The sequence below is a fragment of the Colletotrichum spaethianum genome (genome assembly GCF_022836535.1).
Source record: "Colletotrichum spaethianum MAFF 239500 DNA, contig30, whole genome shotgun sequence".
Lineage (NCBI taxonomy): Eukaryota > Fungi > Ascomycota > Sordariomycetes > Glomerellales > Glomerellaceae > Colletotrichum > Colletotrichum spaethianum.
Genome location: NW_026054800.1, coordinates 213,876 through 484,357, shown reverse-complemented (window position 1 = coordinate 484,357; position 270,482 = coordinate 213,876). Strand labels below are relative to the sequence as shown.

The 270,482-nt window shown below is 52.4% G+C and overlaps 82 protein-coding genes and 6 non-coding genes across 88 annotated transcripts; 55 read left to right on the top strand and 33 right to left on the bottom strand.

Moving 5' to 3' along the window:
* Positions 1–1,095: 1,095 nt before the first annotated feature.
* ColSpa_09797 (uncharacterized protein) lies at positions 1,096–1,854 on the top strand (the record flags this gene model as incomplete). Its single annotated transcript, XM_049276009.1, has 1 exon — positions 1,096–1,854. The coding sequence occupies one exon, from the start codon at positions 1,096–1,098 to the stop codon at positions 1,852–1,854; it is 759 nt and encodes a 252-aa protein (XP_049131966.1).
* Positions 1,855–3,401: 1,547 nt separating this feature from the next.
* On the top strand, positions 3,402–4,355 carry ColSpa_09796 (uncharacterized protein; the record flags this gene model as incomplete). The annotated part of the gene is made up of 1 exon (XM_049276008.1): positions 3,402–4,355. One exon carries the CDS (start codon positions 3,402–3,404, stop codon positions 4,353–4,355), a length of 954 nt encoding a protein of 317 aa, XP_049131965.1.
* A 1,554-nt stretch (positions 4,356–5,909) lies between these two features.
* On the top strand, positions 5,910–7,176 carry ColSpa_09795 (alpha-ketoglutarate-dependent sulfonate dioxygenase; the record flags this gene model as incomplete). The annotated part of the gene is made up of 3 exons (XM_049276007.1): positions 5,910–6,077; positions 6,143–6,875; positions 6,929–7,176. 3 exons carry the CDS (start codon positions 5,910–5,912, stop codon positions 7,174–7,176), a joined length of 1,149 nt encoding a protein of 382 aa, XP_049131964.1.
* Positions 7,177–18,484: 11,308 nt separating this feature from the next.
* ColSpa_09794 (putative transporter) lies at positions 18,485–20,550 on the top strand (the record flags this gene model as incomplete). Its single annotated transcript, XM_049276006.1, has 5 exons — positions 18,485–18,754; positions 19,136–19,329; positions 19,385–19,549; positions 19,601–19,786; positions 19,839–20,550. 5 exons carry the CDS (start codon positions 18,485–18,487, stop codon positions 20,548–20,550), a joined length of 1,527 nt encoding a protein of 508 aa, XP_049131963.1.
* Positions 20,551–21,367: 817 nt separating this feature from the next.
* On the top strand, positions 21,368–22,743 carry ColSpa_09793 (uncharacterized protein; the record flags this gene model as incomplete). The annotated part of the gene is made up of 3 exons (XM_049276005.1): positions 21,368–21,688; positions 21,741–22,563; positions 22,616–22,743. The coding sequence occupies 3 exons, from the start codon at positions 21,368–21,370 to the stop codon at positions 22,741–22,743; spliced, it is 1,272 nt and encodes a 423-aa protein (XP_049131962.1).
* Positions 22,744–23,521: 778 nt separating this feature from the next.
* Positions 23,522–24,814, bottom strand: ColSpa_09792 (UPF0676 protein; the record flags this gene model as incomplete). Its single annotated transcript, XM_049276004.1, has 1 exon — positions 23,522–24,814. The coding sequence occupies one exon, from the start codon at positions 24,812–24,814 to the stop codon at positions 23,522–23,524; it is 1,293 nt and encodes a 430-aa protein (XP_049131961.1).
* Positions 24,815–26,018: 1,204 nt separating this feature from the next.
* On the top strand, positions 26,019–26,693 carry ColSpa_09791 (uncharacterized protein; the record flags this gene model as incomplete). Its single annotated transcript, XM_049276003.1, has 1 exon — positions 26,019–26,693. The coding sequence occupies one exon, from the start codon at positions 26,019–26,021 to the stop codon at positions 26,691–26,693; it is 675 nt and encodes a 224-aa protein (XP_049131960.1).
* Positions 26,694–31,158: 4,465 nt separating this feature from the next.
* ColSpa_09790 (uncharacterized protein) lies at positions 31,159–31,654 on the bottom strand (the record flags this gene model as incomplete). The annotated part of the gene is made up of 2 exons (XM_049276002.1): positions 31,159–31,551; positions 31,583–31,654. The coding sequence occupies 2 exons, from the start codon at positions 31,652–31,654 to the stop codon at positions 31,159–31,161; spliced, it is 465 nt and encodes a 154-aa protein (XP_049131959.1).
* Positions 31,655–35,211: 3,557 nt separating this feature from the next.
* On the bottom strand, positions 35,212–36,450 carry ColSpa_09789 (uncharacterized protein; the record flags this gene model as incomplete). The annotated part of the gene is made up of 1 exon (XM_049276001.1): positions 35,212–36,450. The coding sequence occupies one exon, from the start codon at positions 36,448–36,450 to the stop codon at positions 35,212–35,214; it is 1,239 nt and encodes a 412-aa protein (XP_049131958.1).
* Positions 36,451–51,281: 14,831 nt separating this feature from the next.
* On the bottom strand, positions 51,282–51,362 carry ColSpa_tRNA_260. The gene is given in 2 exon segments: positions 51,282–51,316; positions 51,327–51,362. It is a non-coding gene; the product is annotated as a tRNA-Gly (tRNA).
* A 5,435-nt stretch (positions 51,363–56,797) lies between these two features.
* ColSpa_09788 (uncharacterized protein) lies at positions 56,798–58,039 on the bottom strand (the record flags this gene model as incomplete). The annotated part of the gene is made up of 1 exon (XM_049276000.1): positions 56,798–58,039. The coding sequence occupies one exon, from the start codon at positions 58,037–58,039 to the stop codon at positions 56,798–56,800; it is 1,242 nt and encodes a 413-aa protein (XP_049131957.1).
* Positions 58,040–58,990: 951 nt separating this feature from the next.
* On the top strand, positions 58,991–59,209 carry ColSpa_09787 (uncharacterized protein; the record flags this gene model as incomplete). The annotated part of the gene is made up of 1 exon (XM_049275999.1): positions 58,991–59,209. One exon carries the CDS (start codon positions 58,991–58,993, stop codon positions 59,207–59,209), a length of 219 nt encoding a protein of 72 aa, XP_049131956.1.
* A 4,204-nt stretch (positions 59,210–63,413) lies between these two features.
* ColSpa_09786 (amino-acid permease inda1) lies at positions 63,414–65,487 on the top strand (the record flags this gene model as incomplete). The annotated part of the gene is made up of 6 exons (XM_049275998.1): positions 63,414–63,690; positions 63,748–63,803; positions 63,858–64,034; positions 64,104–64,309; positions 64,356–65,169; positions 65,227–65,487. The coding sequence occupies 6 exons, from the start codon at positions 63,414–63,416 to the stop codon at positions 65,485–65,487; spliced, it is 1,791 nt and encodes a 596-aa protein (XP_049131955.1).
* A 1,539-nt stretch (positions 65,488–67,026) lies between these two features.
* ColSpa_09785 (uncharacterized protein) lies at positions 67,027–69,202 on the top strand (the record flags this gene model as incomplete). The annotated part of the gene is made up of 5 exons (XM_049275997.1): positions 67,027–67,035; positions 67,058–67,859; positions 67,941–68,049; positions 68,100–68,964; positions 69,011–69,202. The coding sequence occupies 5 exons, from the start codon at positions 67,027–67,029 to the stop codon at positions 69,200–69,202; spliced, it is 1,977 nt and encodes a 658-aa protein (XP_049131954.1).
* Positions 69,203–70,467: 1,265 nt separating this feature from the next.
* Positions 70,468–71,991, top strand: ColSpa_09784 (uncharacterized protein; the record flags this gene model as incomplete). Its single annotated transcript, XM_049275996.1, has 1 exon — positions 70,468–71,991. One exon carries the CDS (start codon positions 70,468–70,470, stop codon positions 71,989–71,991), a length of 1,524 nt encoding a protein of 507 aa, XP_049131953.1.
* Positions 71,992–72,421: 430 nt separating this feature from the next.
* On the bottom strand, positions 72,422–74,243 carry ColSpa_09783 (cytochrome P450 monooxygenase eqxH; the record flags this gene model as incomplete). The annotated part of the gene is made up of 5 exons (XM_049275995.1): positions 72,422–72,855; positions 72,919–73,518; positions 73,592–73,660; positions 73,731–73,821; positions 73,881–74,243. The coding sequence occupies 5 exons, from the start codon at positions 74,241–74,243 to the stop codon at positions 72,422–72,424; spliced, it is 1,557 nt and encodes a 518-aa protein (XP_049131952.1).
* A 1,013-nt stretch (positions 74,244–75,256) lies between these two features.
* On the bottom strand, positions 75,257–75,897 carry ColSpa_09782 (uncharacterized protein; the record flags this gene model as incomplete). Its single annotated transcript, XM_049275994.1, has 2 exons — positions 75,257–75,566; positions 75,788–75,897. 2 exons carry the CDS (start codon positions 75,895–75,897, stop codon positions 75,257–75,259), a joined length of 420 nt encoding a protein of 139 aa, XP_049131951.1.
* Positions 75,898–78,798: 2,901 nt separating this feature from the next.
* On the top strand, positions 78,799–80,159 carry ColSpa_09781 (1-aminocyclopropane-1-carboxylate synthase-like protein 1; the record flags this gene model as incomplete). Its single annotated transcript, XM_049275993.1, has 4 exons — positions 78,799–78,934; positions 79,004–79,590; positions 79,679–79,758; positions 79,820–80,159. The coding sequence occupies 4 exons, from the start codon at positions 78,799–78,801 to the stop codon at positions 80,157–80,159; spliced, it is 1,143 nt and encodes a 380-aa protein (XP_049131950.1).
* Positions 80,160–82,040: 1,881 nt separating this feature from the next.
* Positions 82,041–82,274, bottom strand: ColSpa_09780 (uncharacterized protein; the record flags this gene model as incomplete). The annotated part of the gene is made up of 1 exon (XM_049275992.1): positions 82,041–82,274. One exon carries the CDS (start codon positions 82,272–82,274, stop codon positions 82,041–82,043), a length of 234 nt encoding a protein of 77 aa, XP_049131949.1.
* A 2,526-nt stretch (positions 82,275–84,800) lies between these two features.
* On the top strand, positions 84,801–86,559 carry ColSpa_09779 (putative transporter; the record flags this gene model as incomplete). Its single annotated transcript, XM_049275991.1, has 6 exons — positions 84,801–84,988; positions 85,080–85,104; positions 85,158–85,577; positions 85,635–86,053; positions 86,099–86,178; positions 86,237–86,559. The coding sequence occupies 6 exons, from the start codon at positions 84,801–84,803 to the stop codon at positions 86,557–86,559; spliced, it is 1,455 nt and encodes a 484-aa protein (XP_049131948.1).
* Positions 86,560–88,516: 1,957 nt separating this feature from the next.
* ColSpa_09778 (uncharacterized protein) lies at positions 88,517–89,110 on the bottom strand (the record flags this gene model as incomplete). The annotated part of the gene is made up of 1 exon (XM_049275990.1): positions 88,517–89,110. One exon carries the CDS (start codon positions 89,108–89,110, stop codon positions 88,517–88,519), a length of 594 nt encoding a protein of 197 aa, XP_049131947.1.
* A 747-nt stretch (positions 89,111–89,857) lies between these two features.
* Positions 89,858–92,007, bottom strand: ColSpa_09777 (uncharacterized protein; the record flags this gene model as incomplete). Its single annotated transcript, XM_049275989.1, has 2 exons — positions 89,858–91,859; positions 91,997–92,007. The coding sequence occupies 2 exons, from the start codon at positions 92,005–92,007 to the stop codon at positions 89,858–89,860; spliced, it is 2,013 nt and encodes a 670-aa protein (XP_049131946.1).
* A 696-nt stretch (positions 92,008–92,703) lies between these two features.
* On the bottom strand, positions 92,704–92,967 carry ColSpa_09776 (uncharacterized protein; the record flags this gene model as incomplete). Its single annotated transcript, XM_049275988.1, has 1 exon — positions 92,704–92,967. The coding sequence occupies one exon, from the start codon at positions 92,965–92,967 to the stop codon at positions 92,704–92,706; it is 264 nt and encodes an 87-aa protein (XP_049131945.1).
* A 773-nt stretch (positions 92,968–93,740) lies between these two features.
* ColSpa_09775 (uncharacterized protein) lies at positions 93,741–94,259 on the top strand (the record flags this gene model as incomplete). Its single annotated transcript, XM_049275987.1, has 1 exon — positions 93,741–94,259. The coding sequence occupies one exon, from the start codon at positions 93,741–93,743 to the stop codon at positions 94,257–94,259; it is 519 nt and encodes a 172-aa protein (XP_049131944.1).
* Positions 94,260–95,073: 814 nt separating this feature from the next.
* ColSpa_09774 (uncharacterized protein) lies at positions 95,074–95,729 on the bottom strand (the record flags this gene model as incomplete). Its single annotated transcript, XM_049275986.1, has 2 exons — positions 95,074–95,121; positions 95,175–95,729. 2 exons carry the CDS (start codon positions 95,727–95,729, stop codon positions 95,074–95,076), a joined length of 603 nt encoding a protein of 200 aa, XP_049131943.1.
* A 7,015-nt stretch (positions 95,730–102,744) lies between these two features.
* ColSpa_09773 (uncharacterized protein) lies at positions 102,745–103,052 on the bottom strand (the record flags this gene model as incomplete). Its single annotated transcript, XM_049275985.1, has 2 exons — positions 102,745–102,765; positions 102,834–103,052. 2 exons carry the CDS (start codon positions 103,050–103,052, stop codon positions 102,745–102,747), a joined length of 240 nt encoding a protein of 79 aa, XP_049131942.1.
* A 3,129-nt stretch (positions 103,053–106,181) lies between these two features.
* Positions 106,182–106,709, top strand: ColSpa_09772 (uncharacterized protein; the record flags this gene model as incomplete). Its single annotated transcript, XM_049275984.1, has 2 exons — positions 106,182–106,638; positions 106,690–106,709. 2 exons carry the CDS (start codon positions 106,182–106,184, stop codon positions 106,707–106,709), a joined length of 477 nt encoding a protein of 158 aa, XP_049131941.1.
* A 1,385-nt stretch (positions 106,710–108,094) lies between these two features.
* On the top strand, positions 108,095–109,270 carry ColSpa_09771 (putative secreted lipase; the record flags this gene model as incomplete). Its single annotated transcript, XM_049275983.1, has 1 exon — positions 108,095–109,270. One exon carries the CDS (start codon positions 108,095–108,097, stop codon positions 109,268–109,270), a length of 1,176 nt encoding a protein of 391 aa, XP_049131940.1.
* An 823-nt stretch (positions 109,271–110,093) lies between these two features.
* ColSpa_09770 (uncharacterized protein) lies at positions 110,094–111,100 on the top strand (the record flags this gene model as incomplete). The annotated part of the gene is made up of 2 exons (XM_049275982.1): positions 110,094–110,120; positions 110,441–111,100. The coding sequence occupies 2 exons, from the start codon at positions 110,094–110,096 to the stop codon at positions 111,098–111,100; spliced, it is 687 nt and encodes a 228-aa protein (XP_049131939.1).
* An 872-nt stretch (positions 111,101–111,972) lies between these two features.
* ColSpa_09769 (uncharacterized protein) lies at positions 111,973–113,520 on the bottom strand (the record flags this gene model as incomplete). The annotated part of the gene is made up of 4 exons (XM_049275981.1): positions 111,973–112,820; positions 112,884–113,065; positions 113,117–113,198; positions 113,280–113,520. The coding sequence occupies 4 exons, from the start codon at positions 113,518–113,520 to the stop codon at positions 111,973–111,975; spliced, it is 1,353 nt and encodes a 450-aa protein (XP_049131938.1).
* Positions 113,521–117,413: 3,893 nt separating this feature from the next.
* Positions 117,414–118,318, top strand: ColSpa_09768 (extracellular metalloprotease; the record flags this gene model as incomplete). Its single annotated transcript, XM_049275980.1, has 2 exons — positions 117,414–117,683; positions 117,707–118,318. 2 exons carry the CDS (start codon positions 117,414–117,416, stop codon positions 118,316–118,318), a joined length of 882 nt encoding a protein of 293 aa, XP_049131937.1.
* A 4,222-nt stretch (positions 118,319–122,540) lies between these two features.
* Positions 122,541–124,319, top strand: ColSpa_09767 (putative transporter MCH4; the record flags this gene model as incomplete). Its single annotated transcript, XM_049275979.1, has 8 exons — positions 122,541–122,548; positions 122,575–122,670; positions 122,724–122,778; positions 122,840–122,939; positions 123,003–123,087; positions 123,144–123,643; positions 123,698–124,081; positions 124,138–124,319. The coding sequence occupies 8 exons, from the start codon at positions 122,541–122,543 to the stop codon at positions 124,317–124,319; spliced, it is 1,410 nt and encodes a 469-aa protein (XP_049131936.1).
* Positions 124,320–124,428: 109 nt separating this feature from the next.
* On the bottom strand, positions 124,429–125,241 carry ColSpa_09766 (monooxygenase mdpK; the record flags this gene model as incomplete). Its single annotated transcript, XM_049275978.1, has 1 exon — positions 124,429–125,241. The coding sequence occupies one exon, from the start codon at positions 125,239–125,241 to the stop codon at positions 124,429–124,431; it is 813 nt and encodes a 270-aa protein (XP_049131935.1).
* A 2,728-nt stretch (positions 125,242–127,969) lies between these two features.
* On the top strand, positions 127,970–128,055 carry ColSpa_tRNA_263. The gene is given in 2 exon segments: positions 127,970–128,006; positions 128,021–128,055. It is a non-coding gene; the product is annotated as a tRNA-Glu (tRNA).
* Positions 128,056–128,983: 928 nt separating this feature from the next.
* On the top strand, positions 128,984–130,834 carry ColSpa_09765 (dehydrogenase xptC; the record flags this gene model as incomplete). The annotated part of the gene is made up of 4 exons (XM_049275977.1): positions 128,984–129,035; positions 129,057–129,467; positions 129,530–129,970; positions 130,023–130,834. 4 exons carry the CDS (start codon positions 128,984–128,986, stop codon positions 130,832–130,834), a joined length of 1,716 nt encoding a protein of 571 aa, XP_049131934.1.
* A 1,349-nt stretch (positions 130,835–132,183) lies between these two features.
* ColSpa_09764 (choline transport protein) lies at positions 132,184–133,965 on the top strand (the record flags this gene model as incomplete). Its single annotated transcript, XM_049275976.1, has 3 exons — positions 132,184–132,342; positions 132,404–132,661; positions 132,760–133,965. The coding sequence occupies 3 exons, from the start codon at positions 132,184–132,186 to the stop codon at positions 133,963–133,965; spliced, it is 1,623 nt and encodes a 540-aa protein (XP_049131933.1).
* A 2,160-nt stretch (positions 133,966–136,125) lies between these two features.
* On the top strand, positions 136,126–137,421 carry ColSpa_09763 (receptor-type tyrosine-protein phosphatase O; the record flags this gene model as incomplete). Its single annotated transcript, XM_049275975.1, has 3 exons — positions 136,126–136,154; positions 136,313–136,462; positions 136,551–137,421. 3 exons carry the CDS (start codon positions 136,126–136,128, stop codon positions 137,419–137,421), a joined length of 1,050 nt encoding a protein of 349 aa, XP_049131932.1.
* Positions 137,422–137,944: 523 nt separating this feature from the next.
* Positions 137,945–138,942, bottom strand: ColSpa_09762 (mitochondrial genome maintenance protein MGM101; the record flags this gene model as incomplete). The annotated part of the gene is made up of 2 exons (XM_049275974.1): positions 137,945–138,212; positions 138,281–138,942. The coding sequence occupies 2 exons, from the start codon at positions 138,940–138,942 to the stop codon at positions 137,945–137,947; spliced, it is 930 nt and encodes a 309-aa protein (XP_049131931.1).
* Positions 138,943–139,330: 388 nt separating this feature from the next.
* ColSpa_09761 (cytochrome oxidase assembly factor 4) lies at positions 139,331–139,876 on the bottom strand (the record flags this gene model as incomplete). Its single annotated transcript, XM_049275973.1, has 4 exons — positions 139,331–139,399; positions 139,469–139,533; positions 139,637–139,668; positions 139,812–139,876. 4 exons carry the CDS (start codon positions 139,874–139,876, stop codon positions 139,331–139,333), a joined length of 231 nt encoding a protein of 76 aa, XP_049131930.1.
* A 248-nt stretch (positions 139,877–140,124) lies between these two features.
* Positions 140,125–142,363, top strand: ColSpa_09760 (biotin--protein ligase; the record flags this gene model as incomplete). The annotated part of the gene is made up of 5 exons (XM_049275972.1): positions 140,125–140,161; positions 140,214–140,829; positions 140,883–141,455; positions 141,521–141,792; positions 141,867–142,363. The coding sequence occupies 5 exons, from the start codon at positions 140,125–140,127 to the stop codon at positions 142,361–142,363; spliced, it is 1,995 nt and encodes a 664-aa protein (XP_049131929.1).
* An 845-nt stretch (positions 142,364–143,208) lies between these two features.
* ColSpa_09759 (glutathione S-transferase 1) lies at positions 143,209–144,154 on the top strand (the record flags this gene model as incomplete). The annotated part of the gene is made up of 3 exons (XM_049275971.1): positions 143,209–143,246; positions 143,303–143,715; positions 143,838–144,154. 3 exons carry the CDS (start codon positions 143,209–143,211, stop codon positions 144,152–144,154), a joined length of 768 nt encoding a protein of 255 aa, XP_049131928.1.
* A 2,697-nt stretch (positions 144,155–146,851) lies between these two features.
* On the top strand, positions 146,852–148,486 carry ColSpa_09758 (uncharacterized protein; the record flags this gene model as incomplete). The annotated part of the gene is made up of 2 exons (XM_049275970.1): positions 146,852–146,944; positions 147,011–148,486. The coding sequence occupies 2 exons, from the start codon at positions 146,852–146,854 to the stop codon at positions 148,484–148,486; spliced, it is 1,569 nt and encodes a 522-aa protein (XP_049131927.1).
* Positions 148,487–148,519: 33 nt separating this feature from the next.
* On the bottom strand, positions 148,520–149,140 carry ColSpa_09757 (uncharacterized protein; the record flags this gene model as incomplete). Its single annotated transcript, XM_049275969.1, has 1 exon — positions 148,520–149,140. One exon carries the CDS (start codon positions 149,138–149,140, stop codon positions 148,520–148,522), a length of 621 nt encoding a protein of 206 aa, XP_049131926.1.
* Positions 149,141–151,079: 1,939 nt separating this feature from the next.
* On the top strand, positions 151,080–152,744 carry ColSpa_09756 (uncharacterized protein; the record flags this gene model as incomplete). The annotated part of the gene is made up of 1 exon (XM_049275968.1): positions 151,080–152,744. One exon carries the CDS (start codon positions 151,080–151,082, stop codon positions 152,742–152,744), a length of 1,665 nt encoding a protein of 554 aa, XP_049131925.1.
* Positions 152,745–154,311: 1,567 nt separating this feature from the next.
* On the top strand, positions 154,312–154,863 carry ColSpa_09755 (uncharacterized protein; the record flags this gene model as incomplete). The annotated part of the gene is made up of 2 exons (XM_049275967.1): positions 154,312–154,729; positions 154,784–154,863. The coding sequence occupies 2 exons, from the start codon at positions 154,312–154,314 to the stop codon at positions 154,861–154,863; spliced, it is 498 nt and encodes a 165-aa protein (XP_049131924.1).
* A 466-nt stretch (positions 154,864–155,329) lies between these two features.
* ColSpa_09754 (uncharacterized protein) lies at positions 155,330–155,605 on the top strand (the record flags this gene model as incomplete). Its single annotated transcript, XM_049275966.1, has 1 exon — positions 155,330–155,605. One exon carries the CDS (start codon positions 155,330–155,332, stop codon positions 155,603–155,605), a length of 276 nt encoding a protein of 91 aa, XP_049131923.1.
* Positions 155,606–156,856: 1,251 nt separating this feature from the next.
* ColSpa_09753 (protein pim1) lies at positions 156,857–159,015 on the top strand (the record flags this gene model as incomplete). Its single annotated transcript, XM_049275965.1, has 3 exons — positions 156,857–158,011; positions 158,064–158,661; positions 158,714–159,015. The coding sequence occupies 3 exons, from the start codon at positions 156,857–156,859 to the stop codon at positions 159,013–159,015; spliced, it is 2,055 nt and encodes a 684-aa protein (XP_049131922.1).
* Positions 159,016–159,984: 969 nt separating this feature from the next.
* ColSpa_09752 (protein transport protein yip1) lies at positions 159,985–161,105 on the bottom strand (the record flags this gene model as incomplete). The annotated part of the gene is made up of 2 exons (XM_049275964.1): positions 159,985–160,623; positions 160,767–161,105. 2 exons carry the CDS (start codon positions 161,103–161,105, stop codon positions 159,985–159,987), a joined length of 978 nt encoding a protein of 325 aa, XP_049131921.1.
* A 1,887-nt stretch (positions 161,106–162,992) lies between these two features.
* ColSpa_09751 (pectate lyase L) lies at positions 162,993–164,400 on the top strand (the record flags this gene model as incomplete). Its single annotated transcript, XM_049275963.1, has 3 exons — positions 162,993–163,346; positions 163,409–163,710; positions 163,866–164,400. The coding sequence occupies 3 exons, from the start codon at positions 162,993–162,995 to the stop codon at positions 164,398–164,400; spliced, it is 1,191 nt and encodes a 396-aa protein (XP_049131920.1).
* A 607-nt stretch (positions 164,401–165,007) lies between these two features.
* Positions 165,008–165,825, top strand: ColSpa_09750 (mitochondrial import inner membrane translocase subunit tim16; the record flags this gene model as incomplete). The annotated part of the gene is made up of 2 exons (XM_049275962.1): positions 165,008–165,103; positions 165,403–165,825. The coding sequence occupies 2 exons, from the start codon at positions 165,008–165,010 to the stop codon at positions 165,823–165,825; spliced, it is 519 nt and encodes a 172-aa protein (XP_049131919.1).
* Positions 165,826–166,579: 754 nt separating this feature from the next.
* On the bottom strand, positions 166,580–166,669 carry ColSpa_tRNA_259. The gene is given in 2 exon segments: positions 166,580–166,614; positions 166,632–166,669. It is a non-coding gene; the product is annotated as a tRNA-His (tRNA).
* A 1,929-nt stretch (positions 166,670–168,598) lies between these two features.
* ColSpa_09749 (poly(A) RNA polymerase protein 2) lies at positions 168,599–170,909 on the top strand (the record flags this gene model as incomplete). The annotated part of the gene is made up of 4 exons (XM_049275961.1): positions 168,599–168,853; positions 168,898–169,814; positions 169,863–170,571; positions 170,628–170,909. 4 exons carry the CDS (start codon positions 168,599–168,601, stop codon positions 170,907–170,909), a joined length of 2,163 nt encoding a protein of 720 aa, XP_049131918.1.
* A 5,514-nt stretch (positions 170,910–176,423) lies between these two features.
* ColSpa_09748 (MFS glucose transporter mfs1) lies at positions 176,424–178,266 on the top strand (the record flags this gene model as incomplete). The annotated part of the gene is made up of 5 exons (XM_049275960.1): positions 176,424–176,472; positions 176,540–177,346; positions 177,412–177,873; positions 177,930–178,021; positions 178,075–178,266. 5 exons carry the CDS (start codon positions 176,424–176,426, stop codon positions 178,264–178,266), a joined length of 1,602 nt encoding a protein of 533 aa, XP_049131917.1.
* Positions 178,267–178,785: 519 nt separating this feature from the next.
* On the bottom strand, positions 178,786–179,685 carry ColSpa_09747 (putative NADP-dependent oxidoreductase YfmJ; the record flags this gene model as incomplete). The annotated part of the gene is made up of 1 exon (XM_049275959.1): positions 178,786–179,685. The coding sequence occupies one exon, from the start codon at positions 179,683–179,685 to the stop codon at positions 178,786–178,788; it is 900 nt and encodes a 299-aa protein (XP_049131916.1).
* Positions 179,686–180,649: 964 nt separating this feature from the next.
* Positions 180,650–183,373, top strand: ColSpa_09746 (uncharacterized protein; the record flags this gene model as incomplete). The annotated part of the gene is made up of 3 exons (XM_049275958.1): positions 180,650–180,661; positions 180,689–180,883; positions 180,926–183,373. The coding sequence occupies 3 exons, from the start codon at positions 180,650–180,652 to the stop codon at positions 183,371–183,373; spliced, it is 2,655 nt and encodes an 884-aa protein (XP_049131915.1).
* ColSpa_09745 (ABC transporter G family member 11) lies at positions 180,673–185,218 on the bottom strand (the record flags this gene model as incomplete). Its single annotated transcript, XM_049275957.1, has 2 exons — positions 180,673–180,702; positions 180,770–185,218. 2 exons carry the CDS (start codon positions 185,216–185,218, stop codon positions 180,673–180,675), a joined length of 4,479 nt encoding a protein of 1,492 aa, XP_049131914.1.
* Positions 185,219–192,252: 7,034 nt separating this feature from the next.
* On the bottom strand, positions 192,253–194,283 carry ColSpa_09744 (uncharacterized protein; the record flags this gene model as incomplete). The annotated part of the gene is made up of 1 exon (XM_049275956.1): positions 192,253–194,283. One exon carries the CDS (start codon positions 194,281–194,283, stop codon positions 192,253–192,255), a length of 2,031 nt encoding a protein of 676 aa, XP_049131913.1.
* A 1,369-nt stretch (positions 194,284–195,652) lies between these two features.
* On the top strand, positions 195,653–196,472 carry ColSpa_09743 (WSC domain-containing protein; the record flags this gene model as incomplete). The annotated part of the gene is made up of 2 exons (XM_049275955.1): positions 195,653–196,065; positions 196,121–196,472. 2 exons carry the CDS (start codon positions 195,653–195,655, stop codon positions 196,470–196,472), a joined length of 765 nt encoding a protein of 254 aa, XP_049131912.1.
* Positions 196,473–196,802: 330 nt separating this feature from the next.
* Positions 196,803–196,885, top strand: ColSpa_tRNA_264. The gene is given in 2 exon segments: positions 196,803–196,838; positions 196,850–196,885. It is a non-coding gene; the product is annotated as a tRNA-Arg (tRNA).
* A 420-nt stretch (positions 196,886–197,305) lies between these two features.
* On the top strand, positions 197,306–197,996 carry ColSpa_09742 (uncharacterized protein; the record flags this gene model as incomplete). Its single annotated transcript, XM_049275954.1, is given in 2 exon segments — positions 197,306–197,917; positions 197,928–197,996. Coding segments are annotated over 2 exon segments (681 nt in total).
* A 718-nt stretch (positions 197,997–198,714) lies between these two features.
* Positions 198,715–199,713, bottom strand: ColSpa_09741 (bifunctional epoxide hydrolase 2; the record flags this gene model as incomplete). The annotated part of the gene is made up of 1 exon (XM_049275953.1): positions 198,715–199,713. One exon carries the CDS (start codon positions 199,711–199,713, stop codon positions 198,715–198,717), a length of 999 nt encoding a protein of 332 aa, XP_049131910.1.
* A 2,302-nt stretch (positions 199,714–202,015) lies between these two features.
* ColSpa_09740 (uncharacterized protein) lies at positions 202,016–202,963 on the top strand (the record flags this gene model as incomplete). Its single annotated transcript, XM_049275952.1, has 1 exon — positions 202,016–202,963. The coding sequence occupies one exon, from the start codon at positions 202,016–202,018 to the stop codon at positions 202,961–202,963; it is 948 nt and encodes a 315-aa protein (XP_049131909.1).
* Positions 202,964–204,341: 1,378 nt separating this feature from the next.
* ColSpa_09739 (uncharacterized protein) lies at positions 204,342–205,250 on the top strand (the record flags this gene model as incomplete). Its single annotated transcript, XM_049275951.1, has 1 exon — positions 204,342–205,250. The coding sequence occupies one exon, from the start codon at positions 204,342–204,344 to the stop codon at positions 205,248–205,250; it is 909 nt and encodes a 302-aa protein (XP_049131908.1).
* A 1,691-nt stretch (positions 205,251–206,941) lies between these two features.
* Positions 206,942–208,179, bottom strand: ColSpa_09738 (putative pectin lyase C; the record flags this gene model as incomplete). Its single annotated transcript, XM_049275950.1, has 3 exons — positions 206,942–207,309; positions 207,366–207,558; positions 207,616–208,179. 3 exons carry the CDS (start codon positions 208,177–208,179, stop codon positions 206,942–206,944), a joined length of 1,125 nt encoding a protein of 374 aa, XP_049131907.1.
* A 4,114-nt stretch (positions 208,180–212,293) lies between these two features.
* Positions 212,294–214,150, top strand: ColSpa_09737 (rhamnogalacturonate lyase A; the record flags this gene model as incomplete). Its single annotated transcript, XM_049275949.1, has 4 exons — positions 212,294–212,510; positions 212,564–213,012; positions 213,068–213,196; positions 213,254–214,150. The coding sequence occupies 4 exons, from the start codon at positions 212,294–212,296 to the stop codon at positions 214,148–214,150; spliced, it is 1,692 nt and encodes a 563-aa protein (XP_049131906.1).
* A 698-nt stretch (positions 214,151–214,848) lies between these two features.
* Positions 214,849–214,940, top strand: ColSpa_tRNA_265. The gene is made up of 2 exons: positions 214,849–214,884; positions 214,905–214,940. It is a non-coding gene; the product is annotated as a tRNA-Pro (tRNA).
* A 518-nt stretch (positions 214,941–215,458) lies between these two features.
* ColSpa_09736 (putative 4-hydroxy-2-oxoglutarate aldolase, mitochondrial) lies at positions 215,459–216,415 on the top strand (the record flags this gene model as incomplete). Its single annotated transcript, XM_049275948.1, has 1 exon — positions 215,459–216,415. The coding sequence occupies one exon, from the start codon at positions 215,459–215,461 to the stop codon at positions 216,413–216,415; it is 957 nt and encodes a 318-aa protein (XP_049131905.1).
* A 3,866-nt stretch (positions 216,416–220,281) lies between these two features.
* ColSpa_09735 (uncharacterized protein) lies at positions 220,282–224,133 on the bottom strand (the record flags this gene model as incomplete). Its single annotated transcript, XM_049275947.1, has 1 exon — positions 220,282–224,133. The coding sequence occupies one exon, from the start codon at positions 224,131–224,133 to the stop codon at positions 220,282–220,284; it is 3,852 nt and encodes a 1,283-aa protein (XP_049131904.1).
* Positions 224,134–226,326: 2,193 nt separating this feature from the next.
* On the top strand, positions 226,327–227,695 carry ColSpa_09734 (proline utilization trans-activator; the record flags this gene model as incomplete). The annotated part of the gene is made up of 2 exons (XM_049275946.1): positions 226,327–227,071; positions 227,229–227,695. 2 exons carry the CDS (start codon positions 226,327–226,329, stop codon positions 227,693–227,695), a joined length of 1,212 nt encoding a protein of 403 aa, XP_049131903.1.
* An 899-nt stretch (positions 227,696–228,594) lies between these two features.
* ColSpa_09733 (putative transporter) lies at positions 228,595–230,202 on the top strand (the record flags this gene model as incomplete). The annotated part of the gene is made up of 3 exons (XM_049275945.1): positions 228,595–228,741; positions 228,817–229,477; positions 229,736–230,202. The coding sequence occupies 3 exons, from the start codon at positions 228,595–228,597 to the stop codon at positions 230,200–230,202; spliced, it is 1,275 nt and encodes a 424-aa protein (XP_049131902.1).
* Positions 230,203–230,413: 211 nt separating this feature from the next.
* Positions 230,414–230,689, top strand: ColSpa_09732 (uncharacterized protein; the record flags this gene model as incomplete). Its single annotated transcript, XM_049275944.1, has 1 exon — positions 230,414–230,689. The coding sequence occupies one exon, from the start codon at positions 230,414–230,416 to the stop codon at positions 230,687–230,689; it is 276 nt and encodes a 91-aa protein (XP_049131901.1).
* Positions 230,690–232,520: 1,831 nt separating this feature from the next.
* ColSpa_09731 (uncharacterized protein) lies at positions 232,521–233,393 on the top strand (the record flags this gene model as incomplete). The annotated part of the gene is made up of 2 exons (XM_049275943.1): positions 232,521–232,625; positions 232,755–233,393. The coding sequence occupies 2 exons, from the start codon at positions 232,521–232,523 to the stop codon at positions 233,391–233,393; spliced, it is 744 nt and encodes a 247-aa protein (XP_049131900.1).
* Positions 233,394–234,436: 1,043 nt separating this feature from the next.
* ColSpa_09730 (uncharacterized protein) lies at positions 234,437–234,694 on the top strand (the record flags this gene model as incomplete). The annotated part of the gene is made up of 1 exon (XM_049275942.1): positions 234,437–234,694. The coding sequence occupies one exon, from the start codon at positions 234,437–234,439 to the stop codon at positions 234,692–234,694; it is 258 nt and encodes an 85-aa protein (XP_049131899.1).
* Positions 234,695–234,877: 183 nt separating this feature from the next.
* Positions 234,878–235,290, top strand: ColSpa_09729 (uncharacterized protein; the record flags this gene model as incomplete). The annotated part of the gene is made up of 2 exons (XM_049275941.1): positions 234,878–234,944; positions 235,061–235,290. 2 exons carry the CDS (start codon positions 234,878–234,880, stop codon positions 235,288–235,290), a joined length of 297 nt encoding a protein of 98 aa, XP_049131898.1.
* Positions 235,291–235,515: 225 nt separating this feature from the next.
* Positions 235,516–236,484, top strand: ColSpa_09728 (oxygen-dependent choline dehydrogenase; the record flags this gene model as incomplete). The annotated part of the gene is made up of 1 exon (XM_049275940.1): positions 235,516–236,484. One exon carries the CDS (start codon positions 235,516–235,518, stop codon positions 236,482–236,484), a length of 969 nt encoding a protein of 322 aa, XP_049131897.1.
* A 1,164-nt stretch (positions 236,485–237,648) lies between these two features.
* On the top strand, positions 237,649–238,585 carry ColSpa_09727 (protein vip1; the record flags this gene model as incomplete). Its single annotated transcript, XM_049275939.1, has 2 exons — positions 237,649–237,728; positions 237,826–238,585. The coding sequence occupies 2 exons, from the start codon at positions 237,649–237,651 to the stop codon at positions 238,583–238,585; spliced, it is 840 nt and encodes a 279-aa protein (XP_049131896.1).
* Positions 238,586–239,307: 722 nt separating this feature from the next.
* ColSpa_09726 (uncharacterized protein) lies at positions 239,308–239,565 on the bottom strand (the record flags this gene model as incomplete). Its single annotated transcript, XM_049275938.1, has 2 exons — positions 239,308–239,376; positions 239,437–239,565. 2 exons carry the CDS (start codon positions 239,563–239,565, stop codon positions 239,308–239,310), a joined length of 198 nt encoding a protein of 65 aa, XP_049131895.1.
* A 2,462-nt stretch (positions 239,566–242,027) lies between these two features.
* ColSpa_09725 (uncharacterized protein) lies at positions 242,028–246,370 on the top strand (the record flags this gene model as incomplete). Its single annotated transcript, XM_049275936.1, is given in 8 exon segments — positions 242,028–242,087; positions 242,102–242,293; positions 242,435–244,234; positions 244,280–244,794; positions 244,831–245,191; positions 245,405–245,604; positions 245,623–245,941; positions 246,290–246,370. 8 exon segments carry the CDS (start codon positions 242,028–242,030, stop codon positions 246,368–246,370), a joined length of 3,528 nt encoding a protein of 1,175 aa, XP_049131893.1.
* Positions 242,057–246,082, bottom strand: ColSpa_09724 (midasin; the record flags this gene model as incomplete). The annotated part of the gene is made up of 3 exons (XM_049275937.1): positions 242,057–242,356; positions 242,426–245,946; positions 246,001–246,082. The coding sequence occupies 3 exons, from the start codon at positions 246,080–246,082 to the stop codon at positions 242,057–242,059; spliced, it is 3,903 nt and encodes a 1,300-aa protein (XP_049131894.1).
* Positions 246,371–247,103: 733 nt separating the features above from the next.
* On the bottom strand, positions 247,104–248,333 carry ColSpa_09723 (uncharacterized protein; the record flags this gene model as incomplete). Its single annotated transcript, XM_049275935.1, has 1 exon — positions 247,104–248,333. One exon carries the CDS (start codon positions 248,331–248,333, stop codon positions 247,104–247,106), a length of 1,230 nt encoding a protein of 409 aa, XP_049131892.1.
* A 3,029-nt stretch (positions 248,334–251,362) lies between these two features.
* ColSpa_09722 (uncharacterized protein) lies at positions 251,363–251,791 on the bottom strand (the record flags this gene model as incomplete). Its single annotated transcript, XM_049275934.1, has 2 exons — positions 251,363–251,390; positions 251,418–251,791. 2 exons carry the CDS (start codon positions 251,789–251,791, stop codon positions 251,363–251,365), a joined length of 402 nt encoding a protein of 133 aa, XP_049131891.1.
* Positions 251,792–252,805: 1,014 nt separating this feature from the next.
* Positions 252,806–253,672, bottom strand: ColSpa_09721 (uncharacterized protein; the record flags this gene model as incomplete). The annotated part of the gene is made up of 2 exons (XM_049275933.1): positions 252,806–253,219; positions 253,493–253,672. The coding sequence occupies 2 exons, from the start codon at positions 253,670–253,672 to the stop codon at positions 252,806–252,808; spliced, it is 594 nt and encodes a 197-aa protein (XP_049131890.1).
* Positions 253,673–254,836: 1,164 nt separating this feature from the next.
* ColSpa_09720 (uncharacterized protein) lies at positions 254,837–255,049 on the top strand (the record flags this gene model as incomplete). The annotated part of the gene is made up of 1 exon (XM_049275932.1): positions 254,837–255,049. The coding sequence occupies one exon, from the start codon at positions 254,837–254,839 to the stop codon at positions 255,047–255,049; it is 213 nt and encodes a 70-aa protein (XP_049131889.1).
* Positions 255,050–255,536: 487 nt separating this feature from the next.
* Positions 255,537–256,319, top strand: ColSpa_09719 (uncharacterized protein; the record flags this gene model as incomplete). Its single annotated transcript, XM_049275931.1, has 3 exons — positions 255,537–255,557; positions 255,607–256,290; positions 256,314–256,319. The coding sequence occupies 3 exons, from the start codon at positions 255,537–255,539 to the stop codon at positions 256,317–256,319; spliced, it is 711 nt and encodes a 236-aa protein (XP_049131888.1).
* Positions 256,320–257,773: 1,454 nt separating this feature from the next.
* On the top strand, positions 257,774–257,870 carry ColSpa_tRNA_266. The gene is given in 2 exon segments: positions 257,774–257,810; positions 257,822–257,870. It is a non-coding gene; the product is annotated as a tRNA-Ser (tRNA).
* Positions 257,871–259,959: 2,089 nt separating this feature from the next.
* ColSpa_09718 (uncharacterized protein) lies at positions 259,960–261,148 on the top strand (the record flags this gene model as incomplete). Its single annotated transcript, XM_049275930.1, has 2 exons — positions 259,960–260,283; positions 260,333–261,148. 2 exons carry the CDS (start codon positions 259,960–259,962, stop codon positions 261,146–261,148), a joined length of 1,140 nt encoding a protein of 379 aa, XP_049131887.1.
* A 546-nt stretch (positions 261,149–261,694) lies between these two features.
* On the bottom strand, positions 261,695–265,245 carry ColSpa_09717 (uncharacterized protein; the record flags this gene model as incomplete). The annotated part of the gene is given in 2 exon segments (XM_049275929.1): positions 261,695–263,515; positions 263,527–265,245. The coding sequence occupies 2 exon segments, from the start codon at positions 265,243–265,245 to the stop codon at positions 261,695–261,697; spliced, it is 3,540 nt and encodes a 1,179-aa protein (XP_049131886.1).
* Positions 265,246–268,196: 2,951 nt separating this feature from the next.
* ColSpa_09716 (baeyer-Villiger monooxygenase) lies at positions 268,197–270,240 on the bottom strand (the record flags this gene model as incomplete). Its single annotated transcript, XM_049275928.1, has 4 exons — positions 268,197–268,682; positions 268,782–269,555; positions 269,618–269,758; positions 269,827–270,240. 4 exons carry the CDS (start codon positions 270,238–270,240, stop codon positions 268,197–268,199), a joined length of 1,815 nt encoding a protein of 604 aa, XP_049131885.1.
* Positions 270,241–270,482: the final 242 nt, after the last annotated feature.

Sequence of the window (270,482 nt, the reverse complement as noted above, 5' to 3'; positions counted from 1 at the left end):
ATAATGAATGTTGATTGGCCACAGCCACCAACGACAGAGGAACCAACAACCAAAGATGATTAATATGTCAACCCCTCTCGAACCATGAAAGGAGTTCAATCCGCCTGAATTCTACACTACTTCAGCAAACCTGAATTTTCATTGAATTATCCTTGGTTTGTCTCAATACACAAACACATCGCATACTTGTAGCTGTGAAACCATATCTTTGTCACCTTAATGCCATCTGAGCGATCCAGGCAAAACGTTCTGAATATGGTCCTCTGCAGCTCTGGGCTGTCGACCAAGCCTCGTTCTAGAAACAGGCAAATCCCTACAAGCATTTCATTGGGGCTGGTTATCACTAGCACCTTGAGCTCCATTCTCGTCATTGCCAAGTTTCGCACATGGACAGTCAACGGCTCTTGGTACGAGTCACCACTCGGGACGATACCTTCTCCCGCACTCCATTCTGTCATCCGGTTCGTGGAAAACGTATTGGGACTTTCCGACGCTTTTGCTTCCAAGCGTGTAGTCGCCGAGTTCATTATTCAGCTCGTTGCACATACATTATCCCTATTTCAAATTTCTGCGATTGCCATTCTCGCCCGGAACGACATCCTTTCAGACGTATTTGGAAGCGCGGAAACAGCAACACAAAGCCTTAAAGGTTCCATGACGGTCGGAACCTTGAGCCCGCGGCAGAACGCGCGATCACGTCTTCTCACATCAATCGTTGCTTTCTTCTTTGTCGGCGTCTCTCTCTCAGCAGTATGGAAAGGCGCCATGACACTCACGGGCAAAGCCGTTGTCATGAAAAGCAGCATTGAGGTTCCATCCTTCACAACCACAACATTTATCAAAGAGTACCCAATTGGGTCCTCACAACCTAGACCTTCAGTCTCGACCAAAGATGGAATCTTCTCATACTCTGTCGGCACGATGCTCTTAAATGGGCTGGTAGCATCAGGGTCGTCTGCAACAACTCCTGATAGGACTATGCGGGTACATCCAAAGATTGACAATACCCGATTCTTCTACAAGGGAAGGTCGTACGGTGTTGGTTCTTCGGTCGGTATCCAAGACCGCCTCATCAGAGGCCAGTCAGCAGTCAGGATGTACTACTTCAAGGAGGCTGGCTATATTTCTCAAGTTGAATGTCATTACAACAGAAGTATGGACTTTCGCATTGAGAGCGAATACCCTCACCGCACTTTTGCCGTCACTGGCTTCCTACCTGACACTGTCGGAAGCGCAGAATGGTCCGAGTACATTGGCCAGAGCCCGAGTTCCATTTTGGCAGTTGGTGTCGCCCGCAGCACCGAATCTCCTCGTCGATACATTTCCATCGCTGCAGGGAACCATTATCGAGCTCTTAACGCCACGCAGTGTACTGTAGATTTTCTGCCCACGTTGTTCCAAGTTTCAGTCAGAGTGAAAGACAGGAGTATCGTTGTGACGCCGTTAATGGGCATCAAAGACTTCGACACACAACGCACCCTAACACGAACAGCCGTTAGGCAGTTTGACCTTATCGCGAACAGTTTCATGAGCTTTCACGACTCGGTCCTTGGAAACGCTTTTCATTCTAGCATAGCAGCATGGAACAGTTCCTTCAACGAAATGGGCCACGTTCCAGAAAGTAGTGCTGTGCTTCTAGGTCTGCAGAATTCTCTCACTGCCATGACTGACTCCATACTGGCCGGTTACGGCGCAGCACAATTGATGGTCGGTAACCTCTCGGAACCGGCCGAGGCAGAGGTCATACTCGACGTATTCACGATTGGTAGCACTGCATGTATTACTGCTGTCGCACTCCTCAACGCATTGGCTGTCGCGATGTTTGGCTTCGAGATACTGCGAAAAAGACAGTAATCAAGGAACGATAAAAGCGCTTAAGTCCCGGTGGACACTATCAACAAAGTCTAGATGCATCAAATGACGGAATATATGGATAAATGCCATACGATGCATGGTATTGATTTTTGTAAACACATCCAGCCTCAGTCGATATCTCAATGAAACCACAGTCGCATAGATCAATCGCTGACTGTACATTATGAGCATGCCCCTTCCTCACATTACGAAACAACCTAGACACTAGACACAATCAATTAGGCGTTTTTGAGTGGCTTTCAGGATTCCCTCTTCTTCTCAAGCAACGGCTGTCAAGATACATGTAGGGATCTTCCGCATCTTACAAGTCAGTACGGATATTGTCTAGACAAAGGGAGGGGGGGCTTGGTTGCAAGGATGCTTCCCTCAGCGGCAAACAGCACGCCTTGATTGGTCGCTGAACCAACTGCTGAATCTGAAACTCCAACCTCGGTCTTGACTTCTACTATTGGACCCGGTGGGTTCGGAGTCACTTCCAAATTTCGAGAGGAAAAATGGGGATGTGTCAACGTAGCCTATGGTTTACTCATAACAAGGAAGTGAAGGCTCGTGGTCATGCCGTTGGTCTTTTCAGTTCTCCATCTTCATCACTGAAGTTTTTGTTTATGCTTTTTATTTTGATCTCTCTACACCGGTCGACAAGGTCCTCTACATCCCTATGTGTAGATATGGAAGAACGATTTAACAAAACGTCAGTAGATAACTCAGTTTCCGAACTGTTGCAGCGAAAAGAGGTCGGCTGGTGGGAGAAGTGGACGATACCGCTCTGCCTAATCATCACGACCATCTTGAGCTCTATCCTCATTGTTGCAGACTACCTGCAATGGACTATTAACGGCTCATGGTACGAATCATCATTCGCGACTATTACATCAAAGCGCGCCGCTATTCAGTCGGGTATTCAATTTGTTGCATACCTCTTGTCTCTGATACAAACCTCAACAATTGCCATCCTCGTTCAACATGGCTCAAGATTGGCATTCTTCAATAGCGGCACGTCGACAGCACAAAATCTCAGGGGATGGGTGAACATTGGAATCCCACGTATACAGTGGGATTTAAAGCCTTCATTTCTTTTTCCGATTATCGTCTTTTGTTCAACAGGTCCGATACTCTCTGCCCTTTGGGTTGGTGCAATGACTCCAGTTGGGAGTACGATTTTTGTACAAGAGAGTATCGTCGTTCCTTCGTTCACGAACATGACGCTCATCAAAGAGTATCCGTCTGAGATTTCGCAGTCTGGTCCATCCATCACCACGAAACAAGGTCTCTTTACATACTCAGTGGGAGTCAAGCTCTTGGGCAGCTTGATTGCATCTGGGGCATCAGCAACAACTTCCGACGGGTCTATTCGCAAACATCCGAAGATGGATAACACACAATACATTTACGAAGGCCGTTCTTATGGCGTCGGCGCATCCATTGGGATAGGAGATACGCTCATCAGCAATCGATCATCAGCAACCGCTTACCAATTTCAAGAAATTGGGTATACATCTAGTGTGGAGTGCATATACAATAGAAGCATGGACTTTGGCATTGAAAGTAGCTCGGAAAGAACTCCAAGGATCTTTGCTGTAACAGGTTTTGTGCCTGACAGTGTCGGAAGCCAGCAATATTCCGAGTACATCGGCCACGACACTAAGCCCATTGTGGCCGTTGGCGTAGCACACAGCTCCGAGTCGCCCCGTCGATACATATCAATTGCGGCAGGCCAGAGCTATCTGGCTCTCAATGCCACTCAATGCATTGTCGACTTTACGCCTACCCTGTTCAACGTCTCGGTTGGAATTAGAGGAAGAAATATTACGGTCTCTCCTGTGGGCGAAGTTGAAGATTTCAACCCCGAACGAAACTTGACAAGGACAGTTGTCAGACAGTTCGAGCTTATCTCTAACGATCTGACCAGCTTCTACGAGTCTGTCCTTGGGAATGCTTTTCTTTCGAGCATTGCAGCATGGAACATGTCTTCCAGCGAGAACGGTACAGTTCCAGAGGACGAAGCGACTCTTCGTGGCCTAGAAAACGCCATCACTGCAATGGCGGACTCTATGCTGACGGCTTATGGTGCTGCCCAGCTAATGGTGGGTAATTACTCGGAGGCGAGGCAGGCAGAAGTGACGATAGGAGTTTTTGTGGTTGGCGAGAAGATCTACGTTATCGCTGTTGCGGTGCTCAATGCGTTAGTAATTCTAGCCGTCGCCATAGAGGGGCTTAGAACGAAAGGTTGGCAGGGACTCCCGTCGTTTGACTTTTCGAACCCTGAATGGTTAATCGCCGCTTCATTCCGAGGAGGCGTTCTGTTCAAGGGCTCAAGCAACGTCATCAGCGAAGACAGTCCAGCGGCCAGGGCTTCAACGAAGAGTATCTTCTCGACTTACTCTAGGGTACTTGGAAGTGATGGAAAGGAAGAATCAATCATCGAGTTGGTTCCATCAGGGCACGGTAATGAAGATGTCGCCTTGATTGTGAGGAAGTGAGAGGGAAAGGGCCATTGTATAGAAGGCCAAGCACAGACTAGTCGATATCAAGATGTTAGAAAAAAAAGGTGATACTGATTACTATTTACTTTGCGCAGGGGAGACTTGTTTATTGCCAAGAATAGGCTGTGAGAGTTTGTGTAAGTACAAGTCAATATGGAGGGTAGGGAAGTCAAATGCTTCGAGATTTGATTTTTCGCGTACATAGAATCAGCTTCGCAGGCTTTTTTGATTTGAGCCAGAAGAAAGAGTGTGGTTCCATTTCGTCTTGAACTTCTTTTGCCTTGTATCAATACAGCACAACTACATTTTACTTGCTGTACGAATACTTGATTAGCAGCAGAGTCCTTTGCTCAAACGGTAGCATCACTGTCGCTGATCGGAGCCACCTCTAGTTCTTTCACCTTTTTGGAACATCAAATATCAGGTAAGAATAAGCCCGTCGAACAAAATTTTTGCTTCAATGAACCGATTTTAGGAATAACGTTAGGGAGCAGCCTTAATGTTGTGAGTGTTGGGATTTCAATGGATGAGCTTATGACAAGCTAGAACGTCATGCCAGAACGGTATGAGTTTTGCAATGTAATTGGCCCTTCTCAATATTTTGCCCCTTGTTGACGTAAGCCATACACACAAAATTCAAACTAAACGAGAAGGGAAGAGGGTGATGGAGTCAGGACAGTTTATAGACCGATGCCGGTGCCCTCCCGAAAACATGCCCGATATGCTTTCCGATCCCGGGCGCGGAGGATACCGGAACTATGGTATTATGCTAGATTCTCAAAGCCCTGTTTGGCTACTTGCCCGATAACCGACCGACTCTCGGATCTGCAAAGCGGACCACTTAACCGGATAAGAACCGTTCATCCCGCATGAAACGGAGCTGGTCTCCGGCGAAAAGACTTTCACGGCTTTTGTGATAAAAGCCTCTTCGTCCAATTCTCGCCACCTTTAGAAGTTCATCCATCTCGAATCTCCTGACTGCAAACAGAGGCATATCTAAATAATGCCAGGCGAAGTCCTTTCTTAAAGCGCTCAAAGTTTCCGGAAGAAACTCATGCTGTGTAGATTGCGGGGTCACCCAACAGACACAAGTCGTCGCATCAGCGGATTGCGTGCTCTGTGCCCCATATAGCAACATCGCAACCACGATTGCTAATCAGCACCATCCTCGACGGTGTCTCTGGTGCTTATCCCACCATTTAAGTGCACTCATTGACAACGGATGGCGTCATCTTCCCTCCGTCCTTTCGCCCTGTGTACTGCTGAACGCCAATAATATTTTGCTGTTTCATCCCAATGATCGGAACCGCACCGGCCAGCTCAGCTGGGCATTGGTGTGAGGAAGAGGGGCCTAGACAACGCCATCGAATCCCTGCCAGCATGCAATTATACTGGATAAGGCCCCCCTCATCGGATATACTCCGACGTCAATAACTTTGGAGGGGTAGTCTATATAAACCCAGGGACGTGGCATGAAGCCCACATGTGCGGATGTATGTACGAGGAGCAAACTTAACCTTGATTAGCCCAAAGAAAAAAAAACCAGACAAAATGGCACCTTCAGCGACAGAAACTGCCACAGTGACCGACCCGGTCAACCTTCCGGTGAACAACCTTCGTCTGTACGCCGATGGCTCTGGCGATTACAAGGAGCTCTCCCCTACCGTGTACGATAAGGATGCCGAAGCGAAGGGGGGAGACGGCCATGAAGGTGCAAAGGTTGGTTGATTGATTTTGTTCGTGTCCAGTCATTCGGTACAGAAGACTGACTTTCAACAACGTAGTACCCCCACTACCTTCCCACGTGGAATCCCGAGCAACAATACCCTCCCTTGCAGCCCTTTCAGCACTACGATCATGGCAAGGATGCGGACCCCAGCTACCCAGAGCTTCTCCCTAAGGACGCCCAAGTGACCGACCTCACACCCTCGATCGGCACAGAAGTTAGGGGCGTTCAGCTCAGTAAGCTCAGCGATGCCGGCCGCGACCAGCTCGCCCGCTATGTTGCGGAACGCAAGGTCGTCGCCTTCCGTGGGCAAGACTTTGCCGACCTGCCCATCGACAAAGCGCTTGAGTTTGGTGGCTACTTTGGCCGCCACCACATTCACCCCACCTCCGGATCCCCCGAGGGCTTCCCGGAGGTTCACCTTGTCCACCGTGCAGCGGGTGACAAGTCGGCTGAGAAGTTCTTCGCTACCAGAACGAGCTCAATCGCATGGCACTCAGATGTCTCGTACGAGCAGCAGCCGCCGGGCACAACTTTCCTATACATCCTCGACAAGCCCGAGACAGGCGGAGACACTCTTTTCTGCAACGCTGCCGAGGCGTACAACAGACTCAGCCCGCTCTTCCAGGAAAGACTTCACGGTCTGCAGGCTGTTCACTCTGGTATCGAGCAGGTCGCCGCCTCTGTCAAGAAGGGTAGCATCAAACGCCGCGAGCCCGTTGCCAACACCCACCCTATTGTCCGCACACACCCCGTGACTGGCGAGAAGGCCCTTTACATCAACCCTCAGTGTAGGTTCTTGCCCAAGTATATACTTTAGCAGACCGGACTAATCATATTCCAGTCACTCGCGAAATTGTTGGCTTGAAGAAGGAAGAATCCGATGCTCTGCTGAAATTCTTGTACGAGCACATTGCGTGGGGCGCTGACTTCCATGCCCGCGTAAAGTGGGAAGAGGGAACTGTCGTCGTCTGGGACAACCGCGTTACTCAACACTCTGCGTTGATTGACTGGAACAACGGATCGCGAAGGCACTTGGCCAGAATCACTCCACAGGCCGAGCGGCCATATGAGACTCCTTTCAAGGGTTAGATGGCCGGTGGAATGGCGCGGTGTTGGTTTTAGTGTGTACATCAAAGGCCAGTTTGGTCATTTTAGGGCCTAAGAGTCTTTAAGCAGCGATTGAAACTGCAAGACCAGTCTAAGCAAAACACTGGTGTAACGATAAATGCAAAGTTATTATGATTGATGGACCCAATACCCTTTTGACGACAAAATACACTCATGTGACTGACATCGACTTCAGTTTGAAGCGAATGCACAGCACTATGGTCGCTGGCAATCGTTAGCCAATACCGAAAGTCTGTTCTCTATGCAGTTGGCGACAATCTAAATGATCTAGATACTCCGCTATGCCAGAGTTATGGCTCACTCACCCTGCGATGGATCAATGTTCACTCTAACTTATCGTAGTCGCAACACAGTTTTCTCCCATCTTCTTCTGCTACTGATAAGATGCAGACAAAACGCGTCAGAGACGGGAAGATAAGCTCGGTATTCGGATAATGAATAGACTAAATGATCGTCCTAGTTGATAACTCCCTTGGCGTATGGTATGCGATCGATCCGAGAGGTTGGCACTTGATGTGGGCTGTTTCTTGGGCTGGTCTCTGATTGGCCAATTAAGTCAAAGCACCCACTTTTCGGCCACCCCTGCTTTTCGGCCACCCAAAAACGAGGCTATCGCAACACAACCACCTATTTCAATTAACTATCGCCGAGGCCCAGATGCAACTATGATACAGCTTTCTACTTCGCTAGGGCAATCAGATGCGCTGGATTCATCTGTATCTATTTCAACTTCGCCAGCCTTGATCTGGGCTTGCCGTATATCGCTGATGTTAGCGAACTTAGTATTAGGGTCAATTTTGATAGTCTTCTTCTCTTTTGTTATAGTATTGCTAATTTGGGCCTAGAGAAGCTGTATTTAGTGCTAGGTAATAGCTAGCTGGAAGGACTACTCTTAGAAGCCTTTTTTGACTTTTCTGAATAATTAGCGTTATATAGCAATACTTTAATCCATCTTATTAAATAAGTCTAGTTAACTATTAAGATCCTGTATCTTCTTAGGCATAGACTACATAATAGTAGATATAGCAGATACTTATCTATCTATACCCTAAGTATCCTAGATACCCTAGATATCCTAGGTAGCCTTATTACGTAGTGTTAATAGTACTGTGTTACAATCAGATATCCGACAGTGGTGTTTTCTACTAATAGGTAGCTAAGGTCAATACTCAGTAACAGTAAGGTAAGTCTTATTAGTAATCTTGCTGGTCTATTAGTATCTAGTAATTAGTCAGGCACGTCTAGGCATAGATAGCTTTATAGCTTTACAATAGAAGAATAATCTAAGAGTCACTTATAAAAGAGTAAATCACAAAGTTAATTACTAAAGAGCTATAAAAGGTATCTAGTCTAGTTAGAACAATTATCCTTATATCCTATTATTACCTTATTAGGACTGATCTCTTAAAGTTAGTCTTTAATAAAGACTAATCCTTAGTATATTAGTCCTAAGTCATAGACTACTTATTTATTATTAGTTTTTCTTATCTTTATATAACTTTCCTTAGTTCTTTTGTTCTAAGAGGAGATTAATATGTTCCTATATTATCCTACATATAACCTTATCTTGTAACTACTAAATGCCTATAAGATAACCCTAGTTATATTATACTTATTAGGTTATAATATTAGGTCTCCTCTTTAAAGGTCTTACTTTTAAGACCTTATAAGTAGGTTATTCCTCTTAAGTTAAGGAGTTATTAAACTTACTTCTTTATTTATTTATAATATTAATATTATATTAAGTTATATAGAAAAATTAAAACTAAAAGCAAAATCTTAAAAAATAAAGATAAAAGATTATAAGTATTTTATACTTTTAAAGTTTATTAAAGCTTATTTTGTTATTACTAATATACCTTATACTTATTATTTTTATATAAAGACTACTTATTATTTTAGTAAAAGTTCTTTTTACTGTTATAGCTATATTAAGGCTAAAAAGCCTTATAATAGTGTTTTAATAGCTTTTATTTATAAGTATCCTTTAATTAAATATAGTCTTTTTTGTTTAACTTTTATTTATAGTATAAAAATTAAATGCTTAGTAAAAGGAGTAAAATAAGAAAAAAGAGATAATAAGTAAAAAGCTTTTAAGGCTTTATAAAGAGCTTATTTAATTATAGTCTTTAATAGCTATTATAGCTAGCTATTTATCTAAAATTTAAAAAACTTAGAAACTTGTTTATAAGCGTTAAACTAAAACTTTTTATTATAGTATATAAGAAATTAATAAGTTTAATACCTTAAAGTTAATATTAGATGCTTATAAATAAGGAATAGTAGAAAAGTTATAGTTTATATAAGTACTTAATAATATAAACTAGTCTTTATATAAGCTTAGTAATAAGTTCTTAAACTTAAAGCTACTAGTATAGGCGTCTGGTTTTAAAGTGTTTATGAGTTATAATAGTCCTAGAGTAGCTGTTAAGAGTACTAAAGGTTTTTAACTAGTTCTTATAAGTTGTTTTTATATTTATATTCTTTTTATTTAATAAAATACTATACTTTTTTATTTTTTTTTTATTTATTAATAATTTATTTAACTTTATATTTTAGTTTATTTAGTTCTATAATAATATAGTTATTAGTATTTAATCTTTATAGTATTAGTTTAAGTAGTGTAATATAAAAAACTAAATAGATCTTTATTATGTTTAGTAAGTTAAGTTTAAAGTTAATATTTAAGATTTTTTAAATAATTTTAAAAGGTCTAAGTTTTTTATAGTTTAATTTATTACTTAGTCTTTTTGTTTTAATATTATGTTATAAAAGATATATACTATTTTTCTTTTTAAAGGTTAGTCTTTTAACTTTTAATATGTTAGTATATTTCTTTATTTATGCTTTAATAAATTTAAGGTCTTTAGTAGTATTTTCTTAGATTTCTTGTAATTTATTATAATCTACTATAACCTTTAGTATTTATAGTCCTTATTAAGGTTCTTTATATACTATAGGCTTAAATCTATAATTTAAGTAAAATAAAGAGTTTAGTATACTTTCTTTTATAGTATTATTATAGGTAAATTAAGCTATTAGTAATAGTAATACCTAATTATCTTAGTTATAGTTAATATAATATTATAGATATTATTCTAGTATTTAGTTAATTTATTTGGTTTATTTATTGGTTTATAGGTAAAAAGTAGTTAATAGCTTGTAATTAGCTTTTAGTTATAAAATCAGGGATTTCTAAAATTTAAATATAAATAGTTTATTTTTATTAAATATGATTTTTTTAGGTAATCTGTGGTTATTAATAATGTATTTTAAAAATATATATACTAGGTCTTTTGTTATACTTAACTCTAAGTATAGGATAAAGTATATATATTTTGTAAGTTAATTAATAATAACTAATATATTATTATAGTAGGTTTTTATAAGTAGTTCTTTTAACTTAAAGAGTTTAATAATAAAATCTAAAGAGATTAAGTATTAGGCTTTTAGTAGTACTAGTAATAGTTATAATTATCTATATAGTTTATATAGACTATTTTTGTTTTTTTTATATATATTATAATCTTTAATTACTAAAGCTACTTTTACTTAAGTAACTTATATATTATAATATTATTAAATTTGTTTAAATGTCTTAGTAACTCCTTAGTGTTTATAGGCCTTAGCGCTATGAATCTCTATGATTTGTTCAGGTGTTATTCTGCTAGTTATACTAGTATTAATATAAATACTAATTATAATAAGTTTTTATGCTAAGATAAGGTTACTGTTCTTATTCTTTTTAAGGATGACTTGGGTTTCTTTTAGTACTAAGGTTTTATGGTCTAGTCTTTAGCTTAAGGCATCAGCTCTTCTATTCTTAGATCCTTTAATATAAATGATTCTAAAGTTGAATTTTAATAGGAATTCAAACTATTTAATCTATTGTTTATTAAGGACTTTAGAGGTAATAAAGTAAATAAGGTTCTTATAGTTAGTATAGACCTTGACTTTATATTTAGTTCTAGATAATTAAGGTTTTTATTTTTAAAAAGCTTTAATAATTATTATAAGTTCTTTATTATAGATTTAGTAATTAAGCTTAGCTTTATTAAGTTTTTAAGAGAAAAAAACATAAAAGTATAGCTTTTTTTTATTATTATGTTAGCTAAGTTGTTTACTGATAGTATAGTCTAAAGCGTTAGTTTCTAGTTTAAAGGGTTTTCTTAGGTCTAGGATTATTAAAACTGGTTTAAAATAAACTTATTACTTAACTTCTTTAAAGGCTTTTTTTTATTCTTTGGTTTATTTAAAGGGTATATCTTTTCTAGTAAGCTTAATAAGGGGGTTAATTTTATTAAAATATCTTTTAAGAAATTATTAGTAGAAGTTAATAAATCCTAAAAAGGATTAAATATTTTTAACATTTTAAGGTTAAGGCTAGTCCTTAATAGCTATAATTTTTTCATTTTTTATTTAGATTTTTCTTAGTGTAATAGTAAATCTTAAAAAGTTAACTTATTAACTATAAAATATGCTTTTTTTAAGTTTAACTAGTAGTTTAGCTTCTTATAGTTATTAAAGTATAGTATAAATATGCTTTTTATGTTCTTTAAGGGTATAAGAGTAGATAAGTATATTATCTAGGTAAACAATAATAAATATATCTAGAAATTCTCTTAGGATATAGTTAATTATTATCTAGAAGGTAGTAAGTATATTAGTAAGTCTAAAAGGCATAACTAGATATTTAAAGTTACTTTTCCTAGTATAAAAGTAAGTCTTTTATTCCTTACTTTCCTTTATCCTAATTAGGTTATAGGCTTTTTTAAGGTTAATAGCTATAAACTATTTAGTGTAGTATAGCTAGTCTTATAATTCTGAGATAAAAGGTAGTAAGTAGTAGTTCTTAATTATAATATTATTAAGTTATTAGTAATTTATATAAAGTTATAGTTTATTATTTTTCTTTAGTATAAACAATATTAGGTATTTTATAAAGGATATTAATAGTTAAATATAACCTTTGTATAAGTTTTCTTTAAAGTATTTATTAAATGCCTTATGTTCTATTTTATTTAGTCTATAGATTTTATAAAACTTTAGGTATACTTTTTCTTTAAGTAAGATCTTATAATTATACAAGCTATATTTAAGTAAACTGGTTTTTAGTTCTTTAGTAAAAAGTTTAGTGTACTTATAGTATTATTTTAGGATTAAAGAAAAGCGTTTTTTTTCTTATTAATTATTAATAAATTATTTAAATTATTTATTTTTTATAAGCTTAATTCTTTTAATATATATAATATATTTATATTACTTTAATTTACTTAAGGGTTATAGCTTATAATACTACTTTGTAGTTAAATCTCTCTATTAGAGTTAGCTTATTCTCTAATCTATACTTAGGTTATATTATTATAACTATAGGATTCTAAGGATAATATTTATATCTCTTATTTATTCTATATTAAAGATTAGATATTCTTAATAGTTATAAGTAACTATAAAGAGTTATATAGTTTCTTTATTAATAGTGCCTTTACTATACTTAACTATTTCTTCTTTTATGTTTTATAAGATATAAGGATTCTTTTTAAATCCCTATGTAATTCTTTGTTAATTTACTAGTTAAAGTAATATTAAGTTTACTTATACTCTACTATTAATTATAACTTAAGTAAGCTATTCTTTAATATAGACACTTAGAACCAGGTGTAAGGCGTCTATTATTATAGTAAAGTATAAGGACTTCCTTAGTGTTACCTTTTGTTATCCTTATATAGTTAATATCTCTAGTTTTTTAAGTAGTATTAATAGGCTTACTTTCTCTTTATATCTACTAGTTTTATCTTAGAAAAGGTTTATTCTCTAATCTAAGTTCTCTAGGCTTTAGCTTTATTTATATAATACATTATATATTTATTATATATATATTTAAACTAGTATTTAATTAGTCTATTATAGTATAAGACTAAGTATTCTAGACTAGGTTATATATATAACTAACTTACTTTAAATTCTTTAATAATCTATATACTAAGTTAGTAATAGAGATAAATTATAAGAATTAGCTACTACTTTTTTTATTAAGAGAAGAAGTTATTAAGTTTTTTGTTTTAAAGGTAAAACTAGTATTTATTATAGATATAATTAGCCTAGAATACTTTAGTGTAGTATATATGTTTTTAGTTAAAGTACTTATAGTCTCTAAATACAGGTTCTTCTAGGACAAATACTACTAGTTTCTTATTAATTCTAGTATTATTTATTTTATAGAACTAGACTTCTTAATTATCTTTATCTTTTTTGTACTATAGTTAGTACTTAGGGTAGTTCTTTTTAGTAAACTAAGCCTTTTTAATTATTAAGTTATTACTAAAGTTAATATTTATTTATATAGCTATTAGTTTATTTAGGTTATAATAAGTTAAGCTTTAATTAGCCTTATAGAGCTATATTTCCCTTTTATAAAAGACTTTTTGTCTAAGGTCTAATTTATTAGAGGATTCTTTTTTTTCTAAGAATAATATAAATATAATTATTTTAGTTTTTTTTTTAATATCCTTATAAGATATTAATTATATAGAGGTTTAGCTTGATTTTCTAAGATCTATAAGTTATTTAGTAGCCTTTTTTTTAAGTTTACTTAAGGGTTTAAACTTATTAAGTGATTCCTTATGTTCTTCTTTAGAGCTTATTTTTTTACTAAGTACTTTAATTAATTCTTAAGGTATAGGTTCCTTAAACCTAAGTCTTAGAAAAAAAAATCTAGGTTATTATAGTTGTTTTTGCTTTATAGCTATTATCTTAGTAGGTTTCTTAGGTTTAATACTTTTTTTTTTTTTAAGAGTATTCTTAAAGTTCTTTTTAAGTACTTATTATTTCTAGAAGTTCTTTTAGGCTTATATATATAGTTAGAGTTATTCTTTAATAACTTTTAGGGTATTAGGTATACAGGGGTTATCTTCTTTGCTTTATATAGCTTTCTTAGCTTAGATAAGCTTAGTGATTAGCTATTAGTTTTATTACTCTAGTTACTAAACTATAGTTTATTCTAGGTAGCCTCTTTTCTAGGTTTATTAAAAGATTACTATAGTTCTATGTTTAAGCTATTATAAGTATTATTTAGCTTATTCTTTTAGTTCTTAATAAACTAAGTAGTTATTATTAAAGTAGGTAGTCTAGTTCTTTTGTTTATAAAGAATTTTTTTTCTTATTATATTAACTTTTTTAGTATTTTTAGGTACTAGTTAGTTCTAAAGTTATTTAGGCTATTTATAGTCTTTAGCTATATAGCTAAGCTTTTTATAGTTATAATATTTAAAGTCCTTTAGGTCTTAGTAGTTCTAGTAAAGCTTCTTAGTTATAGTACTAATGTCTATAGGTCTACTATGTTGCTTATAAGAGATGCTTAGCTTACTATGTTGTTAGTTATTCTACTAGTATAAGTTAAGTTATAAGTTCCTAGGTCCTTATAGTATATACTTTCTGCTAGTATTTAGCTAAAGGCAATATATTTCTTTTTTTTTTTTTTACTATTTATATAGTCTAGTATTAATTCTAACTATAATTTCTATATATTATAGGAAATTATCTGGTTAGTTAAGCTTAGATAGCTTATCTTTTACTTCTTCTTTAAGTCCTTAGTAGAACATAAAGATCTTAATATTATTAATATAATCAAGTTATATATAGATTCTTTAAAACTCTATAGTATAGTTAATAGCTAACTTGGTTTGTTTAAGATTTACTAAGTCTTATTTAGCTTATTATTTCTTGTTTAGGTCCTAGAATAAGGATTTCAAGGTATACTTAAATCCTATGAAGCTCTTAAAGATTTACTAGGTCTCTAGGTTATAGTACTTTAGCGTCTTATTGTTTAAATAGTCTTCTAAGTAAGGTTTAAACTAAGAGAGGACTTATTCTCTAAAGAAGGTACCTATATAAATGATTTTCTTTGTTTCTATATAGAAGTTACTAGAGTAAAACGTCTAGTAGGTCCTAACCTGTATTAAGAATCCTTTAAGCGTTCTAGAGGTCTTGTTATAAGTAGTAAGGGAGTTAAGCTTAAGTTTCTTCTACTTATCCACTAGGGTCAAGATAATATTAGTAGCTTCTTATAAAGTCTGGACTTATTGTTTAAGCTTATTAGTCTCTAAAGTCTTTGCTTAAAGAGCACTAGTAGTTTTGTTTACTATAGCTTATAGCTACATAATGTTATTATTGTTTTACTTTATATGTTTTTACTAATCCTTATATATTTTCCTAGTAAATTCGATTTTATTATCTAATCCCTTAATATTCTTTATTTTGTTGTCTAGGTTTCTAGGGGTAAAAGACATAGGTGCTTTTCCCTTTAGACCTATTAAGGATAAAGCTAAAGTGCCTTTAGTGAACATAGTTACTGTTTAGTAAGTATTAAGGTTAACTTACTAAACAGAAGCAATCAAAGTGTTATAGTTAGATATCTAATAGTAGTATTTTCTGCTAATAGGTAGCTAAGGTTAATACTTAGTAATAGTAAGGTAAGTCTTATTAGTAATCTTGTTGGTTTATTAATGTCTAGTGATTAGTTAGGTATATCTAGGTATAGATAGCTTTATAGCTTTATAATAGAAAAATAATCTAAGAGTTACTTATAAGAGAATAAATTATAAAGTTAATTGCTAAAGAGCTATAGAAGGTATCTAGTCTAGTTAGAACAATTGTCCTTATATCCTATTGTTGCCCTGTTAGGACTGATCTCTTGAAGTTGGTCCTTGATAAGGACTGATCCTTAGTATGTTGGTCCTGGGTCATGGACCGCTTATCTGTTGTTAGTTCTTCTTATCTTCACGTGACCTTCCTTAGTTCTTCTGTTCCAAGAGGGGATTAACGTGTTCCCGTGCCATCCCGCATATAACCTTGTCTCGTAACCGCTAGGCGCCCGTGGGGCGACCCTGGTTATGTTATGCTTGTTGGGTCGTAACATGCTGTTGCCTTGGGTAGCAGCAAAGAGCTCAAAAGAGGTCTAGTTATAGAAACAGGCTATAGTCCAGTATGTTTCCAGCCACTTAGAATATTCTTTTTTGTTAGCCCAGCTAAGTGTGCTAGCTGATAACAAGATAGGAAGTGTCTTTTGCCTATTATAGTTAAATTGTTCTATTAGTTGAGGTTAAGCTGGAGCCTATTGCGATAGGCTGCCTTGACTAGGCTGAAGACTGACTGATCTAGTGGCTGAAGGACATAGGAGGTATATGGCGGTAAGAATAACAGATGGACGTTATTAATATAGCATTGCCACATAAACTCTGTCGTTGTATAGCTCCTATGCCCATCCAGGACCAGCAGTCTGGCCTGATCAGGCTAGGAGGGGGCAGTCTGCGGCAAGAAGACCTTCAGCAGCCACTCAACAGCAGTCTCATCAGTTGTCTATCTATTCTCTGTTGCTATAAACTCCCATCCATCATATGGGCCAAGATCTAGAGGAAACCACTGCTGCTGGACTGTCTTGCCCTTATATATCACAAGAGGATGTAGTGCCAGGCCCTCAGCTAAGATACACTCGATAATAGATACCCAGGCTCGCGATCCAGGCTGCTTTTTCCGTATAGACTTGGTGTAACAGACGCTGACAGTGACATCGGTCGCAAGGACCCTTTGACTCTACGGCCTAACCAATTGACCCAATTGACCCAAAAGATCCGTCAGTGCTTGCACGCGTGCAAGCCCTGCTGTCAACACTGCTTATATGCCCTTGTGACGTACAACCATCGGGCTAGGGGAGTTGTGCTGTTACACTTGGTCTCTGCCCTGCCCAGCACCAGCCCATTTGCGCCTTGGCCCTCAAGGATACCAGTCTCATCTATGTTGTATCTGTTGGCTGGTTGGATGGCTGATATTGCTGGGATTGCGAGATATCTGAACCAGTCCCTGATAATCTCAGTAGATGCCCCATTAACACGTCTAGAATCAATAGATCGACTTCTCTGGACCTTGATAGATGGGTTTCTTCGTATAAAGGCATCTAACCATCTCTTTCCTAGAGGCTGGGTATCGCCCATCGCATTCAGGATACGCTAAGCAAATTCTCTGACTTGCTGATGCGTTGGCGCAAGCCCGAGGTCAGCCTGTATTTACACCCAGCTTGCCAGCTTAGCCTCCTGACTAATAGAGAGCCTTTGGAGGTCTTCAAATGCTGCTGCTCTAGGTTGGCTGCCCTTTAATCGACTTTGCAGTGTTGATCGTGGTACCCCCCATCGCTTAGAGGCATCGCGAGCAGATACCCCATCTGCAATGTCGGCAAGCGCTCGATTGACTTCAAATTCGGTATACTGGACCATTAGACTATAAAGAGTAGATGCTAGAAAAATAAAGCGATTTGATGAAGAATAGAAAATGTTGTGATAGTTAGAAGTTGGAGGGCATCTAGAAAATGGGTGGCTGGGCGGCATTTTCGGGTGGCCGAAAAGCAGGGGTGGCCGAAAAGTGGGTGCTTTGACTTACCTCTACATCAGTTCAACGGTCTGTCGCAATCTCATGGCTGTCATCACGCAATACCCACCCCAAGCCCTTTTCGTTAACAAACATGTGGGTGTTCATGCCGCTCAAAGACATCAACACCACAGCGAAGGCAGACATGGATCATCCTCGCCGACAGACGCACTATCCACACATGGCAATCGGCTCGTCATCTTACGGCATTGCGCAGCTTTCCCCAGTCGGCATCTGTACACCTTAAGCGATTCCCCTCAATCCCCCCAATGGACCCAGGCGGGATTCCTTCCGCTTAATTCAGTCCCTTGCAATTCGGCTTGAGTTTTTGCCTGTCGTTTTCGGTCCGTAGCGTATCACTGCCACAGGCGAAAACTGCTGCCCAGGGAATAGACGACATTGAGGAACATGGTCCGGGCCACTCTGGATCACACCCCCCACGCTTTAAAGCACGACTCGTTGGGCCCTTAGTTTACAGCGCAATAACCTCTGGCAATTGCACCATAGATAAGGAGTGTGATTTGCTAAAGAGGACAAGCTGCATATGAGGTGATCGTCTTAGTCCATCGCGCCAGTTTGAAGGGTTTTTTTTTGTCTGCCTCTCGAAGCCCCTTGCCATCCAATGCCAGGATGGAGGATCAAATTTAAGATGGATCGGGCTTGGGACCTACATCCAGATTATCGGGATTGTGGAGGGCGTGTATAAAGGTTCTTGCATCTCCGCGGACCGGACCACGTTCCCGGTACCTATGCAGTTGTGACGCTGTTGATGAAGCTCTAAAAGGCTTCTGCAAGACTCGTTTACATTGTGACAGCTGGGTTGTCAAGTGTCTGCAAGTTGCATTCCGCCATGGCATCGAAAGGAGTCGAAGGGCCCTTCAAGGACCCGGCCAAAGAGGTCGACACCACGCAGACACAGGCTGTGACAGACACCTCTGCCTCGTCATTGCGAGAACAGGTTGCTCAACACTACGGCTCCACGGATGAACATGTCTTCTCGGACCCCAGTGCCGCCGACTACTGGCGCAAAGTATACGAGAAGGCACAGTATGAGAACCGCCATCGATTCGATCCTAGCTACCAATGGTCAGCCGAAGACGAGAAGAAGTTGGTCAGAAAGGTACGTCATTCCCCTGTGCATTTAGAACAATTGCGGCGTCGAGTGAGAACTAACTTAACTGGATTTGTTTAGATCGACAAGAGAATTATGGTGTGGGCTTGGGTTTGTGCACCTCTTCCGTCAATAAGTGATTGGTTGCTGACTAGTGATGTCAAGGTTATGTTCTGCGCTCTCGACCTTCACCGACGAAACATCAACCGTGCGATTTCCGACAATATGGTGAGATTCACCCAGGCGACGGCAGCGTGTACCGGCCGATGACTGACATGGACAAAAGCTTCCTGAACTCGGAATGACCACGAACGATTTCAACTATGGACAAACAGTTAGTTTCCAAGGATGACAGCATGATGGCGTTGATAGGCTCACACATGGGGGTAGATTTTCCTACTGTCGTTCCTCGCCGCGGAGTTGCCCAGCGGCCTCATCAGCAAGAAAGTCGGCGCTGATAGATGGATCCCGTCTATTATGGTCGGCTGGTCCATCACGGCCGGTTGTCAGGCGTTCCTGTCGAATCGTGCGGGGTTCTATGCTGTCAAAGTCATGCTGGGTCTTCTGATGGGTGGTTTCATTCCGTGAGTTTAGGAAGATCCGAAATGATGGCTACCGGCAATTGCTGACTTACTACAGCGATATCGTACTCTGGCTTACATACTTCTACAAGTCCAACGAGCTGCCACTCAGACTTGCGTGGTTTTGGACTGCTCTGAGTACTGTCAACATTGTGGGGTCCCTGGTCGCCGCTGGTGTACTTCAAATGCGAGGTGTGGCAGGATGGGCTGGTTGGAGATGGCTGTGAGTCCACACTACGACAGGGATGCGATCCTCTGAACTAACTTTGACTAGCTTTCTCCTCGAGGGAATCGTAACACTCATCATCGGCATCTTTTCGTGGGGTTTGATGCCTCCCGGCCCCACTCAGACCAAGAACTGGTTCCGGGGCAAGAATGGTTGGTTTACCGATCACGAAGAGTTGATCATGGTGAACCGTTTACTGCGGGACGACCCGAGCAAGGGTGACATGCACAACCGGTAAGACAAATCTCTATTTGCACGTAACGACACGAGCTAATTCCTTGAGTAGAGAAGCCGTCGGCCCGTCCCTCCTCTTCAAGGCAGTCAAAGACTGGGAGCAGTGGCCTCTGTACCTAATTGGCTTGACCACCTATATCCCGCCCTCCCCGCCCAGCACATACCTGTCTTACATCCTGCGACGTCTGGGATTCTCCACGTTCCAAGCAAATCTACTTGCCATTCCCTCGCAGTTCCTGTTCGCGATCAATCTATTGATCATCTCCTGGGTATCCGGACGAGTCAAGGAGCGGGCCATCGTCTCATCCATCTCGAACTGGTGGATCTTCCCGTGGCTCGTTGCGCTCGTAGCATTGCCAGAGTCTACTAGCACCTGGGTCCGATATGCCTTGCTGACGGGTCTTTTGAGCTACCCGTACTGCCACGCCATCCTTGTCGGCTGGAACGCGAAGAACAGCAATGCGGTGCGGACAAGAGCCGTCAGCGCCGCGCTGTACAACATGTTTGTGCAGGCGGGCAACATCGCGGCTTCCAACATCTACCGGGACGACGACCAGCCGCTATACCGTCGCGGAAACAAGGTTCTTCTTGGAATCTGCTGTTTCAACATTGTGCTGTTCTACTTCGTCAAGGCCTTCTACATCTGGCGCAACAAGGTCCGCGACAGGCGGTGGAATGCGATGACCAAGGAACAGCAGGAGGATTATGTTATCAATACCACTGATGAGGGACAGCAAAGACTGGACTTCCGATTCGCCCACTGATATGCCGCGAGTTCTCGGTAGATAGAATCAAAGGCTTCTTCTTCGAGATTGTTCAACCCGCCAGTGCCAGCCCTAAGGACCTAAAGACGTCGTCACCGTCGAAGGTATTGGAGCGAGAAGGGTTTTGCCATCTCCGGCACGCGGCACTGTTTGGGACTCTTCGTTAGTACTATAGACTTTTGAGATACATAATAGTCCATACAAGCTTCTCTGGTCACAGTTTTTGACGTGTCGTACACTAACCGTGGACATACTGCTAGATTGGTGTCTACAAGCTGATTAATGTAGAGTAATTGAGTGACAAGTTGTCCCGCATCAGCACATAACAGAAGTGCCTACATCAGAGGGTCTTTGCTCAGTGCTCGATATTTTGAGAAGATTCGGCAGCAAACGTGCTTTAAGAAAGAAATCCCCTGGCGCTTAAACTGTAAGCATCTTATCAAAAGATCGTCCTCCGCCAGTCGATTTAGGGTGGAGATGGCTTGTCGCGATGGACCAAGTTGGTTAGCCAAGTCTCAGGATAGAGAACGGCTATTGGCCGAGTGCGCTGCGGTGCAAGAAGAATGTCATCTCGGTACTGCAGCACGGCACAAAATACACTAGTCGAATCCTTCGCGTTTCAGGGGCTAGGCAGCCTCCTAGGGAACACTATTCTGCCATGATGTTTTGATATATCAAATCCGATTTCAATCTAATCACCAATGCGATAGCCTAACGAACTCCTGCGGCGTTGTGTTTCCCAGGCTCTGCGAACGTCAGAAGCCTCTGTAAAACGATTCAGTCACGTCACGGAGCAACCAGCCTTGGGCCATACACGATGAGTATTCTTCCTGGAACAGAAGCGCCATGGACCTCGCTCAATATTCTCTCGAATTGTTCCCTTACCGGCGAGTACGTCGGCTGGATCGTGACACAACATAATGAGCCTCCATTCCCTAGAGTTGCGAGGTTTTGGCGTACGGCGACAGAAAACCATGACATCGAGCCTCCATCCAACGCCGAAATTATCGAGTGGCATGAATGGGCGCGTTCGAACAGTACCCACTTGGGCAATGACGTGAACCGGTACAGGCCCTGCCGGCCTGAGATGTGTCAATCCATCGGATCAGAGATTGATGGAGGTCTCGCAGGCTTCGGAGTAGGTCTTTTCTCGGGTTGCTGCTATACTATGATGTCCTGACACCCCCCAGCTGCTCGCTTCGTATGGCTTTGAAACTATCGTGTTGACCGTGTACTGCTTGTTTGCGGTCCGACGTTTCTTCACCCGCCGCAAGAACGCAGGCATTTTGTCTGAAAAGCCTCACACAGCTGCATCGGACAGCAAGCCTAGACTTGTTACGCGTATCAGCGTGGCCTCGCGGTGCACGACGTACGACTTCTTCACCGCGGCCGCTTTCCTCTCCCTTGGAATTCAAGCCACCGTCATCTACAGTCAGGTTACGCCGGTCGCCTACCGGTACAACTCATCCCTCCAGCTCATCGTTTCCGCCATGGCCTTCTACCCGCTCGCGGCAATGCTCCCGCTGGTCCTTACATCTGTCCGACGCAGCTGGTTGAAAGGCGCCGTCCTCATTTGCCTCTTTGTCATCCATACCGCGGCGTGGGTCTTATGTACTAACAACGCCCAGGAAGACTACTACCAAAACGAGCGCGTCTTCGACCTCTGCCCGGAGAATCATCCGCCGCAGGGGGTGGTCTCGGCAGCCATGTTTACCATGGCTGCCATGGTCTGGATGCCGCCCCTCTTCGGAATCTGCCTGAGCGTCGTTCTCTGCTTCTACCGGTGTAACAACCGCAAGATGTGGCGGGCGAATTGGCTCAACAAGGTTGCCAACTGGGCAATGGTTCTGTATGCTGCTGCGAATTTCATCTGTACGTGGGGTGCCTGGGTCATCCTCCTTGGCTTCTTCAGCAGTGCGCCGCGGAGAGCGGAGGAGACTTGGAGTCTTGGCCAGGCCCTGGCTCTCACCCCATGGATACCGGTGCTGGTGGAGCTTGTGACCATCCTATGCTGTAAGTCCTGCGTGTCTTTGACTTTGAAGAGGATTCCACTAAAATGATTCAGTGGGTACGGAGGCGGGCTTTGCCGGCCGCCTGCCGCTCGAGTTTCAAGTGGTGCGGCAAGAGAAGCTTCTCCACCAGCAAGAGGGTGCTGCGTTCCTCGACGATGCTCGCGTTCGTTCGATGGAATGACGAGGATGAATGCAGAAGCGCATGGATACCGGCGTGGGGAGTGCATACGGTCTTAGAGAGCATAGAAGGGGTGGAAGACGTGTTGGTCAGTCTGTCTTCTGGACGAGCCTGCTCGTAAAACCTTGTGAGAATAACCAATTGTTCAGAGTCAGAGCGAGCAGAGCACCTTGGTCAAGGGTGGTCTCTGAGTCTAAGTGCATGTGCCTGTGCTGCCACAGCGATGAACACACACGCAACTCCTCCATCTGAATGTCTGAGTGGTTCCTGGCAGCTCAGTTGCAAACTTTGTCTAGGACAACCCGCAATCTCGAGAAATCTCAAGGACGTAAGTATGGCGTATTGTGCATGACGACGCTCTAGTAAGAACTCTTGTTCATCAGGCGAGTTCCAACAGAGTCATCTTTATGCGACGGTCTGTTCAGTCGGTGAATTCGAGCACCACGCAGGGCTTTCAGCTCGTTACGACGATGCCTGAAGCAGAACGTTGAGATATTGGAGAACAACATGGTTTGGGTGTCCGTCGGCCTCGAAATCAATGTCACGATGGGTGCTGGAGTTGCTGCGAGATCAGCGCGAGAAGCCACCGGTCATCACACGCGGCCCAGAGTCAAAGTCCTAGAGCATGGAGTAGTTGGCTTCCGTATATTGTGGGATCGGCAGTGTGTGACGTGCGACATCATAGAACCCCAACGAAGCACACCATTTGTCTAACTCGCCGTCTGCTGCTCCTCGGTACGATCCGGGGAGATCCTCGGCGGCTCGTCTGAGAAACGCTCGATCAACCACTCAATCGAGCCTTCGAGTCAGCGCGATCCAGACACTTCCACGTCCCCGTCTCGGCCACCATCTCGTACTTCTGGGAATGCGTCTCAAAAAGATACGAAAAGATCTTTTCTGTTTCGCCGCCGAGCACTGGTAGGTCAACGACGTCTTCCTCCAGGAGGACCCACCCGGCGTCGTCGACGAGGTTCCAGAACTCGTTCTCGTCCGGGTGCCGCTTCTTCCAGGCGACGTAGATATAGGTCTGTGCCGAGCCTTGGGGACTCTTGGCAAGGTTATGCACGTGCACTGCCGTCCAGGTATTGATGAGAGAGGGGAGCACGTCGACGTTGTAGGTGCAGTCGCTCATGACGATGAGGTTCCACGATTTGGCTTTGACGAGCGGGCCGAGCTCGCCTTTGCGCCCGTCATCCCAGTCGAGGTTTTCGTATTCTGGGCGTATAGACGCCGTTCCCGCTCTAGTTAGGTGTTCGATATTCGCTCTCGCGCGTTGCTCCGCCTCAGGGAGGTCAGTCATGAGGATGCTGCTCTTCCCCTCCGGATCCTCCCTAGTCATGATTTGCGCAAGTCCGTTACCCAAGATTCCTACGCCGCATCCAAGCTCGAGAATGTTCAGCGGTCCTTTCCGAAAAAGTAATCCGTGGAACTCGTGCATGTGCCAGGGATGCTTTCCCGCGTTGTAACTTTCTCGGCCGTTGACGAGCCAGACTCTTGAGATGGCCATCAACCCAGCATCCCAAATATGCCTCGCAATACTCTCTCCAATATCCTCCTCAATCTCGATGAACGGCTCCGATTGCCGATCGCCGTGTGCAAGCCTCCTCACGCACGTTGTCGGTGCCTCATGGATATCTGGCGTCTGAACATCGGCCCATACGGGCATAATCTTTCCACATTCGTCTTCGAATCCTGCGAAAGCAACACTGGTCGCCAGCTCAGCCGACTGGCCCTTGTCCGCGCGAACAACAACTCTCAAAGGGCCCGGGCCGGGGTTCGGGAGGAACGGGGCAGTGAGGTGCTGAGCAGGAATATCGGCCTTGAGGACACGCATCCCGGGTGTCCATCGCAGAGTCTTTTCCGCAGCCAGGATCATGGACTCGGCGGCTTGTTGCTTCTTTGGCTGCTCCCAGCCTGCGCTGACCTTGAGTTTGACGGGATCATTGTCGTCGGGGTTCAGGAAGGAGTCGCCGAGATCCGTGGTGACGGAGAGAACGACATTAAGAGACCACGGGTGCTTTCTGCCCTTCTCGTACGTAAGCTTTGGGGCTCGTAGGAGGCGGATGTAATGCATTGAATCAATAGGCTCGGAGGCTGGCTTGTTTCGTTGCGCTCATCTCACAGCGAGTGTCTGCCGGGTCAATGAGAGGAAGGTGAGAGAGCCGATGAAAAGTAAGGCATCGCTTAGTCATCAGCAATTGACCAGTGAAATGCATTGAAAATATCAATTTGCGCAAGTGTCGCAGACCCTTCGGGGACTTGTTACGTGCTGTAGGTCGGACTTCAAGTCGTACCTAAATAGGGCGGCATGCTTTGGGATCGTTCAAGAGCCAAAGACACTGTTGTAGTTGGCAGTGTCTTCGTTGTTGAACCATTTCCCAGCTCCATAAGACAGAATGCCTCAGGCCTGCTGCAGTATGTGCTGAGCGCTCGATAAGGGGGGCAGCCAGTGAATGGTTTAGTTCCAATGGACATTATCTCCCGGTAAATTCTATCTTTCCTTGTAGACTCAATTTTTATACTTACCAAAGGACACAATTCAGAGATGGGAAACGCACATCCCGTTGCCGCCTTGGACTGTGTTGCCGCGGCACCAGCTTCAACAACGCAGACCGTGGCCTTACACAGACTCCAGCCAGAGCTTCGCTGGTCTCATTGCTGATGGAAAGAAGGTGGAGACTGCAGCCGCTACGCCATCTATTACTGTGTACTTGCCTTACGGGCCTACATATCGCTAGACATCACGAACCCAGTCCCGTTCTCTGACCGGCGACCGGCGGCACTGTGGATCCGGGGCTCCGTGGGCCTTCCAGGAATCTGCCCCGCCGCCTGCCAATCTGGAATTTCTCCCTCCATCAACCAAATCACAAACACAGCGAGGCTTGCTTCGAAGTATCAATCCGTCAATTCAATGGCGCTCCCAATCCGAACTACCGACGTAGAGGACAAAAATCCGAGGCGATCAAGTGACGCCTCGAAACTCCCATCTCCGATCCCCAACGCGCAGAAGCTCGGAGGTCGCCGCGACCGGACGCAGCGCAGCACACCTCCTCCCGCGCTACGGACGCCTCCGATAGCAGGAGGTCGGCGCCCCATCCCGCGACCGTGATAAGCATCACGGCCGATAAAACCGCCGCGTGCATCCATCCCCAGTCCACCATGGACGCGATACAAACTCCCCCACTATCTTGATTGACCTGGCGCAGAATTCCACTTTACTGCTACAACATCAACCCAACATCGCCCTTATCGCGCCCTCCATTCCAAGAAAACCCACCATGGCCGACGAAGCACTCCCACCCCGCGACCCTGAGACGATCCTCTCCTCCATCCTCTCTCTAACCGAAAACCGCATCGTGCCCCTCACCCGCCGCGGCGTGGCCTCGGGCTGCAAACTCTTTGGCGCCGCCATCCTCTCCTCGGCGACCCTCGAACCCTTGACCGTCGCCACCAACGACGAGCGCGCCTCCCCCTTGCTCCACGGCGAGATTAACTGCATCCAGCAGTTCTTCACCACCACCTTCCCGGACCCCTCGACGCGGCCGAGCCCGCGGACCGACTGCGTCTTCTTCGCCACGCACGAGCCCTGCTCCCTCTGCCTCAGCGGCATCGCCTGGTCCGGCTTCCGCGAGGTGTACTACCTCTTCACCTACGAGGACAGCCGCGACCTGTTTGCGATCCCGCACGACATCAACATCCTCGAGCAGGTCTTCCGCGTCAGAGCCGAGGGGGAGGGGGACGAGGCGCTGGGCAGGAGGCCGCTGTATAACCGCGCCAACAAATTCTTCACGGCGCGGAGTCTGGCGGATCTGGTCAAGGAGCTGCCGGACGGCGAGGACAGGGCGCGTTGGGGGCGGGAGATGGAGCGTGTCAAGGGGCTGTATAACGCGTTGAGTGACACGTACCAGGAGGGTAAGAAGGCCGGCGCGGAAAGCTCTAGCGTGTGGAAGTAGAGGCGGAGTTTGCTAGGAAGGGGGGCGTTGGCCCGGTTCGAGGTCTGCGATGGTCATGTCGGCGGTGGCTGGTGCCTCGGCGCCGTTGACGGGCCGGTCAGTTCCAGAGCTGGGGACCGAGCTGGTTTGTCTACGTTAGTGTCGACATCGTTTCCCGCCGGTGGAAAATTGGTGCTGGAGGCTAGGCTTCTGCAGCTATTGCTGGCAAGACTTGTTTCCATTTTCAGCTGGGAAGCAAAGCCACGTCAAACGTTTTCTATAATCACCCCTAAAATAGAAGACGTCTCTCATAAACTGGCTCAAAGCCAACTTCCCGTGATGAAGGTCAACATCGGCCGGCCGCGCCTTCACCGGCCACGACGTCCGTGACGGCCCTGAAGGATTGCTGCAACGATCAACGGCGCATGCGGCACCCGCCATCCCGGGGGCCGACGACAAGTGCCCGGTTCTTCAAGGCAGCAGGATTGCGCACCTCGCCCTCGACATCCCTTGCCCTTCCCGAAGGAGAAAACCACACTTTCTTCCTGCCGCCGCAACAGGACCAGGAAGGAAGCGGCGAGCGCACTGTGCTGAGAATCCGGCGGCTGCGAACCCAGCAAAGTCGTGGCGGATATGCATGGCGGGGTAAGCAGACCGGGGTGCCAGCGGTACGGACGTACCCTGGTCCACGAGGTATTGTACCTCGAGTTCTTCACGCCCCCCTATGGGTCTTCAGCGGCGCGGAGGAGCCGTCGTCATTGGCCCGAGGCTGCGTCGGTCCCATGTGGCCCGCGTCGTTTTACACTAGGTAGCAGACACATGCGAAGTTTGCGCAAGCGTGTCCGGCGTGGAAGCACGTTGCGGAACGGGCTCGCCCGGAGCGACGGTCTACGAGGGGGTGGTAATGGGCTTCTGCTGGTCGGATCGGCCGGACATGGCCCTATGTCCCGGCGAGCTGGTGCGCGAAGAATTTGCTAGTATGACGAGCCGAAGAGCTGATGGCCGAACTGTTGCTACTGCGCTGTTGTGCGAGGGATGGGTGTTCGGTCTGACGATATCCTCGGAAGTGAAGTGCATCGCATTTCGAGACTATGTGCCTGATGGACCGAATCCAACGCAAGAAATGCAGCGTAGACACGCACGCCGTAGTCGTGTAGCACCGCAATGCTGAAGACCGAAATGTGAGGAGACGCTCCCCTCCCCTCCCCCATGCATGATATGAGATGACGGGACAAGTTGTCCGCAACAGCGACCCGCACCCTACCCCTCCCGGCCATCATTTCTTGTTCTCGAACAACCCCTCTTTGGTCCGCGTGCATCGACGCCAATCCGTGACATCCCGGCGGATAACGCAGTGCAGTCGAGCAGCGAACCTGCTTCGCTACCATCCACCCGCTGGAGCGCAAAGGGCGCGGCAGCCGCAGTCAGTCACAGAGGCGTCCATCACGCGCACCGTGAAGCCCGCATTCCAGTCCAGAGATCGGTGCATCCACGGAGGATTGACGTGCCCCTCGGCCATGTTTCGTATGACAAACGGCCGAGACGGGAAACAGGTTCACCCGAAGCTTACCTGAGCAAAACACGCCCGCGAGGGTTTCTCACAACGGGAAGACGCAAGAGCAGGGGGCATCATGGGCAGAGGGAGGGGGAGTGTGCAGCGACGTGATGGATTCTCGGGCCCAAAGCGGTGATTCGGTGACTGTTTGGGGGTGATTGGTTTGGTTTGGTTTGGCTTGGTTTGTGATGCCAACCTCGATGTGAAGAGGACGAACGCTTGGAACGGGCCGTAACAGCAGTGGCAGCGGGCTGTCATGCCTCTCCACCAAGCACTAGTCTTGAGCTACATGTTGCACTTTGAATAGGTGTGTGGGTTGCAGCGCCGTGAGAAATGACGCAAGTCCACCAGCGTCTGCGCGGCGCTGAGGAACCATTCGCATGCCCAAAAATAACGGCACGCATTCTGCTCGCCGGGTGCCGTGTGCTGATTACTGCAGGTCGCCGCATAGCGCTTGTACTATGCCGCGCTCTGCATTGTGCGGGCGTGTGTGTGTTTGCACAGCGCATGCAATGCGGTTGGGGGGGCTCCAGAAACCCATGTTTGGGTGGTTTATTATGGCAACTCGCGCGCATTTGGGTAGCAGTCGTGCCACGGCCAGTTCGTAGGTGGGCGAGTTGCACCACATGCGAGAGAAGTGGTCAGCTTATGCTGGTGACTGGAGCCCTTTGGTTGGGGAGTCTGTTGGACTTGTGGTTGTCTGACAGAGGCTGAGCCGATTACGATGACTCTTGCTGCCGAGTTTAGGGGGCCAGAGTCGTACGTCCTGTTGAAAAGTCATGGCAGAAGGAATGGGCCGAGTTGACAACGTCTTGACAGCGAGGGACGATGATGTCAGTTGCGGTTTCGAGACGAACGGGCGGGAGAGGAAAGCAGGGTCCAAGTCGGATCAGAAGGATGGCCTGCCCAGTCTTGTCAGCCCGTTCAAGGTTTCCCCTCCTTTCGCGTCTCTTCCTTCTTCCTGCTCCCCCCTCCTTTCAAACGTCGACCCCTCGTCCGGCGGGCAGCTTTGGCCCTCTCCGTTTCAATCCCCAGGGCATGTTTCCTTTTGATGGGCCCAGGGCGGGTCTCGCGATGGGCCATCGGCTATCAGCCCCGCCTTCTTGGTCTGTATGTACTTTGAAGTTACTGATGTTAGGATGAATGATTTGGTCTGAGCTATCGTACGAAGTATTAAGACTAAACCGTGTTGAGATTTCAGCTGCATAAGACAAACCCATGTTGGGGGTACCGTGGGTATCACTGCAACTTTAACCCCCCCGAGGCCTTCCATTGACAAAACTCAAGAATGCTGGAGGTCGGCTGCACTGCAATTTTAAAGCCCCTAACGCCTTTCTATCATCATCGCTGTTATACAAGTAAAACCCCTACCGAGCACCACATTGCAACTAGGTATAACACCCTAGGGGGGCGCTGACGCATGTCTCAACGGCTCACCAGCCTCATGTGAGCCGTTGCAAGGGAGGGCCATCAGAGACATTAGCACACGCAAGGGCGCGATCAAACCAACAGGCCTCAGCCAACGCCTCAGCCTTTTCTGAACCATCCGCATCACCACTGTCTCGCAACTCCTATCACTGTGCCACCGGGCCTACAGCGGGAGGAGCGGCATCCTCCCAGACCCATTAACCAGCTGTCCGTCATCTCAGACACGGATGCCCACCTCTTCCCGCCTCTCTTACACCTGACACTGACATACCTACAGTCCCGCATGAAAGACTCATACGCCGTTCCCGTCCGTCATCCTGCGTCCTCCGTTACATCCCACAGCCCTCCGCCGCCTCGTAAGGCTACCAGGCCGTGGCCCACGGCCCACGAACAGGCCATCTGGCCCCCAATCTTGCACATGTTGCGCCTCGTCCAGATCCGAAATGTGCACTTTCCAGGCTGCATCGCACCAAGGGCCGGCATCGAATCACGAAGCAAGCCACAGTAGCACTAAAATTGCTCTGCGTTCAGGAGTACCTGACACTTTCACGCAACTAATGACATATCGACGTATCAACCTCTGCGGACCAGGGTATTTGATCACAAAGTAACCATCCTGAGACCTGCCTGTTCAGCCACCCCCAGCACCCAAGAAAAGAAAAGCAACTGCAACCTGAACGTGAACGAGCGCGGCGTGAAAAGCAAGCTGAGCCAAAAACGTGGTGTCGCTCACTGCCGGTGCAATGCACACCACCCGCGCCGCTGATTGGCCGCCGAAGCGCTGAGGCCGACGTCCCATGTATCCGGACTCCCACTTCCGCCAATGTCATCCGCTTCCCATCCGCTACAGTGCAACCCGCCATTCCGCATCTCGCTCTCCCTGCCGTCCTAGTCTCTCGCCTGGTGTGCCCCCTTTTCCCAGCCTCGCCGTCTTCTTTTTTTCCCGCGCAGCGCATCCCGTGGCTGCATCGAACAAACAGACCATCCCTGAACCAAACGTACGGAACGGGAAAAGCAAACGGCCACCGCGCACACACCTCGTGTCCCCAGCCTGCCGTGCCGCCCAAACGCCCGCCGCGAGAGACAGGGAACGCCTCTATCACGAACTCGTCACACAGAGCCCTCCACTGTAGCGCCCAGGACACTGGGCTGGGTGCTCCCACACCAAGTCAACCAGCCCGGCTGTAATTCCCTGAATCCAATATGTTTCGTCACGGGTGACTGGCGCGGCGTAACCCTATCGCAGGGTATCTGCCAAACGCCGCACAGAGGAATTGGCCTCAGGGTTGTCGCGGCACAGGCAGATATGGCTGTCATCCAGGTCCGGAAGTTCGGAGGTGTTGGAACCAGCATCCGAGGTCGTTGAACCTGGACCACGCCAAGAAGCAGGCTCCAGTCAGGGCAACCCGATATCCGACCCGGTAGAGGCGTTGGAAGCTGGGTCGTCAGACTCTGGTCGGCAAGACATGACTGGCATTGAACCTTTGGACACGACCATTCAATTCAATAACCCGTCTTCAAATCGGTGTACCCTTGCCTCTGGACCGCACCTCCCACCTCCCGGACCCAGCCCAACCTGTGCTTGACATTCAACTCAGTCACCGGCGTCGCCTCCAGCACGCCGCCGTCATCTAGCGTACCGACCTGGATGACGGCCACGGGAGGCTGAGGACCGCCCAGCGGCATGTCGTAGATCGGGCTGCCGCAGTCCCCGCAGAACACCATGGAGAACTCGAAGCCGTCGTCGCAGTGCCGGGTCGTGAACGTCTTTGGTGTTCCCGCCAACAGAGCGAAATCCGAGAGAGGCACCGTGAGGTTCAGCGAGGTTGTTGCGCCGGTGATCTTGCGACAGGGCCGACAATGGCACGTTGAGGTCTGGTTGAGGTCAATAGAGCTCTACGCTGCCGGTGCATCGGTCTTGGTTCACCTCCAACGGGGCGTCCTTGCCGAGACTGATTTGGTAGCGGATCTTGCCGCATAGACAGCTGCCGTTTGCCATGCTGAGACGTAGAGGGGACCTTAGTGCATCTGGGTTATTCTGAAGACCTGAGAAGAAAAGAGCAAGACAGTTTGCGATGGACAGCCCGTCGTATCTCATTTAATCCTGTTGGCCGCCAGAGCAGCGTAGCTTGCCGTCCGGGATGAATACTGAACAGGCGCTGCGCGCCAATTAGCGGACAGCAACCCCTCCTTTGATACCCGGCCGAGTTTAACACTGGGCCTTGAACGGGTTGATTCGAAATACGGGCTCCTCCCGGATGCAGGTTGACCAACGTGTTCCCGGTCGTACCAGACTCATTTCCACTGCGCGTCGAAGTTGGGTAACTTCACAGCGGTTTGTCGTCGACGACCAGACGAGCATGGGCGCGGCATCGTTGGACCCCGAGAAACACCCCCTATTCCTTACCTAGTGTATGACTCCCGCCGTGCCCAAACAGCGCCGAAAAGCCCGCCCCACCCGGATCAAAGTGATCTGCCACCCCCGGCCGACCGGCGCGCCTCACGGCCCCCCCAGCGCCGGTGTTTCGTCTCGGATGCCCCACGTCCGTCCGCCTCTGTCTCTGCCTGCCGGGCGGCGTCCTGAGTCGCGTTCAATCACTTGCATGCAAGACAGTCCCAGAGGCCCAAGAGCCGCTTCATCGGCTGGGGCTTTCGGGAAAGGCGAGCCTCGATCTGGCCGGCACATGACGGCCGTCTCGCAGCGCGTCGCCACCCGTGACCACTTCCCAACCTCGCCGGGCCTTTATGCGGAACGCCTGTCTGACCGAATGACTAAATGACTCAATGGCTCCCTCGCAGGACTGCAAGACGCGCACCAGCGTGCAGCGCATCGCCATGTCGCGCGTGCTCCGCTGCTCGGGCCTCCCCAGCCGGCAGAAGCGCACGTCCGTCAAAGGAGTGAGCAAACAACCAACCCAGACGGCCGTGCAAACCAACCCGTTTTCCTTCTTCTCGTTCATCCCGTCTCCCGTCTCATCACATACCCGACCCGACCCCCCTCTAAAAACAAACTCCAAGAGTTCAGACAGCTGCAACCGTGCCCAAACGACCCTGAAATCCGAACAGTGTTTCTGCCACGCAACGCGCACCATTTTTACACACATCACCCATCCCGCCGCCCTCAGCCGTCCCGTTGGTGGGCAGGTCTGTGATTCCGCTGTGGCTGGATCAGAAACGCACAAAAAGGATGCAAGAAAAAAAAGAAAAAAGAAAAAAAGAAAGGAATTTCAAAATCTGTTTCTCCCACACACACACACCGAGCAAAGCCCTGGCATCCTGGCCCGGGCGTGGCAAACGCAACCACGCACCTCAGCCCCGTGTGTCCCGTCGACCACAATCAAACGCGAATCGCGCACGGCAAGACACCGTCCCGGATGTCGCCCTCCGCTGCCATTTCCCCCAAGACACACCCTCCTCTGTGAACGCTCATCCATCATCCATCATTTCTTCAGCCAGATCCCCCCCCCCCTCTCCCCATCGGAAGACGGCATCCGACGGCATCGCGGCCGCTGAGATGAGCGAGGGCCATGGAATGCGTCAAAGACACCCGGCCCCTGGAACGTGAACCCAGCGCATGCATGCCCGTTGAGCGGATTGTCCAAAATAAATCCAAACCACCCTGTCTCGCCCGCCCGCCCGCGACTCAACCCATCGAAACATTCCAGCCCAAAGGGCCCACGGAGGAGCCTCGCTCGCTCCTCCGGAGGGTATGGTCTTGGGTCTCGGATGCCTGGGTGTCTCGCAAGGGGAGCGGCCATTTTCCCCTGACGAATGACGAATGCCTGACGAATTCCTTGCCCGAGATTGAGTTCGAGACACAGCTTCTTGTCGTTTGCCGTCTACCGCGCAGGTTGCCCGGTCACGCAAACCACCCCCCGTTGTCCGCGCCCATTGCGAAATGCCAGCGGGCCCCGTCAGATATGACAAGCAATATGCGAGTGGACATGAGTCCAGATGACGGCAAAAGAGAGCCGGAAAGAGACAAAGGCGCCGCAGCCTTGTAGGCGTTGGTTCCCGCAGAGAAAAGATCCAGGAGATTGGCGGCCACCCTGCGAGATCGATCCCCCCCCCCCCCCCCCATCCCGCCGTGTCCACCCCGTCCGCCCGTCCGTGAGGATCCCATCCATTCCGCGTCCACCGGCCTCGCTCTTCACACTTGGCGCCGTATCCCCTTCCAACACCGTAGATAGACCCGAATCGAGAGTCGTGAAAAGGTCTCCCCACGAAAAACCCGCCCGCGCAATGTCGCGCATCGTAAACCCCAGTCGCATGAACTTTCGCGTCCGGGGTCCGTCTACAAGGGTAACCCCCCCGGAGCAGGGAGGCTGGTCGCGGCCGAGGGTATGACCTCATAACTGGGACCGTTTCCGCGAACCACGAGCAGTCGCCGCGGCGGCGGCTTGGGACCGTCCCGCACGGACGGGACAGCAGTTCGCGACCGTTCGTGGGTCGGGTACTGCAGTTCGAGAGACGAGAGAGGCCATGTGGGACCCGCCATCACAGGCATTATTATCATGAGATGACGTTGTTCTCGCCAACGTCCTAGTCGTTGACGGATTCGTCTCCCGCCATCTCGAGGCCAACAAACATGTCACGATGAAAAGGTTCTGGGCACAATGATGTTTATGGATGATGCTGTTTGATTTCTGCAACTATTCTCTCCGACTCCCTTCGTCCACGGGAGTCAAAAACAAGGAAAGGGAAGGGGTATATCCAGCTCCTCCGTGATCTTCCTGCCAGAAAGGAAATGTGTGTTCGACTCTGCAAAAAATATCGAGTCGTGTGAACCTGTAGTAAAGGATGCGCCTCCAGTGCGGTCGAGTGGATATTGCAACAGCAATCCAAGCAAAACAAGAACTACCAAATCCCGTATCCGTCTAAAAAAATTCCAATAAGTCATCGCTGCGTCCTCGCAAGTCGACGACGGTATTACACATAAAAGCTGTTTCCATAGTGCGCGCATCTCGACGTGGCAAAGGTCCAGGCTGGACGAACTCGCCCAATAACAAAATATCCCAAACTTGCGCGCGCGCTGTTTCTATCCATGACTGGACCGTGGTCCAGTCTCCCGTAATGATCATGTCGCAACCAAAGCATGCTTTTGATGTCCATCCCTCTAACACAAGGTCGATGATGCCGTGCGTTCGTTCGTTCGTAGTCGTTCTCGTTCCCGTGTAAGTTCGGGCCCGTGTGGTATCTTGGGTATCGCAAAGAAAATTCCTTGGTGTGTATCCCCGATGCATAATAGCTCGCGCCAGATTATGTTTATGGTGATGAAGACAGAGAGAAGGTCCAAGTCCGTGGCAAGGTAGGAGATGGATAAGGAAAAACTCCCTGAGGAAATGAGATCCGGAAAACAGATTCCTAATCATACAATCGGCAACTCCCTCCGTCGGTTCAATATGGGTTTTCTTGGTTCGTTTTATGTGGTAGTGGTACGTGCGCTCTCCGAGTGGCAGTCCGCGGGCATCCATGGAGAAGAAGATCCGTCCGGGAAAAGTGGCAGCGGACAAAAAGGAGACCAGGCAGTATCCAGAAAGAGAAAGGTGGGTCCGTTTACTGCGTAGGGTTGCGGAGAATGTCTTCACAGTTGGCGTCGAATCTCAGGTTGAAGAGACGAACACCCTGCATGAAACGCTCAGTCTTGTCCAGCTCGCGCTCGCGGCCAAAGAGCGTCTCGACAAACTCGACGCCGGCGTTCTTGCCGAGCTGCGTGTTGCCCTTCTTGCTGGCGGCCTTGAGCATGGGGGACTCGCAAGTCTTGAGGAGCTTGCGGAGCTTGTCAGTGAGGCGCTCGCCCGAGTCAATGAAGTCATCGATGAGCTCCCTGTTCTCAGCACTGCGGACGCGGTCAACAACCTCCTCGGCGCGCTTGACCTTGCCGGCCAGCTGGATCAGCAAGAGCCAGAGCTCGCCTGCCATGTCAGAAATAGGAGTGGCAGGCCCATGGTGATAGACGGTCCAGTCATAGATCCACTTGCCCAGGGAGTTAGAGTCAAAGACGCTGCCAAGCAGGAGGATAGGCTCCTCGGTAGGGTCCCAGTTCTTGAGCGAGTAGCCCGCGGGGATCTTGTGCTTCTTGGCATCCGCCTCGGTAGCCTGGCGAGATGGGGGAGGCTTCTTGGTGTGGGAGCTGGCGGGACGGGTCGTGGATGGCCGCTGGGGCACCGAGGCCGAGGAGCGACGGGCGTGGGTGTTGGCCGAGGGGCGGGAGGTGCGGGGAGGCTCATAGGGCTGGGGCTCGCGCTCAATGTAGGTGAATCCGCTCTGTTTGGGATAGTGGTAATCAGTGGCATATCCTCTCCCGGCGTCTTGATAATAATAAGATTCTTGATGAACAGAGTGCCTCTTGGTCCTCTGGCGCGACGACTGGGCCGGCAACACATAGGTACGGCCATCCACCTCGATGATCTCGTCCTCGTCGGATTCTCCGTGGGGCGTCGAGGCCCGTACATAAACATAAGAAGCTCGGCGCTCGCGCTTTGGTTGCGACGGAGTGGCCCATGAAGGCTTGTGCGAATGATGACCACTACTCACATTTGCCGTGGCATAGTAGCCATCGCTCGTGTATCGAGGCGACGCCGTCGGCGGACGGGGACTGAACTCGTTGAAGCCGCTGCTGGCGTTGCGGAAGTGCGCACGAGTGGCCGGCCGCTGGGGAGTGGCGCCGGGGTAGTAGTAGGATGAGGGTCCCCGCGGGGAGGGTGTTGGGGTTGCCGACTGGTATCGTTCTTGGTGGTAGTAGTACTCCTCGCCAGGAGTCGATCCGGTGTAGGGGGATGAGTAGTTTGCCATGTTGACTGATGGGTCTCTCTTGCGACGTCGTTCTGGGGCGTCCACGATGTTCTCTTCTTCTCGTCTTCTTCTTTCTCCAGCAGCTTCTTCTGCTAGCTCTCACGTCTCCCCCCAAAATGTCGTCGTTGGTGGTTGTTGCGGAAGTCTGATACCAGGGCCAGGGTGTCGCGCCGATGTCGAGGCACGAAAGAAGGTGAAGCGAGTCACCTTGGTATGCGGTCGGAAGATAGAGGAGAGGGAATATGTCTTCTGTAGCCGAACATGACCAAGTTTGATATAACTGCTGCAAATTATCCTCGCTGACCAAGGATAGGATCCAGATTACCGAGCACGAAAAGAAGCTTCTCGATCTCGGGCTAGGCGGTGGAAGATGCTGGGGCTTCTTGGAAGTCTCGCCAGCAAAGTGGTGAAGGATGTGATGTTGGTGTTTGGTTGAATGACTGGACGCCGAGGCTGAGTTGTCAAAGATTTGTTATTGATTGGCAAAAGCCAAAAACATGAGAAGACAGGAGAACGTCCAAGAGTGGTGGTGAGGGCGGCGGGCTATTTAATTAAACTGCTTGTGGCCAGGTTGTGGGAGAGGAGAAGGGGGTGAGAAAGAAGTTCCACCAGGGGGTGGTAATGAGGGTGCTTTTGCAAGGAGGCGTGTGGGTCTAGTGGTACCCTGATCCCTGTACATGCAAGCCAGAGAGCCACGAACAAGGGGGGCTGGTTTAGCGTGCGAGGACACGGAACCTGGCCCAATTTAGGACACTCCTCTCTCGACGAGCAAGGAATACCAACAGCAAGTTCCTGGGTGGGGGGCGTGGTGATAGAACCAAAAGGAATGGGTACTTGGAGCTTGTACACAACCTGCTCTCCCTTGCTCAGCGTTGGGAGAAGATTACTCACACCCGGTCTGGCCGGGGATTCGTAAGAGATGCTGAATAAACTAGGTATCGCTCCCAATAGGAGAGAAGCTTCTGCACACCAGCCACACACACATACATACACACACTGTGTCGTGTTGGCTCTCGCAGCACGTCGAGTGCGTTTGCGCTCCTCTGGCTGTGAGAGGCTGCTAATCTACTCTCGGTCGCAGACCAATCGACGGGCCGTCGTCCGGGCTTAGACGGAGCAAGCAGCGACTCGGATTCTCAGACCGTCCAGTCTGTGGTTCAGCCAGCTGTCGCGACGCACCAATGCGCAGTCCACTTGACACTACTCTGCAGTAGTTGGACGATGATGGTGATGACTCTTGTCGCTCGCGCTCCCGGTTCGATGGAACGAATCCTCCAGTCGTATGTCGGTGTCAATCACTGTCGCGTAGCTGACTCCGTAATCATGGCACAATTCAAGCCAGCTGCGCTTTGGTTCGCTGCTGACTCGACAGAAGCCCCTGGAAATAGATACAATAGTACCGTGAAGCACGTCCGTGTGAAATAAGGGGCGGTAGTGAAGAATGTACACCGTCGTCGCCCTGGAAGTTTGCGTTTGCTTGCGTTTGCCCTGTGTGGCCTGCAGCAGGGCTTGGAATCCCAACGTTGGGCTCCTGCGTTCGCGCAAGCTGGGCCACAATGATTGCTTTCTTAATTATTCGAGTCACCGCCAGTGACACACACTCTCCCCTCTTATCTTGGTCACGGGACAGGTCTGACTTCCGTCTCAGTCTCAACCTTCCGCTTTGGTGTTCGGCAGAGGGTGGGATAGGAGAAAAACAAGATGGGCTGTCCACCGAGCGGTGAAGATCGATATTCACGCCTCGACGCTGAAATTAGCCACACCAGTATCGAAATCTGTCACGGCGATGTGATGCCGGCGCCCAAACCCGCCGGGGACGTAGAGTACCCTGACGAGAAGGACTCGCGACTGGGAGGCCTTGCCGTTTCAATGAGTCGGCACAAACGTCCGTGAGACCCCGGCTGGCTGTCCCTAGTCGCCGGGCGCAAGTTTCTCGTGGGAAAAAGGTAAAAGAGATAGAGCTCGGCGGTCCTTGTGCTCGCTTGTACTCTGTAGCGTACGCGCTGCCGTGTGGGTAAATATACCGGTAACGGGTAAGCGAGATTGGGTCTTCGCACGAGCGAACAAGCGTGCGGAATCCGGGAAATTTGGAGATGGCTTCCACCACCGCCACCACAAAATAATAAAATAAAAATAAAAAAGAGTCTCCAACGGCGCCAGAGCCAAGCGGGATCTCACCGGGCGTGTGCCGCTAGAGCGTCCCAGGTGAAAAATTTTCTCGTTCCCCTGGCGTAACGTGGCTGGACGCTGTCTGCCTCTGGCCCTTGACAGTCCAGCACAGGGTTGCAGTTATTGGGGTTCTCGAGAGTAAATAAATCACACCGTGTCAAGGTGAATGACACCGAAACGCGGGCCGAAGGGCCTAGCAGAACTTAACCTCGAGGTGCTGCTGGTATGGAGATGACTCCGTCGTCTTAGATGGCCGCAATATCGATCAGATTCCTCATGTATGAACGGGGTCGCAACAGGAATTTGCCGTGCGACGGCAGGCAGGAGAGAAGAGAGTATCCAGAGTGCGCCTCGGTGTGAGGTCGGACAGGAGGAATGGCGCGCGGCTTGCTCAGCTTGGTTGACCGTCGTTGGTGCCGTAATGTTTGTGCGTGTGTGGTCGCGGCCGGGTGCTGCCTGCTCGAATTCTGTTCCGTGCGCCCTCGGTGAGGCGGTTTACATGGACTTGCAAGGTGAAGTGATGGCCGGCAAGGGTTCTGATCAATCCCGGTCTTAAACCCTTGCTGTTTTCTTTTCAGAGTTTTCTTCTTCCTTCTTGCTTCTCTGCTACCCCTTGCTTCCGCGGCCAAAGGCACACTGGCTGGCGTTGAGGCGAAGTCGATGCTTTGGTCGTACCTATGTTAGATGAGATCTGCTGTCTGCTAAAATGAGCAACTTCGGTCCGTGGTGTCGTTGCAGGTCGAGGAGCGGGATCCAACCGGAACGGAAGCGCGCCAAGGGGCTGCGAGGCGGAAAGAGGAGCTGGGGGTTCCAGGCTGGATTGCTGGGTTGATCAGCTTGGTAATCCAGTTCCGCCGATACCGACGCGACTGATGCGAGTGCGGTCACTTGCCCAAGCCTAGCAGGGCCGGCTAAGTGCGAGCAAGGAGGTTGGGGGCGACAAAAGAGCTAGGTATCGCTACGGCGCAACAAGCCATTTGCTTTATAGACGTTCGGCTGGTTGGTGCGATACGGGCGAATGCATCATCGGGGGTAGCGACGACGATGTTTGCCTGTATCAAGTTGTATGTACGCGTAAGAGTGTCTGCAGGTAGCAAAGATGATGACGAGGCCGCCTGGTGACGATGGTTTGGCAAATGGCCCGATGGCGATGCCGATCGAGGAGGAGGAAGGAAGTGCGCCTCAGGCCGGTGGTTGGAGGAGGAGTCAGAGAGAGGCTCTCTTATTGAAGGAAGTCATGCAGGACGTCAACACGAGAAACGGGCAACGGGAACCACGAGGCAGCAGAGGAAGCAGCAAATGGAATGGGATGGATCGATGTCAGACGGTCGGTCAGGTGCACCAACACATGGGAAACAAGCCTGACGGGAGAGTTGGCGGCTGCACAAGCACCCAAGCCTTGCATGCATGATCGATCACGTTCAATGTTGGAGGGGTTGAGCGATGACGGGCATCAAAGTGCAACTTTTTATCAGATCTGATATGACACTTTTGTGTGATTTGTTCCCTCATTCGTCCCCCTCCCCCACGTTGTCCGACATTCTGGGTGGGGGTGGACGGCAGGCGCGTAGTGACCGAGGAACACACATACACACACAGAATTCACAGCAGGACGAGAATGAGGACGAGGATGAGGATGATGGGTGTGATGATGGAAGTGCACTGCGTATTCACACCCTCACGCGATGCACCAGTCAAAGGAGGCTCAAGTGTGATGCGGCAGGTGATGGAAAGCGTGTCTTGCAACCACCAGACCGCGTTCTTTGGCGTGCATCGTCAAGTGACCGAGCAGCAAGCGCCGTGCAATGAATGAGTGTGACGACGGGTGAGGAAGCGTGTGAAAAGAAGATGCGGAGGTTCGCGCCTCGAGTGGAACGGTTCGCCCATCACATGCACCCCAGCGCGGGGGGTTAACGGCAGAAGGGAACGTGCAGACTAGGTAGCTAGAGAGTGGCTCCTCTCCTTCCAGAAAGCACATTGACAGGGGACCAGTCATGCCTTCCCGTCCGAGGTCAGTGACGGCTGCCCCTCTTCAAAGGGGGGCGGACTGGGGGAGCAGGGGATTGGCTTTGCACATCTGCAGGATTTTTCGCTGTGAATTCCTCCTTAGTTTATCCGCTGGAAGGGGGGGAGCACAGAAGGGGAGCACACGCCGTGATTGAGTGCGCGCACACCTTGCCAAACCTGCCACACCTGCCTCACCTTCCTCACCTTCCTCACCTGGAAGAGGCAGCCAATGGGCAGCAGGGGCCATTCGACCTGAGGAAAGAGGAAGGAAGGAAAGCGACTTCCCGGAGGCACTTGCATTTTTCAGCATTCTCACTCACGCTCAATGACCCGAGCAGATCTCGAAGGGGCACAGTACGTACCTTTCCTACAAGAAACAATCAGCCAGTCAAAATCAATCCCCATTCCACTCCTCGGTCAAGACGTTCGCGAAAAGATTTGCGTCTCCATCCAAACATCTCCGTTCAAACAAGCGCCAACCCTCATCCAATCCCGCCATCCACTCACTGCCTGCATCATCCCGAGTCCCTGAGAGAGAGAAAGAGAGAAAGAGACAAAAGCTCGGGTGGTGGCAGCCTCGGACGGTCGTCAGTGATGCAGACCCCTGCATTAGAGCGTGCGCCTCTGGCTGGGATAAACCCGAGAGAAAGGACAATACCAACGTCAATCAACCACTCGAATTGGCATAGTCGGCTACAGTGAGTCTGCAGCCCTTGTCTTTCTGCCTCCTCCTGTGCATCACTCCCCAGCCTGCCGCTACTGATATTTCATATCGCAGACGTCGCCCCAGCATGTTATGGTAGCTTCAGCTCCCCCGGAGCCTCAGCCCCGACCGTCTGGCACTACCACCATACATAGTACCTACGTCCCCATCGTCGACATGCGCTGACTCGGGCCCAAATGGCAATGAACCAATTGACGGGACGGGGGTGGACGACAACGACGACGACGATGGCGTCCGCGGCCACCAAGCAAGCTGGAGTGGAGTTCCTTGCGGCCCCGCTCCCTCGAATGGGATTCATTCCAGAGCACTGCGATGACCTCAACCTGCTCCCGAGGCCCAGACTGGCCCTCTTTTCCTGTCCTATGTACACTAGGTACATAAACTACCGGCACGCTGCTGGCTCACCCGCCAGGCCACGCTTTCCTTGGGACCCGCCCGCTAGCCCTTTGGCTGGAGTCAACCCACCCGCTCTGGAGTCCCGGGTGAACTCAACTGCCTTCCCCGTTGCCCGCCGCCCCTCTTGCCTCCTCCGCCTGCACTCCAAAGTGCCACCGACCGAGTTTTGCCATCTCCCCTGGCGCAATCCGTTACTAGTACTATCGACGTGTATGCGCAACGCTTAGGTATCAGAAGCTCGGGGTCGCTTGCCTTCTTTCGGACAACTATAGTACCGCCGCCTGCTTGGAGTGGCGCACTTTTTGGGTTCGCGACGTGGCAAATCCTCGCCTCCCAGGTGGCCTCGCCTCGTCCTCGGTGACTTGTCCAGGTGTGCGGTGTGCGGTGTGCTCGGTCAAATGCCTTCTTCTTGCTTGCGCCAGCACGTCCCCCTTGGTCAGGGGTGAGGAAAAGGGGGAGGTGGTTGGTGGAGAGGCCGGCGATGACCTTGTCTCACCTTGACCGGCTCCCTGCACACCGGCCGGAAGACCCATGTCGCCATATCATCGTCGCTCACGGGCCTGGTAATTTGGGACCGGCATCGACAATTTCTCCTGCATTCATTGGCCTTTCACCTCACTCCCTAGTTTGTTTTTATTGATAATGCCTATCTCGCGGGCAACGCAACGGGCAGTAGGCGGTGCACCACCACCCCGGTTCCTTTTTGCGGCCCAAGCAACCCTGCAGCCCAAGCATTGAGTGCCCAACGGCGGATTTGCAGTTTACGAGCTCGAAATCACGGCAGAGTCCTGGCCCTCGTGTTCGTGACACCAAACCGGACAAGCCATCGAGGGGTCATCCCAGGACCGCCCTCCAAGTATGAGGCTGGTCGTAATTAAGTCGGCTTCCTTCTTATATCAGAGCAGCCGGAACATGAATTTCTTGTGCTCAACAAAAGAAAACGGGTGTGGCTGGAAAATATTGAGGGAACAAAACAAAACAAAAAGAAGGAGAAAAGGAGCGCTGCAAGGGATTGACCCCGCGCTTGCGCCAGCCAGCCTGCACTTACCTACCACGTACCCTGCGATGTCCTTCCCAGCGGCCGGTTCAGCTCCTTGGCTTAGCCAATGCAGCGCTATCATGCAGCATGTCGACTCACTGGCAGGCGATTGAGTAGGCGCTTCCGGCTGGACCTGGCGAGCCAGGACTGGGCCTACGCTGCGATGCGAGCAATGGAGGCGACAGGCGCCCTGGGACGACAACTGCAACAACGATTCGAACCCCTGGAATGCCCATGTGGTCTTTTGCCCGATGCGCAACGCAGCGCAGGGCAGCGCATGCCACGAGCCTTTACATCGACTCGACTTAGCATCCGGAACCACGTCTCATCGAGCAAGACCTCATATGCACTGCCGTTGTTGAGGCCCGGCCTGGCCTGCAAGCTCTCTGACGACCTGAGTCACGTCGTGTCTGTCGTGTCTTGTGTTGGCAGCCTCATGTCTCGGCCGACGTCTGTTTTTCTGACCCTTCATGTCCGTGCTCTTGAGTCATTGAGGGCGTCTGCCGCGCGTTGAGATCAAGGGACCATCCGAGAGCAGGCGGCGCAAAAAAGTCGACGCTACGTTGGCATTCCTCGACTGACTAACACCGACTCACCTCGGAGGCATCCAGCATCGTTTGGGGGGGCATCTGGTTCGTTCCTCACCGACTGCCGGCGGGCGTCCTGGCATCGTCATGACTGACCGAAGTCGACTTACACGCACTTTCATCACCAGCCATACCTCCTCACCAGCCTAGCTCCATACAGTATCACAGTATATCTGCCATTTCGTCGGCTCCTCGACTCCCCCAGGTCACTCCGGTTCTTGGACGTCTGCTATACACCCACCACCGCGGGTCGCTCCATCCGTTGACGGACCACTTGCTGGGCGAGCCACTGATACGGGACGATGGAAAAACCCTGGCCAGGAGAGGAAGACATCGCCAGAGCACAAGCTTCTGATATCCCTTTTCCCACACGCCCCCTTCTCCCTGCTCCCTGCAGTGCAGGCGTAGTGTACACGAGCGAGATAGCGTCACCACAGGCTGCTGTTCCTAGCGTTCCGGGTGGGGCCTGTGACCTTGCAATCTTCCCAACTCCCTGCTGCAGTTGCACTCCAGTCCAGAGTTCTCCCGTCTCCAGCACCTCCTCGAACGTTTCTCCCCTCGTCAATCATCTCCTTGTCTCGCTCGCTCCACTCCCACCCAGCCGGCTGGCTAGGTGCCGTGCGCACGCTCTGGCGCTGGCTTGTGATGGCAGGGCTTCAGTGCGTCGTGGCTCTCGCTTGCCGGGCTCGCTTCATCCCACCACAAACCAGAAAAAAAACTTTTGTGTGGTGGTTTTTTTTGGGGGGTTTTTTATTTTGCTTGATTTACTAGAAGATCGCATACCTCTTTGGCCCATGTTCACCTTGACTGCGGGCCGCAAGACTCGGTCAGTGACCCAGTGCCCCCGGCCGGGTGGCCTGTTTGTCTTCCTGTTATACGGAACAATATGTAAAGACCCGTTTGCTTCCCTGCGTGTTGTTATTGCCAACCCTAGTCGGTCAATGTCAACGTCAATGTCGAGTGTGTGCGCCCTGACTCCGAGACTCCTGATGCGCCATGCGTGCCCATGCGGCAGGTTGCGCCCAATCTTCCGTGTGTGTGCACTGCAATTTGCTTTTTACGTGGCATCGACGTGAAAAATTTTTCTCGCTCACCGAGAAGAGAGCCATCTCATCTCGTTCCCCGTCTCTCTTCATTCAAGACCACTCTCCCACCGTGCCAGCCACACCAGCTTATCATGCCTCCAAGCATGGTTTGGGACGGTCAGCGCAGAGTGACTCATAGTAACACAAGGCCGAAGGGAAAGCAGGGAAAGAGGACTTGGGAGCGCGCGCGCGCGCCATGAAGGCGTGTACCGTGTGCGGTGTATGCGGTGTGTGATGCGCAGTGCCGGTTTTCTCATGTCTTCCGTCCCAACTCTAACGAGTCGTGCTGCACTGATGTCCAACGCTCGAGGCTGTCGATTGTTTGCCTGCGTCTACAACGGCCTATCAGGCTTCGTCGGATACCCTCCTACGGCCATTGATGAGGGCGGGCTCGTTCCTGATAGGGCCATTCTTGAACACGTAGCACGGCGCTCCTCCAAGGTCTCCTCCCCTCTCTCCGGCGCATCAGTCCGTCCGGCCAGTCACATCCAGCGGGCAGGGCCGTTGGAGGGGAGGGACGCTACTGCACCACGAGGGGCCGCTTCCGCGTCCCTAATCCTGCGGCCGGACCCAGGGGTCCACTGCATCGCATCTGCATTGTCATTGTCTGGGTAGGTCTTCTTTCATTCCCTCTCAGCTCCTCCATCTCAGTCTCACTCCTCATGATACGCACCCCCTACCTAGCCCTTCGGCAGCCGTGACAGCTAGGCGCGATCACACACCCACCCGGCCGACATCGAAGACTGCACGGAATACCCACTGGCGATGCCCTCATTGACGTCCATTCGCCCACCGCCTCCCAGCTGGGCACGCGCAGCCCTGCAAGTCCGCCGCGCCCATGGCCGATGCTGCTGGGCCATCATCCTGCACTCTGACTCTCACTCTCACCCTCGCCCTCTCCGCCCGTCATCCACAACTGCACGCCCCGACCCGACCCAATACAGTTCGATCGAGCAGCCATTTCGGGCCAAAAATAGGCAAGACCTCTGGCAACCGCCTTGTTATTCTTCTTGTTCTCGCCCTCCAGTCCCTCCGTCCCTCCCGGGGGTCCAGACCGCATATGTGACAGGCGCAGCATGAATGGTGCCCCTCACCGACTCTTTGCATCCCATGGCAACCGCCCTACCTGCCGTCGCGCTCCCTCCTCCTCTTGCTGCATTCCATTTCGCGGACTGGCGGGGCACTTGCATGGCATTGCATATCGTTGCAGACGCGAGGGAGGGAAGAGGAGGGGTTTGCTGCTTGCATGCCCTATTTTGACTTTTTTCCTTGCCTTTCTTGAATCACAAACGCACCGGGCTGCCGGTTGGGTTTTGAAGATGTCGCATACACACACGCATACCGCCCCAACGAGCAAGGTCCCGTTAGGGCTCGGTGACGTAGTGCATGCGCACACGATGTCGCCCTGGAGGAACGCGATCGTTGGTGCGCCCAGACGAGTGTTGGGTGTTGCAATTGAGGCCTTTGCCATCACGACACGGTGTGGCGCGTATGGGTCTTGAAAATGGCGGTGATATCGAAAAAGGGAGGCGTATGGTGTGTATTTGACAACACATACGGCCCTCGGAAATCATGTCGCGGAGAGATGGCCTAAGAAGCTAGTTGTCTGTCAGAAGCAGCCGACTGCCACTCTTGGGCGACTGGGCAAGGCGTTGATAGGAAGACGGCGCCCAGGCTACGGTCAAGCGACAAACGAAAAGCGGGATACGACCCCCGATGCTCGTCGCTCGTCGCTCGTCGCATGCAACGAAGTGGGAACATGCCGAAATGGACAATCCGCGCCTGTTTCGAACACGGTCGCGTGTGGAGGACAGCGGCAACGGCATCCTCTTTTCCTTCCCTCGTCGCCAGTCGCACTGCCTGGGTTCCAGTCCCTCCGCCCTCGGTTGGCGGAGTGCACCATCGACGGCCGATCATGAGCGGTAAGCGGCAAGGCCAGACGGATAAAGTTGTCCTTTGGGCCGTCGCTCGAGTCGCGGGGTCCCTTGCTCGCGAGGTAGCCAGACAGACCGACAGATAAGCAGCGGCTGCCCTGGTCGAGCAGGGCGGTCTTCACTCCCACGTTGTCGTTCTGGATTGCTGAAGATATGCCTTGATTTTCGCTGCGATGCGTCGATGCGTCGACGCTGCGATGCCTCCTGGACAACGCATCACGATGGCTACTTCGGTACGCGCGCTGCCCTGCCCTGCTGGGCCTGCGAAAATACCAGCCAACGAATGTGCCCTGGCTCCCTCTGTTCGCCCTACATACGCTGCGTCTGCGGTCTGCGGTCTGCGGTCTGCACGCCTTGTCCCGACGTCACGCTTGTCTGGCTCAGACCTTGGCCCTGCTCTAGACCCCCCCGATCACTGTCCATCCTGGTCCCCATCAGACTACATTCCAAATATGCTTCCATGCATCTGTATGCTCTCGGTCATGCCCCCTGCCTATAGAATCCCCCCCCCTTGACTACTCATTCACGGGCAACCTATCGGACGAGGGGGCATATACAACGCTGCAGTGACAGCGTCGATGGGCGTGGGGTGGTGAGAAGCAAAGGGGCGTGCGGATGAGGGCAACAACCGAGAGGGTTTTCCGAACAAGAGGGGCATGCATATTCACAAGCTCGCGGGTTTGTGGTGTCTTGAATTTTGAGGTGCATTTGGTTTTGGGGAATTCGCGAATCGGTGTAGCGAATTCCATGGAGGGGTTGGAGATGTCAGGGCAGAGCGATGCATGGGAGGTTACTGGTCCGATGCGATGAAGGGGGACGTTGGACCAATGAACTCTCTCCTATAGGAATACTCTAGCAATTGAGAGGACAGAGGGAGATTTCGTCGCTTGGTTGACTCGGGAGAGTCGTGGGCGGACGTCGAAAGGCGGCCCAGGGGGCCTCCCGGCAGCGACGGCCTGGGACGGCAAGATCACGAGGATCATCGCTGTTGAGGACGAACGCCTTCAGCTTGGCAAGGAGCTCTGCGCCCCAAAAACGTCTCTCCCGTCGGGCTCGTGTGCGCAGGCTCGACAGCTGTCCCGCAACGTCTCGTGAAAAGGCGAGTGCGCCACGGCCTTGGACGCAGCGGAACCGCGTACGCACAAGAGTCCGTCGCAGCCTCGAAGTGGCATGTCGTCCAAACAATGCGTATTACCAGACCACCTCACGAAGGCAGGCAACGCAAGAAGAAAAGCGATCCGCGGCGCCACATCCGGCCGACGGGTTCAGCGTTGCACCGGCGGGCGGGTCCCTCCCCCTCCCCCCTCGTTGTGGCTTAGCAAGCCGTTGGGACCCCTGTCGTGTGGCACAATCGGTGATCTGGGCCAATGAGAACATAGGACGATCGCGGGAGCCGGGCGGATTCGCCACAAACACGTCCAGGCGCTCGGATCTCCCGCGAATGGCTGCGAACCCGGGGTTCCGGTCGGGTCGGTCGCCTCCCCTTTCTGAAGAAACGTGGAAAGCCTGTCCGGACTTCAACACCCATTTCCCAGGAGCTACGTATGACTCTTTCGTTTGTTTTCTTCTGTCCTGTTCTTTCTCTCGCCATGACAAATCGCCTGGTTGACTCGGGGCGCCTAACACCTGATGGCCTCGACGGTACTTGCGACGCCATGTATCTTTTCCGAGGTGGTGGAAATCGCACACCCCTCGCAGTGAGATGCGGCCCATGTATCTTTTTTTTTCTCTGGGTGCTGCAGCCCTGAACGTGGGCGTTTGCGTTGGGTGGTGGTGCTTTTTCTCTGAGTGAATATGACGCAACATGCACAGTTGCGTGTGTGTCTGGTGTGGTGTGGTGTGTAGCAGCGCAGCCCAATACCCCCAAATCCGCTGCGACTTTTCCCCTCCACTCTGTTTGGGCACCAAAGAAATGATGCGCTGCCCGCGGCGACGACACACACTTACACACGCCCATGGTCAGGTTTTCTGGTATGGTCTTGTTCGTCTGCCACACGCTTTGCTGTGATGCAGGACGAGTCGATACGACGGGCCAGCGCATTGGAAAGACACGAGCTGGATCTCTGCAGTCCGTTGGGGGCCTAGATCCTCCTGCTGACAATTGACGAGACTGCCTTTTTTTCCCTTTCTTCCTTCTTGCTTTGCGTCCTCCCGCCTTGCGCCCTGCTGCTGTTTTCTTTCGTTTTCCCTGTTTCCTCTTCGTAGGGCGGCATCATATTGCCCATCGATCGGGTCGGTGCCACACACACACACGACAGATGCGCGCATCGGACTTGGTCGACTGGGCTCCTATCTGCGCCCGACGTACAAAGTCCGAGATGTTCTTCGGTGATTGTGCGCATGGGTGCGATGCTGGTTGGGTGAACACCATCACCACCACCACCACCAAAAGGAGTTACCGCCCGTGATTTGCCAGCGCTTCGCGCACCTGTGACTCACATCTTATGGACCGCCGCACCACCCGGCGCTCTTGGACGACGTGTGGGCGAGCAAACCTGGGATCCTGGGGGTGCTGGGCCCCGTGCTTTTTTGGCAGGTGAGGCTGTGCAGTCGCGTAGCTGGGGGGCCGGCTCGTGGTTGGGCAGAATGGTGTTCCGGGACCGCGGGGCAGTTGGGGAGTCCGTTGGTATCGCCACTCCTGTGGGGGGACGGGATGTGAGTGATTCGAGGAGCCGCGTTGGGGGCCAGGCACCGGGGCGCAGTGACGACGACGGTTTCCGCTGCTTCGGGACCGAGTGGTGCTTGAAGAGTTGACGAGGGCGAACCGATTTCGCGGCCGCTTTACTTTTGGAAAGGGGGTTGGTGATGGGTGATAGGCAGCAGTTGAATGTTCTGCCGAATTAAGTTTGTGTCTTGACGGTTGTGTTTCTTGATGGTGGCTCGGGGTGGGGGGTTTATGGCGTCCTCGGTTTCTTTGGAGTTGCCGCGCCACGTTCGGGGAGGAGCGTGAGAGGTCGAGGTTGTATACACGTGATGAGTCGCGATGAGTCGCGATGGTTCCTTTCTTCACATGCTTGGTATATCGCACGTTAAGCCATTCGGACTCGTCATCGGTTGCCTATGTGAAGATGAAAAGAGTTGCCTCGTTGCGCGTAGGCTGCCTCCGTGACGTAGACTATTCCTGGTGATTGGCCGTTGGTGTATACCTGGAGCATCCTCAGGAGCGTGAGGATGGTTATCAACTGTTACCTACACACCCTCCATGCTGATGGTTTGGCGATACATCGCGGCGAATAATCGATGTATTGCGACAAGATCCTGGAGGGTTTGTCGGTCGTGCAGAGGACAGTGTCTGCGCACTGGGTTGCCGTGAACTTTTGTGCAGGTGGCTGACGGTCCAGTCTAGGACGTGTTTGAAGTCGGATGTGCAGTCGATGCCGAGGCGGGCGGTTGTCGCTCTGAGACTCGAGGGGACCATGATCACGAGGTCTTGTCACAGGCCTCAGGCATATGACTCCTCGTTGAGGACGTGTTGCCTGTACGCGACGAGGAGACGAGGCAGGTTACGAGTGAGGCCTCCGGTATCCCGTTTCCATGTGATGTTGAGACTGAGGCGCGCTCAGAGTTTTGCTTTCCTCCAGCTCTTCCTGGCCGTGAATTGCACAACTAGAGTGACTCATGTTGAGTGGCGAGGTGTAGAGAAGTGTCTTGACTTTTGTTGAGAACGTTTGACAAGTTAAAGGAAGCAGAGTCGTTGGTTTCGGGATATCTTTTTGCCACACAGCTATCTCAAATTCCAAGAAACAACAACTTAATATGAAGCCAGATTTCAGATCACGCTACCCCGTAGCCATGGCGAACCACTCCAACAACTCTTCAGTGCCGCCCTGCTCTCGTCGGATTTGGTCCTCAAGCTTCTAAGAAGTGGGTTTGGATGATTCGCGAAAGATGACTACCCAGAAGATTAGCACGCGAGCGCTGTTAAGATGATATTATGATCAGTTGGAGACGGCGAACACTGAGTACATCGTCCCATTGTCGGCTGGTTTAAACCTCTGTCTTTCATCCGATTTACATGTGAGCTGTCCTTGTAACCAGATGAGTGGCAGTATTAGAATGATTTGACTTCAAGTCATCCCAACGTGCCATTAAGACATTAGCAGTCTCTTCTTTCTCTTCTCCTGTGGTGCTGTCTATTTTCATCGCAATTGAACAGCAAAGATAATTGTATCCCCAAAGCCTAGTTGGGGCAAACGGTGTGAGCTATAAAACCAACAATCATCAGCTAGTGTTTACCCGACCGTTTGACCGAGACCAACAGCTTATGTTCCAGTGATGCTCTATCAGACCTGGCCGCCACTGTGTCACCGTTTAACTACGCCGGAAATTGACTTGAGTCACTTGATTGCTGATTGACGCCTATGAGGACTGCACCAGAAGGAGGCAGGTGCTATGGGTGATGCGCTGTGGCACTTATCAAACAATTTGAACATTAATAATATCAGTATTTAGGCATCCAACTCAAAAGGGTTCATACTAGAACAAAGTCACACCTCGATCAGTTCAGTACTGACTCTGTATAATCTCAGTCGAGAAACGTGTCTGACCGGATCAACCTGGAGGATCAGGCCGTAAATACTATCGGGGACCAGCCTCAGTGAACACATGTCTATCACATGCCTACAACCTGTCATTAGATGAAAACCAATCAGTATCATGATGAGGTAGTTGGGATGCTTGCAAAACCCGTTGCTACATGGAAGGAACGAAGCACAAACAAACGATGGGTCATTCACATAGCCATTACCAACCCATCTTTGTTGGCTCAGGTGGAAGTAGTACAGATTTTCGAAGATGAGAATTCTAAAGAGGTAGCTAGCCATCGCCGAGCAAAAGGGGATCAAGAGGTTTCAAGTCTATGGAACAAATATCACTACAAAACAAAAGAATTGCGCCGAGGGGGAATCGAACCCCCGGCTCCCCGACGCTGCTTGATGGCAACGGAGAATTTTACCACTAAACCATCGGCGCTGGATGATTGCTGATGAGCTGAGATGTTCAAATTCGTCATCGTGGACGCTCATATTGGGATACAGTTTGGTTGAAGGGGTTGTGGGTGGAATTAGGAGGGTTCTGGACCCTGAGCGTGGGTGGGGCAAATGTCGGATGATACAGGGGTCAGAACAACTTCCACATGGAAAGCTAGCTTTTAGCTCAGATGAGAGCAGCTTCGAGATTGAAGGCCCGAATGAGTTTCAAGAGGAGTCTTGTCCGAGAGCGCTACCTGGGTATTTTTGCCAGGCAATCAGCTGGGAGAACCTTTTCCTTCGACACATTGGCTTAGTGCTGTTGCGTTTTAGGAAGAACCTCTGTTTAGAATAATAACCGCTACAAGGCACAATCGTTGTGAATTTTCACAAAGACCCTATGCCTTATTTACTACGGTAAGCTGATCAGTTCGGCACCTTCATTCAAGCTATTGTAACTTTTTCTGTCGATGTTGATAGGTCAGTAACCTGTTCTCTTACGACCTAAGTGGTGTCCTCTGTTTGATATCTTTCGCATCCAGATTGCTCAAAACCTTTTCAAAAAGCCTGATAGGTGCAAAGAACGGACTCCCTAGCTCCCATATCCGATTTATGAAGGTGAGTATGTGGTCTCCGTTGTCTCCCTTTACCGATGTTTTCCATTCCCCTCTGTATAGTTTGTTTGACTCAGGCTCTCTATTATGGTCCATTTTCGATAAGAGTTTTCTGTGTCCATGACTCTGAGACCTCACAAAGACGGCATTGGAGATCGACGATGTGGAGCATTGAGTTTTGCAGGACTTTCATTGTCCAATAGCAATTAAAGCAGCATGGAGACTTCATCAAGGTCTCCTACACAAGTCCAGATATACCGTGGTTTAGTGGAAACCCTTGCTCTAACAACCAAATGATGGAGTCTTTAACGACGAACACGACGTCGCAGCTAGCCCAAGGCCGTATGAGGGAAATGGCCTAGGGATGGGATTAAGGGAGGAGGTCAGTTGACTATCGCATTCTTTAGTGGTTAGCAGTAGTAATACGTGGTTCAGAAAGCTACCAAAAATTCATACTAGTCTAGTTGCCATGTCTTGACGCCGTTGTTGCACACAGCGGACTCAAATTGTGGCCTGGTTGTTTGACTGCGAGGTGTGAAGTCTCTCTGGTTATTACAACCTGGTCCTGATTCTTCAAGGTCAAACTTTCGTCTCATCTAGTAAGCCACTAACTCTTTAGCACAGTTACCATCAGGATCCCTAGTCAACGGAGATAGGTTACGTGCCCAATATATGATAGCAGCTCCACTTCTAAACCCTTCCGAGGTTGTCTGTGACTTCAAATGCCGCCACACAAAAGCTCTTCCTAAACCTTTCTAGCCATGGACAACTAACATCAGCCAACCGAAACCGAGTGCAGACGGTTCTACTATGGTCTCCCGAGCCAGCCCAAGCTCGTTGCACGGCCCGGCTCAACACCATGTAGATTTGGTATGGACGACTGGTCATCGGAACCTAAGGTTCTTGCTGTTGTCGGGGAGCACGATATCGTTAGTGAATGGAACGACGAACCTTCCTCGCTGAGGAACCATTTAGTGGACATCCTTATCCAGGAGAAGGTTGAGTGGCAGGCAATTGATATCGTCCGAATCGGATATGATGGTGAAGAGAAGCCTGTGATTCTCTCAATCTCGGTCGTACCAGGTACATTGTCGTGGGCATTGGGTGATCAAGTTGCCAGGCATTACAGAAGCGCCCTCCTTGGGCACAGACTTGATGTTCACTGCGAAATCAAGGAGTCGAGGCTGACCAACCTCTCACACACCCCAGCGGTCCTACAACAAAGCCTCCATAACCTCCCTACCTGCTACCACTCCTACATGTATGAGCTTTCCGACCAACTGGGCACAAGTATCGCGAGCCTGGATCGACCCCGCCGAAAAGGCACCAAGGGCATCTATCTCCGCAGAGCCGGTAACGAGGCCGCCACAAAGCATTATGGGGCCTTTACTTAGGAAGCATGTTCCGGTGCATGTGTATTCAACCTGGAGGGACAGGCTGTTGGAATCGTTACGGGAGGCATAACGCGGGATGAGGTACTTGAAAGGAACGATGGCTATAGCCTGAATCAGGCAGTAGACGTCACATATGTTTAGACCTGTGGAATGACTTTTGGCGAAAATGAAGGCTTGATGTCATCGAGGGTGCCTGTATGGTATGGGTTTATCTGTCAATCAAGTGGCTAGTTGGGTGGTAGTTCCTAGCCCCCACATGTAGGCAATACGTCCGATTTATTCTTGCAGAACAGCTTTCAATCAGATATGTAGAGGCGATATTTAGTAACACTTGGCACGTTTCTTTAACTGCTTTGAGGCCCGTTGGATGGTAAGTAGAAGTTGGACTGGTCTTGCAATGGGTCACCACAGCCTCAGTCGCATGACGCCTGTGGGCTCATGTTGGCCCAATTCTGGACCCGTGTACTCCCAATCATACCTTACTATTTTCTTTCTAACTCAATTCCCCGCAGAAGTGAATGTGTATTTACCCAAAATCCGGAGGCCTCACAGAATAGGAGCCACATCCAATGCCTTCGATTATCGAGGAGTCGCTCCGGCAGTCTTGTACAACGGTGGCGAGGAAGGCTAGAAGCAAGGCGTCGTATGGTAACCGATCCAATCCAAGCTGTGGTTTCGAAAATATGCTACTAGTTAGAACTCTGACTGGTGCGCTTGTTGGTCTCAAAAACTGGTTGCACGATAGGCAGCAAGGCATACCGCTTGATCCGTTGGCACAATCTAGATTCATCCCTGTCATCCAAGGGCAACTTTGACTGTGTTAGAATTAGCACTTTTCAGCATATAAATCAACTCTGGATTACCCTGTCGACCCAATATTAAGCTATGCTAAGCAGATTTGATCTTGGCTCTCTTCCTTTGATTGTATACTCTTGAAGGTGTCGCCTACCTTCAATCTCAACAACAACAACAGCCATCGTCATCCATTCTAAGCAAGTTCGCAAACAAATCTATGAATATGGAGCCCGCAACTGAACGAACGCAACTATGCCTTGCAGAGATGGAGGCTCGATTCCGGTTAAGCCCCGATTCTTCCATGTTACTTGATTATTGATCTAACATCTTGAGAAGCGAAACAAAGTCTACTGCGGACGTGATCATAATCGTTGGACGAACAGGGGCCGGGAAATCTTCTCTCCTAGAGGATTTGAGCGATAGCAGAGGTCATGCAAAACAATCTCTTGACTCCGGTAGGGATGTATCCTTGCTAAGGTTTGGGCTATTTCTGACGGGATGCCTAGACACAGGGTTTCGAAATTAACAAAGCGGTCATTCGAAACCAGGAATATTTCCTTATGGATACGCCTGGTTTTGATTACAACAAGAAGCAGCACGCTTTCAACGTGATCGTTAGCGGCATTCAACGCGTTCGTCCTTTTGCACGAATTGTTGGCCTATTGTACCTTACATGCATCAACCAACCCCGCTTCGACGACCTCGACAACCAACTCTTCTGGTTCACCCAAGCCTTGTGCGGCGAAGATTTCCTCTCTCGTGTTACATTTGTGACGACCTTCTGGACCGCTGCAAGCGAAAGGCAGCAGGAGGCATTCAATAAGCAGCTCCAGTATCTCCAAGACTTATGGAAGCAGCGCCTTGGTTCCGACATGCTGAGCTCGTACAACCACGGACAGGGCTATGATGGCAACGGACGCTGCACTGGATCTTGCATAGACTGGTTCAGGGATCGTGACCAGATTGCGCGCCACGCCAGAGACATAATTGGTTATCTCTACAGTCGCACAGACTTACCTGGCGCTGCCATTCCTAGAATTGTCCTAGAACTGGATGCTGGCATTCCCGTTCATGGAACGAAAGCTGGCACATTCCTTAGCATGCCCTCAAGTACCCCCTATGAGGAGCCATCGACAAAGTTCAGATGTGATACTGGTACAGGGCCTACAGAGCCAAACTCGAAAACTAGCAGTAATTCCGATGGTTCTCCTGGGATTAATCGTGGCAACCGGTCAGCAACGGATCCGGCGGGAATGCACGGCGATCCTGCCAAAGAACAGCAAGGACCTCAGATATCCTTGGAAACAGTGCTAGAAACGGGCTTCAAAGTACTCCGCTGGGGTGTCAAGACTTTCTTGTCCAACGATACTCGTTATACAAACACAACTCCAGCGTATGGGATGAAGAATGCCTTCCATGGCCCATTAGGTTAGTTCGTTGGTACACTGAACCTAAACTTGTGGCTGAGAGTTCTCTAGATCCTAATTCCTCGGTCGATACCATGAAGTTTTGCGGCTTAGATTCCAGCCGAGAGGGAAGACTAAGATATGCTACAGATCACGGTATTAAAGGCACTCCTTTCTCTGCTGAGTGGGGTGAAAATATTCGCAGAGATGTCCTTCGACGTCATGGTTGATGGTTATTAGTACTCGGTGGTGTGATGCTTTCCTTTGTAAACCTGTCTGTGGCAGTCTGAGAGTTGGTTTTTCTATAGCTTTTGGTCTCATTTGCATCGGTTAGTGAGTTTGTTATGCCTGCAAGGTTGTTGGAAGGGATCGTTCTGGAAATGCTCTATGTCTCCTTTGAAGATGGCGTCAGGTAATAAGTCACGGGCACTCTGTCAAAACAGAGACAAATCGGTTCTGACATTATAAATGGAATTCCAGCTTGTGATTTAGCAAATTGCACAGGAATGCGGTGGTAACAGCAATTAGCACACGTTGTTGCTGCGCAATGGCCATTGCAGCGCTGTAGTGATTACTGAGAAACCAGATCAGTATGGGTCATAAGTTCTGTCACATTAATCATCTCGCAATATGCGCATTTAGCTTGCAGGTACGTTTGGCCTGGTACCTGTTTGTCGATCAACTAGATACCGCTTTGGAAAACCGGGTACCATCGCACTGCTGGTACCTAGTCTTGCAGAGATATGCGCGAAGCATGAAATGGATTTGAGAATCACTCGATGTATAGATCTACTAGTCACTCCCCTTAGGCTGGAAAAGCAGAATAAAAAGCGAAAAGGAGTCAAGAGTCACCGTGGACTAACTGCTGCATGTCATTGAAAAGCAAAGTTGCACTTATGGATAACCGCTTCTCAAAACTCCTATCCTAATTTCTAAAACACTTGAACAAACCTTTTTAGCAACGATGATTGATGTTGAAAAACCCGCCGACATACACCGATGTTTTGGAGCTCCTCGTTGAAACTCCGCGAGGGGGAGCAGGTCATAAACCCTTACAACATCCATCTCGGACTCCGACATTTATGCAGGATTAAAGGAGTGAGGCTCATTACCCGCCCGGACCTTACGCAAACCCATTGAACTGTACAAGCAGCCAGCAACATATAGATGAAGTCATGAGCAAAGTGGAGAACAGCCTCCATATACCATGTCTGATTGGTCAGACGCCTCTTACTGCGGTTTGATGTCGTCGAACAAGTCCCAGTCTTCTGGGTCGTTGAATGATGCTTCGGTCGCAGCTTGCTTTGGTCCTCCAGGGCCGTTTGTACTGCCCGAAGAGGCACTATTATCCCCCAATGAGTCGTTGATCTGGGCCTGAATCTCTTCCTGCGCTGCCTTGACAGCTGCCCCTAGGCTCTCAACGGGGGGGTTCACACCTCCGAGGATGTGCTTTTGGAGGCGCTCAATGTTCGCCTTGCGCGTCTCCCACAGCATATCCGTGGCGAGAACAAAGTTCTGCCCAAGCTCGTTGGTACCTCTGATCACCTGGTCCCCGATGATGGCGTCGACGTCGTCGAGGTCGGGATCGATGACATCGTTGGGGAAGAGGCCGCTTTCGACACAAGTTAGGAAGCTGCCACCCTTGGCTGCGCCTGGAAGATCGATTTGCTTCGACACCCCGAGCTCCAGGAGCCGCAGCGTCACATCGGCAACCCGGGTCAAGGTGCCTCTCGTGACGTGCGCGTGCGTCCACAAGCTCTTGAGTATCGCAGTCCAGAACGTGTTGTCCGAGATCTTGCAGGGGCTATCCTTATCGTAGAAGAGCTCAATGATGCACTCCACGAAGTCGAGGAGAGCGGGAATGGGAACGAGGTGCTGGCTCTGTGGGTGCTCTGGTACCTCGTCATCATGGTAAGTAAACTCCCGAGTGGAAGCCGCGTTGAAAATGCTTAGCAGCCAATTATGAATCTTGCCGTTGTCGTACCAGAAATTCTTCACGAAAGAGTTCTGGCTACCGGCGCGGAGGAGAACACGAAGGCACTTCTTGCCGTCGCCGGGCAGCCTATTTTCGAAACAACGAGCGCGGGAGTTGGCCATCAAGAGTACCATGACGCTCCCGAGGTGCTCGACGAAGTCGGTGATTCTGCAGCCGTCCTCCTGCCGGAACCGCGCGTGGGACAAGAGAAACTGCAGAGTCTCCACGGAGCACGACATGCCCACGGCGAGCGACAGAAGCGTGTTGTTGCCGCAACAGACGTGGCTGACGCTGACGAAGCGAGGGCCCATGGTCAGCGCTTCGCGAAGCAGCTCTGCGCGCTCGAGTCGCTGGTCTAGATGGAGGCTTTCATCGCTTATAACTCGGAGACAGTTGGCGAGCCCCCATACGCGACATAAGCCTTTGGCGGCGTACATGCATTGAGCGGGCGCCTCGGCATTCATATGTACTCGGTTAAGGGCGGAAGAGGACGCCATGTCTGCAGACTGTGATGACGCAGTTTTCTCTGGTGGTGTGTTCGTATCCGCGTTGTCGCGAATACCTTGGAGACAATCAGCCTGACGGAGAAAGACAGGTAGAGAATGAGAGTTACTGACGGAAAGGAAGTGATGGCTGTGAAGAAAGAGAATCTAGTGAGGGCGGTAAGTCAGTGAGGATTTAGGGGGTAAAGAAGCCCGTCAGAAGTTTCATGGGGTGACTTATACCATTTGGGTCCTGATCGAAAGCCATCTCCGAAACTGTGTTTACTGAAATAACCGCTTTTTTGAGCAAAAGAAATGAACTCAAAGGTATCTCCGCTATACTGTTATGACCCAAAGCTAAATATTCAATAAGGGCCCGAGATCAACGATGACGAACAATGAGAACTCGAAAGAGCTGGTGAGTGGTGCAGAAAGATGATATGCGGGATGATCAATACTTGGAGAAAGGGTGGTGTGATGGGACAGCTGAATAAAAGGGGTAGCAGTTTCTGAAACAATTCCCTGGAGGGATGGAAAGATGAATGAGCAATGGCCTTGATATTCTTATTGAAAAGACCAAGCCAGGGACAGCCGCAGAAGATGAACTGTCATGAAAGCTTGGAGCAACGGGTTTGCTTCTCTATATTACGGCCTTGAAAGATCTGCGAGAGAATCCTCGAGGTTCATTTCAACCTGAAGGTAAAATCAACGAAGAAACGATGGCCGGAAATGAAATAGTAAGAAAGAGATAGTAAATGGGAAAGTAAACGGACAAATTTCCGAGTCGAGCTGAGCCTCGTCGAGTTTTATTTTACACATATCAACAACCTCTTCGTCAAGCCTCCACCGAAAACGCTTCCGAGTAGGAGTAAGAACGGCGAAGAATGGAAGTAACCGCCGAGTCTCATTTTCCAGTCGTACCTTCAGCCCTATTAAGGTTTCAGTACGACCTATATAGACCTCAAGATGGGTGTGCTCGATATGGCTAAACGTTTGGATATGGGAGTTTTCAGGGAGCAGAAGCCCCGCATTTTTGGCTTTAGGCCTCCCATTGACGGAAAGAATCACGGCGCGGTGATGTCTGGAAGTGGTCTTCCCGAGATCCACCTGGAGCCTCACGACACCGAAAGTCAAACCTCGGCTACCATGGCTCAACTTCTCTGGTCCATGGATATCCGCCATTAATGCCAATATACTATTTGGTATTGAGCTTTCATGACTTGCTCTGCTTTGTTACTTTGATAGATAGAATGCCGCGGAACAAACATTCTGAGAGGAAGGCTGCTATGTGACTATTAAATGTCATCCAGACCAAATGTAGAACTTCGACCTTGGTTACAATTCCAATTTAGATTTCTGGAGCTATGCCAATTTTTTTGATGCAAAAAAATCAAACCTAGGAATCTGCTGATGATATGTTGCGGGTGTCGTATCGAATCTCGAAAGGTTCTTGGAAAGTAGTTGTTTTTTGTGCCTGACAATCCACGTAGAAAAGCTGGATGTTGGTCCTTGTGGAACCTCTCAATGCTCAAAACGACCACATATATACTTATTTGACTCCTGACCCATACTTCAGTTCTCGTCTTGCTCATGGACCTCTACTTTGTGCTAGCAAAATAGAGGATGGGAGATGTCGCATTACAGCCCGAAAAGACACTCGTCCGTTGACCGATGATACCTTCCACGTCCTCGGTATTTTCCTGGTTTCCATGCAAGAATTCGAAACAAAGGACCCGTGAGTATGGAATTGCCCAGAAAATATCATGTGCTTGAAGTGACACCCACCTAATAAAGGGTCTTGGGGTTCCATCCTTGGAAAGCTTCTTGGTGCAGCCACAAGTATGAAGAGGTGCGAATGATGGCATGTCCTCTCTATTTTCGAGTGTCAAGACAATGACTTGCCATATCGAACGGAAGATGGCTTTTCTAACTATTATTGGTCTTTCGGTTAACATATCACAGAGGTTCCCCTAGTCAAGTAACCTACGCCCCTTCTTGGCCATCTTGGCTCATTTCAGTCTCAGCTGTTGCCTTGCCTTGCCTTATCAACCAGGTGAATGGTAAGCGGAGAGCACTCGGTCAAACAACTCTCAGCTGTCAAGTCATGTTTGTCAGTCTTTCCGTATCGCGCGAAGCTCACTGGCCGAAGTGGAAAGGGTTTTGGGACCCGCTGAACAAGGTGTGGTAGAAACAGGGTGGAACCACCGAGAGGCGCCCAATCGCCCGGGCAGACCAGGCCATCCCGAAGGATGCAAGGTGGTCTGCATCCACCCGCTAGTGGTGCTCGGCAAAGCCAGTGTAATCTCTCCCTTCGCTCGGGAGTACTTCTCGAAATCGAAGTCCACGCCGCAGGCTAGTTTGGGGGAAGACGCCCGGCTTTCCTGGACAAGATGCAAGCGTCTCAGTTACCTACCGCAGAGCCCGTTTGCCACTTACATAAGGGGTGATGTGGGAACTACTATTATTATGAGCCGGAATTCGAGATGCAACATAACAGTGATGAACCATTTCCCTGTTCGAGTCGGATACTGAAAGCGCAGGGGAAAACTTCAGGCATTGAAATTCTAACTTGATCGCTCAAGGCATGCGGCATGAGATAAATGAATCGCTTATACCGCGCTATGGTTTCGGCAAGCATCGGCTAAGCTTTGCCTCAGCGGGAGGGGAGCAACAGGAGATGCGCGTGGTTTCCAATCCGGCGGAATATGAGGCTTGACAATGCGTTATCAATAGGGGCGTGAACAAGGTGGTATCACCGGTGTGGCATGGCGTGTTCGCTGGGCGGTAGTCAGCAGGTCGACTAGCGACCTGGGGCAACTGTACGGGTGTGGTAAGCGATGATTCCGGTGCGAGGGAAATCAGCCTCTCTCGCACCCTGACGACGTGGCTGGCGTGCCGAGACAACGACACCTCCCCGAGAAGGCTCGCTCACGAGCACCCAAGACGAACGGATAGCGCAGCCTTTCAATTCGAGAAGGTCGAGGGGTCTAGAAGCGCGATGGAATCCGTAAAATTGAAGCTAAGAGATAGACGAGGACTGGCGCAGTGGTTTTGACAGGCGTTGGCAGCCAAGAGTACACAAACAAGGCAAACAAGCCATCGACCAAGGTGATGTGGGAGGGCTCGTGAACTACCATTCCATTGAGTTGGTGTTGCTGCTTGGTTTCTTGGTGTGTCTTGGAAAGACTCTTGGAAGCATTTTTTTGACAGGCAAAGAGACGCATGGACGGTGCTGGGTGGAATTACACGAGGGGCTTATCTGACCGTGGCGAGCATGCCAACACCGATAGAGCAACTTGGCGGGCGCTTGGTACCAGTGAGGAGGCATTGATAAAAGAAGCCAAAATTCGCCAACGGGTTGGCAATTGTTGGCGTTTCTCGGCCGGCGAGTGAGAGGTTGTGCATTTGTGGACTGAACTAGGTTTGAGTCTTGGTTTGGGGGATGGCCAAGTAAAAAAGGACGTGCTTGTGGTGCGGTTTAAGGGGTATGTCGCTGGAGTCTCAGCAAGGTAACTGTCGTGTATCCCCCGCCCGGGGGGTTCGTCTGTTTATTCTCAATTTGCGAATACGTAATCGTGTGAGCGACTCCCTCGCAGCATTTTGAACGCTCACTGGTCGGCAAAGTTCTTGTTTGGGCAAGGCCAAGGGCTCGGCAGGCGCAACAAGTCTGCAAGCGCAGATTGCATCCATTCATAGGGAGTACAGGCGAGTAAAGAGTGGTGGAAGAAGCAGAGGGGGAGACGCTCGAGTACATCAATCGAAGATTGGAAGGCCGTCGAGTCGTCGCGGGTGTCAGCTCCACCGCTTTCGCAGTCTGAATGGCGACGTTTCGTGCGTGCTCCCTCACTCAGGCGCGCTAGGTCAAGATACAGTGTTGAAAACGGGTGGTGCCAAGAGGTTCGTTGGGTTGGCTGCCCGAAGAGAATAGAACATGGTGCAAGGGCCGGCAGTTGCTTGGCGGGCGACGCACTTGTCAGACGCGAGTTCGCGGGAGAATCGCTCAGTCCTCGCTAGGATCGTATCAGGCCATGGACGTGTATGAGAGGCGCAGACGATGAACGATAAGGTGGAGGAAAGGTGGCAGGGGGGATCAATGCCGCAGAGGCGAGCAGCTGTGTTACGTCGATGGGTGTAGCATGCACCCATCATGAAGGCGCAGGTGAAGGCGAGGAGGAAAGGCGAGCTGGGGTTGATGCAAAAGAAAGTACGCTGTGCAGGCACTGGGCATTTGGCGGCAGGTTCCGTGTCCGCGCCTTCTCAACGTCGTTGTCGTTGTCGTCGCCGTTGCCGTCATTCCTTCCTTCCTCCCCTTCCCGTCCCTCCTCATTCCTCCTCCTTCCCTCCCTCGTCCTTCCCTCTCGCGACATGCACCTGCTGCCGCCGCCCCCTTCCTCTTGCTCCCACTGGCCCCACTGTCTCCCGCCAAGATCGACACACGGTGTCACCCACCCCCACCGCCCCTAGAAGGCGCGGAACGAGCTTCCATGCATCAGCCCGGGCGGGCTCCGCTGATAATGGCAGTCTGAAGTTACCAGACCGATACTCTGCGATACTTCCCATTGCTGCCCTGTGCTCCGTCTCTCTTCTCGTTCTCTCACACCTCACAGACTTCCGACCATGCCATCTCGACATTCGCGTCACTTGTCCACGCCCACCTACACACAACTCTCACGCCCACCACGCCCACCACCCCATGTTCCATCACTGTCTCTCCTTCCCCGAGCTACTACGCAAGCTTCCTACTCGCCTCCCACGGTCCAAGACTCTAATCGGTGGACCAGGACAATCTCGACTTTGAGCTTCCCTGGAACGTCCAAATGCACCTTCTGTTCTCGTCCAGCGTCCCGTCTCCTTCACTCCACTTCCCCAAGACTTGGCCTTCCTCTGGCGCTTGGCGGACACCAATCTTACTCGCTCGGGTTTGTACATCAAACTTTTGACACCTCTCACTCGTCCGTTACCGCCATCCTCTTGCATCCGCGTCGCCCGCATGCTTTTGCCGCTGATAGTCATGCCCGCCAGTAGTTGCTCGGCGCGACAAGATGATACCGAATGGGATGCGAAGGCAAGGTGTACCATGTCCAAGGCTGGGTGAACCGCGAAGGCAAGGTGCCATTCGCGTCTCTCAGCGATCGCCCGTCTCGTCCTTTTAATCCCACCGTGTCCCCTCTCGACTCCGATCGGTGCTCTTCTTTTCTTGTGCCTCATCTGTCAACTTGCACGGGCCCGCCTGCTTCCCCTTCCTTGCACTTTGCGACCCTGGGCCTCATACCCCGACTCGCAGCTGATCGTATTTGACGATCCTTTATATATCGGCAGCAACAAACACGTTAACCCAGAAACGTGCCCTAGCAAGATCGCACGCGCTCCGCGCCAACACAGGCACAAGATGGCAACCGAGAAAGACATCCACGACGGTGCCTCAACGCCCGAAAAGACCCAGATCAACACTGACTCTCGCACCGGAGCTGTTACTCCCGTCCATGGCGGAGCCGAAAGTGCTACTGCCGATGGCCACCTCAGCCATGGCGCAGCTGTTCGTGAGGAAAACTTCTACACTCGCAATGGTCTCAACCTTGAATCCTTCAAGCGTCGTGACTATGGCACTGGAATCGTCGAGCTCGACCGCACCATGAAGACCCGCCACTTGCACATGATTGCTATCGGTATGCGCAGCAGCTTCCTACTGACTTGAGAACAATTGTTAACGTTATGCTTTCCAGGTGGCTCTATCGGTGCCGGCTTCTTCGTCGGTTCTGGAGGTGCCCTTGCTACTGGTGTTAGTGGCCCCCCTGATTGCGCATAGTCTTTTTTCTCAGCTGACATACTCCAGGGGCCTGGTTCCATTCTTCTCGATTTCTCCATCATCGGTGTCATGATGTTTAATGTTGTATACGCTCTCGGTGAACTTGCCGTCATGTACCCTGTCTCCGGTGGTTTCTATATCTACTCGACTCGCTTTATTGATCCTTCTTGGGGCTTTGCCATGGGCTGGAACTACGTTTTTCAGGTTTGTTTTCGCTGCCCCTCTGCTAGACAAGCAGCACCACTTGAGACTCGTAATGCTAACCGTCTATAGTGGGCCATCGTTCTACCTCTCGAACTAACGGTCTGTGGTCTTACAATCAATTACTGGGATGGTGCCAAAGATGTCAGCCTTGCTGTATGGATTTCGGTCTTCTGGATTGCCATCATCGTCATCAACATCTTCGGAACTCTGGGTTATGCCGAAGAGGAGTTCTGGTCCTCGCTCCTGAAGCTCTCAGCCATCGGTGAGCCAACACTGTCACCGCCCTTCGGTTTAGTAATTATACTGACCAATTAATCTCAGTGATTTTCATGATTGTTGCCCTGATCCTCGTTTGCGGTGGTGGCCCGCCGGCGGTCGCTACGATCAATACTGGGGTGCCCGGTACTGGCACGACCCTGGCGCATTCAAGAACGGCTTCAAGGGTTTCTGTGCAGTTTTCGTCACAGCTGCTTTCTCTTTCGCTGGCACGGAGCTCGTCGGTTTGGCTGCTGCTGAGTCGAAAAACCCTCTCAAGTCTCTGCCCGGTGCCATCAAGCAGGTCTTCTGGCGTATCACCCTGTTCTACATCCTCGGTCTCTTTTTCGTTGGTCTTCTCGTCAGTTCCAACGACGAGAACATTATTGGTTCTGATAACCCGTACGCTGACGGTACATCGCCGTTCGTCTTGGCTGCTCGCTATGCTGGCCTGTACGGCTATGACCACTTCATGAACTGCATCATTTTGGTCTCTGTCCTGTCACTCGGAGTTTCCTGCGTATACGGTGGTTCTCGTACTCTGACTGCGCTTGCGCAGCAGGGTTATGCACCCAAGATCTTCACCTACGTCGACAAGTCTGGTCGCCCACTCCCTTCCGTTGCGGTTCACCTCGTCTGCGGTGCTATTGCTTACATCAACTTGGACGCGGATGGTGAAACCGTCTTTGATTGGCTGCTTGCCATGTCGGCGCTGGCTGCCTTGTTCACGTGGGGATCTATCTGCTTGGCCCACATCCGATTCCGCAAAGCTTGGGCGTATCACGGTCACACCGTCGACGAGATCCCATTCAAGGCTGCCTTTGGCGTTGCTGGATCCTGGGTTGGCTTGATTCTTTGCATCCTCGTGCTGATTGCTCAAGTAAGTTATACTTTTTTGTCAACGCCAAATTTGTGCATCATCTAACAAACACTGTAGTTGTTCGTAGCCATCGCCCCTGCCGGACAAGGAGACGAGCTGAACGATGCCGCTGGTTTCTTTGAGGCCTTCCTCACTGTACCAGTCATCATAGTTTTCTGGATCATTGGCTACTTCTGGAAGCGGGAGGGCTGGCTTCGCACCCACCAGATGGACGTTGACACTGGTCGCCGCGAGCTTGATTGGGACGAGATCAACCGCTACAAGGCTGAGGTCGCCACCTGGCCCACCTGGAAGCGCTGGTACAACCGCTTTTTCTAGATGCGATCATCAGCGTTCCTCATGGTACTATTTTTCACCTCATGTAGAAAGGTGGACTGGCAAGACTTCGAGGATTCGTTGTTTTTTCAGGCCATCCGATCCAGGGAAATCTCTTGTTAGACTTTCCTGTAGTCACATTAATTTTAGATACCACAATCTACTGTTGTCGCTCGTTAGGATCTGTTCATAGGGCGCCGCGTGTCGGATCTTGTAATACCACTGTCATATACATTACAAGTAAAATGAGCACGATGTGACTGAAGGACTCGTCGACGAGCTGGATGCTTGCTTCATTTAGGGTTGTTTCCCATTTGACCCCCTTGCGTGACGATACATCCGAAGCCGGTCTTTTATTGCTAGAACATCCAGAGCGAGGACCCTAGGCATGCATCAAGCAGCCCGGGTGAAGATGAATAAGTCTCAAGCTGGAAAGGCTGTCTGATACGACACCTGAGACGTGCTGATGAGCTGGTGTAGAATGGTAAGGGAGGAAGGGCGTCGATATATCATGCATGGTACCTACATCTCCTTTGTCTTGGGGTCAGGGTGCAAGGCTGTGGAAGTTTTCTAGAACAACCTGAACCAAGACCCGACGGTTCCGAAGACTTGGATTTGGGTTGAGCAGACTGACATGCCGGGTAGACTTGGGGAGGAGGTATGGGCTTAGGCTGACGGTAAGGGTTTGTGATCGCCAAGAGGACTCGGTATGGCGCCGAGGCTGGGCTTGCAGGAAACTCTTTGGAGTCTTGTTAAGTTCGGCGATTCAAGCCTAATACTTCTCAAATAGTAAGTGAATGTCGCGATTGATTATGAAAAAGGCGTCCCGCGTTTGGTATATCAAATGTTTGGCAAGATCTCCTTACAGTCCAGACGACACTGTCGCGTTCAGAATTCTTGTCTGGATTTTAAACCGGTTGTTCTCTTAGCACTAATGTTTGCCATCAGAGCCCTTAACGGAGGGCTTTGCAAGACATGGAGAGAATTTTGGTTGATGACAGCATCTGGAGAGTCGAGTTGAGCTTCCCGTGGTGTTCGATCACACGTCTAGCAGGAATGAGTCTTTGACTGCCGGCCTATCACAAGTCCATTGCATTGTGAAAGGCGCAGTCAACAAGCGAACCAATCGAGGGTTGCTGACGACCCACTAGCCTAGCCACGCAGCCTCATCTCATCGAGGGCGCTTATCGATGATCGGGAATGACCAAGACTCTTCAACAACGATTAGTTGACTCTTCGTCTCGTGTGGTAGTTCCCAGGGGTGCATCAGCATCTCTCACAGCAACCTCACCGTGACGATTCGTACCGAAATACTGTCAATAATACGGATGAATCGCCATGGCGTACCCACTTCCCCGCCGCGACGACTTCCGCATCGCTATCATATGTGCATTACCCCTCGAATACGACGCCATCGCATTCGCTGTCGACTAGTTCTGGCCTGACAACAGAGACCCACGGGGGAACCCATCTGGAAAGTACCATAGATATAAGACCGCCCGGATCGGAAGCCATAACGTCGTCCTGCTTCTTCTCCCCAACATGGGCAAGGTCAGTGCCGCCAGCGCAGCAGCCAGTCTCCGATCAACTGCCTGGTCGGAGACGACACGTCTCAGGGGGGAACACCAGGATCGAACTGGCCGTCTTGACTGGCATTTGCGGCGGAGTGCCCAGCCCAGAAGCCAAGAATGAAATTCTACTTGGGGACGTCATCATCAGCAAGAGCATCGTGCAGTATGACCTAGGCCGGCAGTACCCTGACGAGTTCGCAAGGAAAGATACCGTTGAAGACAGTCTTGGCAGGCCTGATAAAGAGATTCGCTCTCTTGTTGCTACCTTTGAGACGCGTCAAGGTCGCCGCGATCTTCAGCGGCGGGCCGGCGAGATCTTGACAGAGATACAACAAAAGGCAGCCGACGACGAAAATCATCGAGACTGCGGCTGTAGCGAATCAGGCGGCTGCGAAACAGCCCGCAACACTTCGTGCGAGAAGCTTCAATGTGACAAGGGACGTCTTGTGCCAAGGAAGCGTCTCATGACGGAACGCCACGGAGAAGGTCGTCTGATGCAGGACCTTCAAGTGTTTGTCGGGCGCATAGGATCAGGCGACACTGTGATGAAGTCAGGCGTGGACCGTGACAGGATTGCATCAGATCACAGTATCGTTGCTTTCGAGATGGAGGGCGCCGGGGTGTGGGACGAGATCCCGTGCGTCATTGTCAAGGCAGTCTGTGACTATGCAGACAGCCACAAGAACAAGAAGTGGCAGGACTATGCGGCAGCGACAGCCGCGTCTACAACGAAGGCGCTCCTAGAGAATTATGCCAGCACTGGGTTGGATAGACCCAAGACCCCTCGGGCTCCTAATAATTATTGTAAGTGATCACGCCTGGAGGTCTTGTCCCTGCTAACGATAGAAGTTCTCGTCCCGTACAACCAAAACCCAGACTTTGTAGGTCGATCTGGAGCTCTGGATCATCTCAAACGGCAATTCGGTCACGAACAACAGCAAGTCACTGCAAAGGCACGGTCTAGGATAGCACTCCACGGCCTAGGCGGCGTTGGGTAAGACGATGCACTTCGTCACAGCGAACCCATTCACTGACTTTACATAGCAAAACGCAAATAGCGCTGGCATACGTTTACTGGCTGAAAGAGGCCAGGCCCGACGTGTCTGTCTTCTGGGTCCATGCCAGCAATGCACAGCGATTCCGCGAGGCCTACGCTTCCATCGCCGAAGAGTGCGACATTCCCGGACGCGACGACCCAACATCTGACACCTTATTACTTGTCAAAAGGTGGCTTGAGAAAGGAGAACGGGGCCCTTGGCTTCTCGTGGTTGATAACGCCGATGACACGCATCTGTTTTTTCAAGCACCCGAAGCCTCTCAGACCGACACATCAACTGGTGGACTCGATGGAGAAGGCACCCTGGGACGTTATATTCCCGAGTGTAGACACGGATCGGTTCTCATCACTACGAGGAACAAACAGACCGGTTCAAGGCTCGCGCCGGGGAAGCCCGCAACTAAGATTGAAAAATTGACCGACGACGAAGCAGACCAGTTACTCCGCTCGATGCTCGAAGAACCAGGCCGTTCAATCTCCGCCGCAGACACATCCATGCTCTCGTCCCGCCTAGAGCATCTTCCGCTTGCACTTGCTCAGGCAGCGGCGTTCATCCAGGAAAATGAAATCTCGATACCTCAATACATCAAGCTGTTGGATAAGAGCGATACTAGCCTTGTGAACCACCTCAGTCAATCATTTGAAGCTATAGGGAGGGACTCAAGCACGCCGCACGCCCTCACAGCGACGTGGATCATCTCTTTCGAGCAGATCGAGAAACACAACACAGTTGCTAGCGACATATTATCACTCATTAGCTTCTTTGATCGACAAGTAATCCCAGTCAGGTTCATCGAAGACTACTGCCGTCAACAGCAGACGCAAGACTCAGAGAATGATACAGAGGAAACAGTAACAAAAGTGCTAGGAACCCTCAAGGCGTTCTCTTTCATCACAGAGGCCAAACATCAGAGTATGGATGTACACCGGCTGGTTCAAGCAGACACCCGAAAGTGGCTCGTCGATAAACAAAGAGCATATGAGTTCGCCCAGCAAGCTCTTCAAGTTGTATCAGAAGCTTATCCCTACGGCGAGCATGAGAGTCGTGACATTTGCCGCGAATATCTTCCGCATGCTTATGCTGTACTAAGAAATGAATGTACGAGTTCGCGAGATGAACAGATTGCGAGGGCATCCCTTTTGCACTGTCTGGCAGGTTATCTAAAATATGTAGGGCACTGGAACGAGGCAGAGAAGAGACTAGCTCAAGCATTAGAGCTCCGAAAGGTAGTCTTAGGAGAGGAGCATCCTGATACACTAACAAGCATGGCTAACTTGGCAGTCACGTACCGGGACCAAGGCCGGTGGGAAGAGGCGGAAAGGCTTCAAGTAAATGAGCTAGAGGCTTGCAAAAGAGTACTTGGAGAAGAGCATCCATCTACGCTTACAAGCATAGCCAACCTAGCATTAACGTACCAGGACCAAGACCGGTGGGAAGAGGCGGAAAGGCTTCAAGTAAATGAGCTAGAGGCTTGCAAAAGAGTACTTGGAGAAGAGCATCCATCTACGCGTATTAGCATGTCGAACCTAGCATAAACGTATAGTGATCAAGGAAAGTTGAAAGAGGGAGGGGAATTAGTGGCGCAAGTAATGGAGATAATAAAGAGGGTGCTTGAGAAAGAGCATAAATAGGAAAACTGAGAAAAACAGAATGGGGGATTTAAAATGGTGTAGAGTTACTTGCAACGCAGAACATAATATACTGAAATAGATCATCTTCCTTTCCTTGTATACAAAATGAGGAGTTGCACGACTTGCAAAGCGCACACGTCATTTGGGAATCAAACAGCCACCGCGAACCATCTTTTCGAGTCTCATTGCCCCATTACCCGCACCAAATTTCTCTCTATTTAGCTTTGTTCTTCTTATTCCTAGGTAGCCGAACAACGAGTTTGTGTGCTTTCGTGGGGTTTGTAGCAGTAAATTGACTATCACTCGGGTAAACACCGGAATCTTGAACCATGCCCCGTCCAACCACTTAACATGGGGCCATGTTCACAGGCAGGACGCTAGTTCCGAGATGGCTGATCCTCGGGTCTGCTCTCCAATGAATGGCATCGTGCCGTCAATCAGGGATAGCCCCGCTTGCCGCTTCCCTTGCCTGACGATTCATGGCCTTCACCGTCACCGCGCTGTCTCATTTCGACTTTTGGTCGTCGCGCGCTGCAGAATCACCTTGATGAGATCATTTTGAGTCGCTTGTTGCGGTGCTGGAGCTCTATGATACTAGTCAGAATATATATACCTCATGGGAAAGAAGCAAACTCCTCCAGATTGACTGTCCACACACTCTGCTACTCTTGCTCTTCATCTTTGATCACGTAACTCAACAACATCTGATCATATTATTCATCGATGGATCAGACATACCCTGAACTGATTTGGCGCCAAAGTACTCCAGGAGTATGGCAGCGCACCGCGGATGAGATCGAGCAGTGTTATTCGGCTCTTGCGAAGCTTTATGAGGGGAGTGGTCTCATGTTCTTTGCAATTACGGGCCATATCTCCTTACAGATTGATATCAGCAACAGAAAAGACGTTTCTGAGCCCGGAGCCATCTTTGATAAGGCCTTAAAGTTTGCCTGGCTCGCTCTGCGTTGCGACCATCCGACCATTGCCTCACAGGTTAGCGAGGACCCCGTCACTGGCAAATGGACCAAGACCTATCGCCAACTTCGCGACAACACGGACCAGAAAGCCTGGCTGGAAGAGACACTCGTACACACTTCTTGTGAACAAACGGGTCAGGAATGGGCCAATACCCAACCTCTGGCCCCAAAAATGCCGACTCTGTTTGTCCTCAGCCCACCGTTCCATAAGGAAGGTGTCATTCGTCGCGACCTTGTCTTCCGCTCACCCCACGACGTAATCGACGGGGTTGGCACCCTGATTCTCCTAAACAATCTTGTTGTTCATGTTTCCAAAGCATTTTCCGAGACCGATGCTTGTAAATTCCCCACCCTCAATGGTTCCGAGGTCGCGAACCTCAGCCCGTCCTATCGCATTGCCGCCAACGTCCCTGCAACACTCACGAGCCAGCAAAAGAAGCGCTTAGCAGATATGTCTGCGCAGAAAGCAGCAGCTATGGATGTTTCCGATCGACAAATCCTCGACATGCCTTACCGGCGCGGCGCAATCCTCCCAGGCCTCCACCAACGCGTTGCCCGCACTCTCACCAAGGAGCAGACTGCCCTGCTCACCGCCGCGTGCAAAGCTGCTGACATGACCGTCACCCATGCTTTCCATGCAGCTATTGCACTAGTTCTCCGCGATATTCAAGAGCGAGGATCCGAGGCTAAGCGCGTGCGATACGTCAATTACATCCTTCGTAACGAGCGCGCAAGTTGCAAAGCGCCATACAATTCTCGCGAACATCCCGCTGCCCTCTACCATTCCGTCCCCGGCCAGAGTCTGGTAGTCGACATGGACCTCCCCGCCGCTGGCGATGATCAAGTCAGCGATGGCGAGTTTCTCCGTGTCGGGCAGATCATCAAAGACTTCTACCATGGCGTCCGGAATGACAAGGAACACTACGCCCTCGCCCCCACCATTTGGGCTGCTGGTATCCCGGATGTACCTACATCTCCCCGACCTCTTCCGGTACCCCCTCCAAAGACCCACCCTTCTGTTTCTATCTCCAGTATGGGTCGCGTAGACAACATCATTGCTCCTAAGACGGGTGTCATTGAGGCTTACAACCCATGGGTCACGGGGGAAGAGTTGGGAAACGGTCTAGGCCTCTTCTTGGGGACATTCAGAGGCGAATTGTGCCTCAGTGCTGCTTACAATAATGCCTGGCACACGGCAACCGACGTTATCGACTTTCTGAAACGCTGCGAGGACGTGGTTTTTAGAGGCTTCAATCTACAAGCCGCGTGATATGGCGATGAAGCGTTTGGGCGATCGAGATGGGTTGGGGTGAAACAAGAGGCACGCATGCCGTTTTCGAAACAAGACTTGATTTCGGACATACAAGGAGGAAGCAAATGCTTTCAAATGGATCGTTGTATTGTCTCCTGGTAGAGCGCGATTCCTCATCTTTGTGAACAGTTCACTGGGACAAAATGTATCCGCCTCCAACAATGGACACAAGCTTTCATCGCAGGACAGAACGTTATGCTCTCTACAGAAAATAACTCACGTATCTATTTAAAGAGACGACTTGATTCACTTTCCATGAACCGTGCATTTGCGAATGAATAGCAGGTGAGTTAGGAGAGGTGTACGATACTTTATCTTGGTGAGTATTGATGCATTCCACCGTACATAGCAGCAGAGGAGTTATCCCTTGTCTAGAAAAGACGGTCTCTTAGCAGTCCAAAGAGTCCAAGTCGAGCTCCTCCTTCCTCCGACGAATCAACAGTGTCGCGCTGGGATCGGGTAGCAAGTTCATGCCGTGAGGCACAGGTTGAGGACTAGAACCCGCGGGGAGCTTCCAATCGTACTTCAAGAGCAAGTGAGCTAGGGCAATCTTGACCTCGTTGGCGGCGAAGAAGCGACCCGGGCACGCGTGCTGACCGTGACCGAATCCAAGATGCTTCGCGCTAGTGCTGACCAGGTGGGCGTGCTTCTCCTCGTCGGTGCTGCGCATGTCCAAAAAGCGATAGCCATCATAATCGAGCGGGTTCTCGTAGTACTGGGCGTCCCACATATGTGTGTTGGTCGAGATGATTTTTTGGCCCTTCCGCAGGACGAAGCCGTTGGATAACTCAATGTCTTTCTTGACGAGGCGGCGCCAGGTCGCTATTTTGGCCAAGTTAGCCATCCAACACACTCTATGGAAGGTTGGACAGGATAATAACTTACAGAGAAGGACGGGCTTCATTCGCTGAGACTCTTTGATGACGCTGTCCATAAGCTTCAAGTTGTAGAGCGCCGTCTTCTTAAGGCCTTCGGTACCCAGCACACGAACGAGTTCTTCACGAAGGGGTTGGAACAGCTCAGGGTGGCTCGCCAAATCAAGCATAGTTTGCTGCAGTAAATCGCTTGTGGTATGGATCGCCACGAGCGACAAGGTGATCTGCGCAGTGGCCGGGTCGTACTTGGTTGTGCATTCCTGCTCAAACCACTCGATGGAGTCGTCAAAAATGGCCTTCGTCTCCCCACGCGCCAGAGCAGCCGTCTTGAGCGCGTTCCTTCGCTCGAGATGAGGCTTCAGGGCTTTGCGGCACTCTGAGAGAAGGCTGCGAACCCGCCAGCAAGAAGGCAGGAACCAGTGCACAATGGGTCGAGCCCATCGTGGCCAGTGGCCAAGGTCCCAGCCGACCGAGAAGGCCGTGCCGGTGTAGTCCCCGGAGACGCGGACCCACTCTTCGTCTCGGCAGAGTTCTTCGCCCATGAACACCCGGGAGGAGAGGCGCGACACAATGCGGATGAGGTCTTTTTGGGGAACAATCTGGTGCCAGTCTTTTCAAGTTTTGGTGTCAGTTGGTTCTTTACTTTGCGGCACTTCTGACGCAGAGCCCAAGATGTGACATACCTGTTAAGTCGGTAAGAACATGGCGGAGAACGAGCGTCGCCTCCTCGGATAGTGGCTTCGTGAGTTTGGCTAGCGAACCATGGTGAGCATCACATAGTGAGGTCACAGTTCTCCCCGCTAAGACCGTCGCAAGACTTACCAAGAGCCTTCGTCAGGTATTTCGTGACGACTTTGGACAATGCTGGATTGTTGCTGAAGGGTTCGAAACCAGGAATATAGCCATGCACATCCTGCCAGGCGCGGAAATTAATTTGAGGCAAACATCAAAAGAGTCTTGCAAGCGACATACATCGACAGCAGGCTCAACAAAGTTCAGCCTCGGTTCGTTTCGGAGTTCGTGAATAAATTCAGGTGGCAAGACCACGACGCTGCCCCATTCCGAGTGCATCTTGTATGGGCTACTTCCGAAAGTGGCCTTTCCTTTGAGCATCAGCTCCTTGCTCTTCTGGGCGAATTCGCCCATGCGGCGTCGGTTGGTAAACTCAAAAGGTTCCAAGGGGTTGAGCTCTGGGAGCTTGGAGCCGTGATCGCTAATGGCATACACCAAGACTGCGAACAGGACCACTGTGATAAGGTAGGGAATTGGTTTCCCGGTGGGCGAAGGGACGGTGTAGATGCCGAAGCCTAGGTCCAGAGAGAGGTGGGAGGTCATGGCGCCTATGGCGTTTTGGTACCTTAATGATGGTGTGTAGATGGTTTACGTTCGGGTGTTTGTCTGATGGTTCTCCAGGTTTTTGATGCTATTATTCGATAATTCAGCCTCTTTCATCCAAGCCGGACGAACTGTCTGCTATATATATACCGTCTTCGCAACCGACCCCTGCGTCATAATGGACTTTGCCAAGGGCGCATATGCGAGGCCGTTACATTGAGTCGCAATTTCCAGCAACAGCTCAATCAATCATACCCCTGCGCCAACATGTTACGGAGTCAAGCTTTGCGCCAGTCAGTGAATATGCTTAGCGCCCTTCATAGCGGCCATTAATCGGGAATTTCATGATGCCTGTCGTAAGATGCGTTGCTCAATGCCGGCTGGTCCCGTGGACTCCACGCCGTTCGGGGAAGATACACTTCCGGAATCCAGGTATTGGGGCTCGCTCAACGGCAGCTAGCGTCTATCGGCAGCCGTATTCGTATCTCGGAGGCTTGCTGCGGGGGCCGCAAATGTCCGATTGTGGGGTATGGTGTCGATCAGCCGCCATCTCATGCTTTGACTTGCGATTTACGAGGCCCTATCCGACATATCGACCAATCAGTAATGATAGAATATTAGCCTCGATACACGCGTAGTGTAAAGTTGTGGAACCGTCCTTGTCAGAGGATAATTCTGGCGGGTTAGATGCGCCTAGGTAGGCGTAGACCTGCCCATATAAGCAATGTCGACAGCAGCGCTTGCAAGCGTGCAAGCACTGGCAGACCTTTTGGGCATGTGGCTCAACGGATTATTGTCAGCCGTGGTCACTGTTAGCCCGTCAATTACACAAACATACAGGGAAAATGTCATAAAACCACAAGTTTGAAGAAAATAGTTGTCTTTTCCTCATTCTTTCAATCATCTTTGGTTGCTAGGTGATAAAACCGATTATCCGATAGAAAGGCGACATTAACCCTTATCACAACAGGAGTAGGTCCTTTCTAAGATCCACCAGACCGGCGCACTAAGATTTAGACATTTGTGGCTCCGAACGTGCCATACTCGTTGAAGCACTTGGCGGCGACGCCAGGGGTACCAGTGTGACCGCAGGTATATATCGGGTTGTTGGTTGAAATGTTCGTAGTGTAGGTCTTGTCTGTACCGGGAACGTAGACGTAGGGCGCCCAGTCCTGGATGCTAGCCTGGCCGCGTGGAAACCCGACAGTCGCAGTTACATCAGTGCCACTGCAAGAAGTGTTGGCGGAGACACCGGTTACAAGGTCGCTAATATTGTTAGAGCTCAGCATCAAAGCACCGGAGCCGCAGAAGTCGGTAAACTTACTAATAAGTGAAGCAATCATAGTGAGTGCCGTCGGTATAGCCCAGTTCAAAGGAGAAAGTGAGGTTGTTGGGCTGGTAGGGCTCTGGCTGAGCGGTTGCGTCGGCAAACCATTCGGTCCAAGTGGCGCGACGATCCATCAAAGGGGCCGCGCTGGCCACGGCAATGATGGAGGCAATGGCAAATTTCATGTTGAACATGTGAAATGGGTAACTAAACCGACTAAGTTAGAGGTAAAAATGAATTCAACCTGCAAAAAACAATTTCTAGTAATTTGGCGAAGCGTCGAGAGGGAAGCTTATGTATTCCATTGTCTTCGCTTTCCCTTTTCATAGGCCTTTGAAATATCCTACATGTACTAGGTATCAAAAGTGGGGCGTTTATATGGAGGAGAAAGTGATGCTAAGAATACGAGGCTGCGGATAATTGTGCCACGCCCCAGCTTATTTGGGTTCGAATTTCCCCTTACCCGCGTGATTGACGTACTTTTGACACGTTTTTCCAAAGACTAGATTACTGTGAAGCTTGCACTTGACAAAGATCTAGAGCAAGTGGATTCTTAAACTCGGCGAAGCAACGTTATGCTTGCTGGTTAGCCCGACAGGCATCGCATAACCTCTCGGTCCGCGGGTTCGGCTGGGTAAAAGTTTTCCGCGGCAGCCGTATGTGGGGTTCCCCAGTAATCATGTCCAACTTCAGCTTCCTTGACTAACACGTCGAGTTCTGGACGTGAACGAAAAGAGATTGACCATTACCGCAGGGGGTCTATTGGAGTAACAAGATATATACATCCTGATCCGGTAAAACCAAAACATTCAAGTTCCTCGGAGTTATACAGCACTATCAGATGCTACTTATACAGGGTCTTAACTGCAATGGATTCTTTCTTGTGATATCCTCTTTGCGATCCCAGCCAATGTCGTCCTTCTGTTAGAATATCTTCCATGAGCAGTTGGGCATATGTATCAAGGTTTTCCATCTCATGCATAGTCATCAGAAGTCATCACGCACCTGCAGGGCGATTGCAACACTGAAGCTAGACTTCTCTCTCGGTTCCAGTCTGCTTGGCGCCATAGACTGGTAGGATGTCACCCGCAAAGCCAACGTGTACTGATGGTGCGACCAATCCTTCTTGATTGGTCGAGAGGGTCGTTTCTGCTCATCAACTGAACTAGTCGCTCGTATCTTACGGGGTTTTACTTGCCCCTAATACTTTAGATAGTATGCAGTACGGCTTTCGCTGACCTCAATACAGAATTCAAGTGGAGACTATGGCCTATCGTTAGGGAGGCTTGCCTCCAGAAACGGTAGTCTAAGCGCAACACGAAATACTCAATATATCTTGCATTTTCAAGTGGAGCGTCCTTGTTCGTATTTCCCATCTGTAATCTATCAAACCCTCTGTTTTCATCCGAGGAGCATGAATCATTTGCTTCTACACTATGAACAACAAGCTTGTTGTTCCTTTACATCGGGTGATACCGTAGGAAGTGGAGTTGCCAGGTTCCTCTCCAAGCAGTAACATAAGATGAGCATGTTGATCATGATGTTTTCTCTTAACTTTGGAATCTATCCACTTGTTCGTCACACAATCGTGCTACGTATAAGCTTGATCACTGTAATTTGTTCTTGAAGTTCTCTCAAGATGCGTTTCTCTACTCTTCTCGTGTTTGCCTTCACGGAGCTCGTCGTCGCCGCCGCAGTCAGGAAAGGGGACGTGGACGTCTTGCCACGGGCGCCGCCGCGACTCGGAACCCCAAAGTTTTTGTAGGGGCGCTTTGACGCAGATGAGATGAACGCTGGCTCCTCGCGCAACCGCAACGGAAGAGCCGGCGGCGGGCTGAGCTTCATGGAGTTCTGGATCGCCCTCCATAGAAAGATATCACAAGGCAATTTCAATGACGGGACGAGCTCTCTAGCTAGATTATTGAACATTTTGGATCATTGGCAGAAGGTCAGAGGATTTTACGGCCCCAGCGGGCTACCAATAAAAGGAATACCTCTATACCCTAGGGACACCATCGTAAAGGGCAAGGAAAGTGAACTCGCCTTGCGTCTTTTATAGTAGTACATGGGCTATGAAGTCAAGGAAGGCTCTGGCCGAGATGTCTGGGAATAAGCTTACTTCGGCACGCTGGGGGAAGACGCGGCAGGGCTGCCTAGATTGCAACGTAGCTCTTGTACAGATAGAGACTGCTGGTACCTCTGGCACACCCAAAAAATGGACACAATGGGTCTGAGACGTACGTACTTACGTCAGGAAGTTCAGTTGTATCCACTTTTTCACATTTTGAGCTACTCTGAATGCTACTACCTAACGCGATTGTCCTCACTAAAAATTTGTTACTCTAATTGTCTTAGTATTGGGGGATCTCAGGAGACCAATAGAACAGGGGGGCATCTGAACTACCAGCAGGCAGCATCATCCTAAGTCTGTTCGCTTTGACCTCACTCGATTAGGTACCAGGTCAAGGTATACGAGATGTGGATTTATTTGCATCATTCTAGGACATCGTAATTCACGAATTGCTCCGGATGCAGTTGCGTTATCTGCAATTGACACCTCGTGCGACTACGGTGTCGCTAAAATGCAAAGTAAGCTGTGCGTAACCTACTTGATGCTATTTGAAGGGAACCGTCGGTAAAGCCATTCGATTAGAGTAGGCCACGCAATTGACCTTGCGGGGCTGTAAGCACCGGAACGGTGTGACGCATGAACCCCAGTCGAGCCCGGATGGGAACGGCGTGACTCAACGAAGTTCGGCTTCGGGAACCGCAACCCGTTTTTTCGGGTTGACGAATCATTACGAAAGTACCTTCACCATTTGTAAGCGGATGAAGAGTTGGTTTCGTCGAGAGATTGCTGCCTTAGCGCAGTCGTAATTGATTACCCGATTAGTAAATCATGAGGTGTGGGTTTGACGCACGTAATTGAGTGGTCAACCTAAATCGTCCGGGGCCGCGCAGCCCATCCGGGTCCCACACTACCGCGACCCGGGAAATTCTTGCCAAGGTTGGCGTCTAGTTGAAGTCTCCGGGGCCAAGCTATAAACACCGAATATGCCGTTCTGTTTGAGCTTTCGTGACGACTTGAGCAAATCAAATTAGGACACCAACATAGTAGCCATCATACTGATATTGCAACCAATGATGCTCGCTCAAGACGCCCTGCCACCGTCTTCCCGAGGCCAAAAAAACATCCAACCAAACTTGATGATCGATCGCAGCAGGGAAATGAAGCAAAATCCATACGATCCTAGCAAAAATCCCAAGGGCATATTAGACCTGGGTTCTGCTATCAACGAGTTGATGCTTGATGACCTGTCAGAATGGACGAAACGGAACGTCAAGAAAAGCCAGCTGAAGGACAGTAAGTACAGACGCTTGCAGGATATCCATCACAAATATGCTGATATCCGTCAAGCTCTTGGCTACGCAGATAATCAAGGCTATCTCAACCTACCGAAAGCCGCCGCGGAATTCATGAACGAACACTTTCGAGTTCGCCTCCCACTTACTAGCGAAAACATACTCGTGGCAAACGGTGTGACGACTCTGCTGGACACCCTGACATATAACATCATGGATGAAGGGCAAACCATTCTCGTCCCCACACCAAGCTCTGGCATATTTGCGCATGATGTCTGGGCGAGAAACGGCGTCCATGTGGTCGAAGTTCCATGCGACGACATCCCCGAAGAGCGGTTTTGGGGACCCCCACCAGAAAATGACGGCCCTATCCAGACCCCGGAGCTAGTCAGCCGTCTCCAGGCAGCCATCGAGGCTGAGCTGGATCAGAAGCGCACAGTTGGAGGCATTCTGCTGGCCAACCCTGACGACCCGCTAGGCCGTTGTTACGCAGCCCACGTGCTGTTGCAGGTGTCACAGCTATGCGCAAAACACAATGTTCACCTAATTGTCGACGAGATCTACGCCGTGAGCGCAGGGGACCGCTTTTCAAGCATTCTAAGTTTGGGTCTGGACGTGAACTTCAAAAATGTCTATGTTCTATGGGGGATGTGCAAGGTAAGCATGAATCCATACCGTTAGCAAGCTCAGTCTTGAAGAACAATGTTCAGTGCACAGAGCGACAGACTTGCTGACCTTTTCGTAGGATTTCGGTCTAGGTGGGCTTGGGATAGGCTTCCTGGCAACCTATAACAAAAAGGTCCATGATGCCATGAGGGCTTTGAAGTAAGTTATGACGCAAAGATTCTGGTATCATCATTTTATATCCATGACTGATGCAATGCAGTATGCTTGGAGGAGTCTCGTCGTTCAGTGCAACAGTGGCAGAGAAGCTGTTGTCTGACAGCAAGTACCTCCGGAAGCATTACCTCCCATTGTTCCTCCGACGATTGAGCAAGAGACGGAATATCGTCGAAGAAGCGCTTGACGATTACGGCATTCCATATGAGAAGCCCGAAGCTGGATTTTTCGTTCTTGTCAACCTGTCAGAGTGGGTGGAGGTGTACTCACAAAAGCATGGCAAAGGGGGCGATTCAGCATTCCTGGAACTGCTGATGAAGCAGCGTGTCTTCCTTGAACCCGGTGAAGTAATTTCATCCTTCCAAACCTCGCTCTTAAGTGAATAACAGCACGCTAATGAGCCGCAGGCATTCTGCTCCAAACGACCTGGGTGGTTCCGACTCAATTTTGGTGGAGAGAAGGAAACATTCAAACTAGGCATGCAGAGACTCCTGCATTGTTTGAGGTTGCTTGACGGCAAAGAATATGTGGAGCCCTTCGCCAAAGCCCCAGGATTGTATCTCCCACCACCCAAAGCCATGGCTCAATTTCATGTACCTTGAAAAAGTCCAAGGCCGGAAACTTGCAGCGGCCGACTCACAGGACCTTCGCGTTAGGCATTAGATGGCAGCGGCGGTTTGATATCATAGTCGACCGGGCTCAACTATGCGTGCAGCATATGGCTGTTGAATAAGCTACCCGGACGGAACGGCACCCTTGAACAGGCGACCGGTGGATGGGTTGTGCCAGCGAACGTGTACGTCCATTCACCCAGTTATGCGTCCTCTTAGCGGTAATGATAGGCGGGGACCACTGTAGGTGGATCGACCGTCTTGACCGAATTGTCGGATCTTTTGTCTGGGATACGTCCAGATCGTCGTTCGGATTTTGAGAGCTTGTCTCATATTTTAGCGTTCGTCTCATTATTTTGATCCTGGGCCGATGACCAGGATGTACACTCGACTACTGGGGCACCTTCGCGACATTTTTGCATGGCGTTGCAGCGGTACGAAAGTCTCGGATTACCGATCATAGGAAGACACACTTGGAGACTTGGCAGGTTGATCAAGTAAAAATGACTCGCCAAGACAGTTGCAATATGTTCTATGCTACTTGTCCAAGATGAAACAAATTGGGAATCCCTAAGGGCTTTGCATGCCGCTGTCTGGTCTGATATCTTCAATTTAAGAGCAGCCGTCTCATCTTGGTACCGTGGTACATACCATAGGTCTGATTAGCTAGACAAAGCGTTCTTTAATAATAGGGTTTTACCTCTCTTACGTCTTGGACCTGTTAACGGCTTCCATATCACCAAGTTCCTGACTCGAAGCATGAATGCCTAATTGGAGACACAGCTCTAAGGATTTTGTAGCACGAGTCAGCGAGGTTTGATCATCACTATTCAACAACCAAAGAGCTGTATAAGTATTGAACAATCTCGCTGGCTATTTGGGTATTGGACCGGGCTAAGGAGGGTAACTCTCTGTCTCTAACCTGAATATCAAATTATTTGTTCAGTTTCGTGCAATAGCTACCATCGTCATGCGGTTTTCAATCATAATCGGCCTATTGCCTTTCTTAGCCTGTACTGCGATTGGGCAGGAGGAACGCGGTGCTGGGGGCCAGTGGCTTAGCATGCTCTCTCGATTGCAATTTGCCCTTTTTAATAGGTCAAATACTGACAAGATACGTGCGCAGGAGAATGTGTCGACGATAACGGTTGCATAAGATGCGTAAGTGGCACACCTCTCGTTTGCATGAGTAAGACCTACTGTCATCGACCTTGCGTCCACGTTATATACATATACTATCCCGAATGCGCAGTACTGACGTGGAAAATTACAGCCGATCCTACATCTACAACAAGGAAAAGGTGCACAGCTGTTAAACCCCCCTGTCGGGATCGATAAGTGCATAACGGAACCCGGTGGTGCGTTGCAAACCCAAAAGTTGGCTTCGTCCTTTGCAGCATGTTTTCAAGTTAGCAAGCTTAATCGGGGACTATCGATAGTCCGTCACGACTCCATCAGTCTCAGCACAATCTCCCGCAACTCTTTGAAAAGAGCAACAGCTTTTGATGTATTTCTAGGATTAGCTAACGAAGTGATTTTCTCGTTTTGTGGCAGTCTCCTGCATTGTTTTACAGTCAAGGGCGAAAGACAAAAAAAAAGGCATGGGTGTTGATTCCCGAAAATGTTGACGCAACCATTCACAGCCCATTGATTTACTCAAAGCTCCGTGTTGGTAACCACATGAATGCCCATCTGGGCACGTAGTGAGCGGATGTCGAACACAAGCCGCTGGTTATCGGCCTGAAGTGCGGCGTACTGATTGCGGAGCTGATAACACTCCTCGGCGGCATTTTGCTGGGTTTGGAAAGCCAAGTTTTCCGCCCGCAGTCTGGTGTTGTCGGATCGAAGTCTTTGAATCTCCTCCTGGGCCGCTCTGAGCTGGGATTCCATGCTATCAACCTCTTGTTGAGCCTTGTTGCGCTCATCTCGATGGTGCTCGATTGTCGTATAGTGCCGGGCGTTGCTGACGATCAGACTTTTAATCCTGCTGTTGAACTCCTAATTCTCATCCAGTAGTCTCTTGTTCTCAGCCTCTAACACAAGCTTCTTGGCTGCAAGGTCTCTTTTCTCGGCCGTCCATACGTTCTCTTGAGCTTTGAGATGTTCCAAGTCAGCCCGCAACTCTCGTATCTTAGCGTTGTCCGATGTTGAAGCAGGCATGGGAGCGCAAGACATGGGATCGCAGGCCAGCTGAGAAATCTGCGTGGGTCGGACCATTAGACAAAAAAACAGTCAGCTTTGTGATAAAATCCGGGGACTCTGAACGAAATTAGGAATTAGTACTTGAACTGGATGGGTGCGACTCTTGGAATGATGTCTGGTACGCTCCAGAATTCAGATTAAAGTCTGCATGCAAAGAAGAGTCAGAAATGTTGCCTTTGAGAATCGGTACAGTCTTACCTCTTGCTTGACGACAACCCAAGGGCTATGCTCGCTGATTCTGGAAAACACCTTTCCCGGAGTGGGCTTGGCGGCATTCTTGACAGAGACCTATCGATCCAGAGCCGCAAGAAAGGCTTGGAAACCTTGTATAGGACTACTCGGGATTTGAGATGACGCGAGCTGACGGCGCTGGGATGCGACGCGAGCGCGGGAAAGAGAGTCGATGACCTCGACCACTCTTTCGGGATCATGCTGCATCTGCCACGAGGATCTCTGAAGACGAGCCTCATCCATGGCCTCTTTCCAGATATCCGTATGGGACCAATTTTTCGAATGCTCTGCAATGTGTATGGCCGTACCCAGAATCACTCTGGCACGGCGCGCGGCTGTGAGCTGGTGGTCAAGCTCTGTCATCTTCTCCGGCTCATCATTGGTGTCAGTGAGAAGGTCGATTAGAGCTGGAATCGTCCTGTGGGAAACGATGGGATCGTCATCACCACCGTAGAACTTCAGGCCGGGAATGCCTCTGATAGCTCTGTAAAGCGAACGTGTCTGTCGCCGACGTTGTTTAGTCTGACTCTTTCGGTTGTATTGCTCACGTTGGGTTGTTCCCCGCAGCTGACGACGGTGGTGAGACCGTCTGGCTGTCTTCATCTGAGCTCCGTGCATCTGGTCAAGCGGAAACAGCAATTCTGGGAAGATATGACGAAGGCCAACGCAATGACTGGGACTCGGGTAGTCTATTGTGACGCCAAAGGATTTGATAAAGATGAAGTGACAGGTGAAGGGAAATGAAAGACCGAATGGGGAGATAGATGTGATTGTCGGAAGGGTGGATAATTCTGCTTTAACAGAAAGGGGAAGAGCCGAGGCAACTGCAGGCAAGGGTGAAATCAAGTGGAATAGCGTTTTCATTATGTCCCGAAGGCTTTGAGATACAGTTCAGCTGGACAGATGCAACTCACGTGAGAAATATTTTGACAATGCGGTCAAAAACCAAACCACGAAGTGATGTGAGAACTTGTAACGAACGATGAGCAGCAGTCTGTTCAAAAAGCATTTATGCATCAGCCGAGTTGCTTGTCCGTCGCTGAAAAGAAGTTCAACATCACACATCTTTCATGAGATATCAAGGATAGAGGAATTGAACTGTTTTGGAATTTGAAATTTCACATCCAGATTTATTCTGATCCATCAGCACTTCTGCTGTGTCCAGGAAAAGGCAATATGGCATCATCGACACACGCCACACAGCTCCCTTACTTTGACTGCGCACCAAGCTCTCCCAGTAACACTGACCTTAGATCACCTGGCTCGAAGCCTGTTGTGCACAAACTAAGTAAGCCAGGTATCGGACATATCTTGAAGTGGAACGAACGCTAGTGCTTGGTGATTGGGACTTTGGGTATTGTTACGTAAGAAACGCCGGACTCCCGACTTTAAATCAACAGCGTGTCTCTAGACTTCTTTACACTCACTGGCATCAGCTTCTAATCGGCCGCCACCAAGTCCAAGCATGATCACTAGCAAATCAAGTCGTTCCGTGTTGAGTTTCAGTTGCTCATCAGAAACGATGCCGTCATTACCCAACGGCCGTTAAACATTCCCCCACACGATGCCCAGGCGTCACCCTGTCTCGCCAAGACCCTGCCCAGGACACCTAGTACCCATCTCGCCAGTCAGAGATGGCTCCATGTCGCGCACGCCACGACGACAGCGACAAGCAAAAGCCAAGGATTGGTACCAAGAGCGCCATCACCACGTAGCCTTGGATAAGCCCCCTTGGCGGTGCGGGGAAGGCTATTTTGCAAATGCCAAACGGTCGGTGTACAGATCTGAATCCGCCCAAGGGAGGGAAGAAATGTATGCTGGCTGCGTGCTGATTGTTCCGACGGATAGATGACTGAGGGTTATAAAAGGCCGCGTCGCTCAAAGAGACTATTTCGGCCTGGATCGAGCCTTCTCGGTTTGGCTCAGCGAATTTCCTTCACTCCGTCTCTAGAACATCGAGGCAATCAAAAACAAAGTTGCATCATGGGCTCTTCCGAGAACCGGCAGACAGCCAGGAAAGAAAAAGAGCCTGTCTTCATACCAGATGACATAGAAGACGCTCTGAAGGTTGCACCGGAAGCTCGAGACTACTCGGGTGCTCACGCAAAGTATGATCCAGCCGAAATTGCTCTCGTGCGACGCCTCGACTGGATGATTATGCCAATCTTGTGGTATGAAAGCACCCCGGCTCTTACCAAACCATCAATTCCGTTCTTTATACACACCAAACCGTTGTTTCTGTAACTGACAGTCTTGTATCAGGGGCATGTACTGGCTCAACTACCTGGTAAGTGCAGCTTGGAGAACCCACATTTGGCATCCACTCATACTCTGCGTAAGGACCGCAATGCCATTGCGCTTGCTAGACTAAATACCCTCGAGGAAGACCTCAACCTCTCGTCCACGGAGTACCAGACCTGCGTTTCCATCCTCTTCGTCGGATACGTCATCGTCGGCATCCCCGCCAACATGGTCGTGACGCGCGTCCGCCCTAGCTTGTGGATGAGCTCTTGCATGGCCGTCTGGGCCATCATCAGCGCCCTTACCGCGATAAGCCAGAACTACACCGGCTTGCTTCTCACCCGGTTCTTCCTTGGAATCACCGAGGCTCCGTACTACCCCGGTGCTCTCTACGTCCTGGCAACTTTTTACACTCGCAAGGAATTGGCAACGAGGATCTCGATCCTTTACACGGGCAATATCCTCGCCACGGCGTTTGCGGGGCTGATTGCACTCGGGATCTTCCAGATGCACGGAATGGTATTTGCTCGATGACCGCACCCCTCAGCCCTCGACCGGCTCCTAACTCAGCTGTAGGCCGGTATCGAAGGATGGAGATGGCTCTTCATCATTCAAGGCGTCGTCACCTTCATCATAGCCGTTATCGCTTACTTCGTCCTGCCCGACGAGCCTCTCACAACTCGCTGGCTCACCCCCGAAGAACGTATCCTCGCCAACGAGCGCATCCTACGCGATACGGTCGGCAACACCGGTCAGACGACAACCTGGTCGGGACTCCTCGAGGCGGCCAAAGATCCCAAAGTGTGGTTGTTCACGCTCATGCAGCACTGCCACCTCGGCGCCAACGGCTTCAAGAACTTCTTCCCCACGGCCGTCGAGACGCTCGGCTTCAACGAAACTATCACGCTGGTCCTGACCTGCCCCCCGTATCTCATTGCGGGGGTCATTTCTATCGCGTGGTCTTGGTCTTCGGGGAAATTCAACGAGCGGACTTGGTAGGTGGCCCCGACCTCAGCAGTTGAACTCGGCTAACCTTGCAGGCACATTACCATCGCCAAGGCCGTCGCAGTCTTTGGGTTCATCTTGGGCTGTGCAACTCTCAACACTGGTGCCAGATACTGTGAGTAGTCCTTGTATCCGGGATGCTCTGACAGTGCATAAGCTGACAATGAGGCCAGTTGCCATGGTGGTTTTCAGCGTGGGAACATACGCCGTGAACTCCATCATCCTGGGCTGGGTATCCGCCACGTGCTCTCAAACCAAAGAGAAGAAGGCCTCCTCCTTGGCCATCGTCAACTGCATCGCCGTGGCTTCCTTCATATGGACGCCGTACATGTGGCCCAAGTCCGACGAGCCTCGGTACGTCATGGCCATGTCTTCCAGCGCGGCTCTGAGTGTCGCGACTGCACTTGGTGCGTGGGCAATGCGTTTCTGGCTCATGCGCGAGAACAAGAAGATCAGGCGTTCCGAGAACGAAAGCGTTTTGTTCTACGCGTACTAAGAGCAGAGTCCGTAGCTTTCGTGCACAGGGGATAGCATTCCTAGCAGTCATTAGTTCAAATGGCAGTTCTGGGCAGACCTGCCAGGAAAATACCCCTCTTCATTGCTTGGGTACACATTTTTGTGCCATGAAATGTTCCTTTCGTATGTTTTTTTATGTTCCCGTTTCCTTCAGGTACCAGATGCCCCTGAAAGATGTGACTGTCTTCCAATCCTGGCAGTTACCCATGCGATTGGTAGAGCCTATTGAGAGTCTAATACCCTCTGCTCTGCGTGTCTGAAGCTAGCTCCCAGCCCTCCCAGCACCCCTTGAGGTTGTCAGGACGTCACTCCCGCTGGCTCCGATACCTCGGGTAAGATTGATGATGAGCGCAACCTCGACCCAAAGACACTCCTTCGCAGGAGTTTACTTGGCGTTGGCATCGTCCTCCTCCGCAAACAGTTGCTGAAGCTTCTGGTTCTTGGGTCGGGGCGCGCCAATAGTCTCGGGGTCATGGATGGGCTTACGGCATCAAAGACCTCCAAGGTCAAAAGGAGTCTTGTTAAGGTATTTTGAGACAGATTGTTCTTGGATTTTCGAAGGAAAGAGCCAGAGGAACAACCTTTAAGCTTGTAAGTAGCTGAAGGAGGCTCCCAGTCCGGCGCTTCTGAGCTCCACCACACGAAATACTTACTGATCAGCCGTCGACCGTATATCTAGGCAGGTGCGACCATTGTATGCTTCCTCGCGCAATATCTTGGTCCACAACAGGTAGTCATCGAAGTCACGCGTGCCCTCGACAGCGCCGAGCCATGCCAAGTAAGGCTCCTTGTGCGGCTTAACCCTTTCAGAAACCGATTCCCCTTTGCATCACTGCGGCCGCGCAGAGAAGCGATTCGGGCGATTTGACGAGACGAGCGCACATTGAGATGGATTGGTCTCGGGGTGACGCGGACTCAAGGATGTCCAGGATCGTCGTCCTGGAAGAGCCCGGCGAAGGAGCTTGGGCTTAGTGACATTGTGGAGGCGTATTGACTTCTGCGTCTGATGGAATGGGTGTCGTCTGTTGGAAATCTTAGCAGTGCTTCATTAAGTCATGTGTCGGATGTTCGCAAGGATTAGAATTTGGAGATTCTTTTTTTGGCGTTGGGAAATCTCCTCTTCGGGACCTGTTACGGGGCCATCTTGAGCCGCTCGATGGTAGAGTCATCTCCGAGGAAGGCCTTGGTCCTTCAATTCGAGGCATGAATATCATGAGGAAAGCAATTTTCAATATGTTCTTGAACTCATGGATCTGGTGCTTCCATGTCATACCCCATGTGCAAGCCCTGGGCATCCAACATCGCCCCAGTCTCGTATCCCCGTGGATTCAGCAAACCTTTTGACCAAGTAATGATGCAATCCGATTGAGCACGACCATCTTCTGTTACTCCAATAGTCTAGCGATGTTATAAGTATGCAATAGGATCCGTCAAAATCATCTCTCTTCTTAATCACCCATCTCCATGTCGGCATTTCGATCAAAGTCCAGAAGGAAAGCATCCATGTCATCTGGGCCCCAAGAAACGACGCCCAGGTCCTTGTTCTCCAGCTCTTTGTTTTTAATGCCCCGCAAAATCTCCTAGAGTTTCTTCGTGGCCTGTTGACTCTTTGTGAGATCGGCTCGACAGTTGTCAAGGTCCATTTCCATTGAGGCTGCCGCAATCTGTTTCCAATCGTCCATACTCTTCAAACAGTCAATCAGACGCCTTTGTCTTTCTTGATCGGCGGTATTTAGCGCATCGACACGTGCACGCAAAAGCTTGACTTTAGCTTCCAGTTGCTCACCTGTCGCAGCGACAGGTTGTTGCACGCGAATCTCTGGCAGCCGTGGGGCCTGTGAGGGATTGGCACGTTTGCTTCGAGATTCGTCATCTTCCTCGGGAAATGGTGACGCCTTTCTCTTGAGAGAATTTTCCTTCTGCAAATCTGCGGCTGCTCATCTCGTTAGTCTGACCCTAAACTTTGGTGTCAAAGATGAGGTAGTCTCACCGATAACATTTCGTATTCGGGGTGGCAGGTCCCACAAACGCTCCTTGGTCTCCCTGATACATAAATCAAGAAAGTGAAGAAGCCTTTCGAAACCTGAAGGGTCCACGAGCCGGCCGGTCGCTTCCTTCCTGGCCTCAATAAACGTAATCATGACGATAAAATTGTCTTCAGAACAGCAGGCCTGCGGGTCCTTGTTGTAACGTTGGGCATAGTCAGTTCCGAACGTTGTAAGAAAGTTTTGGTCAATGAGTCCTTGAGCCGGGATCCTGGTAAGCCACATGTACAGGATTTGGAAATAATTCCGTGCGGTTGACGCAACCTTGAGTTGATTCTCCTTGGATGGGGCCCTGATGCCGTCGAAAAAGAGTCCGAAGGCGTCCCAACCGCCATTCGAAACAGGCTGCCCAGGGGTTCCTCGGAACACGAGCCCGGGAATGCCACGCAAGTCAGGATGGCTTGCATAGTAGGTTGACCAGTCGTTGCCAACCCGAGCACGTTCCTGCTCGTACGTCGTGGGGTGTGTACCAGGTGAACCGAACATTTTGTGCTCGTGGAATGCGCAGAGCGTCGATTGCTTGGCAGGAGGTCAAACTTACTGAGCCAGAATGTCACTCTTAGCGGGAAAATACCTAGTGTCTGTTTTCTGGTCTCGTAAGCAGCTGGTCAGCAACATCAGACCGTGGCGGTAGGATTGCTTGCTTACCGTCCAATAAAAGTTCCGTTACAGGTATCTCGACGACGTGTGGATGTGTGTGTTGGAGGTTGAGAGCAGAAAGGATCTCTTCAGTGGGAATATGAGCGTCTGAGAGGGTCCCAAGTGCTGGAAGGACCCTTTCCCTGGGAACTCAATGGGCAAGAAGGGGCATCGCGGACCAGCAGAGATATGAGACGCCGGAAGGAGCTTCACCATTGAGAGACATCCCACAAGGTGCAGGCAAGTAGAGAGAAGAATACTAGGTGATGCGCGCCTGCCTATGCCGCAGCTGTATCGCTTCGCGCCAGAAGTCCTGCCAAAAGCTTGCTGTCGCGAACGTTTTCGACGCCCCCCGCGTCTGGCTTACAAAGGATGGAAGGTATCCATCACAGCAAAACGGGCGGAGAAAAAGGAATTCTCACTACTGTAAGCGATTGTTTTTGTCTGCTGGGCGGCAGGAAGAAGACGGCCACGGAAGTATTCAGGTCCAGGCTTGAACATCGAGACGTGCTGTAAGGTCCTTGAGTAGTGACAGATTATGACAGATTAATAATGACGAGTGCTAGAAGCCTCTGTGTCTCGCCTAGAGCAGCCTTATCCCAGGCACTCGATGGCATAACAGTCCCTGAAGTATCCCTTCCCATTGTAGTCGCCAAAGGCGGCAATCGGATGTCCGCTCACTATCTGCCACATCTCGCAGTCCTCTTCGATCCCATCGATGGTCATTCTGATGACCCGTCCCTTCCTTCTCTCCCTTAGCTCAAGCTCTAGGGACGACTTGAGATGAACCCAAGCAACAATATCGGGCCCAGTGAGGCCCAACGCCATGAGCTTGGGCAGAAGACAGTCGAGGATCGTTGTTATGAAGTTGGTTCCCTCGGACATGCTTGCAGCCATCCTAAGCACAACGTCGACCCGAAAAACTGTAAACTGTTGTCTCTGCTGAATGTTCATACCACAGACAATTCCGAGAAGCACCTTGCCCAAAGCGTCGGTCGCCGATGATGCGATAGAGGAGTCGAACAAGGAGCGAAGATAGCTGCATGCCATGCGGCAGACAAGGTACATGGCATACTCCAAGGCCTTGCCATCATTCGCGAATCTGTACGTGACAAAGCTTTCGAAGGTAGGACCGCTGACTATGTCCGAATCGTTGCCCAGCTTGACGATGGGCATGTCGTGGTCGCACAACGCCTTGTGCCAGTTGTCCAGACGGCGGGTGAAGACATCGCACTGTTGGAGGATGAAGCCCGACGTGAGGTTTTCTCTGTGGAAGTCACGAAGATGGAAATTACGGTGATCGCATTTCCGGCCGAGCACCGACAACAGCCACGATGCGGCCTTTTCGGATGCACTGGCGCCGTCGATGGTGGTGTCTTGGGCGAATGTAGCCTCCATCGCAAACCTGGCGTGCAGACCCCAGAGTCTCAACAGGATATCTCGGATGGCAAGCTGGGGGTCGAGTAGACTGGAGATATCAAAGCTGTCTACAGCGTTGTAAGTCCTCCTTGTTGGTGTCATCATGAATCGCACGTCGTATCGAAGCATGCGCCAGGCCTTGAAGAGATCGGGTACCGAGGAAGCGGCAAAGTCCAACTTTAAGGCGATGGCGTCAAGGCCGGTAGCGTGGTTTCGGATACCCAAAGCCGTCCCTGCCTCGATTTCGTGATACGCAAGAAGCAATGCCGCACCCGCCAACTCCTCTCCGTGGTGGGTTTCCACATGCTGCAATTGATCTTGCAGGCCCTTGACCGCTGTGTCATAGTAAAGCCACACGCTCTTGTCATGACAAGCTTCTCGAAGGATCTTCGAGTCTAGTGGAAGGGGGCGCGTCAACTTCAAGTTGCTGGCGGCAAGTGCTAGCACGGCAAATCGAAAAAAGCTACTTTGGCGGAAGAGGCTCGGGAAGGCGAGAGCCACGGGTATGGAAGGAATGACGTTCTGGTCGAAGTGTTGAATCAGCACCTCCTCTAGAGGCAGGGAAAGTTGGCAGTCGGTTGTTGGCTCGCCCAAGGGCGACGGCGGGGATCCTGTTGAACCAGATGACGACCTTTCGGAAACGATGAACTCGTCCCAAGGTGTTGGTGTCAAAGCAGGGCTCGAGGGTTCTGTAAATGCCGGCGGTGGATCACCCCGTCCTCCCCTTGATACGGCAAGGGAGTTATTGATTGGTTTGGCGGCTGTCGTGTGGTCCTGGTCAAGTGGGTCCTCTTCCGAAATGACTGCTCTGCCATGGGATTGGTCTTCCGGAAGAAGGGCATTGGAGGCAAAACCGTAAGTCGTGTCGAAGTTGTCGAACAGGGCCCACGGCAAGGTGAAAGAGCCGCCAAGCGATGTTCCGGTATGGTCGGAGTAACAAGGGGGTATAGGAGCTAGTGTTTGCCCCGTTGCAGCATTAATGCTCTCCGGTAGGTCCGTCACATCGCCGGAGAGACCCTGGGAGGTGGAGGAAGTTTTCTGAAGTGGCTCCGTACGCCGTCGTTTCCGTTGATCATCCTCGAGATTGAGAGCCCTCCACCTTGCCTCCTCGAAGCGCTTCGAAGACTCGGCCGCCTGAGAAGTGACGTCTTTGAAGGTGACTGGGCGCTGATATCCGCTGCATTGGATCCCTCTCCGAACGCAGGCGATACATTGGGGGCGCGTCTCATCGCACTATTCAATAGTTAGCGAGCATAGACTAGCAGGGTAGGTGATGTAAATTTCGGGAGCCGACCTTTCTACGCTTGCTCTTACAGTTCTGACATCCTGTCCGCTTGCGAACGATGTCGGTCTTTTTCGCCCGGGAGGACTGGATTTCCATCGAGATGCTGGTGTAGGGGAAATAAGGTTTGCCAAGTCGCTGTCATGCATGCCCAGCAAATTCGCCATGGGAAACCTTCAACGGCTGGCTAAATTTCTCAAGCACAGTCGGAATGTCTCTATCAGCTCTGGAGCACAAATTTGAAGGAAGCAGACAAGCCATAGCGGATCGTCGAGGATGACAGTGACGCGATTGAGAGATGTTCGGTGCCGAGAAGGCACTGTTGGAGCATTGATTGGCCCCACCTTGCGCAAGAAAAACACCAGATTGGGCAGATAAGCCATACGAGCAACGCCTTTCCTAATCGGGTGTGCGGGTGCGCCGCTAACTTTTCGGTGGACTTGTCCCCTTTCGCCATTGCAGGGATGACAGCGCCGTGCGGCCCTGGTGGTGGTGTCGATGTCCTGGCCACTGTCGTTATCACAAGGAAGTAATATAAATTTCAAAGCAATTTCGAAGTAAGAGTTTGCGGTACCCTTATGTATTACACATCGATCGTACAACGTGGAATCTTGCACCGTGCTTTTAACTAAGCAGAGGCTGTAATCAAGTTCCCGTTCGGAAGGTTCGCCGCCTCCACACTTCCAGTATCCTCAATGAACAACTTGGCCTCCATGTAAAACAGTGCATATCTCCCATATCAAGCCAACAGAATCTCCTTGAAATAATAGTCTCCTCTTCTGCAGTAGTGGCAGTCGGCTTCAAGAAGATTGACGGCTGTCTGGGCAAGAGGGGATTCAGCATCGAGCCAACCGTTTGCCTTCGCATACTTGTATGGGCGCTTTCCCTCTTTGTCTTCAACTACTGTCGGATCGGCGCTATTCCATAGCAAGCCAATCGTTATCGCCATCGCGCTCTCATCCCAGTTTTCAACGTTGACCATGGCAGGTAGCCATTCGTCCATGGAGACCTGAGTCCAGCGTCCATCTCGATGGAAACTCGTCTTGCTTTACCGCAACCCCTGGTCGTCACGAAGCAACACCCTCAGTTTCTCCGGCGGCTCTTCTTCAGCGCAAGGGTCCATGAGACGATTGGGTCCATTTCCTGTTCACTCTTTCTGGTAATTGATAGAGCCAAGTCATTGCCGAATTTCGACTCGGCATATGTGATGCCTAGGAACTGGAAGGCTCCGGCAAGACCTCGGAGAAAACAAACTGCTCCAATACGGTCTCTCAGGCCCCACTCGGCCACGCGCCGAGTTCTGAAAAAGTCCGAAGTGGGGTACAGCTCCGGCACGGGCTACGCCCGGCTACATTGCACGCCGCTCTATTTTCATAAGCTCGCCGCTGCACAACTGCTGGCAGTGTTACATTTTCACCTCAATACGGATCTGTTCGTCCCTTTTTGGGATTGGTGACTCCTACGGGCGGGTGTCGTTTAGGCAACCAGCGCCAATTTTGCTGTGCCGCAAGGCATCGCGGCACAGCAGACGATGGTCCGCCAACGGATTCAGAGGAAATTGGAAAATTGGTAACTGTGTGGCGGGTGAAGTCATCTCTGGGACCTTGTGCCTCCAGTTTTTGTGAGTATTTAAACGACCACTTTCCCGTCTCGTTCGGTGGCTTTATGCCCTTGTTCGCGTACCAGCAACCCACTATCTTTAATAGAAAGCCGCCCCGTATTCCGAAGAACCACCATCTATCTATCAAACTGTTTAGGGCTTTGTTTAGTATAACAATGCATCTCCTCAAGATAATTTCCCTCGCCGCAGCTATCGCGCCCGCTGTTCTTGGCGAGAACTACTTTGGCACGCCTCTCCCCTCCTCAACCGCGGCCGATGAATACCTTTCCAACAACGTCAAGTCCCTTCCGAGCACCGTCACCGGCGCCGTCGCCACCTCCCTCGCCAGCGCCCTCTACAGCGTTGACCGGAAGTATTACAGCGACAATGAGTGGACGACAGTCTACTCGCACATGTGGTCAGCCGCTGCAAAGGCCACCAACGCCCCAGACGTCGTCGCGTCCATGGCTGTTGAGGGTTATAGCCTGAGCGACCAGCAGGAGGCGCAATGGTGGAAGGATAACGTGCCGGACAAGGACGACAAATGGGTTTCGTCCTACATTTCTGACTGGCAGAAGGCTTGGCAGGATACTGTGGCGACCCAGACTTCCAAGGGCGGTGCGCCCAAGTGCACTGGAATGGCGATTGCTGGTGTCGCGGCGGGAGTAGCTGCCGGTGTCATGGCGGCGATGTAAGGTGGTTGCCCACAAGGATCAGCGACGGAGGAAGGCAGTGTCTCTCACTTCAGGTGCAATGCTTCCCTCGAGCTGCGCTTGTGTTGAGTTCCAAAGATTAATTATATGATACCTGTGCACGATAAAAGTTTTACTCCTCAAGCTACCCGAAATGTTCTCATTGACAAAGACTTGACTGCGACAGATTGTGAACAACGTAAAGGCCTGATGCGTAACTAATGAGACAGGGCAATAGGCTGCAATTTGATTACGTGGGCCGTCAGGTACCTGGGGTCCTCTCGGTTCTGTTCACGGCCAACCTCCAGTCTGGTGACGGAGACTCGGTCCAATGATACTACAGCTGTGCGCGACATGAATGAGATTGTTGTTCGAGCGTATTGATTATCAGAGAGATCATGCGCGTAGATCATGACAGGAGACCGATGGTCTGTTGCCATGTTTTCTCGGCTAGATAGGTGGTAGTAGATTCGTAGCATATCAAGCGAAGAGAACCGATGATCCGGCTGCAAACGATTATGGAAAAGAGTCTACTAACTCCAGCCGCATTATTTTTGATAAACATCGACGTCACTAGGTTTGAACAGAAGATTTATGCACAAAACAAACAATCGAACTGGTTTGTTAGCACTGGACTGACTTCGTTGAGTTTTCCCATTTCCGAACTGCCCAAATAATAGCGTAATACATTGGTCCCAATTCTTATCCCAAGTCCTCGGCACCGCGACATGCAGATAAAGATGGAATGGTATTCCAGGGAACCTTCTGGATGGATCGGGGTTGAGTAGGAGCCTCAACACCTCAGACTTTATTAAGGCTAGTCAAGCAGGTTAATCAGACGGCCTTCGGTCTCTTCCTTCTTGCCCTGTTTAGGTCAGCTGGTGTCCATAACAGGTGACCGATTACATATAAACACACTTTCAAGTCCTTAATCTCTCTTCCCAGGCGGGTGATTTCTGCCTCTTTAGATGCGAGAACGAGGCGCAATCGTATGTTATCTCTGGCATGAACACTGTTAGGTGGCAAGGACTCCTCAAGAGCATGCACAACGACATCCAGATCATCAACCACACTGCGGAAGGCCGCGCCAGCACTGATTTGGGTGCAAACATTGGGGTGGTTGGTGGTATGCATAGATATTTGCGCCATCGCGCGATTCTCATTGGAGGAAGCTGCATCAAGGTCCTTCTTTCCCTTCGACACTTCAGCCCGGTGGGCCTCAATAAGTTCAGCAATGTCGTCCTTGGTGATGTCCGGCTTCTCCACAAGGCCCTGGAGTCGGACAATCATAGATTCGTGGAAACTGAGGCTTTTGTGGGTGGTCTTCGAAATGTTAGTCTGATCCTTGAGGAACGTCTCCAGTTCAATGACGTGGAACTGCATGAGATAGGACGCTCGCTGCGCTTCTTTCAGGCCGGGTCGCGCCGCAGAACGACCAGAGCGTTTTACGCAGGGAGCGGGAGGAAGGGGCATTGTCGTTGACCTGGAACAGAGAGCAGAAAGACTAATGTCACCTGACCTGCGGCCAAGGAAAAGGTTAGCGAAGGATAAAACTGGGCAAAGAAGGAACGTCGACTTGCTGAGGCTGATGATCAGATAGCTTGTGTGGACCTTGAGAGGTTCGGATTACTGATCTCGGATGGAAAGTCTGAAGCACAAATAGGCCCAGAGAATTTGGATCGCGAAGTTGAAGCCGACGCGTAGACAAAGAGGTGCGTTGGTGATGGTTGGAAAGGTGAGATTAGAAGAGAGTTCGAAGAGAAGAAAGATGGGGAGGAGCTTGGATTTTCGAGATGAAAGGTCCTTTGAGGCCCAGACTTGAGTTGTAAGACTTCTGTCAAGAAGGTTTGGATGGAAGAAGGGAGAGGATTTCAAAGAGGATAGCAGGAAGGGTAGGGTAGAAGGAGGTGGTTTCACCTTCTATCGCCAAATAGACGGAAGGAGCGAACATGAAAGGCGCAGACTAGGGGAAGGTACGATATGGAAATCGCTCTTCGAGAAAGATCAAGACGAATGTGCACCCGGATGCAATAGTAACCCAACGACTAATAATGCAGTTTCGGTCAGCGGCAACGCTGATTAACCGTGGAATATTCGCAGGCCAACGAACGAATGGACCTTCAGTTTTGATGGTGCCACCTATTGGTATCGATCAAGACAGACTTAAAAATAAAGGAAAGCACAGCCCTGACCAAATAAGAATCCGGTTTCACTTCACAAGAACAAGTGATACGACCGGTTTGGATTCGAAAGGGCTAGAATCCCCAGATCGGACACCACCCAGCGAAATTATCAGTTCCAACTGGCGGCTTTGGATGCTAATTCGCATCCCCGCCCAGAGAAGGAAAACTCCCTCAACTAACATCATACAACACTCGGTCTTTGGGAAAGAGGCCATGTGCAACATTTTTTTGAGGGGTGAAGACTCTTACGCTACATATTATTAAATGGGGCTAGGTAGAGTTTCCATGCGGATCTGTGGGATGACTTCGCTAGCATACTCTTTTGGGAGTGTTCGCGGCAAATGATTGGACCGATCGTAACAATCGTGGCGTCGGAGCACAACCCTAACAGGTGCGACGCTCCACTCACTACCTTTGATCTAACAACACAGTATCGCCAGCCGCTTGACTGGGACACTTTCACTTGCAATTGAAAATAATCCATGGCTGAGAAATTCTCTCAATTCAGCAGAGGTGTTTTGTTGGTTTGCACCAGGTGTTTTGCCGATTGGTTGACCCACCTCGTGGCAGAAGTGGGTTCTTTTCATCATCCTAGTACTGCGATGCGGATGCGAGATGAAATGTACAGCATCCCACCTGAAATATTCTCCCTCTTTTGAAAGAAAACGGGCAACGAATAAGCTGCGGGCCTTTCATGCAGTCAAACCCCCTTTTCCATCCTTCTTGCTGCCATTCTAAATGGTGTCACCAGAGAACACATTAGCACCAACATTAGATGAATACTGTCAAAATAGTTGCGTAAGGGTGTGGTAGACTTCTCCCTGTTTTAGATCCCTTTAACCTGGATCCATATGGTTCAAAGACCACTCTCGTGATCATGCAGCTGCAGGCAAACAGGGTCCCGAGGCTGCTTTTTAAGGTAGTGTGCGTTTGATTATACCCGAGCAGATCCCGGCCATCTAATATCCTGTTAATATAGGCGATGACATGGGTGGTAATACACCAGAGAGGTTAGAGATCTTCAGGATAATTCAGGGGAGACACTGTGAAACTTGCATCACTCAATTTGTTCGATAAGTTGTAGTAATTAGGAGAATATGGCAGCTGAGACTTTCAACGTGTTAAGTCGAAATTCGGCGTTCTCGGTCGACTCGAGATCAGGAACAAGTGAAAGACGCAAGAGCAATGCCCCTCATATCTCTGGTGCAAGAGGTGGTAATATTTTAGCAGATGATTTGAGATCCGCATAGCCTGGGTTGACTGGCTTTGAATTCAAGATGGATGTCGGCGAGTATTAACATTTATTGACGTAAGCTGTTCCCCATCTGATTTTCAATGGCTTGATATATAAGCACGGCTTCCACCTCCATATACGCAATTGTTCCAGACCCGGAAGAGGAAGAACAAGTTACTTCCAGGAAATGAGGTCTTTAGATTCCAGCTACAATCCCGGTGCCAATGTCCAGTCAAAGTTCTGATTAACAAAAAGCAAACGTATAGTCTCTCGTTGGAAGTGTGTTGGTACTACTTCTTTTCATAAGCCATATCAACATAAAAATGACTTGTATGTTCTTTGCTGCATGTGCATAAGATCTCTGTTACTCGTGGGCAATACGTCCCACGAGTCACTGTAATTAGGCAACGTAGTCCCAATCGACTGAGGAGGACTGAAAGACGAAAGAGCCAGGTTACGTCCCACATCACAGCACTAAGGAATCTAGGAATCTCACTTCTTGCTATCATCAATTTTTCTTTAAGAAACACATGGCCTCCATTTTCCTTAATTAATTTTCACCGACAGATGCTTTCTTCACGAGTATTTTCCATTTATATGAACTGGATCATAACCCTAAGACTCTGGACACTCACTTCACTTTGATGGTCATATGCTCAGTAATACTTAGGCTGTCCTCGCAATACTTCGCTGGAAAGGCACTCCATCGCTTTTGGAACAATGATCCCCCATGAGCACCTTTAGTGTTTTTCACGGTTTCCACTCAGAACGCCCTACCGCTAGAGGTTGAGCCGTCTGAAGTTGCTGGCCTTGTCATAATTGGTGGAGCTGTCGCCGGTACAATGCCATGAATGGACCAATCATCATACTCAATGTCTCGGAGCCGACTTTTGGATCACTCGGACCTCGTGCGACGCGTAATGGGGGTCCGTCGAAGGCCTCTGCAAGTATCAAAGCCACGCTTGGTAGTGACCATTCAGAGGACACTGCTGGAACTCTCCTACTCCAAGATAAACGCAGAAGAACTTCCGTTGGTGTATGCCTTTAGTGTCATTGACTTGTGGATAGGGATAGACCAAGTGATGATCACTACGCAATTCCTACTCCATTTCAACGTGGCGGCCGATTATGAGGAAGGTTAACATCTCAATATACTTTTTGCATTTACAAAATTTGCATCTCATTTTGGGCTTGAATTTGACACGGTATCATAGGGAGAAATAAGCCAAATGATCATAGCCCCAGGTTCGACATATCATTGTTCTTCAAAACAAACCTGTACCTGAGCCATCCAACCGTTGGTTGGGGAGGAATGCTGCGCCTCTGCCTTCTGTTTTGTCTTTACCCTGAAGGAGTGTTTGACACTACACTGCATTATGGTAGCACGGGGTCATCAGCTCACAGTACCACTCGATTATAGGTTGTTATCATTTTCAATCCTCTAATAGAAGTCGATGGGGCAAATCACAATGGCATTATCTGATTGGCTGCGAGTGACCTACAGCACAAGAGAGCATCGAAGTGTCCGCTTTGCCGCAAACCAACCTGAAACACGAAATGTTGACTAGACAAAAAACGGAGGTGAATTTACCTGTTGGCCGCTGTTCTGCACGTCTTGTGCTGTAGTCCACTAAAAGTCGGTATGATTAGAACCGCAAATCGGTATCGGCAACGTGCCGTCAGGTATAATTGAGATCACTAATACACGGACTAACGCTTGAGCAATTTCCCGGCATCTCATATGAGAATTTCATTTGCCAAGCCGTCTGTGGCATCTGTTGGTGGGGGGCAATGAGGGTTTTTATGTCAAAGACATGCTGTTTCTCGGCTGCGATCAAATGTCCGAGCTGGAAAGTCAGCCCTTGCTGCGATCGGGATCACGCCCCCCACTATCCGAAATGACGTAGGCCGCATTGAAGGTACTCTTGGGTGAAAGTATCCCGCGCGGCCAGAGACGAGATATAGACTCCGTCCCCGCTCGGCACACGGCGTGGCCTTTCTCATGTGTCGCGAAACGAAACGAAACGAAACAATTGTCATTGAGACCTTCCCCACGAAAGCAAAGACGCTCAGGGATTCCTCGCGTCTGCGGCAGCGCGTGATGAGGGGCTCGCCAATCCCTTCAGCCGGAGATACTCCGTCGCGGGAAATACGGATGAGTCGTAACGGTCTTACAGCTGGCTTAGCGCTGAGAAACGGCCATCTAAGGTTTGAGTTTGCCGTTCAAACTCGAGTTCTAAGACCCGTGAGAGTGGGTGTAATTTCAGTCCGAAGACTTCCAAATGTGGGAGGAGAAGAGGAAAAGTCATCTGGTGAGAAAGACGGGCCGACGCAGCCCTTACAAAGAGAGTGTAGAAGTGCCACGATTCACACCCCTTTTGAGATTCCAGAGATCACACGTTTCTGAGTGGAGGGCGCCTGAGCTGTAAGTAGGGTAAATCTCTTTCGTTCGATTTGATGCGGGGATCATCCATTTCGTCCCAAGAGACGAAGCTGAAACATGAAACAGGAGAAATAATTTTCTTCACATCTTGGCTTCTAGACTAGTCGAGAAAGGGATTAAAATTCAAGGATGATATGCTCTCAGAGGTAAGACAGGGCGACGATCAAAGAACCTCTCTGAAAAATTTGACTTGTGCTCCAGTTCGAAAGGGCAGATTTCCTGGCCGAGCACACTTGTACAGAGGTGTTGGTCTGGCGTAAAAAGTCGTCCTTCGAGTCACTCTGTCCTCTATAGTTACCAGGTCAGGCGGACTGAATAGTGTCTAAAGGCCCGACTGTAGATCTCTGATCGGGCGAATCGCGCCCATTTGGGAAGAAGTCCTCTCCGCAACAGGCGTTCCTCCCAAAGGGATCAGAATTGATCACGTTGATAGTAGCATAATCTCGCATTAATATGGACCTCCAACCGTCGTCTGAGCTTCATCCTGTACCTGCAGTATTCGTGTCAGCAATGGTGCTTCTGGCAAATTGAGACACTCGCACCTGCAACGCACTTATGATATGGTCAGTATGATGGGATCCTGGCTACACCAGCCGCCGCCGCCGCCAACGTCTCATGGACTGCGCCCTCACATGTATGCGCCGTTGGATGAATCAAATAGGTGGGTGAGTGAATAGCCGTGCAGGAGATGCCCACAGCGACAAGCCAACGAGCAAACGGGGGTCCACCCACAACCCTGCCTTCTCTGTCTCCCACGCCCCGCAGGAGTTGTCGGGCAAACCCGTTCGGATAAGCTTTTTCAAAGGGCCCGTAAGTCAATATTGTGGTTCGGTATCGGTTCTCCATAATTCTTCCAGCCCTACCACATGCTTCTCTTCGGAACCAGAAACACTAAACTGATTTCGCGACAGCAGCGGAACATCTATCCTATCAGAACCGAAAAGCCGCGAACGGAGCACTCTCGTAACGAAACGCGAACATAATGAACTCTGCTCGTCTCTTACGACTTTCAGCGTTGCCGATTGACGTTGATGGCTTCAGGCCCGGGCTATCGAAAGTATCTTTGTTAATTTGCCCAGCTTACTGTCGGCAGACCAAATGACTAGACTGGTTCGCAGGACCTCGACAGGCTCGTATAATTTTCCAGACTTGTCCAGTCATTGACTTTGCAATACGCCATCGTCTACAAATCTAGCCCTTCAAAACTCACGCGGTTCATTAATCACAATGTCTTTGGTAAGTTAAGGTTTGCACAGCCTTCAAGACTCGATTTAGGATAATAGTACTTTTTTCATAACTCATCGTTTACATGGTGCTGGTATATATACTTGCACTCTGAGAAGTTATATTCCTTTCCGGGTGATAATCCGTATTCGTGTGTTGTTTTTGAAACATTCCTCGACCCTTTTCTCCGATCCTTTGCTTTGCTTGAGTATGGCCGAGGTCGATTGAAGAAAATGATATGTAAGAGACCAAATTCATGACCTATCATGTGCTTTGTCGAACATCCAGAGGTTTGTACTTTCCGGTCTCGGCTTTTCTCTGCTCTTGTCCACAGGACTAGCGAGTGCTTTGTCATTGTCAAACATCCAGAGATTGGTACTTTCTGGTCTTGGCTTTTCTTTTTTCTTGTCCGTAGGACTAGGGATTGCTTTGTCATTGTCAAACATCCAGAGGTTTGTACTTTCCGGCCTTGGCTTGTCTCTGCTCTTGTCCGTGGGGCTAGCGAATGCTTTATCGGGACTAGGGAGTTCTCTCAACTCCAGACCGAAGCCCCTTTCAATGTCTTTTGTTTTGAAGTCTGTTTTCATTGGTGTAGGGGTAGACTGCCATGGCGGTGTCTCGTACCATAAGTCCGAGTGAACAGTAGCTCGCCCTCGTCTGTTGAAGAGCCGGGGGAACCACCTGGCGAGCACTGAGAGTATCTTTTTGAAGACCTCTTCCGCCAAGGGTCTGAATCCCGGAATAGAAAGCGCAATGAGAGTTGCGCCAATTTCTGATACCTCGGTTGCGAGCAGCGGGCTGTAAATCCATGACTGGTCCGGTTGCCATTGTCCGTTGATGACGAGTATAAGACGAGCGACTGAGATTGCAACAACACTATAGGGGTTAGTGACATGATAAATCAGAACGGGCTTGTAGATCTGACTCACAAAATACCTGGTAATAGGATACAGGCAAGTTGAATCTTTCGCTTTCGAGTCATGTCCAACATTCGCAGCATTGCGATAGGTATTCCGAACAGAACAAAGTCGCAGAGAAGTGAGACAGCCGAATTGATTCCGTAAACAAAGCCCCATGGCAGGCACTTGAACTCGTTGAACTGCGATTGCCACTCATAGGGCCAGATTGCCGTCACTGGCAGACAGTGGAAGATGATGAGTAACATTTGCGTGATATATCCTGCAAGCAAAAAGAGGGCAGCACCCTTGATTGCCAGCAGGAATCGACTGTGAACACCGCATACGCGGTAGTAGAACGCCAACCCCGAGTAGCGGCAGAACAGAAGTGCACTTGTATAGATTAGATGTGCGCTGAAGTCGAGAATTTCGGTTTGCTCTAGGATTTCTTGCGTCATGACAAATTGAATAAATTCAAAATGTCGACCGGAACCGATGTTAATCAATATTATACATAGAGGGACGAAGGCTATGAGCATTGCCTGCAGTGATGATGTCAGACTGACTCTTTGATCCGCGCAAAGCGACTACACTTACCATCGATATCACAGCAAGAATGTCGTCTATCCCAAAGACTTTACGAAGGTATAATCGTGAGATTGCTCGGCCGTTCACGATCACCAGTGTGAGTGCAAACATGAAGATTGACGCGTTCATAGACGGTGTGTCTCTGTCCTCTTCCAAGTATGCAAGACTGATTTCTGGTGGTACGCGACCGGCCGCGACGGCGGCTGCGGCCTCAGAGTCGCCCATCATCGCGATGGTGACCGACGAGATGTTGACGATCCGGGTGAAGGTATCATGCGTGTGAGAAAAGAATACAATCTGACAGGACTCGGATGAAGAGAAGCCACCCTCAAAAGCTTTATGTGATCAAATTAATGCTGCGGACTCATGCATCCTGCGTCTAAGTTCAGATCTGATCGGATGACACAGATTCGCAACCCTAAATTCTTTGACTGCCTACACAAGCTTGTATGGATGCTTGGAGTGAGGCTGCCAAGAAGGTTTGCGCTTGTGTCTGGGCCGAAGAAAGCTTAGAAAAGCTTAGCACCAGCCTTTGTAGGCTACGTCCGTGCCATTGGCAGCCTTTCCATTCACATTTCCCTATTCCATCAAAGCGGTGACAAGTGATTGTACGGGGAAATAGGACAGTAGTAGACCCCAAATGGCTTCTCGAATAAACGAAGTCTGTCTATTGGTTCAGCTACAAATAATTCAAAGGGCGTGGTATACTCAATGCTATTATGATGAATCAGCGCCGTTGAAATTGAGTATTGGATAAGGTCCGCCCCATGGCCATGTCGCAGTCTCTGGCTGAGATCCCGGTTTGTGGAGTGAAATCGCGGGAGCCAATCGGCAAATCACTACCGCGACCTCACAGGCCCTTTCGAGTACGGGGGTTATCCATCAATTGCCGCAAATCCCGAGTTTTCTGATCAACCTCTTGTCAGGGTCCATCCCCAGACCAAAACAGCAGTTCCTGGCACGTTTGAGGGTGTTGTCGAAACAGATCATAGGGATCTAGCGTGTTTTGTTCCTAGGGAAAACGCGCCAAGGAACAGAACTCTTTTTCGCGACCGTAGTCGGACTGAACTTCCCAACTTTGTGCCGGCATCCTCCGATACGGACCACCGCCGTTTGGGACGCGAGATGTCCCATAGGAATTCAGACGACGGCATTCGGTTTGGCCGTCTCAATCGAACAAACAGTCCATCGAGCCCAAGCACCAGTGGATAATGAAGAGAAACGAAACTGCGGCCATCGCCCAGGAACGACAGCGGACATTGTGTTCCGACCAATGTCCATCACAGCTCACTGCCTCCCTGACCTGCAAAAAAGAGAAAGCGCGGCCCCCGAGCGCCGGGAATGGAAAGGGCTGGTACACGAGAACACGGAGTCTCGTTAGATGAAAATGAGGCTAACGGATACACCATGGTGTGCATACTTTCGGGCATGCCTCATGAACCCTTTCTTACACGAATGCACTTGTCAATCCTTGTGTCGATATTCGAAGACTTCAACCCCCAGTCAAGCTGTCACAGACAAGGACAACTTGGTTGCACCTGTTCGCGACAAATTCATATGACGTACTTGAATCGGGATGTGTCTGAATCAGGAGTTGCAGGGTAGCAGATGCTTGCGATACTCCAGGTTGCTCTTTGGTGCAACCTCAACTTGGTAGGTGCTTGCAAGGCATAAAGTATATCCGCCCGCTCTACGAAACTGTACGATGTGCTGGCTACTTCCCGGTTGATAGTCGAGACAAGGCGCATAGGAAATGCACTCCCGTCCCGTATCAGGTATTTGCAGTATAACCACATGAATGCCGCCAGAGGTAGTTTCTAGAGTACCTACTAGTTTCCTTGAACCTACCGGCTCATCTCCTTTGATTGTAAGTAATAACTGAAACAAAAGTTGGGATCTGTTTTTTCCGAAGTAGCGTTTTGCGCAACTGGTGATTGCCTACAACATAGCAGGTTGTCGTTGCCAACACGTAAGAGTTAACAACCTCTCTAATAATCGATCAAGTACACCTGATTGAGGCTTACTCTAGGTTCCTGACGCTGCCCTACTTTGCGCTCAAGGGAAAGCACGATGTCTTCATGGGTTTTAGGTGGAGATACACTCATGCTGATCCGTGCTTTATCGCGCACTCACCAACGCACCGACTTCCTGAGCAACCTCGCTTCTCGGACCGAGCCTAGAGTTCTCTAGATCTTAAATCTCTGTTCTTTTTGAAACATTGCGTTTGTACTTCGTGATCTCTCGTCGATCTCTTGCTACGAATGCGTTCGAAGAGGGGGGGGGGGGGGCTTACCTATCCCAGCGGCATCAACTAGTCTTCCGTTCTCATCATTACGCAGGTGAAGGGCTTCTTCTGTAGCTTAATAAGGTATCAAAACTTCTGTATTTTTTATATCTTTGGACTAGATTGCTACCCGAATAGGGTTAAGAGTCCCCATGCCATGAGGACTCATGAGGACTCGGATGAATGCATTGGATTAAAGAGTCAACCTATGAAACTGATTTTTAGGAAATTAGGTATTTAAGTAAGAAGAAATGTAAAATTCTAAATTTGAAATTCTCCAACCGATGTAACAGATCAAATATGGATTTATAGGTTTAGAATATTTACGTATATAAGAGTCAAAACCGGCAGATTTCTCCTAAGAACGTGTAATGAGTACCTATGATACCCATACCCATAATCTTGAAGAAAAGCCCCCATAACCCATATCAGTACCCTCCTCCCCCCTCCCCCCCATGGGTCAAATGGATATCCATGGGGATTTTTAACCCTACACTTGGTGCCGATGTTCCGGTGTCTTGGCTACGACAATTATACACAGGGAAATTTCATAGAGTTACTCGACATGGTTTCCGCAGCCTTGCAAATCACTGGGAAATTGCGCTTGATCTTTGTATTGATCAAGTTCGCCGTACGCGATACGTGACCATAGAGCTTGGATTTGGAAGAGTCATCAATCCCTTGGCAACAGGCAGCAGGATCCATCCGTCCAATCACCTGTCAACATAAGCCCCCTAGTTCTTCATAAACGTCAGCTGTGGCAACTTCACAGTTGCTTGTAGGTAGCAACCGTGTGCTTTTTGTGTATATACAACTGGCTGTTTTGGTGTCAATTTCCCTCTATCTTTGTGCGCCGGTGAACATTTTCATCTGTAAGCAAAACATGCAAGTCTTTCACGATGGCCTACGAAAAACCCAGTCCTTTCACAGGCCCTAGCCAACTGGAGGAATTTAGTCTCTCAATTAGACTCTCCAATCTCTTCATAGATGAGATGATACGTTCTGAGTCACAGTCGCAGCTTCCAACGCGACACATCAAACTGGCTCTTCTCCAGCCACTTGCGACGCCCGCAATGCTTGCAGCCTGCCGCAACCCCTCTTTGGCACTCACCTCCATGTCAGTGCACTCTGGCGATGGAAACATTACCACCGCCGCCGGAGACGAGTTTCTCGACCTCACAGTCCTTGACAAAGCGTGGCGCAAGGCTGTTGGCAAGGTTCTGCCGGTTTCCTTCATTACGTTCGATTTGAGCTTGCCCAGGCCGGAATCTGGCAACGCAGAAGAAGGGCTTGATGCGTTTGAAAGAATCTATTGGGACGTCCATCCACCAAGTGAAGGTAGTATAGGCCCCTGCGTTCGGACGCAAGATGTCTTGCGGCTGGCCATCACTATCGCAACCACATCGCGGATGCGGACGCAGAGCGACTTAGGTTTCAATGTTGTCTATGAGAAGAAGGATAGGGTGTCGCTGAATGCTATGAGCCTTTTAAAAAAGCAGCTCCGGGCTATCGCTGAGTCACGCCGTCCAGGTTCGTTGGGTGAGCAGCAAGGTGTGGAAATATCCGCAGCGTCTTGTGTAGGGGCCACAGAGGAGCCTTGAGCAACAGTATGAAGCAATGTATGCGAAACAAGCTCGATGTATGTGACGTGAAATGGACGAAGACTGGAACTTGATGGCATCTCTCACACTGTTGGGCATTTGCTTTGGAGTAATATTACACGATAGCCAGAAGCAACACGCATAAATCGAAGACCTTTTTCTGTGACTTCGTCAACTTAGGTGGCAAGAAATCTAAAGTGCGTATCCTTTCTTGATATCCTTAACATTGTACCCGCCTGAAGCCGTGACAGGAGCAAAACTTTGAACCCACTCACCAACTCGAAAATGATGCTGCGGCAATGCTGTCTGAAGTTTCATTGCATCCCACCTCCTGTGCCACAAGCGGCTGCAAAAACGTCTCCTGGAGGACTGATATGTTACTACAGGAACATGAAATGAGAAATAAAACAGCAAGAAAGGGGAAGTCTTCAAAGAACTGGGGGTTAACCAGAACAAGCACCAGTGATCCGAAAGCCTAGACCATCCTCATCACATTCCTCAAGCAGGACCCCAAGTTGGCAAGCAAGACCCTCCTCATCCATTTAAGATAGTAATCAGACTGTTCTGATCGAGATCATAATACCGCTGCAGCAAGCAGTACGTCAATAGCCGGTATCACTGGGATCAGTAGCTGGCGCTGTTTGCGCACTAATATTGGAGGTGCCAAAGATATTGATAGTAGAGGTGATCACCCTTAGGGAAGCAGTCAGCTGGCTACAAGAGTTCTTGCAGAGCGACAAAATCGACAAACCCCATGAGTTGGTATGTGCTGTATGCTTTACAAGCAATCAATTAGGCTGAGATCCAGGAAACTCCGGATGGTGATACAAACGGGGCCAACATGGACTATGTTGGAGGAGCGTCGGCGGTTGAACCAGACCCAGTCCACTATCCTCCAGAACGGCCAACGCCTCCGACTCGCCATTTGTTAAGCTCTGCCCCATGCGGATGCTGCCTGCCGAAGGTTCTCTAGATCACCGATGGACGTCTTTCGGCTCAGCAAATGCGTCTGAGGATGCCGTAGCGCTCATCGGAGTCTGACAGTTCACTTTCAGCCCAATCAACATCGCAGTGGCTGCGTCAACCGAAGCTCTCCAGTGCTCTCATCGTCAATCAGCAAACTGGGGGTACAGGACCAAGTGGATCGGCATCTTTAGGGATCCATTCAGAATGCAGCTATGTCCCCGCCCCTTGGGGATTTCCTTCGCGCCAGGCACAAATATCCCCAGATCCCGGCAATCACTTGGGTCTCGATCCTTCGGCGGCCGCCCGTGATAATCCCGGTCATTCGTCTTATCCGCCGTATACTTAAGCAGTTTCCTTGGCCTCAACGTCGCATTCGACTCTGCTCCACCCCTCTCCCATCCATCCGCCCACCTCCCACGATGGTTCGTCTCTCGCTCGCCTCCGTGGCCCTCGGCGCTGCAGCCGCCGTCAAGGCTCTTGCCTCGGGCAATTGCACTGGCGTCCAGGCCATCAGCACCAAGTGCGCCTCCAAGGAGGCAGCGCATACCCGCGACTTCTTTTACGTGGGCGGCCGCTACATCGAGGGCGCCTCAGGCAACGTCACGGTCGATCAGCTCTATGTCGAGAAGCTCGTTCCCGTTGACGCCGGACGTAGCCGTCGTCGAGGCGTCCCTGCGACGAAGCCTATCATCTTCTTCCACGGCGGCGGCACCACGGGTGTCACGTGGCTCAACACTCCCGACGACCGTCCCGGGTGGGCAACGTATTTTCTGCAGCAGGGGTACACAGTGTACCTAGTCGACGTAACTGCGATTGGAAGGTCGACAGAAAATAACCTTGCGGAGTTCACCATGATCGCCGGCACAGCGGCAGAGGGCGTGGAGCGGGCGTTCACCAACGTCGAGGCGTACAACGCGTATCCCCAAGCGAAGCTCCACACGCAATGGCCCGGCACCGGACAGAAGGGCGATCCCACGTTCGAGCAGTTCAAGAAGGCGATCATCCCACTCTCCACCAACTGGGTGCCTCAGGAGCTCGCTCTGCGCGCCTCAGGTTGTGAACTCTTGTCGCTCCTCGGTGAGAAGGCCTACCTCATCTCCCACTCCATCGGCGCCCGCGCGCCGATTCTCCTGTCTAACGACTGCCCGCAGCATATCGCCGGCAACATCAACCTCGAAGGCACCACAGTGCCGTTCTGGTCATTCGAGAGCCGCTCGGCGACGAACCCGTGGGGCCTAACCAATACGCCGATCGACTACGACCCGCCCATCGCCAGCGCGGACGAGCTCGAGACCGAGGTTGTGGGCAACGACACGCTTGCACTGCGCAGCTGTCATCGCCAAAAGGAGCCGGCGAGGAAGCTGCCCAAGATTGCGAGCGTGCCGTATCTGATGGTCACGACGGAGGCGAGTGTTCATGTTACGTATGATCACTGCACGGTGGATTACCTGAAGCAGGTTGGTGGAGAGCCGGAGTGGATCAAGTTGGGTGATATTGGGATCCATGGAAATGGCCACTTTATGCATTTGGAGAAGAACAGCTTGGAGATTGCCGAAGTTGTGAACAGTTGGATCCAGGAGAAGGAGACCCTATAGACTGGGCGAGACAAGTGGCGGCTTTATGTTAGATAGCTCTTCGCCTCCATGAGTCCTTTAATGAGGAGGTTTTGATGCCTGCTTCGAGGAACCAACATGCGAGAATGGTGGTATTCTTGTTGTCTTTCTCACATAGTCCTCGCATGGCTAAACTATCAATAGCCTAAGGCATCTCCTGGGCATTTGGGGACCACATGGCAAAAAATTTTCCTCGTTAGTGTCATTTGTGGACATATCTCGAGTTACCACAAGTGCTATCACAGGAGTGTCGGGGACACATCCAGATGTTGGTGAACCACTCATTGCAGATCTCTAGTCTTGACCATATGCTCTATGGATGCAGCCTCTTCAACCTAGCCCGGAAAGCGGCCATCTCATGGCCGGTTGGTAAAGGTCAACAGCTTCATTAAGTTCCACGAAGATGGAAGACCGCCGTGAATATTTCCCTTGGGTTTCTGAGATTTTTGTGTAGGATATTGGTCACTGGAGGAAGGTACACCTAAGCAAGCATTGGCTCAGCCATACCACTCCTTCCGTTCTCGAGACTGTTAATGAACCGCCATCCATGCCTTCCCTTTCATCTATCTTTGCTGATTATTCTGCAATCAAATCTTCTTGGCTTCGTTTCTGCGCCAAAGCCTTACTTTCCGGGTCACTTGGGACCATTTCTCGTCTCACAATAGGCCTTCAACCCCAACTATACCATGACGAAGATCAAATCACCAAGTGAGTATCATGATCCTAACACTGTATTGGTACCCAGTTGTTCTTACATATCCAACAGATGCGGTCGATACCCGCATCCGCTCCTCGATCGAGCCCAATGATCCCGAGGAACGAGAGCACAATCGTAAGACCATCCAACACAACCTGCGCCTACCAGGCTTCACTCTCCTGGATGTCGTCCTGGGCGTGAACCACAAGCAGTGGTGGAGACCCCTCCACGCCAATCCCTTCGAATGGTCGGGTCGGGATCGGAATGGCCCCTACAAGCTTGGCACCGACCCTAACCACGTCACCGAGCGCCTGGGCGACATCTACGAAGTCGCGCTTGCCGAGCTCAAGCATAACCCTCCACTCGGCCACAACACAGGCAAGGTCATGCGCGCTCACGTCCTGACTTCCGAGCTCCACAAACGAATCCTCCAACGTCTCGTCATCGTCAACCAGGCCTGGGGCCCTTTTCGCGAGGATAAGGGCAAGCAGGACCTGTCCTATGGCATGCGCGTCTACGACGAGGCTCGTCGCAAGTTCCTCAAGAACCCGACGACTCTTCAGCATCTGGGAGACAACCTTCCCACGTACACCCGGCTCTGGGGCCTCGTCGACCGCTGGATTGAGCTCACCACGGATGGCAACCCTGTCCTTATTCTCGACAACGGCTGGGCCGCCCTCGACGCCGGCATCGGCCGCACGCCTCTCCCTTTCTCCACGGCCTACTATCTCATCTCCGCCTGTTCAGACTACATGAAGTCTCGTAATGGCCAGTTGAATCATGACAAGATGAACGAAGACGAGAAGCTAGATACCATCCTGACACCTGGTCTCAAGAAGCTGAGCTTACAGGTCGAGGACCTACTCGCCCGGGAGAACTTGCAGCTTGCGAAGCGCGTTCGGCAGCTTGAAGGCGAGAACGAAATCATGCGGCCAGAGCTCAACGGCCTTAGGGAGGCCAACATGAAGCGCCGACAGCAGCGTCGTAATTTCTGGATGAACGAGGTTATCGACTATAACTCTCGTCAGCGGGAGCAAAAAAAGGAGACATTCCCCATGGAAAGTCTGTATGGTTTTCTGCGATGGATCGAGAAGAAGGAGACTGTGGGACTCTAAAGCATTGGCCGGGAGCATCGACTCAGGCATGATGCGATTAGGTCGGAGTAGCTTCGGGGCTCGATAGTCATTGACCAATCTCCAGGGGGGCGTGTAATCATACCATAATGTGATGCTCTTATGTGGATACTCTCCTGGCAGGACTTCGTGCGTCAGATGTAACGCTGTCTCCATGAGTACATCAACTTGAGTGAACTTCCAAGCTTTCTTGACTGGACCTCGGTTCTTCTACCGTAGCTCTTTCCCTATACATGGAGACAACTTCTCCTAAGAAACTCCTCAATGCTCCCTAGTAAGCCAGCTGCTCACTTCGCCATCCACTGCCACTCAATCACCACCGATTTAATGGTGCCAGTCATCGTGAGGTCTGGAACCGCCCGTGTGCTGCGCTGAGCAGGCTTCAGAAGCGTCCGGGGCAAAGCCGCGGCGCTGAGGGGATCCTCTTTCCTACCCCAGAGAGCGAGCCGATAGAGAAAACACGAGTGACAACGTGGGGGATCGCTGCAATTCAGGGTCCAAACGGCGTCAACATGAACAGTTCGGCCCTCCTTTCCGCAACACTGCCTCGTGTGTTGAACCCCGACGTTCCGGTCTTACACATGCATCCTCCCATACGCTTGGCCAAGAATCAGGCTGGTAGGTGTGTCCGCAGCCTCCTGTTCCAACACCGGATTCATATTTTCATTCATGCGCAAAGGTATGCATGGACTCGACGAAAGTCATCTGATTAATGGGTAAAGATAAAGTGCTAGACTGCAATTTTGACCGCCCCGGGATATCAAGCGCTAAGTCCACATCGTTAAATCAAGAATCCCCTAAAACCCCACGACGTTATACATAGTGCTAAGAATCATAAACGTTCGCGCCTCAGATCAATTCACCGTCTGCGACCAGACCGGTAGCAATACGAACAGCAACACACACAAGCAAGCGAAAACACCTCCTCCGAACATGGCCTGGAGCACGATTTTGTGCTGGAGCCTCCGCAGGTGAGTGTCCTTGACCCGAATCTTGCGATCAAAGATCATCATGCGCGATATGAACTTCATGAGCCCGGTCCGCTGCGACAAGAGCGACGCACTGTCGTCGAATCGTTCCCAGGGGAGGGGTTGGCGTCTCGTGAATAGGAGCAGGAAGAAGCAGCTGCCGCGGAGGCCGGAGAGGATGAGAGACATGCCGACGAACCACATGGGCCAGGGGGCGAAGGCGTTCCAGCGGCTGTGGGCGCCCATGAAGGGCACAAAGGCCCGAAGCAGCACGCAAAGGAAGCCGGCGATAGTGAGGACAATGCCCACGCTGGTGGCCATGCAGAGCGTCTCAAAGGTGCCGTTGGAGACGCCGAGTCTGACAAAGTTGCGGTGCGAGCAGTTCTTCAGGAGGCCATAAACATGGTCGGCAATGGGCCGCAGGTGAGCGGGGTCGGACGAGTGCTGGAGTTCGAGGAGGGCCTGGTCGCGCAGCGCGGGCGGGATGTTGAGTTCCTTTTCGGATCCCGGCAGAAGGAAGTTTTTGACAATGGCGTTGAGTTCGGGACGGTATGCGGAGTGCGGGGCGATGCGAGCTGGGATGACGCTGGCGGCATTGTTGGAGCAGACGGGCTTTGCGCAGGCGTTGGCCCATGACTTGATGCGATCGCGGCCAGTGGGGCCGACTCGGCTGTTGGGCTGGCAGGCACTTTCCGGAGCAATGAGCTGGACAATGTTGGTCATGGTCTCATTGGCTTGAGAATGTTAGTTCGGGATTGTCGAGGGCAGAATGCCCATGGCAGAGGGTGACGACTAACCTGCTTCAGGATCACATTCAAACTCGGACATCTGGATAGATGGGAGCTGGAGGCCAGCAGCTTCGTTCGCGCTGTCCATCAGGCTATTCCTCGATGAAGATGACTGGCTGACTTCCTTTTCCGCGATGGGAAAGTTGTTGAGACTTCCGGTCTTTGCGTATGTCGCTTCATAGTTGCGGAACCTGAATCCATCGTCAGGCTTGGGCCCGGTGTCATGATGAAAGGAGACTTACCAGACGAAGAATTCAAGGTTCTCGGGAGAAAACTCGATGTACTTGAGATACATGTAAAAATCGTATAGTGACATGGGGGAGCCTGCAATTGACTGTGTTAGTTATTCGGTTCGTCACGATGGCAGTCATCTCCACTGCGGTTTCGGCGGTAGGATATGCTCACATGTCTCGTTGGCCAGAACCTTTTCCAAGCTCAACCGTGCCGGGATGGGGTTCTTGTCTCGTCCATCTCTGCTCAGGGGTCTCTTTCCGTTTCGAATGGCGTTGGCATATTCTTTGAAATCTCGGTACTCAGGCTTCTTATACCAAACCAACCAGTCGGGGAAGTTGAACTTTGATGGCTTTGTCGTTTGGCCTTCAGTATCCTCCTCCCTCCTCGTGTTCCTTTCCTTGGTTGCGTCCATATCGAAGAAAGCTTGGTGCTAGAGATACTATTTCTCGAGTGCGGCCAATGTGTTGGGAAGGTTGGATGAACAGACCAGGGGGTGGACAAGTTTGTCAGGAACGCTCGCCCCAGTCATATATGAAGTCCCTTTCTTCTTAGTGCCTTTGTTTGCGTGTGCGGCGGCCGTGTTCGATGCAGCAGATCAGTCCAGACAGGGGGCCCCGCAAGAAGACTGGACGTATGGAAGAGTCCACTCGACGAGGCCGGGTGCTAAGCGCCACTGCTCCAAATCAACTGTAGACGGACCTCGCACGGGCGTGCAGACAACCCGGTAGGAACAGAAGAACGAGTCGATCAGAATGATTCGGTCAGTGGCATCTGGGTAGGGCCTCTGCAAGTGCTGAGCAGACACCGCTAAACCTTTTCTTCATCAGTCATGTCTCATGATGGCTGTCCAATGGGGACTAGCAGAAGAAAACGCCATGGCTGTTTTTGGTCGGGCAGTCATGGTTTGCACCATTGTGTCCAAACTTGGGATGCTCGGAGTGGAGAGGAGTTCGGACGGGGCGGCGAACCAACCGAATCCAGAGAGACCAGTCAAAGCGAGCTAGTTTAAAGGTGTGTTTTGCTAGCACGGCGATAGTTAGCGTGTAGCACTATCCTAGGTTAGGCTGAAGAATCACTGCACTTGTGTTGGAGTTTGCAGCCGGTGTCGGTGCCTTATGGTTGATGGAATGGGGTAATGGAGGGCGCACACCTTCGGATGCGGATGTGGCGAGACAGGCAACCCGCAGCGTTTGGGTTGTCCGTATCGGAGTTTGCGCAGCTAGTCCTGCTCTTGCCCGTGTCTTGCAGGGACTGGGCCGATCAGAATCTTGTTTGTCTTGCGCCCTCGCCTCCTCGACAACGACAAACAAAGAAGATTCCCGGGCCCAGTCTCGACTCGCATCCCTCCAGCTTGGCCAGCTGTTAGTATCGGTCTCGTCGACCTACGTCGGCCCGGAAGTCAGAGTTCAAGACTTAGCCGAGAATTGGGGACGGTCGGCCGGTGTCAAAGGATGGATAGAATGCGGGAAGCCAGGCCGCAAATTCCTTTGCAAGTGTGTCTGTTCTAGACATTCTGGACCCTGTCCGCGAATTCTGTCCCATCCAAAACGAAGAGGACGACAACCACGACCACGACCACTATGACGCCGCCGTAAAGGCCATGATGCTAAATTGGGAGACGACAGGGAGATGGACGGCTCGGACGGGATGATCCTCTCGTTCTTGTGGTGCTTCCTCGGCGGCGAGTGCTAGACAGGGCCTCATCACACCTTAGTGCAGGAATGGCAGGGCCATCCGACGCCAGGTGCGGTGATGCAGAGGAGCGACGCAAGGTCGCCACGTGGGAGGACGATACCAATGCTGATGAGATGCAGGATTGCGGACGCGATGTGAGGAGCATTTTGCGGTGGAGGAAACTAAGCAGGGGCCGCGTCGCCCTATCATTCCCACTAGCCACTGTTCCTACATACGGTAGTAGTTGCATAAGCAGGTACGGATGGATATGCACTTTGCTTATTTTGCACATGTCCATCCCATGCACCGAATGGACCTCTGCCGGATCCAACCACCCCCGTCCTCGACTGGCAAACGCTGCTGCATCTGCAAACTGTCAAAGCGTGTATGCCGTGCGTGCCTGCGTCTTGTATTCGCATTCTCTTTCTCGGGAAATAGTCAACACAAGGGTCGTCTCCGTCACTCATGAGCTACCATTGGCCACCCTGGGCTCGCGGCTTGCCCTAAGCAGGAATTCGGTCCATTGGGACAACGGCCATTCACCACCATCCAGTCTGTTCCGTTGCCAGGACCGAGCAGACTGCAAGAAGCGTTTGTTATTTCGCGGATCAGATCAAAAGCAGATTAGCTCTGGCGTAAGACATGCAGCCATCATACGAGTGAGACACGAATTATCGATTGCCCTGGGCTGGGGGTGAGAGTCAGGTAGAAGATGCAGTTTGCTCTTTCCTCCCACATTCGATCTCGGTGTGCCGCCTTCTGGCTCTTTTGTGGACGCTAGCACATCACGAAGCGTTCCGCTCTCTTTTCCGCTCTTCCATTACGACATAGTTCAGGTGCTTCCTTCACGGGAGGGGTCACACCACTTCCGTCGCCTAGCTTCTCACTTTGACGGACGGTGCTGATGATAAACGGCGGCCTAAATGCTGATCTAGCTTGAACTCTCCCGCTTTCTTCGTCGCAGCTCGTTGATCGGTATGTCGACCATCCGGGGGCCCCGGCGAGAGTCAGCGTCGAGATAAACGCTCTATGATTTGAAACCGCCCAAGCAAACGGAGCTACAGCACGTTGGACTTCCTGCTATGCTACAAAGACTAGTAAGGGTTTCCAACCCCCCTCGCCCCCCAGTGCCGTCTAGTAGGAATCGCCAGTCCACGACGGCAGCGGCGGCAGTGGGATGCCGCAATGCCGTGTTATGGACGCTGCCAAAGTTGCCCCAAGTTGTCAGATTGCGGTCATCCCTTGCGCCCCCTTCTCTTTGTGGTGGCAGACGTTGAAACCGGCAGCTTTTCTGATCCATCCGGACATTGATCTGGCACTCGTGGCTGCATGCGGGATGGCGTCCACTTGGGGGCTTAGAAGAGCCACTTGCTTGTTTGCGTCTGGGGATAATAATCGTGACGACGCAAACAATCACCGGCGTCTGAATGCTGCCTTTCATCTCCCTCCATCTGTCTTTGGACTAGTTCAAGAGCTCAGGGGGCGCGGCCGACGCGCTGTGACCAGCGTCGGTGAATAGTTGTTCCCTTCACTATAGTTTCTTGTCTTGGAAGCCACTATCGATGCAAGCGCGGAAATAAGACATCCAAGGCCTACAGGCCACTCTGGAGAGGATTACACTTGGACAACGGGGCCCTGCAACTCGCTCTGCCGAGATCGAGATTGAGATTTCTCATTTCTTTCTCCGCCAGGCGCTTCTTTTTACTATCGTGATAGGCCACGAACCCATATTCATTCATGACACCCCAGCTGGCTGATGATCACCCGCATGCGTTTGGGCACCATTGAGCTGAAATCCGGCATTTTGGGTCAGCTGTTGTGACGTTGCACCGTCTAGCTTGAACTCAAAGGTTTGTTCATATTAGTTAGGTTAGGTTCTCGGGCTATTGCTCAGTTTAAACGACCACCGTGTGATGGGCAATGGGAGATATGTGACAAGGGTTTAGTACGGAAAACAATGGTTGAATGGACCTGGTGTTGTGGTTACTAGGAGGACCACGACACCGGTAAATACGGGAAGGCTGGTAGAACGCTTGTAGGCTGCCCTGGGCGAATGAACCAGGACACCTTGCGTGCGAAATTGCTGAAATCCAAGAGCATAATCCAACAAGTCGGATTTCCGTGCCATTGTGGATGCTACCACGTCACATTCCTTTTTTTCGTTTCTTTATTGCCCATGCAGTCAACTCAACAAAGTCAGCCCCAGCAAGCCCCAGTTCACCCCGGTCGGCATATATCTCCGAGCCTGGTCGACCCCCGGCCGCAAGATCCCCGCTCACACCTCCGCGCCGAGCCGGGTCGCCCCCAATGGGGATGGCCGGTCGCATTTTCGGCCTTGCGATTGCATGGATGGACCAGGACTTTGATTAGGAGATCACGACATCGACGACGCATTAGATGGCGGTCCAATTGGCCTCGTATCGCCCCGTATCTTGGTTGCTTCACAGGGACCGATAGCCTTTTTAAGAAAGCCTTGGCCGGCCGAGTTCTTGGCTGGATGGAGCATTATGAACTCCATCGCGACGGGCACCTTCCCGTTTCAGCATCGCAAAATGGATGTTATTGGGCATTTAAGTTGACGTCTCGCGCGCTCCCCAAACTTCTCATGAGCTGCACGTCAACTTCAGCACCATGAGGTTCAACGCGTTGCTTGCTAACGCCGCCGCCGCGGGGCTAGTAATGGCGTCGCTGGCGGCGGCGCAGGAGAAGTGCGGCAATGAAGAACCGGATCCTGAAGCTTACCGAGCCGCAGTGGGTTTGCGCGCAGCTCAGCGCGACGAAGGCTTGTCGGCCGGGTTTCTCAACAAGCGCGCAGAGGGGTTGCTCATTTCTACATATTTGCATGTCGTTGAGGACGAGGCGCACAGAGGCTTCGTCACGGACAAGATGATCAACGACCAGGTACACCACGACTCATAGCCCAGTCTACTGTTGAAAGAAGGAAGAGCCAGCAACTTTGTGCACGTACCGCTGACCGCAGAGGACAGATGAGAGTCCTCAACGAGACTTTTGCTCCGCACAACATCCAGTTCGTCGTAAAGAATCTTACCCACACCGTCAACGACGCCTGGACGCGCCAGGCGCGCATCAAAGAGAAAGCCGAGGCCCTCCGCCAGGGCGCCTACGACGACCTCAACATCTACTTCGAGACGGGGCTCATGACGAACCCCAACTCCGCGACGGGCATATGCAGCTTCCCTGTCGAAGACCCCTGGAACACGGGCATCAACGGCACTTCGTGGTACACCTACGACGGCTGTCACGTTAGCGTCGGCACCATGCCTGGCGGACCTGGCGTCCCGTGGGATCCGGAAGACAATCTGGGCAAGACAGCGACGCACGAGGTCGGGCACTGGTTCGGACTGTTTCATGTGTTTGAAGGTTTTGATTGTGATGGCGAGGGGGATTTGATTGATGATACCCCCGCGACGAAGGTTGCCACGGTCGGGTGTCCTGTAAGTCAGGATTCCTGTCCTGATCATCCTGGGCTGGATCCGATTCACAACTATATGGATTACACGAAGCATGCGTGGTAAGCTTAATAAGGCGCTTCCTACGATGATTACTAGTTTACTAACGTGACGGCAGTCTTTCTGAGTTTACACCTTTGCAGGAGGAGAGAATGTATCGGTCTTTCAACACCCTCAGACTAGGGAGATGAGGCTACCTGGGGTCTTTTCTTCAGCCACATTTATTGTACGGCCCCATGGCTTTAACGTAGTAGAACAAACCCATATCGCGATTAGCGAGCTTCTCTACAGAGCCTTATTCGTTAACTAGTCGGTACGAGGCGTTGGCGGTAGGAATCCCAGGCTCCTGTTATTGGATGACTGGACATCTTCATCAGGCTTCTGATTGACATTGTACAGAGTGTCGTCCTCATTGTTCACCGCTAGGTGCTACTGATCGTGACACTCTTCTGATCTTCCTTGCTGTTCACAGACATGTTGGCACGGTTTTCTATATCATGGGCCGCCTTCTTCACGACACTATTCGTCTCGTTGTTTCCTGCAATCTGATCCATATCATCCTCTTGCGCTTTTCAGAGATGAATAGCAGTCTTATCAACCATACACTTGGCTCTTGGCAGTGTGACGTTGGGTGTGAATCAGCCGCAGATCATGACAATGGAGGATATCACATAAGTTGGTCACCTTGGTGTTCATTTCTGTGCTGCACAGCATACCGGTGCTTGCAGCTGACTTAATGATTACAAATCGCTGCCACAGAACACTCAGACTTATTGAGACACCATCTTATCTAGCCGGAGACCAGTTGTTTACTCATATTGCCATATCGTTTACTGACGGAGCTGCCTAGATAGTGTTCAAGTGTTCAAACTTGATGATCTCTTTCGTAACACAAACCTCGTGAAGTGTTTGGACATCGGCATGAGTTCGAGACCCTGACGATGAGTCATCTATCAATAGGCTCTATTCTCAAGTGGATATGCTGAAGGACTTAATCTCGAGAGTGCACATCTCTCAATCGGCTTCAGGAACAACAGGTCCCATTTTGCCGACTTGTACTTCGCATCAGCCCACTCTATCAGACCCGGGAGAACTACAGGCCTATTTATACTTTGTTGGAATCAGAGCGGCTTGCTGTTGAGATATCGCCAGCCAGTAGACGGACAGCTGGAGCTGATCTTTATAGACGAAGTGTTTTGAACTATCGACCTTTCTGCTATTGGTTCGGTAAAGCTGTTTTGTATCTTCGTTGATTCCTGTCTGCCGCGGTTTCGATATTAAAATCATCTGTTTGTAACTACCAAACTTTGGCACCTCAGCTGGTCATACCAAGTATTATCAGGTTCGCCCATAACTTCGTTCTCAGGTCTCGCATATGATGACACCGTGTTGTCTCAGTTCAACATGGTAGCCATAGTTCGTTGACTCACTTTGAGGCTAGTTTATATGCTAAAGATGCCCATTCGCTGACTTGCAACGGCTGATATGCAGCCACCCGGCTGGAATAGGCCCCTTGCGCACAGCTGAACTCGTGTTCGGAGGGATTAAGCCAAGTCTTACATGGAGCCTGAATGCTCTTACGCCTCTACTCTATCCTTCACCAGAGACTAGTAGTCTCCAGAACTAAGGGTGCGCTATAAGACCACAACAAGATCCGAACCTAGTCCCGGCGTCTGAATGCTTTAACCCATTGTCAAATCCGTTTAGCCCCGTGACTCAACATCAGACAAGATGCTTACTTCCGCCTATTTACCATTCATCGCCAGTGTACTCGCTTTGGGCACACATGCGGCTACGAATCTAGCCCGCTGCAACGCCGACAAGTAAACTGCCTTCCTACCCATCTCATAACACCAGTTAACCCATCCAAGCTGCTACCGTGCCCTCTTCCCCTGCCCGTCTCCTTCCGCTCTCTCGACTGCCTCCGCCTTCTGCGCGACAATAAATGCAGGTGGCATCACGGCCACGAACTTCCCCGCCCGTGCCAGCTCGGCTTGTGGCACCGTCGCATCTCGGTACATTTCAGCCTGCGCGTGTGGCCCCACCTGTTCCGCTACCTCCACCCCGACACCAAGGCCGACTCCGTGTCCGGCTCACGGCGGTCTGCTCACCAACGGCGACTTTGAATGCGGCATTTCTCCATGGAACGTCGAAGTGTTAGATCCCAACGCAAGCACCGGTATCACGTCTGTTTCCTCGAACTCTGGGCAACGTTCGTTTGAGGCAAAGCTGCTCAGGGACAGGCCTCTTCAGGAACCCGTACTGAGTGCGAGGATCAGCAGTAGGGTATTTTCCGTGCAGCGGAATGTACCTGGCAAGCTGACCTTTGCCCTGTGGTTCGATAACATGGATGCTGGCTTTGTGGGTGTTAAATTCAACGGATTACCACTAAGAACTGTTGATGCAAGAGATGGGGCGGGGTGGGGTGTTTGGAAAACAGTCTCAGTGGACTACACGCCCAACTCGGATACTCTCCAGATCGCCTTCGAATTCTTGTACGGAAAGGTTGCGAGTGTAGCCCAACTTGACAGTGTTGTCTTCGAATACCTTCAATAAACCTGTCGAAACTAGAGCCAGAGCAGTTGGCCATCTGGCGTACGAGGATTGCAGGAACTTCCAAGGAAGGAAGTTGATAGTTTATGAGGAGCCACAAAGCCTAGTTCTCTTCAACCTACTATAGCTAATAAGTTTATGGTCTCGTTGTTGGAACTTGCCTAGGCAGCTGCGTCAAAATCGTGGCACCTTCTTGTTCATCGGGCCCTTCAATGCCCGAAGAAGTAAAGAAACATGGCGTCCTTCCTGGGATTGGCAGCCTCCAGCTTCGCCATAGGAAGGCAACATACCAGCGAAAACTTAGCCGGAGTATAGAAGATTAAATTTAGGCGAGTGCAAGTAGGACCAACAACCAAGGACTTGTAATGGTAAGGATAAATCTCACACCCATGCTGTTGAGGAGTAGAGTTTGTTAGATTATGAGTTTGGAGAGACACGAATGCTACACTGATAAAATATGACATGGGCATCTCTCTGTGGTCCATTAGTTGAAGTGAGAATGGTTGAGGTCGAAAACAGCAACAATGATAAACAGCCAAAGGCGGAGACCGGTCGATACAAACATAATCCTTCTCATTCATCGTTCCATGTCTTGATGTCACTACCCAAGAAATTGGAAAATAAACTTGGACCAAACGATTCAGAGCTGGCAGCGTTAAGAATCCGAGCTCTTATCGCCGAACCGGTATGCGTCCCGACTTTCTTGTAAAGTTAAACCAGCACGGCCCGGCACTCGGTTGCGACCAACCACTAACCGCCGAAACCGGCCGGCAAGACGGGGAAGTCACCGGTGAAGCCGCGAGCTCGGTTTTTGTATTCGCGTGATCCGAAAATATGATTGAACTGGGGCAAGGCTGAAAAACAGCTTTGAGATTGCGAAACATTTGCCGAATTGAACTTCTGGTTGTCTTTGCCTAAAGTTTTTGAGGGCGTTCCGAATGTTCAAAGGTACTGAAAGTTGCACCACAGAACAAAGTGCAGGCGACTTACTGTAAAGGTGTGCGGAATTTGGGGGATCAAAATCCCTTGAGGCTAGAAACTGAGAACGTCTTTTTGTCCTTGTTTCTCGCCTAGAAAGATCAGGGATACCTCGAGGCATGCAGCATTAAGATGATGAGACCAATGAGAGCAATACATTACACATTGCGAACATCGGCTCTGGCACCGTCCGTATCCGGCCTAGACACTGGCTCTGCAGTTTTCTCGCTCGTCACTCGACTCCCCGTATGCCGAGAAATGAAATTGCTTGCCTCCAGCATGTCCGTTCTATTCCCGATCCTACCCAAACGAGAAAATCAAACCACACCTCAAAACGCGCCGCGCATCGGGTCAAAAAAAAGGCGCTCTACTCGTTAAAAGATTTTTTTCCCTAGGGAAACCCCCGTTCGCTTCCCCTAGTTCCTAGTCCCAATCCCGTGACCACCATTACAACATAGTCATATGTCTCAGATCCAACCTCGATGATCTAGTTTCCCGTTGTCACCGAACCCCGAAGACGTTTGTCAAGCGAAGCAAACAGGTGGACAAAGCCCAGCAGCAAACGGTTTACCTCACGAAACGACCAATGCTGTTATCCATTGCCGCAGCCGATTCCTGCTATGAAAATTGCATCTTTTAAAAAGCTCGACCTTGCTTGCAGTGACTCAACACTACCGACAACAACGCGCGCCACCTGAGTTGTCGCTGCCCGGTATGCCTTTTCACTCTAATTCCTCCGGTCAACAGGACAGCCACGATGTCGTGGTACGGATGCCTGACAATGCTTCCAGGGCATCGGAGAATGAGAAGAATGGCGCATCGCCAACAAGTCCTGCTGATCACCAGCCGAGTGGCCAAGCAGAGTTCAAAGAAGGCGGCTATGGATGGTGAGTCCTAGAGCGCTGTACTCACCCTCCGTGGTTTACTAATGTGAAAGAAGGGTCGTTGTCGGCTGCGTCTTCCTCATCAACGCTCACACATGGGGCTTGAATTCGGTGAGCTGACAGCTTCTCTCCTTTACATGACGCGAGACGATCTTCTGACGATTAGATGCAGTCATACGCCGTCTTCCTTGCCTACTATCTCAACTCCGGAGCCTTTCCTGGCGCAAGCCCCATCGCGCTGGCCTTTGTCGGCGGCTTGTCCTTTTCTGTGGGTAAGCATCACTCCCCCATTCCCCAGGTTTTCCCGCGTCATCTCGCTGACACCCCCGGACTAGCTCTGCTCATCGCCCCGATTGTAACACTCTGCATCCCCCGCTTCGGGACCCGAGCGACTCTCGGCATCGGCGTCGTAGTCCAGACGTAAGTCTCGCTCATGTCTGCACTCTACCGTCCGGAAACTGACATCCACCTTCCAGCGCCGCCCTCATCGGCGCCTCCTTCACTACCAAAATATGGCATCTCCTCCTCTCACAAGGCATCGGTTTCGGCGTGGGAATGGGGTTCACCTTCAACTCCACCGTCGGCCTCGTTCCTCAGTGGTTTGTCATTCGTCGCTCCTTCGCCAACTCCATCGCTACCGCGGGGTCGGGCCTCGGCGGCCTCATCTATTCTCTCGGCGCCAATGCTATGATCCGCAACATTGGCCTGCCGTGGGCGTTCCGCATCCTTGCAATTTTGTCGTTTGTCGTCAACGGCGCGTGCTGTCTGATGATAAAGGACCGCAACAAGGCGCTTGGCAGCGTGCACATTGCCTTCCATAAGGATATCTTCAAAAGGATTGAATTTTGGTTGTTTGTGTCTTGGGGCTTCTTTGGGTTGTTTGGATATGTGATATCCGTCTTCTCACTAGCGGATTATGCGCAGACTGTTGGCTTTAGTGCCAGTCAGGGGTCTATCGTGTCGGCGATGTTTAACTGTGAGTAGACCCCTTTCTTCGTCGACAAGTCTCAGACGCTGACCTGTCATGTAGTATCTCAAGGCATCGGACGCCCCGTCATCGGCCTGGTCAGTGATCGCTTCGGCCGCATTAATATGGCTGGGTTGGGCACCCTCGTTGCCGGCCTCGCGACATTCTTTATTTGGATATTTGCCGGAAAGAACTTCGCGGGCACCATCGTCTTCTCACTTTTTGGTGCCTTTGCTGGTGTGTTGTGGCCAACTGTTGGACCCGTCGGAGCTGAAGTCGTCGGAATCAAGCTTCTCCCATCGGCGCTGTCTATATTTTGGATGATCCTTGTCATCCCGGCCACCTTTGCCGAGCCTATCGCCTTGACGATCAAGACTTCCGGCATCAATGCCTACTTGAACGTTCAGCTGTTCACGGGCTTCATGTACATCGCGGCCTTTATATCGAGTAAGCTGATTAAAACCCAACAGCTCAACGACCTCGGTCAGCTAATGAAATCGTAGTCTGGTTCCTGCGCGTTTGGAAAATTCGAGAACTGGAGTCGATTGCTCTGTCGGAAGAGCATCAAGGAGATACCCTGCAGAACAACGATGCCGTCTCTTTGACGACTTCGCGACGCACTGGGCCCAAGCCAGGCATCATAAAGTCTATGTTGAAGGGCATGCTGACCATGCAGCGTGTCTGAAGGAAATGCCAAGCAAAAGATTGGCGAACAGTATATAATCTTTAACAATGTCTAATAGAATCAACGCCAAAGTGGAAAACTTAGGCTGTTGTCCAACCATCCTTCAAACTTAAGCAATGAGCCTCCAAAATCCAGGGATGAAACTCGCCATCAACCCTCTAATAACTCGGTACAAAACTTCGGTGCCATATCTCGGAAACCCTTCCTTTGCCAGGCCTGAAGTGACACCGACAGCCGCAATGTCTTCATACGCCTTCTCAGTCGCTAGTTCTGCAAACGCTGCGCCGAGGTCTCCATATGAAACTGCCAGGCCTACCGACTCAGCGCTGATGGTATACCCGCTGGCCTCTTCCTCGATGATTGCCGGTGGCTGCACAAGCAACAACTTGATCAACTCCGGCTCGGCTTGCAACGTCTCATGCGCCTTGAGAAGGTCGGCGTAGGGATAGTAAAACGCATTCTTGATGAGCCACCTTACAACCACGGGTGTCTTTGCCTCAAAGCGCTTGTTCCACGTCGCAGACGAAAGCAGGATGAATCGCGGCCGTCTCCACTCCCCACCCGCATCGCTCTTCAATTGCTTCAGTGCCGTGACAATTGACCTGGTGGCGTCTTCTAGCACGCGTATGGTAGGCTTGTTGTCGTTGTCGCCAAGCGCGCAGATGATGGTATCCGCGCCTTCTAGGCAATTTCTTACGCAAGAAACGTCGGTGACTTGTCCTTCGATGATTTTGACGTTGCGGTCGGCCTTGAATTGGGGAAACATGGAAATAAGCTTATCACGAGAGCGGACGAAGATTCTCATGGTGAAGGGGTTGTTTGGTTTGGCGAGGAGGGCTTTGATAGTTTCGCTTCCAGTGCGACCGGTCGCGCCAAAAATGGCCAGAGTCCGGTTGGTAGTCGATATTGGCTCAGACGACATTGTGGTATTGGAGGTGCTGATGTGTGATTGCTAAAGGTTTCTGCAACTGGCTGAACAAAGTTTCGATGGCGGGGTCAGACAGTGAGTCTATCTACTATATATCTATGAATTCAAGCTTCTTTTGATTCTTCTAGTTGTTTATGACGTTACGTAGGGAAGACAAGCAGTCGCCCGTTGTATTAGCATCTCGCCGACCGGCTCGGCCTCGGACAAATACGATAAATTAGCCCGCATAGGGAGATGTATAGGTTGTACTGATGTAGATATGATTAGGTGAACAGATATGAATCCAAGCACGGAGGAATCCGTTGCTCAGTCGAGACCGAGCGGTTCGATCATGCGAGGACTTGGCGCAAGGTTGTCGTCATAGACCACGGCCACTCGGTGCACGGCGACAAGCAAATGCCGAACACAAAATCGTCATAGACTCTGCAGGAAGCTATGCAACCTTAGATTTACCGCCACATGGTCAAAATTGGGTTCGATCAGTTTGCGGGTAGTATCAGAGACGCAGGGTCTTCGTTCGGTGACCGGTGCTCGAAAAGTCCGATGAAAAGTCCGGTCATGGTCCGAGTTTTGATCGGCTGTCGAACATTGAACGCCGAGATTGAGTTGGTCCGGCATTTTTAGAAGTACAGGTCACATGTTCACAGTCCCCAGGTCACAAGCACCAGTTGAAATATAAAATCCATTGACATATTTTTGATGCCATTTATCCAACCCTCGAAGCCGGTCATCCCGCTGATGTAGTCGATGGAAAGGTGGCATAACGCGATGTCGAACAGAATGAGATGCGTATGAAGATTTCCTTTGATTGCGATGGAAAGGTGCCCCTACCCGAACTAGTTCGGAAGGAGGTTTCAACCATCCTGTTGATAACATGCTGAAAGTTCGGTCAATTGAAGAAGCTCCTCGCAAAACGATCAGAAGATTTGTTGCATATTCGAGTTGTTCTAGCCAGTAATTGCATCATCCTTCCCACTCTCACTCCAATGGTGGATAAGTACCAACACGCAATAACATGTGAACCCAAGGGACGGCTCACAATTTCCCAAGCTTTGGGCCAAAGCACCCAAATGTTTTGCCTTATCAGATGTTATCGAAACCTATATATCAGGTGAATATTAGTTAAGTTCCTCACACACCGGGCTTGATAACGTACCCATTTTCAAAGAACATCTACGGATCGCATGAATCCCTTTTTGAATTCAACCTTGGCAGAGCCTGCCGCGACAAATCCACTCGTCGCCGATTTTTGTGCATGTGCATTGTCTAGCAACAAGCTCCGCAGGCTCGGGAGTAGGGGCGGCCATCACGATGGCGGCGAAGACTGTGACGAATGTGAAAAAAGAAAACTTCATTTTAAATTGCTGAGAGATGCCTTTCTGCGCTGAAATCTGAGTTGCAAAGTGTAAATGGTGGGACGATGACAACAGACATTGAGTGAGTATTTATGTTCTAAGGTCGATTTGTTTCGTCTGTTATCTGAGGGCTAGGCGCGTTTTTTTCTTCTTGTTGCCCTTAAGGGTGTATGGCTGCTTACTCCAAACTTGATTGTGCTCTTGAATCCCGTTTTGAGCTTCCTGTTATGGTAACCAATGGGCGTCAGCAGCCACATCTTCGCAGCGTTCGACATGATACTGCTCTGCCCTGAATAAGACGCCTTCTTACCGAATTCTTGCTATGATTGGCAAAGCCCTCTGATAAAAGGGTTGTATTTCTCTTGGCCTTGTAATCACCTGTCATAGTCAACTACAAAACGAGACCAAATCTAGAAGGTCAACGGACGGAACTCCGCGCTCAGTGCACTAGTGGCACAGGGAGAGAGCCATGGTGCAATGTATATCTGAGATTTGAGCCAGCTCTTACTAAGTGCCATCAATCAACCTTGGCAACGCTCAACGTTTTCGGAAGTTCGAGAAGCCCTTTTGGTATCCGGATCTTGTTTAAAACCTCATGTTCTTGAATTGCCGTATGCGCAGAAAGGCACAGGCCTGCCAATACATCAGCCGAAGCTAGTAAGCTTTGGGACTGAATCTCTGTATCAGTCCAAATTATGATATCCCTAATAACTGGAAAGCTCCACCGGGGAAACAGCTTGTGGGAACAGTCTAGACTCGATTACCGAGCCGGAACTCCGCATTGCAGCTGAAGCACCTCCCTCCATCAAGCTGAGATGCTAGGCAGCAGTTCAGAATAAGGAAATATGGAAAAAGCCTGCTTTCCTGTTTTATACCGGAGATTTCTTCAGCTTCGTTCCCTCAGTTTGCCTATTCGGGCGGAATTCACTTTTAGTCAAGGGGCACCAAAAGAATGTTGCTTTTGTCACTCAACTGCCATGGTTGAAAAGAGGGCGTTTTGTTTGTGACCACAGAACCCCCAAAACACAATCGCATGGTTTGAAGCTAAACACCTATGAACTGACAGGAAACTAACAAAAGTAATGTTTTATCCGAAAGCCGATGTTCAGGTACATTATAAAAACGAGTAAATGCATCTTTTAGAAGCAGCGAACCGTAGAGATCCGTATTTTGGAAGAATGCTGCTGTTCTAGGTGTTCGCTGAAAGTGTTTTCAGTAAAGGAGCTAAGCAGATTTCAAATTCATGTTGACTCTTTAAATCTGGCCTGTTGTAAATTTGCGAATCGACAATCATACGGCCTGCTTCTCGGTAAGGGTGGAGCTGGCTTTCTACCTAAGCCTATGGTTTTCCAGCCTAGATATCCACATCCGATATGGTGTAGTGGCCAACATGATGCCCTCTCATCAATTGAGAGGTTAGGCATAGCCCCGAGTTCGATTCTCGGTTTCGGAACTTTTGCTACTTATGTCGCATCGCAGGCTAGTTCGCTGAGCTTGACATATGTGTGGTTTATTGTTCGTATCCAAAAGTGTTGCGCAAAATGCTTCATCACTTATCGGGGGCTTGGCGCACCGGAAGCTACGTACGGAAAGAAAACTTGAGTAGATTTTTCCATTGAACCTGTTGCATCTTGAATGGATCGGAATCCTGCAACAAGCTCGCTCAAATTTCACGACTTCGACTGGTTAGTTGAAAGCCAGTAGGTTTTGCATGGCTTGCAGGTGGATTTAATTTTATCCTCAAACATACATAATAACTATCTATATATATATACATATAGCTGCGCCATGAAGCGCAAATGGGAGGAACGAATACAACTATATATATATGAGCACATCATTTCCAAATTTGGTCGTCTATTTTGTTCTGGTATGATGTAGCATTCCTGTCGAGCTTTACCGAAATGAAAATTCATACTTTCTCCTCATTCCAGGCCAATAGTCTGCTTGGCGGATAAGCAAGTTGACCAATTCTGGAGGTTACACTGCAGCCAGCTCCTGCGGTTCTTGTTGGCACGCAATTGTAATCACATCCCTACTGCGGGGCTCGTAGCAATGAAGAAATGATAAGTACCAATGTCTTATGATCCGTCTGCGAATTTCAGGAGATTTATTATTATCCATCGCTCACCCATTCCTCTCATCAGTGCATCTTCTTTCCACATAGTGACGAAAGCCTTCATGAGCATCCCAGTCATGACTTTGATACTGTCTTTGACCCTCCTTTTGGTGACAGGCTTGGTTGCAGGGCAATGTGAAGACCAGGCCAGAACAAGCCTCGACGCAGTCGGGGCAGAATACGACTACGTGGTGGTCGGAGGTGGCACAAGTGGGCTCGTTGTGGCGAACAGGCTTAGCGAAAATCCAAACAGTAAGAGACGATGTCCACGGGTCTCTTCAGTAATGCTTCAAGTTCAGAGACACGTCATCGAAGTACGACTAACACCTCTCCAGAGACGGTGCTTGTAATTGAATATGGAGACTTTGCCAACACCGTTAACGTTACTGTCCCGTACTTCGCAACATATGACCAGTCAGCCCACCTCTACAATATCACATCTGTTCCGCAAATCCATCTCGGTAACCGTACTTCTCGGCTACGCGTCGGGGCCACCGTTGGCGGAAGTTCAACCGTCAATGGCATGGCTTGGGACCGTGGCTCCGTGGCTGATTACAACGCATGGGAAGCTCTCGGAAATCCAGGTTGGGGTTGGGACACTCTGCTGAAATATTTTCGCAAGTCTTCTACTTTCGCGCCTCCTGCTCAAGAGTATGTCGATAAGTACGGCTACCAATGGAGTCCAGAGGCATACGGAGACGGGCCTGTGAAAATAGGTTTTCCGTCATGGCAGTGGCCGGAAGCAGGTAAGTTGCATGAACCTGCTGAGTCTTGAGCCTTTGAGCTAAGTGTTCCCAAGCTATTCAAGCTCAAGCTTGGGCCGAAGACATAGCAATTCCTGTGTTGAAAGACGGTGCTGACGGAGACAATGTCGGCATTGCCTGGCTACCGCAAAATTCGGGAGGCGAGAGCGCAACGCGCTCGACGTCCGAACCCGCATATTTCAACCCTGTCAGCGATCGCCTGAATTTGCACCTTCTTGTGCACCATTACGGAGCAGCTATCAAGTTCGAAGGGAACCAGACGATTGGACTCGATATCGACAGCCGTGATCGCTCGGAGACAAAGTTTGTGAGATCGAAGAATGTCATCCTAGCTGCGGGCGCTGTCAACACTCCACGAATCTTGCAGCTTAGTGGAGTTGGCGCAGAGAAGCTCCTCGGCTCCCTGGATATCGAAGTCGTGTCCGATTTGCCTGGAGTTGGTGCGAACTTTCAAGATCATCCTTCCATCTTCATGGTTTACGATTGTAAGTAGACATCTTTGTAGCCTCGGCTGTAGTTAACCTAGCATCCGTTCAGTTACAAACGACACTACACTCAACCCGAGTTTGATGAGCAACGAGACGTTCTACAACAGGTCTTGGGCGGAGTACGAGGCCAACAAAACTGGGCCGCACACTCATGCCTGGGGAAACAAAGTCGTTTTCACGTCCCTGCAAGATCTTGAACCTGTCAACTATCAATCCATCGCAATGGCAGTCAGTGAGCAAGATCCATTGCATCATCTTCCTCAAGTCTACGCCGAAAACTCGGCCTTAATAGAGGGGTTTCTCCAGCAACGAAACGTCTTGACGCGGCAGTTCCTCAATTCAAAGGCAGGGGTAGTTGAGTTTACATTCGGCGGCGCGGAAAACCTCCCTATAGCCTTGCAAAAGCCTCTGTCGAGAGGTACGATTACCATCAATAGCACAAACCCAGACCCAGCTATCGCACCGCTAATCGACTTCAACACGATCTCCAATCCAATCGACACAATCCTCCTCACCCGCGCAGTCTCCAAAGCGCGGGCCTTCATGTCGAGCCCGGGTGTCGAGTCACTTGGCGCCGTCGAGCTGATGCCAGGCCCTGGCGTGGCAAGTGACGCTGAGATTGAAACGTTCATGAAAGAGTCGTGGCTGGCTTCAAGTTTCGACCACCCGGCGGGAACAGCAGCAATGATGCCTCGGGAGTGGGGAGGTGTTGTGGACAGTAATTTGAGCGTTTACGGAGTCAAGGGCTTATGGGTAGTGGATGCTAGTATCATGCCAATTCTGCCAGCGGCGCATACCCAAGCTACAGTCTATGCTGTAGCGGAGTACGCAGCAGACATAATCAAAGGCTTCGAACAGTGACGGGATTCAGTCAGCAGTTTAATTTTCCTGTTGTTTTTCTGCGTCTATGTTCTCTCTCAATACAATGCTACAACTCCGGCCATGATTGCAGTATGATTATATTTTGAAGCCGTGACAGACGTGTGACAGAACATGCATACAACAGGGTTATGGAACTTTCTATATGCTTACCATCGGAAAAAACTCTAGAACTGAAGCGATATTCAAATGCTGCACTAGCTGATGCTTACCTCGAGTGCCTCGTAGCATCGTCTCCCTAATCCGTATCCTTCTATCTGGACTTCCACTTACGGCTCTCACCACCCACGACAAGAAAACACATACAAACTTGAACTTCACTTTGGCCAGCAGACTGGTACATGCAGTATCTACCTTGGCATCCTCAACGTTCATTGAGGACATCCTAGAGGCATAAGGGTTACTTGAAGCCATTCTTGATGTTTAAGTTTTGGGGCGGAAGATGAAAGCGTCTGCATAGCCTCGAGTAAACTCTAGAGTTCGACTTGATAATGAGGTCGACTACCGCCTTTGATTGATGGTTGGTTGCGTGTAATATTGTACCGATTTGCCACGCGATGAACGACAAGAAAACATTTTCTTCGCACCTCTGACGTCCGCCTGCATTTCACAATGTTTGAACTCAGCAAGAGTCTCAATGTAAGATGATATGTCGAGAAAGAAGATGTAGCAACCAAATGAATGAACGTATAAGACCAAAACGATGCTAGAGTAATTGACTAATCAACAGCGTAATTCCTGTTTCTCAAGTGTTCCCGTGCTCAATTGACGCTGATAACGCCAACACTCAACCGAGAATGGCGCGCAGCGACACCGTATCTGTACTCTGCATGCAATTTCTTTTTCTCGTGAATCTCGCCCCAAACACTGCAACTTTCGACCCCTACCACATTGAACCACCGTGGGCCGTGGCGAAAAATTCCTACAACATCCCCCTGCTAGCGGCACTTGCATCTAGGCCAGAGGCTGGGGTCTCACACAACTTCCTGCAGCTACTATGAGTTATCCACAGTATCTTCACTTGAGGGTCCTGCTTAACCTCGCCAATGAGAGTTACAAGATCCCTTGTCTCAAGGTCGCATCGCACCACGTACCGACCACCTCAAGTCGGACTGGTGCGAAGGGGACTGCATGTTTAGTCCATAGCCCAGATCGTCTAGTCTTCTTGGCACCGTTTTCGCTGCAGAGAAATACCTTCTTTCCCTCTCCCAGATTTTCTGAACATGCTTCCTTCTCCTTTCGCGATGATTCCTCTGGCGTGTTCCCTTGGGTAAGCCTCCTCTTTCGCCGGCATAAGTTCAAGAAAGTTATCGGATTGAAAGTCAGACAAGATGGGGCAAGGGGACTTTCTCGAGATGCAGCAGCCCAAAAGCGACTATGCCGCCGTCAACACCACTAGCTCGTCCGGCAACACGGACGACAGCGCCAGGAACCACCACGAGAGCGGAGGCGAGCATACGGACGGCGGCACGGGTGGCTCATCACTAAGGGTAATGAGATGCTCCATCAACCGACTGTTTTGGTGGCACTTACACTGACAACGAAACGCAGCGGTTGTTCTCTTTCTGGCAACTTCTGGCCTTCGCCCTGATCTTCATGTCGTCGTGGGAAGTCATGGCCATGGACATGGGAGCGACCTTCTACAACGGCGGCCCGCAGACACTTGCGTGGGGCATCATCCTCGTGGTCGTCGGCGCCATGGCGCAGGCGCTGTCCATGGCTGAGCTGGCGACGATCCAACCCATCGCCGGAGCGCAGTATCACTGGACTCACTTCCTTGCGCCGGAGAGACACCGGCGGTTCATTACGGTATGTCTACCAATTTCCCTTGGCATCGCGCCAAATTGTTGGCATACTGGCGTCTTATTTCACAACCCGAATGGAACCGAGACTGACCACCTTCACAGTGGATGCAAGGCTGGGTGACCTGGTTCGCCTGGGTCTCGGCCCTGGCCGGCTCGGCCGCCTCCGAAGCCAACATCATCATCGGCCTCGTCAGCACGAACTACCCTTCCTACCAGTTCCAGCCCTGGCACATCACCATGGTCATCATCGCGCAGCTCGTCGCCTGCGGCCTCATCAACATGTACGCCTTCCGCACGATCCCGTGGATGGAGCTCCTCGCCGGCGTCCTGCACGTCGTCCTCTGGCTCATCTTCGTCGTCGTGCTGCTCACGCTCGCCCCGCGCGCCAGCGCCGAGTTCGTCTTCTTCGAGCGCACCGTCAGCTCCGGCTGGACCAACAGCTTCGTGAGCTGGAACATTGGCATGCTGGTCCCCGCGTGGGGGTTCATCGGGTTCGACGGCGTCGTGCACATGGCCGAGGAGGTGCGCAAGGCGAAGCAGGCCGTGCCGAGGGCCATGCTATGGACGATTGTGCTCAACGGCGTCTTGTCGTACGGCATCATCCTGGCCATCTTGTTCGGCATGGGCGGCGCGACGGAGGAGATTCTGGCTTCGGATTATCCCATCATCCCCCTGCTCTTCAACGCGGCGGGGCCAAAGGCGGGAACCGCGATGGTGTGTGGTCTGCTCATCATCACGTTTTGTGTCGTTGCCGCTTCGCTGGCGTCGGTGTCGAGAATCACCTGGGCGTGGGCCCGAGACGGAGGCTTGCCGCGGTACTTTGCCAAGATCCATCCCAAGCACCGGGTCCCGATCCGCTCCGTGTGGCTGCCATGCATCATCGTCACCTGCCTTTCGTTATTCACCGTCGGGAACAACGCGACGGCGACGGTTTTCTCGGCTTTTACTGCGCTCTCGTCTCTGGGTCTGTACAGCTCCTACATCATCGCCATATCCTGCATGCTCCACGCCCGTATGACCGGACGCATCGGCCACGGCCCGGAGTACCAGGTCCAGTACGGCAGCTGGTCGTTACCGAAGGGGTGGGGCATGCCTATCAACATCTACGCGCTGCTGTGGTCGATGTATCTGACCATCTGGCTGCCGTTCCCGCAGACCATTCCTGTCACGGGGACGGAGATGAACTACGCCGGCCCAATCTACGTGGCTGCTGTGGTTGGTGCGTTGACGCTCTGGTTCGCCCGTGGTAAGAAGCACTGGCCCGGATTGAACAAGTCTGCCATTGCAAATGTCGAAGCATACAACTGAGTTTGTATTTTGGGAGGGTATCAATGGTTGCACGCCTGCTTTCTACAGAAGCTCGCTCTGATACCCTATGTCCTTGTTAGTCAATGAGACCAAATACTGGAGGCAAGACACTTTATCCAAGTCAACACCTCGACGACTCCGCTCGAGTAAGCTATCAGTAACTGTCAGGTGCCTTCACGGGAGCTTGGTGTAAGTAATGTCAGACAGCAATTCGGCTGAGGCAGTGTTTTGCCTCGGATCGAGATGCTGTGGTTGGAAGCGGATTGCGAACAGGACATCGTTGAAGTGGACACCCCGGGATCAGGGAACGACCGGAAAGAAAAGAAGTCCTACCAAGGCCATAGAGCAGAAACAGACGAGGACTGAACCCAAGATATTAAGGCGCAACATTGCTCCATAGGCGTGCCCTGTCATTCCTAAACGGAACCGAGAGAAGTGGCCATACAGACATGGAGTAGAATAGCAAGATGGCTGCACTCTCCCACCCAAATCTTCTGTATCGATTTCTTTGCCACCCTCCAGAACCTTCCTGGCCAGGTAATACCGAGGAATAGCGACAACGGTGACGACAGTGTGAAGGCAACCTTACATGATATTGTGGCTGGATATCACCTTGACGATTCAATCGTATCTTGAACTTTAGGAAGCCAACTTGCCCTTTCATTGTAAAACGTATGCCTGGGGGAGAAAGTACGTGGCGGTATGCCTGAGTACGCGTCACGGATTGACTGCCTAGAGGAAGTGCGCAACTCGGCAGCCAGCATAGTACATCTTCGACGCTCAGCACCAAAGTAGTCTGTTGAAAGAACAGTTGCCATCTTGCCCGGTGTTGCCACGAGCTCTGGAGGAACAGTGCAGCTTGGGAATGGTTCATTTCGATGCAATGATTCAGTGAGGCGACTCTGTTTGGAATGTCTTGGAAGGGCAATCCGGGGAGGGAACGTCGAGTCGGCACCCCGGCCATCGGGCGGGACCGAAAGCCACTAAAGGATATCACATGGCGCTTGGATACGGGGGATGCCTGGAGGTAAAACATGGTTCCTGTCGCCCAAGATTTGCCCTCCATGTCATGTCGTCGTGAGACGCGTATTGGGGGGCTGGTCCATGGAGAACCGATGGCTGTCTGCTCAGGAACCAAAGTTCGTTGATGTGGACACCTATATGTCAAACTGGCTCATGAGAACTTTTCAGCAAGACAGACCACAATGCGTGCATTGATTAAGGAGGGGTCTCGTGGTATTTAGAGGCGGTCATTTTCCCTCGATGAGCCCTGCGAAAGGAGAGACGGGACGAATTCATCAGGTTGGTTCCTCGTCAGCTCCGGTTTCAGCCCGCGTGCATTGCTTACCTCATCCTTATCGGCCTGACCACTTATCGGCTTATCCCCCCCCCCTCGGAGCTTTGCTATCCACGCCGTAGGGTAGTACCATGGCACTCTAGTGCCCCTCAATGACGTTAGGCACGCTGGAAGCACCAAGCTAAGATCTCATCCGGGCCCCTCCCTCACTTGCCGTGTGCCCCTCCGATCTCCCCAACTCTACTCTGTACCGCAGCATACCGGTAGTAAACTAAGTGCCCGGCTTTCAGCGGCCCCTCACCCATGTGCGTTCCCCAACTCAGTGTTCCATCTCCCGCCACGCCCCCCCATGATTGCCCGCTGCATCCGCCAAGCAGTGAGCTCACTTGACCCTTGAGCTGCTTTGTCCTCGTGCTCAGAACCCCACCGAGCGCCGGATGCCGATGCTGCTGCTGCGCCTACACCTGCACCTGCACTCGCACCCCGCGACCTGCATCTCCAACCATCCTTCGTACACCCATCCATACCTTTTACTTACCTCTCAGAAAGCTTACACACCAGACCTGCAGCCCTTGACGGGAACGTTCTGGGACCTCGAGACCCCTTCAAACGCTCTGCCTCTCACCTGTCACCCTAAATCGGTACCGGCCTGATCACTCCGTCTAGCGTACGCCCATCGTTTCTGTCACCATCTTCGCCTGACGTCGGCTGTGCGTCGCCGCCGCCGCCGCTGCGCGCTGACTGAGCCGTGTGCAAGGCTACGGACCCTTTCCGTCTCTTCTCCTCCTGCTGCTCCGACAACCTTTTTACTTCCTACACCTCACTCGACTTTGCGACCTTATTCGAGCCTTCATATCACAACCATGTTCGACATCTTCGCCCACCTCTTATCGTGAGTTCCCCCGCCCGCGTGGCAGGGGCAGCTGTCTGCCGTTCCCTCTCTCGTTCGCCCGCCCGCCTCTATCAAGCCAGTCCTGGCCCCCGCCTCCAGAGTGTACTTGGAGACCGCCACTTTGCTCCGTTTGGCTGACATTGCATCCCGCATCATAGCTCTATCGCGTCCTTCCTTTTCCCCCTCTTCGCCTCCTACAAGGCCCTCAAGACCTCCGACCCCGCCCAACTGACGCCATGGCTCATGTACTGGGTCGTCCTCGCCTGCGGCCTGCTCGTCGAGTCCTGGACTGAATGGTTCCTCGTTTGGTACGTTCTGACTCGCACACTCTATCGCATCCAGTCCCTTTCCTATTTGCGATTCCCTCGGCTCACATCCCCACTAACACCACGGCAGGATCCCCTTCTACGCCTACATCCGCCTCCTCTTCCTCCTCTACCTCGTCCTCCCCCAGACCCAAGGCGCCCGCATCATCTACCAAACCCACGTCCACCCCTTCCTCCAAGACAACGAGGCCCAGATTGAGGAGTTCATCTCCGAGGCCCACGACCGCCTCAAGGCCGCCGGCATTGCCTACCTCAAGCGCGCCATTGAGCTTATCAAGACCTCCGTCCTCGGCTTGCCCCCAGGCGACCCCGAACCCGCGCCTCAGCCCGCCGCCGCCGCCGCCCCGAACCAGACCTACACCCAGTCGCTCCTCGCCCGGTTTAGCGTCCCCACCGCGCGCTGGGCCCCGGCCGGCCACGCGGGCTCCGACTTTTACAACCTCCTTGCCGGCGCCGTGTCCGCCGCCACTAGCGCCGCCGCGGGCGGCGGTGCACCCGGTCAGCACCAGGACCTTTCCAAGTCGGGCTCCCTCATCCCGCCGGAGCTGCAGGGCGGCGAGAGGACGAGCTTCATCGCCGCGCAGCGCGAGCGCCTCGCCTTCCTCCTCAAGGCTCTCGACCGCGAAGCCGCGGCGTCGGATTCGGCCTCGGCCGAAGCGTTTGGCCGCTCGGGAAGCATGCAGCTCGACGGCAGCGAGGAGGAGATCACTCAGAGGCCGCCGAGCGCGCACAGCGGGCTGAGCAAGTCGCGCAGCGAGACGGATTTCGAAAAGATCGACGCCGAGAGCGGGGCCGAGGACCTCGGCGGCGACGACGAGGACGGGACCGTCCGGCGGAGGCAGACGAGCGGCGGGGCATCGTCGTGGATGCCGTGGGGCTGGGGCACGACGCCGACGGCCGAGAACCCAGAGGGTGGGTCCAGCTCGGGCGTGCAGAAGTGATTGCAGCAGCCCGCCCGCTCTTGTGAGGATGGTGTTTGGTTAGGGAACGGAGTTTTGCGGGGGTTGCTTTATTTTATATACATGATTTAGATTCGGCTTGGCGAGGGAGTCTTGGCTTGACGGTGATAACACTCGAGGGTGGTTGTCATTTGGGACCAGCAACGTTCTGCGCTCCCCGCTCGATTCCCGTGTTCAGGGGCTGAATAGACACCGGGAGAATCGCTTTCAACAGCCGATATCCCGTTTTCGATGTCACACTCGTGAGGCCCGGCCCCGCGTGATTGTACAAGAGTATTGATTGGCCGCTATGCAAATGTGTCTGCCGTGCGTCTACACGCGCACCTCGTCGTCCATGGCCCCGTCTTCTCCAAGGAGGCCATGGTGTTTATTCTATGTTTTACAGCTGAGATTCCCGCTCTTTCAAATCTTACACTTCCTTACGCTCTGTTTTTTTTCATACATAATGCTCGCCAAGTCGAGGCCTCGAAGCTACAACCGCCGCCGTCTACTCTTCTCATCGGACTCAGTTGGTCCGCTTGAAGGGGTATCCCACAGGCACGTCCTTGCGCGTCCAAATCAACTTCTTCTTCTTGGTCGTGACGTGCTCGACCCACACCTCGTCGGCGTGCTGCTTCTTGAACTGTCGGATGAAGACGGGGTCCCAGAGGTCCGAGGCGATGCCGAGGTCCTTGCAGCACCGCATCAGCGCGTTGGACTTGCAGCCCTCGACGGCCGAGGGCAGGTTCTCGAGCGCGAAGTAGGTGTTTTCGCCCTGCGCTTGGGAGATGAATCTGCGTGGTCCTGCGTTAGTCGTGGGTCCTCCTCAGGTCTGGCAGCGAAAGATGGGGTTCAAACGTACCGTCCCTCCGCAATGAGGGCATACTCCCTCGTCACAATCTTGTCTCCTACAACCACCTCGCCCTTGGGCACCAGGCCCCATCCTCCGGGGCCGAAGGCCGCGTTCAGGATGCGCCGGTACTTGATCTCGGGCAGGTAGATGATGCCGTCGGGCTTGACCTCCACGTCGGCCGGGTTCACGGGCTGGAGGAGGATGTCGACGACCTCCTTGGAGAAGCGCTGCGTGCCCAGGCCGTAGTACGACGTCGACCAGTCTATAATCTGCCCCTGCTGCTGCTGCTGTTGTTGTTGTTGCGGCTGGTACGGGGGGCCGCCGGAGGAAGCAAAGGAGGACGTAGGTTCCGAGGGGTAGGACGCCGGCGGCGCGTCGGGGAGGGGGGTCGTGGAGGAGAGGCTCGGGCCGAGGGCTGCGTCGGAGGGGTCTGAAGGGGCCGGCGTCGAAGTCAGGGTCGCTTTCGGGGCGGCTGCGCGAGAGGTGTTCGATGCCGGGGACCGTCTGACGTAGCTGGACGTCGTGCTGGACTTTGCTGGTGTTGCGCGCTGGGTGGTGGCGGCCGCGGCCGCGGCCTTGTAGCGGGATGTTGTGGCGATCCTTGCGACCTGGGAGAGGGACTGTCGTGATGTCGCGCGGAGGAGCGGGCGGAGGGTGCAGGGGGACGCCATGCTGGTGGTGCGGCGAGGATTCCTCGTCTGTGAAGAATATCGGGAGGGGTCGGCGGATGTTGGAGGGTGAAATAACAGAGTCGCACTATGTGGTGGGTGTTGTTGCGCCGCCGTTGATGCTCACATCGTCAAGATGGCAAAGATCCTCGAACGGGGACTCCCAATCGAAATTTGGTCGGCCCGGGTGAACGCCACGCCGGAGTGGCGGGAGCTTGGGCCATTCTGGTCGTGAACACTGTGCGCGCGACGTTTTTGTAGCACCGTCGCCGGCATCAGCCCACCGAGCTGTCTGCGAGGCACTGAGTTGGGATTGGTTTCTTTTCAGGTGTAATCTATAGTTATGGGACAATGTTTTACATCCTCTCCAGGAGAGCCTTGCGTTCGCCGCTCATGCATCCTTCATATCGGTCCGGTGGTCGTTGCCCTGCTGCTTCCAGCAGCTCTTGAACCGCTCCATCTGGGCAAGTCAACATCATCAGCTTCACTTTGATGTCGAAGGGAATTCCGAGGGTCCAGAGAGACGTACCTCGGCCGTACACTGCCGCCAATCCTTCTTCTCAAAGTAGCAATCGGTCAACTTGGTGTTCTCGTCTGCCAGAAGTAGAGGTCAGCGTTAGCGCCGTGTCCGCGCCCGCGTCCGCAGTCCGCATGTCCCGCCGCCAAGCGGCGGACATGATCGGGGGGAATGCCGTACCTGCGCAACCCGTGCTGAAGATGCGCTTGTCCCTGCACACGGACAATCGTTAGCTGCCATGTTGTTTGCTTTTGGTGTTTGTTTTTCCAATGTTTTCTTCTTGTCTCCTCCGAACCTCATCGCGAGCAACAAGCCTCGAAAGACTGGGACGGAGTTTGGGTTGTTGTCAACGTACCAGTCGTCAGGCTCGTCATCATCCACGGCGGCCTTCTGCACCGCGTCGCTCTCTTGTTTCGACATTGCGTCTTCCGCTTGGATTGTCAGCCCTGTTGGATTTTGCTTGTTGACGTGCCTCCAAGCTGCCGTGTCTCATCAACCTCTGATCGTGTAAACGGAAAGACTCAGGTTAGCGTTTGAGATTCCGTTGGGGGTTAGGGATTCAAGACAGTGCCCCTAAAAAAAAGCTGGTGACTCCCACCACAGAAACTCACTCATCACTCACCACTCATCTCATCATACCCACCACAGCTCACTCACCCGCATCCGCGATGGCCTCACGAAAACTCAACGTACTGGTCTATACTGGTACCTCCCCTCTCTCCAATTGACTACGGCCTCATCTCTGATCCACTCCCAGGCACCGGCACGACCGTAGAGTCCGTCCGCCACTGCATCTACTCTCTCCGCCGCCTGCTCTCCCCCACCTACGCCGTCATCCCCGTCGCCGAGTCCGCCCTCCTCAAGGAACCCTGGCAGCCCACTTGCGCGCTCCTCGTCATCCCCGGCGGCGGCGATCTCGGCTATTGCCGCGTTCTGAACGGCCCCGGCAACCGCCGCATCGCCGATTTCGTCCGCCGCGGCGGCGCGTACCTCGGCTTCTGTGCGGGGGGTTACTACGGCAGCCGTCAGTGCGAATTCGAGGTCGGCAACCGCACGCTCGAGGTCATTGGGACCCGCGAGCTTGGCTTCTTCCCAGGGACGTGTCGCGGCGGGGCGTTCAAGGGATTCGAGTATCACAGCGAGAAGGGCGCAAGGGCGGTGCGGTTGAGTGTGAAGGAGGGGTTCGGGGACGGGGAGGTGCTGAGTTACTACAACGGCGGAGGCGTCTTTGTCGATGCTGACAAGTTTGACGGTGTCGAGGTGTTGGCGCAGTATGCCGACGACGTCGCCGTCGACGGCGGAGACGGCAAGGCTGCCGTCATCTTCTGCAAAATCGGCTCCGGCAGTGTCATCTTGACCGGCCCTCACCCGGAGTACGTCCGCTTCCCCTTTTCGCCCACAATCTCAAGACTAACCCGCATCACAGATTCGCAGCCGCAAACCTCCACCCGCAGCCGCACATCCCCTCCTATGAATCCCTTACCTCTACTCTCGCCGCCGCCGACGCTGCCCGCGTCACTTTCCTCCGCGCCTGCCTGTCCAAACTCGGTCTCGACCTCAGCGCCGATCCGTCCGCGCCGCCATCGCTCTCGCGCATGCACCTGACCTCTGCGAACCACGCCGAGGTGGGCGAGATGCTGGCGTCGTGGGAAGAGGCCATCACTCGTGAGGGCGAGGGCGCGGACGCCGAGGAGTACATCCGCGGTGAGCACGACGTGTTCCGCATCGAAAAGCATTCTTCGCGATGGGACGTCGACGAGCTGCGGGAGGCGCTGCCGCAAGGGAAGGAGGCGGCGATGATTGATTACGACGGGGTTGTCAAGGTCATTGTCCCGCACGAGGAGGCGTGGCCCGACGTCAAGGAAACGCCGAGTTTCAACCACAGGTTGTTCTACAACTCGCTCCAGGGGTACCGTGCAAGGGAACCCACGGCCGAGGAGTGGGGTGATACCCTCATGTACGGGGAGGTCGTCACCAGCACTAACACCCTCATGGATAAGTGCGCTCCGCGCTCTCTCTTCACCCTCTTGTCCTAGAGCCCCCGACTCACGCTTACGTCCATAGGAACCCCAAGCTCCTCGCGCACCTCCCGACCGGCTTCACGCTCACGGCAACGACTCAAGTCGCCGGCCGCGGCCGCGGCACGAATGTCTGGGTCTCGCCGGCGGGCTGCCTCATCTTCTCCACCGTCATCAACCATCCGGCACACCTAGCCGCCTCCCACCCAGTCGTCTTCATACAGTACATCGCCGCCATCGCCATCGTCGAGGCCGTCAAGTCGTACGACGACGGCTGCGGAGACGTTCCTGTCAAGCTCAAGTGGCCCAATGACATTTGTGAGTGGCAATATCTCCATCTCTCAGTAGAGATACAGTACCATTAGGATCACCGCAACTAACAATGTGCCCAGATTGCCGCGACCCAAACACTCCCACGACAGACCCGCCCTCGTACGTCAAAATCGGCGGCATCCTCTCCAACTGCGCTTACTCCCAGGGCGCCTACCAAATCGTCCTCGGCATCGGCATCAACACGACAAACTCGCGCCCCACGACCTCGCTCAACGCCATCGCGCCGGCATCGCTCGCGGGCGGGTTCCACCTCGAGACGCTGCTCGCGCGGATCCTCACGCGCATCGAGGCGCTGTACAAGCAGTTCCGCCGCGAGGGCTTCTCCCGCGACCTCGAGGAACGGTACTACGCGCACTGGCTGCACAGCGGGCAGAACGTCACGCTCGAGGCGGAGGCGGGTGCCAAGGCCAAGATCGTGGGCATCACGAGGGACTGGGGCATGTTGAAGGCCGTCGAGGTCGACTCGATGGGCAGGGAGACGGGGAGGATGTGGGCGCTGCAGAGCGACGAGAACAGCTTTGATTTCTGGAGGGGGCTCGTTAAGAGGAAGTTGTAGTAGGGCTGACTGGGTGAGCCAAGGCGGCGCCGAGATATGTACCCTGTTCTGTTCCAAGGCGTCGCCCGGGTGGTATGTAAACGAATGTGCCGGTCGAGGGCCGCATCTCGTCCAAGTAGGTCTTTTATGACGGCGAATCGCAATTGGACTGGCAAAAGTCTAGGCCCGTTTTGTATTTCCCTGTTGGGAGCTTGTGCGGCACAGTCACCACACGAGATCTCAAGATGCAGAAACATTGGGAATCTGACCGGGGCATGCCGCGTGCCGTATCCGGAAACCTGGACGGAATCCATTCCGGCTGACACTCCCTCGTCATCGCTAAAGAACGCCTGAGATCGGTCTCGTAAGCCCCGATGACCGTCTTACCCGCATCGGTGCCAGCCTCTTTCGAGCCCTGTTGCATCAAGCCACAGCGAGATACCCAAGGAAGCTCACGATGCCTTTCGCCAGTTTCCGGATTCCCTGGCACCTCCTCACGCCGTCTTACTGCCCAGCCCCTCTTCGGAGACAATGCGGAAACATTGCGCCACCCCCGGCCTGCAACAAAAGCGCCATATTTGAGCTCGAGTACTGCCTCCGACTCGCCCGACGATGCGTCACGTCAGTCACTCAAACAGTGGAGGGAATAGGATAAATACCACATCTCGTCGCGCGACCAGACTGCAATCACGATGCGTTCAATTGAAATACTCGCAAGGCGCTGCTGTCATCCAAGCCAATCGGCTCGCGGTATCCCTTCATCGCAGCTCAAGAACCATCTGTACACCCGAACCCGGTTCGCTCAACCGTTGCACGCCACGACCATAACCTCGCGATCCTTGGCAACGACTCGGTCACCTCCCGCAATGGCGACGGAAGACCTCCCCCTAGTAAAGCTCTACTGGTACCTGGCCCAATTCCCCTTCAACCGCCCTCGTACAATCTCACTTACCAACCCAGGCTGAACAACTCTCGCTCCCAAAACACCCTTTGGCTCCTCGAAGAGCTTCGCATCCCCTACACCGTCCAGACCTTCTGCCGAGACGCCAACCGCCTCGCGCCCCCGGAACTGGCCGAGGTGCACCCCCTCGGCAAGGCCCCGATCCTCGAGCTCACGCCCCCCGCCTCCGCGGCCGATCCCGCGGGAACGCCCGGCCCGGAACCCATCCGGCTCGCCGAGAGCGGGTACATCACGCAGTACCTCGTCGATCACTTTGGCCACCGCAGCCCGGGCCTCGTGCCACCGCGGTGGAAGCCGGGCCAGGAGGGCCGCGTCGGCGGCGAGACGGAGGCGTTTTCGAGGTTCCAGTACCTACTGCACTACGTCGAGGGCAGCTTCTTCCCCGTGATCGTGCAGTTCCTCCTCATCGATAGTGAGTTTTACTCCCCCGTTTCTTCCATCCTCGCGAGCGCCTGCACCGAGTGCACCATCCCGCCGCCGAACCGCAAGCCTTTACGCACCAGATTCGACTACTAACACGCCGCGAACATCCAGTCCTCAAATCCAACAACGTCCCCTTCCTGGTCCGCCCCCTCACCTCCGCCGTCGCCTCCAAAATCTCCGCCCTCGCCCTCCTGCCCACCGCGCAAAAGCACCTCGCCATGCTCGAGCACTTTCTCAAGACGGCGCCCGGCGTGGCGCCCGGCGGCGAGGCTTTCCTCTGCGGCCCCGCCCTCACGGCCGCCGACATCCTCATCAGCTTCGCCCTCATCACGGCCGAAGACGAGGGCGCCTGGGACGCCATGGGAGCTGGCCCGGCGGCTCGGCGCGCGCGGCGCACCCTGTCTTGTTCGACTATACCGATCGACTGAAGAAACAGCCGGGGTACCTCAAGGTCGTGGAGAAGGTTAAGGAGATTGAGGGATGAGACGAGGTACGAGACGAGGTACGAAAGGAAAATGTCCAGAGTTTTTCCTCGGCGATGGCTTCGATCAGGCCACGAGGAGAATGAGGACGGTGTAGATGTTCAGTGTGCAAGTGGTGTTGGCGTCTCAACTTGATGACGGCATTGGATGCGCCTAATCCCGGCTACTGAAGTGTATATTAACATAATCAACATGAGATGCAAGCTGCGAAAACTTTCAACAATCCTCAGGCCTACGCTTTAGCTGCGGCGATGCCACTTTGTACCTGCTACAAGTAGCGATCGCGATAACGAGCCCTCGGCGGCGAAACGGCGAGTGGTTGACCGCGTGCGGTGACATATGTCCGAAGTCTTCGGCTCGCCATCCCAGGCTTGGGAGAGGTGCTCTTCCAGTCTCATCTTGAGGCCGAGGAAGAAAAAGGTTGGCCTGCCAAGAGATGCGGCGCCGTGACAGGACTTGCGATGGCCAGGGTTTCTGGCTCGGCAAAAGCCTTTTGTCGGAGGATGGCAATTAACCAGGCTTTTTTCCTCCCCATCCGCTCCGGCCCCCCGTGCGCCGGGCTCCGCAGGCGGCCTGGCCTGGGAAAGCCGAGAGTTTTTCCTGATCATTCGGTGATGTCACTAGGGGTTCCGTCGTGTCAGATCAAGCATTTGGGAATGAAACTTCGTCGAGAAGGTGTCCCACGAGCCCGGCTGAGAACCGTGGGAGGGCATCCCGTCGTTGCCCTCAATCCACTACCTTAATTCATGGCTATCCGACGGGCTCGTAAGTATCAAAAGGACATACACACACACACACACACAGACCCATCATCACCCCTCCCTCCCTCCCTCCCAACGTCGAGTCCAATCGACGGCCTCCGGTCCCGACCGCTAGGTCCCCCTCCGTCGTCCAAGTCTAACGCCGCCGCGTTTGCCCACGTCTCACCAAACCATCCCGCGACAAAAAGGGCCGTCCTGCAGTCCAGTAGTCCTCTCGATATACCTTGGACCGTCCCAAGGCACGCGCGAAAGAGTAATCGACGCATGGTATGAGACTCGTGCGCCGCAGCCACGGGCAGCAGCTCCTGAGTCGACAAGAGGGAAAGGCGGCCCGCATAAAGCTTCGCCCACCACACAGTTAATTAGTCTTTAGCTGCCACACCCATCGACAAGCGCTGGCACGGAGGCCCTACTCCATCCTGGGCATCTGGGCCAGGCCTATGAGGGCCGCGCCCTTGCACAGACGAGATGTGAGTCCGTCATGAACATGCTCCGAGAGCACAAAAGCAGCGGGTGCGCGTGTGTGTGTATGTGTGTGGTTGGGCCAGGCAGAACGGGAGTGGGCAGTAAGAGACACTGGACGAGGAACGCATGATCTAGCGCGGCCTATTAGACGCATTCTTCCATTCTCGTGGCCGTATCTCACCTCCCTCTCTCGCGACTTGTCCGCTCTCCCTCCTCCCCGCCGATTGCTGGCAATTGCAATTGCGTGTGTGTTGGCGCGGCGATTGCAGGTAAAAGTGCCCAAAGGGGGAATGGCCCACCAATCGGCGTCGCGGGACGGCCTCGTCCTTCCGGATCGGGAAGGCCCCGGACGGCACTCCGTCTGCAGGTGGGCATGTGGTTTGCGCGGGAGGGAGGGGAGGGGTTTGCAGGGCCCGATGAGGGGGAGGCATGATTCCGCACCTTCATTGCGGATTCGGCAGCATTGCAGAATTCGTTGCGATGCTGGACAATGAGTGTGTGTCTGTCTGTGTGGTTCCACCCCGCATCCAAAGATTTTTCCACGGCGGCTAACGTGCGAGTGCTAGCGAGAAACTCTCTAGGTGATGGGCGTGTCCCGGTCGGTTTCCTGTTCCTGTTGGATGTCTTGACAGCAGAGGGGACATGTTTCATTCCATCTTTGCAGAGATGATGGAGGGGAGGAGGGGGCCGCAGCGAGGAGGACAACCGCATCATCCAGTCTACCGTTTCAACCCCGTCGATGCTATTGATGGACGACATGGAGACGGGGAAAAAAGACGTATAGAAGACGTCGAACTTCAGTAATGTTCCATAATCGACTCGTCGCCAAGGATAGAATTCCATCTCGATCTGCCCAATCGCAATCCCGGCCGTTTGGCCCGCAGCACCAATCTGGCACGATGACCTTCCTTTTCCCGCCTTGTTCAATCAATGCCTTGGATGTGGGCAGCCGTCTGCTGGGTGGTGTAGAACCATGTCTCACCACCCACACGCGCACGCACAAGGAGCCAAGGCGCCCGCGCCGACGAATTGAGTTGGCGTTCGAACGTGAGGGCCGCTGTCGATCTGTCGGGACTCGGGAGTTGCTTCTCCAGGGTCCTTGCCGGGACGCCCGCTGTGTCAGGACCAGGGTGCGTTGGACGTGGTGGGCGGCCGGTCCGCATGAAGCAGAATCGAGCTCCCCGACATGGCGACGAGTTTGTTCGTATGTAAAAAGAGGCCCAGAGCTGCTTTTCAGATGTGCTTTGATGTACAAGGCGATTGTTAGACCAAGTGCTTTGCTGCCAAACGTCGAATCCCCCTCCCAAAACGACGGGCCTCTCTCACGGGTTTTGGGGGATGTAAGTCGCCCACGTCCACTTACAACGGGTCAAGCACCTCCGAGCACTTGTGCGTCCGCAGAGCCAGTCTCGCAACAATGGCCAGTGGCAGCACCTACGAGCTTCTCCACCTCAGCCTGCGCGCGCCGTCGCCGTCTCCGACGTTGTCGCCGGCCGTGCTCAAGGAGATTGTAAGTCGTCCCATCCACGGGTGCTCTTCTACACGCCCCGACGACACCTTGCTAATCTCTGACTAGGACGATGCCGACGTCCCCTTCTTCATGACGGGCATCTTCCTCCCCCACGCCATCTGCACACTCTTCATCCTCGCCCGCGTCGTCAGCCGTGTCTGGGTCATACGCAAGTGGTACATCGACGACACCCTTATCTTCCTCGCGTGGCTCTTTTCCTCGGCCCTATGCGTCGTGTATGGCATCACCGCAGCGACGCCCTGGCTTCTTGGTGCGCCTCCAGAAGCGGCCTCGGAGGAGATGGACGTGAACCCGTACATCATGCGCACCTACCTCGGCCTCATCTACTACCAGCTCTGCCTATGCCTCACCAAGCTCTCCATCCTCGCTTTCTACCTGCGCATGTTCGCCTGCCGCCCGACAGAGCGCTACCTGGCGTGGGCCGCCATCGTCTTTGTCTTCATGTACAGCGCACCGATGCTGCTCATGAGCTTCTTGCAATGCCACCCCGTCCGGGGCCAGTTCTTTGGTCATCCGATGGTGTGCTTCGACTTCCCGGATTTGCTCATCTCGAGCGCAAGTCTGCACTCGGCAACAGACGCCTGGCTGATCATCATGGTCATCCCCTGCGTCATGAGGCTGGACATCCCCCGTCGGCAAAAGGTTGCCCTTGGGCTGGTGATGAGCATGGGCATCTTCGTCATTGCCGCCAGCATGATCCGGCTGCAGCTCAGCCTGCACCTGCACTATCAGCCAAACAGCTCCGCGGTCAGGAACACGCTGGGCTTCTTCGTCATGACGGTCCTCGAGTGCGACATTGCCCTCATCTGCGCCAGCGCGCCGACGCTTCGGCCGCTGCTGGCGAGGGTGTTCTTTGGGGGGTCGAGCTGCAACGCCAAGAGGAAGTCGTTGGAGGCCAACACCGCCGACAGTTTCGACTTGACAAGTCTGACGTACCACGGGTACCCGTGGGCGACCACGAGCACGTCTGTGACAGGAAGCAGAAACGCCAGCGTCGCCAGCCACCTGAACAAGCTACGGATGCCGGCGCCGCCAGCGCCGGTTCGTCCGATGGCTCAACGCCCGCCGCGTCCGCCGACGACGCTGCACTTTGGGGACATGATTGTGGGCACGGCGCCGCGGGGCAAAGGGTGCCCATTGATGGAGGACACGCGGCCCATGTTGAACGAGACGTGGGAGATGAAGCGCAGTTCGTCCATCTACTCGCAGGATTCGGCATGGGACGGTCCCCGCGAGTACGATTACGAGAAGGGTGCCATCCTCAAGACGATGAGGCTGAGCCTTCGCTCCGAGTACATAGCACAGAATGACGTTAGGTTCAAGAAGAATGAGCCGCTGAATATCAACCGTTGGAGTCCGACATCCGGGCTCAGCGGAGATACCTGGGCCGCGGATAGAAGCAGCTCGGGCACAAATAAGGAGGGCATGGAGAGGAAAGTGTGGGCCGATATACCCCGGGAGGAGGAAGACGGCAAGCCCCAAATCCCCCTGCGAAGCCCGTTGAGGGACAGTCGAAGATAATGTCAAATAGAAACAGCGTTTAACAGATCATTCTTACAAGCCTCCCTCCAAGTACCTCTTCAGATCCGTGGCCTGAGTGTCAAATCTCTCTCGCAGAGTGCCCTTTGATAACAAAAGCAGCGCCGCTCCAGGAAGGTAAAACGTCTCGTACGACACCATCCGCACTGACCCGTTCCCCAGATCCGTCAGAAGATTCGGGTGCTCTGCCAGCAACCCATAGCCGTTCAATCCGTCGTCGTACCTCCACGCGGACACCGCTCGGACGCGACCTAGGCCGTCGTCATCCTCGACATCCGGCGCAAGCACAGAGACGACTTCGTTGGAAGACGCATTGAACAGCGGGATGATGCCGGCGCTGGTAAACTTGACTGGCATCTCGAGGTAGACGTCCTCAGGGCCTTGGACGTTGGGCGGGGGGACAGCCTCGACAACAAAGGTGTTCCACTCGCTGTACCGGCCAAAGTCAATGACCGTGTCGTAGATTGCCTGGATGGGGGCGTCGATTATCACTTCGGCGCACACGGTGAAGAGCGCGCGCGTAAGGTTGTACGACGGCGTGGCGAGGAGGCCGTCGCTGCAGCGCAGGGGGGCGATGGAGGAGAGAGATGCCTGGGCCGTGGCGGCGAAGAGCCAGGTGCTCGAGACGATGCGCATCTTGGAGAATCGACGTGATATTTGATGTTGCTGTCTGCTAAGGTGGGATCCCCGGAAGATGCGTACTTCTCGTCTCTACAGATCGGCAGCTTCTTCATGCGGGGACGTAAACACGACGAGTCTAAGGTTCAAACCAAAGGCGCGCGAGGATGGAGCAAACTACCCTTCGCTCGGCTGATAAGTCAGCTTCCGTTCCTGTCTTGGTGCGTAGCTGTGGGAACTTACAGGGGTAGCGACATGGTAATAGTCCTTTGGCCTCTGCCAGGCCTGTTGTCTCTCCCATGGTCTATGTCCCTTTTGTCTACTTTGCCTTTACCATTCCCCACGTCTTCACTAGCCTGCTCATCACCTTTTGGATCTCGCTGACACTGGCATGGTAAACGGACGATAGGGTCGAGGTTGAGACATGGTAATAGCGAGAAGCGCGTCCAGGGTTTCCTAGCAATCGCGTGCTGAGGTGGTGGACGTCTGATCATCCCACGCTTGGCGTGTTCTCTCGGGTACAGATTCTGGATCAAACACGTCCCGACCCGATCGGTGCAATCGGTCCCTTGCGATACATGATGTGACGTGAATGCCTTGCATACCATCGACTTTCTGGCTCGGTGGCTATGAGACAGGCCAGACGCAGGCTAGGCATGTTCCCGCCCGCGCCGTCATCTGCATCACCCATCCATCATTTGAATAAGGCAGCTTGTTCGACAGGAAACAGGGGTGTTAGTCAGATGATGGCGTGCCTATTGCACGCCGTCGCGGAACTCGAGTGCAACAGAAGACGAGACGGAAAAAGGACGAAGAACAGAAACAAGCAGGGGAGGCCACGCGATGGACGAGCGGCTTATGAAGACGCATGGTCTGTGCGTTAGACTTAACGTCCCTCCCCAGAGTTCGGATTCCCGCTTCCCGCTCTCGTCGCATAAACCAAGGCCAGGGCGCCAACAACGTCTCGATTCTTCTCGCGTTCCTAAACCGAGCGCTTCCTTTTTGCCATGTTTCCAATAAAAAGAAGCCAAGCCTTTGCGATCTTGATTGCAAATCAGACGCACTTGGGCAGATCATTGCTTTGCCGCCTCAGACTTGGCAACTCTCCTCGGTCTTGTCGCCACGCCCCGTTGCCTCGCGTTCCATCCACGGCGATGCTGATTTGCAATGCTGGAGAACGCAAATCATCCCATCCTGATCTTCCGTCCCCCATCATGGTGCAGTTTTATGCCCACTGGCTTCTGGCTACCTTCGTTTGGGATGACCCGGATCGCGGCACGGGATCGTTCCCTGCACATTAACCCCAACCATCGTGGATGTTCTCTCTGGCTTCTAGAACAAGTGTTTTGTTCCCATTACGTCGAGAAACCCCCTTCTTCTCTATACTAAAGAGCCACCTACGACAAAGAGATTTCGCCTTCGGGTCCGTTCGACGTATGGGTCTGCCTCATTCGTGAAGTTGGATTTCTTTCGTCGGATTCATGAATCCGGGACGCAAATCCCCGCCTCTCGTGACGCGGTGTGATGCGGTAGGCTGTCTCGAGATATTGCCAAGGATATCTCAGGAGGCCAATCGCGTTGTTCACCTAGTGGATGGACGATGTCATCTTGAGCGCTGTCACCAACCAAGACGCCTGTCGTTTTCTTTTCACGATTAGAGATACTTGGTTCCCAGAGACCGGGGGCAGCGAGGCGTCCCGTTCCGCGTCCTCGTGTTCCAGTCCTATGCCCCGAAGTGCCCCGTATCTGACTCTTTCTTTCTCGCCTCCTTTCTGTTACTAACACCTACTTGCCTTGAAGCTTCTTTCGCTCTTTTCTTTTTTCTTCCTTCCTCTTCTTCTTCTCTCTGTGAGGGCCAACTTCCTGACGCTCGTTTTTATCCTCGCACACTGTCTCTCATTGTTACGATCTTTAGAAGGAAGGGGCTAGAGGAAAAACAAGCCTCAGAATAGCTACCATGACGAAATCCTGGGCCTGGATAAGCCTTCTTTTGCTGCTGGCCATCGCTAGCGCGGCTGTTATACCGGCCGGCAAACCTGCTCATACATCAACGCCATCGACATCGCCGTCTTCGACTGAGAGAACGCCAATACCTACGGCGTTTCTGGAGCAGCAGAAGGACGCACGCGGAGGTCAGACCGATTCGGTGGGAGAAGGACATGGCCGACAACAGGATGGTTCAGCTCTAAATCGGATGTTGGCGCGACGACAATTGACGCAAGTTACAGCTGTAATTTTGGTTCTCCCGAGGATACTAAGCAGTCCGAACAGGCCCTTTTCAGGATTGTTTCGCATCACCACTCTGACTGTCGTTCGGACCGTCACAGTTGAGTTGCCCAGCCAGACAAGAGTCGTCTTTTCGCCCGTCGAGCAGACCCTGACCATCGTAAACCCTGTCTTGGTCTTCGAGACACGCGTGATCACTGCTTCGCAGCCATCCGGGAACATCGCCGCAAGAGACTTGACCGAGGCGGCTGCATCCGATCCAGAGTTTCATTCCGTGACGCTACCAGTCTATGCGTCTCCCTCCAAAGAGGCAACGCTCTTGTCAAAGGCAGGGCGCGTTCGACGACAGAATTCGAATCCAATCACCAGAGTCTCGACGATCACTGTTGAGATCATTAGGACGTTAACAAACGTCTGCTCCGTCCGCACGGTCACCGTATTCGACCCAGTCTACGTGTCCGTAACAGAGAACCAGATCGTGACTACCACGACTTTCACAACAACCACGCCCTCTATTGAGACAACAACCTCCCGCTCGTCTTCTGTTGTGTCCCCCGCCCCGCCGGCTGATCCAGCTCTCTCATCCAGCGACGACGAGCTGACCGATACGACTGAACCCTTCAGTACCACGTCCCCCACCAGTAACGCACTCTCGCCGTCCGCAAGCTCAACTACGTTCACAAGTGTCTTGGGTTCGGCGAGCACCAGCCCTAAGCTCGTTCCATCGGAGACATCAGCCGACGCTGGTGTCACTGGTCCAGGAGCTCAACCCCCGACAGGAAGCACCGCAACAAGCTCCACGCAATCGGAACCGACCTCGGGGACCAATATCGCATCCTCCAGGTCAACTGAACTCCCCACCCCAGAAGCCGCCCCAGAAGCCGCCTCAGACCCTGCTCTGTCACCAGGGACGATCGCTAGCATTACGCTAGGCGCCGTCACGGCTCTGTTGATTTTCTTGTTCCTTGGCTTCGTCTACCAAAGATACCGAAAGTTCCTCAGAAGCCGCCAGCATCCTCAGTCGTCCAAAAGGGATTATCGAATGACATCAGCCTCGGCGGCTAGCGCCATCATGGATAAATCCGCACCCGATATCCCGGATGCCAACGCCCAAGGCCAGGGCGTACCCAGCGAAACCAGCAGCAATAAATCGAGCGAGGGCGAGCAGGTCAGAATTGTCATTCATCGTGTTGTGAGCCAGACGGACGACTCCAGCGAGGTTCCTCCTCTGCCGAAATCCTGGCCACTCCCACCGGGCAACACTGGCCAGGTCTACGGTGTCATTCCTGAAGAGAGCGGCGAGGCAACGCCCCGCGACGTTACCGGCTGGAGTACTACAAGCGAGTATGGAAGCACGCTTTACCGCGACGTCTCGCGGAACGGCGTTCGTTATTAATTCGTGGCCCCTGTGGGGGGGGACAGCTCAAAAGGCTTGAGAGCGGCACTGGACAATGGCGTGTTGCAACTGAACGTGTTTACAATTCTATAGCGAGGTTCGGTTCCTCATGAGACCGATTATGATTCTGTAGATACATAAGAAACTGGACCGGTCTTGTATTTTGCCGCTGCCATTCTCTCTTTGACAAGTGGGAATTTGTAAATTATGGTGGCGTCGTGTTCAACTCGGCGGGCGGTATGGCTTCTTGTAGTCGAGAATGCCCCAGATAAAATGACAACTCGCGAGGGGATAGCTGTGCTAAGGTGACTATCCTTCTGCAAGAGGGATAAGAAGCCCTTGGAAAATCTGAGAGATGGAACAGGTGCCTCCATCAGCAAGAGCCTCAGTTGCTGTAGGGACGTCTTGCAATCCGAGAGCAAACAGGGAGTACCTTAATCAAATGGTGAAGAATATGATCATTGCCTGGTGGAAAGCTGTGTCTGGAAGATATCTGCGGCAACCTGTTCTATAAGTACCTGCTTATGGAAATAGAGGCAAACTGCCCACGACGAAACAAAATGCAGCAACCTGCCTATAATATCTGTATTGACACACCTTCATATGTGTTTTTAAGATGCAATCCTGTTGAAGTAGTGGACTCCTTAACAAGTTTATGAACAGAGGCAATATAATTTGCCTTGATCTCTTGGCTCGAATCTCTGCTGCTGACAGCTTTAGTATCATAGGGTCATGGAAAGGGGGCTGTGGGTTCAAGTCGCGGCGCAAGACGGATCCTACGGTGCTTCGCGTTCAATCAAGCCGTGCAACAAGCTTCAGGGTCACTTTGGCGCATAACTAAAGAAAGGGCAATGGCACGATGCTTTGGCTGTTACAAATGTGTCTTTCCTGTTATCGTCCTGCTAATGTTCTATGAATTCCAAGGGTTAAAAAGCCAAAGACCGAGCCATATATGACAGAGACAACAAATTCGATACGGGTAGCAAAGACAAGGGGACCTGAGAGGCGAAAGCTAGAGTAGACAGCTGAGGCGGATACTTCTAGGCTTGTCTGGACTCTTTTCGTCACCCTCATGTCACCTCAGGTATTGGGTGGCATCCAAATGTCAGTCGCAAGGCAGAATAAAGTTGCATTGAAATTGCTGACCAGGAAGTAGTGGGAGCAGATGGTAATTACTCGTTCTGTTGTCATGCAATTGCAGATGGGCTGACACATCAGGATCTGGCCGAGAAATGGAACGACCCAGAGCCCACCTGCTTCTTTGAAATAAGTATGTCATCATTGGCTAAAAAGATCTCCAGCCAATAGGAAGGCAGGCGATGACCTGAAGCAGGGATCGTCCGGAGTGGTGGGCAGGGACCGTGACGTCGGTACTGGGCCCCTCCGTCCCTGCGTCGCAGTTGCTTAAAAGGACCCTTTGCGACCCCCCCATTTGGCTATTATCCCCTCCAAGACAGACCAATTCAGTTCGACTCAAAGCCTTCCCTCGCACTCAGTCTCACAAACACCAAACAAACGACACCTTCCTCTCTACCTAGCCAACCTCACCTTCCCGCCAACCATCATAATGACTGTCGACAAGGCTTCCACCTGCTGCGGCAAGAGCGCCGAGTGCGTCTGTGGTATGTACTCCTTGCCTACTTCACCCTTCGTCTCCAACCTCGAGAACCTTTCCTCTATGCGTCAACAGCAGCTCGTCCTTCTTCTGGGAGATATCTACACCCACTTTCGCTCGCAACACAACTATCAGAATAATTACAAGCTGACTGACCTCTCCTCTCGTTCAGCCCAGCAAGCCAAGTGCTCCTGTGGCCAGCAGTCCGCCCTTCACTGCACCTGCAGCAAGGCCTCCACAGAGAACTCCGTCGCCGGCCCGCGTTGCTCGTGCCGAGCTCGCCCGGCTGGTGAGTGCACTTGCGACCGCGCTTCTACCGAGAACACCAAGCCCGCCGGTGAAACCTGCGCTTGCGGCGTCCGCCCAGCCAGTACGCTCCCCTTTCTCCCGAAATGTTCTCGGATTTTGTACTGACGCTTCCCAGACGCCTGTACTTGTGATAAGGCCTCCGATGGATCTTTCAACCCGAGCGAGCACGAGACCGACTTCACGACCCGCCGATGAGTTAGGCAATTACACTTTAGCGGGTTTTGTACAACCTTTCAAGGATTTGGCGTTTGGTATCCGGGGTTATTTCAAGCATCCGGCGGAAGGGGTTTCGGCGTTTACGGATCATCATGATATGGCCTCGTCCGAGGTGGGAGTTTCTGGCTGGTAGGAACGGCATGAACTCGTCAAAAATTTCACAATATTCTCCAACTCACTCCAGTGGTATGAGATATCGCTCTTCTTTGATTTAACGAACATCTGCGACTCCGTGGGAACCGTATTCGGCTCGCTGTACGGCTTTGTTTGCAGCTTTCTCTGGTATGCGCTCATTGTGCTCGTTGGCCACACCGCAATCGTACTTGCTCTCAAGTGGTATGCCGCTTTTCCTGCATCACTTCCCTGCCTCCCGTGGCACAAACCGAGATGGGACATTCTCTGGTGGATGACCAAACGGAGCGGCTGGTCATTGCTATACTTGTGGATGTTCCTGTTGGCCAACTTGACCGGAATCAGGGATGAGCGCATTATTGCATGGATTCTGAAGCAGTACGAGGAGAAAACTTTTCAGGAAGGCATCAAGGTCGTCGTCGAAGAGTTACAACCCGAAGTGCCCAAGCAGTCAACCGTGGATGCTACCGAAGCCGCAGCAGTCGATTCAAGCGAGACAAATGACACAAGACACAACAACAAGAAGAAAGGCAAGAACAAGGGTCCAGGAAAAAACAAGGGCAGCAGGCGCGTGCACCTCACAACGTAGGGACGCAGAAGCCAAGGGTCCAAAAGCGTTAATTGGGGCTGCGACAGCGACTGGAGACGCAATCAAGCCTCAAAGTGATTTTGGCAGCGGTACATGGATACCAGATAGCATTAGCAATACGCGTCCTGTATATTGGCTAGCGATGATGATAGATCAGAAACGGCAATCAGTGGACACAAGCCATCACGTCTACGGCTAATGCTTGAACTCTGCATAGATCCAGGCGAGATGTTCGTAGAGTACGTACAGTAAAGGGGCGGTCAACGCTGCTCTACACACACGCCCCATTGGTATCAGCCCTCCGAGACCCGCGAGGGAGGCCGCGGATATTCGTGGCAGTCATAAGTCTTGTGTCATGGCTTTCCCAACGAGCTTGCAGGCACAAACGCGTCCCTTTCACAACAATGACACCTCCACGTATAAAAGCAGCTACTGTCGGGCCTATTCAGTAACACTAAGTCACAAAGACTGGTGCACACGGACAAGGGCATCCCAAATGGCATCCGGCACAATCTCAAGCAAATTGAAGAGAAATGAGAGCGGGCTCGTCGTGGCGTGGAGATTCTGGGGGCATCGGCAGACGACGCGAGATTTCCCCGTCTCACCGGAAGGCGCTGGGCCCACTCCGACTTTTTTTTTCGACGGATTTTTTTCTTGTCTTTCCTTCGTTGTCATGTTTTCTGCCGCGAAGAAAAGGTAGCTGCGACCGGGCGGTCAAGAGCTCCTCCAAGGGACGTAGCTTCTCGTCTCAACGCAATTGGTCCCAGGAACTGGAGCTCGGGCCACCCTGGCGCGAGGGACCATGAACGGCCCAGAAGGGACCCACGTAGGTTCCCACCCGATCGCACTAAGAGGCGAGCTCGCTCGGCCACCAAAGAAACAGCAGTCCGGTGCTGCAGCGCGGCCCAGCGTACCTAGCCCGCGCTGAGAGCCACAAAGCGCCACCCCTGCTTGGTCAGAATTCCACAGCCCAAGAAAATAAAGCTGCACCTGCCGGTCGCGTCACTTCCGCCCACGTCCGTCCTCGAAACAATTTCTTTCTCTCCCCCAAAAACAAGAACGCCAACTCATTCGGACTCTATTGTTTCCAATTCCATCATCCCAATTGCCTCTGATCACGTCTTGACAGCGCGCTTTTGCAATTGCCATTACTGAAATCTTCCCTCACCCAGCCCCTTCCCTCTCTCTCTTACACGCGCGTCGTTTCGCCAAGCCCCTACATCATCGCATCATCACAATCACCTGACGACCATGCCTCCCAAGGCCGCGACCAAGAAGGCTGCTGCGCCTAAAGCCAGCGCGCCCAAGAAGGCCGCGACTACCGCTGCTGCGACGAAGAAGGCCGCTGAGGCAACCAAGAAGACCGCCGCAAAGCCCGTCGCGAAAAAGGACACAACCACCAACGGCGCGACAGCCGCCTCCAAGAAGCGCAAGCTCGCGGAAGAGGAGGAAGTGGACGAGTCTGCCGACGAGGCCGCCGAGGAGGCTGAGAAGCCCGCGGCTAAGAAGACGGCCAAGAAGGATGCCGAGCCGGTGGCGAAGAAGACAAAGCCTGTCACTGCTGCCGCGAAGAAGAAGGCCGCTGCCGCTGAAGAGACCGAGGATGAGTCCAAAGCCAAGAAGCCTGTGAAGAAGGTCGCCGCAAAGAAGGCCGAGCCCAAGAAGACTGCTGCCGCCAAGAAGGCCGATACAAAGGCCGCTGCCGCAAGCAAGAAGCGCAAGTCTAGCGAAGAGACCGAGGACGAGAAGCCCAAGGCGAAGAAGTCCAAGACCGATGATGCTGAGGTCGACAGCCAGGCCACTGAGTCCGCCAAGGCGACCGAATCTGCTGACGAGGAGCCCGAGGCTGACAAGCCTGCAAAGGCCACCAAGAAGACTGCCACTGCTGCTCCCAAGCCTCCTCCCGCCCATCCTCACAAGGTTGGCAAGAAGATCAACTCTGCCCCCACACAAGTCCTCGACGTCTACGTCTTCGGCGAGGGCTCTTCTGGCGAGCTCGGTCTCGGCAGCAAGAAGCTCGACGGCAAGAAGGTTGTCGACGTCAAGCGCCCCAGACTCAACCCCCACCTCTCCGCCAAGGACGTCGGTGTTGTTCAGATCGCCTGCGGTGGCATGCACGTCGCTGCGCTGACCAAGGACAACAAGATCCTGACATGGGGAGTCAACGACCAGGGCGCTCTCGGCCGCGACACCAACTGGGACGGTGGACTGCGCGATGCTGATGCCGAGGAGGAAGAGGACGATGATGATGATGACTCTGGCATCAACCCTCGCGAGAGCACCCCTACCGCTGTCGGTGCCGAGCACTTCGCCCCGGAGGCCAAGTTCACTCAGGTTGTGGCAAGTGATAGTGCCACCTTCGCCTTGACGGAGGACGGTAGAGTGTACGGATGGGGCACGTTCAGGGTAAGTTGGCCCTCGGTCGGATTTCAAAGTTCTGTCACTAACATACGTTCAGTCGAGCGACGGTATTCTCGGTTTCACCGACAAGATCCAGATCCAGAAGACCCCCGAGTACCTCCCCACTCTCAAGAACATCACCGCGCTTGCTGCCGGTTCCAACCACATCCTGGCCCTTGATGACAAGGGTGTTGTCGTTGCGTGGGGCTGCGGTCAGCAGAACCAGCTCGGACGTCGCATCATCGAGCGCAACAAGCTTTCGTCGCTTGTCCCCCAGAGCATGGGTATCCCCAAGGGTAAGGTTGACCGCATTGCCTGCGGATCCTACCACAGCTTTGCCTTGGCCAAGGACGGCCGCGTTTGGGCCTGGGGTCTCAACAACTTTGCCGAGACCGGTATCGAGATGGGTGCTGGTGAGGACGACGCTGTTGTCCTGAGACCTACCCTCGTTGAGTCCCTTAAGGACTACAAGGTCAAGCAGATTGCTGGTGGAGAGCACCACTCCCTTGCCTGCACTGAAGATGGCAAGCTCTTGACATGGGGTCGTCTGGACGGCCACCAGGTCGGCATTCCTGTTGAGGAGCTCCCTGCGGACAGGGTCATTAAGGATGAGAGCAACAACCCTCGTATCCTCTCGAAGCCGACCGTTGTTGAGGGTAAGTGATTCTTGCTGTTTTGACTCTGATTTAGACTAACAACCCATGCTAGACATTGCCAAGTGCGTGTACGTCGCCGCCGGCGTCGACAACAACTTTGCCATCGACAACAAGGGCGAGGCTCACTCTTGGGGCTTCTCTGCCAACTACCAGACTGGCCAGGGCACGACCGAGGACATTGAGACCCCCACCACCATTGACAACACTGCTGTTCGCGGCAAGAAGCTCGTCTTCGCTGGCGCTGGTGGCCAGTACTCCATCCTGGGTGGTGCTGCCGACGTCCCCAAGGTCAACGGTTTCGCAGCTTTGGCAGCCAGCCAGCCGGCAACTGGTGGCTTCAGACCCGTCTTCTAAGAGGCTATTGTGAGCAAACACTTTGGTCTTAAGAGTGCGTCAAAAAGCTCCAAATGGAAGCAAGCGGGTATGAATGGTGGTTTTTACAAGTACACGCATGATGAATGAGCTGGAATTGAGACCACCAGAGAAATCGGGGGTGGGAGCACTTGGCATGGGAGGTCAAGTCAGCGCTACCATTTTCAGAGTTGCGAGAATTTTTGGGCTCATTTTCCGGCATGAGCGTTTTTCCTCTACGATACGACATATTCGTATGATGTTTTTTTGGGTTTGGGTTTCGGCTTGTTCAAGCGTCCGGAAAGCGGACTTATAGACGTTCTTTTCCTCGAGGATGAACAGCAGTGAAGCTCCGGCATGGCATGGACGTATGGGCGGATACGGGAGACGGCCTCGTGGGAAGTCAGACTTTTTTTTATGATACCACCTGGGGGGCTCTGGCTCATCGAGCCTCGCCCTGTCCTCTTGGTGTGTGTGCCCGGCGAGAGGTTTGTCATCAAACTGCGAGGCTCTTGGTTATCGAGACGTTGGTGGTCTCTTGTAATACTACGTTTGGCATCCGTGTCTTTTTTCCTGCACCTTCTCTCTTGCGCCCGTGTGCAAAACCTCGCATTTTCCTCTCTCTTAAACAGCATGGCATGGAAAAGGGAGGGCATTGGACTATCAAAGATTTATTCTGGCTTCGTCTGAACATGATTGGATATTGTACAGTGACGTGAAGCATCATCTTGGCCCCGGCCTCTCCTGGCCGCAGGCATGCGTCCCATCGTCGCCTCCCACCTAGTCTATCTTGACCCCTTTTGGACTCCTGACGTGTGTTCTTCCTCCTTTTCGACCCCAACCCTTGACATCGCCATCTAATGTTGGAGACTCCCTGTCCTGGCGTGCTGCTCTAGTCTGGCTCGGCCCATTGAACCAAAAAGGTACTGTTGTCTGTGCTGATATGATTTCCCCGCCTCTCCTGTGTCTTCTTCATCCCTTCAAGCCAGCCGCGGCCTTGGCCAGCGACCCGCCGCTTCCCCTAGAGCTGAAGATCCCCATGATGCCGAAACCGACGTAGAACAGCGCCAGCGGGTACGCCACGAGGCCGCGCATACCCCTCATCCGCCCGACGGCGCAGAACATGCCCGAGGCCGAGTAGGTGCACCATAGGATCGCCATGGTGGTCAGGACGATGCCTAGCGGGGTGTCCATGGGCATGACGATGCCGAAGAGGCTGGTCGCGACGAGCGGGAGCAGGCAGTATCCCAGCACGGAGCTGGAGCGCGCAAAGGTGAGGGTGGCGGAGAAGTGGCCCGTCCGGGAGGCGTGGTCGTGGTCGTCGGGGGCGCCGGGGTATCCTCCGCCGACGCCAACGGGACCGCCATACTGGGGCGCGCCTTGGTGCGACGAGGCCGAGGGGTGGGCGTCGGTCGGGGTCATGAGGGAGAGGATTATGTGCAGCGAGGTGCTGCCGAGGAGGGCGAGGCCGTAGATGTAGCCGAAGTGGACCTTGCCGGCGAAGAGGAGGAAGGTGCCGTAGAGGAGGAAAGAGAGAAGGGGACCGGCGAGGTCGCTGTCGTCCATTAGGTGTTGGTCGATGCGGCGGAAGGGGTTGAGGACTGCAAGGGTCTAGAGGATTGTTAGTTGTCCGTCACTCGAAACCTTTGGGGGAACGTTCGCGGGGGCTGGCGTAGCCACTGCCACGAGAGAGAGAGAGAGAGAGGGGGGGGGGGGGGGGGGGGGGGGGGGGGGGGGGGGGGAAGCCATCTCACCTTTGCTTGGATATGGCCAAAGTTGACGCCCAGCTCCTCAAGCAAGGGCGGCTCGCCGTCGTAGCCCTCGGTCGAGAAGGCGGCCAGCCACCCCGTGCGCAGGCCGCCCTGCTCACCCATGCGCCCCGAGACGCCGGGCGGCGCGCCAAAGGCCGCCGCAGCGCTGCCGCCGAACTGGCCTGCGGAGGGCTGTCCTCCGTAGCCGTACGAGGCCTGTTGTGGGGTTGCGTGGCCTGAGACGGCGTCGGCGGGGGAGTAGGAGGAGGGGTAGAATTGAAGGTTCTGGGCGCCTGTTCCGGGGCCGGGGCCGTAGGATTGTTGGGGGTAGTAGTTTGACATGGTCGCGGTTGTGCGTGGTGCGTGAGGTTCCGGAGTCTGGGTGTTGGTGTGACTTGAGGCTGTTCAACCCCTGTCTTGGACTGTCGCCGTTTGGGGGGAGCCTGTGAGGGGATCGATGGTTGTCGGTGTCGCTATGAATCGATTGCGATGGAGTTTCTGGAGAGAATGAAACGTCGTCGCGGATGGTGGGCTCGGGAGCCGTATAGCGCCGGAAGGGGTTGCGAGGCGGCGCGTGGTTGGCGTGGGAGAGGACAGGTTGTACCCGAGCTTGCGATGTTGGAGATGTAGCTTCTTTCGAGGTTCACCACGTCAGTCAGGGCAGGAGCTGCGGAGTGGGTCCTGAAGATATCTTATAGCCTGACTTCCCAGGCATCAGTCCGGAGCTTGTCAGGCATAAGCTCCTGGTGGGTATCTTATCGATACGGCATATCGATACCATCAGTCAGTATCTTATCGATCGGACACTCACTGACATCCATCTACCTACCTATTCCAGTCACCACATCCTTGCACGGCATTTCCAGTTTCCCCATCTTGACGGACATGCTACCTTATGCACCCAGCAACCATGAGATGAACCGCTCAAGAGCAGAGCAACAAACCTGGCAGTTGAGCTCATGGGTTGGTCCTCGTCTATGAAGACTCGACATCACGCAATTCCCCCCCAACTTCCGCCACTTTTAGAGGCCGGCCTTGAGGACAGGAATCCATATCACGGCATGTTGCCCCTCTTGCATCTAGCGTCAAACGAAGCGCAAATTTCTGCCCACCGGCTTGCTCAAAGAGGCAAGTACTCGCTCCAGAGGGGACTGGCGCTCGTCTAGGCCAGTCCGCAGATCAAATTCCCCGGTGTCTGCAGCAATTTGCTGCTTCCTGAATCCCGACTTTCGTTTGGAACGCTGGAGAAATTCCCCTATCAGCCCATGGCACCGGTACATGGCCACGAGGAAACTCCGCCAAGCCTGACGGCAGTGGACCGTCATCTCCACTCGCCCATGCAAATCACGCAGAGTCTGAACAAACATCGCCGGAGTCGAGGCTCGGACATGGTTGTCAAGTGAGTCTTGTAATGCGCACCTCGTTTCGCCACGCTTCACCCTGTCGATAAAATAGGAGTCTCGCTTTCGGGTGTGGTTGAGTCGAAAAGCCGACCATCGTGTGTTCACCCCAGTGCACACTGAATCGTATGCTTGCCTATATTGATTTAAAGCCCTAGTCAACGTTCCATTGAGTCCGTGTCCGGATGCTGTCCGCGCAGATGGTGGACTGAGATTCTCCGGCGAGGATCTCCGAGAAGGGCACCACGGACTGTTCCGTGAGGTACAATATCCCCGCTGTGATTATGCCAAGCGTGTGCAAGATATTGCGTTCTTTGGCGGCTCTACGACATCAACTTCAGAGCCCAGGGGGTCCCTCTTGTTAACTGGTCCTTGGAATCTCTGGATTGCCGGGATTTCTATTCCAACAGAAAAGGTTAATGGATCCCACCTCGTGGCCAAGCCTCCATCAATGAGATGCCCTACGGCTGTGGAGATTGTTTTCCACCAACGGGAGGACGGTTTGTCTTCAACCCCAATTAGCAAGGGGGTTGCTGGTGGTGTCAGATAGAATACGGCGGCCCTGGATGGCAGCTGTTTACTAGACTATGACAATATACAATCTAATTTGCGTGGATGGACCGCATCCAGCAACGTAGTCTAGGCCAAGGAGGCAGCTGTCATCGACGAGGGCTCCCTGTTGACGATGCGAAGCTTTGTATTTAAGCTTGATGACAGCCGGCTAAACGGCAGACTGCTGATCCTTCTCGAACCAGTCATTTGACAGCTGCAGCCTTTCATTCATCTGTTTACCTTGTTTCTATTGGTATTGCCTCTTTTAACAGCAATCATGGGTCTCTACAAGTTCCTCCTCGCCATCCTCCCGGTCGTCCTCGCCGCTGACCTCTACGTCGCACCCACGGGTTCTGACAGTGCTGCCGGCACTCTCGCTGCCCCCCTCAAGTCGATCCAGATTGCCGTCGACAAGGCCGTTGCTGGTGACACCATCTACCTGCGCGCCGGTACCTACTCGCCTACAACCAACATCAAGATTACCAAGAGCGGTACCGCCGCAAAGCCCTACACCCTGACGGCATATAACAACGAGGCGGTCATTATCGACGGCGAGGCTCTGCCAGGAACCCCTGCCGCCCTCGGTGCCTCTCTTGATAATGCCGACCGTGGCGTTCTTCACATTGAGAAGGTATGTCAAGACTTGCAGCCTTCACCATGAAAGAAGCTTCCACTAACAGCTCTCCTCAAAAGGCCAACTACTGGAAGTTCTACAAGCTCACCATCATCAACGGTCCCTATGGCGTCTACCTCCGCGATGGCTCCAACAACTACTTTGAACGCATCGTCACCCACGACAACTACGAGACGGGCTTCCAGATGCAGGGCTCCCTGAACAACAACCAGGTTGTCTATCTAGACTCGTACCGCAACCGCGACCCCCGCAAGAACGGTGAGAGTGCCGACGGCTTCGCCTGCAAGGAGGGCTCCGGCACGGGCAACATCCTCAAGGGCGCCCGTCTCTGGGAGAACGTCGATGACGGTCTTGATCTTTGGTAAGTACTTTTTTCTTTCTCCTGCGCTGATGCCTTTTCCCTACACAATGATGAGTAAAAGCTGCCCTGTGTCGGGTGTGGCATTGTTGCCCCTTTCACCACCCAAATCGTCATCAATGCTATTACTATGCCAATCCCAACTAACAACACAACAGGGCGTTCAAATCGCCAGTCACCATCATTGACACCATCTCTTGGGGTAACGGCGTGAATCGATGGGGCTTCAGCGACTTCCAAGGGGATGGAAACGGGTTCAAGTTGGGCGGCGGTGATGCTGCAAACACTGCCGCGGCCAACCACGTCATCACCAACTCCATCGCCTTCAACAACGTCGCCAAGGGCTTCACGGACAACAAGCAGCCCGGTAACTTCCAGTTCACGCGCAACACGGCGTGGAACAACGGCGGCGTTGGCTTCCAGACCGTCACGACCAAGTCGACGCTGAAGAGCAACATCGCGGCGTCCAACTCCAAGACGACGGCCAAGTCGGGCCAGACGTCACTCGTCAGCGGTACCAGCAGCAGCGGCAACTCGTGGGACGGAAGCACCACCTGGTCCGACTCGAGCTTCAAGAGCGTCGACGTCAGTCTCGTCAAGGGCGCGCGCCAGGCCAATGGCAAGATCGCCGCGAGCAACTTTTTGATTCCCACCTCTGGCGAGGCCATTGGCGCCACCACCACCTGGTCTTAGAAATCTCTAGGGCTTCATCGTCATTGATACATATTAAATACTCCCGTACATAGTTCCCCTGTATATATTTAGCTAGACCGCAATAGAGCGAGGCACATAAATCCAACCAGTACATAGACTGTTGATGATTGCTGGTGATACGAGTCTGTGTGACTTCTGTACTTGAATCTCAGGTGGCTTCACTAGTGCATCAATTATATGGCTGCTTCGTCAAATAACCCAGATAGACCAACTGGCAACATGAGCGGATGCCCGTTTTTGCACGTGAGGATAAAGTGAGTATCGAGAACCCATCGATCTGGGGCAGCGTCCGGCTCAACCGCAACGAGCATCTACCACCTGCGTTATGCATGTACATATAGCGGAATTGAGGTAAGAATAGACTACAAACACTTGCTTAAGCCCTGTCAAAAGCGTTAGAAAAGCACAGGCTGCGGAAATTTCCAGTGATAGACTCAAACTCAAAATCTAGACCCATGCTTGTTGCTTGTTGACAAGGGGAATCCATCGGAAATGAGTTGGGATAGCGTTTCTTGCCTACCGGACTGGCAGCTGTTCACAGCTGTAGGACTGCTGTGTTTTCCATGTGAAGTGGCGTGCACCTGGAATGCCCGAAAAAAAGTTCTCGGCGCACGGCCAAACTCGCCCCTCCGATGACAGCCACTGGACAAGCTCGGAATTTCTCGTCGGCAAATTACCTGTCGTGAGTTGGATTTTTCTGGATTGCGAGTCAACTCAGCGCCCATCCGGTCCTCCGCAACAAGCCAGCTCTCAACGCGCGACATCGCATCCCGGTTCCCCTAGACCGCGCGATAAACGAAGCTTCGTTTATATACCCCATCTGTACCAGTAGTCCTTTCCGTAGGCAGCGTTCTAATACCCGCAAACATGGTGAGTCCACTAGCTTTGCCCCCCTTGCGATGCGATGCGATGCGCCGTCCGAAGCTCTCCGCCACCTGTCGCCGTCACTGAAGCTTCTCAACTGACACGTCTTCATCACAGGCCTACCGCCTCATCACCCAGGTCGTTTTCGTCGGCACCCGCATCGTCGGTCGCTCCTTCGCCGCCGCCTACAAGCAGGCCCAGGCCTCGTCCGAATACGCGCGCGCGCAGGCCAAGAACGGCAACGCGGGCGCCGGCACCAAGGGCAACCTGTCGTCAGGCATGACGCTCGACGAGGCGTGCAAGATCCTCGACGTCGAGACGCCCAAGGACGGATCCAAGAGCGCGGGCAACGTCATGGAGCGCTTCAAGAAGCTGTTTGACGCCAACGACCCCAAGAAGGGTGGCAGCTTCTACCTGCAGAGCAAGGTTCTGCGCGCAAGGGAGAGGTTGGAGAAGGAGATTGGGCCGCTGGTCGAAAAGGAGGAGGTCGAGTCTGAGGTGAAGGAGGGATTCAAGCCCAAGATTTACAAGGACCGGTGAACGGTTGCACCACGGTGCCGGACGACAGACGACGGACGACGGACGAACGTAACCGACTGATCAATCAAAGTACGGACTGACGCGACGAGATGGGTGGAAAGAAGCAAGGCCAGAGAGTGGTATTCTGCTGACGCGGAGTCCGCTCGAGAGAGTGGTGGCCTTGGGTAAAACAACTGTATTGGAACAAACTTCACTCGACTCCGCATGGCATGGCGTTTCTGGGGACGGAAATCTTTTTTTCACGGCGCGGCACCGCCAGCATTGGCATGGTTAGACGATATAAAAGGTGTGGTGCTTGCGCGGAAATGTGTTAATACTGTACTATAAGACACGGGAAAGAGGTTGGCGAGGAGTTGGACCAGAGAGATGGAAAGAGAGGTCAGCCTAGAGAATGCAGGCCTTGTGTACTACTCAAGAATGAAGTTGTTAAACTGCTGATGGCCAGACTGGAGGCGGTTGACTTGGCATCCAGATGACCGACATTCTACCTGGTTTCTGGATGTGTCCACGTGATTAATACCCGATCATAATCTTGTCTTCCGGGAAAGGTTCCTCGAGAGCTATGTGGCCTGGTTCCTCTGTGCCCTATCGACACGCCAGCGCAAATGTTGGAATGCTAAAACATCAGGTCCAATGTCACTTCATGTCTCCGATCCTCGGCGAATTCAATCAACTCCTCCGCCTCACTCAAGTTGAGTGAGCGTCCACTAAAATGTAAAAAAAGAGAACCAATCGTCACAATTAATCCCGAATTTGCCCAGAGGCGGATTCGAACCGCCGTCAACACGGATCGCTGTATAGAAGAACCACAACGTATCATCCTAACCAACTAGACGATCTGGGCGAATTGCTGCTGCTTTCCTTGGTGGGGAGAGGAGCTGTTGGAAAATCTGGCGGCGAATGGGTCCAAGTTGTGTTGCGGGTGAGGGCTAAAGCCGCAGTGGAGTAGGCGTGCGTGGGCTTGCATGAAAGCCTCTCGTAACAGCCCGGAAGTGGGCAGATATTTGGAAAGTGTGAGGTTTTCATAGGACATTAAAAAACCCTTTGAGAGTTTCTTAGGCTGAATTGCTTTTCATGGGACTTGCATGCGATAGTCGTCGGGTCCCAATGTTTAGCCTCGTGAGTTTCGAACTGACCAACTCGATCCTTGGAGGGGTCTCCAAGAGTGTGCAAACAGCTACTTTCCAGTCTAATATTGTACTTGCCTTGGAGAACTCGTTTTTGGAACCCTGTGTGCTATCGGCTGGCTGCTTAGACATACGAGGACTTTCAAAAACCATGGAATTCACGCAAACGTCGCTGCGAGCTACTGATTCATGTATCCAGCAAACCGGTGGTCAGACGGGATCATGGCCTATGCCGATGAGATGAGCCTACAGCGAAACGTATGCTTATAAAACGCTGGACCATACTCCCGGTAGTTCTTGTCCTCTTGTCGGGCGCTTAGCAGTTGGCCCAGCGGACCAGAATAAGACAATCGTCCAAAACTACCTTGTAAGTAAGCAAGATCTCCTTAGTACGTTGTGGAGCAACATAGGGTAATTCAATGTGTAACATGACCGCAGGGTCTTCTTTATGCATTTGGGGTTGTTGCCAGTATAATGCAGCGGTGCATCAAACATGATGCAGATGCCGTATAATCCTCAGATCAACACGACATTTAGCAGCTCTCTCCAATTGTGCAGAGGATTCGCATGGGCTATCGAGAAATCCGACAACCCTTAGTAGAGCCTTGACTGGTGAGTCGTAATACTAGTATACGAATGCGAGATACGAGCGGAATACTTCGTTTTTAGAGTTTGCTTGTTGTTGAATCTGCCTTGTCTTGGCATGCTCGTTGTTCTATTGAGTGGTGTTATAAATGGGCGACAAATCGGATAAGGAACCAAGTTGTCTGGAGCCAAAGCCTGATTTGGAAGTTGGCATTATCAGGCCCAGCTGCCAGTTCTTCGAATGGTACGTTTCTTTTCATAATATGACAATCTGAACGGTAACCTCTAGGGAAAGTCTCCAACAGCTGTAAGAGATGTCATGCAAGGTTTGCAGGTTTGTAAAGAAGCTGCTGAATGAATTACTAGTACATGGCAAACTCAATAGGCTCTGACTGTAGTCTGTCTAGCTGAGAGAAAACAAGAGCAACATCTTTGAAAGAAGGAACTATGGTTGGTACTTCATAGCATGTTGACGACAGAGAATCAAAGTTTTCCAGCGTGTTACACGCCTTATTAAAGAGTGCAATCAAGTCCTTGTGTCCTCCGTGTTAATCAGCTGGTATCTAATAATGAGATCATTTACCCTGACCTTGATGGTGTGCGCCTGTGCCGACATCTGTCGTATAGACTCAAAGATATGTTTCTTGATTCCGTATATTAACAAAGCTAGGATAGCGCCGAGAACTACGCAATTCACTCATTTTCACATTTCGTTATTGGTGTTGCGGTGAACAAGCCCAAGTGCACAGTCAAGGCTAGGGTGCATGACGAGAGGTTGACGAAAACGGAGAAGTGGGATGAAATCGGTGATAAGACGTCACCACCCACCCCACCTCCGACAAATCTATCACGTGCACTTCGGCTTATCGATAGTGGTAGGGTGCGCGGGAATTCTCGTCCTTGACGTCGACCGCCCAAATTTTAATTCAGTCGCTTGAGCTTCTCAACGCGTCAACACCAGGATCCACAGCACAACGCGCCGACCATGAGTTCATACAGACCCTCATATCCGCCTCGCCGAGGCAATGGCGGCCACAACAATGCGCGCGACAACCGTAACCATGGTCGCTACGATTCGCGCTCATCGCATCACCCACCGCCACCTGGAGCGGGAGACACCTGGCGCAATCCATGGCCCGAGGACCGTGAGTACCGACGCCATTCTAGCCGATCGCGATCCCCTCCGCGGCATCTCGACCATTATGATTCTTACAGAGGAGCCGATGCAGGCCGTAGATCCGGAGCCTTCGATGGTTACAGACCCGATACCCGACCGCCCCAAGGCGACTTCACTTTTCGGATGGATAAGCCCTCCGGTGTAGGCGAGGCCGCCTCGGGAGATTCCTACCGCCCTTATCAGGGCAACGATCGACGGAGAGCTGGACGCGCTCGTGGAGGACCCTACCGTGGTCGTGGTCGAGGCGCATACCAAAAGATCATCCCGGCCGAGCGCGAGCTTTTGCGCGCCCGACGTGATGGAGTCGACGAGAACCTGGTCGCCGAGGGCGATGGTGGCATAGTCTACAGAGACATTGACGAGCTATCAGATGACGAAGAGGCCGAGATGGATATTTCTGACAACTCGGACGATGAGTCGGGAGAGCCTTCCAGCAAGCGCGCGCGCCGTTCTGGCAACGACGAATCGGGCAACAGCGTCCCCAAGTGGTCCAATCCAGATCCATACACAGCCTTACCCCCACCCGACGCTGCTGAGCGCAAGAAGAAGGATATGGTCAAGATGATCCGGAAGGCGCGAGTGGATGAGACTGCTGCCGACAAACTTGCCGCCAGCACTGAGGCAGAGGAGTTCATATCCTTCGACCTTGATGAACCTGGCGACCACGACGACGCCGAAGAGGAAGAAATCATCCTCCCTCCTTCCGAGTCACCCTCTCCTCCCCCTCCGCCGCCTCCGGGCCCTGCACCCCCTGTGCAGCCCTCTTCGAACTCTGCCAGAGAGCCTCCCTCTGGACCCCGGGCAGATCGCGACAACCGACCTGCCACCAACGGATCGGCTGTTTCAACAGCCCCATCTACGCCCGCGAACAACAAGCCATCGAGCCTGCCTCCCAAGCCTCTTATGGCCGACGACGCCTTGGGCTCACGGAAGCGCACTGCCGACGACCACATTAAGCCTCCTACATATGGTCCTCTGAAGAAGGTTAATAAGATGCCAGTTGGCGGCGCCATCTTGCCAGACTGGCAAGTCATCAAGGACGAGGATCCCACACCCTGGGTCCAGACCGATCATTCCAAGACTTCTGATTTGAGTGTTTGGTGAGTGAGAAAGTCTTTTCGCGGGATGCAACGTCTAATTTCCTGCAGGCTCCATAAGGAAATCGTCGACTTTTACGAGGTCGTTCGACCCCGCGACTTTGAGCATGAGATGCGAACCCAGCTCGTGGAGCGACTCCGCAGATCTCTTAGAACTAGTCAATTCTATAGAGACTGTGACGTCCGCCCCTTTGGCTCCTACATGTCGGGTCTGTATCTCCCTACAGCTGACATGGACTTGGTTGTCTGTGCGCAGAGCTGGCTCAACGGTGCTCATTCCAACTTCTTCGGTATCAAGGCGTTGAGAAACTTTGGCAAGTTTCTCTCCCAAAAGAAGGTCACCCAATACAACAGCATGGAGTTCATCGCTAGTGCCAAGGTACCCCTCGTCAAGTACATTGATAACATCACTGGACTCAGAGTTGATATCTCCTTCGACCGCCTCGACGGGCCGCAAGCTGTCAAGACTTTTGCGGAGTGGAAGGAGCAGTACCCTGCTATGCCTATTCTCGTCACCATGATCAAGCACTTCCTCGCCATGCGCGGGCTGAACGAGCCTGTCAATGGAGGCATTGGCAGCTTCACTGTCACCTGCATGGTCGTCAGCATGCTGCAGCTCATGCCTCAGGTCCAGAGCCGCAACCTCATTCCCGAGCACCACCTTGGTGAGATGCTCATGGAGTTCTTCGACCTTTACGGAAACAGGTTCGACTATGTGAACACAGCAATCCGCATGAACCCTCCAGGCTACATGCACAAGGTACGTCTCGTTTGTCCAAGTCGTCACTGGCTCCACCTAACCAGTCTACAATGTAGGCTCGAGTCCGTGAAGTTGTTTACAAGAACACGGACCGCATCTCCGTCATTGACCCCAACAACCCTGCCAATGACATCTCCGGCGGCTCCAGCAACGCCGGCCGGATTTTGGAAGAGTTCAGCGTCGCGCACAAGATGCTGAAGAAGAGGATGAACGAGCTTGCTCAGCAGGGGTCCCGCGCCAAGAGATCTTCAAGCATCCTTGAGACCATCTACGCCGGTAACTACTCTTCGTTCCGTCTCCAGCGTGCGCATCTCCGCCAGTTGTATGACTCCAGATGATGAAATAGCACCAGTCTGTGCAAGATGGTCCGACACTCCCGTTCCAAGTATTGACACAGGAAGGATGGACTTGACATGATACGTCAGAAAGGAAACGAACTATCTCAGGGTACAGGAATCATTGCTTTCATTGCTTAGAAGGGGACAGCAAAAGCTCCAGCTTGGAGACGGAGTCAAGGAGAGGCGGCTATTTCTTTCACACGATACCCACCCCACCATTTCCCCGGGTCTTTGGACTCGGGATTGAGCCGTCGAGTCGAACTTGCGTATATTTCCAAGTTCCGTTTTTTCTTGTTTCTTTTTATTTTGTTTTATTCCTCTCTTCGAAACGAGTTGTATGATAAAAGCAGAGGTCTGGGGCGGCTACGAGGATTGACTCTACAGGCCCGGTTTCTTCCGCGTGCGTGTCTCGCCACACAGCCGCCCTTCTCTTTGCACCAGCTACCGCAGCGCCGGGCCCAGCCCTAGTGGGCGTCTGTCAATGAACATGGAACTTTTTCTCTACTACTTAGCGCGCTACGAGCTAACCGATGCAGTGCTACCGTTTCATCAGGAGCGGGATGCTGCTTGAGCATGAGCTGTGCCCGCCTTGGCCCTGACAGCCCGAGGCTTGTCTACCATTACGCTGATTATTCGCAGATATCACGCAGCTTCGCTTGGAGACTGCGCGCGATGAGGGAGGGTTCTGCGTCCCTGAGATACGGGACGCTTGGCCCTGGTACGAGGACTCGCACAAAAACAAAACTCACTTGAAGCCAGCGCTCTTCGGGGTGCTGGTGGCTTTTCTCACTGCAGGCTGTGCCTTGGGCACGGGTGCGGAGAGGAAACAACAGCATGCGAGAAGGCAAGACGGCAAGGTTGGGAGAGAGTCACGGTGGAGGCGACGGCGGCAGCTGCGTCACGAGCTTGACGGCAGTCTGACGACGGTTCCTTCAAGTATTAGCGCCAACGTGGGCCGTGAGACGTGTAGAGTCGGCTCACTTTTTCCTTGCCAGAGGGGCCCCGTTCAGCCTCGGATGCCACCCAAGTCGACCGAGCCGAGCTCTCTTCAAGCGAACCCTCCCGGCGGGACGGTTGGCGAGTTGATGAGCTCCCCATTGTGCTCAGACATGCCACGCCGTTCATCCTTGCACGCTCCTGCGCCTTCAGGCCCATGCAAGGTCGTGGGCTTCTGGAAGCTCTAGAGACCAGGAGTGATGTCATGAGTACTACTAGTTTGGGCGGCCTCCCGGGTTCTACTGATGCGCCAGACTATGACTCCATCTCTTTGCTTATTGTTCTGAGGTTGGCAAGTCACGCGGCTCTACTGAAGTCATATCTGCTTGAAGGGAACAGCGACAGACGGTGGAGAGAGCCGTCAGCAAGCGGACGGAGGATCTTCGTTTGAGAAGAGCGTTGATGACGTGGAAGTATGTGTAGACATCATCTGATGTCTTCTAAATCGGCCTGATTGTCAAGCTTACGGGCACCGGCAGGCTCTGCAAGAGCAACGCCGCATGGTGGACATACACCTTTGTTACCGAGATGCAAGTCTGGCATGGTCTGATCACGTAAAGTCTCTCTTGACCCTTACAGAGATCAGAACAGGGCGAGAAGGTCCGCTGCCTTGGGATGAGACGGTCGGTAGAACAGGCTGCGGCATGGCCTAGGGGAAGTGTGCACAATCTCAGCGCGATCGGGATCGCGATGCCAGCCTTGCCCTTCTTTTTCTTGCTGCTTCAGGTAGATAGCGGGAAACTTTCCTGCAGCACTGAGCCATGGCCAAGGAAAAAGAAGTGGTGCGTCGAGTTAAGCAGCTTGGCGCCTCGGCTCTGGCACTCTCCTCGGGTTAACGTTGCAGCGTTGGAATCCCGCCATACAGCTTTGGGGCCGATCCTTCTGAAGGATTCTGCGCTCAAGACACCAAATGACCTACGTAAAGGCGAAAAAGGGAGCCCTTCTTCGGGACGTCTGCGGCGTACCTCGGCTAGGAAGAGTTTTCGCTCGGTCTCGGGTTAGCGAGAGATGCCTGTTGTCGCAAGGTTTATCTCAAGTCTCTCGAAGGCGAAGGAAAATTTTTCTCTGATGAGTCTGCCAAGAATGACTTGGCAGAGAGACATGGTGAAATAAAGTCGAAATAATCAGGTTGAACTACGTCGACGGGCGATGCTTCTGAAGCGGTCCATTCAACATATCCGTAGTGGAGCGGCGGGCGAGGACCCCAGCGTCTATTCTGGGGCCCGCTAGGGGGACACACTCAAGCTTGACCCGAGTTGGCGCTAGCAATGCCTAAAGCACGCTACCTGTGGGACGGCAGGCTTTGCCTTAGGTAATCCGATCCAAATTCCAACGACGGCCAATGAATTTGTGATAAACCCGCAGTGGACTGAGAAGGATGGGAACCGAGTCAATCATGATATTGAAGGTATTGTGCCCGCTGCATCTCCCGAGTAGAGCTAAAAGGGCCTCTGTTTCCTCAGATGGCTTCAAATGGCTCGAGACAAAATGAATTTGTTGCTGGTTTGATGTCAACATTGGGATCGCTGGACTTTGCAGCCTAGAGACATCCAAGCCTGTAGGTAGGACTGAGTATGTGGACCAGGTTAGCTCGACTCGGAGAGGTGGTCCGAGAATTGGCCCGCCAAACAAGAACGGGACCGAGCTGGGAACCCGCAGCTCGGGAGGTATTCCCCCGCAAGAGCATGGGAGCATGTTCGTTTGCGAATAAGCATGACTTGAAGGAGGGTGGGCAGGTCCGCGACCAAACGACACATTTCATAACTCGTTGTAGGCGTGCATAAGAGCGATGGCTAGCCGTCGCCCGAGGCCAGGCTGCTTGGTCAAGCCAAGGGCGACTTGTGCATGGCCAGCCGTTGGCATGGCGCGCGGCCGTCTTCTCGGCGGATTTGCGACGAAAGGCAAGCTTGGGACTCGATCTTAGCAAGGACGTAGGGGTCGGTTCCAGGCAAGGGGAGGCTTTCGATTTGATGACAGCAAGGCGGAGACGTGGCGTGCAGAGGGAGGAAGGGTGGTATGCAGCAGATACGGCACAAGGCAGGCAACGGCGGCGGCAGCTAGGCGGCATTAAACATTGCCGATGCCGTTTTGGTTGGTGGCTGCTGAGGTAGCCTCTGCAAGTGCTGTGAATGGAATGCAAGATGAGGCGGGTGGCTTGAGAGCAACGAGCCGGCGACGAATGGGATGGTTTCGATGTCGCTTGGCCCGCGACTTGGATGGATGCAGTGCCCCAATCCGTGAGCCAACCTGGTCGTATGGTGTAGTATTGGGTGAGGGGGCGAAATGGGTGTGCGAATGCCAGGTGAATGGAGGAGGTCAGAAGAGAGTGTGAGACGACTGACAGTCACAGAGGAGAGGTCGGGGAGGAAGGAGCCTTGGACCGAAATTGGAGATGGCCCGGGGTTTCTAGAAGTGGAGCATCGAACATGCCAGACAGGGAGAAGGATCGATTTTGGAGAGCTCTTTCCTTTCCTTCCCTTCCCCTCGTCTCTCGCCCTCGTCGCATTGTCCCGTGACCATCAGAAGAAGAAAAAGACTGGAAGGGACAACAGACGACAAACGGGCACGAGCAATGTCGACTTCCTCAAGGAGCCTTTTCTGCCCATCATGTGGTCCTAGAGGATAGTCCCATGTTCTTCTGGCTGGCTGGAAACACCAACGACATGCCAAATGGATTGGTTGACTGTGACTGCTCATCTTCTTTTTAGCACCTGTCGGATATCCAAGATGGTCTGGGTTCTCAACCGCCCAGGTGTTCTGGACTACTAACACCTCTGCGAGTATCCCGCTGGCGACCAATCCATCATATTCACACTCGCCTCCGTTATTGTTTGCCTCAAGGTCCAGGAAACGAACGATTGTGAAAGAACACAAATCTCTTTCCCGGCCTATACTCGCAAAGGCAAGTGGTGACATCTCCATCAAAGGTTTGGGTAAACTGCCAGGGGTGTTGACCAAGTCTTTCACTCCCTCTCCCGTTGGCAATTTCAGTCTCATCTGCGTCGCTACTCGCCTGTGCGGCCACTTGCGTTGAGTTTGACTTTTTGTGGCTTTTTTACAGTCGGGTGCGGGGAAGAGCGTCCGCCGGGATTGGTCCGTCACTTGATGATGGAGGAGGACACCGGTGCTGACCCCTGTCGGACCTAGTGAACCCAACCTGCCCTGCCCGCCCGCCCAGGGCAGAGGGAAGGCACGGCAAGGATCACGACGGAAAAGACACACGCAGGAAACGAGGTACGTACCTTGACTGTTCTGTTCTGGCCGTGCCGGACGAGCTTGACCTTGACCTTGAGGATTTTCTTTTTGCTTGGTGTTACTCATTTGATTCGCGTGGGTTCATCTCCCGTGCATGTGCAAATCCTCAGGTAACGACGACAGTCCAGCTGGCCTATCCATGTCCACGGCCCGCCGCGTCGTCAAGGTCCTCGTCTCCGGGCGGACAGAGTGACACAAGCAACAAACAAGCACACATACAACACATAGCAGAGAAGGTTCCCAGAGTCTGCCCAACTCTGTAGCCGCAACTCGGTGTTGGTACGTACCATAAACATGAGGTGAGCACAGCGTGAGACACCGCCCTTGTGGCATTAGGACCTGGTCGAGCTTCTTCGTCTCCATCCAGCCCGGTGCAATGTCGCTTCGCGCCCTGTTCATCCATACCTGTACACGCAACAATGGTCTGTAAGGTAGTGATACATCACGCTGTTCGCCTGGTGACATCGCCAACCATCCTATCCTGTCAGCCACTCACAGCTGCCCTCTCCGCATCTCGTCTCCTACACCCAAGCTCCGAATTGATGGTACCTTGGCTTTGACCTCCTGGTACCTCATATGCGTGCCCGTTCCAGTCTCAATCTCCCGATCTATGCAGGATTACCACTCCCAGTCCACAGACGCGGCCCATCGTTGTCTCGACCAACGAGCCAATGACCTAGTTGTCGTGTCGCCTTCCCCCATGTTCGTCGTTCAACATGTCACAAAACACGCAACTAGAACCGGCCACCAAAGGATTGATCGTCCACACCCTTCGCTGCCCTCTCTCCGCACCTGCGCCTACCCATGGCCCATCATATACCACGGGAACGGGCAATCCTCCACAACAACCTTGTCTACCCCATGCGCCAACCCTTTGCATTCGGTCCGTCCAATCCATCTGCTGGGGTCCCCCTTTCGATGACCTCGACCGGCCAGGCCAATGTCAGTCGACGCCGCATCCTGGTGCGACGAGGGTTCGTGTTGTTACCGCCATGCGACCCGGATCTCATTGTATGAGACAGTCACTGTCACCCCCGAACCGTGTCGACCGGGACGTAGTCGTACCGACCATTCGCGTAACTCAACCTTTACATAAAGTTTCGGCCACGCCCACCTGCAAACCTGTTCAAAAGCCACGCGGCGACCCCTTCGTTGACGCATCTGACCTTACAACCCCATCTCGTCCTACCGGGACAAAACGGATCAACGAGACACCACTGAATACAACACCAGAACACTCGCCATCGTGCGAATCTCGCCGCCATGTATCAGGCGCAAAATGTTTACTTCATTTGCGGCTTCGCCGCCATTGGTATGTGACCACTCTCCCATTCCGTGCCAGCCATGCCCTCCAATCCACCAATGCTGACTATGGCCAGGCGGTGGTCTCTTCGGCTTCGATATCAGCTCCATGAGTGGTGTCCTCGGGACCGAGGCCTACAAGCGCTACTTCGGCAACCCTGTGTCGTACGCTCAGGGCGGTATCACCGCTTCCATGCCTGCCGGTTCCCTCGCCGGCTCTCTTGTCTCGTCTTTCATCGCCGACAAGTACTCCCGTAAGGTCGCCCTCCAGTTCTCCTGCATCCTCTGGATCATTGGTGCCATTCTGCAATGCGCTTCTGTCAACGTTGGCATGCTTTGCGTCGGCCGTGTCATTGCCGGCATGTGTGTCGGTATCGCCTCCTCCATCGTCCCTGTTTACCAGTCCGAGATAGCCCCCAAGGAGATTCGCGGCCGCGTCGTCTCGCTCCAGCAGTGGGCCATTACTTGGGGTATCCTGATCCAGTACTTCATTCAGTATGGCGCCGCCTCGGGCATCGGAGGCGGCCCTACCGACCCCAACCAGCCGACCGCTGCTTTCCGTATCCCTTGGGGTGTGCAGATGGTTCCCGCCGTCGTCCTCTTTATCGGCCTCTTCTTCTTCCCTTACAGCCCGCGTTGGCTCGCCAGCAAGGACCGCTGGGACGAGGCTATCCAGGTTCTCGCCCACCTGCACGGCAACGGCGACGTGAACCACCCCAAGGTCCTGGCTCAGTACCAAGAGATCGAGGAGGCTCTCCGCTTCGAGCGCGAGGAGAACATTAGCTCTTTCAAGGGCCTTGTTGCTCCCCGCATGTACAAGCGTGTGCTTCTTGGTATGAGCATTCAAATGTGGTCCCAGCTGTGCGGCATGAACATCATGATGTGTAAGTGACTCTACCCGAGGGTGAATGCTGCTTTCACGGTGAACCTCCACTGACATGCGCTCCAGACTACATTGTCTACATTATGCAGGGTGCAGGCATCGGCAACCCGCTCTTGACCGCCTCCATTCAGTACATCATCAACGTCGTCATGACTCTGCCTGCTATTGTCTTTATCGACAGGCTCGGCCGTCGTCCCTTGCTCGTCGGTGGATCGTTCATGATGATGACGTGGTTGTTCATTTCTGGCGCGCTCCAGCAGTACTATGGTCAAGCCAACACTGACGAGACGAGCAACTCTGAGAACGAGTCCGTTTCCTGGATCGTCAAGGACCAGTACTCCGTTTCCGCCGCTATTGTCTCTTGCTCCTACCTCTTCGTTGCAACCTTTGCAACCACCTGGGGCCCGGTATCGTGGACCTACCCTGCCGAAATCTTCCCTAGCAAGATTCGTGCCAAGGCCGTCTCCCTAGCTACCAGCACCAACTGGTTCTGGAACATGGTTCTGGCCTTCGCCGTTCCTCCCCTGTGTGAGTTGACGTGTCGTCGCCAACTTTCCGGTGCCACTGCTAACCAGAACATTCAGTGTGGAACATCAACTACAAAATGTACTACATCTTCGCTACCTTCAACGCCCTTGCCTTCCTCCACACTGCCTTCTTTGCCCCCGAAACCAAGGTAACCTTCATCTTTGCGCCCTGCTTCCATCCTCATGCTGATGTATGCTTTAGGGCTTCACCCTCGAGGAGATGGATGATGTCTTCAACTCCGGCCTTCCAGCCTGGAAGAGCCACAAGGCCAAGTCGCGTCTCGACGACCTCGAGAATGAGATCGCTGCCGGAAACATCAAGGTCGGACGCCCGGTCAACACCACCGAGACCAAACATGACGTTGCCGAGCACGAGAAGTCTGCTGGCGTTTAAGTCAGTTTACTCCTACGATTTGTGTACCATAATACCAGTACGGGGATGTGTAAGAGGAAGTACTTGTAATAAATGAACAAGAGGATGAGAGGGTCAGAGCGGATGAACGGATTCATGAGCTGATGGATTGATGCGGGAGATACCAGGAACTGTCAATCTGCTCAAGGACGTTGGATATGAGTATCACTCGCTTCGAAAAGATGGAAAACACGAGTTTAATCGCAGCATGTGCCGGGGCTTCAACCACAGTTGAGTCGTCTGCGCAATAATACAAGAACACTTCTTTGAACCGTGTCATATACCAAGAGCGTGGTGCAAATGTCGCCATGCCGATGGAAACTGGGATCAAGCAGTTTGGCGATCATTGTCAGCAGGGCCTGCACAGGATCAGACGAGCCCGGATGGGCTATTAAAGCACCTCGCCGCGCAAATCAATGTTCGCTCGTCTCTCTAGGCATATGCATCTTCTCAAGATCCCGCATCTTCCAACACGTCCATGCACCCCAACGGCAAACCCCTCTAGAACACGATGCCGCCGCCGTCGACGACCAAGTCGCTCCCGTTAAAGTAGCTCCCCGCCCTCGAGCAGAGCATGACGACGACGCCAGCCACCTCCTCGGGCATTCCCATCCTCCCCGCGGGGTTCCGCGCGGCCCATATGTCCCGGGCCTCGCGCAAGCCCTCGCCCTCGTTGAGCACGGTGTCCATGTACCCGGGGCTGACGCTGTTGACGGCGATGCCGTAGCGCGCCCACTCGGCGGCGAGGCTGCTCTTGAGCTGCAGCAGGGCGCCCTTGCTCGCGTTGTAGGCGGCCTGGGGCTGCGGGAAGTTGACGCGGTGCGCCGAGATGGAGGCCGTGAAGACGATGCGCCCGCCGCGGCCCTGGCGCGCCATGACGCGCGCCGCCGCCTGCGCGCACACAAAGGCGCCCGTCGTGTTGATGTCGAGGATGCGCCGGAACTGCGCCGCCGGCATCTCGAGCGCGTGCACGCAGCCCACCACGCCCGCGAAGCACACGAGGTGGTCGACGCCGCCGAGGTCCGCGGCCGCGCGCTCCACGGCGGCCCCGACGCCCGCCTCGTCCGTCACGTCGACGCTCTGCGCCTCGATCCGCGCGGCCGGAAATTCGGCGCGGAGGGCGGCGATCTGTGCCGTGGCCGCGGCCGAGGCGACGTCCAGGTCGAGGAGCATGAGGCCCGTGAGGCCGTGCTGGAGCATGGCGCGCACGACGGCCTGGGCGATGGCCCCCGTGCCGCCCGTGACGACGGCGGTCCCGGCGAGCGCGAAGCGGGACTCCGCCGTGTCTGCGGCGGACGCGGTGCGGAGGGACGCGCCGGGGAGGTCAGCGAGGCCCGAGGCGAGCGTCATGAACGGGATCTGGCGCTTCGTGAGCTCGGCGCGGGCGGAGGGGTCGGCCATGTTGGGCTTTGGGTGTGTGAGATGAGATGAGATGGTTGTGTAAGTGAAAGGGCCCGGGAGTGAGTTGTTTGGAAGAAACGCCCAGTAGGAAAAGATGCTACGATGAATTTACTTTTTTTTCCTTCTTACCTCCTTTCCTCCCTTCTTCTTGGGCGATGCCGAACGTCCAGATCGCCGGGGTCGTCCGGGTTTTCAAGCATGTCGTCAGGCAATGGAGGGGGGTGACAGGGCGCCGTGCGGCGGTGGGGGGACGCCTGGCGGAGGACTGTCGCCCGATGCGGGTCTGTGCTGGCCGGCGGCGGGGTTCCGAGTGCGGGGGAGGGGAGGCCTGGAGGGGGTTTGGGGTTGGGGTACGTCACGGTGCGTGGCCACGACATGTTCTCGGGATGGATGTGATGCGTTCGGGCCAACGAGAGTCGAGGGCGTCTGGGGCGCCACGATGACGAGGGGGGGGATATCGGGTCACTGTCGAGCGATGAGCATGGTATGCTTCTTTCGCTTGACGGAGTTTGTCCTTGAGAATATTTGCTCTGCAGCCTTTTGGTTTCCACATCGAGGTGCTGCTCGCTCAAACGGTGCGATGCGATTCACTGGCGACAAAAACACCAGCCACCCCAGCTTGCGATAGCTACCCATCACGGAACTGAACTCAACAAAGACTGGTGTGAAACAATGTATAGACATCCTTTTGACCATTTCTATTAGATTACGTAAAAAACCTCTATGTTAGGGGGTACTACTACAGTTCTCTCGCCATGCCACGTTGCTGTGCGCGCCATGAAGGCCTTCTCTAATCTCTCTTTCTCTCTTACGAAATAAACCCACCATTCTTTTGAATTTTTGATTTCCCTCTGGACTCCAATGGAAACCTTTGCGTCCGACGGCGAGAACCGTCGACGGGTGATGGATGAGGGAACCCCATGCTAATGCACCGAAATCAACAAACAGTAAAGAAAACGTGTCCATGCCGGACTGGGTATGATGCGATTATCTGCGGTTGAAGTTCAAGAACTTGCTCTGCAAAAGGGTGTTAGTGTCTGCCTCAAGACGAGATGCAAGGGTGGAGAGGGAGAGGAAAACTTACAGCCATGAAGAGGATGATGACGTTGCTACCGACAAACGCCGCAAAGATACCAAGGTCCCTCCAGCGGTGACTAAAGTCCAGGCCCAGAGGCTGGTAGAACTCGTCGCCCACCTTGTACGCGCAGTACTCGCAGCTTGACGTGTCGTTGTTGGCGAGGTATCCGGGCCCGCCGTTGTCGAAGAAGGGCTGCATGTAGTCGCCGCACGTCTGGCCCTGCGGCGCCGTGAAGGGGTTGAACTCGGACTTGGTGCAGGCGACCTTGAGATCGTGCAGCGCCGTGACGACCATGCCGCCGATGAGGCGCGTGAAGGGGTCGAGCTGGTAGAGCCAGGCGCGCCAGAAGCCGGGCATCTGCGGGGCGGGGATAGTGACACCGCAGAAGAGGGCAAAGGTGATCATGATGAAGGGATCGAACTGCGACGAGATGAAGGGGCTGGGCGTCAGGGAGGCGAGAGCCTGTCCGAGGGAGACGGAGAAGAGCTCGGTGATGAGGACCATGAAGAACTGGTAGCCCGCGCGGGACGAGTCGGACTGGAAGCCCGGCATGTAGTACAGGGGCAGGAAGAAGGCGACGGCGCACATGATGGAGTACGGCAGCTCGGCGATGGTGATGGCGGCGGCAAAGGTCAGCGGGTTGTACATCTTGGACGACGCCTCGCGGAAGAAGAGGGCGCGCTTGATGTGGAACATGACCTCGACCTGGCTGATGATGAGGGCCGGCAGGACGGTGACCTGGAACATGACGAAGACCTTGTACTGCAGCGAGCTGCGGCTCCCGTCGAGGTTGAGGTAGGTGAGACCGGTGATGAGGGCGACAACGACGTGGTTAAAGAGACGGGTGAAGAGGTAGTTGGGGCTGCGCCAGAAGCTGAGGTTCATGCGCTTCACGACCACCTTGAGCTGGTGCCACTGCGGGCTAGCGTACTCCTTCTCGAGGTCGTGGTTTGTGGTTCGGCCCGCGGCGATGCGCTGCTCCTTCAGCTGGCTGATGGTGTCCTTGACGTTGGCAAGTTCGGCGCTGTCGTCCCAAATGTCGGCCCAGTCCTTGTTTCCGACGCGGGGCGCGGAGCCGGCGCCGATGGCCTCGAGCATGTACTCGGCGACGTTGTCGGTGGGCTTAGCGACGGCGCCGTGGCGCTTCAGGTAGTCGCGCAGGACGACGGCGTCCTGGCCAATGTCGCCAAAGTAGACGGTGCGTCCACCCCTCTGGAGCAGCAGGAGACGGTCAAAGTTCTCAAACAGGGCGGCGTTGGGCTGGTGGATCGTGCAGAGAATGGCCTGTCCGGCGGCGGCCAGCTTCCTAAGGAAGCGCACAATGTTGAAGGCGCTCTGGCTGTCCAGACCGGAGGTGGGCTCGTCGAGGAAGAGGAGGAGCTCGGGCTTGGCGGCCAGCTCGACACCAATGGTGACACGCTTGCGCTGCTCGACCGTCAGGCCGAACTCGGGCGATCCAATAATGCAGTCGGCAATGTGCTCCATCTCAAGCAGGGCGATGATCTCCTCGACGTACGAGAATCGCTCAGGGATAGGGGTCTCGTAGGGCTGGCGGAGGAGGGCGGAGAATCGGAGGGCCTCGCGGACGGTCTGGGTCGGGTCATGAAGATCGAGCTGCTCGGCGTACGAGGTGCTTCGCTGGAACTGCTTTCCGGGCTTGATGCCGTCAACGAGGACATCACCGTGGATAACACCAATGTTCTTGCGGGCCGCAAGCACGTCGAGAAGGGTGGTCTTGCCTGCACCGGAAGCGCCCATCAATGCTGTGAGCTGGCCGGGCTTGACGTATCCAAAGACGTTGTTGAGGAGACGACGGGTTCCACCAGGAACGGGGACATCGTAGTTGAGGTTCTCCCAGGTCAGGACGGCTTCCGACTTGATGCTGAGGTCGGAACCCTCCTGCTTGTCGCCGCGGCGCTTGCCTGCTCGCTTCTCGATGAGAGCCTCGTTGAGCCTCTTGCGCTCCTCGTTGGGCTTCTGGTAGACCTTGGCCGAGTTACCGTTGTTGCCGAAGTTGATGAGTTCTCCGAGAGTGACGTTCATGATGAGGAAGAAGACGATGAGGGCGAAGATGATGCCCCAGTTGCGCCACAGGTCGCCCTTGAAGTAGTTGAACCCAGCTGCAATGTAGGCCGAGCCGTCGACGAGGGTGGTTCCGGGCTGGGAGCCCGCAAGGGTGCAAACCTGGTGGTTGATGTCGCCGTAGCCGGGGCCCGAGGGGATGAGCGAGTCGTCAGTGCAGGTGAGCTTGAGGCGGCTAAACTCGTTCTCCATCATGGCGCTGAAGGCGAGACCAAGCGCGTTGACCCAGTAGATCCATCGAATCCACTTGTGCTCAGACTGGTACTGAATGAGGTAGCCAGATGTGACAACGAAGAAAGTGATCAAAACGACAGCGAACTTGATGGCGTAGTCGAAGTCGGGACTGATACAACCGATGATACGGAAGAACAGGGTCATGGCGATGTTTCCGGACAAGATCATGAGGTAAAACGTAAAGAAAGCCCCCGCCTCGCGGACGAGACCCGACATGAAGTAGACAATGATCGAGAAGACCAAGATCTGAGTCGCAGCAAAGGCCTGATCGACGATGATCTGGGCAATCCATAGCGCCGAAGGTCGGTGGAAGGCGTACGCTTTGTGTTTGTTGACAATGGCACGACCGGTCATGGTACCTGCCAGTTCCGAGAAGGCCTGGAAGGCGTTGAACAAGAGCGAGATGAACATGAGACCACCCTTGCTGAAAGCGCTGGCGGAAGTCGAACCGAGACGGAAGAACAGGGTACCGAGGACGATGGCGATGACGATGGAGCGAACCCAAGAGAGGAACAAGGAGAGGCGGTCCTGCAGCTTGAGGACGAACTGACGCTTCATCAGCGCCCACACCTGCAGGTGGAAGCCAACGGCGTAGACGGACTTCTTCGACGAGCCACGCTTGGCCTCATTGACGGCGACTCGGAAGTCCTCGTGCTTCTCCGTCTCCTGCGCGAGACGAGCCTTGTACTCCTCCATCTCGCTGTCAAGCTGCTTCTTGAACTTGGATGTCTGGAAGGCCTCAGCGAGGGTCTCGGGACTGTGGGGCGCGTTCTCGGGCGAGCGACCGGCAGCATACTCTCGCTCGAACTCGTCGGTGCATCCGGTAACGTAGTCAGGGGTGGTCTGTCTGGGGCGAGGCGCGAAGCCAAGGCCCTCAAAGTAGGCGCGGGCCTCCTTGGTGGGGCCCAGGTAGACCTGCTTTCCGGCATCAATAACCATGACCTTGTCGAAGTGGTTGTAGATGTTCTCGGAGGCCTGGTAGAGGGACACGAAGGTGGTGGTTCGGTACAGGTTCGTCTGAACACGCAGGGACTTGACGAAGTCGAGAGCCGTACTGGCATCCAGACCGCGAGTACTGTTGTCCCAGGAGAGAACGCAGGCGTTGCTGATCATCATCTCTGCAATGGAGACACGCTTGCGCTCACCGCCGGAAACACCGCGCACGAAAGCGTCACCAACGACCGTGTTGCGGGTGTGCTCGATGTTGAACATCTTCAAGAGGGTGGAAATGACCTGCTTCTTGAATTCGTTCTTGGACAGGCCGGCAGGGCGCTTCGCGGGGACCTTGGTGTCGAGGGCAAAGCCCAGGGTCTGCTCAACCGTGAGGGTGGAGTGGTGGATGTCATCCTCCTGGTTGTAGACAGCCTCACCGCGGTACTGCTTGAACTCCTCGGCGGTAAAGGGTCCGTAAAGCACCTCGCCAGTCACGCTGGTGTACCCGCCGCGCCAGTTGGCAATGGTCTTGAGGAAAGTACTGCAGCCGGAGCCAGGCTTACCCAGAACTAGCACCATCTCGCCGGGCTTGCAAACACCCTTGAAGTTGTCCAACAGCGTAGCCTCGACGCCCTTGTTGTTCAGTCCCAGCATGTTCATGACCGGAGTGACGTAGTCGACAAAGTTGATAAAAGCATCGGGGAAGGTCTGGACGTAGTTGGTGGTGCCGCCCATACCCTTGACCGTGAGTCCATCCCAGTAGACACCAATGTGCTTCGGTCTGATGCCGGCCTCACGCTCGGCCTCGACGCCACCACGCAGGACAGCCTCGAGGTCGAACTGCTCACCCTCGGTATCGGATGAGGGCGAGGCCGAATTGACGTTTGCAACGGCTTTCTCGACATCTTCGGACTTGTTTCGGCTACCTCGACTGTTCACCCTGCTTACTCGCGACACGCCAGACAGCTCGCGCTGCAGCTCGGCGAACTCAGCCTCGGCCTGGTGCACCGAGACACCGGCGTGGATTGCGGTGAAGCCATCGGGGTTGTTGCGGCGGGCCTCCTCTCGTTGGTGCTCAGAACTGTCGGCGGCGGTCGAGGTCGAGGATCGCGGAGCCGGGTGCGCTTCGGCCGTGTTCTTCTCGTTGGCGGTGGGGCTGCCTCCGGCCACAGCCTCCTGGGTCTTCTCAAAGTCCTGGTCCGCCATTGGACCTTGGGGCTGAGGAAGTGTTCGCTTTTGATCGTTGTCCACTGCGAAGGCGGTTCGGAGGTGGCGTATGAATTCTCAAGGAAAAAAAGTGTCGCGACGGCGGGCGACTGACACAAGTCAAGTAGTTGTTTATTATAGGCGACGACGATGATCCAGTCAGCCGGAAAGTGGCGGTGGCTGGCCCGTGCCGATGAGACGAAGGTGTTGTAGTGGAGGTACGGGGATGTGTACCGTGGGGAGAATAGCAAAGGAGGGAGGGACAGTAAGTCGGGGGACGTGCAGTTTCAGGGAGATCAAATAGTTATCAAAGGACTGGTGGAATAAGGAGAGAAGGAGGGTGGGTATGGGTGAAAGAGAGAGACGGCGATGCTTCGGACCAAAGAGCGGCCGTTCGGCGGAGGAGAAGAGAGTAACAGGTTGACTCACAACCACCGATGATCCAAGCGAGTTGAATGATGAGAAATAAGGAAAGCAAGAAGAAGCTTGTCTGTGTTGACTAGAGAGACATATAACTAAACACTAGTTGAGGAAAAAAAATAAAGAGGGTCCCCTGGGCCGGCTTGGCTGTCCATCGTTGCTCTGTCGGATCGACTTCGGGAGCCAAAACAGAGAGGTATTACCAATCAAGGATCAATGACAATTTCATCGGAGTAGTGACCCGGACGTAGGACGTGTTAAGCCCGCGGTGGGCACTTGATGCGCGCAGCAGCTGTTGCTTGTCACGCCGCTTGTCTAGGATGGATGGAGGTGGACTGCACGCCAGGGCGCAGGGCAACCCAAGGCGACTCTGTACCGACGGGCCTCTGTCTGGCATGTACACTTCTGCTCTACATGGGAATCCCACCTTTGGTGGGTGGGAAATGTAGGTACCGTATAGTATATCTCGGGTGTGGGTATGTGGGTGTGTGAATGCTGGCAGCACCAAGAAAAAGTGTGCAGATGCGACTAGGACTAAGGCGATACAGGCCCATCTCGAAGACTCATGGGGCAGCGGAGAGAGTCCGCAGCTGTTAAATTGTCGGGGAGACCCAGACCCTGTCGTGCCTGTGGTGGGGGTGTAGTTTGTGTGGATCATCCTTCCAGTTTTTGGCGGGAGGCATGCATGTACTGGATGAGCCATGTTGAGCCATCATGAGACTTGATACTTGCGTCGTCACAGAAGCCCAAAGGCCGGCAGCTGGTGTCGATCGGGGTGGGAGCCAGAGACGGCAATTCTTGCAGTTACCGCGGGCTCGGGGGCGACATCAGAAGGGCGGGCGGCGTGACAGCGCCAAACAGGTGGTCCCCCTTCGATCTCGGACGAAGAAGAGGCGGTCAGCAAGAGGACGACAAGATGGGATGAATGGGATGGAAGGTTTTCGGGGCCTCTCATCGGCCGGGTAGCCGTCCGTGGGTGAAAATGCGTCATCGGAAGAAGGAAAAAGGTTACTTACTATGTACAGCAGGGTCTGTCGGTCGTCCAGACTGCCGGTGAGGACTCGAACACAATCTCTGTGCGCGACCACAGATGGATGGATGGATGGATGACGGCCAAGAGCGACGGCAACAGTGGCCAATGCTAGGGGCATGCCGTCCCACGAGAGCCGTTGGATACACGTATCTTGGGCTACCTACACTAGCTACCTGCCCGTCACGGAGGCATCTTGGCAGATCCATGGGCCCGGATGCGGGCCCGCGGCCGTGGCGCGTATAGTACAGGACGGTAGGTACAGCAAAAAAGGGTGCGGTTGCGCGAGAGAGCTGCAGCACTTGTGGTGGATACGAGCATGTGTTGAAACGCAGGTATCCAGCGCGGTGGTTGACACTCGACAGGCATATAAAAATCCGAGAGCGACGAGTGCAGCAGCCAACGAATGCAATGTCGTACAGGCCGCCGACCAAGGAAACAAGCAAACAATGCTGCGACGGCGATGGAAAAACGGGGAAATGGACGGGTACTGTGCAGGTCCACATTAGATAGTGCACGTTGCCTGCTGCGCTGCTGCATCGTCTGCAATGCAGCCGGCGTAGAAAGGCGGCAATAGCAGGGCTCCACCTTCCGTTCCTACCTTTAGGTACCTACCTAGTGAATCTAGCGGGTCTCTCCTTCTCTCTTTCTCTCGGTTCTTCCGCCGTGTCGCCACAGGCACTCGAAGCACAGCCTACAGGTAGGTACAGTCCTCGTCCTCTTGTCGCGGCAGGCTGCCCCAGGGGCGGGTTGTGTTGACCGCAGCTTGCCTGCCGTGCCTGCCTGCAAAGCTGACGTCGCACGGGCGGGACGAAGGGGTGGCGCTCATTCTCCACCCGTTCTTTTTTCTTCCTTTTTTTTTTTGTTTCTCTTCCATTTTTCAGTCTTCCGCCCCCCTTCCTTCCTCTCACACGCAGTCGCAGCTTCTGCCCGTTGCTCCCCTCCGGCTCCTGCCTGCCGTCGCTCTTTCCTCCTTCCCGTTTGTTACACAACTAGTCATTGGCCAGTCAGATCGTCTGGGATCACAACTTGTCAGGTATGTGGGTCCTGACCCGCGTTGTCGAGTCATCCGGCAAGACATGGGACTCTGGCTGCAACACCTGTTTTGGCATAGCGCTGCTTACTCAGCTCGCGCCTAGTGCCAAGATGAATTCGCCAGTGAGCCAACGAGCCGATGGGCCGCTGGCGGTCCTGCCCGTCCAGGCCTGGCCTGGAGGAGGCTCTCCTCCGAATCTGCACTTACCAGGCCCGTCCTCCAACGACCTCCAAACATGTCAACACGTCGTCAAATCCCGTCCATCTCGGGGGAGGGGGCCTCACACTTGCTTCTAAGCGCTTCAACGACAGACACTGTTTGCTTGTACTTTCCACCCCCTTCCTCTTTGCCTTCTTTTGAATACCCGTTGCTCAAAACTTTTCAGCACAACTGGGCATGCCCATTCCCGTCCGCAAACTTCCCGCCAACTCTCCACCGTATTTCCGCTAGGTAGGCAGATTCGGACCAGTCAAAGTAGGCTATCTCAGCCCCCATTCACTCCAACCGTCTCCATCTCGCATCTCGCCCGCAGATCTGACAAAAGACTGGACCCTCCCTTCTTCTCGACTCCATCCACCACGAGCTAGCTTACAGGGTCTCCATGTGCGAAATTACATTGTGGATCACGACTTGTGCCCAATGTGGACTTTTGCCTGCCCCTTACCTAAGCAGACAGGCTCTGCTGCACGTTTACCTACCATGTGTGGATGTCTTGCTTCGCCTCCGAACGCAGCTACCCAAGTTGGCAAACCGCAACGCTTGGACCAGGAAAAGATGGAAGAGCAGAAAAAGAAAAGAAAAAGGGAAAAAAGGGGGTCGTATAGTCTTGTGGGTATCGCGCCCCGCGCTCCCCTTGCTTGCAACATTTCAACGCCCTTCTTCGTCCGCCGCAACGGAGGTTCAAACCCTTGGACGGTCAGTCAGCTGCGGCCCTTGGCTCCCATCAAATCTCCCTCCCATTGCGCTCGCTGGCTTACATCTCTCACTCTCTTGTCGTCGCCTGCAGGCTTATCAAGCACTCGGAGCAATTCTGGACTTTTTGCACGTCGCCAAGCCCGTCCTATAAATGGCGCACCACTTCTAGTCGCTACCGTCGCAGCAAACACTCGAGTAGAACCGCAAGTGGGAGGGAGATGACCATGCTACAAAAGCCCGACCGTTCATGCGCACCACTGCGAGCCACCCGCGTGTGTCTAGTGCAATGTAGTGTAGTCTGCGAAAACGACAATGAGTAGGTACTAGGTATACGGGGCAGGCTTTCCAAGGTCTCACTTTGCCGTCCCGCCTTTCCGGAGACTTTACCCTGCGAAATTAGTGTGCATCGCCGCCACGCCTCCCGCGCGCACCCTTCCGCCGCAAGTCACCCGTCACGCTGCATCTCCCGCCCAGTCCTCGGCGGTTATCGGCCGAAGATTCGGAGAGGGAGAACGCATTCCCCCTAGGTCCAACAAAAGCGATTACTAAAATCAGTAACACTGCTGCTGTCCAAGCCCCCCCAACTTTTCAAGGCTGATGAGAAACGCTTGACCCCAGCCAGCCATGTCATGCTGTAAACACTTGCCAAGCCCCGCTAATTACACCTCGACAAAAAGTCCGTCCGTCTCACTCAGATGCGCCTTCTACCAAAGCTGCTTCGCGTGACGCATCGTACGCATCGCGCGCATCGCAGGGCAAGCACATGGCCCAGACATGTCCACACCCAGCCGTCTGGTGGTTGATCCTCGGCCCCAAGTGCCACGAACACGAAACATGGACGCGATAGCAAACTCAAAGCATCCAGCACACGGTGCAGCATGCACCATGCGCGCTCGGCTCCAAGTGCATGCCTCGCTTCGTCTCTCGTTCCCACCCGGATGGATGAACGACGTCGATTCGCTCGCTTTTGGCAGCATCCGAATGATGGCGTGGCGGTTGCTTCCAACTTCAGACTGGCCCTGAATTGAACACAGCGCACTCTTCGTTCGAACTCGTCCGAGCCGGCCCTATCCTTGACAACTGGCCGCACCCCGAAAGAGTCATACCGGGGATTGCGTGGTTGCTGACAGCCAAGAGGTTCTAGATAGAGTTTCCGTCGCGGGGCCGCCCTGCCTCTCCCCTCAGGTCCCGCCTTTCCCAGCCGAGGATTGCTCTAGGCGACGTCCACATACACTTTCCAGAAACTTCAGAAACATACCATCCCGGGATCATAAGCAACGGAAAACCGGCGCTTGATTCTCTGGCAATTACCTACTTGGGAGTTGGTTTCTCGGTCGGAGCCGAATCGGTCTGTCTTGAGGGGGTAAGGAGCGGGTGCGATCTGCACCGTCAACCCCTCCCTCCAAAACGCCGTCGTAAATCGACCAAATCTATGTCTGTGATCTGGAAACAGAACCATGCTCCCGTCTCAACACCCAACATGCAACGGCGTGGCTAGACCCGTGACTTACGGCATTATCTGACAGCTTGGCTTTATAGGTTCTGAGAGCCCAAGCGCGAGAATGATCCCGTTGTTGGATGTTGTGATCCCCTTGATCTGAAGTCGGTTTATGACTGAGCTCGCGATATTGGCCGATGGTGAGCCATTGCGTGGCACTCTTCATCTTGCAGGGGCTACACGCCTGAACAAAAGTGCCAGACATCTGATTGATACTACGAGCGGACATTCGGACTGTGGCCGGCCCGCTACGTGTGGGGAAATGAACAATTCCAACCTCTGCAAGAAACAAAAGCTACATTATTGGCAGGGGCTCCCGAAGACTCGTCGCAGCCTTGTTATAAACATTGTTCGATTCGGTGTATCGCTCGAAACATTTCAACGCTACTCTGGGTTGTCCACGCTTGCGGTGGCGGCCGCAATGGATGTTGTTATGCTTTGAATGGCAACCAAGAGAGGGTTGTAATACTATTTGCGTCCAGAACCTCTCGCGCACAGAGGATCTGTTGCGAAAAAAGAGATACGAGCAACTGTAAGTCCCCTAGATAGAGAGTTGAATGGCTATGCTATTTCGACTCCTCATTGTTGCTAGCCCATAGCGGTTCGTTGGATACGTCGTGGTGGTCTCGTGTCCAACATCTGTTCCCATTTGCCCTGCACTACATGTGCGCCCCTGGAAACCGTTTTTCTGTCACGAGCCTATTCATGACAAGGAGCCGTTATGTTAGGTTCTCACTCAAATTGAGGTCACGGCTATGGCAATATTCTCGCCCTGGAGTCAAATATGGTTCTTTGTCTCCTGCCTCTACTTAAGTCTTGTGCAGACGAAGGTAAATCAAGGGCAGTTTAGGTTTCTGACAAGTTTGTATATACCATCTCGCTTATAGTCTTCGTTTCTCGTGCCGTCTGAAATTCTTACCTCTATGTTGCCTCCCTTCTTTCGAATGAAAAGATTGGACAGGGGCAAGAGGAAATAGGATGACAGGGGCATGAATGAGTGGGATGGAGACCATAGAGACGAGAACGCAAAGTAAGATGATGTCGGCCCGGAGCAGGGAAAGCATATGCTGGCCGGCGTGTCTCAGGGCCGGTGCATGCTAGTTATCATCACAAGCCTTTCAAAGGCTCGCCGCAGTGACCGAGGTATCGTTCATCACATAGGCATTTGGGCAGCCGCCGAGCCAGCCTGCGCTTTCCAGTATGTCTATCGAGGCAGGCTGATAGTGAAGAGCGGTCCGCAGGCCACGACTGCCCCCGCCGCAATTGCAAGGAGGCCCATTCCGCTTGTCAAGTCGGCAGTTATGAAAAGCCCCGACGGAGTATACGCGAGAGGTCCGATTCCACTGATTAACTGGCTGCTTTATGAGGGTATTGCCTGGCCACAAGGGGAAGCTCTAGCCCGGTACGCGGCTTCGACGTCCTTTAGGTTTCCGGTAGGCGCTACATGCTCCGTGTCGGTAACAGAAAGACCCACGTGGATCTGCGTCCGGGGCGGCCTGATTTGCCCGTGTCGACGAAGGCTCCGAGGAGCGCGCAAGTAAGGACAAGATTGGGGGCGGAGATCGTTGTGAATAGAAGAGGAGAGAGATAAGTTGTTGGTGGCGTGTTTGTGAAGACGCTCAGAATCTGTGAGCAACTGACTGACTTGTAGCCGTCGGTCAAGTAGAGCTATGGTGACTAAACTCGACTATGAGGTGATCTAGAAGCGTGTTCGCATGAAAAGATAGCCATGGTACCACAAGTGTTCCTTTTTTAGACGCTCATGCCTGTTTGTTTGATGTAGTTAACACGCCCATACTGTGCCGTGTCTCTTGGTCGTACAGAGCGCCCATTCCAGGTCCGTAAAGGCTCTCATAAGTTCGAGTAAGAAGGCCGATGCGAGTATCCTTCCATCATCGACACCACACTTACGGCCGAACAGTAGTGATACTGTTCTAGCATAATCAAGATAAAAACAAACGGTCTAGGTTTAAGTGGGACTTGGAAGGCAAACTCCATCCGGAAATAGCATAGGATTTTAGGGAGGCTGGAATGATGGCTTACACCGCAATATCGTATTTGACGGAATCTTTAGATGACTTCTAGTCTCAGTGGCTAGGTGGGAGAACCTCCCTTGTGAGTGAACGTCTGTAAATTTAGTGATCAACCATTGGCATGTTGAACTCGAGATCGGTATTCTTTAGTTCGCCCATCGAGAAAGTCCAATTCCCATTGTATCGAAGGTTTCCCTTTCCCTGCTTTACAAGCCTTCCTTCTTCACTGTCATCCCACTCCGACTGAGGCCGGTAATAGATGCCAAGCAGCTTCCTCAGGCTGGGATCGAAGCTGAGCGACCAATCTTTGGGCGTTCTCCGACTACCTGCCGCAAGGTCCTCCAAGAGAGCCCTAAAGCTCCGGTAAGGGACCATCTCTGCAGTCCACTGCGTGTTGAGACACACGCCCCACCTCAGCTCCCGGAACGTCTCTAGGCTTCCGTAGACCTCCTCAACTTCCCGGAGAAGCAAGCGTCTTTCGTGATCTGTTGCCGAGTCGTAGACCTTGAAGAACGCAGCCTTGGCTGTGACGACGTATTTGGGCTCGACAAGGTAGATATGGCCTTCGTACCCACCCCCGCTAATGAGGATACCCCGGTGGAGACGCGGCCATTCGATGGAACAGGACTTGTACAGACCCCATCTCGGTATCAGTTCAAGGTCCATGCTCGACAGGAAGTCTTCATCCCCAATGGCAACTTTGGATATCGGCGCCAAGAGGCGAAGGAGGTTGAATTCGTTCCACCAGATCGGCCCCATGCCGTCCGTGGTACGGAGGAAAATCTTGTAATCATCCGGCAACGGTTCGCTTACCTCGAGCCGCTTCTCCAGGTCGACAATATCTTGGTAGGAAGGCGGTGGATGACGCAGCAGCGTCGTGGGTCTAAAGACCTTTTCCTCGTCGAGATTGATCTGACCGAGTGCTGTGTTCTGGACAAGCAAGCTCTCTCGATCCGGGGAATCGTCTGGGGAATATTTCGCGTTGGTGCGTGTGTTCTCGTCGATGGCCCGAACGAGCCCCGAGATTGTGCATCCGTCATATGGCCGCGTCGGGCCGCGTTCCAACCTCCTGATAAGCATTTCGCAGCCCTTCTCGGCGGCATTGCGGACTTCTGTCACGTCAATGTCCAAAACTTTGATGAGTTCGTTCTTTTCCGGATCGGTGAACCACTCGTAACCCCAGAGGGCCCGCATGCTTCCCAGCATCGGCATCTGGTCTTGCGCACCGTGTTGTTTGGCAATCCATCGTCCCCAGGCCTCGATACTGTATTCGTCACCTTCAAAATTTCCCTCTGGTTCATTGCCATTGTTGTCCTTCGCATCCTCCTTATCTTCCCTTTCTTTGATGTCATCGTCGATAATGAACTCATCGATGAGCTCCTCCTCAGACTGGTCCTCCTCCGTGTCTTTGTCACTATTCCCAGCACCTGCCCTACCAGCGTTCCTCGCGGGGTTAAAGAGTCGCACGGCAAGGTCAAGCGTCAAGACTCGCCCCGTCGCCTTGACGATCTGATTCATGGGCCAAGGTGCAAGCATACGCTCCCAGAGAATCCAGAAGTCGTACATCCGCTCAGGTATCGGACCATGCGGGTTCGCTCTGTTGTCCTGGCGCAGGGCCAGCCCTTTGGCCCGTTCAAACGTCTCCATATCCACGCGCCATTCGCCGGCAAACCTATTGCAGACGAGTGTAAGGGCATAGAGCTCCAGGGCGTCCAGCGTCGTCCCGTCATCGGTTGATGCCTCCAGCCCCACGATATTGGCTTGGAGAGGTTCGGGTCCCGGAGAAGCCCATGTTGGCCATTCCCCAATCTGTTCCCACGCAAAGCCGAAGACAATCCTCGTGAACGGATCTGATCGCGGAGGGTGCACGGGAACATCGTATTCCTCACCCCCTTTGGCCAGCGACTGGCATTGCGCATATGCCGCCGTAAAGATCTCCGGCCCATTCTCGAGCAGGTCAAACGGCGGGATGCCGTGTGAGTGGAGAATGCTCAAGAGACGGGTGCCGTAGTCTACTTGGCCGAGGACCGCGAGGCAGACAGCGGTTTCGCGGACGCGTGACACAACATGGCTAAGAGACGGTTCCTCGGCGATCGCCGTGGGTTCAGTAAGGTGTCGGATGAAGAAGTCCATTCCAACGCGGTCCCATAGACCAAGTACTGGATGTCTAGGTCAATGAGATGGGATAAGACCAATCTATTGGATAGTTCTTGGTTGATGAGCCGTCTCCGGCATGAAGCCAGAATGCGGTGAAGGGAAACTTAGCCAAAGTGTCGCGGAAAGAGTCAGCCTCACTTGAAGCGTTCGCGTAGCGTGAATCGTGCTTACGGGCCATGCACTGTGATGCAAGTGTTTCTAATTCCGTAAAATCCCCCACGGCTGCATGAGAAGGCATCCAATTAGATAATAGAACATCTAGAAAACAAGTACAGGAGCGCTACCAAGCTGGAGATAAAACTCGGGGGACCGTTATCTTGTTAGAGGGGCATTTGAACAAAGAATACGAGGTCCATCAGCGGGCTCTCAATTTGAGCCTTACGGACTATGTAGAATTCATACACAGGTGCCGCATCGATTGCTCTAATTCTTCACGGCCATCTACTCTGTTTCCAGATAGATCTTCTCTTCCAGTAGAGGAAACGTCGTTTTCTCGTAAACATACAGATTGGGGGGTCGAGGAAGCCTCAACAAGGGAATGCCTTCGCGAATTTTAACATCCGAGGCGGATCACGCACCATGCCCTCCAGGGCTGTTCTCGGCTCAAAGATCACCTCATCTCAGCCCCCAAGAAGAAGAACATGCGTGAATGCCGCTTACGCCTGTGGAGAACGGAGCCCATAAAGAGCCAAGATGCTTAATCCACTTTAGGCACGAGATTCAAAGTGCAAAAATATCCCGCTAGTCGACGATTTGGCAAATGAGCAATTCCAAAAGGGGCTTAAGCTGCGTCTAGGTAGCGGCCAGTACCCGGGGGGTCTCCAAGGCTGCTTTGTAACCTCTTCTCCACCCGCTGTTCCACGGCATTTACGTCTTCGACTGCCAACCCCCCGTAGGAGCTGCCAAGCAGCTGGATGTGACGCCACGCCCGATCCCAATATTGGTATGTAACTCCCACTCGAGATGCGGCTGTAATTAATCTCCCCTTGATGGATGGCTTTGCGACCGTGGCGCCCGTTGGACAGGGGAATGGCATCTAAATTAGGACGCTGGTCTGGATCCTGTTTCGCGATTTGGCTGCCTAGCGCCAGCCCTGCCCATGCATGAGCTGTGTGGCAGTTCTTAAACATGTCCATCCGTCTGACTTCGTAACAGCGGCCCGTTGCATGGTCCTCGAGCCTTCTCATGCGTCTGACAACCTTTCGTCTCATCACCTCGCCGCGACATCCTTGCGAGACATTGTAGGTCTTCCGACTTCTGGATGCAGCCACTGGAACAAAAGTCGTTGCTTGATACCAGACGACCAGAGTGGTCAACAGAAAGTGAACGGCACGAAGAGTACAAGATGGACGCCTCGCACGAGCAAAGGACGGAGTACACCTCCCATGAGGCGGGATCAGATGCGGGAGGCCACACACCGGGCCTCCAGACACATTACAGTCAACCACAGACCGGTGACCTGGTATATGTCGAAAACGGACTTCATCCTGTCCTGGAAGCCTCCTCGGACAAGATTGTCGGTGGACCGCAATACGCCCAGTATAAGCAGTACAGCCAGGTGCCCATCTCGCCGGGTCAATCTGCTGAGCCTGTCACACCGAAGAAGAGGATATGCGGTGCGGGAAAGGCGGTGTTCATACTCTGGTGCATATTGGGATTCTTGCTTGCCATCCTTTGCATTGTCGCCGGTGTCTTTGGCAGCATGCTTGCAAGACAAGACGCGCAGATATTGGAGCTCAAGAACATCGCAGCGACAAAGTGAGTTCCGTCTTACTGGTCTAATCCGCCAACATACTGACAGACGCAACCATAGGACAACACAACCAGATACCAATGCCACGTCAACCACAGAAGCGCCGGCAGCAACAACGACGTGGGTCGAAGTCGTCGACTGGGAGTACATCGGGTGCTATGAGGACACCTCGAACCGCGTGTTCCCGGATAAGTACACACTCATCGATAATCTGACGAACCGACTTTGTGCGTCTGCGTGCCCCGACTATGAGTACTTTGGCACCGAGTACGGGGACCAGTGCTACTGCTCTAGCACACCACCGAAAACGGCTGCGCCGCTGTGGAACTGCAATATGCACTGTAATGGCGCGCAGACCTCCGAGGTCTGCGGCGGCTACTTCTTTCTGAGTGCATGGAAGAAAAAGGCTTGAGATGGAGGGCTGACGAAAGCTTCAAGGCTGTTTGGTTTAAACGACTATTATGATGACGGCCGGCCAATTTCTTGGGATTATCTTGGCAAGGCATGGAGTTATGAGAAGACATTTGCAGTGGCGCACTCGAATACCCTGGAAAGAAGATGGAATTGATGAACTTGGTACAAGTATGGTAGGTCGAGGGGGTTTCCCAGTGTCTTGCTGACATTGCAGGCGATGTCTTGCCTAGTGAGAGTGTAAGGAGACCGCCGCGATGAGGGACCTCCGCTTCATAAACATGAACAACGAAAAGAATTTCGTCATCCAGCAATGGATACAACCGATAATGGCCGGTTGGCCCAATGGCAAGGCGTCTGACTACGATTAAGTAGAGCATCAGGAGATTCTGGGTTCGACCCCCAGGCTGGTCAATCTTTTTGAAAATTTCTTTTCGCCGTGTTTGGTGTCTTTTTGCGGATGCGGGCCCGACTAAATGGGTCTCCGGGGCCAGGGCTTTGTGTTCCGGCCCGGGATTGGTTGTCGACAGACCAACATTTACAAAGACATAATGGCGCTGGTTAGTTACTTGTCTAAAGCTTTCGAACTAGGGCCTAGAAATAGCCGATTTGATTCAAACATTTGTTTTCTCATCAAGATGAGATCAAGATGAGATTCACTTTTGAGTTGTGCTCTTGCTGGCTGGGCCCGGCCGGTGGTTATCGGTCCAAAGGTCCCACTTCGACCGGATGCTTAACTCCGAAAGAGTACGTACCTCCAGTGACTCCGTCTCACTTGCAAAATATTTCCGCTTTCACTCACGAATAGCACAATCTGGGGAACAGCACCGAGCCATGTCGTCCGTCCCTGTGCCGCCAACGCCGGCATCGGTATCGAAGCTTCTGACACTCATCTTAACGACGTCGCCAACGCCCTCAGCCCCCTCAACTGAGCTCCTGGACGCCGTATTTCAATCCATCCGCCTCCATTGTGTCGACCTGCTGGAATGCCGCATCATTGTTGTCCTCGATACCTATGAGCGCATTGGTGAAGCCGCTAGGTTGAAGAAAGGGCAAGTCACAGAAGAAGGCGCCAAGGAATTTTCCACATACAAGGACAACGTGAAAGATCTGGTATTGGGAGTGTATGGTCAACTCGACAGCAAGGATGAGTTGATTCGAGAACAAGGGGAAGCTGAATATGGCTACAACGGTCGAGCAGCATCCGTCACAACAAATCTTGCAACGTACACCGTGAGCCGGACGCAAGATTATCGGGTTTCCTTTGTGGAGCCATCAGAGAGGCTGGGCTTCGGACTGGCTGTGCGAACGGCTCTGCGTATAACAAAAACGCCCTACGTTTGGATTCATCAGCATGACTGGACACTCGTCTACGACATACCAGTGGCGCCAATGCTTGATGTCATGAAGACCAAGGACGCAGATGAAGAGGGGCCCGTGAAGTACGTCTGTTTAGCATCAGTCCGAATGCTGCAATATGCCGAGACTGCCCATGTGCAAGACTTTCCGCATTTACGGGCATTGACAGCCAAGTTGAAGAATGACTTCGTCCCGAATTCATACCCGACGACCAAGGTACCGCTAACGCCCATGTTCTTCTGGCATGATAAACCGCACATTGCATCCACGCAACACTACTTATCCCGAGTGTTCCCGACAAGGTTGGCGATACCAAGAGGTGCCTTTATCGAGGACACGATTGGACATCGCGCGAGAACGCAAATGAAGGAACAAGGAATGTGGTCAAGATGGGGCTGCTGGCTGTTTTATCCTGGTGAAGGAAAGCAGCTATGTCTGAGACACCTGGATGGGAGGCGTTGGAGAGGTGCCGAGGCAGAGATGAATATGAGAGCAATGTACAAACAGGCGCGAGGAGAGACGAAGGCAATCGACAGTTGTTAAACTGAGAATCAGTCGCCCCTGGTTCGACAGTGGGGTTTTTTTGACTGTTTCACACTCATTAAGCATTGTAGCAACGATGAGAGACGATCAAGATGTAGCGAGGCGAGAAAAAAAGCCATATGTCGAAGTAATGAGCGAAATATATCTATTCAGTAAGACATCTAAGACTATATAAGTCTCTCAATCTTCCACTATTGTTGATAATTCAGTCAATTTACCTAGCCAGCATCTTCCTGATCACTACCAAAGGTATCACCACCAATAAGGATGAAGACCGTGTTAGGGACACAGTCAAATAGTTGCATCAAATCAAGTCGAATCATCATCATCACCGTCTTTGTCTACTCAAATTTGTCTTGCAGCCAACCCAGAATGTCCTGCCCGAACTGGGCCGGCGTCTCAAGAAAGGCCCAGTGTCCACCGGTCCTAAGGGCAGTCTGTACATCCGGCAGCACGCCTTGAGCAATGGCTTGCTGCGACATCTCAGGCCTGCATACATAATCCTGCTTGCCGCCCCAGTAGAACACCGGTACCCTGACCGTGATCGACTCATCGGTCAGCATCCTATCTGACTCGGTCCGCACCCCAGAACTGGTCACTGTGTAAGCGCACATGGATGAAGCGAATCCTCCTTTTCGGTAGCGGTCCATGAAATCCGTTTTGTGCTCTGGGGTAGCGAACGAGATAGTGGGCTGGGTGCAGCCCTGAGTGATAAATTTCCGCATTCCGCCAGGAGCGCACCAGGTCTTAAGCCAGGTATCAGATTCGCCAAAGACCACGCTGTATACAGATTCGACGTTCTGGTTCATAAGATCCACAGCGTCGTCAGCAGTAAAGAAGTACCAGTACTCAAAGATACCAGCACCAAACATCTTCTTCGTCATGTCGTTTATCGCATCAAGGTCGAAATGATCTGTCGGTACCATATAGGGCACGCTGACTAGGATCAATGCGCGTACACGCTTAGGATAGAAGTTGTACAGCCTCTGGGCAATTAAAGATCCCCAGTCGTGACCAACAGATACTACGCTGTCCAAGCCCTCAGCTTCAAGGATCTCAACGACGTCAGCTGTAAGGTGGTTCAGGGCGTATGACTGGGGGTCTGTGGGCTTAGAAGAGTCGCCAAAGCCAAGATTATCGAGGGCTACGACGCCGTAACCGCGGGGAATGAGGTAGTTGTGGATGAAGCCGGTCCATAGGCGTGCTGAATCGGGCCATCCGTGAAAGAGGAAAAGAGTCGGCTTGGAGTTCTGAGAAGTAAAGGTGTAATACGTGTAGGTGAAGCCACGCAAGACGTTGAACGTCTTTTTGGTGAGTTGAGATAGGTCCATGGCCGTCATTTCGAATAAACTGATTTAATATGCTTCATCTAACGGTCGAATTCAATGTTACGAAAGTTTACCCCTTTACTCATATACTTCGTACATACGTGTATCACCAGCCACTTCAATCTTCATTGATCATTCGGGAATCGATTCCAGCATTGCATTCGGCGAGTATCTCTATTTGTCAGTCTTGATTGATAATGTGCATTGGTACATCTTGGGAACATATGCGGAGTCAAGGTTCCTCAGCCCGTCGAGGGTTACAAGACCTGTGCCAAGAATCTATATTGTTTTGCCGAAGTTCAATGTTTCAAATCAGAATTACTTCAAACAGTATAGGCGTGCGGGTAGTAAGCAGAAGCATCTCTCGGACTCTGGTAGAGAGGCGCTTGGTGCGTACGGGTCAAGGCGGGCACGTGAATCCACACGAATCATCAGCTACGGTACGAATATCGGAGTCTCTAGTAGCTATTGGCGTATGCAATGGCGCACTATTGATTTGGAAGTTAATTTATCCTCCAATTTGATGGCTTATAAATCAAGGCAAGAATGGCTGTGTTGACCAGAACTATCCCCTGATATTTCAGACTTCGTCTCCACTTTTGCCAGAAGGTTATCGCAAACATCCTTGCGTATCTGGCTCGAGGTTGGTTAAGATGATGTGTGGCAGGTTTGATTGCGATTACGATTGCGATACCGAATATGCATAAGCTTGTAGCGCGCTTGGTCAATTTCGGTCACTTCGAGAAGCAGACGACTTTTCTAGGGCTTCTGACTTCGTCATCCTTTACTAATTGCGTTAAGCTCAAAAATACAACAGTGAGAGCTACTTCCTTGCATGATGAGAGTATCCCATATCAGTCTATAGCGTTGTGGCGGGAGAGTTCTACTTAACGTCCATGTCACAAGTGTCATGTACCAGCCGTATCAAAACACCGCAGGATTGGAGGTCTTAACCCCTCAAAGACCCAGACGGAATTTACAGACAGATGGGATTGGGACGTCGCAGTGTGATGCTTCCGTAAACAAGTGTAGAAAGAGTAGCACACGGCCATTCTGAAAAAAGAATACACTGCATCATCCTGATCGCGCACCAACTCAAAGCAAAACATGTAGCATCCAATACAACGTTATCAACTTTGCCATTGCTATGGAATACCAACGTGTCACAAGCCATTGTGAGCCCATATCCCGCAGCTGCTGACAGGTGATCTTCCACGCGTTCACAAGTTATTTAGCCAGCCTTCAGCTTGACCTCGATTAGAGAAGGTCAACCATGGATACCTACTAATAGCTTGGCGTACTTTTGCTTGTCTTACAGCTTATTCCTTATCTTATCTGCCTGTCTCACTGTTCAACCGTGTTGCTTCGCGACGCTGTCGTGCGATATGCTCGGCATCAATTCGCAGTCCATATTACCCGTCAGACCCGGAACGGCTGCCACTCCCAGGAGGACTGTATCAAACCCCCTCAACAGGGCCAATGTACTTAAAAGCAAGGCCGCTATTGCCACTGGTGGATCACGTGGAATCAGAAGTGCAATCATGGTCTAATTCGTCCAAAAGGGTCTGAGCAACATTGCCATCACCTAGTGGTAACCTGAAATATTGATTATCCCATCAAGTGCTGACTAGCTCATTTCGCTTGGGGCTGAGTTAGAGCCAATGAAACTTCCTGCCCAAGAACGCCTCGAAACGTTTGGCTAATATGTGCTTGTACACCAGTGTTTTTGTAGTAAAAATGGGTAACTTTGGTCTTGGTGAAAATGAGGCAAGTCCGCACTCGATCGGGTATCTTCATCCACCCTAACTGATATGGTTCCATCAGGATACCCTTTGGTGGATCCATGATAGTTCTGCTGTTCTTAACACACAGGGGTTTATCGTTGGTTCAAACGGGTACCGGTAGTTACTTACCAGCTCTACTATCGACCTTGGGCTTGGGCGCGGCTGACTCCATATCAACAAGTACCTCCAAGTCATGAAATAGTACTTGAGGGGAATCAAGCAGCGAAGTGGAGAGTTCTCTATATAGTACTCGAGCGAATGGACAGTGACGCTTGCTGAATAATCCAGTTAACCACAGCTATTTCTAATACAAAGATTTCTAATCGTACTTCGTTGCCTTTTTTCTGTCTTTTTTTTTTTGGTTTTCTGGTAGAGCTACCGGTACTTGTAACCCGATGTGAGCTACGATGGGCTAGCATATAAGCTTGCGGTAAAGCGCCGTTCTTCGCTGATCGCAACCAGCACGCTATCAACCTCAGCTTCAATCTTATTCGCTATACTTCATTTCTCAGACAATCTGACAAGTCACTATGACTTATACAATTCTTGTTATCGGCGCGACAGGTAATACCGGCAGAAGCGTTGTCCGTCATCTCCCTGCGCTCCTCGAGTCCAGTAAAAATGGTACCTACCGGGTTCTCGGTCTGACTCGCTCCCTCTCTAGCCCCGCCTCCCAGAAGCTTGCGAGACTCCCGCAAGTCGAGCTGCTAGAGAAGGACTGGACTAACATCGACGCCGCTTGGCTCCGTGACCAGGAGGTTACCCGCGTCTACATCGCCTCACATAACCTGCCGCAGCAGTTTGTCGAAGAATCAGCCCTACACATTGCCTTACTGCACGCCGGCGTTAAGTACGTCGTTCGTGTCTCAACAAACATTGAGTATATTGGGCCTGCGAACCCTGTATACTACGGTCGCACGCACTGGGCTATCGAGAACCTGCTCAGTCAGCCGGAGTTCAAGGATCTGCAATGGACGTCGCTACAGCCCAACTTCTTTACAGCAAGTTACCTTGCATCGGCAGCGGAATGGATCAAGGAGTACCGGAAGACTGGTAAACAAGAAACGTTATCTATTACCTCTGCTGCTGAAGCGGCTGTGGCAATGATTGACCCTGAGGACGTTGGTAGCGTGGGCGCGCATCTCCTCGCTATTGAGGATCCCACGCCACATAACCAGGCTAAGTACGTCCTCAGCGGCCCTGAAGACGTTACTGGGAAGCGGATTGTTGAGGTGGTCGAGCAGGTGGCAGGAATCGGGGTTGAAAGTGTGGCATTTAAGGTTACGGACTGGCTCAACGAATTGGTGGCGACAGGGGTGTATCCAAAAAAGGTTTTACCGTCGATTATGGCTGGCTTTGAGCCGCTATGGGAGGGGAGATGCTCGCTTGCTAAGACGCCGACAAGCAAAGCAATTTTGGAACTGGCGCCGCCGAAGCGAATGATCGTAGATGCATTGAAGGCCATGTTGGAGATATAAATATGTTAAATGATAGGGCAACGTGGTGTGTGCAAGGAAGCAAGCACAGGTGGATGATACCAAGTACTGATGTATATGTGATAATTGGTCATATAGTTCACTTTCTGGCGTTACGAACCAACGGCGTTGAGGTGCACTGGGCAGTAGCGTGACTATATAATGCAGAATAAGAGACAATGAGACAAGCTTTTGCTTCAAGACGCAGCTGGCTGTCCTGACCTGCTCGTCACGTTGAGTCCTCTGCTGCTAGTGTTCTTGCGGTGGTCATATGCACGTAATATCTTGAGCAACCTACGAAACATTCAGTGTCCAGGTCCATTCCGCTTGTGGCATGGAATCTGGGTCTCCTTTGTAGTAACCTTGCTGGTTCGGGTTAGTGATTAAGCAGACCTTGATATCGTCGGAAATCCACTTGATTGAGGCCCAGCAGACGCCTCTGGCGATCGGGGGTTCGCTGGTGCTCTCGGCGTCATCCCAATATTGTATAGATTATACCTGGCAGGGAATGGTCAGCAACAGAAATCCTCAAGAAGAAAATTCCGTAGCTAAAATGAATCGCTCCTCGGCACTCCTTATGGCTCAAGCGTATAGCTACCAAGACCCGGGACTGCAATGATACTAAATGCACCACACTAGTTATGCCGAGCAGCAGAACAAGACTATGGGTGTCGGGGAAGCATGTTTACTCGGTAGTTACTCCATTCGGACTTTCAAATAGTGATATTAACCCTTCGAAATCCCGGGAATAGTTTCGTGGGTAATCCCCTCTGTTTGGAGATTCTTTCTATGAAGTTCCTCAGAAACAGTGAGACAACTATAAAATGAGACTGTGACACAGTCGACATTTTCACCAAAAGGAACAACGTAGTGAACTTTAGAGCGAAGTACAGCTTCCTTCAATGAGTCGCTTTGCTCCACAATATCCTTCAGACTTGTCTCCAGCTTGTCAGGTTCATCGTTCGGAATATCGTCAATACGGATCGTCAGGCTTTTGGGCTCAGTTTTGGGCCGCTCAATATAGCACATCAATCTGTTGTCTCTCAAGATCTGATTTATTGTTGCTAGCTGACATTTTGGTTACAGTTAGGCGTTGTCGTTTGAGTTGCTGTCGGGTGACTGTCGCAAAGAACGGTCTCCACAGACAGCCTGATGAGCTTTGCCTCGTTGGTCGGAGATATTGACTTTTTAATGCTACAGAGAAAGATGACGTTGGCAAATTAGCCGCCAGCATGTCTCTGGCGCACCGTAAGCGCCCAGAACCCCGCCCAGTAGAAGTGAGGCGGCTCAGGCAGCCACTTGACATATAGGCTGTAGCCTGGTTGCTTGAAGGAGCTCGCCATCTTTCCTGCTGAGAACGACTTCCGCATCGTAAATCATCATGTCAAACCTCCAAACCCCACCATTCGAAGCAGAGCATCAGTTGCTGCCAGGCCCGCAGGCCGGAAGCGAGGCGACTAAGCATGTTCCTGGGCACCCACGTATTCGGCTAGATGACCATGATAAAGTCCGCAAGTTTCTAGCTACGGAATTCTGCGCTGAAGATGTCGATCAAGTGGCCGATAAACTGTGGTGGATGTCAAAACAAGACAGCCGGAACATCTCACCGCTCCACCGTCAATTTGTTAAGCGCCGAACTATCGTTATCACGGAAGAGCCAAAGCTCCACCTGGTGTGGTTTCACGACCGAATCTTCGTCAAGCCGCTCCCGCGGTACATCGGCTCGTACGACTTCTGGAGGGACTACCTTGGTGCCGAAGCTGGCTCGAACGGAAGTGGAGATCGGGTTCGGCGGGCGGCTTTGGGGTTTCTACGCACCTATTATCATCTCATCAAATTCGAGTCTGACTTTCGGGTCGCCCAGGAACCCAGCCTTAGTCTCGTACCGGCCGATATCACTTGGGAGCACTTCTGCAACTTCACGTCCGGCCTTGCTGACATCGACGACAGAGATGTTTCTACAAGGTACAACTACGGAGAGATTCGCTTGACGCGACTAAATTTCTACGCCCCCATTTTGCTTCGAAAATCGCACTTCCAGAGAGTAGAATACCAATATGGACCGTATCTAGCGCGCTTCTACGTCCCCATTTTGTTTGTCATGGGTGTTGTTTCAGTTGTGCTCAGCGGGCTCCAGGTTATCATCGCGGTGGGCGAAGGGAAAGAAGAGAATAGTGGCACTCGACCTGGCAATGTTGCTCTTTGGTTCAGCGTGTTAATTATTTTGGTTTCTTGCGGCCTTCTTGTGGCGCTTGGAATACTTGTCGCATACAAAATAGCGAAAGAGTAGAATGTCGCGCTACGCGATCGGCGTCGGCTGACGAGGGAAAGACAGAAGGACAAGGGACTGTCGCCGGGGTACCCATGAAGATGTCCTAGCAGTCTACGTCCTGCTTCTTTTTCTTCATAACGCGCAGTGTCTGTCGAGAAAATCTTGGTATGAATAAAGTCCGGGTGGTTGTTGGGCTCCAGAATCTCGAGATTTGGACAACAGATACTTACCAAGACGAAAAAGATGAACAACAAACGAACATTTTCAGTGAAACACCGCTTCCCGGCATATAGTTTATGCAATTAATGGATCTACTACTTAGAAACAATCAAGTTTCATGTTACACGTCAGGTCGTCACCCAATTCTGCAGACAAGGTTCTCTTCTTAGTGAAGGAAACATGGGCGTGTTAAAACCAGTTCAACTGCCGGTAGTGAAATCTACAAAATTGCCAAGTCTTGCCATTACAACAAGTGCTAACATTGCTGGCTTTTGCGGTGTGAATTGTCTCTGGACCGGTAGAACAAGACTTGCTGATGATTCAGTTACCGGTCTGGGTAGAATTAAACGTCATGCACTTTGTCGGTCAAGGTAACAGAGGTAACGAGAAACCCATCAGAGCCTAGTTGATATCGGCAACACTCTTGAAACATTGCAAGATGGAGAGTGCATTTCTTGGTATGTAATTGATTACCAAACAAGCACGACCAATGATACATTGCCCTGGGCTAGTTCTGTTTAGTTGGCGCTCGGGTCGAGATAGGGCCTATGTGAAACCGTCCATGCTTGTCCATTAACTTTGGCGAGTGTTGTCATGCAAGGACAAATCCATGAAGAGCTGTGATGATGATGTAACCGGCCGAAAACCCCCTCTGCAATTGTTTGTCAACAAGCATGTTAGCAACGGATGCACAAACCAAAGACCACGAGGTGAATGGTCCCTGTGGACTTGCAAGTTCCGGGTCGCACTGGATCGTACTCTAAAGCTGCGTACCTGTCTGCCTAGCAAACCTCGGTTTCCGAGTTCACTGTAGTGGAATGAGGTAACGCTGAGTAATGTTGACTGATGTGTAAGTTTTGATGGCGGTATACAATCATTGTTTGTTGTTTAATTTCACAGCTGATGCGATCAATTTTGAAGAGGTCATGCAAGTGAAACTCATCACTCGTTCCGACTGCGGACTCGTTGCGGACAGTTGGACCTTGCGCCGTTCAGTCGATTCAGCGCGCACGGTCACCAGGAGCCCAAATGAATAGCTCCAGGCTAACACGTTGTATGCCAGGTTGATGATGCAAAACTGTATATTAGAGCGCACGAACCCCGAACATTAACCGTTTGTACTGGTGAGACGGCTGTAGGGGTCGCTAGGATTGCTTGTCCAGTAGCGTTGTAGTGTCGGAAACTTGAGTCGATTCAGGGACAGCCTTGCTACGCGCGGGAATTTAAGCCGAGAAATACGAAGTGCGGCTCATCGAAATCTTTACATCAAACGACGGCGAGACTTCACGAAATTTCACAAATGGACATGCTGTTTCCAAGAAATGCTTGCATTTGTACAGCTGTAGAGAAACTAAGGTATTTACAGAATGAAGAGAGAATCGAATGTCGTCACTGTTTCCACTACCACTAGTGGTACCCCGACCATGAGTACGTGTGGGTCATCTAGAAGAGCGGATACTGATACCAACGGGACCCAAGTCAAAGGCGACTTAGATCTTGCCGTAGCCAGCAGCGCTGCTGGTGACGGACGAAGCAGCAACGGCGTCGGGGATGTCGGCGGAGCCGAACTTGGACAGGATGCTGGTGTCGGAGCCGGGGAAGCTGCCGGAGTTGGTCAAGCTATTGGCCTGGCAGGCGCGACCGAGCTTAGACTGGCACTGAGCAGCGTTGGAAGAGGTGATGGCGAGGGTAGCGCCGGCACCGCCAGACTCGATGACGGTCTTGATGCCGTTGAAGACGTTGCCCTCAGCAAGGACGTAGCCACCCTCGTCAACCTCGAAGGCGTGACCAGAGGTCTCAGCCCAGTAGTTGTTGACGGCATGGACGAGGGAGTTGCCGTTCACTTTGGGGGAGCGGCCTGGAAAGGATTTAGTTTTCGAGTGCAAGATGTGTTTGAGAAGCTGTTATACTAACCAGAGAAGTGGTGGATGTAGTTATTCTTGAAGGTAATCTGGTCGTTGGAGCCGGCGAAGTAGGCGGTCCAGTAGTGGTAGCCGTCGCAGGTGGCGGAGTAGTCGCTCTGGCCGTCGAAGTCGCAGTTGGAGACGGTCACCTTGCCGGAGGCGGAGGTACCGAGGACAAGGTGCTGGCGGCCGATCTTGGAGGTCTGGAGAAGGCATTGTTAGAGACGATAAGACTTTGAGCCCGGATCACAATGACTTACGGTGACGTGGTCGATCCAGACGTTGTCAGTGTTGTCGAGAGTGATGGCATCACCACCCCAAACATACTTAGGGTTGATGTTCTCGACCTTGATGTTCTGGATGATGACGTTCTTGGCGCTGGCGATTCTCAGACCCCTGCCGACAATGACACCCTTGGAACCGGAGCCGATGATGGACTTGTTGGAGCCGACCTTGATGGGATCAAGGCCGGCCTTGTTGTAGGTGACGGTGACCTTCGGGGCCTTGGCTTGGTAATTGTCGCACCACTTATCCTTGTTGATGGCAAGCTGGCAAGCAGATCCGGTACCCCACGGAGCACAGCCGGACTCGGTGGCGGTGCCCTCAGAATCCGTGAAGTCGAAGGTCTTGGTCAACACAATCACCCGGGCCTGGGAGTCTCCGAGGTACGAGACCAGCTCGTCGTTGGTGGTAGGAGTGACGGCGGCGGCCGAGCCACCGCCAGTGACGCCAGAGGCGAACCCCTCAGGGGTACCGGAGACGGCGACGGCGGCGACTTGCTGGGCAAGGGCCGCAGCGGCGAAAATGAACGACTTGGCAAACATCTTGGAAAATTGAACAGGTTGAACGAAGAAAACAAAAGAGTGACTGCGGAATGAAACACCAGGAGCGTGATCGACTGGAATGGCACGCGGCAGCGACCTGTTATACCATTCAAGCCGCTGCAGAAACTGGGCCGGCGAACCAACAACTCCTGATCAGCTCTCCATCAACATTGTTGTATTGACTGGCCGCATGGTGCTAGCTCCTGACCATCCATGCAGGCGCGTACTACCATAAACACACTTGAACAGAGTATATGACGGGGCTCACCTCTCCACAGATGGAGTACAATGGGAGAAGCAACGATTACCGAATGAGGCAGTGATGGCTGTCGTCTGAAGCGCCATCCCTGATGCTGGGAGAGTGGTCAGGGCGGTTAATGGCACAGACCTAATCAATGTAAAGCTAGATCGACGTAAGACGGAGGACGCCCTGTGTGACATTGATTCTGCCAGGTCCACCCCATCCTCCCACGCGGGCCCCGTCCGGAGTCTAGATGAGTTGATGGGCCTCTCAGAAGCTGTAGGGAAATCCCATTAATGTCCGGTTTGGGGTCCCTCTGAGGCTCCATCGCTCACTTTCCGGGTGAGGCCACCCACCCCTACCTCCCGCAGCGGAGACAAACCCCCCACCACCCGAATCAAAATGAGCCCAGGGGCTCGGAACAATGTACGAAACCCAAAGCACGAGACTCCCGTATCTCAAAACCCAGTGCTCTCTCTGGACAATTAAGCTAGAACATGATGGAGTCGCGGCGAAGACAGCCTGTACGGCAGTTGCCATCGGATATCGGTCCCGTCATGAACGGCCTTGGTGCTTTAGGTTCTCGGGGAAGATTTGTCAGATTGAATCTGCGCGGCTTCCGGAACCCAGCGACTGATCAAGGAGCGACCAGGGAGAGCAACTCGCCAGCGAAGAAACCGTGATGTACGTACTCCCCTTCTGCCGGAGCAGGTTCAGTGCTCAGCCGGCCATGCTTGCTCGCTTTACTTGGGACAGAAAACCTTTACGATGTTTAGGCGGGCCCATTGCCTACAATGCAACCAGGAAACCCTCTCCCCTGAGCCGTTTCAATGTATAGGAGGCAAGACCCGTTCGGCGGGTTCTTGCATCGTTTGGCGAGATCCACTTAGCCAATCATCAGTGACAACCGGCATTGGCCTTGCAACGTGGCATCGGCTACAAGTTCTTGAGGCCGATTATGTCCTCAATTGGAGACGGTTGCAGAGAGCCGTGATTCCCAAATTAATATGACCAAGACGCATGTAGCATGCTAATATGTAGAAGGACGACTGAGGAGGCAACAGACGGCGTTTCCGCAGTCGACCCGGTGGGATGTCATAGCGATGCAGCCTCCCTCTGGGGTTTCCTCGTTCAACTCAGATGATTGCTTCAACGCAATCTCTTGAACGGATCCGGGCTGCCAACAAACAAGTCAGAACCTAGTGTAATTTCCCCTCGGCTCATGGTTTGTCAGTAACTTGGAATAGCTTGTACAAGGCCAGAACCGAAAGAGATTGAGCCGCGTCATCCTGCCAGGTTCTAACCCTTTAAAAAACCTCGTGGAGCCATTTTCGGAGGCTATCAGTGAAAGTTACTGTCAAGTAAAAGCGTGCCAAATCCAGCAACTTGCATTTCCGTGCAGAGGAGAAATCAACAATGGAGTCTCTTCGTTAGGTTTGTCGGTTTGAGGAACCCTGCTAGCAAGAAGGCAAAGGCGAGGACAACAGCACAACCCAATTGTCTCGACAAAACAACAGATTCAAACATATTTCCCCCCCGGACCAGTGGCTCAAGGCCAACCGCTGGAAGTTATCATCGGGTTCTATACCAAGCTGGCATATTTGCTTGATTATAAGTTGATGTTTTGCGCCTTTAAGGTTCTTTTCCATCACTGCGAAACAGCAGGGGTTGACTATTGGCTAGAGAGCATAACAGCCAGTTTTATTGCATGAATGGGGGCTTTACAACAAAATCTGTTATCGATTGGGCGTGTCCACCCCGCAACGCCCGTCTGGGGGCATTACTGCGCACTGCACCGCCAACGTTGGAGTCCGTGTCTTTGAGTTCGCATCCCGAAAGTCAATTTGACTGCCGCCAAGTGTTTTGATGGAACCAGTCCATAATCGCAGGAGCTCTTCTGCCCTGGGGTCCCATCAGCGACGCCCTTGACGAGCAGAACCTTTTTTCTTTGAATGCGTGTTCCGACTGCTGATCGTCATTTTGGGCAAGGTGCCAGCGACCACTCGGGGGCTGACTTGAGAGGGTCCGGTGGATTCCCTGACGCCATCGCCGTACGACAACTGGGGAAAGATTGTTTATCCCGGCACAACACAATCTCAATGACACACGAGGACCTGTCGCCTGGTTTAAGAATCAACTCAAACGCGTGAGGCCCTCAAGATATATTTAAATAGACGAATTGTGTTATAATACCTTGGAACCTCGTATCGGAGCTTGAACGTTTGCCAACAAACCTGTTAAAGATGCCTGAAGCTCAGATGGTGCTCTCAGGCCTTCCTGTCGCATGCGACCCGAGAATCAGGCTTTCAGTTCTCTGACTAAACTACTAGCTGAGGTGAGCTGTTCTCGTCAGTTGAACACAGTGACTGCCCAACTCTGGAACGAACCCCCCCCCCCCCCCCCCGAAGAAGAAGGAAAATAAGGATTGCTAGAGAAAGCGACCTAGTGTAATTGCGGCCCTAAAGACTCTTAGCACGTCGATTCAACTTGCTGCTCTCGCTGTGCAAATGGACTCAATTTGCAGCGTTTGATGCGTTTTCCTTTCCGAGTTGCTTAAAATCACCTTAACCTGCTGTGGCGGTGGCGGTGGCGGTGGTGGGGGCGGGGGCATGAAGCACCGAGACTGAGACCTTTCGATGTTCTCAGGGATCTTTAAAGAGAAGACTCGGGCTTTCAAATGCTCAAAGTCTAGCTCCAGGCTTATTTGGAAACCGTTCGGTAAGGCGAGTGTGGAAATCTGGGGGCTTCGAAGCTGTTACTGACGATACCCGACAACCATCTATTGACCATCCGGTGTATATGCCAGATTGTGCTAACAAGACTCACGGTGCTCGGATCGGCCGAGGAAAGATACAGAAAGACGGTTTGACTCTAGGGAAAGCGAGAGAAATCGGGTGTCTCGAACGTCAATTCAATCAGCTGCTACCATAAGCTCAATAACTAGTCAAAGCCAGGTGGCCTTAGGATACAGAGCTTATAGTTACTATCAAGTTGTCAGCTTGAATTTTGTATGTCAAACCAGGAAAAAAGAAAAGCTTGCATGACGTTTGAAGTCTAACCGAATCTCGGAGAATTGAACCCCAGGATATTTAGCAATCGAATTGCATCCACATTTGTTTTCGAGGTGTCCAAACTTAGAGAGACCGCGAGTTGTGTTGTTGATGTGCCCCTCAGCCAGTGTTGCAACGATCCACCTGTAAGACTCAGAGAACCGGACAAAATATGAGCCAGGCCGGAATCTAGTTATGCGCATATGATTGACCATTATTTGTGACATATATTATCAATCGGATTTCTTGGGTAACCCATGGTATTATCAAGCTTATACTATGTACAAAGGGTTTCTCGGCTTAAATGCCGAAAGAGTGGATCTTCGATGGTGCAAGATTTGCATCAATGGCGTTTGTTGCAGCGGTAGATATAAGCGCCACCAACCAGCAATACATGTTGAATGGCGTCATGGGCTTAGGCCAAGAACTAGACATGGGCATCACGGATGTTCTACCTCGTTTCGAGAAGGCAAATCCTCCAGGACATTGATTACACTGTGGATATAGCGCAATCTAATACCAACCTACACCGTGTTAATACTTTATCACGAATCGTCAGGTCTCGATGCGTCTATCAATGAAGCCCCGAATGAGGACCCCGTCACAATATAGCTTCTGCATGACACTATCGGCTCCTGCCGAGAAGAGAAAGCTTCACTTGACGGCCCTGCATTGAGTTTTGGTTGAGGTGAGCGATATAAGAGCAAAGACGCAGGCATTCGAGATGGCGCTGTTAGACGTCAAACAAATCGCCAGTCTCATCTCATTGACGGCTTGAAGACTGCAGCGGAAAAGTTACGCGGCTTCATTCGGCATCCTAATTATGCACGTCTCTGGACTTTCTGCTTTGGCTTTAGCTGGCGCACTAGCCAACGCCGCTAAAGGTCCTTTCCTCGAACAAATCAACGACTCGACCTGGGTCATCGGAAATGATCACTGGAATTTGACTCAAGGATCAATCTACGCAACCAAGTTATTCTGGGAGGGTGTACCGGGAGCCGATCTTGTGGGTTCGGCCGTCGGCCACTATGTCGGCTACGGTAAGAGGGGCATCGCATCGTAACTAAGATTGATAGCTGACAATATCGCAAAGACGGGGAGAACAACCTTAAATTCACGAATGCCACCATTGCTTCTCGGGGAACAAATTACATCGATGTTAGCTTCTCTTCTGCTGCTGGAGACTTTCACTGGGTCATCTTCGATGACCTGACCGGCGCGTACCAGTACTTTGTCAATCGGGCTCTCCCTGACATCAGCATTCTCCGGACTTTGTGGAGGTTGGCCCCCGAGATATTTCTCAACGGTCGCACGCATCTGAAGGATGAGCCCCTGCCCGACTTCTCGCTCTACGCCAACGCAACCAATGTCCAGGATGAGACCTGGCAACTGGCTGACGGGTCTTTTATCACCAAGTATGACTGGTCGAACGCAGTCAGGGATCGCGATTTTTACGGAATCTACGGACCCAAGGCCGGGTCCTGGTTCATTCACCCTTCAACGGAATACTATAACAGCGACCATTTAAGCCAAACCTTGACGGTGAGCAAGACGATAGTCATGCGATTTGACAGCAGATTTCTGACATGATCTTCAGGTCCACCGGGAGTCCAAGACTGGGGATGCTGTCCAGCTCAATGTTGTTCAGGACACTTCGCACTTCCGGGTCGGTCAAACGGTGGCTCAACCGGCAGGCAAGGTCTGGGGACCTTGGCTCTGGTATCTGGTTAGCACTCACCGATCGCGGTATCCCGTCTTAATAGTCCACTAACATTGGCCACAGAACAATGGAGATGTTGCGGATGCCGCACAAAGGCGCCAGGAAGAGGTCAAACACGTCCCCTACACCTGGTTTAAGGACGCAGCCTACCACTCTCGTGGTGGAGTGCAGGGAACTCAAACACTCTCCGATGGTCGCCCTGCTTCTGGCGCTGCAGTGTTCCTCGGCGACACCGACACAGCCATCCGCCCGTCGATCCAGGGCAAGAATTACTACTACACCACCTATACCAACGACAAAGGACGCTTCTACTTTGATAAGGTTCGCAGCGGTTCCTATGCCGTTTATACTACATCCAATGGCGGAAAGCTTGCCGACGTGTATACCAACTTCACCGCTCCCGTGACCATCGTCAAAGACAAGACTCTCAACCTTGGCCAGCTCACCTGGAACGTTCCTACGGGTAAGCACATCTTCCAAGTCGGTGAGTTCGACAAGAAGGCCAACGGCTTCAAAAACGGCGGCGTTCCGTACCAGCACGGTGTGGCGGCCCAAAGCCCTGCGAACCTGACTTTCACCGTCGGTAAGTCTCAGAACTCGGACTGGTACTTTGCGCAGTCCGCCATCGGAAAATGGACTATCGAGTTCAATCTTCCTGTGGGTGATATTTCCGCCAACCGAACTGCTCTGTTGAGCGTCTCTTTGGCTGGGTACTCGCAGAGTACGGCGCTGGACATTGACGTCAACGGCCAGGTCTACGCTTCCCTGAGTAAGGACAGTCTGACGAGCGATCCGTCTCTGTACCGGTCAGGCAAATTCAGCGGCGAATGGAGGTTCTTCCAATACAAGATCGATACCGACGTTCTTAAGGCTGGAAAGAATACGGTCGGTTTCACGGTCACTCGGTACACCCAGTGGAGAGGGTTCCTATGGGACAGCATCATTTTGGAATGGAGTTAACAAGAAACTGTGCGAAGCTTCATATGATGATATTGGGTTGTCTAACGACTGGTGTTAATCAAGTATTTAGTTATCTGTGTCGAAGCTTGCAGGGCTCTTACCCAGTACATGAAAATCATTTCTCGATGATTTGCACCAAAAAATGCCGTGGGTGCCCTTATGGACATATCTTTGGTTATGACGTATTAGAGATACACAAGGGATACATACCCCTTATATCATCTGCGTTTGACTTGAGTTTATGATCGCAATAGTAGTTGCTTGTTAAGTGATCTGCAGGATATAGTGCATAACGAGCCGTGGCGAAACTACCGAATCTGTTAGGAGTTATTATTGCTAACCTGAATTGAGGCCGTTGCCGTGTCAAGGAACCAAGTCACCATTGTTGGAGCTTGCAGATAAGACGTAACTCCACATGGTTGATAAAAGCCTTTGAAACGCGTAGTACTTAAGACTGATTCTGCGGATGAATGAAAGCAGTGCTGAACGATGCAGAGCTGGGTAATGAACTGTGGCAATCGACACTACCATTGACTGCGACAACCCCGCGTCAGAATGGCTTGTGTATCCCATTGACCCCAACTTTACCACTCTGTCCAGCCTGTGGGGCCCAATGCAGCACTTTCCATCGGTAGAAAAAAGTGGCCTAGTGAAGCCCCGCCACGCAAGCGAAATATCGTGAGTCTTAAGCTCTTCGAGCCCTGGTGGTCTAGCGGTATGATTCTTCCTTAGGGCTGTTCTGCAACGATCCGCATGGAAGAGGTCCCAGGTTCGATCCCTGGCCAGGGCCTTTCTTTTGCGCCATGTAGCCTGTTGCATTATTTTGGTACAGCTGCCGTAGAAATCCGTCGATCCGGGGTTTGTCCGTTGTGACCTGCACACCTTTGCGTGATTGCTGGAAAGACTTTTACAGGTCTTGGCAACCACTTGCCCGCCGCATGCGCGACTGGAAGGCAACCCTTCCATTGATAGTACCCATTTTTATGGGGAAAGGGGACTTTCGGGCGGCGGCCGGAAATACCCCTGTCCATGCTCGGCCGGTCTCGGCCTTGAATGCGGGGGAATCGGGTCAAGATCCGGTGCGGATATCCGATAGTAACCCGTGTTATCTGACTATTATCCCATTTGACGGATACGATCCCGACTCTTGGAAAACCAACATCGGTCGCCATACCCGACTGCTAGCAATAAAGTGCTCGTTGCTTGGTTGTCGTGTTTCTCAAGACTCATTCACTCATTTATAACCTATAAACTGTCATACTCATCTAATTGTGCCGACTCCTTGACCTCTCGATTAAAGATATCAAAATGTCCCGCACCAAGGTTCCCCCCAGCGGCATTTGGGCCCCCGCAGTGACTCTCTTCAACCCCGACACCGATGAGCTCGACCTTGAGGCGCAAGCAAAGTACTATTCTTACCTCTCCGAGACGGGCCTTGCGGGCCTGGTAATTCTCGGTACCAATGCTGAACAGTTCCTCCTGACCCGCGAGGAGCGCAAAGCCCTCATCACCACCGCCCGCAAGGCAACAGGTCCCGATTTCCCCATCATGGCCGGATGCGGAATGCACTCAGTCAAGCAGGTCCTTGAGCTTCTCAACGACGCCAAAGAGGCCGGCGCCGACTCTGCACTCGTTCTGCCGCCCGCCTACTTCGGGAAGCAGACCACTCCTGCAGTCATTGACCGCTTTTTCGACGAAATCGCCGTAAAGACCCCTCTGCCAATCGTCATTTACAACTTTCCCATCGTCTGCAACGGCATCGACCTTGACAGCAGCACCATCGCCAAGCTGGCCAAGAAGCATGAGACGATCGTCGGCGTGAAGCTCACTTGCGGCGCTGTCGCAAAGATTGTCCGCCTGTCCGCCGAGCTACCGGCAGATAAATTCGCTACTTATGGTGGCCAGTCCGACTTCCTCCTCGGCGGTCTCACCTCTGGCAGCGCGGGTTGCATCGCGGCATTTGCCAACGTCTTCCCCCGCGTAACGGTGCAGATCTACAAGCTGCATGCCGAGGGCAAGATCCAGGAGGCATGGGAACTGCACAAGAAGGCCGCCATCGCGGAGCAAGCCACCAAGGCGGGCATCGCGACCATCAAGTACGCCGCTTCCGTGTTCACGGCGCCGCGCGCTGGATTGAAGGGACAGGAGAAGCTGTTCCAGCCGCGTAGTCCTTACTTGCCCGCAAGTGAAGACCAAAAGAAGGCGGTGCACAACTTGATGGAGGAGCTCAACAAAGTCGAGGAAAAGCTTGCGGGTTCCAGCTGAGTGGTTTGACTTTCTCAAAACGGTTGAGCATGTGTCTATCTCAAAGGCGAATGGCTCTGGGCTGGGTGTCAGACTTGATGGACAACTGAGAACCAATCCGTGTCGTTGCACAAAGGGTCGGCAGTTGTTACGGTTGAGCAGCCAACATGGTCATACTGATCCTTTGATAAGACAGATAAGTATAGTATTTGATTTCATATAACTAGCATTACGATTTTAGCTAAGCTCGGTGCCAAGCGAGCGACTGAAACTTAGGTTGACTGACGGCTTTGTAAATGATTATGTGCATATGACACTGGGTACGGTATCCCAGGGATATTCCGACGCCCGCTTCAATGAGCAAAGAGGGTTATGCCGACATTACCGACCACAACTGACGGCGTCGGATAAACCGGTTCTAGATGACAGACCTTTGACCCGACCTCGAGTCTTATCATACATGACATAGGTTGTAGCGTCCACCCCGGTCGCGGTAAGGCATTTCGAGACACTAGCAACGCCGGCAAGTCACAAACAGTTGATGGTACAAGCTATAAAGATGGCTTGTGCAACTTGTCTTGGACGCTGGACAACGTGGACAACGTGGACAACGTAAGCACATCAGAATCTTGAAGTTCTCACACCTCGGTTCAAGGATGCGTTCCTCTGAGGAAAAAGCCAAAGAACTCCTAGGGCTGGACGAAATAATGGGCCTTGAAAGAGGTCAGCCACCGGAATATAACTATTTTTACAAACAAGGAAAACGGTTGGCAAGGCTGGCGAGTTGCCCAGAAGCGAAGGAATGAAAATGACGTTCAAGTGAGGAGAAAGGGCAACCAGACAATTGCATGCGTCCAGGTACTGTCTGGACCTTCTTCATTACAGCCACAATGTATAGCAGCAATCGCAGCAGAGGCCCGTCCGGAAACGGCGAGATCAGCAGTTTAACATCCACTCCGCAAGCTTCCAGAATAGTCATATGTGCGAGAGCAGGAGAGCATGTCTCGCCCCTTCTGAGAATGGCTGGTTGCTTTGACCGAAAGGAGATGAACCCTTGGATGTTCCGGATGGGCGAGACCCGCTCTAACCCAACGCAGCTGTCCCGATAACCGTCCGCCACATCCATCCCCGCATGCGTCGATGTGCTCCTCCAGCTCACAGCAACGGACCAAAGACTTCGGGCAAGCCACATAACGAAGGGGAAGGAAGTGAAGATCTCGCCAAGGTAAACCGGTCTTTTGGGCCCTGCGTGACCATCTTTTCACGCGTGCGAGCGCCCGCCAGCGTGAGACATCTGGAATAGAAAAGCTTACCCAATTCTAAAGTCTGCTTGCCGGCCGGAACGTCGTTCTTGTGCGACAGTCGCGCTTTGAGGCATACGCGGTCTATACCGAATGCACCCAACTAGATGGATTGGTCTGCGTAGTCACACCGGATGTATCCATTTGCGTGACCCCATAAGGGCCCAGAGCCTCCCATACCTACTCACCATCCCTCACGGCCTCAGCTTCTTGATTTGGTCACCAAATTTCCCCAGCCCTACAACCCCTTCGAACGATCAGCCTGGGCTTTTCAAAGTACAAGAGGAGGTATTGATATGCAAGTGGCCTCGTCCCTATCTGTCACGTCTTTATCGTGAGTGCAGTTCGGACAGCATGACGTCTTTCTACGAGCTGCTGGGAATCGCCGACAACCTCGGCGAGGCCAAGCCCCCATTAAACAACAAGCCGGTGTTACTCGGTGTCGTAATTTCGTTTCTAGTGAGTAGCGGAAACATATGCATCGACTTGCGCAACCATGTCTAATAACTCAATCCAGGTACTATCACTTTTATGTGCGATTATGAGAATATGGTGCCGCATCTTCGTCGTACGTGCCTGTGGTTGGGATGATTTCTTCCTGGTTCTCGTGATGATCTCGATATCAATTGGGAGCATTGGCTCTTGCGTATGTATGTTGAACTACCTTGACTTCATCCAAATGACGACTAACACAATTTGACTTCAGTAATGGACTATGGACTCGGGCAACATATGCTTCTCCTTCCTCCCGGACTTTTCGTAAAATACTTGCAGGTAATTGTTTTGCCACCTACCTTGCTAAGCCGTCCTCTCTGAGACATAGAGCAGATTTTCTATATTTGTAACGGGACATTACCCGTCTCGACCACTTTTATCAAAGTTGCCATTCTGCTACAATACCTTCGCACCTTCGAGCGCGGTACCAAGTCTCGCACCTTCACCATTATCGTCTTGACTATCACGGCATTATGGGGTTCGGTCTACATGTTTCTTGCATGGATTCCATGCATACCCATCGCCGCATACTGGGATTGGTCCATACCGCATCAAGCTCGTTGGGGATTCGGAACACAAGTTGCGGAAGAGTTGATCCGGATATATGAGAGTCATGCAACTAGCAACATGATTCTAGACTTAATAATCTTCTGCATCCCACTACCAATGTACTTCAACAACAAAGCAGACAAGACATCTCGTAAGGGCGTTCTTAGCCTGTTCTTGTTAGGAAGTGTGTAAGTAGAAATTTCTTGAACACATAGTAGAACTCGGTTCGCTGACAAAGTTTACAGTGTCTTGATGTTCTCTATTTGGCGCCTCATAGAGCTACTGAAATCCCGAGCCGGAACATATCCGACACTCGACATAACCTGGTACACGCCGCTGCCAATGGTCCTCTCCATTCTCGAAATCGATATCGCCGCCATCTGCGCCTCAATACCCGTCTTCTGGCCTGTGCTACAAAGCAGCATGGGAATGATTTTTGTTACACACGAGATCAAGATCACTACGGAAACCGTTGAATCGCCTCCCGAAGATGACGAATGCCTCGAGTTACCGGGACCCTATTCTGTCTGTCACCAATCGATGACAATGTTGAACGACATGACCGGTTTGATTGACCCCGAAATCTACGATTCATATACACCAGGTCCAATGACAACAGCAACAATGACGGAAGCAAGCCCAACAAAAGAGACAGTAATATTCGGAGCGTACATGAAGGGGAAAACGACATGCGACGTGGAGGCCGGGAAGGCTGACTGACGTTGTCGCTCGTGACACGAAAGATGGAAGGCTTGGCATCTTACGACTTTACGAACCAATGTATATTATACACTATTCATTTCACGATTTTCCAATCGTGAAGTTCTTGTACAACTACTTGAAACAAATTCTGATGGCCCCCAGGATGAGGATTCACCTGTTAAGCGACATGTTCTGAATACAGATCATGATTTCCTGACATGCTAGTCGCACATGAGAGTGAATCTAGACCCTCGATCTGATGAAATGAGGATTACAGATTCGAAGGAGGTACGGCTCATTTGGCATGTGAATGTTTCTGAACTCGTATCATTTCTTCAAACTTACTTTGCCCTTTTCCTTTCGTGAAGACTAGCCTCGTCGCCGGATATGGTAAGTCGTGTTGACAACGGGGCTGATCACCACCCGAGCTAGACTTGAAACGTTGCGCCTGGTTCACGGTATTGTCTCAGTCGGCGTTTGCTTCTATAGAAGAAGATTATTGATAAATGCCGGCCAAAGGGACTGTCTGCTCTGAATTAGACAATGATTTGATAGTGGGACAATGCTTATAAGAGCAGCAGAACTAACACTAAGTGTAGTTCGTAATGTCGGTCAAATGACTCAACTAGTCACTCTGAAGCAGAGTAAATGAATCGAGCAACTCCCAGAGCGTTCGGAGGGATTCGAGATCTCAGCTTGTGAACAAGAGATTGGAAAGGATATTCTCTAATGGATACACCATCGGGTACCCAAAAACAGACTCAGGAATATAAGAAGTGTGAATTAAATTTCCCAAACTCCAAAGATGCTTTATAATATAGTACGTACGTACTTCGCCGTCTAGTTTGCTTCAACAAGCGCTCCCCAAGCGCCTCCACCAGGTGACTGAATAATAACCCTCTCACCTGCACGAAGCTTCGTCGTCGCCTTAGCGCCCAGGTTGACGGTCCTGTCCTTACCGGTCATGTCATCCCGGACGATGACCAAGTTCACTCCAGCCTCTCCGTCGCCACCACCCTCCATACCGTAAGGCCGACGGCTTCTACGCTCACTAAGAATCGAACACTGAACCGGTACACGGAACTCGATCTCTCTGATGGTGCCGTCGCCACCCTTGTTTTGACCCTTGCCACCAGAGTTCTCCCTGAGCTGGAAGCGCCTAAGGATACATGGGTATCGCTTCTCGAAGACTTCCGGGTCCGTGATTCGGGTGTTCGTCATGTGGGTATGGACGCCGCTCTGACCGACCCAAGTAGGACCGGCACCGGCTCCGCCTGCAATCGTCTCGTAGTAACCGAAGCCATCCTTGTGCTCGCCAGTGACGGGGTCTTTGCCACCTGTGCCGAAGGTAAGGTTGTTGCAGCAACCCTGGCTTGCAGCAGAAGCCCGGAAGGCCTTCAGGACCACATCCGTGATGCGTTGAGAAGTGAGGACATTGCCGCCAACCACGGCAAGACCAGCGCCGGGGTTAAGGATACTGCCTTCAGGGATTACAATGTCGATGGGAGCCAGGCACCCCTGGTTGAGGGGAATCTGGGAGGAAATGAGCCCGCGCAAGCAGTAGATGATGGCAGAGTGCGTGATGGCGATGGGGGCGTTGGTGTTACCGAGAACATGTGGGCCTGTGCCGGTGAAGTCAAAGGTTGCGGAGCCGTCAGAGGCGATCGTGATCTTGAGAGAGATCGGAGTACCATCGTCCATGTAGTCAACCGCAACGAGTGGCTCAGAGCCGAATTTGGTAAGCGTGGACTGCATCAACTCACGCACAGCGTGCTCCGCAGTGTGTTGAATTGCATACATGTATCGGTGAACAGTAGCGAGGCCGTTTTCCGTGATGAGAGCCTTTATCAGGGAGATGCCCTTTGCATTGGCAGCAATCTGGGCATTAAGATCGGACAGGTTGTCTTGCAGTCTTCTGGTGCCTGAGCAACCCTCATACTGCGCGGGCTCCTCGAGAAGCAGACGTCGGACCTCGTCCTCGTTGAAACGGCCCTCGCTGACCAACTTCGTCGACTCAATAGCAGCGCCTTCCTGCCAGAGGGCGTATGATGTCGGTGGCATAGAACCGGGCAGGATACCACCGATGTCTGCATGGTGCCCTCTTGAAGCAACGTAGAAGGCAATTTCCTCTCCATCAAACACAGGTGTAATAACCGTGATGTCAGGCAAGTGGGTGCCACCGCACGAAGGGTGGTTCGAGACAAGAACATCGCCGTCCCGAAGCTTGCCATTCCACAGCTCGTGCTGATAGCGCACAGCAAACTGCATAGATCCGAGATGAACAGGAACGTGAGGAGCATTGGCGACAAGGCCACCATCAGGGCTGAAAATTGCACACGAGAAGTCGAGTCGCTCCTTGATGTTGGTTGACACTGCAGTTTTCTGCAAAGTCCGTCCCATCTGCTCGGCGATCGACATGAAGCGGTGACCAAAGACGGTCAGTTGAACGGGGCTGAATTCCTCCTGTTCGCCGTCCCTCTTGATGACTTTCTCTTCGAGCTCACGGTCGATGACAACGTAGCTCTCAAGGACTGTGGCGGTTGTAGACGGAGTGACGAGAATCGTCTGGGTGTTGTCAATGATCAAAGCCGGGCCAGAGATGCGAGCGCCGACAGGGATGGTTTCGAGCTGGTACACAGCGGTGTCGAGGTGTCCGTGACCCTCGAAGTAAACACGGTTGGCGGTGCTGGGCTCGGGTCTGGAAGCTGAGGAGTCATCGACAGCTTTCATTTGAGCAAAAGGGCTCTTCTCCACCTTGGCACGAGCTGCACCAGTAGCTCGAACTCGGATGTCGTCGACAATGATGGCCTTCTCAGGGAAGTGGAACCCAAACCCGCGACGGTGAGCATCCTCAAATTCGGTCTTGAAATCCCAATCAGCTCCCTTCAAGATCATGAGAGAGCTACTTGATCCTGCATATCGCATATTGAGATAGGTGTCATGCGTGATGAGGTCTTCGGTGAATCCCTGCTTCATCAGTTCCAAGGAGGCCTGAGAAGAGAGCTCCTCGAGCTGCTTTTGGATGCTGTCCTTGGTCTCCTCAGAGTAGGTGATGGCAGATGGCTTCTGAATCTCATGGACAACGTCTGCGAGTGACATGCCATAAGCTGAAAGGATGGAGGAGTACTTGTGGATGATGACGCGGGAGATGCCAAGAACAGTCGCAACGGAACAGGCATGCTGACCTCCAGCACCGCCAAAGCAAGCCAAGTGATGCGCGCCAGCCTCGTAACCACGAGCTTCTGTCAACGCGCGAATCGGGCTCGCCATACCCTCGTCGGCCACCTTCAGAAAACCAAGGGCAACTTCCTCGGGAGACAAAAGAGAGAGACCTGAAGCCTCTCGGTCCTTGTTAATCTCGCTAGTCAGCTCCAAGAATTTGGCAGCGGTGACTTCTCGGTTAAGAGGCTCGTTCTCCTTGGGACCAAAGACTTTGGGGAAATACTCGGGGATCAGTCTTCCAAGGAACAGGTTTGCATCCGTTACGGTAAGTGGGCCACCCTTGCGGTAACATGCTGGGCCAGGGTGTGCTGAGGCAGACTCGGGTCCAACGTTGAAGAGCCCATTCTTCCAGGTCAAGATGGAACCTCCTCCGGCAGCGACGGTATGGATATCGAGTTGTGGTGATTGTATAGCAATGCCGGCAGTCGTAGTCTCAAAGACGTGGTCGTACACACCCGCGTAACGCGAGACATCTGTGGAGGTTCCGCCCATGTCGAAGCCGATCACCGGCTTGCGCTCTTCATCATCCCAAGAGGTTTGTGCATAACCAACAACACCACCGGCCGGGCCGGAAAGGATGGCTTTGAGGCCGCTGAACTTGCGGTAGTCCACCAGACCACCGTCCGATTGCATGAACTCAATGCGAGTTGCGGCTGCACCGAAACCGCCTTTAAAGTTGGCGGAAATCGAGTCGATGTACTGCCGGATGACAGGGGTGAGATATGCGTCAGCCACGGCAGACATACCGCGTGGCACGACATTAATCATGGGCTGGACCTCCGAGGACAGAGTCACTGAGAAGCCCATTTCTGAAGCTACTCTTCCGACCAACAGTTCGTGGTCTGGGTAGGCGTAGGAGTGGATGAAGACGATGGCAATAGACCGGAAGCCTTGGTCTCGAATCTTTTCGAGCTGTGTCTTGATCGCCGTCAAGTCTGGTCTCTTGAGAACGCGGATAGTCTCCCCAGTGACTGCCGTAACCAGCTGAGTGTCATCGGGCGTTGGATTCGTCTTGATAGACGCAGGGTCCTCTGTGTAGTCTTCCATCGTGATGCGCTCGTCAACTTCAACAACCTCGTCAAAAAGTACCTCTGGCCGTGTGACGGATAGGTCGAAGATGTTTGGACGTGATTGGTTTCCGATTGCTAGCAAGTCACGGAAACCCTTGGTCGTGACCAGGGCCACGCGCTCGCCTTTTCGCTCGAGAAGGGCGTTTGTGGCTACCGTGGTGCCCATGCGGATTGACTCAACGTGGAATAGGTCAAGCAATTGACCCCTAGGTAGCGTCTCTCCTGTCACCATCTCCAGAATTCTACGAATGCCTTCTGTCGGGGCATCCCGGTAGTTGGCAGGGTCAACAGAGAGAAGCTTGAGGATGATATCCCCTCGGCCAGGGATAGAGGCGTGAACATCGGTGAAAGTACCGCCTCGGTCTATGGAAATGCGGATGCGATGTGATTTGACCGTCATGATATGTGAATGCGGCTAGGTGTTGCCGCAAGAAGACGTGTTAAAGTTGAAAAAAGATAAGTGGGGGTATACAGAAGACCTAAAAAGTGTAACAACGATAGGAATCAGAATTGGGACAAGAAGTTGATGATATTTTGTATAAATGTTTGTACTGGGGAGGACTTCTAGGTGTCTGTCGTGATCATGTAATAATTCGCCGCAACGTTGAGAAGATCGGGAATTGGGGGCTCGGATGGGAGCCGCGATCGGGTGCCCGCTTAGCCCTCAAGCTACCACTCCATTTGGCCCCGTCCAGTGTGGCCAAGGCCTCCAAATTGGAGTCCATCGATCAGAGTTCATGTGGCCGGCAGCAGAAAATGCCACACCTCAGCCGTGATAGCCATGTCGGCTTTTAGTCGGCCATCGCCAGCATGAAGCAACGGGCGACTCGAAGTGTGAGGTGCGTCGGAGTGGGTCCCCGATCTGAGAAAGAGCGAATGAGAATGATGGTCTTGGCCGATACGTGATAAGGCATGGTTGTAGGGATTGGGGTGAAATTGCGAGATATGCGAAGCCGGCGAAAGCGTACGCAGGGGAGCTCGATACCGGCAGACGCCCGACTGTAGCCGTCGGAGTGGGTCCCCGAGCTAAACCCCTTATCTCATTGGTCTCATTGGCTCTGATAGCAAGATAACGGATCAACCTACGACCGATCAGCCGCAGCTGAGGTACGTACTCTCCGGACAATTGTCCCCTAGCATGTCGGCAAAAGCAACCTGACGACTCATAATTCGAACTTGTCAACGGCTTTCTCAGCCACCGGTGTCGTTGGCTGTGGTGGAGAATTCTCCATAAATCCCGATCCTCCAGGCCGAACCCAAGGGACGCGATGCATGTCGATACTCCAAGAGCTTGTACGCCGCACTTCTTCCCACCCTGGGTCTGGATAGTTAGGTTGCACGGGTAGAGACTCCAACAGCCTGCGTTCCCCGCGTTGACAACCCCGTCATCAAGATATTTCCATTTGTCACAGGCCCCATCCAAAGTTTGGAGTAGAGCACAGTTCCGTCGGTCATCAGACTCCATCCCCCTTGCCATGCCATGGGGGTCACCATCTCCACTTTGCAAGTGAATACGTCGAAGACATCGTCACATCGCAAACACATGTCGCAGTATGGCGACTATCTCACCTTCCCCGCCTCAGGCTGGTGATTGTGGAAACTCGAGACCAGTGGCGTAAGCTTGGATTTTTCGTCTTGACTGCTACCCAGGGTTTGTTACTGAGATTCTCATGACAGATGTGCCAACTGTCGTCAACGGCGATCCTACTGTTCAAAAGAAAAGCCGACTTGCTCTCGATGTCGAGACAGTGGCTTGCGCTGCACCTATGAAGAAACTAGGAAGATCACTATTACGGAGGCGTGAGTTACATTGCTGTCTTTCCATCGCGATTGCTGGCTGATTCGCTATATAGCTACTTGAGAGAACTTGAAGCCAAAGCGAAAGCTTATGATGGTATGCTTGGAGACTGGCCGTCCCAAAGGCTACACATTGTCTAATGGCAGATTTCCAGAGTCCATTGCTCGACAGTCCCAAGCCGCAATTACCACCAAGGCTCCACGTAACTCGACTGAAGAACATGAGGAAGAGTTTGAAGATGAGCACCCATTACTCGAACCATTCAACCAACTCAGCGTTCACAAACCATCGACAAGTTTCAAAGGCCCAGGGAATTCGGACAATTTCCTACGCAGTGTGAGGAACCTTTCAGGTTTTTATGGCGACGATGGCAGTCTGGATGCAAATACAAACTTCTACGAACCCAGCGCTTTGCCTTCGCGGCGAGAGAAGGCGAGAACGCAAGTACGATTGCCGCCAATTGACATTGCCCGACGACTCTTTGCCGCACAATACACTTACATTGGTACGATCTTTGCTTTCACAGATCCAAAGGCAGAGTTCGACCAAGCGCTAGTTGAGGCATACCGTGGGCCACCTGATCCTTCCGACAGAGAAGCATGTCTTTCGTATGCAAAGGTGCTAATTATTCTGGCCTTTGGCCAGCTCTACTCCGTCAACCAATGGGTTGATTTCAGGGGTCCGCCAGGCTTTGACTACTTTACACATGCGCTGAATCTATTACCTGATACACATGAGGAGGGTTCAATTCTTTGCGTCGAGACCCTGGCTCTCATCGGCTATTTCATGCAGAACATGAATCGTCGCGATGCTGCGTTCCTCTACACCGGTATGGCCCTTCGTATGGCCATATCACTTGGATTGCATCATGAAATCGGTTTTAGTCCAGTACCAAGCTCATTGCAGGGCCAGGAAGCGAAGCTATCAACACTGGACAATGCAACTCGCGAGCACAGACGGCGGGTCTGGTGGTCTGTTTACAGTCTGGACCGCATATTGTCGGTAAAATCAGGCAATCCCATCACCATCCAGGACGAAGATATCGGCGTAGATTTACCGTCAAGACTACCTACCGAAGCAGAGTATTGCCCTGCTGTGGTACTGCGGCACTACACCGAGCTGTCCCGAATCCTCGGCGAAATTCACAACACCATTTATCGCAAAACAAGCAAGACGGCTCCAAAGTCCGGGAAACGTCTGATGACTTCGGTTCAGAACATCGTTTTCAGTCTCTCTAAATGGAACCGCGACTTGCCGGAAGAGTTGCGCTTTGACCCTGCGCGGCTTAGTATCAGTCGTGAGAGTGTCAGTACTTTCGCCCATTACTACCAGTGCATCAACATGACTGCGAGACCGTTGCTATTCCACGTCGTCCAGAAACGCCTTCAGAGGATTCGCAGCAGTGATGACCCCGGAGAGAAGCAGCGAGACTGGAAAGAAGGCTTGTCGCAGACGACGGTCAGGGTCATTGATATGTGCATTGGTGCGGCGCAAGATTCCATCAATATTATGACCGTTGCGGCGCAGAGAGACCTAGTCGGTAAGTCACCAATTTTCCGATGCAATCCGGTGCAGTTTTTTGACCGTCGAAACTTCAGCAACGTATGGGTACATGGATGGAGAACATGTATTCTCGGCATCCATTGTTCTTGTAATGGTCTGCGTTGCATTCCCTACCGATCCTTCCAGTACCTTAGCCATGAACGCTGGGCTTGATCTCCTCAAGGGAATGGGGGAACGGGGGAACAGTTACATGGGTGCTCGATACGAACTTCTCGCCAATCTTCGTTCTGCTGTCATGTCAGAACGGGATACTCACTTCGAGCCCCTGCCTCCTTTTCCGACAAATTTCTCACCGACGGAGTCAATGATGCCAACAGGGCTTGTTTCCGCGCAAGCTACCATGATGCCAGCGACCATGGGAGGTGGGCATAGCAATCTTGCTGCGATGCAAGAAGTTGTTGTTGGCCAGCGGGTTACGTTCCCAGTTGTTGACAACAGCTCGCTTGGCGAGCCCTTCTACGATGAGAGCATGAGCACGGTGATGGACTTTGGCCTCTGGGAGGAGGGCTTCGCCGACCCAGCCATGGATGCAAGCTTTGATTTTTCGCAATGGACACAAACGGCTGGCATGACTCAAGCCGATGATAGGATGGATGTGTAGCGCATTTTACTGGACGGTACCAGAACAGGTTCTTAGTTGGCCGAGATAATCGATAGAAAAATTACAGGCTCCAGTGGGCATGGCTTATCTTGCTTAAGAATCGAATCGTGCCATTTTTCAGGGATCTGCAGGGCTGCCAGGTGCTGATATGTAGTGTAAGGATCAAGCTCACATGGGTTAATTCCCGATGCGACGGCTAAGTTGCCCGAGGGCATCACCCTGACATCATAACGGGCCGCTGGAAAATCAACGCCAGACTGGTGCCAGTGACCTGGAAGGGCTGAGAAAGTAGAAACAAACTAGCGCTCGACGCTCTGGTTCGATAAGTGTTGCAAGCTGGTGAACAAGCATTGAACTCAGTTCATTACTTCCTTTTGAATCTGGAGTTAATTCCCAGGATGATAGGGGCGCCACTCCGAAGCCGGTCGGTGGATCCGCGCTATCTGCGCTATCACTTCTTGGTGGGGGAACGTCCCCCGCACACATCAGGGGTCGGCGAGGACCTCCGATCTCACAAGTCCCGGCGTACGCAGGTCGAGTTTAGGAGAAGGTCGGTCAAGGAGTGGTTCTCCGCATGATCCCCACGCGATGTTACGTCTGATACCAGGAATCCGTACGCCCGTGCCTGCAGCGGTAGCTCGGCAAGAGATAGCACATGAACAGGTGCATTGGTTGCTGTCATCTCCCGTCTATCATTGATGGCACGGTACGTGTTGGTCGAAGATAAAGGTAGTGTCCCCCATCCAACTGTCTGGCGTAGTATTTTGGCAAACGTTTCTAGATTACTAGGATTTGTTGTGCAAGTGAGATTGCCATTGAGCCCGGTAGACATTCCATTTGCACCAAATTGTTCTCTAGGTGGGTTTCGAGACCTCGATTGAGGCTACCCACTTTCAGTGATGGCTGCGATCACGACTCCTGGTAATGCCTCCGGCGGCGTTACGGACAAGGGACTTGGAAGCGACTTTGACCGCTCGGAGTCCAATAACGGAACAATGGCGATAGAATCGCTAGACCCTGAGGCAGAGAAGAAGCTCCTGTTCAAGGTGAGTTGTCTTCACGATCTTCATGTTAACTGCAGACCTCGCAGGGGAAACTAACCGCACTTTCTCTTGTCATAGCTTGACGCATATTTCGTGCCAATCATCATGGTTGTTTACCTCACTTGTTTCCTCGACCGCAGCAACATTGGCAACGTCCGAGTCGCGGGCATGCCGGAAGACATTGGCGCCTCGACGCAGGAGTTCTCGACCGCCGTCTCCATCTTTTACGCGACTTACGTCGTCTTCGAGCCACCCTGGACCATCATGATGAAGAGGATCACCCCGCGCGTTCTCCTAACCGGCTTGTGCATCATCTGGTCGTTGGCAACAGTCTTCTCGGGTTTCATCCAAAACATCGGAGGCCTCTATGCCGTGCGCCTGGTCCTCGGCGCGTGCGAGGCTGGTCTGTTTCCTGCGTTGAACCTCTACTTGACGATGGTGTACAAGCGAGATGAGCAGGCGAAGCGGGTGTCATACTTGTTTGTGTGCTCGGCTATTGCAGGCGCCTTTGGAGGGTTGCTGGCGTATGCGCTCTTGAAGATGGACGGAGTCAATGGTTTCGCCGGCTGGAGATGGGTGTTCATTATCGAAGGTGTCATCAGCATTCTCATCGCGCCAATTCTTTGGTTCGGTCTCCCCAACGACCCGTCCGAGGCGTACTTTCTTTCCGATGAGGAGAAGAGGATGATGAAAGTCCGAGCCGCGCAAAGAGCTCAGTATATGGGAAGTGATGAGTTCAGTTGGGAGGAGATCAAGATCGAGCTTCGCGACCCCAAGCTCTACCTGAGGTGAGTTGAGAACCTAGATACTGAGCAGAACGAGCCACGTGCTAACATAGGAAACAGCGGCGCCATTCAGTTCTGTCAGGACATCCTGCTCTACGGCTTCAGTACTTTCCTGCCCTCCATCATTGTCAGCATGGGTCGCACCAGTATCGAAGCGCAATACCTCAGCATCCCGGTTTTTCTGTTCGGCGCCATCGCCTTCCTGTCGACAGCCTATGTGTCGGACCGTATGCTTATCCGTGGACCGCTCGTCTTTCTTGCAAACATTCCCGGTATCATCGGCTACATCCTGATCATCTGCCCGACGAGCAGTGGTGTCAAATTCTTTGGCACCTTCCTGTGTGCAGTTGCTGTGTATAACGGCCCCGGGCTCAACCTGACGTGGCTCAACGTCAATGTTGCGCCCCAGTACCGCCGCGCTACAGCCATTGGTATGCAGCAGGCCATCGGTAATTGCGCGGGTATTGTAGCAGGGCAGATTTACCGGAAGGCGCCTTATCTCCTTGGAAATGCGATCTCTGTCGGAGCGCTGGGTGTTGCGCAACTTCTTGTGGTTGCCAAGTGGTTCTATATCCGCCACTGCAACGAGATGAAGAGGAAGATTGCGAGCGGGGAGATGGAGGACAAGCGGAAGGTTAAGACGGGCGACTGGGAGTTGGACTTTAATTATCATTTGTAAAGGACAGACGTTGGACTGATTTGATTTCTTTCACGCACAACTATTTGGACAAACAATTGAGATCGTTTGTGTCACAAGACTTTCCCTGGCTGATGTGCTCATACGCCCCTCACCTAACATCTTCCATCTCAATTGTGCATTCCTTAGGAAGCCACCGTCTCGCATAGCTACTTGTCGATGGATTGGTAATTAGAACTTTGAGTATCACGCCATGATTCTGCTGGTTCAACTCATTGACGAGGTTCCACAGGAAAAGGACCACCCCTCCGAGACCTTGAACATGACGCCCTACCTCCAGCCACGACACACCATCCAAAACGACGAAGATGACCTTTCCAGTTGCAGAAATCATGAAGAGTCTAAAGAGCGAGCAAAGGGCCTCCATTTGCTGGCCCCTGACGCCATCCACGAAACTCAGGTTGATTCCAGAAAGGTCGACTTCCCGTGGGGTCAGAGACTGGGCAATTTGGGCATTGAGACAGCTTAGAATGCCGCTGGGCCCCACGAAAGGATCATTTGGGTGGTTGTGCCTGCCACAGAGATAGACAAGAGGCAGACTGCGGCCTGATTGTCTCATCAATCTCTGCACGAAGGTGCAGAAGAGAAATGTTAGCGGAGATGCCGCTTCCTGCTCCGGGTTCAAGTCCATTCGTCCATTTATATACAGAACCTGGGACATATTAGACTGCAACCATGCGGCAAAGTTGTTGTTGCGAAAGATGAGCATGGCTTGGTTGGCCATCTCCGGTGTATAGAGGTTCTGGGCGTCGATCATTGCAGTTGCCAAGTCTTTCCAGATTATCTGCAAGTCGACGTTGATACAGGTACGAAGTTGATCCAAAGTGACTAACTGCTGTCTGAACAATCTCTCTGCCAGTGGGTTTTCTAAATCGTAAAACATGTTAAATCCTAGGTAATTGGCATCACCTGCGTTGGTTATTTGGTGTAACTGACCATACATCCATTGAACCTGTTTCATCTGGCTATCCAGTTGCTCCTTCAATGCCTTCAATGACTTGTTGGTACGTTTTTGAAAGCTCAGTGTAACCACATTGCGAAACTTGGTGACATTGGTTTCGATGTTCCCTCTGATGGTATCTTCTTCTAGGCTTTTGCCGTAGGTAGCAGGCCGCAGCAGTGCTTTGAAAGCTCGTTCTTTCATGATTGACGCGTTATTTAGAGATCTTTTTGTCTCTTAGTGTGGGTTTTGAGGACTCATACCGAATGCCGTTTTGTCAATCCATTGCAGCATACCCTCCACACCGTCGAGAATTCCTAGGTACAAATCCTCTGCAGCATTCCAAACTCGAGAATCGTCGTCGGATATCTCGACATACTCTTCTGTCTCCTCAATTATATCAGGGAGGCTAATCAAACAGCTGATGATCTTGCTTCGAACCTCTTCCAGACGTTTGGCGGCCTGTGAAATAGTTGTTTAAACTCTACTTGGCTATGGGGAGATTTTCATACAGAGAAGACGAAGGTCAGGGCTCCGCAAAGAATACCAGTGAACTCTCCATTTGGTAGAAACGACACAAGCATCTCAAGATTTGAAGCGTTCTGCTGGAATGATCGACCCGCCGCTCTGAATGGATTGTGTAGCCGCTTTGTCTTGGAGGCATCTTGCTCAATCGCGTCCGATGCCATAGTTCTCACATCTTCCCAGACGAACTGACGATCGACATCAAACCTTGAAAGTTCATTACTCTTCGTATACTTCACAAAGTTACCGACCAATGTCTTGAAAGATTTTGTACGTTCATCGATTCTAGTACGCAAGTCCAGGTTAGCTTTTGGGTGTGCCAGATCAAAAGCTGAAACCCTTTGGTAATAAAAGTTAAAGGAGGCAAGAATCCACCTTTTAAATGCTTTCTGCTGCCGTTTCTTCTCAGAGAACTTGTTTCCGGCTGAGACCTGCCAGCTTGCGTCAAGTTCTCCAGCTCGCGTCTCGATATACGATCTGACATACACAGACATGACTGGAACTCAGAGGACGATACCTGTATATTTTCTGGGGAACTTTCGAGGTGAGAAGGTGATTCAATTGTTTGACCTGCTTCTATATTGCGTTCTTCTTTTGGATGAAGCCGATGTGTTCCTTGCCGAAAGAAGCCATGACAACATTGAGCGAAACGCCTTAGTCTCCGGTAGGTCAGCCCAATTTAGCGGTCGCGCAGAGGATTTGACTATCGCATGGTGAGATGAGGATGCTGACGCACCAAGTTTTCCTCCGAGTGATGGAATACTATGAGGGGTATTTTATTCCTTACGACAACAAAGTCGGTTCATTCAACGAAGCCTTCAATTCTCGCGTATCCATGGCTCTCTACTATCCACCTCTTACTCAAGAACAGACCAAGAGAATCTGGGAGATGCAGATGGACCGCACGGAAGATCTTTCCCTACAGGCCGCTCCAGAGGATGTATCCTAGCACGTCAAGTTCAACCGCGATGAGATCTCAACGCTATCAGCTACGCTGTGGAACATGTAGACGAATAAAGACGAGTGTAAGCCAATCTGGAATGGAAGACAGATTCGAAATGCCTTCCAGACAGCAGTAGCCCTTTCCGAGTGGCACAAGAAGGAGTACCATGTGCCCGGTCCCATAATCGTCAAGGGCGAACACTTTGAAAAGGTCGCCAAAGTGTCGAATGAGTTCAACGGATACCTTTATACGGTGAAACACGAGCGCGCTGATCACGATAGGGCATATTCGAAGGAGCACCGTTTCGATGACTTCAACCGGCAGCAGTTCATCTTTGGAGGCCAGGGCTTTGGTCAGGAGCAACAGGGGTACGGGGTACCCGGCGTTTGGCAGAACACTCAGCAGGGCAACGTGATGCCCTACGCTGGACAAGCCGGGAACATGATGGGCGGCAATCCGATAGGAGGCGGGCCATATGGCAACAACACGCAGAACCAGGGAACTTTTCTGGGTAACCAGGGGTGGCAGCCTGGATATGGTAGCGTGGGCAACACAGGGTTTGGCAACATGAACATGGCTGGGCCTTCCATGGGAAACAGCAGTGGGGGAAACAATATGGGGACCGGTATGTCACCTGGCTCTGTCAATGTTCAAGTTTTACCGGGTCAGAGTATCCAGGGCCAGATGAACAACCCTCAACAACAGCAGCAGCAACCTAATCCAAATATGGGACAAGGGGGATCGATGCAGTCTGGATTTCGGTAAAATGACTCATAGGTATATGTAGTTGAAACTCATTAGCGATGCAATTGTTTATGATTTATGAAACCATGACAGATGTAAAGTCATCGAACTTGGTGCAGTTTTGAGTCGAAGTTAATATCTTCGGAAGTAATAATCGATACTAGCCAGCAGATCTATGTTTGCGGTAAGACCTGAATTGTTGAGTTATCTCGATCTCCAAGGAAGATCTACGGGAAGCAACGGTATAACAATCCTGCTGGTGTCAATATATCGAGTTCTAGATTTTTCGTAAAAGAATATTAAAAATGAAATCAGGATTCAAATCTTGAAATCAGATAGAAAACAGAAACCCCAACATGTCTTCATTTCGTTTGATTATCACTTCTCCCGGTTCGAAAGCCCTGACGATGGTCTCGTTGCGAACGATACTGAAACCACTATGACCTCTACCTGTCTCTTTCCGTCCTTGGATGTGGAAGCATCTAAGTAATTGCACAAGAAATGATTGAAATAGGCCAAATGCAGCTTCGTTTATATCACATCACATGAAATGCGGCATATCGTTCATCTCGTCCACGTCCAGAAGCAATGCATCAAGTACGAGAAGCGAGCACGGCGGTCACCAACTGTCCAAACAACGTTGCGAAGATAAGCCAGCTAGAGTGAGGGAACATCGCGCCTGCTGTTCTAAGTCAGAAACCGTGCCAAAGCAATGATGAAAGGACATTGTCGCCTAGGGTTAACCCCTGGCAACAGGGTACTCCAAAGACTTTGGAAGGATTCCAACCCCCACTCGCTAATATCCCCAACCATGGGGCAACCGTTGTACGGTTACACCCGCTAAAGATGCTGTAAGCTTATCAGGCCATTGCTCAGCTTGGAATCCGCAAGACGAGCTCAGCGAGGCAAAGGAAAGAAAAGGTTTATATTCGACATGGGTCATGAAGACAGGGCCTCTATATGTTTTGCGGTGTACTTAAGAATCCCGTGAAAGCCCGGCCAGCGAGGTTGAAGATGGACTGCGCTCAAAGCATCGACCCAGGTTGAACAATTGCGCAAACATCATGGCCGTCCTCCGGCCCATCACAGCCCTGACGGCTCTCCTTCTCCTCCCCTTCACAACCCTTGCCCAGAACGCGACGTCGAACCGCACCTATGACTACATAGTCATTGGTTCCGGTCCCGGCGGTGGGCCTTTAGCCTGCAACCTCGCGCACGCAGGCCACTCGACCCTCCTCATCGAGGCAGGCGACGACCAGTCCTCTGACATACGCACCATCATCGCCAACGGCGGATACGTCGTCACGCCCACCAACGGCTAGTTCTTTTTCGTAAGGCACCACTTGGGTAAAGAGACTGAGCTGCGGAACAACCACCTGGCGTGGAGGTTTGAGAATGGCTCGTACTGGGTCGGCAACGCGACGATGGCGCCGGATGGCGCAGAGTTGCTGGAAGTGTATTACCCCTGCGGCGCGACGGTTGGGAGGTAGTCTGTGACGAACGCGATGGCGACGTGGCTGCCCAGTAACGGGAATTGGGGGTTCGTGCAGAATGTGACGGGAGATGCTTCATGTAAGTGAGTTTACGGGACACGGAAGAATATGGGGCACCGATTCTAACGTGAAGATAGCGACAAGAACATGAGGCGCATTTTCAAGAGCATCGAGACGAAAAATAATCTCCCCAAGGCACGCCCGGTCACGGGTTCGATGGCTACTTCGAGACTAACCTCGGCAACGGATCGCAGTATCTCAGCAACCCGGGTGTGATGGATGTGCCCAAGTCGTATGCCCGATCCATTGGTCAAGACCCGGAGAGGCTCGTTAAGATGCTAGGGAGCGACGGCAACTTCCTCGGCGAAGACCGGGATACCACAGAGGGCCTCTGGGGGCTCTCCTTTCATGCAATTGAAAAATAGTAACGGTACAACTCCCGCACTCTCATCCTGGAGACTCTGGCAGCCAAGGATGCGGACGGCTCGCCCAAGTATCCGCTGACCTTGTCAACTCATTCCCTGGTCATCAAGGTCTTGTTCGATGAGACGAGCGGCGAGACACCTAAAGCCATCGGAGTCGGATATCTGCTGGGCAATTCCACGTACGGCGCGGATGCCCGACGAAACGTATCGAGCACAGGCGAGACCATGCAAGTATTCGCCTCTCGTGGAGTCATCGTGGCAGGTGGAGCCTTCAACTCGCCGCATATCCTGCAGCTCAGCGACATCGGAAACAAATCTCATCTCGAGGCTCTCGGGATCAAAGTTGTCGCGGACTTGCCGGGTGTAGGCCGGAACCTCCAGGATAACCAAGAACTCCCCATCGTGGGACACGCTCAGCTCAACCTTACGGCCATCCCCAACCCCAACGAGCCGACATGCGCAAAGGGAACGCCGGGAGACCCATGCGAAGAGCTGTGGCGGCAAGGAAAGGGGCTGTACATGCGACCCGGGTACAACTCGAACGCGCTTCTGCTCAAGTCGAACTACTCGCTCAACGGCGAACGGGACGTCTTTATCTTCAGCTGGCCGAATGCATTCCGAGACTTCTGGCCGACGGTGAAGCAGCCGGACCTCGTCGACCCGCCTACCACAATAGGCTTCTCAATGGTGAAGATGCACCCGCAAAACACGGCCGGGTGCGTCAAGGTCCAGTCTGCGGACTCGACAGAACCGCCCGAGATCAACTTTGAGCTGTATCAAGAGTGCGTCGAGACGGACCTTGGAGCATTGGCTGAGACGGTGACATGGGGCCGGCGGAGCATGAGCAACGTCCAAGGTCCGTGGGGTCCGTTGGAGCCGGCGGAACCCCCGTGTTCACAGATCAGGAGCGATGGTCGGTGTGGCGACGCAGACACGGAGTCGGACAAGAAGTGGATCCGGGAGCAGACGTTTGGGCATCACCCGACTGGCACTTGCAAGATCGGGACAGAGGGCAACCGCATGGCTGTGCTGGATTCGAAATTTCGGGTGCTGGGGGCCAACGGACAGAGGGTGGTCGACGCGAGTGTGTTTCCGCGAGCTCCCGGGGCGTTTCCGGCCGTAGCAACTTTCATCATAATTCAGAAGGCGTCGGACGTGATTCTGGGAGAGGCAGGCGCGTCACGGCAGTGGTAATGAGTGCATCTGCAGATCACATGTAGATCACATGGGACGAGGTAGGGTTGGATGTCGAGTTAAATGTCTGGAATGGGAGAGAGTTGTTCCATGCATGGTTGGGTGCACCAGCCACAAGCCACGTCGTTCCCGGTATTGCGTCGCAACCACGGCAGTGTACCGGTAGCCGTGTCCAGATCGTACATAGCATGGTGGAGGAGACGGGCGCGTACTCCGTATTCGCGTAAGAGGGTCGTGTCCGCACCCGAGGAGCGTCATCCGGTGTTGGGAGCTTGGGGACGGGAATGGGACGAAGCCATTGGAAGGGAGGGAATGTCAGGGTCGTCTCATGTTCGGGAGCATTCTAGTAGCTTGGATAATAGACGCAGATGCATGTGAAAGTAGCTTCACCGCCAAAACAGCCGGAAAAGGTACGGGGCTGAGATGTGGCTCTGTTAGCGGGGCTAGCGCTGGTCCATGCTTCCGCTCAGCCACCCCCACCCCTGGCACGAGCTCCTCACATTCGCGGACGATGACGTTTGGCAGTCGCCTCCCCTCCCCTCCATTCGAGGGACGACACATGCACTGCGCCCATTTCGGCCCCTGCTCCTTGCTTTGCCGCCCTTGCTGCTGCGCCGGATCGGGGAGTCCAGAGCCCAGGCAGCTCTTGCTGTTCCTGCTGTGGCGTGTTCCTGCCTAGCAAAGAAGGGGAAGAGGGAGGAGGGAAGGCGACAGTCACCGAGGAAATCTCTCCCCTGCCCGTCCCCGCCCAATGCGTGCGAGGGGCGGGTGGGCTCCTCCCTCAACAAGGTCCCTGGTCTTGCGGCGTCAAGCATCGTCACCGTGAGCTGGAGGCCGCCCCTTCTCTGTCGCCTGCCCTGCCTTGGCTCGAAAACGTAAAGCGCGTCCTCATGACCCTTCGTCTGATCATTTGCCTTTCCTCCCGCATTCCCATAGTGACTCGTCCTGATCTCACTACATAATAAAACCATCATCCACACGATCCTGACATTGTTGCACTTCTCTCAGCTCTTGTTGCTTTTTCCACTACACACCGACTCGAGACGACGTACATTTTCTCCCTTGATACCCCATCCACCAGTCTCCGGTTACCCCTCACAAAACTCCCTCCTACAACACACGCTTGTCCCAACAACACCACACCGCAACACATCAACCGCCATCATGTCCAACACCACCGTCCACGTCAAGAACATCGCTTCCGCGACCGAAGATAAGGAGATCAAGGACTTCTTTAGCTTCTGGTAAGTGCAAACACCCGCCGTATTGGCGTGGGACAGGCCCCGAAGGCCTGATTCGCGTTCACCCCATGATCTCCGACCACCTGCTGACACCTCATAGCGGCAAGATCACCAACATCGAGGTCACTCCCTCTGGCGAGACCAAGGATGCTGCCGTCACCTTCGAGAAGGAGACCGCCGCCAAGACGGCTCTCCTCTTGAACAACACTCAGCTCGGTACCTCTCACATCACCGTCACTAGCGCCGGCGGCGACCCTTCCGATGACGCCCCCCACCACAAGGAAAACGCCAACCGCGACTCCGACGATATTACTCAAGAGGAGAAGCCCCGCTCCCGCATCCTGGCTGAATACCTTGCTCAGGGCTATGTCGTTGGTGATGCCGCTCTCCAGCGCGCCATCGAGCTTGACAGCCAGCACGGCGTCTCTAGCCGCTTCTTCAGCACCCTCCAGAACCTCGACCAGAAGTATCACGCAACAGATCGTGCCAAGGCGACCGACCAGTCCTACGGCATCACTGCTAAGGCCCAAGGCATCTTTGGCGGCCTGAGCTCTTACTTTGAAAAGGCTACCAGCTCCCCTACCGGCAAGAAGATTGTTGGTTTCTACGAGACCGGCTCAAGACAAGTGCAAGACATTCATGCTGAGGCCCGCCGCCTGGCGGACTTGAAGAAGGAGGAGCATGGCGGCAGCGCCTTGAAGGCGTCTGGCCTCGAGAGATTCCTCGGCAAGGAGAAGGAGAAGACTGTTCCTCCTGCCACTGGCGAGACCATTGGTACCCAGTCTCCCACCAACCCCGATCCTTCAACGGCCGTCCCTCTGTCCAAGCCCTCGGCTGCGACCGATGAGAAGTCGTCGTAGAGGAATTGACGATGTTTGTTGGCACGCAAAAGGTTATGAGGGTAGGCGTTGGCTGGGTTCATTAGGCACGACCGTTTTATGACTGCTACGCAAGTGGTTTTCCCTTGAGCACTCTAGGTAGTTACGACTTTCAATGCAAGCTTATGGCATCGATTAATTGTTTCCGTGTGATTATTCATGGTTATTGTGGTTTGTGAGAATATGCGTGCTAGGAAATATAGATAATTCATATCAACTCGCGCAAAAATGATGTGTTTTTTGTATGCCAATTGAAGGTGGCCGATTTGAGCGAACATAAACATGAAAATCTGAGCTCTCTCTGGACTATGCGCGCCTACTTCGATAGCGTTGCTACAGACTTTTCAAGAGTTACTCATCACGAATTTGAATTCTGGAGATTGATGAAAGTGATGAAGACAAAAATGGTTGATGCAACTCCGTTTCGCACAGGTGTCATCACATCTACATTACAAATCTCCATCATTACGCAAGTTTCTTTGATGTGGCAACAACAAACACCACCGTTTGCACCATTTTTACAGCAGGATGTTTATTCAATGAAGTATCAATGCATTTCTTTTGGCATTGCTGTATTTCTATGGTACAACATCACAATTCGTGATTTCATCTCAGTGGTGCGTCATGGCTCATGTCGTGGCCGGGATTCCCAACGCCTTTATTGGTATCATTCCTGGTTCCGTTTATTTCGGTTGTAGAGTGTTTTACTGGGTCTTGGCGAACTTCTCCTTCAGGTTCTCGTCCATGGGGCCCTTGGGGTTCGAAGACAGGCTCTGTAGAACAGTTAGACACTTTGGAGACGGGAAGGGATGGGAGCGGGTGGAAGAACGAACCTTGAGAGACTCCTGGTTGGCGGCGTCCTTGTTGGAGGCATCGTCGGTTCCCGTGCCGGAGGCGGGGGGGTCCTGCTGCTGGGCACCAGTCTGATTCTCAGGAGCAGGAGATTGGCGTCCCTCGGGCATGTTGGAGATATGTATTGGTGGGATGAGGGTGGAACGGTGGTTTTGGTAGTGAGAAGTGTTGCTTGGAGGACGAGAGATGTTGTTTGCTTGGAGACTTGTGTAGATCAAAGGAAGAAGGAAGAGCCAGACTAGCGAGACATTCAAGTTAAATAGCTACCTGAAAGTGAGCAGCCAGCTGGGAAGCTTGCTCGAGAGAAATCCGAAGAGGGGCAGTCTCAGCTCGGAGGGGCAGTTGCGTCAATGGACGGGGTGGAAGGGGGGAGAGGGGGGGAGAGCACCAGCTTTCCTGGATCGCGCGGAAGGGAGCAAGCTGCGGTGGCTTCTGAAAGGTGGGAAAAAAAAGGGAGGTTTGGTACGCCCTCCCCTGCGCGCCGCACCGATTTGCGGTCTTTTGGGCTGATTGCGGCGGTTGACATCAGTCTGTGGTGTTGATGCCGTCATGCGGCGTGCTCTGAGCTCCGGGGAGTGGTTTGACGTCACTGCTGGGTGTTGTTGAGGTCGGTGCATCGATGCATCGACGCATCGGGGGAGCTTTATCGATAAGGATCGTCATCTGCCGGTCTGCTATCATATCTTATCTTATCTCATCGAGTTCCCCAAACTACCTGAGGCACCCATGGCCCGACAGTGCTTCCGCTCGTAGCGCCATCGGCCTCACGTCGCTATGGGATGTCGCTGAGATGGGACCTGGCCGGACTGCTGCGCCGGTGATGGTCTAGTAAACTGAATGGAGCAGCTGTTTATAACGAATCCAACGTGGTTGCCTCTGGTGAAGGGTTAAGAGAGAACTTACGAGGTGGAAGATGCAGCGGACTTTGGTTCCGTACTAGGCCATGCGGTGATCAGGTAAACTGGGTTCTGATCCGTTTTAACTTGCACGTGTAAAACGCTTGGAAAATCATTTGCACCGCAGTTTGCGGACGCCATTGACACAATTTATACCGAACGTTGTGCCACGTAGGGGTCATCTTCTCCAGTCACTTCTTCATCGGATTTCCAGTGGTTGAGCGATGGCCGTGGGTGGAGGTTCAACTTGCGTCCCGTCCGTCCGACGCGCTCTTGGGAGTTCCGAGGCGATGGCCACGAAATGGTGAGATATCTTGCATCAATAGTTGGATACTTCATTCATGAGAATCGAATCACTAATGGTATGCCTGGTCTGAAAAGCGTTGCTAGGCTGCGTGGCCGCGCCGGAGAGAATACCTTGCCTTGCGACGGTGTGTCTTTGTATCTGTAAAGGTGGATTCGAATGACAACGGCGTAGAAACTATTCAAACATTTGGCAAGCGAGAGATACCATCGCAGGGTCAAGTGGCACGTTAAGAAAACACCAGGAGATGCAAAGCCTCTGCTCTCTTTGGGGTTGTAGATAAGGCTGGGACGATCCACGTCGCACCCTTGTTAGCTACATCTGCAGATGTAACCTAGCGATAGCAAAGGCTTCAAACCTCTTCTGGGCATTTATAGCTATCTAAACGAAGCTCTTAATAGGAACCTCTGGAGTGCGGACTACACCCTGATGAGTGTGTAGTGCATAGTAGATAGGTTTGATTGCGGAAGACACAGAAGCCGATGAATGGGTGGTACTATTGACCGGGAAGTCAATAATGCACAAAGTCTAAGACGCGGAGCAGTCTCCCGGAAGGGGGGCTTCGGGACCAGCACCGGTGGTGTCACTCGGGACATGGAAAAAGGCGACTATTGGCGATTCACCCAAGCTTGCAAAGTACAAAAGTGGCACCATGTCTCACGTCTTCTGGTCCAAAGCAGTCCAAGATGGTCGCGTCGGGTTGGACGGGTCGCTGTGAAGTGCAAGGATGAGGGTTGCGATGACGGGGCGGAAGGCCCCAGAAGGTTGAATGCGGGAATGGAAACGACGATGAGCCCATCCACCGCGCCGAGTTGCGCACCCCATGCGTCTGAATGTGATGGAAAGAGCGGATTGCGATCAACAACAATGGCGATCAACAAAATGGCGGCCCCTGCTTGCCTGAACTCGCCGCAAAGGTCACACCTGCCGGCCCTAGCTTCTTTCGTTTGGGCGGTACACCTCCACACGCCTGTCAAAGATGATGCCGACCCCAACCATGGTCCATCGGAGAAAAAAAGGAAGAAAAAAAAAAGGGAAAGAGAGAAGGAAGGAAAATTCCCCGACTTTGTTTCAACCGCTTCCCACGTTCCGGCCTTACTCACAGACGACAATCAACCAACCCACGTCGTAAACATCAAACAACAAAGGTTACAATCGTCACGACTCAGTTACCACCGCGGTTATTCAGGGTTTGTGATAAAGCACTTTTCCGAGAAAGGCCATTCAAATTGGTCGCTAAAACTATCCAATCCTACTTATTCGTACACAACCCATTCCCACGATTTTGGAAACCAAGTACAAACATTACGCCAAACAGATTCCATTTGTCCGTCATACACGTCAACCCATTATCCGATGAGAACACGCTACAATGAAACCAAGCCATAATATCATAAGCGCTTATTTCTTCTTGCCACCGCCGAGAGCGGCGGTCAAGCTGCCCAGACCAAGGCCGTCGAGCAGACGGTTGAGGCCCAGGGTACCGAGAAGGCCGTCGACAATCTTGCCGAGGCCGAGGCCGTTGAGAAGACGACCGACGAGGTTGAGGACACCGGTCAACAAGAGACCGACAGCAGCCAGAATCTGGAAGAGAGGCTCGGTGAGGAGACCCCACAGAGGGTTGAGCTCCTTCTTGGCGTGGGGCATGTCCTCGATTTTGCGCTTAGCTCCCTCGACAGTCTCGGTAATGGTACCAGTCAACTAAAAGCAAGTTAGCATATGATCATACGATGATACCGTAGTATGAAGCTTCTCAGGGTATAAACTTACCTCCTTCAGACACTCTGCGAGGTGGTGCTCCTCGGGAGTAGCCTCACGAGTCTGGGCCTTGGACTTGGCGTTCTGCTGGATGCGACCATCAGGGTCCAAGGCACGGACACTGCCATTCAGCTCGGTCAGGATCTTGCCACCCTCCTCGATAAGAGGCTTAACATCCTTCACAAGCTGCTCCTCGTCACGCTCCTCCTTGGGCTTGCGCTCGGCTGCCTCAATCTTCTGCGTAATCATCTTGCAGATAGGACGCAGACGGTCGAGGCCTTGCTCAATGAGTCCGCCGATGCTCTTGGCCAGCTTGCGGTCGGCCTCAGCCTCCTCGCGGGCCTTCTTCTCCTCTTCGGTCTCAGTAGGAACTTCCTCAACCTCGGGGATGTCCTCGAGCAGGGAGACGTGTCCGACAACACGGTCCTTGGAGTCAATAACGTCGTTGTCGCTGTTGATCTCCTTGCCAGAGCAAATGGACACCTCGCCGGTAGTAAGCTTGCCGATGACGTTTCCATCTTCATCGACAACCTCACCCTGGCGGTTGACACGGCGGCCTTCCATAGGACCCTTTTTCTGAGGAAGGTCCTCGAGAAGGGTGACATGGCCGACCACACGATCCTTGGAGTCGACGACGTCGTTATCCTCGTTGATCTTCTTGCCAGCACAAACGCTGAGCTCACCGCTGGTAAGCATGCCCAGGGTCTCACCGGTCTCGCTAACGACCTCACCCTTCTTGTTGACGGTCTTGCCTTCCATGGGACCCTTAGGCTGGGGAATATCCTCAAGGAGCTCGACGTGGCCGACAATGCGTCCCTTGGAGTCGACGACGTCGTTGTCTTCGTTGATGATCTTGCCGGCGCAAGCCTTGATCTCTCCAGAGGTAAGCTTGCCGATGACATCGCCATCCTCGTCAACGACATCACCGCTGCGGTTGACCTTACGGCCCTCCATGGGACCCTTCTCCCTCTCGGGAGCGGCTTCGGGCTCCCAGCGTTCAGCCTTACCGAGGAGGTTGCCATTGCGATCAAGGATGTCGCCATCCTCGTCGATGGGGCGCCCGAAAAGGGCCTTAGCGTCACCCTGAACAAGACGGCCAACAATGTCTCCAGAAGGAGTAACAATGGTTCCGTCCTTGGCGACGGTACATCCAGGAAGCTCCGCGAAAGGACCCTCCTTTGCACCCTCACGGTCGCTCTCAGGGATGAGCTCAGCACGGCCGATGATGTCGCCAGACTCGCTGCGGACGTTACCCTCCTTGTCGCACATGCGGCCAATCAGCTTCTTGACATCACCCTCGACGATACGGCCGTAGATGGTACCGTCCTTGTCGACAACGTTGCCAGCCTTGTTGACGCGCTTGCCTGCAAGGGCAGAGTTATCAATCACGACAGGCGCCTCGGGTTCAGGCTCAGGCTCAGACTCAGGCTCCCAACGCTCGGCCTTGCCAATGGCATTGCCGCTCTTGTCAAGAATGTCACCCTCGTCATCAACCTTCTTGCCCTTCAACTTCTTCGGGTCACCCTCAATGACGCGACCAACAATGTCGCCATTGAAGAGAACATGACCGTTAGATTCAACAGTCGCACCAGGGAAGTCCTCAAAAGGCGCGGGCTCAGCAAGCTCTTCACGCTCAGTCTCAGGAATAGGCTCAGCCTTTCCAATGATCTTGCCGGCATCGTTCCAGATCTCGCCACGCTCATCAGCCTTGCGGCCGACAAGGTGCTTGAGGATACCAGAAACAATACGGCCAACAGCTTCGCCCTTGTCGTTGACGAGGTTACCAGCCTTGTTGACCTTGGCACCCTTGAGGATGGAGAAGTCAATCGTGTCCTTGAGGAGTTCATCAGCAACCTCTGACTTGAGCTCGGCCTTGCCGATGATGCTGCCGCGCTCGTTGATGACATTGCCCTCGGCGTCGATGGTCATGCCAACGAGGTCGGCAGGATCACCTTCGGCGATGCGGCCAATAGAGGCGTTGTCGAAAATGACCTTGCCCTCATCATCAATCTCGGCACCAGGGAACTTCTCGAATGGCTGAAGGAGCTTGTCGCCAGCAACAGTGACAGTGCGCTGATCTTCGGGGATGGCGGAGCGGACGGTGCTCAAGACGCTCTTAATGTCGTCCTTGACGGTGGACTTGGGAGCGGAGTCGGACGCGGCGGTAACATCAATATCCGGGACGTCACCAGTCTTTGCATCCTCGGCCGCATCTTCGACACCCTCTTCAGCACCCTCAGCATCCTCAACGCCCTCAGCGCCCTCAACGCCTTCAGCGTCCGGGAGCTCGGCGTCCTCGGGAACCTGGGACTGATCCTCAGGGTTCTGCTGGTTGGCCCAGTCTTCAGTCGTTGTGTCCTTAGGAGTGTCAATGCCAGACTGTACGTCTTCGGGGAGCTTTGAAGCCAAATCCGTAGGAAGCTTGGACTGCGCGTCGAAGGGGATTTGGGAGACGGGAATGTCGGCAGTTTGGATATCCTCGGGAAGCTCGCTCTTCAGGTCGTCGGGGATCTGAGACACGGGTACGTCAAGGGTAGCAATGTCGTCGGGGACAGTACCAGCCTTCTCTGTAGTGTCGTCCTTGACGGTCTCAGCACCCTCAGCCTGCTCCTCGATGGGCTCAGCATCCACCTCTTGCAAGTCATCCTTTCCGTCAAGGGTCGATTGCTCCGTCAAATCTGTCTTGTCGCCTTGGGAATCTTCAGTCTCTGTTTGGGTGTTTTCGCCGCCGCTTGTGGGCTTACCGTCGTCTGCTTGCGACTTCTCGGCGTCTTGCAAGTCGATGGGCGCGACCTCTGAAGTCGTGTCGTTGACCTCGAAGAGGTTTTGCTTGGCGTTCTCGGTCAAAGAAGCCTTATCGTCAACGTCTGACTTTTGTTGAGCGAGCAGCTGGGTAAGCTTTTCGTCCTTGTCGGTGACAGACTCGTCGCGTTCCAAAGGCTCGGTTCCTCCAAGAACACCAAGAGGACCACCACTCTGGCTCTGGCCTAGGACACCTCCAAGGAGGCTTCCGAGAGGGTTCTGCTCCGAGCCGCCCTTCTCCGACTTACCACCGCCAAGGGCTCCAGTGATACCACCCAGAAGACCCCCTTGAGAGCCCTTCTCAGACTGACCGCCGCCAAGGACGCCTCCAAGGACACCGCCTTGGCCTTCGCCCAAACCGACGCCCTTTGTCAGATCACCAACAAGTGGTAATGTGCGGTTGACAGTCTGTACTGTGCCGTCAACGGTGTCGACGATGCCCTTGACACCCTTGGTGGCGCCCATGATGCTGAAGCTGCTGCTACCACCCTGCTTGCTCTCACCGCCCTCGGTCAACTCACCGAGAGGAAGCGCCTTGCCGATGACGCCACCGTCTTTGCCGATGATATCGCCAGTCGCGGTGACAACGTTGCCGACAAGCTCGCCAGCCTCGCCTTCTGTGACCTTACCGACAGTCTTGCCGGTCTCATCTACCACCTCTCCCGTCTTGCCGATAACACCGGCAACAAGGTTCTCACCATGCTCTTGAACATCTTGTTCGACCGAGTATGCTTTGGAAATATTAGCGATTGTTACTTTCACATTCATCATGTAAGTGCACTCACTTGACTTCTGCTCGCTCTCCTTTGCCTCCTTTCCACGTCCACCAAGCATGCTGCTGCCAGACTTTGAAGCAGCGCCGACCATGTTTGTGTTCTTGTTGTAGTGTTGTAGTTCTTGTTCGTGTTTGGATATAAATTCGTTGTACTCAGCGCTAACAGGGTATCTTAGAAAATGTAGCTGTTCATGAGATGATTGCATTGGTTTGGGAGACAAAAAGCCAAAACTATCTGCAACAACCTGCCGGTCAGACGTCTTATACCACAAATCCTCGGGCTCAAATCAAGTTTCCAGCTCCTAAACTTACGTCAAGGGGAGCTCAAGCTCGAGGAGCTGCCCCTCGAAGCTCTGGTCCCTGCTCGCGCCACAGAGTGACTTCATGGGGGGGGGGAGGGGAGGGAAGGTCAGCTAGACAGCCGCCCATCATGACGCAAAGCCACACTCGTCCGAGCCCATGAAGGGCTGGATCCCAGCTGTCATGACGCAACTGGTCTTTGCAGAAGAAAAGATGCAACTTGGGGAATGGTGTGACAACTAGCCAGTCTGGGGAATTACCATTGGCCTTCGGATCGATCGCCGACAATCTTTCTTGGAGATGCCCAGTTGGTGTGGCTAGTGTTTCCAAGGGCACTCCCTGCCCTGCATCATCCATTCGTCAGTTCCTCCACAGTCGACCCCCCCCCCCCCCCCCCAGCTACTACTCCAACACTTTCTTTTGCAATGCGGATTGCGAAGCTCACAAAGGCTGGGTTTGTATGCGCGACAGACGTCATGACGCTCCTCGAAACACGAAAAACAAATTGCTATTCGCCACGCTCAGCAAGTTCCCAAAATCAACCGCCGCGTCTATGCGCCCGCAACTCTCCGGACGGCAGCTCAACCTTGTCCACTTTTCAGCCTCACAGTACGGGTCAACAGGGTCTTGGAGCCACGCATTGTACGAACCGCTCGCTGCTTAGACGATGGGAATTGTTGGAACTACGGTGCAACTCCTGGCCTATCATAAACGTCTCACCGCCGTCTGAACGCCGCCGCATGCTAGCTTCTATCGAACCGTTCCAGAACTCCTAGATCGACCTCCACCCAAAATACGCAAATCTCGTTACAATCATGATCCGGTTCCTATATGGATATTAGGATTCCCACCGCCGTGAAATACCGTGGGTATCTTGATAATAAGCTGAATTCCGTCGTTGGTCGACTTAACGTCCATGAAGATCTCTGACGGACTAGGAGTAGTTGAGGATGGTTTGGGCTGGTGAGCAGTACATTGAGGACAACTTGTCCGTGTGTCGGGAACATGCCCAGGACGAGTACCACTCGATTGCCCCGAGTTGCCAGCCTGGCCTGTCTGCTGGAGTGACTTGGCCAGGGGCGCGCCGTCAAAGTGACCGACGACGTTGTTGTTCTTGTCGAGAATGTTGCCCATGTGGTCTACCTTCAAGCCGTCGCCCATGCCTTCAATGGGCTTGGGTGAGGGGGGCGCAGGAGGGATGGTATCATTCTCCGCTACATACCCAACAACTTCACCGTCTTCGCTGAAGATCTCGCCCGTTACTGCGACTGGCCGTCCGATCATGGACGGCAGGTCGCCCTCGACACGACCAAGCACCTGACCGTTCCAGTCCAAGATGTTTCCGAACTCGTCCACATACTTTCCGTCTAGACCTTGCGCTAGCTCGGCAAGGTTTGGTGGCAGCGTGAGACCGGAAGAAAGTGGTGTGACCTTTGGTATCTGGATCGGAGCGTTCTTCTCCTGAGGCTTTGGGGTGCCTTGCGAAGATGGTTGGGCACTAGTTGATGCTTCGTCCGTGCCATCGTCTTCAGTCTCGGCTGCCGACGGCTGTGGTGCTTTGGGCGCACTTTGATGCTGAGTTGACGAATTCCTGATCGGGATTGGTATCTCTCGCGAGCCCTGCAGATGGACAGGCCCGCCCTTTTGCGGCTGTGGGGTGCTTGTGTTGCTGCTCCGATGAGGGGGAGGTTGCGGAGGAGAGGTTTCATAAAGAGGCGCCGGCGAGGAAGGGGCTCGCGACTGAGAATTCAGACGAGGCAAAGGCGGCCTTGAGAAGGTGCCCTTAGGCGCCTCCTCCAGTCTAGTATCGTCTTCCTCAACCTCGACAACCTCATATTCGTCATGCCGAGAAGTGTGTTCAGGATCGCCAGCTACATCCGCAGATTGTGACTCGGTATGTTGCATAGTGTGCAACGAAGATTCGGGGCGCGCTGGTACGGAGTTCTGCATAGGTTGCTGTGCAGGCTGCTTCGAGGCAAGGCCTTCGGACTCGTCGCGGAGAGTTTGGGGTGGAGTCGGCCGAGAGGGAGGTATTGCCGTCATCATTAGGTGGTCCTGTGGGAGAAGAACATTCCGCGTCAGCTGGGCCTTGCCGTCAAGGCGAAGGGGGGGAAGGGCAAAGCATGGCGAGGAAGACCAGCCGGGAGGAGGAATGAGGAGCGGGCACCCACCTGAGGATCGCCTTACTTCGGGGGTTTGGGCGGTTGCGAGAAGGAGACAGACTGTCCCGTTGCGTGCTGTTCTCTTGGTGCACCCCTTGATCGATACACTCGCGGACGGAGCTTTTCTGGTTGTTGGGCGACGCAGGCAGCAAGTCTGCAGAAGGTCTGCAAGGTCTGCAAGGCAGAAGGGGGGTTGGGCCAGTTGCTGTGACGTCAACTCAGCGAGATGACCAAGTGTGGGTTGTCTGAGCTTCTGCCACAATGGAAACTGGGGCAGCTTTTTGGGGGTTCCAGAACTGGCGAACGGGGCGACGGTTCACCTTGGGACCTTGTCGGGTGGTGGTCGCTGTGCAAGGATAATGGGGTCAACGACCGGTCGAGCTGAGATCTGTGGACTCCACCAAGGATGCAGATACACGCAAAGGTCTCCACAAGGTACTTCGGAATACCTGGGATGCCTTGAAGCAAAGAGAGGGAGGGATTTTTGGCGGGTGGTGAAGATGGCAGAATGGAACGAGGCAAGACTCCGAAGATGGCGCTGGGACAGCGCTGAGATTGGAGGCAAAAGGACCGACGAGTCTGGAAAAGCCTGTTTTCCGTCGAAACACGAACGACTGTGCGAGCGGCCGTGTTGCTGACTGGGCTCGGTTGGCGCCTAAGCTACTGTACAGACGGAACGCACGGCTAGCCGTCAAGTCTTCGTCCAAGAGCACGGTGAGCACAGCTGACAGTTGCTTCAGTGCTCAGTCAAGAGAAGTGAGCCGCGTGATGGCCTCAATCGACCATTCGACCACGAAGTTTCGAGCCTACCGACCACCACAGACTCTGGAGAAGGCCCTAGACAAAGCCAGACACAGACATACACCGAGACAAACTGAGTTCAGAGATGGCTCATCAGGGGAGAGAGATTAACTTCATCAGATGTTCGGGCTGGCCGTCATGCCCGAACAGCTTCACCTGGACTTCAGAGACGTCTCGAGTATGCCGAGGGCAGGGCCGCAGTGTCCACCCCAACGCCACAACCGACATGGCTTCGCAATGATGATCTCGATGGGTCCCGAGATGGCAATGAGCTGCACGAGGTAGGTGCAAAGTCCATCAGAGTCCAGACCGTGAGAAATGAGACGGCAGCAGTAGGATCGGCGGGAAAACGTTGTGGGCTGGTGGCTTGACGACGAAGAGTGGCCAATGGTGAAGATCACTCTACAGACATTTTCAAGCGAACGAGACGAGGTTGGACGCAGCTGGTTGTGAGTGGCTGATGCCCCCACCCAGCATGCCGGGATGCGACGTAAGAGTTCTCCGTTCAGCCACGGTTTCTTTGCACACCTAGCGTTTTAGACCGTTCCCCGCCTCAAGAGTCGAGACGGTACTGTGGATCCGTCTTTTCATTTGGGGTGACATCGCCGTCGCATTGGTTGTGGGGCGTGCAAAGGAGGGGCCGTTCCACCGTTACATTTGGCGGCGGGCGGGCACCCAAGGACCACTCACTCACACCAAGTGTGCTTGGCCGAGTTGCTTGGCGTCATGGGTCGGCTTCGACACGCTGACATTGGACGGGCAAGGAACGGTGAGGACGCCCTGTGGCTTGACTTGCTGCCGGCTTCTTGCCGGCCGCTGGCAAGGCTACCCAAGGTTGCGTATCGGGATTTGGTTTTCTTCCCTTGGGTTCTTGGTGAGTCTCTTGGACGCCACGAATGAAGTCAGGATTCTAGCATGATCCCGTCAGCGTCTCTGAATCTTGAATGCGTTGTCTCGAGTCTTGGGGTGGGTTGACCGTTTGACACACCAAAAGAGGCTAACGCTAGGCTAAGCTTAGGAGAGAAGAGGCGCACGGAAAGCAAGGCACAGCAAGACTTTCCTGCAGTAGTCTCAGACACTGTCAATTCCCAAGTTGAGCGAGGTGCCTTTCCAGCCACTCCGTCGGCCTGCCCTCCCACGTCGCCTTTTGGCTCCCGACGGCACTAGCCTTTGGGAGGAATGGACAGCGGACTTTGTCGTACATACCTAGCCGTCCACCTGGGAGGGTGGACTCGACCCCACCGTCGCATGCAGAGATTTGCCCCGTCATTTACGATCAACGGCGCCCCCGTTCACAGCGTGAAACAGACAGAGGCTGGCAAAATGGCACTACGAGCGGCCGTCAGTCACCGTTTCTGCTTAGCCTACCAGTGGCCCGTCTCTCTTCGCGTGGTTGACGGCGGGTGTCATGACACTACAGATACCTATGGCCTGGCCTAACTTTGAAACGCTACTCCACGTCGACTTGGAAGTTAGCGGCGGCTTAGGGCATTGATGGTGATCCTGAAAATAACGACACTCACTGATGCTGTTGACAGATCTGCGGTGAAGTGGTGCGGTAGCCGATGCGTTGCTTCCGTACCACCCACTGCGGGGAAGCATGATCACTGCAAAGCGGGAGGACATGTGACTTTGTCTTTGATCAAGTATCATTCGTAAAATTGTTTAGAATGCTTTGGCTAACGTCGAAGAAGATACCCGCAAGATTTCCCGAAATAGCGTCCGTATCTCATGATGTCGATGCACAAATCTTTCATAATACACGCGGCAGATGGATACCGATAACCCATCCGTCCGCCAACTCCGCACCGTCCCTTGTCGAACCTGATCCGTTTCTCATTACGGTAGGATGATCGTGGACAACAAAAGAAAAAAAACCCGCAAATTCCAGCAAACTGTGTCGAAAAACAATTCGCCCACTAAATATTTCCGCGACTCCGTATAAAAAAACCCGACCCGAACGAATGGATATCGTTTTAAGATTTGTCCCTGGGAAAACGTCTCTCAGTTCCTGATTAAAAGACGAGGAGAAGCCCATTAGCCCATTATGAACTTGGCCTAACTAGCCCGTCCTTGTCTGCGAGTAAGAAAAGAAGACAGAACGGGTGTCTAGTCGGAAGAGACGGAGAGGGCCCAACTGGGAGGAAATTGGGGGGGTACTTACAAGAGAGCCAACTCCAGATCACCGTGAATACGCGCCTTCAGCGTAATCTCGATATCGAGGTTAAGATCCAGACGCAACCGCAATGTGTCGCTCTTATCACTGCCACCGCCGCCTTGTTGTCCCAAAGCACCACCGGCGACGTTGCCTAGTGTGTTCTGGACACCGTTGGTGACACCGCCATCAGTAAGGCCGCCAGTGAGGCCGCCGAGGGGACCACCGCCGCCCTGCTGACCCTGCTGGCGCTTCTGCATTTGCTTGCTCTTGCTGCGGTTCTGGCGGCGCTGGGGCTTCTCCTGCTGCTGCTCGCTGGGTGCTTCCGAGGTCTCGTCATCGGAGGCGTACTTGGTGTTGTTTCTCTCGCGGGGGGATGCCATTTTGATCGAATTTGTTGGCGACTGCAACTCTATGGGAAGTTCAAAGATGGGCTAATGAGCTTTCCTGTCGAGGTGAAGAGGAAATAAGGGAGTGATATTAAGGGCTTTTGATTCTACCGGTAAGTTTGAAGTGTTTCTCTCAAAAGTCTGTTTTAGTTCCGTAACGCTGGATGAGGACGGCAACATATAAGTGATTCCGGACAGTATCTGGAAAGGGGGGGTCAAAACAGGATGAAAAGCTTACACCCTCTCTCGGCTGATGAGATCATGTTGGACCCTGGGAAGACCCAGGTTTTCCCATCTCTCGCGCACCCCCTCTGAGCATTTGCGTCACACCACTCGAGTCTCGAGATGTTCTGGACCGAAATGACGTTGAAGAGGGCCAAGCGGCGTGCGGAGGGGGGGGGGGGGGGGGGGGGGGGGCGGATACACTGGGGCCCGCCGGGGCGTTAGACGTGTCTCATGCTCTCGATGTGGCCCCGATCTACCTGCGCCGCCGAAGGAGGATGCGCGGTCACCGACCAGACAGCATCCACCCCAGACCGCGTCCCCAAAGAAAAAAGAAAAGAAAAAGAATATGTGCGAATGGTGTCAAACATCCTTGTCTCCATCCGGCTTTCAACCACACGCACACTCGTACCCAATCATGGGCACTGGATGCCCACGCCACGGTTGACTTGAGAGTCACTGGCGCCGCCAATGCAAGCATGACGCACCATTACTCTACTTCCTGCCATCAAACAAGCTTCGTGTAAGTCAGTTTGAGCTCACAAGCTTGTCCAAATGCTATGCACTGACGATGTACGGGCTCACGGGGTTGGTTACAGATGCCAACTTCTAAATTCGAATCCATGCAAAGCTTTCCAGAAACGCCTCGGGACCATGTGTGCATGGTCGTCCTAATTCGCACGCTCCTCCAGAAGCTCCGAGACTCCTCGACTCCCCCAGATTATTCCATGGCAAACACACCCCCCTCTCACCTCTCTGCCTCGGTCGATCTCCCTCGTCGCCCGCCTAACCTCTAACATAGCCGCTCTCGATACCTAGCGCCATCTGTCTCTTGAGGGATATCTCTACACAATCGTCCTCGTCGTAGCCTTCCCGCAGCCTGCCGTCCGGATCCCAGTATACGGCCCACCTGCCGTCTTCCTCTAGCACGGCCACGAAGCCAACGCCGCTGCCTCGTAACGAGAGATACTTCTCGTCCTCCGTCCAGCCCCACGGCCCTATGACGTGGCCGACGGTGTCCTTGCGGCCCCCGTGGCGCATCGCCCTGGTGTCGGCATCGACGTAGATCCAGTTGAGCATTGGTGGGTCCTCTGATATCGTCGATACCAGGCCGCGGTACTGCTCCTCAGAAGGATAGTTAAAATAGTACCCCGAGAACTTGTGCGCCGGGACTGGTGCTAAGCTGTGATTTATCCAGAGCTGTAGGTTGCGTGGGCGAGAGCGTGTTAGTGTACCGGCAAACGGGGATGTGCTGCATGGTTTTGGAGTGTGCTAGTGCAAGTCTCGACGCACGGCGAGGTTGGCGAGGTGGGTGTGCCAGCCGCCGGAAAGGGGAACGTGTCTGGCAAGGGGAAAGGAGAAAATCAGGGAAAAGGAGGTGATTTGCAGAAACGGCTGCATAGACTGCAGTAACGAGGGTTGATCGCAAAGCTAAGGGATGGGGGATGAAGGCCTGAGGTGGATTTGGCTTACCTTGTTGTCGACGAGGACGATGGGGCACTCCTCCTCTTTCCCGTCAATGTCCAGCACAGTCGTGAGGCTGAACTTGGCCTGCTCCTTTGCTGCGGCGTTCTGTTTCTTCTGCGCGCTTACGGCCTGTCCCGTGCCAATGACTGTAGGGATGGCGGCGATTGCCAGCAGGCCGATGACCATGTTTCGGATTCTGGGGGGGGCCCAAATGAGGGAAGGGGATGATTTTCGGTGAGAAGAGGTCAAGTGACCCAAAAGGTTAAAAGTGGTGGGAGAGGTTCGGTATATCGAGCGGAAACCCGGACTAATCTCGAGTGAGACTGCCTGTAGTCCTCTTGAACGCGTGCTTGTTCGTGCCGTTCGGGACTCGGGAGTGTCAAGTTCAGAGGAGGGATCCGTGTATCCCAACCGCGTGAAGTGGAACCCGCACCGGGTCTGCGACGTTGTGTTGCGAGGCAGGCGAGGCGCCCTTTCGCCAGAGTATTCCAATATGTCACTTGCGTCTCGAGAGGGGTTGGAAAGCTGTCACTTGGGAGAACGGTGGAGGGAAGATCCAAAAGAAACAGGTTTCTACGGGGGGATGGGGCCTGTCGGTCCGTGGGAAAGCCGTGGCCATCATATTTCAAAATCTCCTTGCTGTCCTTATGTTTTTCTTTTTCTGCGGCGGGCGGCCCAGCGGCCAGTGTGCAGTGCAGTGCAGCGCAGTCAGTGTGTGCGGTGTCAAGGGGTAGACCAGAAATCGGGAGTCTAACGACGAAGGAGGATCGAGATGTCCGTTTCGGGAGCACCCCTGTCAGGAGACTCTGGGGTGAGGTCAGCCCACCACCCGAGTCCCACAGTGTGTGCATTGTCCAGACCGTTCGTTGTTCCGCTGGAGACATCTGGAGTCGATGGATCTCGCATTTCTATTCCGTATGCACACACCCCCCCTTCTCTCGCATCCGTAAACTTTTCGACGTCATATTTCACCGTTGCAGTCTAGTCTAGTCTGCTTTGACTACATCTCATCATTATCTTGTTGTCTCTGCGTGTAAGTGGTCGATTGGTCGCGAGCTGTCCCCCCCTTGCGACCGGGGTAAGCTTCCAACAGCTCTTCTCTCTGGCAATAAGCATACCGGTACAATCGTCCGCGTCTCTGATACCAGCCACTCAAGCCTCCTGTAGTCCCCCAGCCCGTTGACGTCATGCTGATTCCTCTTCTCTAGTTCTCTCTTTGCAGGACTATCTAGCCTTATGCGCACCGCCGGTTGAAACCACCCCGGTCCTTCTTGCTTGTCTCTGGGGACCCTGTCGATCGAGGGAGCACACCACACACACACACCTCGACTTCTACCTGTCTAAGCCAACATGGCGACGCCTCTGGAGGAGTTCGGACAGGAAATCCTGCTTGTGCCCCCTCGTCCAAAACCTGTATCGGAAGTGATATCACAGCGCGGGTCTAGTCTGGAAGAGGACTCGCCTGTGTCTCTCCAGGCTTGCCTTGGTTCCCGCTCTGGCATCGAGGTATCGCGGGCCCCAGGTCTAGGCCATTCCAAGGCCCCGTTTGCTCCAGAATCGTAGGCGGCATCCCCCTTCTCGCTACCAACTCTTTACCCGGTCCCCCGTCCTTTCTTGTCTCCCCCCTCCTCAGGTGACAAGTGGTCTTGCCCACACATTCACACCCTATTGCGTCACAAAGGGGTCCCGGTTCTAGTTCAGCCTTGCTGGACCGCCTTTCCTGTTTGCTTTTGGAGGGGTGTGAGTATGAGGTGTGAGGTAATGAATGCATGGCTTTGCACAGCTCGTGGACAAGATCTGATTTAACTGTCAGGGCCGGCCTGTACCATAACCTCCTTTCCTCCCCTATTGAACGATCTCTTTATTTTTCCATTTTTGGTTTTCCCTTACTCGAACACTGTAGAAGAAACATCGTGAACCTCATCTTACACGTTATACCCAAACACTTGTCCACATATTGAATTGCCTGCTAGTTCCCGCTGAAGACTGAAGGGGAGCTTGAACAAACAAACACATACACGTTACCCCCACCACATTTATGGACGACACAATGGCCAGGAACAAGAACAAGGTAAGCTCTCTGGCGCGTAAGGATTGGCATTGGTATTAATTATCAGCAGAAGGGCCAAGGCCAAGGTGCCGCCGGAAACCAGCAGCCCGGCAACAGTAGTAAGCCTGAGGAGCAGCAGCAGAAGCCAGAAGACCAGCAGCCCGAGGAGCAGAAGCCTGAAGACCAGAAGCCTGAAGAGCTAAAGTCGGATGAGCAGAAGCCCGAAGGCACGACGCCTGTCGGCGAGTTTGGCAACCCCGCGGATGAGCAGTCCGGCGCCGACGAGAAGAAGGCGGAGGGAGGCCCTGTGGGCGGCGACGGGGACAAGCCCGAGGAACAATCGGAAGACAAGCCCCAAGAACAATCATCACAAGACGAGAAGAAGCCTGGGGAGGACGTGAACCCCCAAGATGTCCAGCAGGACAAGCCCCAAGACGAACAAAAGCCCGCGGACGAGCAAAACTTGACCGAGGATCAGAAGAAGAAGAAGAAGCTCGAAGAGGAGCAGAAGAAGAAGAAGACCCAAGAGCAAAAGACGCCCGGCCAAGAGCCCGACAAGAAGCAAGAGTCATCAAACCAGGCCGGCGTCGAGGACGAAGCGGAGCCCGGGTCGTCCACCCTCGACAATGAGAAGAAGCCGTCGGCGGCAGACCAGACCAAGGACCAAGAACCCTCCAAGCTCGACGGCGACCAGGAAGAGGACGTCGAGGGCGAGTACTACGACGACGACGACGAGGAGGGTGAAGACGGTGAAGTCTATGACGACGACGAGTACAGCGGTGACTCGCAAGACGAGGATGATGAAGACTACGACGAGGATGAGGATTACGACTCCGAGGAGGACGAGGAGGATGACGGCAACTACACCACACAAAACGGCCAGATGACACGACAGCAGCAACAGATGCAGCAGCAACAGCAGATGCAAATGCAGCAGCAGCAACAACAACAGATGCAGGGCGGCGGCGACGCGGGCGGCAAGAACCCGCTGAAGCTGAGGCTCGATCTGAACCTTGATATTGAGATTACTCTCAAGGCCAGGATCCACGGTGACTTGACGCTAGCTTTGCTGTAAGTGTTCCACTCTCCTTCTTTACTTCGCTTTCGCCTTCTCTTGGTTTTGGTTTGGTTTGGTCTTTCATGCCTTATACCTCCCTTTCATTCGCTGCGGAGACGCTTCCGAAGCGATTCTTTCGATGGCTCGGAGACGACTCCGCGTTACGAGGCGATTCGGATTTTCTGCCTTTTCTGCCCATCGCGCTGCCAACCTTCCTGTCGAACTCTGTCATGTAATGCGATCAGCGGGATGCCGGCGTCACTGATTATCGGCGCCCATCACGCGCGCAAACGACCGAGTCAGCCAGGTGCAAAAAGCTTTGCGCTGGTTGTTGATGTCTAGTTTTCCGTTTCTGATCTGGTACGGTGGAGAGATTAAAAACGGAGATGTGGACCTGTTCTTCTCCACCTCTCTTACGTCGAGGCTGGCTCATCCCCCCGCCTCCCTGCCACGCGCGATAGTTCGCGGCCGTTGAATGGGGTGGGACCGTTTTGAGCGTGTCAGCCGGACCCAAGCGAACGGTTTGTGGAGGCCAATTGCAACGGTGACCTTTTTTTTTAATCGCTGGGATTGACCTTCCACTGTCATTGTGACGACACAATGCCGTCGTCCCCGGACTTCAAAGGGCCGTCCTACGCTCCGGGTGTTCTCCTTGTGTCATACTCGTTGTAAAGAAACGTTTTACCTCATTGTTCAAAAGGCTAACTGCATAGGGACATGGATTAGAGAGGAGATGTGAGAGTCCACCTGTCGACCAGCCTTTTTTTCGCCAAGGTTTCCCGAGTCCTTCAATCAGCATCAAATTCATGATCGAAATGTTCCAACTATACCAAATTTCCACGGCATAACGGCGAAAAAACATTTGCCTTGCAAAGGCGCAGCAGGATTTATTGTGTAACGAGTTTCCTTTGTCAATTCTAAAGAGAAGCAACAGACGGTCTTCAACGAGTTCGCTTTCTCCCTCAAAGACGGTGTTTTTGGACTGGGTAGGAATTTGTTTGCGTGGTGTGTTGAACGAGTCCACAGCGAGTCCAATTTTGTCAGGCTTTAGCGGCGGATCCGATCTACTGCCCAGTGTAATTTTAGGTGCCGAATGAGATTTACCATCGATCCACTGTGTGAAGTCCTCGTCGGCCCGAGCGAGGGTCCATCGTGAGAAACTCGGCTTCCGCTTCGATAAGGCAGAGTGCCAGAGTGGTTAATGGGTGTGACTCGAACTTCGATCGCAATCACATGGCTTCGGCCGCATGAGTTCAAATCTCATCTCATCTCTGTCGTGACTGTTACTTTTTACTCTTCACTTGGGCGAGTTAGCCCGTTTCAAATGCTACATCTTTTAGTCCGTTTGGCTCAGTCTCGTGAAATTGACGGTTTGCATGCCACCGGCGAGCTGTATTTTGGCAAAACTCGTGTCATGTCGGTCCTAAACGCCGCCAAGCCAATCCCCGTCTTGGATGCGCTCGGCTCCAATCACTGACGATGGGCTGGAAATGTGGCTGATGAGGCCCCCAGTATAATCGCGGTGCTTGTACCCGATGTGTGCGGACCGGCATCATAATGGATACAGGAACCCGCCCGAGTCGGCCGAGTGCAGCATCACAATGCAGTAAAGGTGAAGTGCTTATGCGGTCGAGGTCCAATGGTGAAACATTTCAGCCTCATCCGGTGTCCATCGAGCGGCTGCAGGTGCAGGGGGGAAACCTGTTTTTTCTGCGTTCCTCACGATGTTGACAACGGGACGATCGCAGGCCACCCCCCAGTGGAACGGAAGACGAAGTGGGAAAACAAGGGGTGACCCACTGCTGTCCAGAGCGGAAGCAGACTCTGCTCCATAAATTTGAGTCGTGTTCCGTACCGCACGTCGCCGTCGCGGCGTAGCACCCGCGGGATCGATCATATTTGACCTTGTTATCGAGCCAAGCTGGACAAAGCGTAAGACGATGGTTGTCGGGTGGGTGCAGCTTAAACTCGAGTCTGTTCGGACGACGTCTGACCGAGCTAGACGGCCGTGCCAGAACAATGGGATTGTGCTACAGTTGACCGACTTATTTTAGTGCTGTGTGCGCCGTATCACAGAGCTGCCATCGTCGAACAGTGTGACGGAAGGAGAACGACAACCAGCACGGTCGGATCGAGATCCCTTCTGGAGCTCTGACCAACGGAGGTCTCTCGAAGCGGATAATGAGCGACGTGAGTGAAATTGCGCAGAGAGCTCTCGTCGTCGACAGGGGGCCGCGTGGCAGACCCGAGACGCCCGGAGCAAAAGCGCCGGCAAACGTCGACCGTGATTCGATAGAGCATCTTTGGATGGTTATTGCCCAGGGCGTGGAAGGGGTGGAAGGGGTGCAAGGGGTGTCGCACACTTGGTGGCCCATGCGACGTCAGGAGCGGAGAAGTAGCGGGGAGCCGTGTGGCGCCGACGCCAGGTTTGTAACCACGTTTGGCGAAACGGCGGATGATCTGCATTGTAAAACGGTGAGATGGTTCCGTTGCCCACGTATCTCCGTGTTTCGTCCACAATAACAGTAAGGGTGATGCCGTTATTGCAGCCAGATGACAGAATCCCACCCCACAGAGCCATCTCGCCCGGCAGGTAACGATTGAGTGAAGTTGGCAGCTGCCTCCAATGGGTGTAAGCCGGCAAATTCTGGCGATTCGCGACTCATTGGAACCCGGAGAGGGTCCGTATTTATGCGTCGTTGCTGATGCTCATCGTCGGTCAAGTCTATGTAAGCTCAAATGAGGGTGGCGTCGGGGTGGTATTCGAGCCTTTGGATGATGGAATCGGTCTGTAGGGCTGTCTGCGGTGGACGATTGCGTGACACTGCCTGCCCGAGTAGTATAGAGTTTGTACCACGGCAATACGACGTCGGATCGAAAGTAGTGATTTAGATTGGGGGCCGTCGTTGGATGTGATTCTGGTTGGGAAATGGAAGCATCACGTGCTATGGAGTCCACAGACCCAATGACATAGATCGGAAGAGGTCATGCCACGGAGCGGAGGACTAATCCACCCGGGTGGATGAGCTATGATAAGATAAAGTTATCGATAAGCAGCTCGAGTGGCTGTGGTGTGGCAGAGGCGGGGTTGTGGCTGGAACTTGCCTCGGGCTCGCAGTGGGGGAACCACGCATGAAGCATGACGGAGCTTCAAACCAAGCAATCCAGACAAACAAACAGTCCTATTGCTCAGATTGGGCGACTCGTGGCGTGGTGACCGTGACCAACAAACAAAAACACGCGTCTGATAATAACACCACCATCGTCAGACAGTCCCATACAGAAGCAAAAGCTTCGTTTTCGCATCAACCTCCTGAAACCAGCACCGCCCTCACGTATACCTCTTCACCGACTCATTTGCCCACAATGCCTGACCTCAACTCTGTTCCCGCATCACCACATCCGCAAAGCGTTTCTCGACGCACTTCATCACACCAGATGCCACCTCCTCCGCTTCCGGCGCAATCGTCCGAATCCTCGCTCAACATCCTTCCCTCGAACCAGAACACTGTCAACCACCCCAACCCCTCCAGTACCTCCGTTGGGTCTCCGCCAATGGCCCCGGCAACACTCACATCACCGCCGGCCGTACCCGAGCCATCTGTGTCCGGCCCGGGCCCCATACGTCACCCGCGACCCATCACGGCATCCGATCTCCACATGCAGCTCGAGAAGGAGCAAGAGGCAGTGGTATGTGCTGCGATATGGACCCAAATGCCAAAGACCTAACCATGCACAGGTGAACCGTCTTACACGAGAGCTCCAGCTCCTCCGCACAGCCCAGAACGCCTCGGTCGTCTCGAATGCCTCGTCGACATCAGCTTCGAATGTGCCCGAGGCGCCCGACACTCACCTCCTCTCTGGCGCTGCATTCTCCACCCCCTCCGTTCCATCTAACAGCTCCCGACGACACCATCGGACCGCCTCGAATGCTAGCACCCGAAGCCAGACTGCTGTCGCCGGCTCAGCTGCTGCGTCCACCGCTTCCGTACCTGTGCCTAGACCTACAAATCCCGCTCGCCAAGACAGCGTCGCCTCGCGCCACAGCCTGTCCTCGTCACCTGCGCCGTCACAGCACTATCTGGACCCGACTGTAAGCGGCTTGACATACTTCCAGCAGCAGCGCCTGCCACAGCATCAGACAGGAAGCACGTCGGTCGCCCTTACTCCAGGAGGTAGCGAGTCGCAGCTGTCACCTGGCCTTATGCCTACTACATCGAGGTACGAGGAGACAGCGCTGCACCGCCAAGAGTTAGAGAACGCCAAGAAGGAGAATGAAGCGCTCAAGCAAAGAATACGAGACCTGGAGAAGCTTGTCCGGGAGAAGACCGCCGGGCGAGAGAGAAGCGAGAGTACAAGCAGTGCCGCGACTGGAACGGCTACCAGCGTGGGTGTGACGACTGGTGCAGCTGGCATTGCTGGTCCTAGACGACCCGGAGGCGAGCGAGAACGGTCTTTGACTGCGATGAGCGTTGCCAGCAGCGTTGCGGTCGGCGTACCCGACGAAGAGCTGCAGGTAGGAGAGAGCGCGGCGAGCTCTGGGCTGAACCCCTGAGCAGCTTGGTTTTGCTTAGTTCCTTGGACCGGTATCATTGACAGCCATGAGAGGACAGTGGCGGGTCATGGCTTACGACTGAGACGGGATGGCGTTTTGGGATTTGTAAATAGGGAGGGTTGTCTCCCCTGCATTGGGATGTTTCCGGGCCACGACTTCGATAGTAATGACGACTTAATATGATATGACTACCGTGTTGTTTTGAGGCCAAGCTGCTTCTTTTTGTATTTGGGCGTAGACGAGGTTCAGGTTAGAGAGGCTTGTACAGCCAGGAGAACCTTAGCTTTCGCTCTTTTGACCATATCACTGAATGATTGACAGTTAATCTTACGCCCATATGATGCTTCTTCTCAGACCAAAGCCGCATTTTCATGTAAGCGTGCTTTCGTTAAGAAACGTCTTGTTCTTATTCTAAAGTCTCTAGCTGCTCGAGAGCGAGTTCTCGTGATGTAACTTTTCTAAGTGCGTGGTCCTAGACCCTCTCGGAACAACTACTAGATAAGCTCCAGCTTAGAGACAGTCATCCTCCATCTACCAAGCCGCACACTAACACTCCTTGCCGCACCAGAAGCTCTGGCATCCATGGACGCACTTGGGCAGCTTGCCCCGCACGCAGCGCAGATTCTTGTCGTAGTCACACGTCTTGTCGCTCGAGTCGCAGTCCTTATCGGAGCCGCACTTCCACGCGCGGCACCTGCAAACGTTGGCTTCGCATACACTGACCTCAAAGTCGGTGCAGCCGATCGTGGTGCAGTCGGCATCGGTCGAGCACTGGTCGCCCTCGGCACGGCGCGGCGCGGGTGCTGAAGCGGAGCATTCGCACGTGTTACTGGATATAGAGCATGTCTTGTGTGGTTTGGCCTCGGAGCATCGGATGGGCGAGCAGTCGTAGTGCGTGCTGCAGCCGACGCCCTCGGAGATGAAGAAGTCGCACTGGCAGGCGTTGGACTTGCAGAAGCCGCGCTGGTTGGCGACATCGCAGGGGAGACCGTCGCAGTGGGTATCCACAAGACAGGTTGTGCCAGGGGAGATTATATCTGCATCGCAGAGGCAGATGGGCGTTATGTCTGGGGAGTAGACAACAGGGCGGCAGGTTGGGATGTGGCGAGCTTCACAGTCGATATTCGCGCAGTCATCGGCTGTAGAGCAGGCGTCGAGGAGCTTTCTGGGCTTGTCAAAGCAGTGGCAGCCGGGATTGGTGCCATCTTGAACACGGCAGTACGGATACTGATCGTCAGAGCACTTAAGAGCTGAGCAGTCTTCCTTGATGGTGCAGGTGTTCCGAGCGGATTCCTCGGGGTTCCAAGCTGAGAGAGTGAGGGTAGCCATAGACGAGAGTATAGATGAAATGCCCGAAGATGTAGCTGTGAGGTTGCTCGTGAGGGCTATTGTCGAAGATATGCTTACCATGGTGCTCGTCAAGGAGGCACTTGTCATTGAACTGCTCAATGCCGAAGATATGTCCAATGACGGGACAGTCGAAGTCACGTTCGGAAGAAGCCACGAGACGGGGAACGTGGGGGTTTGTGAAGCGTCAAGAGTGGTCGTGGGAGTAGCGTAGATTGTACCAGTAAGGACCTCGGTGTTGCTTGGATTTGCGAGGATGACACAGTGACAGAAGTCATGGTAACAAACACTGATGCGGTTCTCGGGACAAGAGAGAGAACCACACTCAGTATCATTGGTGCAAGCCTGGGTAGGTTCAGGCAAGGCCGTCGATACTCTGGTGGTCGAAGCGGATTCCTTGGAACTGATGACCATCTTGCAAGCCTCGATATCCTCCTGTCTGCGACGCACATGTGCCTCGCCTTCAGGTTCCGCGATCTTCGTGCCGGAACCACACCAGGACTTCTCAAAGAGAAGCTCCTTTTCAAAGCGAACGCGGATTTTCTTCTCAGCGTGATTGCCCTCTCTGTGCTCGGGGTGATACTGCCAGCTGAGAATACCCCAATGAGGCTGAATCTGTGATCCGCCAACGATGAAGTCCCAGCGAGCTGGACAAGCCTTTACATTGATGTTCTCCGAATCGACACCCCAGGCAATGAACTTCTCATACACCTGCTGTATCTGCCAGTCGTACTGCACGCGAGGCATGTTAAGATTTTTGTAGGATCGCGTGACGATACCCACCCAGACAAACTCTTTCTCCTTGACGTTGAAGGCGCCGTTCTCCATGAACATGTCCTTTAGTCCGGGGTTGCTGCCTGGGAATCTGTTCTCATAAGGCTGCTTGAAGGTGCCCTTTATGTTACCGTTGTCGAGGAAGTCAAGAAACTCCTCCCTGAAGTACTCCACCGTCGGCCGAGGGAAGATTTGGCTCCATTGCTCGAAGGCGGTCGGCCATGAGAGGGCATCTCCCAGACGTGGCTGGTCCAGACGGCCTCGGGTGATGCGACGATGATCGCCATACAGCCCCAAATGGGACCGGAGCCGCCAAACCGAGGACGGTTGGTCACGGTGCCGTCAACTTCTTGATTCAAGGTGACTAAGGTGCTGGTGGACCATTGCTCGGGTTTGTCAGGATGGCCGCCGAAACCGGCTCCACGCTCGCTCACTGTGTTCCGCATGCGATTCCACCACCATATCTCGCCACCGATAGCATCTTTCGGATCGATCATGATGTCCGTCGAGAGTTCTCTCTCGGCCTGTGTCGGACCACTGGAAGGGGGGAGCTGGCGTTTCGGCAGTTGACCCGTAAGGGACGGAGGCGGGTACTTGCGGTAATCGCCGCAGAGGGCTTCCGGACTGCCGAGACCGCAGAGGATGAACCTCCCGCAGGCGGCATCTTCTTGTCTAGGCCGGATAGTAGCGAGACGGCCGTCTGCCTTTGGCCGAAGATCGAAGTTGGACGGTGGGGCATCGGGGATGGCGCGTCCACTGCCACACCAAGCTTCACGATGGATAATGTTCTTCTCGTAGCGCACCACAAGTTCTCTCTGGCCGGTAGGGCCCTTTGGCGTGTACAACCAACTGAAAAGACCGTCCCAGGGATTCGACGCGCGGATTCTTGGCGGAGGCGTCGCTCTGCCGAAGTCGTAATCGAAATCCTTGCCCAAGTCGTAGCGAGGCTGGTATCCATAGATCGTGATACGCTTCTTGATTTTGTTGGAGAGAATGTCAATGATTCTTCTGTTGTCACGCTTATAGAACATCTCCCCATTGGGGTGAGTGGAGACGAATACAATCGTCCGGAAGAACTGGAAGTCTTTGGCATGCAGGGGCCCGCTGGCGTCGACCATGGGTGCGAGGGCTGGATACTGCTCCTGGAAGGGGAAGGCCACGGACCCTTGCTGGGGGAACATTTCGATGTTTTGCCGGAAGTAGTAATCTTCACTGTAACCACCATCGACGTTGAAGTATTCCTCCTCGTCCAGGGGGATGCTGAAGTTAGGAATCTCCCACAAGTGATTGGCGTATACGCCCTCAGGAGAGAAGGCCACAACTATGGCGCCTCCCCAGACGGGGCCGGCACCGCCGCCATGAGGCGCATTGCCGAACGGTGTCCAAGAGGATGAGGAATCCATGCGGTACTTACTGTCAATGTGAAGGCCCGGGCCATAAGTTTTTGCAACGCGACGCATCTTTTCCCACCATTCGTACTCGCCCCCTGCCCATGTCTCAGGCTCCGTGATGGTCTCTTGCAGAATGAGCTCATCCCAGAAGCTTTGGCGAGCTTCGAGTTCCTTGGAAGAAGCCTGAGGTGTGTTCTGTTGACAAGCGGGGCATTTCTTGGGCATACAAGCCGCGGTGCGCTCATGCCTCTTGGTGGTGAAGGTGGTTGTTGTGGTTGTGTCGATGCTGGTGCACATCTGCGTGGTCCGGCAGGTTGCGGTTGCGCAGCTGGTGATGTAGCTGCTTGTGCCGAGGCTTTTGATCTGCGAGACGACACATGGCTGAGTGCAGTGGGGGGCGACGGTGTAAGTGACGGTGCAAGACGAGGTCGAGCTGGAAGATGAAGTTGATGTCGACGTAGTGAGGGACTCTTTGGGTTCTTCGGACTCCGTTTCACCACTGCCGCCTCCTCCGCCCCCGATATCGCCGGCTGGTAGATTGGAACCGAGGGCGGGGCTCATGCCCCAGCCGAAGATATCACGCATAGCTCTGCTGAGTATGTCGGTACCAAAGTCGATTCTGAGGCCGTCGAGAAACGAGTCGTCATCGTCGTCGTCGTTGGCGTGATCGCTATCATCGTCATCGTCCTCAGGGCCATCATTACCCTTATCGCCGCCTTCTCCATCATCTTCTCTATCATCTTCTCCATCATCTTCTCCATCATCTTCTCCATCATCTTCGCCATCATCTTCGCCATCATTGTTGTCTGAATTACCGTCATCGTCGTCGTTTGAACCATCGCCACCGCTGTCCCCATCATCATCGCCTTCGTCATCATCATCACCTCCATCCCCATCGTCGTCCCCATTTCCATCTCCGTCGTCACCATCGCCTTCATCACCGCCGTTATCACTGCCCCCGCCCTCGCCTACCTTGGTAGTAGTGTGAGCAGCAGCGGGATCACTCATCGACATCGAATGTTGCGTAGTGGACGTAGAATTAATGAGGCCATTCTCAGGGGAGGGTGGCACTTTGGGCTTCGCAGGCCAGGGATATCCGTTAGGGTTGGAATATGGAGCAGGCAGACAGGCCTCGTCAGGAACAAGACACACCAGATTGCAAAGATCTAGCGAGATGCATCTCCAGGCAGGAATTCCGCTGGCAATAACCTGGCCGCTGACGTTTATAGTTGTATGAATGTCTATCGAGAGCCAGGTCACACTGGTGGTCCTGTAACTTCCATCAGTCTCCGCTGAGGTTGCCGTAAGAGGCTCGACAGTGATGATGCCACCAAAAGGAATAATCGCAGTGACAGCAGTAACAGCAGAGCTTGTAGGCAGCAAGCCGGTTGATGAGGACTCGCTGGCTATATTCTGAGTGCTGGTAACAATGACTGTCGAGTTCGTCTGGGATGGCAAGGTATTCGATGCGGAGGGAGTGGCAGAGGGAGTTGGGGAAGTAAGTGAAGGGAAAGTTGTAGGTCCCGCGAGCGTTGTTGAAGATGAGACAAAGGGCCGTGAGAGAACAGACGACATGGGAACGCTCAAAGAGAGCGATGTGTGGTTACCATGAATACTGTCTTGGCCACTGAACGGCGAAGAGAAGAAGCCTTTGGTTGTGTTATTTGAGACAAAGGTTCGCGAGGTGATCTTGTCATCGGTGCCTGTACCAGGCCTAGTCCAAAAGACCCCAGAAGGCGTGGTTGTATGGTTTGGGGGACCAGTCAACGACTCGCCAGAGCTTACTGTGGTGTTCGGGTGGGAGAACCAGTGGGACCAAGATGAGACAGAGTCTAAGATGGTGCTGACGATGTTCCCGAGACCTGGGGTACCTGAAGGGACGACCTGTGAAGCGCTAGAAAACGTATCGAGTCTGGCAGTTGTTATCGGGTTATCGGAAGTGACAGGGTCGTAGATGGTGAAGACGGTGGTGTATGTAGTCGGGATCAGGGTGACCTTGCCACAAGCACAAGGACAGACGGAAGTAGATCCATTGCTTAGGATACTCGGAACGATGCTGAAGCTCTCGCAGCCACACTTGCGGACGGAAGTCGAGGTTGATTGAGCATCTAAATTGGACTATTAGCTCATCGTTGCCCACGACCACCAAATGGTGATGAACTACTTACGCGCAAATCCGAAGAGGAAGAGATGGTGCAAGAGCACTGCCCAGAGAACAGGGTGACCCCGGATGCGCCAGGTGGTTGCCATCCTCGTCGCTGACGCGTCAGCAGCTGAGCTTGAAAAATGCCTGAAGAACAACTGATAGCACTTGCTGGCAATTTTTTTGGAGAGCAATAGTGAAGCAAGAAAAGAGGGAATACTTGAGTATGCAGGGATCCTGTGTTACCACGATCGTTTGTTTGTTTCGTGATAGTAAGGTGAAGAAGGAGAAGGGTTGGGCTTTAACCTAGGTGGGAAAGAAATTTGTCTTCGTTCGGTAAGAATGAAAGATGCAGTGAACACGCCCACTCTTCTCGGTTCGGAACAAACGCACTGCAATTTCGGCGCTGAGGAGGGAAGAAAAGTGACCTGACTTCACCTTTCTTTGGCTTGGATTCTCATCTGGAGAAATTTGAGGGCTACGAGGAAAGGAGGAAGGACCCCCTGCAAGAAATCCTAAGAAGCAGCAATGTGTCCCTGACCCGAGTTATCTGGTCCCTGACCCGAGTTATCTGCAATACTTGGTGTTTCCATGATGAATTTTCTTTCTAAAATAGTTGTTAAGTAGATAAATGATTCCTAGAGCATCTTCCATTCTATCATCGATATCCATCGGCTCCTTCTTTATGCAGTGTCTCACCAAGCAGGCAAGGATCTTGTTATGTTTAGTAAGGTCAACTTCCTTCAAATGATAATGGGTTAATCCAGTTAATTTCTTTGCTGCTAGCTGTATGACTCCGTGGAAGCAGGTGAATACCAGGTACATATGATCCGTTTGTCTTGTTCACTAAAAGAACGAGTCCATTCTTCACTATTTAATGATGTGGTAAACATGGGATGTAATGAGCAAGCTATCGCATTCATCCTTGACCATAGCTTACACATTGGCTTTCAAGGAGTCTTTGATTAACTCAGTCGGGACTATCCAAACGTAACCGAAGAACCAGACATCACAGCTTATCGGAGAGGATTCTACCGAGACATGGTCATTCTATGTTTAGAAACCGAGATCTGTAGAGTTTTTAAATATCATGGCGCGATGACACGGCTGAGCAAATATCAAGAAAATTTATTGAGTGTCCACGAACTTGTTTCAACAGGAAAAGGCAAGAACATAACCTCCGCCTTTGACATTTCAAAGACAGCTTCTTGAAATAATGTAACATCGCCTTGCTCCTTTGTATGACACGGAATACCCGGGCACAATTTCATCCATGGAACATTCGAGATCAAGGTCAATTTGTTAATGATGATGAGAAGCCTAGGTCATTGATTTGCCAGTACAACCGATCCAATGGCTGGCAACGTAACCCCTAAAATCAACAGTCCCCGCCTCAGATCCTGCTTCTGTCCCGATTGTCTTTCACAATGTCAAACCCGGCCCAACCATCCAGCTTTTCCCGGATCTCTTTCGCATACTGAGGAATTCCTCCTGCAAAATTGACCTGCTCAAATGCTTTGCCAGGCATCGACCCGCCCATGTACGTCGATCGCGTAGTGGGGAACAAAGACGCGTCACTGAGGGCATTGATCCTTTGTTTCCAGGCCTTAGTCGCTTCGGCGGTAGGGTTGATGTATTTGATGTGCTCCCGCTCCATCTTGCGGATGCAGTCTGCGATCCAGCGGCCCTGCACCTCGACAGTCGATGGTCCGTTGCTAAGGAGAGTCGGACCATGTGGTCCATACATATGGAACATGTTAGGGTAGCCGCTAACGGTGGTGCCAAGGTAGGTGTTTGCAGCGGCTTTCCACTCGTCTTGGAGGTTGGTGTTGTAGATGCTCTTCAGACCCATGTTTGTCATACCTCCAGTGGTGATGTCCTAAGAACCGTGAATTAGCCAATCTGTATCTGCAACGTTGCGTAGTTAGGGTTATGAAGCCAGAGTCAACAAGGGCTGTTGTACTCAAGCTCTTCACACAAAGTTGGCCGAGACAAAGAAAATCAGGTTCCTTACAAACCCAGTTGCAATTGCAACCACATCAAACTCGTAGTGAGTGCCATCTTCCAGCTTGATGCCAGTCTCGGTAAAGCTGGAGATGCCGTTCTTGCTGATGTCGACTACATCCACGTTTGCTTTGTTGAATTGTTCGTAGTAATTCTGCTCCAGGCAAGGCCGCTTAACGCCAAAGAAATGGGGCATCTTATCGACCGTCGGCGCCAGGATGTCTCTCTTTTTAGCATCTCCAATTCGAGTGCGAACGTTCCGAGACCAAAAGTCATAGGCTTCCCTGTTTGCATCCGCGTCGAAGAGCATGTCTTTGTAATTACCGAGCCAATACCGGAATCCTCCATGGTCCCAAAGAGCCCTATAAAATGCCTCGCGCTCCTCCGGGGAATCATCGAATGTGTTTCGTTCAACCATTCCGTAGAAGAATCCACCGAAGCACTTCTCGCGGAGCTGGAACAGACGTGGGTACCACACCTTGCCAATGTTCTGCTCCTGCTGTGTAAGGGGTCGCTTGCCCATAGGCACGGCTAGGTTCGGGGTTCTCTGGAAGACTTTCAGTTCCCCTCGTTCTCCAACGGCTTGTCCCCACTCCTGCGAGATCTGAACACCGGAAGCCCCAGTACCGATTACGGCGCATCTCTTGCCACGTACGTCTACGTCTTCCTCAGGCCAGAATGATGAGTGGTGGACTATTCCTCGGAACTTCTCAATTCCTGGCCAATTTGGAATATAGCGTTTTGAAGCCTGTTTACGTGCCCGGGTCAGTTTCTGTAGACTATAAGCCTAACTTCGAAGCCTTAACTCACAAAACCAGCAGCGACAACGAAGTACCTGCTCTTGGCCAAGCGACCATCGGCAGTCTTCACGTGCCATTTCCCTTCGGCGGGCTGGAATCGGGCGCCGACGACGACTGTCTCGAAGGAGCAGTCTTTTGAAATGTTTAGAACCTGCAAGACGTGATGTCAGTCATATCTAAGATGTCATATTCTGCAGGGAATAAGGCAACTGAACTCACCCTGTCGACATGGTCAAAGTACGCCCGAAGCTCCTGAAAGTTGGGGTAGTTGGTTGACCATGTCCAGTCTTTGAAGACTTCGGGCCATGAGAACTCGTACTCCGGAACCTCCGAGTCGACTCGAGCGCCAGGGTATCGATTCCATCTCCAGGTGCCCCCAAGAGAAGTACCGGCCTCGTAAACGACGGCCCGCAGACCCATCTCACGAAGAGTCTTGAGCATGAAGACACCGCCTATTGTTACGTTAGTATGAACTAGATGTGTGATTACTTGAAGGGTAGTCTTGCCAAATCCACCACCGACAATGAGAACATCGATGTCGAGATTGTCGGCGTACGGGCCAGTGGTTTGGCGTCGCGACGCGTAGTCTGTCAGATCGGTCGCGAACTTCTTTTGTTGCGTAGGCGTCGCCATGGTGACGGAAATCAATGGTTACGTTCAGATTGCACAATATTGATATTAAAAGAGGAGACCATAAATAGCAATCGAGAACCCATATATAATGGTTGTGTTCTTTTTCAAAATGTGAAGGATATTGCAGCAGACCTGAAGCTTTCTTATAACCCATAACAGCTCACACGGAGTTTCTTCCATTTCGTATGAGCGTTGCTTTCCTTGACATCAGACGACCAGACGACATTACGCACCGCCTTCTC